Raw genomic sequence first — 253403 nt, forward strand, 5'->3', positions numbered from 1 at the left:
AAGGTTTGGATCTCATTTTAGTCACGTTTTATGCATAGATGGATCAGAGAGTGGGCTGCAGCGTTTTTGGAACCCTGTGGAGATAATTTAGAACAGAGAGGCATCATGCACATAACTGATCAATCTTCTGAAACATTGCTGCTTTCAGAAACAGAATGTTTTTATTCTTTAGCGATTCCCTTTTGTGTCTCGTACATCAGAACAGCCCCATGTGTTGTCATTCTCACTCAAAACGTCAAAGAAACAAAAATCCTCCTGTGCAAAAGCACATGTTACATCCTAAAATGTCCTTAATCCTTTCCAGATTTTTATACTTGACATGCTTAAAGGGAATGCATTATGTATTTTCCACGCACTGTGCCATTTTATAGCTAAATCAAGCAACTATGTCACCTTCAGTTGTTATAAAAAAATCCTGTGCATATCAAAAATAACAAAAGAAATTTGACTTCGCAATTTGGATTGCTTTGTTGCTGAAAATGTGAAATATAAATAAAATTACCTTACCTTACTTAACGCCTTGAAATATACCTCTGTCTCTTTAAGAAGCTCCTACTCTGCTTTCAGTAAGTCTTCACAACACTTAGAATAAGTTTAAATTATTTGCTTAAACTTCTACAATGCATACACATATAAAAGACACATACTGTGGACGGCTCAGAAAGATGAAAGCTGGGTCAGTGTCATTAGAGCCACTTAAAAAGCCTGTCTCCCTGCGCCAGTTCAAGAACAATATGTGGCTAATGTATGCACATCTGAATACACTGTGCTGCACTTTGTTGTTCCATATCCTCTTGTCTTAAATGTAGAGACATACATTATTAATAAAGCCTTGAGTGCAGAGTGACCCATGGTTTTTAGTGTAATTGGTCACTTTTCCTGCACTGCATGATTCTGATTCTGTTCCTTTGCTGTAGATATTTATTTTAAATTCTGACACCTCTAAATTTACACTTTCTTGTTTTCTAAGTCCTGCATTGCACAATATGCTGTCATAATTAGGAACAAAGAATGGACAGACGCTAAGAAAAGACATTAAGGCTTGAAAAAATCTTCACAGTGCTTGAAAAAGTTATTGTAGAAACGGTCTTTGAAGTGATTTGTAGAACATGTAAAAGCACAGCCTGACAGAGTCTTTGAAAATGGAAAAAATAAGAAGTATATTAAAAATCTTTTGAAGAGTACAGCTAGAGCTAAACAAATATGAGCCATGTGATCCTACAGCCTTGCAAAACCTTCATAAACATTTACAGAATTTATGTGACAAACTAAGACAAAATAGTGCATGCAGAATATGAGGTGGAGGAACGGGATGCAAGGTTTTCAAAAGTGTTTAGAGAGAACTATCTGAAAACTGTGGCATGCATTCATCTCTTCTGACTTGATCAATTCTTGAATCATCTTTCATTGCATTTACAACTGTAAGTCTTTTGGGGTATGTCTCTACTCCATCATATGTGGAGACTAAACTTTTTGTCTTTGCAAAATAGCTCAAGCGACACCAGATTTGCTAGAGTCAATGAACATCAGTTTTTAAGATGTGGCATGGACAGTTTATCATATTAAATGTGTATGTGTTTGCCTGCTCTATTCCTGCTGAAGAAAAGTATCCCCCCCAACATGACACAACTTGTATCATGTTTTATGGTGGATATTGCAATAGTTTGTCTCGAAACAGAAGTAGATCCATGTAGAATCATAGAAGTTTATCTTTTAGCCATAAGACTTTTTCCTTGAGTTTTGATCATTAACACAAATCTTGGGTACTTCACGGAGCAAAAACTGAATTCTCTAAACTCTTTGAAAAGGCTTTTAACAAATGGCTCTTTAATGAAGACAGATGTCAGTTGTGGCGTCAGTCTTGGAACCTTGATTTCCTGAATGGCAAAAGCTAGGAATCCAAACTATAATGGTCTCAGTTCCTCTGGCAGAAGTGCCGTAATAGTCTCAGTTGGCCGGTCTGTCAGCATTAACAGTCCATTCACAGTGTAGATGGAGCTTAATAGCATTCCAGTGGAGTTAGATTTTTGGACGCTGCAATCAAAGTCTTTTCAGAGCGGTATTATTTTCTCTTCAGCAACAAGAAGAAACCTGATCGCATCTCATTTTGCAACTAAAGTGAGAAGAAATGTGTCTTTTTAAGGCTAGCCAGTCATTTTTTCTATTTATGAGGCACAGGGAACCAATCAGTTAATGCAATACAATATGATGTTATGAACTACTTATGGAGACATGGCCATACAGTGCCTCCAGAAAGTATTTACAGCACTTCACTTTTCCACACTTTGCTGATAAAGTCTTATTTCAAATTTCATTAAACTTTGCACACAAATATTCCTTTATTATGATGTGGAAACTTTTTTTTTTTTTAGTTTTTTGGATATTTATTAACAATAAAAAAAACAATAAAACACATTTACGTAAGTTAGTATTTAAGTGTAGAATTTGAGGAAAGAGATTAATTTAAAAGAGCTTGGAATAAGGTTGAGACATAAGCAAGTGTGGGAAAAGTGAAGCGCTGTGAATAATTTCTTGACATACTGCACATTTGTTAGTAAAAAATTTAAAAGTACATAACTTGATAACATATGTAAAAAGCTCCAAATTTCTTTGTAGAGATATTCAAGCAATTTTTAAATGATAATCTCCTCATGTCATTAAGTTCTCATAGAAGGTCCGGTTCATTCAGATGACTGTGTAATTATTGTTTTTTTTTTTTTTAAGACTACCAATATCTTTGAGCTTATCCCACTGTCGTGGTTTCATTGCACATTGAAATGAAATAGTAATTGGATTTTAATCTCTGTGTCAAAATCCGATAGACTGCTGTCAAATTCTAATATACTATCCACCAGCCCATCTCTGGAAAACTAATAACGAAGACCACAGACTCTTCTGGCTGTAGGTCTGACACTCGAGCGCAGCTGCTTTTTGTCCCACTATTGTGCTAATTCAGTGACATGTGACTTACTCTTTTACTAAGCGCAGTTGGAGGGATTTTATCCAGATGCTCCTGGTAAATGATGATGCCTCGGCTTTCTCAGTAAACCAATTATTTGACAGGAATTCTGTCCTTTCTTCTGCTACTTATCAGGGGCAATCTGGGGATTTGCTGTGACAGAGGACCATTGTTTACTTTTTTTTTTGCTTTAGAAAATTACACCATCTCAGCTGTTTCTAAAATGAACATATAGTATGCAAGCTCATGGTCACTTCATCAAATCCTGACGTCAGTTAAATATTTCTGTTTCTCAGACAATTTGCCATCTTCTGGCGGAGCAGATTCATTATGAGTGTTGACAGTGGCCAATTATTCAGCATTGTTCCTCAGAGCTGACACAACGTGTTTGACGTCAAGCCATTACGAACCACAAGGATCCATTAGGACTACGAGAAGGGATGGCAAAACACAACAACTGACAGCTTGAGCTTTGAATCTAATTAAATGTGTCACAGGTTTCTGCCTATTTATGGCCTGGGAGAAGCAGTAGGGGCAGCCTGTGACTCTCGCCAGCACAGCAAGTAAATTTACTTAATTTAGTTCCCACTGTGAGGCAAACCCATTGGAAAAATTGAATGCTTGAAATGCAGAACTGAAAAGAGAACTTGTTTGCATAATAAGAAAACATAGGGGGAGGATAAAAGGCATTTTTCATGGTGATATGTTTACCGACAATACACTTGGAACTTAAGTTTCTCTGGGCTTTATGTTTTTTTTGTCCTGCTTCTTTGCAGGTAAAGGAAAAAAGCTGATGGGAAATAATGATGGCTCTAAAATGGATACGTAAAAGCGATTCAAAGTCTCGACCCAAAATTAAAATGACCATCTGTGGCTCAACTTTTAATATGTATCACAGTTTCTTTGGTGGCTGTGAACCACACACTTCAAATGCAAAAATTGCACTGTGTATTTGAGTGAGAAGTCATCCAGCACCAAGCAGCAGAGATTGTGTTTTCCAATAAGTGCCTACAGTTAGCAGGTCCAGATTTATGAGGATGTTGGCTCCTGGACTAAAGCAAACCTTAGTGCTGCTTGGATACGCATTTCCTTTATGTGTGCAAGTTACTGCATTTTGATAGCTGGACACACATAAACTTCAAGGTTTGCAGATATTGCCCACAAAAGTAGTTATTCTGGAACAATATTAGTATTTTTATCCACACTTGATTAGAAAATTCTTGCCAACACATACATTAATCAAACTGACTAAATTTTACTGAGACAGAAAGGGTGTATTTTTCACTTCCCCTCACTAATCCTCACACCATGATGCTGCCACTCCCATGCTTCTCAATGGGTTCATTGTAATGTGCAATGTTAGTTTTCCTCTGCAGATAATACTGTACTTTTCTGTCAGACCTGAAAGTCAAAATCGGGTTTTGTCTAATCAGAGCACATTCATTCACATATTTTGGGTGTCTCCAAAATGCAATGTAACTTTTTAAGATTTTCTTTTTTTTTTTTTTTACAGTAGCTTTCTTTTTGCTTCCCTCCAGTAGAAAAAGAGATTTGTGGATATCTGCAGCGTTACCAACAATCTCTGGGTTGCTTCTCTGATTAATGCCTCCTTTGTAGTATTGCGTTTAGGGCATACTATTTCTATTTTCAGATGATGGAATGTGGCCTGTGAGAAAGCTTGGGGTATTGGTTCACAACCTGCTTTAAGCATCTCTACACATTTTCCACTAACATATATGTATCTATATATAGAATAAAAGAGAAGAAAATGGTGAAAGAGATGACAGGGGAATACATTCCTTTTGTGTGTTTTCATCACCACAGACAGGAGTGCTTTGAGATTTGCAGACCCAACCGGATCCTGCGATTCTACTACTGAGGACGTTAAAGGACCAGACAGGGTTAATTAATAAGGCATGAAGTGACAGAAACGGGACGTCTGTAGCCAGCAGAGTCAGGTGGAGATTCTCTTTTCTTTTTACTGCCAGAAACTAGAAGAATAGGCATGGGGGAAAGGCTTAATCTGTTTTGGGGGGTTTTCGCCCTTGTTTATGAAGACTCTTCATACTATGGCTGATTTCAGAGCCCTACTAGGAAGACAGTAATGAAAGGAAAAGCCATTAGCTGTGTGCATAAGAACCACCTCCCTGTTTATTTCATGAGTAGATAATCAGTCTGAAATCAGACAGAGATAATGTTGGTAGTCCATATTTCCATGGCAGCTGCCCAACAGAGCATTTTAGCATAATTTAATATTTGATAAGACTCCTTTTGTAATGGAAACATCACACTTTGGATGCAACTGTTTGGAGAAGACTGTAACTGGGCAGACTGGGCCGCTGCCATCTCATGGTGTCACACATTTCATAGAGTTTGAAGACAAGAAGCAAAGATGAAAAGTAAAATCCAGCAATGTGGCATAAGTATTGATTTTCTCACCTTTATCCCAGAAGCTAATGAAAAGCATCAAACTATTCAGAATCTCCATCTAAATTAAATTACTTTTTGCTTTATTTTGCATGTACTCCAGTGAGAGGCAATTCCTATGAGTACTGAATAAAATCACATCCAATACCTAATGAATGGAAATCATCCAGTGCTGAGTTAATTATCAGTCACAAATAAATACATAATTGAACCTCTGTGCAGATGAACAAACAGTGGCCTGACACACCCATTTAGAAGAAAGTAATGAAAACCAGACAGCTGGAGGCAAAACACAATGTCTCAATGATCTAATTATTTTCTTACGCACATCCTCCACAATTACAGTACAGCTGCCTCCCAAATCACTGCACGTTAGCAAGTACCGTAACTCATGTTGCAAATTTTACAACAGTACAAAAAAGTGAACTCCCAAATACCTGCTTTAATTATGATATTTTATAATTAAAAAATACATATCAGGTAAGATTTTATATTGTACTTTCACTACCTTTTCATATACCATGCTGTAAAAAGGGTTTGCCTCCTTCCACAATTCTTCTATTTCAGATTATTTTTTTTAATTTTTTGTCACACTTCAATGTTTCAGATCACCAAAACAATTTAAATGACTAAAAAAAAATTAAGTATCAAGATGTTGTTGTGGCCTCGTCACAGCCAAACCTCAAACTGATCTAAGTATGGGATGGCCTTAAGAGAACTGCATTGAAATGGTAAAGTGATGCTATGTTGTAGACAAATGATTAAAATTACTCAAAATTACTCCACAAAATTTCAACTGACAGAGTAAAAAGTTATTTCATCTATAAAACCTTGGTCATGATCCATTCAGCCCAGAACATCAATGTTTTTCTTCTTATACCCAAAAGTTTATCTTGCATGTACTTATCAACATTTTTGATTTAAATATCCAGTTAACTTATTAACTTATGTGTTATGCTTTAGTGGATGATATTTCAGAAAGAACTTCCTGTGTGGCTTGTGCCTTTGTAGACTTTTAACACAGAAGTGTTAAAGAAGTTTGAACTGAAACTCTTTTCCCCTCTTTCTGTAAGCTGGGTTAATCAACATATTCATAATTTTTTAACAATTAATCCATAGAAATGGCAAACAGGCAAAATAAATCTGCCTTGCACTGTTAGCAACCGAACAACTATGGTGGAGTCTTAATTAAGAAGCACATGAGGAGCCCAAAGCAAAAGTCAGAGATCACGCTGGCGGCTGCTTGGTTCTGATGCTGTCATCTGCTCAGAAGCATCAGCTGTCATATCTCTTGACTCTGAAACACAGTTTTTCCTAAAGTCATGATAATATTTGATATCCGGATGGATCTGACCTGATTGTTAAAATTAGAAACTTAGGTTGTGGCTGAAAGTGAGGTAACAAATACATTTTTGAATGCAATCCAAAAAATTGAAGGGGTGGTAAAATTTTTGCAGTTCACAACATTGTGACACAGAGCTGCAACGAGCATGTGTCGAGCAGAAGGTATAATTAAAATATAGGTTTCACCCACAGTGAAGCTTTTAAACATGTTGTCATTACTGATTAGACTCAAAGCTGCCATGATGACTTCAGTACCAATTAGAAGACACCTTGATATTAAAATCCAAAAATATTGGCTCCGCATTATGGCAACAGGCCGCGGTACTTGTGTATGCTCGAGTAAGAAAAGCGCGCTTAGCCTGCATGCATAATTGATCAAGTCACCGGGTTAGATAAAAGACAGATATGCTTTTGTGCAAAGTGAGGAGGCAGATGAAAACACTTTCCTTTATACCACGTCTTAATGTGAAAGGAAATGGACACCCACTTATGGCAGTAACAGTGTGAAGGATGTTGTGTTGCTTTTTCTGTCGCCAAAATGGCTACGCACTGGTGAAATGGTCAATAGGGTTTCTAAATGGAGCTCTCTACAAAACCTGACGTAGGAGATCTAAGCACTTATTTAATTAAGACTGTTGTTTACAACAGCAGATGCAGGAAGTTCTGAATCGGAGGGTTCCGTGTTTTCAGAACATCCTGAGGTTAAATCCGCTGCATGTTTGTGTTGTTGTACAATGATGCTATCATTCAATAACAACACAAAAAATTAAAAAATAACTTGCAAAAGTTTATACAACCACAAACATTCTGATATATTTTAGATGGATTATATTTGACACACTGAAGTGCAAGGAAAAGCTTTACTTACATTCTTATGGTACTTTTAGAGTTTAATGTTATTCACTGCGTGACTTTGCTGTTTACAGTTACCAAATTCCCATGAGACAGATGTTTGACTTTTTTCCATCCATTATTTTTGCTTTGTGACAAAATTTCCAGGAAAATCCATGAAGCATAAATGTGTTTTTATTTTTTTCAGCTAGAATTTCCAGAACTGTTTCTCATCCATCCTCACAGTACTATATTGAATGTGCTTTTGTCCAGTTCTGTGCAACCTGTCCTTCTTATGCCCACTAACTCTATGTATTTTTGTTGATATTTTGCCATATAGGGAATTTAGGCAGTATGTGGGAGATAAAAGTGCTTGAATAATGGTCTAAAAAGTTTATTTTCCAACATTTGGCATATTGTTGCAGGAAAACCAAAATAAAAAGAACAAAATTGGCAAATTAATGTTTTCTTCTTCATTTAAAAATAATTTGTAGATTACAGTAATCAGATTAGAATAAATTAGATTAGAGTAATAAATGTGAGGAATAATATTTTTCCCTTGATAAATGGAGGATGTCTGCCTTTATTTATAGCGCAGAGAAGTTCTGCAGCTATTGGACTGCACTTTCCACTCATCATATTGTGACAAAAAGACAAATTCACCAGTGTAGTGGCTTCTGGGCAAATGCAATTTGTCTGTGAACTCCTTCAGCTCCGCTATCTGTATGTGTGGTGAGGCCTTTAAATCAAATAAATTGAATAAAGCTGAAAATTTACATAATCAAAACCATCAATTTGTGTCTGGTTTGCCGTTTGCTTTGGCTCTGCCTGGAAATATGAAACAGGTGAGATAATGGAAACCATTATTGCTGACAGATTGTTTCTGACCTTGATATGATAAATTCTCCGGATTTCAACCTAGAAAATTGATGACACATTTTACTTTAAGTGCTCAAGTACTTAAACGTAGAGTTATTCCATAAAAGGTTAGGTTCCTTTTTTATTACCCTACACTTTGCTTAGTTTAGAGGTGACACGTGTGATGGCCTTACTTTGGATTAATCACTACTAAAACTGCACTGTCATAAAATTTTCTGTCAAACTGATCCTAAATTAAGTAGAGGTTGCTCATTTCAAAAAGGCACACACTGTGGATATGTATTATTAAATAGAATCAGAGCAGACATCTAACATCAATATTAATATGGGCAAAAATTTTGTATTTTGAGCTAGTTTCTGTGGTTATTTCCCACTGAGTGGAATACAAGCCCTCATGACTCATAACAGAGTGCTTTTAATTCCCTGCACACTATGCCAGTTTGGTAGGTCTTAAAAGCACCTTTCTGTGACAAATCTCCTTTACTTTCTAACATCCTCATTAGAGAAAGTGCCAAATACATATTTGCTTAACTGATCTAAATTTGAGTTTAGTTTTGGATTCCTGATTTTGGCATTGCAAAAAAAAAAAAAAAGAAAAAAAATATTTTCAGTAGATCTTCAGTTAGTTTTAGCTGTGTTTGGGTTCTGTGTGCTTTTTACCTCCATACTTTTTCTACGCTTTCTGAAATGGAAATGAATTTGATGATTGTGTGCCGCAAGATCAAACCATATTTGACAAAGAAACATTATAAATTTAATAACCTATGTTCTGTCAAACATCCTTACTCTAAATTCTATGCATTAATATTTGGAAAGGTTTAATCCATTCACCAGGATGTAAACAGCTATTTATGTTGTCATTAAACACTTTGTTTCTCTAGTTCATGTCTAAAAGAGACTTTTGTGAGCTTTTGCAGTCTCTACAATAAGGTCCAATAAGAAAAACTTTTGTCCTTGTGCTTTCCCTCAAAAACATAGCCTAAGCTCTACTGAGATTACAACTTTTATTGGGGTTATCATTTTCAGCTGAGCAGAAGCTGCTAGGATGCAAAGTCTTGCTGGTAGTGGGATATTTTCAGGTAAACAATTAGACACACTCTTCAAAATATTTTATTTTTTTTAGAAAAATGTCACTTCCCTCCGAAACAAATTAGCATGCCATCCACATTGCTGAGAATATCCACACAAGCAGTCAGCCTGTAATGTATAAATGCTGGATTCCACCAAACGGAGAAAAAAGAAAAAAGTGTTTTATCTGTGACCAGGCCACCAGAAATGTCTGTGACCTATTGAAGCAGCGCCTGTGATTCCCTCAGGGAAGCCGTGGTACATTTTCAGAGGCATCCAAGAAGCTTTTTGTTGCTCTCAACTGGGCTAAAAATATGTGCTCAGTTTATTTTCAATGGAAGCTGGGTGAAGCTCCATATTGCAGATGACTCAGAGGAAGTCAGACAGATGATTGCCATATTGATTTCAGTCCATTTTGACATTTTTACGCAACACATAATGTAGAGACTTTTAAACATTAGGTCACTAGAACCCCTAAATGACTGGATGAGGTTAGAAATCAAACAAACAGAGGATGCTCATCATAGAAACATTTTCTTAATTCTGAACTTGGGAAATGCAGAACTTGAGAAAACAATGAACTATGATGCATTGCCAGGGATTGTGAAATGATTCATTTCTATCATCTTTTTGTTTTACGAATTTCACCACATTACAAAATTAATGGGCATAATTTTGAGGGCATATGAGCACAAAAATGTATGGATGGTGGAAGGTGATGAGACACCAGTAGACATTGATGTGTTGGCAGAGGAATTTTAAGCCTTGATTGACAGCCCTCAGCATAACCTTTAAAAATGAAGGAGACATTTCAATACAAGCCTCACAAAAAAACTCTGTTGTCCTTAAACAATCATACACTTTAAAATACCTTAATCATTTTAATCTTAACATTAACATTAAACAGCCAATTTTTTAAATCGTAACTTAGCTGTTATTCAGAACGAATGCATAAACAGAAATCTCTTTCACTTTCTTAATTAAAAAGAAAATTCAATCTGCGTGAATAACCAAAAAATAATTAGTAATTTTCCTTTCAGATCTCAAGGGCTCAGCTCTGCACATAATGAAAGCCACACATTTTCTTCAGGTCGTAATCTAGGATTCTATAGATTTACAGTCTGTACTTTAGAAAAGCAACGTCAAAGCTGTTACATTTTGAGAGGTGTATAAAACCAAAGCAGTGCTTACTGTGAAGTGGATGGAAATTGTTTTTAAACTTTATGCCAAATAAAGATCTGAAAAGTTTCTTTTTTTATTAAGTTTATTCTCTCAACCATCTGAAAATGATAAGTGTATACCACATGTGCATAGCTACCAAGTTGTGGACAACTAGTCTAAGCTGATCGGACAAGAAAAGCATTGATCAGAGACTCATGGTCATTTTGCAAAAACTGCAGATATAATGAAGACACAGCAAACATGAGGATAAAGATGCTCTGGTTTATGCGAAGAAAAACACTCCATTCAACCCGCTCTTTTAAAACATAGCAGCAGCAGCATCATACTGTGTGAAGGGTGTCTATTGCAAGGACAGTTCACTTTCCAAAAGGAAAATGACCATAAATATACAGTGAGAACTGCAATGGAATAGTTTAGACTGAAACATTCATTTGCTAGAAAGACACAATTAAAAGTTCCGACCTAAATTCAATTGAGAATTAGCTTCCAAATTGGTGTTCGTCAAATATCACTCGTTTTGAACTATTTTAAAATGGCACATTTTTCACTCTCTACATTTCTTTATTGTTTTAAAATTGTGCCCTACTTTTGTTCCATTGAATAGTCAATGATAATTTGTGGAACTGAGGATGTGACATGACAAAATCAAAAACAGTTCAGTATGTTTAAAGCATTTTTAAGGCTTGTTTAAATCTTGTTTAAAACAGATAACCAAAAAACAAAGTAGGAGGATAAATTGCAAGAGGTAGACGTGTCATGTGAATGCCATTAGATACCACAGAAAATCAGTTTTGCCTCGCTCACAGGAATAATTTTATTTGCATAGTTGAGCCGACAACATGCTGTGCAACTAAAATGGTTCAGATGTAACATGAAGAAGCACGAGGGATGGAGCTGAGCGGCTTTGTAACAGATATATGGCACTTTTGCTTTTTTACAGTGGGTGGAGGTGAAAAAGTACAAACATAGCATTCTCACTTGTGAAATCAATAGCACAGAAAACAATTTCCTGGTTTCAAAGATAGAAAAAAAAACAAGACTGAAAGAAGAAACAGAGCAGATTTCCGTGTGATGGATCATTCCTCTCATTTTAGTAAATCTCACTAACTTTATCGATCCTCTCTCTATGGAAACTAACTGGCTATGGTGAGAGATCCTCCTCTCTGCTGTTTTTCTCATAGAGCTGTGTGTGTTGCTGTCAGCTGCCAACCACTGCAGTGATAATATGAATGTGGCAGACCGCTCAGTAGTGTCCCCATTTCCCCAACGCTTGGACTTTGTTGTGATTATAGCTCCCCAAGGCTGTGTGAGATTGGGATCGGCTATGTGAATGTCATGTTATGACTTCCCATCAGCACTTACAGGAAGAAGGCGGAAATAAGTGACCGAGTCCGTAGATTATTATTTTTAACTAGACTTGTGTTTTACTGCCTGACAAAGACAAAAAATCTGTTATGTGCCATTGGTCCTGTAACATCTGACTCCTAAGAAGAGTGACTGCATTAAGTGGTGTATAAAAGGTTAACATCTCTGACATTAACGCCTCACTGAGTGATAAAAGCTGGAATTAAAAAGAACTAAAGTCTGTTTTTTTTTTCATCAAAAAAGGAAAATAAACGCTAACTTGTCTATTTAAATATAGCTCTCCTAATCAATATTGGATGCAACAGTGAAGCTTCAATGGGACAGACATTGAAACTTGCTAGGCATTAAAAGGATCTTGCCAGGCTGCCAAAAAAGGAAATCCACTAGAATTCCTTGAGGAAAAAGACTTCAACAACAGAATACCTGCACACACCTCCAAATTGTGCATAGTTTATTTGCTGAGCCTGAATAATTTTTTTGCTATTCAGGCTGAAGTTTAGATGTCTCAATGAGCTACCAGACAAATACTGGCATTGTGTTTAGCCACAAGGAGAACAATGAAGGCAAGAAAATAAATGAACAAGTTTTTTTTGTTGTTGTTGTTTTTGTTTTCTGGAGAAAAATGTTCAGATTAAGAGCCTTGTTGTGAAAAACAACCACATTCTGGGTTTAGTTTGACTGGATTTGCAAAGATTATGAGCACAGTGCTCCGCATCGTCAAGTTAAAATTGTAGCACAGTGTGGCCCACTCAGCAATGTGGAGCACTGTGGACAGATAACCTCATCAATTATTCTGTTATATTGATGATTAGGTATTGATGTTGGTTAGCACTCAGCATTAAGGAGTAGAAACCTTATGTATTCTTAGGGAAATTCCACGTTACTCATGCATACCTATGCTAGTGCAATGAGCTGGGAAATCAGTGTATAAAAATGTTTTGATAAGTAAGGACAGGCCTGAGTGGACAAAAATATGTCATCTAAGTTCAACAATGACATAAGTTTTGACATAAGTTCAAAACTTATGTCATTGGGGTTTTTTTTTATCATAAAGTGTAGTAAAAACTGACTTTTCTGTATTTTTCTGGCTTTGACATTTATTATTCAACTGGAACCATAAAGTATTAATGAAGCTCTCATCATCCAAACTTCACAATGAGTAAAACTGACACTAATGTTGCTTTCTGCGACTGCTGCTGGAAGCAAAATGTGGGCAAAACAAAATCTGGAAAATGAGGCAAACAAAACCTTGATATTTAATTAAAGCTTTTGAAATAAGTTGTTTGTGCCACTGTTACTAAAGATGAAACTACAGCCTAAGCAGACAAACAACAAATCGGTTATTTGAAATTGTTTACTGAGCTTGGTTAAAGCTATTTGACAATATCTATGGCATGATATAAACCTTCTCTAGATCAGGAGAAGATACTCTTCAAAGTGGCGCCCATAAAAGCATCTCATATAGTGTATTCTCAAAGGAAGGTTAGCGATTGTCCGGCTTGCCTTGGAAGGTAGGCGTATTAGTGTGCAGAGGTTGGAGATGGAGTTTGGAGACTGTGGGGGCTGACAACCAGTCCATTGACATTATCCATTAGCCTAATGTATTTTTTTCCACTCAGTACCCAATCCTCTCAATGCTGGAAGGTCTGCTTTATCCTGTGCTCATCTCCCTTCACTTTCCTGTTTTGCTTACGGATATAAAATTTAAAAAAACAACAAACATTATATCGTAAAAGGGAGCTATGCCTCTTCAGTCAACAAAAGTTAATATTCATATGCTCCAAATGCTTCCTCAACTTTGCAATATCACACAGAAACTTGAAAGTATTTAAGTAGGGGCATTTTGAGGTGGAGGTATTTTGCAAAGATACATTGTGAGAAATTCTGCGTCTAGATTTATAAAGCTGGTAGAAAAGTCACAACTAAATCTTAAATATTTTTATTACAGTCTCAAGTCATGTACCAATGTAACTCCAAACTGAATTCAAAGTCAAGATGTCGAGTAAAGCCCAAGTCCTAAACTGTACATTTTGAGTAAACAAGCTATTTGACTAAAAATGTAATCTGAACACAGAATAATAATTAATATTTCATAGCATTTAAAAATTATTATTATTATTTTTTGGATTATGTTAACCAGCGACAATATAAACATACTTGTGACAATCAATGAATCTAACTTTAGCTAAAGAAATGTACCAGTGCTACTTTGTAAAACATTTTAGAACTTCTAAATATACAGTTGTATTTTATTTCAGCACACATCTTGACTTTATGCATGAGAACATAGGTAATTCTAAAGATTTGTTCCATTTCTTCCCCTTTTTGAAAAACTGCACAATTCCCAAAGTCACAGCGATTTTCAGCTGAAGAGTAATCAACCCTATATAATTGCATGGCTAAAAATATTGGATTTGTTGACAAATTAATGCAACAACAAACAATAAAGTCAAAGAACAAATGCTATGTGAGTCACCCACCTGCTTCATAAGATGGGGCGTTGCGAGAGATATTTATGTATTTAATTTTGAAGAACAAACATATAACAAGGCCATGTTCTACTATCATCAACCAACACATTGACTACAACTGTTTGGCACCACTGGCATTCTGTATTTTCCCAGGCAACCGCTGGTAGCATTCACTTCACTGTTACTGTCACTGTCTCTGTCCACTTTCATAAGGAAAAATAGGAAAAAAAAAAACATTCTTGCACATTTGCTTCTGGTTGCATATTGTTACTAAGCATCCTTTAAGATGATTGTATGTTGATGCTGTGTTGCTAAGAGCGATTTTATTTCTTTCTGACTATTTTTCACACATTTCAGAAGTTTATTTGAAAAAAAAAATTACAACCATTTATCATTTTTTTTACACTTCAGAGTATACACTACTTTGAGGTGGTCTGCCACAAACAATCCATTGTTTGTGGTTACATTTTCTCAAATGTAAAATCTGCTTTCTTTTTATAGATATTATAGTAACTCTTCTGCTTCTTTAAAGTTGGGCAGATTTTTACTTACGTCTTCTACACAAATAACTCCCTAAATAATTAATAAGGAATTCCACTTTTGTTCATACAATATGACAGCCTGAGAGTCTCCCCATGCGCAGTGGCTGCAGCAGCATATGCTTCACAGATGTTGGTGCAGCTGTGTGGGCAGCTCTTAGTGCTTCTCATCATAAATATGCAAAGAAGGGATGGATAGGCATGCAAGACAGGAACTTCCCTTAGATAACTTTTATTTTTCTTCCGTGGCACCAGATCAAGTTAGATGATGCATTCCTATGTGTGTTTGTTTTACTTTGTTTTACTTTAATGGTAATGTTTGCCTACAGGTATGTTTTTACCTTTAAGTAATAGATAAAAACCTAGCAAAATCTTTCCGCTGTGAATAAAGACTGGGAAGACCCAGCAATAACAGCTAGTCTTACTAATACTTACTAATGCTATAAGCCAAAATTAAAGAAGTATAATTTTACGACTATTAAGGTTTTGTCAGGCTTCAGTTTTTAATCTTGATTCACTGGCAAATAACAAACTTTGATCATTCAACTTCAGGGTTTTAGTGGTTATGTGGAGCAATAATGGACAGTTTGAAATACATACATATATAAAATCCATTACATTCATTCTGATATAAACCACTACAGTCTAGCTCTGTTTATTTTGCCAGTTGTTAGAAAGTTTTCTGAAGAAGGGAACCCTACTGGTTGCATTGCCACTGACTTTGTGTTAATCCCTTCTCTGCACCAAGCATGTAGCTACATTAGACCATTGGCTGTGCATTGCTGCTAACTGTGTAGCAATCCTTTACTCTGTGCAAAAAAGAGAAAAGCAAAGCTCCTCATTAAAAGAAGGAAACCTACAGCAGAACCTGGCTTAATGAGAATGTCCTTCTGCCACAACCGACTGGAGGTTTGAAAAGACAGAGCGGACACAGTAAATGCCTGAGCATGGTCTGCAAAATGGAACTGCTTTAGTAGCTTCATTTTTTATTTCTAAACAAGCAAATACTATTTAATGAACTAATTAGAAGTATCTGTGCTAGATTTGCTGAAGGCAACAGACATCTGTGCCGTGCAAAGTCTCTGAATCTTGACTAGGAAGGCTTGGAGAATTAACATTTCCCCCCAGAGAAGAAGACACAACAGCTGAGGCCAGTTTGTCAGATTACCTCGCAGCTGGGGAAACGGGAACATACTTAATAACCCCAGAGTTTTGCTTTCCCATTAGTTACATTTCCAGTCCACTTTCATGTTTTTGTGGAGTGTGAGCTCATTTATTTCACAGGTGTTGATGCCCCGTTAGTTGCAAAATAAGACAGCTTTTACTTTAATGACTCTTATTTGAAGTCTAATTTTCTTTTCTAAGCCACATGTGATAAAAGTAAACGTCACTGACTCTGCAGCTACCAGAGAAAACTGACAACTATCAGGAGGTTGTGTAATAAACAGTCACATTATACAATATTGCATGCATTATACTGTAAGTAATGCAAATGCAGACATTAAATACTATTTTTGCCAAAAGCCAGGGAGTTTTGATTCAAATAACTGTTTTATTTGAGACTTTTGATGTCAACAAGTCATCTCAAGAACTTCCAATTCATATCAAATCACACTGAAACATATGTAATATTGTATATTAATATGTTGGTTATAGTGGGAGCCATTAGGACTGTCCAAACACATGTTTGTCCTTTGTAAGAACAAAAAACATACTAGACGTTTTAATGACACGTTTGGTACTCCCAAAGGGGGAAATGTATGGCATCTTTGAAGACACTGCCTTTGAAGGTAATATGGTAAATGTATATTGCCATATTGTGGCGGTTTGAAGGAAACTGTGAGATCTCTTTTGAGTCTGCAAGCCACTGAGATCGTCTCTCAGTGGCCTTTTTCATAGGAAGGTCTATGATTTGTCCCGACAGGAGGAGCACAGGTGTGGCACAAAACATTAACAATGGATCCCTTCTGTGTGGGAGGAATCCTCGGCACACAGAATGGGCTGACAGGGACCCGGCATGCCCAGCGCCAGGCTGGTGGAACTGGACCTTGTCAAATCTGCTAGATGAGCAGTCTTCTGTCAAAAAGATTCTGCCATAAACCTTTGTTTTCTCTTCAACCTAAAAGAAGATGTTCACCATTATTTCCTGAACTCCATATATTGCTGGCTTAGTAACCAGCCTTCTGTAATCAGTATTGTCATTTTGCATTGTAGCCATTTGACATTTTGCCTGCAGTTTTCTGTGTCCCTTTGATTTCTTTCTAAAATAATTTCATTTGGATCCTAGTTTATATATATATTATTTTTTTCATGTAATCTTTAGACTCAACAGTGTAGAAATAAAAAACAAATGCCTCAAATCTATTTTTGTTGTTTTCCATAAAAGTTTATTTCTTTTTTGTTTGTTTTTAGCAGATATTTCAACAGCCTTTGCCATTGTGGTTTTCTTGTTTACTTTGATAACAGTTGGGCAGATTAGCTGCTTCATGCACAGTTTATCCCTATTAAATTGCAGCCTGCTTTTACTGACATTCTAGCTCGGCCATTATTGAGCATTTCTCACAGCCCCAAAGGAAACAACACAAGAGGCTCAGTAGTTTTCTCCCAGGCATAATAAAGACAAGTTTTCTAATTTGTCTGCATCCAAATATTTGGCTCTGTGTTGTGGTGGAAGTGAAGGGGAAAATCTCCTACTGATACACAGTGCCTACAGTGCCCAAAACTACTATAGCCAAGAGTAGTTGGCTATTTTGTAGCCACAAACTCCAATCTGTTTTATTGGGATTTTACATGAAGCACCAACACAAAGTAGCAAATATATTTGTGAACTGGAGGGAAATTAAAACGTGTGATGTACTGTGGTCGTCTTCAAGACGCTGGTGTGATGACGCTTCAGGAATAAAAGCTCTGCTTGCAGGGTTTCAGTCAAACGGTGAAGATTTCATTTCAAACTGTAGCCCTAGTTAGAACAACCAGGTCGTGATTAAATCTTGGCCCAATTGTAGAAAATCTACACACAGTCGCAGTAAACTCGGGTTTTTGAAGAATCTTTTCTTCCTAACGGCTATGTAACGTGGCAAAACACTTTCTTGTGTGTGCCTCTGAGAGCTGAGTCGGTGTGCAAGAGTGTGCAACCGAGTGATAAAGATATGGTGTGAAGAGCCAGAGCCCCCGAACGAGAATCAAGCTCAAATGAACTAACAAAGTCTGAATCAACTTGGTTAAGACCCGTGTGTTGTTTTTATCAACTGGAACATTCTTTATTCTTTCAGCAAGATACATTTTCTTGCTTGTCTTTGGTCCTACATCCTAAAAGGGGAAGAGTCAAACATTCACTGAGCTAACATTCTGAGCAAAAGCTTAACTTGGTTCCCAGAGCGAACAGCTTCTGACCCACCTGGAAGATCTCTCTGTTCTCTCCTTAAGGCTATTTACTGGCACCTCCAGGACTTCTTCTGCTGTGAATCCTCTCATGAATTCTTCCGCACTTTCCACTAGATTCCAGACAAAAAATTCAAATTATGTGCATCAACTCTGTTTCCCTTTTCACTGAGAGGGAAAAGGTAAATCTTTACCAACAAAACAAACCTAAACAATTCTTCTCTAACTCATTCATGAACCTGCTTCTGTTTGTATTGTGATTGTGAGAATACATAGTTTTTTAAAACTATATATTTTTTAATATATTTATATCTATGCCGTGACTAAGTTATTCACAGATAGCAGATAGACTACTTGAACTAAACATCTGCCTACAAACAGATTGCTGTGAATGTTAGGGGTGTCAGAGTAAAAGGGGTCAATGTACATAAATGCACACTAAGATATTCAGATATTTATTTGTAAAAAATCTTGGAGGCTATATGTCCTTTTTCCTTAAGATATGTTAAGATATGCATTTAAGAAAAGAATGCATTGACATTTGTAGTTGTAATATAAAAAAAATAAGAAACATAAACGGGTAAGAACTGTACAGTTGTATGTGCTTCACAGATTCATTTATTCATAAAAGAAATGAAAAATCTGTGAAATATTGTTTCCCAGAATAATTAAACTTACTAAATATATTACTTCTGGTCCTTTACATAAAACATTAAGGTAATAGAAACAGTTCAATCGGATTTTATTTGTTCTAGTTGGATTCAGTGCAGTGAACTCAAGTTTTTGGAGTCAGTAGTATAAGATGAGAAAAAGAATTTCAACAAGTATCTGTCATGTTTTTTTTTCTTCTTCTTCTTCTTTCTTGTTGTCTTTCCTCATCATTTGCTAAGACAGCAGCTGCTTTGGTCTTCAGTTTCATGACCTTTAAAGAAAGGGAAACAGAGAAAAGCTGAGTCCTCTTACGTGCAAGGGAATCATCATTGGTTTTTAAAAACGGTCACCAACTGTTTTCACCACTCACACACACATCAGTGGAAGAAAACAACAAATCTCAGATTAAGACTCATTTTCACATCCAAAGTGTAATCAGTTTTTTGAGAAACCGTGCTCCTCTGGCAGGAATATGTCTGTCATTTCTGGAAAAACATAGAGGGAAAAATAAAAATAAACAAAAACCAGCAAAATGTTTTAAAGGAGATTATACAATCATTGGATTAAGAAAAAAATGTTGTGTAGACTTACTGCAAATAGGTTTGATGGAAAACAAACATCAAGTAGTGGTAAGAGTTATATTTTGTGGCTGCTTACCAACACTTTCCATTTTGACAATCAGAGATTGATAATCAGAGATTCTGGCAAACCTTGACTCGGTGATATGTGATCTCCTAATCACATTTCACCATTTAGGCCCAAATTAAACATTTCCTTTTTGGTGCTTAATTGTTTGGTCAGAGGTTTACATGGATCTGGTCCATCACCTCCAACACTGACAGTTTATTGCTGCCATCTTGTGGAGGGACAAAAATCAGTGGTTGCTCAGTATTTTACCGTGAAAATACTGTAACCTTTAGTTTTACCGTATAAATGCGGTGAAATTCTGGCAACCACAGGTGCCCACATTTTACTATAAATTAGAGACACTTTTCTTTTTTTTTACAGTGTAGGGTTCACCATGCTTCTTTGAAACCTCTCTACTTGATTCTGGAGATTAACTTTTGGAATAATTCCTGATCCGATTTAGTCCTCAGAGTTCACCACAATTTTTTGTCTTCTGTTCTCTGCTGTGGTTCCTCCTCTGAGCTCCTCTTGATAGTCAGCTCTCTCTCTGTCCCCTCGATACAAGGAACTTTGGCTGCCTGGATGTGGAGTTTTCCATCTGGAGAAAGGTGGCAGCTGACGTCTTCATGTTTCACCCCTTCAGGCAGATCAAACTCCTGTCTGAACTCCTGCAGGCTGTAAGAGTAGGAGCCTTTCCCGTCCTCTTGTTTCCTCTCCTTCTTTCCGCTGACTCTCAGCTTCCTGCCCACCTGCCGGACTGACAGATCTTCTGGAGAAAAGCCCTGAGTGTCCAGGGTTAGGCCAAAGTGCTCTCCCTCTTTGTCCAGCTGGTAGGAGACTGGCTGCAGAACCACGCTGTTCCTGAAAGGCTCTGTGTCCTCCAGGATCTGGCGTTGAAGTTTGTCCATCAGCTGCAGACTGCTGCGCAGCTCCTGTAGGTCTCTCTGCATGACATGCTGCTGGTAGAACAGAGGTCTGACCTCTGGCCACAGACTGCGTACAGGCCAGGAGAAGTCCATGAATGGACTGAGGGCAGATGGGAATCCATGAGAGCACAGCATCTTTCTTCTGCTTAGTCTTGAGTCTTCTTGTTATTCAGGCGTCTCTTCTCTCCTGTGTTTCTAGTGTATGTTTCTGTCAGTCAGTGGGGCTGTCCCAGCTTTATATTCTAGCAGGAGGCGCTCCAGAGGCTTCAGGAAGTTTCTGGTTATTACTACAGACCTCCACTAGGAGGAGCTAATTCACAGTTTTTATCAGGTCACTCTTTTCTCAACCTCAGCATCACGTATAAACTTATTACTATTGGTGGCCCTTCTCTGTTTTTATAGGCTATCAGTGTACATATACATATTTTGCACGTTACATTTCTGACATGAGATGCATATGAGCTATTATGTGAGTATCATCCAAATTATTAAATAAATTCATTAAGTTACAGTTATTTTGTCTTTTTAACAAATAAGTCATGAAATACTAACAATCAAATTAAGTCTGACATATAAAACAATGCAGAATATGAGGTAATTTTTTACTACTATTTATTTACATGTTTTAATTATCACTCAATGTTTTGCTGTGGAGAAAAAAGAAGCATTGCATGTTGGAATCACCTTTATAACTTACTGCAAAAGTTTGAAATTGTAAAAATAATATTAAAGTTTATTTGGAGTGGCTCAAACAAAACATTTACTGAGGACAGGTTAAACTTTTTCTTTACATGATTTCGTTTCATGTAGAAAATGATGATCACAACTCTGACACATAAAGACAAAAAAAATGGATTTCACATGATTATCAGATGTTTATTCGCATCGACACAGAGTTTATTTAAGCAATTTAATCATGCTGCTGCAAACGGAAATAACCGGATGACTTGACAAAATCTGTGGAAGAGCTCCTCCTAGTAGTAATAATTTGGATGATACTCACATAATAGCTTATATGCATCTCATGTCAGAAATGTAACGTGCAAAATATGTATATGTACACTGATAGCCTATAAAAACAGAGAAGGGCCACCAATAGTAATAAGTTTATACGTGATGCTGAGGTTGAGAAAAGAGTGACCTGATAAAAACTGTGAATTAGCTCCTCCTAGTGGAGGTCTGTAGTAATAACCAGAAACTTCCTGAAGCCTCTGGAGCGCCTCCTGCTAGAATATAAAGCTGGGACAGCCCCACTGACTGACAGAAACATACACTAGAAACACAGGAGAGAAGAGACGCCTGAATAACAAGAAGACTCAAGACTAAACAGAAGAAAGATGCTGTGCTCTCATGGATTCCCATCTGCCCTCAGTCCATTCATGGACTTCTCCTGGCCTGTACGCAGTCTGTGGCCAGAGGTCAGACCTCTGTTCTACCAGCAGCATGTCATGCAGAGAGACCTACAGGAGCTGCACAGCAGTCTGCAGCTGATGGACAAACTTCAATGTCAGATCCTGGAGGACACAGAGCCTTTCAGCAGCAGTGTGGCTCTGCAGCCAGTCTCCTACCAGCTGGACAAAGAGGGAGAGCACTTTGGCCTGACCCTGGACACTCAGGGCTTTTCTCCAGAAGATCTGTCAGTCCGGCAGGTGGGCAGGAAACTGAGAGTCAGCGGAAAGACAGAGAGGAAACAAGAGGACGGGAAAGGCTCCTACTCTTACAGCCTGCAGGAGTTCAGACAGGAGTTTGATCTGCCTGAAGGGGTGAACCATGAAGACGTCAGCTGCCATCTTTCTCCAGATGGAAAGCTCCACATCCAATCCGCCAAAGTTCCTTGTATCGAGGGGACAGAAAGAGAGCTGACTATCAAGAGGAGCTCAGAGGAGGAACCACAGCAGAGTGTTTGTTCACAGGCAGAAGACAGCAGAGCAGAGGAAGAAATATGATAATCTCTTTTTGTTGTTGTTGTTGTTGTTGTATTTAAATGCTGATTTTCTACTTTTAATTGCTTGAGGGGAAAGGCTTTGTTAAATAAAGTTTAAACTTTGTTTTAAGAAATAAGTTATGGTTATTTACTTTTGCCCCACCATCGTTCTTGATGAAATACTAATTTAAGCACATTTTGAAATATAACATTTTGAAAATTTTGTTTTTATTTTGCAGTAAAGGTAAATATAAACACAAGGGAACAATGTATTTAAGCCTGAAAATGTAAATTGTCAAGCAACAGACCACAAAGGAAAAAATTTTAAGAAATCTTATACAGGATGATCAGCTTTAATTGAAGACATGTGCTTTTCTTTTTCGTTTTCTATTTTTTTTTTGCTACAAAAGTCTAATTTAGGGTTAAAATAAAAATATGATATTCAGCTTATAAATGAAGACTGTTTAAGTCCAACCACTTGTGAAATTCGTTAAAACATTATATTAAAATCCCACACACCTGAAATAAAAAAGTAAAAAGAAATAAAAACAGACCAAACCTGTGACAAATATGTATTGAAAAAATAAAATCTGAAAATTCACATGAAGTCATGAGTCAGAATACCCAATACATCCGTCCATCTGCCCCTGGTATGTTGCTTTTCAAAGTTTGTGTCCATTCTGAGGAATCCAGGTGTTCCCAGGCCAGGTGGGATTTGTAGTCCCTCCAGGAAGTTGTGGGTCTTCTCTGAGATTTCCTCCCAGTGGGCTGTGCCTGGAAAACCTTGGAGGTACCAACAGGTCATCCTGATCAGATGCTCTGACCACCACAACTAACTTATTTTAATGTGGAGACAAAGCTGGTCTGAAATTGTAATTAAACTAGGTGCAAATGTAGAGATATTGGTGACATTTCTGACAAAATCATCCATTCTATACAAAGCAAAAATTCATACCAGGAATAATTAAATAATTTCACTTTAAGCTATTATGTTAAGATGTTGTGTTTGTACTGAAATATGATTGAACATAATCTCTTTATATGTCTATGTTACAAAAAATCATAAGTTTATGAATCAGCCTGTTGCATGAACTGTCCTCAGCAGTGGTTAACGTTTCAACAAAGGGCTAATGTCTAGTCTAGCTTTGCTAGCAGGAGAAACACAGAGCTGAGTTTAACCCTGTATGTTTTTTTTAGTTTTTAAACATCTTTAATGATTCTTATAGTAATGTCTGATGTGGACCCAAGGAAGAGTAGTCTTTACTACGTTAGAGAATAATGATGATCCTTAAATAAACAAACAAATGATTTACGTGAACAAAGTGGGATTTAACACTGCAAACACTTTATTTTTTTAGAACATTTCATGAATCATATTAAACACAGTTTTATTTCTGGATTACTTTATTTTTATATATTCCTCACATGTCTCATGATAAAATGTTATCATTTCAAACTTTAAATTTTTTCCATACAAACCTAAAAAATAAAAAAAATGACAAAGATTCAATCATACATCGTATTAATCCTAATGCTGACAAAGTATTTTCTTCAATGAAAAAAGTAGAAAGTCAACATTGAAAGACAAGAAAACTTGTTATTGGCACATCAACATGTTTGTGAGTTCATGTTTTCATTTTTGTTCTATGATCCGTTCTGTGTTTCTGCTCTGCTGTCTTCTGCCTGTGAACACACACTCTGCTGTGGTTCCTCCTCTGAGCTCCTCTTGATAGTCAGCTCTCTCTCTGTCCCCTTGAAACAAGGAACTTTGGCTGCCTGGATGTGGAGTTTTCCATCTGGAGAAAGATGGCAGCTGACGTCTTCATGGTTCACCCCTTCAGGCAGATCAAACTCCTGTCTGAACTCCTGCAGGCTGTAAGAATAGGAGCCTTTCCCGTCCTCTTGTTTCTTCTCCGTCTTCCCGCTGACTCTCAGCTTCCTGCCCACCTGCCGGACTGACAGATCTTCTGGAGAAAAGCCCTGAGTGTCCAGGGTCAGGCCAAAGTGCTCTCCCTCTTTGTCCAGCTGGTAGGAGACTGGCTGCAGAGCCACGCTGTTCCTGAAAGGCTCTGTGTCCTCCAGGATCTGGCGTTGAAGTTTGTCCATCAGCTGCAGACTGCTGTGCAGCTCCTGTAGGTCTCTCTGCATGACATGCTGCTGGTAGAACAGAGGTCTGACCTCTGGCCACAGACTGCGTCCAGGCCAGGAGAAGTCCATGAATGGACTGAGGGCAGATGGGAATCCATGAGAGCACAGCATCTTTCTTCTGTTTAGTCTTGAGTCTTCTTGATGTTCAGGCGTCTCGTCACTCTTGTGTTTCTTGTGTATCTTTCTGTCAGTCAGTGGGGCTGTCCCAGATTTATATTCTAGCAGGAGGCGCTCCAGAGGCTTCAGGAAGTTTCTGGTAATTACTACATATGTCCAGTGGGTGGAGCTGTTTGACTGGGACGATGATATCACTCTTCCAGACCTAAACGTCTTTATGTGACTATTGATATCAACAGATACACAGTTAAAATTTTAAATAGTCTTTATTCATCATTTACTCTTGTCAAATCTGCAATTGGTTAGTATTTTTGTCAAATACATAATTTTTGCACAACTATAGAAGGACTAATATTTTACCTTTTACTTTATTTAATAGATTTCTTTTCTAAAAACATGACGTCACCTGTAGTTAAATTAGCTATGAACTGATAACATCTGAGTAAATTGTACATCAAATTCAAAATAAGTCTTATTTTAGATGAAAATTAACGTAATAATCAATGAGACACAATTTGCAGACAGCGCATGATTCCTTAACGCCATTTCTTCCTTCATTTCATCAATGAAATCAGTTCCCCGTGACTAAGTTCAGCCAATGAGCTGATCGCACCTGCAGCCACTCACAGCTTTTTAGGAGCAATTAGGAGCTTCCATTCACTGACTGCTGGGGCAGACAGGAGCCCGGATCCACGGCAGTGTGCTGCAGGAGGCATTCACACGCGTTTAAACGGGTTTAGTCGAACACTGTTATGCAGCTGAAAAATAACAACCCGATGGAAAAACACATGGACCTGGCCTCGCTGTTCTGCATGATCGGGCGCCACGGACCCGCCGTGGCCGTGGCTGTGATTGCCATGGTGTCAGTAGTGGCAGGGTTCATTATCTACCGGACCGTGAAGGGGAAGCGGAGGAAGGCCGAGGCTGGACCCGGAGCCGGAGACGTGAGCGGCGGCAGCGGGAGCAGCAGCAGCAGCCAGGGAGCGACGAGAGACGCGGTGCAGCCGGAGAAGGAGCCGAGTCCAGAGCAGGAGGCACGCAGCCGTGTGGAGTCAACAGGTACAGTCACTGGTGGAGGGAGGGGTGAACTGTTGTCTTTAAAAGATAACAAAAAATATTGTTTTTGCTTAAATGTCTTTTGAACTACATGGGTCACTTATACCCTAAAACGCTACCCCCCATGTCTCTGAGCATGATGGAAGTGGTAAAAGTTTTCTTAATTTCCACAAAGTATTAACTATTAATTTTAACTGACTTAAAATACACGGCAAATATTTTCTTTATTTATTTTTTTCTCCTTCTACTCTTGTGAGTTGGCACGAACACAATTTGGGCTTCTCCTTTGGTCTCCTTACACATGAAGTTATCCATTTCCTCCCTGAAGATGTCTATTTCAAATGCTTAAGGAAAACGATATGGATTACAACTGTTGTAGGTGTAATGACCTCTTTTTACAACTTTTTAAAATAAATAAATTTGACAAATGCTGCAGTGCAATTAAGATTATGCCTCTGTCAAATTTGCAACCATTGATGTTAAATTTATTAAACCATCCACCCAGAATGACTTTATTTTGGTTTTAGTTAAGTTTTTTTTTATATATATATAACGTTTCATAACAGCTCCTGTGATTTACTAGTAACTTTCATATTAATGTTTCAAGTAAATATGGAATATGTTTAGCTAATGTTTCTTGTTGCTCAGCAAATATTTAACAACCAAATCATGCAATCATGTGAAAACCCACCCCAGGACAAATGGCATACAGAGTTTTCTCTTGGCAAACAATTGAAGCAAACCTTGGTTCACTTTTTGATTTTAATCAATTTATTTTGTGGTCTTGAATACAAAGGAAAACATTAAGTTTTAAAAAGACCTGTGCAACTTGCAGATTATCTTTTTTTTTCAAAGCTGGGCAAATAACATTTGCATATTGAACAGACTGGGTCAAATATTTTGTCAAAAGGACCCAATATGATTAAAAAGTATCCTAACATGGCAATTTCTTTCTTTAATGTAGACCTAATTTGTCATTCCTGAAAAGAAACTTAAGTCACCATATGCTTCTGAAAAAAGTTTGTCCTCACCTTTGATGCCCTTCCATCATATTTGTGCAGATATTTGCTGAAGATGTTCAATTGTTAAAAGTTGGATAATGGCAATATTTCATAAACGTGTAGTTTTAATCAAATTGAGTACCAATTTTTATAAATACATGGAAAATAAATGATGTAATTGACCCCCATTTGTTAAAGTAGCAAATAACTTTTGATGAATACAATCTTTATTTGCTCCAGTTTCAAATGATTTTCTTTTTTTTTTTTTTTTTTTTGCATCATAATTAGGAGTCGGTAATATTTTAAACTTCATGCTCAACTTTATTCTTCTTGAAACTTTGACATTGTCACAAATCTGAAACTGGACAACTTTTGATGTAGATTGAGTTGAATATATGGGTTAAATTGAAGTCCAAACAGCCACCACATCTGAAGTTGTGGTCTCAAGATTGCAACCTAAACATCTGTCGAAGTTAAAATGGGTTCCATTTTATCTTCTAGATGTGATTGAGGAGGTTTCAAGTGCGAGGGATGGAGCTGTGATTCGAAGTCGCCATAAACTGAAGAATCGCCGTGCCACCGCTGAAGAAAGTCCTCAGTCTTCTAGTCCGCCAATCGTAGTGGAACCAGAGAAACTCCAGAATGCCTCGCGTGTGGAGGACACTTCCGGTGTTACTCAAACAGATGTGGAGGAGACCATTAAGAGCCTGCAAGATGACATTTGTGAAGTGAGGAATTTGAATGTGGAAGATGAAGGGTACAAACATAATCTTGTTGAAAGGCCAAATGATGCAGAGGGAAAACCTGGTGACTCCTTGGAGCCTGTAATGGTTTGTGAGAGTCTTGCAAATGAAGAAAAGGTGAGTACCAAATTTAGACAATTGTCATGAGCTGATGTTGGTGGGAGACCAATTGTGCTCTGTAGTATACTTGGTCTGTAACTAACTGGGTGTAAATTTTTGCTGTTTAGGTACAAAAATCCCAGAAAGAGGAGGTGACTATGGAAGATGTGTCAACTGAAATTCCCTGTAAGGATGAAGAAAGTGTATGTGCTTTGAAAAGTCCAATCTGCCATGAAGAAAATGCTTCAGTGAGTTTAAATGTGAACTATAAACTAAATCAGGCCACCTCAGATTCAATCAAGGCTGGGGGTTACGTTGAAGAGCCTTCCGTACACATGGATGAGTCCCTCTCTACCAAAACTGAAGGTGAGATTTCAGTACTTGAAATCTCTAGCTTAAATAAACCACACCCTGCCAGTGAGGACTCTCAAAATGTGGCACTGCAGAAGCACATCAATAACCAATATATGACCATTACAAGTCCAGCCATTGATTGTGCAGCTTCTGAACAGAGTCCAAATAGTGATGCGACTGAAAACAATCTTGTAGACTTGTCAGCTAACTGTGCTGTGCTACGGTCTAGCAAAGAACTGAAACATGAACAAGATTCTTCTACCTGCAGTAAGAATGTTGAGGATGTTGAGATGGCTTCATTTAGTGAACCACAGGAAACTGCTGTTGTGTTCAGTCCTGTCCTATCATGTTTGTCAGTTGAGCCAGAAATTATTAATCACGAATATGAAGCCCTGCCACTAGTTGGTCTACAGCCAGAAGACAAAGTTAAAGATGTTACTTCTGAATTTTCTAAAGCAACAATTGATACCCTCTGTGGTCTTGCAGATCCTCATGGCGAAGTTGATGAAACTATAACTGATATCCTGGTTTCTAAAGAAAATGTGGAAATTCTGTCTTCACCTGATGCAGTTGTTAGTGATGTCAGTTCTGCTGCATCTGTGTCAAAAGAAATGTCTTGTCCAGATGATTCTTCCTTCCAAGATCAAGAAGGTGAACAAATGCAAAATGCAGATCTTCTTGAGGTCCCTAATGACCCTGCCCCAGTCACGGCTGAGACTGTGGAACCTCTTCCTGATGAAGTCCAAGTGTTTTATGAAAATCCATGCAATTTAATTTGGTGCTCTTCTGATGTTGGAGTAGAGAGCGGGATTTCGAGCATGGCCGTCAGTCCTGATTTGCCTGATGTTGAGAATCCCTTAATCTCTGAAATCTTGTTGCCAGTGGCATTGGGTGTTCCTCTACAGTCAGGGGACCAGGCTGAACTTCAAACTACAATGGCTGAGTCATATGCTGTCATCAAAGAACCAGCAGATGCAATACCTGAATCTTCAAATGATTCACAACCCCACATCAAGAACACTGATGAAGCCAATGATGACTCTTGTACAGTCAGTGAGACGTGGATTGAGATTGAAAGTTTCAACACAACAGTTGGGAAACTTGCAAAAGAAGCAACCACTGATTTCTGCTTGAATAAAGACCTGGGAAAGAAGGGCACAAAGATTGTCATTGAAGGTAAGCGTGAGATAGAAGGCAAGGAAGAGGACAAAACTACAGAAATTAATATCATGGAGGCAACTATGGACAACAATGAGTGGATCACAGATGGTACTGATCAAGTCCTTCCTTGGATAAAGCCTTCCACTCCACAAATCAATCCAGTGTCTATAGAAAAATTTCAAGCTTCCTCTTCTGTAAATGCTGCTTGCACATATGCAGATGTTCCACCTGTCAATGAGTGTGAAGAAGACGACACAGTTCCCCTTTCTGACGAAGCCACAGAAACTAGCAAGAGGGTGCTGGCAGTTCAGCCTATGCCCCAAAATGTCAGTGTGACCTTCCAGATCCACTATCTCACGCACTCTCCATACCAGAAGGTGGCTATCACAGGAAACCATTTTGATTTGGGGAACTGGAAGGATTTTGTTCCCCTAGAAAAGGTGAAAGATGGGTTTTGGGCTACTGTGGTCAACCTGCCTGCAGAGAGTCATGTGGAGTGGAAGTTTGTAATAGTGGACAGGGGAGAAGTGTGCCGCTGGGAGGAGTGTGGCAATCGCTTCTTGGATACAGGCAACAGAGAGACCCTCCTTGTGCACAAATGCTGGGGTTTCTTGTAAAAGGTGTTAAGGCGAACACTGAGGCTAAAAGGGTCAATGAGCTTATGGACTGGACCAGGTAAATGACTCATTTACTCATTGATTTTTAACTTCTATCAAGCATTGGTTTTTGAGTAACATTTCCTGATAACTGGGCCAGATCTGGTTGAAAGAATTATCTGGCTTGCTTGTAAACATTATTTCAAAGGTTAAGTTGGTGTATTTTAGGGCTCAATCAATTACACTCACAATAGTTTTTAAAACTTTCAACATTTATTTGAGTTGTCTTAGACTACACTTGTTCTACCAATAGGGATGATTTTATAGATGTATGATCAAATTTCCATAATCTTGACTCTATATACACTTTTTCTTGAGTTGTATTTTTATAATGGTACATTTTGGGTTTTTCTATTGTACATTTCAACCAGACTTGGCCCATCAGTGTTGGAAGGAATATCTCTACATGCCCTACCAATGGGATGTCTTAGAATTCTGTACATTGCGATTGGAGGGTTCTGTTTGAACTGGTAACATGTACTACAAAGTCTCTGCTGTGGCAATATCTACAATTATGCAAATGGTTCTTTTTAAAAAGTGTCTTGCAAGTGTTTAGCTTCAGTCTGTGTTCTACATGCTGCTTCAATACTTACTGTGAGAAATGCACATAGTTCACTTTTATTACAGCAATAATTGTTCTATATGCTGTGACAAGTGTTAAATCAGGTACAATGTGTTTACCACTGAACTGTGGAGGTGCAACTACTGCTTTTATTTAATGGGATCTTGTGCATGTACATATATCCCCCTGTTCTGTAGGTGTGCCTTTAAAAAAAATTGTCATTACAACTTTATTGAATTGCTGTTAATATTTTTCCTTGTCTTAGAATATGTTGAATGTAATTAAACTTAAATAAACTAATCTTTTCAAATGTGCATGTCGTCACTGAAACTTGACTGGGAGAGTCTAATTTTAGGTGTTAATACTTGCATTACTTAAGCAGCTTTAGAAATATGTGACTCATTAAACTGACCATGGTCACCAAATGAACTCTGGTTTTAATCTTAACACTGCATGATAGGTGGGATATGTGATCCCTAATGCAAAGCTATTAAAGTGCTAACATGAGCTGATGCATCTGAAGAACAGAAAATTATTAACCAATGTTGAAATGGACTAACAACCCCAAACAAACATTGTGAGCTGACTCACTAAGAAAACCTCAGCCAGTGTTATTCAAACCAAGGGACATAGTTCTGTCCTTGTTGAGTCCAGCTGGCTTGGAAAAGGCTCATGAAGGGAGAGACCATAATTGGCAGATATTTTCATGTCCTGCTCAAATCTTCTGCATGCCAAAGGTAACCATCAGGGAGGGGGAAAGTGCTTTTTCTAACTGGGTTGCCTGGAGTACTTATGTAGTTGGGTTTTAGAGCTGAATGCATGATAGAATTCCATGTTAAAGAGTACAAAACTACTGAATTTTAAATAACCCAAAAGTGAAAAGTTTATATTTTTAGTTTTCTGTCAAACTAATTGGGAACCCATGCACAATAATTCCAAACAAAAGCTTTTCAAAGTGTTTCAAAGCGACACTGTTCAATGAGGGGGGTGGGAAGACAAACAGTCCTTTTATAAAGGGCCTGCAAGTTGTGTGGTGTCAACATGTGTTCAGTCTGTGAAATGTGATATTTTTAGTGGTTCACATTTGGAAGTCTCCTAGGTCCAAAGGGAGCTCCCCCTCTAAGCAGACAGATCAATATTAAGCAACTCTCAGCCAAACAAGGCCTCAGAATCTTTTGACCTCATTTCAAATGAGGACATGGCCTGGCTGGAAGTCACCTGATTCTTCTGGTCATTTGGGTTTCATGCTTTATTTATCTAGACTTCTTTTACAGGCATTCACTTTAGAGTCCTTCAATAGAAATGACAAAGGTAGATAATGCAAATTTAAAAACTGCTAAAGGGGATGGCTCTGTGGGGAAAAAAAAATCAGGATTTGAAATTACACAAACCTACATGCCAATTGGAAGAAAAGACTGAAGGAACCTTTGCGGCATGGAAAGAGGCAGATGTATCAAAACATGTTTTATAGAAGTGATAAAACCAATTGATGAAAATGTATGCTTAAAAGATTAGCTTTGAAGTTTTTTGTTTTGTTTTTTTAAGTCCTGACTGTAATGAAAAGTACAAATAAATGAAATGTCACAAGACCTCAATGCAAGTAAAAAAAAAAACTCTTCTACATGAATGCTGATTTTGCATGTGGATCAATCCCCCCCACTCACTCCTGACTGGTGCTAATGTGGCAGGTGGTTGGGTTGTCTTTCCACAGCTAACTGTAAATTGTACAAGGATTACAGCTGGCATTTGTATTCACTTTCTTAGCTATATTTATACATCTCTTCTGTCATACAGACTTCTTAGGCCTTTGTCAATGCATTGGTTAATCTCAGAGCAGTTAATAAAGGAGTCTTCCCTTTTTTTCTCTTTACATCCAGATTTAGACTTATAAGAGGGAACAAAGCCCTCAAATCAACACCCTAAAATGATTTTTTCAGCTGTTGTGCGCCCCTGTCATCAGTATCCATGTGCCATGGAGCATAAATAGTGCATCACATGCAAATGCAGCTATTTGAGACTATGGTTTACAATTATTGTGAAAGGGAATCCTCCAAATGGCATCTAATAAAATGTGAATGCTTGTGGATGAGAAAAAAGCAGAACTGATTCAGTTAGCTTTGATCAAATCGAATGTAAATTCAGCAATACTGCTTTATGACAAATTTTAGAAAAATCTGGAATATTTTACCAATGCTTTCTGTAAGATGAGAAACTGTTTTCTCAGATTTTATCCAAAATTGTATCAATGCATTGTAAAGACCTGATGCACAATTTGTCTATGCTCTCTATGTTGGTATTTAATATTCACCTTTGTCTTCCCTTAACAGATCCAGTTATTTACTAACAGGAATCTTCCAATGTCATCCCAAGATTACCAATCAAGGCTGTCTTAAATTGTTTCACAGGCCATGACTAAACTCAACTCCCAAACTTGTTATTGGAGTACTACGTTCATCGATTCATCGATTTTAAGGTGCATGGCTTGAAAACCTGCATTACTGGCCATCCAGTAATGCAGGATCAAGAATCAGATTTGTTTGATTCTTGATCAAACAAATCTGAGTTTTCCAAACCGTCGTAATGTTTTTCCACCTTTACAGTGACAATCATTGTAACAGAGAGACCATATTGGTTGGTTCAAGTTGATGTGTGTCAGTGATGTGACCTGCACTGTGCAAATTTTGCCAAAGTTGATTTAACACAAAGTACAAGCATATATATCAGAACAACATTTTTCCCAAGTTTTGTCCACAGATGACTGATTCACCCTCTATCTCCTTTGTCTGATAAAGGCCACTGGAAATGTAGCATGAATGCAGGTTAACTCAGCAAAATATTTAATTTTATTATGAGAATTATCAGTTCTTATCTTTCAGTGGTCTGCTTTTACTACAGAAAAACAATAAACGAGGAAAAAAAAAACATTTGGCATAATCTTTGAATATGAATGCCCCCTCTATGTTTTCAGAGTCTAATATTGTTTCCTCAGATCAGCTCCCTCTTCTAGTGAGGCTATAATGTGTCAGTCCAGCTTGGGCTGCTGCTATGTGTGAAATTCTCTTTCTCTTATATATAAGACCACTGTATCTTCTTACACTCAGTAAAAACCAGGCTGCTGCTTTTCTCTTGATCTTTGACCTAGACGGATTGTGTAATACTATCAGAGAGACTCCATGGATATGAGTGCTCATGTTCATTTGGACTTTACTTTGTCATTGCAGCATGTTGCCTTTTGGTTTTCCAAAAAAAAAAACTCCTGTTGAAACTCAGTCTCTTTTAGTCCCCCTTTTTTTCTATCTATCCTACTTTCTGAAACTGTACGGTGATGTTTTAAGAGACATTAATAGTTTTCTTCCAGGTTACAATAGGATAGTAAAACCCATACAATTATATTTTATTTGCTATTTTTACAATGCTTCGTTTGGAAAAATGAGGAAGATTGCTGTTGTAATTCATGTCATTGATAGGGAAGTGCTACACATGGAGGCTATTAATACAACATGCCAGTTCTCATTCCTATTTCATTCTGGGGGATCACACAGTGACCTTCACTGGAGACGGTCAAGCCTGCTGACAGTGCTACATGACCCTATGGGAAGGAGTAATGAGTGGGGCTTAAGCTAAATGAGGAAAAAAATGTTATATAAATTCATGAAAAACATTTAAAATTTTTGTATTTAAGTCGGTGTTTTTATTGCTAGACGACATATAAACCTTGATGCTGGTGTCCTTTGTCTGCCAACCGAGACCTCGCTGTGTTTCTTCATTATGCATGTCTGCACAGCGCCATGAAGTGTGATCTACACCATCTGCTCTGGTGAAGCTGCGAGCAAAATGAAAGCTCTTCTGGAAGTGTGCCATAGTGGGACAGCTTCCACCAGTGAGGTCATCACTTACTGGCTTAGAGGACACTGCAGTTGTGGGCTGAATGGAGTTATGAGCGGCTCTGCAAATGCACAGTGCAGTAAGGATATGTGGGAGGAGATGGAGAGAACAGAGTGAGTGGGAGAGGAGGAGAAAGAACAGGGAAGAGAGCTTGTAGCTGCATGCAGTATGCAAAAAAGCCTAGCGGAGCTATGTGTATTGGTTTTCCAAACAATATCTTGTTCATAAATCTTTATGATAACCAAACAAATTTCCGATGCTTTCATCAGTCAGCCTACATGAATGGAGAAAACAGAATCGATTTTGTGGAAGAAGGAAAAAAATGTTCATGTATAAGCTTCAGATAAAACTTGTAGTAAATGTGATAATAGAAAATGAGTCAGTAAAAGTGGCAACATATTGGTTTCTGTATGAAACAAAGATTTATGATGAAAATAGATTGAACATACATTAAATTAGAAGAATGACATGCAGCCTGTTGGAGGTATTATTTTAACAGCATGGAAATTAAACTTTAGTTCATCTACATTCTGATGTAATAGGCTTAAAATTGAGTTGAAAAGACAATACTGCCCCCTGTCTGTACTTTAGAAACACAATTACTGTTCGACATGGTCACATTACAACTTCTTTAACAGTATTAGATTAGAATAAACAAAATAAAAATACAAAACATTAACACTCAGTTGTATCTCAAGTATTATTAGGAACAAGAAATGCATGCATCCAGAATGTGGAAAAAAATGAGTAGTGATGCATTCTACAGGAAATGGAAATTAAACCAGTAAAAACAAACCATACCAGAGCTAACACTTAAGGCATTAGGTTTTCACAGTGATTCCATTCATTGAAGAAGAAACATTAAGCAGAAAGTGTTCCAACCAATGTACCCTGTACAGCCAGTGTTTGTTACGTAAATAATATTAGTATCAGTTTTCTGCAAGATGTTAGTCCCTACATGATTTTTCCCAATTCTGGGAGCTCTGTGACCCCTTTTACTCCACTGGAATGGGACGGAAGAGCTTAGGCTGAGGCGTGTCTGTTTGGACAGAAAAGGCAAGACGACCTTTCATTGGTCGCTTAAACAGGAATCTTTCTGAAGTGACCAAAGCACCGTAGCCTTGAGAATGGGAGAAAGCGTAGCCTGATCGGCGGGTGCTGACACGCCTCACTGGACGGCGAGGAGCTGGTGCTGGCGGCGCCTCCACTTGAGTCTTATATCTCACCTGTAGAAGAATTAAAAGTAATACAACTTTCTGTAAAAACACATCCTTTCCTAGGTTTGTTGTGTTGTGGCTCATGAGGCTGTATTCATAACCACAGAATGCATAAACAATATTCAGTCTCAGGTGTTTTTTCACCTTGTCATTGATAGTTGGACGAATCTGTATGAGGATGAAGCGCAGAGCCACCACAGGCAGCACGCAGAGAAGGGAAGCCAGGAATATTGTCAACCAGACATTTGGCTGATTTAAGGAATTCCTTACGGTTCCTAAACTCAATGAAAGAAAAGCCAAGAAAAAAACAAAAAGAACATATGTCCTTAAGCATTACAAACTTAGTAGGCAGAAAAAAGTAGTTCCAATCAACCCTTTCTCATTTAGGCAAGATCTCAATCATTTTGTTACTTTCTGATGTGCCCTTGTTAAGATAAGTTATCTTAAATGACTTAAGTATTGGACATATTGAACTTGGACTTGAAAATTGATAAGAATTGATCAAAAGGTCTGGCATAGGAAATATCAATATTTCAGTATTAATCCGCACATCACTAGTTGTGAAGTGGTAGAGTGGTTGAAGGTGCCGCAAAACTAAAGGTTAAAGCTTGCAAATTCCAACCAAATGAATAGTAATTTTGCATACACTGTGGCTGAGTGACTGCTTTTATATTTAGTGTCCATAAATCATTACTTTTGCATTATATTGTAATGATAACAAAATAATGGAGTAAAGAGTGATCAGACATTTAATATTCAATATTCCTGTTTTATATTTACTTGTTACTACATATATATTAAAACCGGTTCAGAAGATTTTATTTTGTTAGGAAATCTTGCCTATTATGACACTTTTTTTTTGAATTCTAATGTTTGCTTATTGTAAACTTCAAAAATCTCTTTGTCATGTCTTGAAAATATCCGTTGCTGATGAGGAAGAATGTCATAAAAGAAAACATGTACAGATTCTTGAGGTTATTTTCTCATATACAAACAGATGTACCAGAAGCTATTGTTATATGATATTTGTGCTAAATGTACTCACCAACGAAGGGGAAAATGGAGGTGAAGATCAGAAACATGCCACTGCTGTACATGGTGAACGTGATAGCAAAGTAGGCAGCCAAGCTACCCCACACAAAAAACTGGTTTACGGTTGTCCAGGAATAGGTGTCAATACATAGCTGAAATGTTAAAGTTGGAGTTGTTCGATCTTTTTTTTAAAAATATCCTTTTTTACATGCATAGAATATTTCTGAGGCTAAGCATTACAAGGGCCATTTTTAAAAAAATGCTAGTTTTCACTAAACAGTTGTTGCCAAAGATTTTGAGACTTAAGGAAATCTTGCTCAATACACACATCATAAAATTACTGTGCAATGACCTTAGGTTGCAAAGACATTACAGAAAATATTTAAAGGAAATCTGCACCAAACAATGCTTTCATTCCTGATTTAAAGCACCCAACAATTTCTGCACATTCCATATTTTCAGGGAGTTGGTTTTTGAGACTGAAGAGAAAAGACAATAAATACTGCCTCCATTTGTGTAAAAGAGCTTTGGCCACAACTGTGTCTTTTCCATAACACTCGTCTTTCAACTCTCATCATCATCATTTAGAATGTCCGAGACAAGAACTGTTTTTTTCTCACCTGAATGCTCACCACGACAAGCAGACAGGTTTGTGCCAGCAAGGCAAATGACTGATAGTCTGCAAGATCTCTGCCGTCATCTCTGACTGTATCGTGAATTGCTCCCCAGGGGATAAAGAAGAGGACCAGGGAGCAGTAGCAGCTGTGCAACATGCATTGCACGAATGCCTTTTTACTGAAGTACATGTTGAGCTGGCCAGGAGAGTAGAGCTGAGGATACTCAAAACTCCAGCGGTCATTTACATCCTGCAGAAAAGAGAAAAAAAGGATGTTAAACCTTGAATAAATCATGGAATTTTTCATAATTTTCAGGAAATTACTTATTTTCTATTTGGTGTATACCTGGTCAAATAAGCCCAAGCTGAGGATTGGGAGAGATGTGTAGACCAAGTTGTACAAAGTGATGAACCATTCATCATACACAGTCTAACAAAGACATTTAAATCATTAGTAAACTTTAACTCTAACTTTATAGATTTTATTTGGAGTCCATTTTTTGTAGAAAGAGATTTCAAATATTTGCAGTTTTACAATACTATGACAATAACATGAACCTTAAAGCTAAACCTCAGCACGTTTCACTTACCTGGGCAGAGAATCCACAAAAGAAGGCATACCAGAAGTGTACAAATGTGAAGGTGAAGTTTTTGTAAAAGAAATATTGTAGGAACTTGCACATGCGAAGGTACGACCAGCGCCCGTGCACAAGCAGGAGGCGTTGAAGGTAACGGAACTGGGCAAAGGAGAAGTCACTAGAGAGAACTGCCTGCATTCCCTCTTGACCACTAATTCCTACACCTATATGAGCAGCTGAAAGACAAAAGAACAAGATCATGTTACGGGTAGATTATAAGATTTGCCGTAGCCTTTTGGCAAAACTGAAAATACAAATTTTACCCTTGATCATGCTGACATCATTAGCTCCATCTCCAATAGCCAGAGTGATGGCCTGCTTGTATTTCTTGACCAGCTCAACAACCTGGGCTTTCTGAAGAGGAGTGACCCTGCAGCAAATCACTGTCTGACACATGCATGCTGTTCTCAGCAACTCTAACTCCAAGTCCTTCTCCAGTGCAAAGGCCTAAAGATGAAACAGGAAGAGGACATACAGTTATACAGATTTAATATTAGGGAGGTAAAGAGATTAAAAAATCTGCCATAATGACGTGTCTAGGACAGTACAGTCCAGTTACTATCATAATCTGCGGTGAACTAAGTCTAAGCTAGTTAATGTTCTGCTAATATACACCAAGTCCCCAAGTAGCATTAAAGGATTAGATGAGTACAGGCCCTTTGCCCTGACATCTGTGATCATGGAATTCATTTGAGCCACTGGTGTTGAACCATCTGAAGAACATTACAGGACACCTGCTGGATACAGTGCAGTTTGCATCATGGGCAGCGGTCAGCGGATTATGCAGTCAATTTGGGATAACACGTTTTCTTTCACCACATTAACCACCCAGGAATGTACACCAGGATCCTTTTTGTGTATGTCAACTCAGCCTTCAACACCATCAAGAAGAAACTTACCTAGGATGGCAATCAAACATAGTTTGACACACTATTGACTTGGATACTTTTAAACACCTTTTTGGAGATTTAAAGACAAATAAAACAAAATTGCATATCTTACCAAGCTGTGTCCATTTATTATCAGAGCATAATCCCCTTCAACTTGTTCATCCTGCACCGTCTCTGTTTTCTGAAGCCAGAACAGGCCTGCACGAGCTTTAGCCACCGATGGCTCCTCTGCTGATCCGGGACACATTTTCCTCCTGGCATACCTAGAAAAAGGTGTCTTGTTTTACAAACAATTACTCAACAAAAATTATTCTGTTGGAGTTCAATTTTTGGGTATTTTGTGATGTTTTTATCTTTAGAACAACAGGATATCTAATTATGAAAATAACTTAATTTGCAGTGGTTCATTCAAACAATTTTTTGGAGTACAGGCTTAGTGGGGCTAAGACAACTTTTTTTTTTTAAATGTTACACACTCACTTCATTGCTCTAGTAAGTTAAGGATTGACTTACTGGAGCTCCTGTTTGACCCCTTCAGGTGTATTGGCAGCCACAATAAAAACCTCCTTCATCTCCTCCCTTAGCATGTTGCAAGAATAGCCAATGTTTTCTGCTGTCTCTGTTTAAGAATGACAATGAAAGTAATTGTGGTATGAATAATTCCTCAGCTTTGGAAACTCTATAGGTGTTGAACATTTATTCCGTTGTAGTTTATGACATAATATACCAGAAAAAGTTTTAGCAATCCTTAAATACTTGATGTAATCAGTTATATGTAGTAGGGCTGAAACGATTCCTCGTTTTGAGTACCTCGATTATTGAAATTCCTTGAGGAAATTTTACCTGCCTCAAAGGTTTGTTAAGTTATGTTTTATTTTTTAATGCACCGTGTTCCGACCAGGTTATTATTTGTGTTGCACAGCGCTCTCACTTCCACCTGAGTTGTTGACAAAAACTAAGTGCTAGCAGCATGATGTCCAATTTTCAAGTTTGACCTAGGAGGATTTTATTGATTCATGATAATGTTCAGGTTTTTGTTGTTTTTCGTGGGACCAATAAGCATCCTTAAAATGACGGGAGCGATGCTTGGAGTACGACAGCTTTTCTCCTCCCGAAGAGTAGCTTTACTGACTAACAGGAAAATATTTCATATCATCCCGGTCGCAGCAAATGGTGGCGTAGCGCATCGTGACGGTATAGATGTGTTTCTGTGCAGCCAGGTGTCAAATCCCGTCGCTAACATGGACACAAAAGCTATAAATGGCTGGGAAAAGTGAGAGTTAATCTATTAAATTGACTGAAGATTAATACAGAAAAGAAAAAATCTGGAGTATAGACATTTTTTTACAAGCGTATTTGTGAGCTTTATTATTAAATTGAATATAATTTCAGATTTTTGTATAACTTTTCTTCAGGTTAACTTACAAAGTGAGCTATTATTGTTACAAGTTAATTTTCTAAACTACAGAAAAGTTATTGTTAGGGATGCTCAAATGTGAAAAATTGGACTGATGTTAATATTAATATAATACTGCTGTTATATTAGATTTACCAATGTCTTATTTTATGCTTTCTTAAAATCAGATTACTCGATTAATTGTAAGAATAATCGATAGATTACTCGATTGCTAAAATATTCGTTTACAATAGCCCTAATATGTAGCAACTCCTACCTTGTTTATCACCAGTCAGCACCCAGATTTTGATGTCAGCTTTAGCCAGCTGCTCAATAGTCTGTGGTACACCGTCTTGCAACTTGTCTTCAACAGCTGTCGCTCCCAACAGCTGGAAACCAAAAGTTAATAGTAAGTGAGATCATGATGGAAATTCGGTTTAGCCTTTTATTACAACTATTTAAACTTTTAGTCCTCAATGTACTTTGCAGATGAACTAACAATCATGTCTTTCTCAATCTCTTCATACAGTTCATCGAGTCTCTCCTCTCGTCCATCCAGGGCTGTGCTAGCCTCATGGTGGCGCTGTGTCCACTCCTCCATGTAGTTCTCCTGTAAGTGCTTGTAGGCCAGAACAAGAGTGCGTAGCCCATCTCCTGCATATTCCTAGATTATTTATAGAATTCAGAGGACTTAAAAAGAAGCAAAACATATAAAAAGTTTAAATAAGAATCACAAAAAAACATTGCTTACATTTAGGTGTCCTGTAGTAACTTTCATCAACTTTTTACAAGAGTGGTCTAATCTTTCATAGATGATGGTGTCAGCACCTTTGCAGTACAGTGTCATCTTGCCATCAGGGCTGCGTACTAAGAAAAATAACAAAAAACACTTGACAAAAATATGAAAAAATACTCTGATTTTGCTTATTTTCTGACTTTAAAATGCAGCTGTTGAATGCTACATAATGCTTCTTACATAGAGGTGATAAAATCAGAAAATGCATTTTCTCTACAGAAAAAAATTACAATTTTCTCTGACCTATTACTGACATCCTCTTTCGTACATTATTAAAGTCCAGAACAGCCAGAAGTTCGTATGTGACTTTCTCGCCCATTTCCATGATGGTGATGGTCTCAGGTGTGCGAGAGCGAAACACAAATCCAAAGTTCCTTGCTGCGGTGACCAGAGAGCCCTCATCAGGAGACTGCGCCTGGTAGTTTAGCTCACCTATCAGGTTGTTCAGAAAACAAGACAGGAAACTTATTGAGGAGAGAGGCATAAAAAATATTAAAAGTTCTATATTTTAAAATTATCCTTGACTTCACTCATTCTGTGAAGATTATAATTGTGTTAAAAGGCTTCTCTCACTAAATATCACTTTAACGGTGGACTGTCAGATAATTTATTCCTGATAAGTTACAAAAAGATTTTAAAGATTTAATGTAGTAGGGCTGAACATTTATAAACAAAAATGTTTTTATGTGTATATACTTTTTAAACCCCTTTTTAAATGTCTTTAATTTTGACTTCAAGCAATTTCTCCTTTTAAAAAGTAGTGCTGTTTGTAAAAACTGTGATGGTCTGACCCTCTTTCTTTTCTTCAGGCATGACGGTGTGGCACAGAGCCAGCAGGCGGAAGAAGGCCTGAGCTTCAGGGTTTCCCTCTCTCACAGTCTCCAGTAGACTATAATCATGGAAGTCAAACTTCGGATCTGCCAGCTTGTTCCAGGAGAAGTCCACTTTTTGTGTTTTCTACAAAAAAAGGTATAAGTAGGCAATATTGTTAGATCCTGTTAAATACATTCATGAAGAAACACTGGAATGTGCCTACTTGCCTCTGTTATTTCAACTCTTTGTCCAGAAAAATCATACAGCTCCCCTAAATAAGAGAGGCATACTGTATGTTAAAGAATCAGACATCCAACCAACCTCAGTGTGACTTTATTCAAACTGCCTACCATAGTTTTTTCCATTGATGGAGCACTTGTTGAATGTCATGATGTTCTGTGTCAGAGTGCCAGTCTTGTCACTGAAGATGTATTTAATCTGGCCTAACTCCTCGTTGAGTGTGGTGGTCCTCGCCTGAGCAGGAGTGTCATTCTTGGGGTAATACATCTTCCTGTCCCAGTTTATAAAGAAGCTGTTCCCAAGACGGATAACCTCCACACTGACATTCATACACAACCAGATGTTAAAATCTCAGATACATACATGGAAAAGTAAAATATGGACTAAATTCACTACTTGTTTCTGTTTGACTTCAATCTCTTTCTGTTTTAAAGTTTACCTGACATAGAGGGAAATGGGCACCACTGCGTTGAGGACAATGACATAGGACCAGAAGGAGAGGAATGAGGAGAGACCAGCATTAACACCCGGTTCCCTTGGAAGGAACACGGTGAACACAGAGCCCTCCTTTACCTCCCAGATCGCATTGCCGATGGCCAGAATGAAGCACAACGTAAACAGGAAACCAAAGATCTAGTGAAATACACACATTGCTAAACTTATTATTGTAAAAAAAAAGAAAAACATGTACAGCTCACAAAGATAAAAAACAATACTTTCAACTTGATAACAACAAAATTAGAAGTATAATTGGATGTATTCCCATTCTAACTTTATTTCTAACTTTATTTCAAAGTGTTGAGAAGTCATCCATAAGGTATAAATGACTATTTTAGACATACTCTGCTGATGTTAGTTAACTGTTTTGGGTAAATGCTTGGTGGCACAGAAAATCAATAGTTTCGGTGTATTTGTGTGTGCGGACACTTACACACAACACAAGGACGTTCATCAGATGATCAATGCTGGTGCGTTTGAATTTTGTCTTTCCACTGTTTTGCATTAGCTTGGTGTCAGGACCTAAGAACATTCTCCATTAAGATCAGACATACACATGATTCTGCAGAGGACATCCAATCCATTTTTTTTTTTGCTAGTAATTTTATGTTTCTGTTAAATATAGAATAAAATTACCATCTTTTTTGCCTTTTATTACTGGTTTCTGGTGAGAACACAACTGTCAAAAACATGTATTGATTGATCTGCTCAGCACTTGATGACTTTACTTGTTTCCATATTTCCAAAGTTTAAAGACAAGTTAGTATACATTTAATAATTTAGTATTCAAACGTTAAAAAAAATACATTCCTTGAATTATTGCTATCTTAATTTTTACCTTTATCGATTCCTCAAAAGCACATGGGCATTCCAGTATAGCATTAGTGCCCTCTGGTGGGCTTATGTAGACTTGAAGATTAAGAGATTTGGTTTCTTTTCCCACATGAGGATTGCCAAGATTCTTATCTTAAACAGCTAGGCTCAAACAAGTATATCTCTCAGCGAAATGAGACACTACACAACAAGCCCTTTTTCACTTGAGGAATTTTGACTTTGCACAATAGGACAAGCAGGTGTGTTAATGAGGGCTACATTTCAGTAGATTTACCTCCAAAGATGACCAGACCGAAGCACCACTCTGTGTTTCTCAGAGTGCATCCTCTCAGCAGTATCTTATCATTGTCCAGGCCATAATTCTGTCCGTTCATGGTCAAGGTCCCCTTGAATTTGTCTAAGCGATTGTTTGGAGGCTCACATCGCACTTCACCTGAAAACCATAGGTGTCAGCAATATGTTGCACACAGAAGTTAGCAAGTCTTTCGATTATGTAACATGGTTGTTGGTCAAAATCAAAAAGGCCCATTATAAATACTCTCACTATTAGTTTGCATGGAAAACCAGTCTCGCCATACACTGGGTTTGTAATTACCAGGTGTGCTAACTGAAGTTTGTGTTTTTGTTTTTTTGCAGCTGCTAAGCTAACATTTATGTAATTAGCATCGCTTCAAATACCAGAAAAATCTTAATAATTTGGTCTGCATCTTGAAGAAAAAAGTTCATTTCTCCTTTTATTGATCTTGTTTTATTATCTTTAAAATGTAGGTCAGATTTATATATAGTACATTATTGTTGAATTATTTTTTTTTTTTGCCTTGATATTTGTTTTGAATCTTGAATGCATAATTACATGAGGTAATTTCTTACCTTTGAAGGCAGAAAGAGCTTCAATGGAGCCTCCCATCTCTCCTGTGGGAGTCAAGGCTTGTTTCACTTTCAGATTTGTTTCACTGGGGATTACCAATATGGGATGTAAGAAGTTTGCAACTAAAGGGAAATCATATAATCTGTGAAAGGAAAGCAACTTGCACCATACTCACCCATCTAACTCAGCCGTTTCCACATAGACTAGATTGAGTGGTTCACTGCTGGACAGCAACAGGAGGTCTGCCTGGAAGATAATAGTCTTCATGAAAGCTTTTATTGAAACTTAAAATAAAAGTTCGGTTGACATTAACCAAGCCAGTATTGTAGGGTGAGTGACATGGGTTAACTTTTTCTAAAATGTTAAAATCTCTTTTCCAAGTTTGATTAAGCAAATACTTACTGTAACAAACTGATTGCTCTCCAGTTTAATTATGTCCCCAACCTGAACGTTCATCCATTTTTCATTTTTCAGTCTGTAAAGATAAAGCAAAACAAATTCAAATCATTCTTCAAAAAGGTGCTGAACACATCCCCTTTAATAAATACTTCCTCATAAACTGTAAATAATTAACGCATCTGTAATCTAATGTTTGACTATTAAAATGACTCACACTCCATCGATGAGGACGTTCACCATGCGGTTATTCACTTGCCGATCACTTTTGTGTCTGTTCTATTCAGTTGGCAGAAAAAAACAAAATATTTGCTCAGATGTTTGTTCTTTCGGCTCTGAGCAGGTTATGGTTAGAACAATGCTTTTATCTTACTATGTCATCATTGGCATCTTTGACCGCTGTCATGGACAGCACCAAAATTAACGGCAGCGCTGTGGTAAACCAGGACAGAGAGGATATTTGTGGGATTAACTGTGAATACAGGAAACAACGCAGAGTTAGCACTTTGTTCCATTTACAACGAATGTAAACACTAAGAGAAAATGGGAAATTTGTTAACTTGAAATGAAAAAGTTTCACTCACAAAATCATCAATTTATGCTTATGTTAGAAAATGTTTCTTTGAAAATATAGAAACTAATTTGTATCAATAATCAGTGGCACACTGGCATTTAATGATAAAGTTAGATGTTGACATGCAGAGACAGAGAAAGGGGAAAAAGTACCTGAAGGACGAGGAGGAAGAGGAAGTAGGCATTAGCCAGCCTCCTGAACTGCTCAAACAAATTAAGAGGCAGAAAGGTGAATATGTTGTACTTGGAGGTCCGGATGGCATTGTTCTGAGAAAGAGGAAGTGACATAATAGTCAGTTCATCAGAAAATACCTACAGCACACATCATAGTATATGAATACTTAGGACTTTTCAAAAGTATTTATGCCCCACTGACCTTTAACATTTTGCTACAAACATAAACTTTTTTGACATTTTATGCAGCAAACAGACACAAAACATTGGATAATTGTGCACTGCAAGGAATATGCGGTTTTTACTTTACTGAATAGAAATACATGCCACACTTTTCAGATTTTATATTTCTAAATAAGCCGGTAAAGTCCACCAAAAGATGTGATTTTATGAAGACAAATTGAGAAATCTGCGTTGCAGCTAAAAAATTTGAATCAAATGTGAAAAGTGTAAATACTTCCAGTAGTGGGGACCTACAGCATAGTTGTAAGACAGGTTGGAAGGTCTGTCGTTGGCTCGAACATATCTCTCCTCCTCTGAGAAAAACATGAGAGCAACGATGGGATTAAGGTGCTTTACAGCAGCAGCAGGAAAACAAATGCTAATTTTAATCTCAGTTGACAGAAGTTTACTATGCATGTCAAAAGCCTTATCTCAGTGATGAATACTTACTTGACATGTAATACAAAAGTAGACCTTACCTTGCTTTTTCTCTTTTACACACAAGCTGCCAAAATGTGACTGCACTGATCCCATCTTCAGCTCAGATTTCCATTATTTACCCCTAAAAAAGCACAAGCGTTCACATCAAATATATTAGAATTACATGGCACAGGACATTGTGATCTGAGGCTTCTGCAGTGTTGGTAGTGACTGATTGCTCTGCTTCTTGCTTAAGAACGATAGAAAAATTAACGTTTGAATTCTTACCATGGAGGGTGGAGTAGTAATGCCATACACGTACCATACAACAGTTCAATTGAAAATAAAACCTTTAACATAGTCTTCAGTTAAACAAAAAGAGCAATAACTATAACTTGGACATAATTTTCATCACTTTCTCTTGATCTTTCGACTTCTCAGAAAAATCGATGCTAACTCAAATCCAATCTCATGTTTTAGACATTGTATGACTCAAACAATTCAGGATGATGACTTATCACAATACATAACATCAATATTTTTCTAGAGTTAGAAACTAATTCAAGTCATTGTCTTACCTCAAGAGAAAAATGTGGATTTCCTTTCAGACCTGTGCACATGGGCACTGGGTCAAATAAAGATGAGGAAGTGTTTCAGGTCTCCACCCTCTCTTTGCTTGTCTGCCACAAAAAGGAAGGTCTGGCACCAAATTGGCTCCACACGGTAAAATGTCTTTTTATTGACCCTCTGGCAAAATCTAAGATGGTGCAGTCAACTGCTGAGATGCTACAGAGGTCGATAGAAGCACCTTACGAGTTGGACGAGCAAAGAACCAGAATCCTTCTGCCCCTAGCAGCTCGGGCCTAATGCAAACAATGCAGCGATCTTTGGACCAGGATGGTGAGTCAGTGAAAAGGCGGTAACAGAAGAGAAAGAGTGAAGTGCTGTGGCCAATCAGAGCCAACACCTCTCTTGCAGTCAGGTCGATCAGGTGTGTAATTCACCCTTTGAACGACACGCATGCTCAGACTGCCATAATTAACTAATTTTACAACAAGCTTCAACAGTTTAAATACTTTTCTCTGAAAACACAGTGTTAAAAACTAAATATATCTAAGAAACATTCTAAAAAATCACATTAAGAAGCTCCTTAGCAGTTAACAATGCTGTTTAAGGCTGTTCTGCAGAGCGTTGGACTAAGAAGTATTTTCCATGATAAACTCAACAGATGTGCACTTCCTCCAGGTGTTTGCTAATAGCTGCTGCTGCTAGTCTGGAGGAGCTTGTTTGGAAAAGGTGTGGGGGAAAGGGTTGTCTGCGATCCACGCTTTGTGTGAGGAAGTGTTTCTACCCGTGAGTGGTTGCCACAAGAGATTCAAGAATTAATCCCCCAAAATGTAGGCTATAATTGACAAACTGGCACATTTTAAGCATTAGCTATATTCTTAAGCAGGGTTTTGTAGGTTATAGAATTTACTCACTTTCTGAAATCTGAAAATGAAATGTGGAGGCATGGAGCTAGAAGAAAATTAATTTCATAAGTCTGTCTGCAGCTCATTGAAGTCAGACAGTGGCATTTTTCATTCTCTGTTAGTGTGTACAATATTATAACTGCCTCTGACTGTGTTTTTATTCAGTCATTTTGATGCGATGATTTTTTTCGTTGCACTTTAAGCTTACTTTATTTATTTTATGAGGATGCATGAATTCATTTTATTTGCAGAGACCTGGAAGGTAATAAAATTAAAAGTTCTTAAAATGCCAGGGTTCTACCCCGTCTGTCCTTTTGCACTTTGCAAATAATAAATTGTTCACAATATTTGCTTCGTGAAATTAAGATTTAATTATGTAATTTCCTGTGTCAAAGTTCACAAACATAAAGGGGTAGCATCTAGTTTTCTTCTAAGCTTCGTGGACATTAAATAAATCATATTTGTTCAATATTTGGTGTTTCTGACCTTTCACCTTAATTAGAAATCCAATTTGGATCTTGGATATGTACTTTGGGAACGTATGGGCAGAATCAAAGTTCTAGTGATCATTAAATGGCCACTAGATGTCAGGCATATGCAATCGTGTCATCAGGAGAGCTGTAAAACTTCTCCAAAACTTGTAAAGCAACTGCCAGAGATGGCGAAATAACACTGAGCAACCTCTCCCAGTGGAGGTCATGGGACTTTTACAGTTTCCATTAAAAAACCCACTAATATTAGAAAATAAGTCTCTGTATTCAAAATTGTATACTTTTTTTTTTTTTTCTTGAGTCAGTTCTGAGTCACTACTTTTCAGATAGAAACTTTCTTACAGATATCAGGTTTTTTTTGTTGTTTTTTTGCCCCTCACAACACAATTAACTTATTCAGGACAATACTCAGAAGTTTAATCCCTGATGGGAACACCCTTTGCTTCTCGCAACACAACATAACACGGCCCACCCATTTTTCTCTGACTTGAACTCCATTGTTCCAAAGTTAATGTCAGCCATTACCAGGGGTGCTTTGGCTCTCTCTGGCTCCCATCAGGCCGTCAGAGCTTGTCTGTTCCAAGAATAGATGAATTGCCCCATAAACGTAGCAAAACTGAGTTGGATGAGGGGAACTGCATTTAGTTCCAGCTTTCGATGTATTTTCTATTTGTGGAACTGGCCTTTGTTTTTCACTACGGTGCTGGTGGAATGTTTATTTATACTTTTAAATATCAGAATTCTGTTTTTTCCCTCACTTTCTCCATTTCTCCCAGTGGAGTATTTTTTTTTTCCTACCTCCTTGCATGTGCTCTGCTGTCAGTACATTCAGAAAATCAGGTCTACATCATTGCTAAATCTTGCAGGTTACATATATATTTTTTTGCTATTCACTTGCAACATTATGAGTTTTTTTATATATATATTTCAGATGTCTTCTGCCACTTTCCTCTAAAGTTAAATAATTATCTTATCGCCCCATTTCTCAAATAAAAGTCACATTATTGATATTTTCTCACCTCTTTTGCCTTTTTACCCTGTGGTTTTAGACATGTGTTTGAGCCAGACAGCTTTTATTCACGCTACAAACCTCCCTATGTCAAACTTGTTTTTAACAGTGCAGTTTTGTGTGGTTTCTATCCTTACTTATAAACAGTTATCAAGATAGCATGGGAAAACTATGCCAGATGGCATACAGTTCAGTATTTGCAGCTCACATCTGAAGTTGTCCTCAAAGCATGTGAAAAGGGCCGAAAAGTTCAGAATGCATATAAAGCCAAAACCTGACACATGCTCTTTGCAGTTTGATGACCAATATCACACCTAATAAAACTGTCAGTTTGGCTTTCCTCCAGAAAGGTGACGAGAACGATAAAAGGCTTGAATGGTTGAGAGCTGTGTCAGAGGGAAGTGTAATGTCGCATGTCTTCAGATTATCGTCATGCGGAAACAGTTCTCATCGTAGTTAACAGAATTCTGTGAATTTTCTTCAGTTTTAGCAAGTAAATGGTAGTTGAAGAATTAACATTTCTCTCTTTCACTGGGAGTCAACACACTCATAAAAAGTACATAGCAGATACATAGCTGTGTCCAGCATATTGAAGACCTAAACAAAAACATGAAAAATAACCCACACCCAGCATAGAATTAAATTAATATAACACAAGCCAGACAAATTTTATGTAACTTGAATAAACATTTATCAAATACAGGGCAACCAGCTGCTTTCAGGAGTCACTTAATAAGTATAATTTCATCTTAGTAAAAATACAGCTCTGCTGTAAAGGCCCCAGAAATCTTTTTGAGGACATTTATGAACACACGACATCATAAAGATCAGGAATCACACTAATGCTGCATATCAAGAGGTTTAATTACTTTACATTTACTTTAGTAACTTTTGTAAAAACAAAAACAACAAAAAAAACCTTCTTGACATTGTACTTTTTTTGTCTGCATAATTCTCACAAAATACATAAGATAAAATGATGAGTTTCCCAGTGTTTGAGTAACTTGTTTTACAAAACATTTTTTTACTCTTTCATGGGTAATTTGTTGGATGCCTAACTTGTACATCTGCTTGAAAAATCTATCAATATTTTTGAAAGGATTCTGAGTTTTGATGCTTAAGCTTAGAAAAAAGAAATCATTCAGAAAGGAATATTTTGAGATAGTCATATGACCTAGGCACAGCCTGTAGAGAACAATAGGGTGGTAAAAGTAGCCACACAACAGAATTTATTTTTAAACAAATAGGTCATTCTCTATGGACCAGTATTGCAATGACACAATGTGTGCAGGGTTAGATGACATCCTACTTCCATCATGGGAGGAGATGTGAAGGTGGTAGAGAAAAATAAATACCGTGGTGTTCATCTGGACAAAAGACTGGACTGAAGACCCAACAGTGAAGCGTCTACAAGAAAGGACAAAGCAGCCTGTACATTTTGAGGAAGTCAAGATCATTCAAGGCTTGCACCAAGATGCTCCATATCTTTTATTCGTTTGTTTGTTGAGTGTGTGATCTCTTCTAGTGTCACCTGCTGAGGGTAGCAGCATCAGCATTATCTGTGCTGGGGACTTTTGCAGAACATCTGGCGATGATGGTACAAAGAAGGATTTTACATCAAGACAATTATAGACAACCTTGAGCGTTTTCTTCATAGGAGTGTCAGGAAAAACAGTGTGTCTTCAGTCAGAGGCTTCTTATGAAATACAAAAGATGCTACCTGCCCACAGCCGTCAATGTCTACAATAACTGTTTGAAAAATCTTGACTTAATATGAGTTACATTTATTTTCCCTTTGGGATCAAGAAAGTATTTTTGAATGAAACTCAGTTGAATTGAACTGCCATTGATCATCTGTTTTGGTTTATGCTTAATAAACATCATATTAATGTCTCTGCACCGTGCTCTAACTGTTGACCTTATCTCTTTGCATTTGAGAATTTACAGTACCTTTTTTCTCACGCATCTCATCTGTTCGCAGTGTGAACTGCAGTGAACGAGGCACACAACCCTGAGGGGTCCCAGTGCCCACCACGACGGATTTGGAGATGTTATGTCAAATAAGGAATGACTGTGGTTTCACAGTAGTAAAGTTCAGAATCAAGAGACAAGGAGCGTTGTTCAGACTAAAGAAAAGTTTCAAAGCTACCTTTAGCTGTCAGTGATGTGCTTTCTCAGCATTAGTGTGCTTTTTTTCTTTCACAGCATGTAGATGACTGGTTTTCTTTAGTTTTGTGGGAACAGGTTGTGCAGAGAAAGGTCAAATAATTGTATAATCTGCTCTCACAAAGAACCTATTCTGTATCATTCACACACACATGCATATATGTGCTCTCATTTCCTGTGAGGCTTTGACAGCCTTCGGTATTTGAACAGATGTGGGCAGACTAAGTGTGGGTATATCTCCCCTCCTTTCTGACCTGAAGGTGCACTTCCTGCTCCGAAAGCTAACACCCAGAGAGAACAATCATAGTCTGTACCTTCTGAACACACACTCACACACGCGGCGTGCCCAAACACCGGCAGTCAATGTCGCATATTGGGACGCTATGGGCAAGCCATGAACACACGCAAAAACAATCTTTTACACAGGAGTTACTGTGTATAAAATTTTCATGAGGTGGAAGTCAGAGGGAATAGGAATTACTCTCCCAAGATGCTCACCTCACATTTCATTATGCAATATTCTTTTTTATTAACTAATTGTGGGACTTCTGTTGTGCTTTGTGGTTTTGAGCTCAAATATAGAGACAAAAACACCTCAAGTTTGTGCTCATATTTATGTTGGCTTCTGTTAAATGTCAAGGGAAGTTCATAGTGGCTGACATGGTTCAGCTCGCTTCTACATTAAACAGAAGCAAATTGTACTGTGCCAGCACAGAGAGTAAAGAAAACTGAAGTAAGGGAGGCGGCACCAATTTGAAAAAAACACCTAACCAGGTCAAAGAAGCTTTCTCCCTCTCTCTGATCAGCCACTCTTAACATTTTACAATTGTGCTGCTGAAATCACTACGACATTCTATTGAGTCAATGAAGAGTCAACTATATGAATGGCCTAGTCAAAACATTTCCCTCGAGATTTTTTAGCTTTGTAAAGCCATTTTGCCCCCCAAAATCCTGAATCAGTAACTACATTAAAAAGGCCTTCTACAAAGTATTGACATATGGTGGGCACAGGCATTTGTATGCCACACTTTAAGATTTTTATTTCAAAATATTTAAATAATATGTAATAATAAGGGATATTTTTATTGCTTAAATTTCATATTAAATGTATTGAGCTTCAAAGTTGCAATGTGAAACGATGTGAGATGTTAAATCATAAGGTTTTCCTCCGTAAATGATTCCACGTGTTTGTGTTTTGAGAATGGAAAGAATGAAGAGCAGAATAACCAAGCACACGTGAGGTTACAGCATGTGGATAGACGGCCACCAGAAAGAGTGTGAGCAGAGCAGAGATGAAGAAAAACAAACTTTGAAAGAAAACAACATATAATGTAAAGTTACATAGAAAAGCAGAATCAAATAAGATAAGATAAGTTTGATAATAGAGACAAAAACAAAGAAGAATATGAAAGAATGAAAGAAAACCACAAGCAGCAGGGAAATAACAAAGAGGTCATGGACTGTAAAATAAAACTGTGGCAGTTGAGGGAATTTAAATGTCTGATCCAACAACAACAGAAGGGTAAAAAAAAACAGCATAAAGATATTAGCAGAAGAAGAAGCAGGGGTGAATGACTGGAGCAGGATACAGGCTAATCTTGGAAAAAACTTGCTAGAGACTGTAGTGGAACAGATCAAAGGGTTGTTCATGGCATTGCTTTCAATGTCATGAAAGCAGATGTAACTTTTCAGTAAGAGAAAAACATCTTGTCAGAGCAAATGTCTGACAAAACCAAACTTAAAGGTTTGAGCCTCAATTTTGGTACAAACACAGCACACTATATCACAGAAGGAAATAATATTCTGCTTCTTTAACTGATTAACTACCTTATTTTCCAGTGTTTTGATAATTGTCACTGGATCATTAACTCTTCAAGTTCAACTTCAAATTAAGGCAGTTTCAAACAGTTGTAGCAAGTAGCAAAGTATTTCTATAAAATGCTTATAACATTATTTATAAAAGGCAGAATGTTGACAGGAAAGTGGCTGATTCCATTAAGTGCTTTTAAAGTCAGATTATTGAAGTCAATTATTCAAGTATTTCACACTTGTTTAATTTACTAATTAAGAATCCGTTTTTGTATCACATTGTGTTTCTTTGCATGTCCATCTGGTGTTTCAGTTGTCACTTTATCAATTGTGTTACGCTATTGTGCCTTTCGTGCCGTGGTGGCGTAGCGGTTAGAGTGACCCATTTTTGGAGGCCTTGAGTCCTCGATGCGGCCGTCGCGGGTTCGACTCCCGGACCCGACGATATTTGCCGCATGTTTTCCCCCTTTCCTGTCAGCCTACTTTCATATAAGGGACACTTGAGCCCACAAAAGACCCCCTGGAGGGGGTAAAAAAAAACTATTCTGATCTCATTTGTACATTGCCTGTTAAAATACTTTGCGATTTCTCAAATATAGGATAAGTTAGCTTGAATGTTAAAATGATATACGTTTTAACGAATGCATAGATTTCAGTTAAAAAGAAAACAACTCCACTTGTTTCATTACATATTCTAATATGTAACTATTTCTTAAATATTAATATATTTAAGTGATCTAAAGATCCTTGCTGACAAGTAGCAAGAGAAGGCTATGAATTAATCCTGCAAGTACTTCAGAAATATAAATTCAGTGTGACACTAATATGCTATGGCTCAATAAAGAGGTAGAGACTCATCCTGACTGTGATGTACAATTTACGTATATTTCATATCTATACCACTGGACATTATAGTTCCCAAAAAAGTAAATTGCTACACCAAAAACCAGAAACTCCAGAAAATTGGACAAAAGCAAAAATACTTAAAATTCAGCTGACTGCATTTCATATTTTGTTCAAATAATAATGTCAAAACATAAAAAAATACTGTCTACTCCTTGGATAACAGACTGTTTTTCTGTGGCTAAGCACTCTCAGATTAATTGCATTGTGAAACATTCTTCCACAAACACTGTAATAAAGTCTCCAACAATAAAACAGGGCTGTATACAGCTCAGCTGAAGGCTATGTTAATGACATTAACAGAGTGTTTGCTAGAAGAAGCAGATTTAAACAGACAATGTCTGTGTGTTTGCGCATGCTTGAGTGCGTGAGAGACTGAAAAGTAGATTACCGTGACATCACTGTTTTCCACAGGAAATCATGTTTCCAAAAACCCTGGTTTTTCACTCATGGCCTACCTCATACACAACCTTTCTCTGACTATATTCTCTTCCCTGTGAATATTGTTGCACAGTAGATCATGTATCTCAGATTTCTTAGGCTCAGTCAGCAGAGATGATGATGGAAAGTTTTCTTTTTTATGTGTGTAAATAACAAGATCCCCTTCAGACTTATTCCTACCGCTAGTAAAGATGTGTACAGACTTCGTACTGATCAAGCTTTTTTTGAAGTGTTAGAATTGAACATCAAATTTAAAAAAAAACTGTTAAGTCCTAAAAAGAATTCAGACTCTAATGCAATACTTTCTGTGAAATAAATCTGACATAAAACATTTCAAGTTTATTATGTAATCCTTGATGTGCTTCTCATACAAATTACTTCTCAGTCCAACTCTCCTCATAATGGAAAGTCATTGTTGTCATGACGTTTTGAAGGCGGGGTCTTGGGAAAGAGCAGGAGTTTCTTAAAGTGACCATTTCAATCCATCAAATTGCAAAGTCAAATTTCTAAGTAATGTTTGACATTTAAACAGCATTTTTAGAACAACTAGAGGTAACATAGTTACTTAATTGTGCTATAAAATGATACTATGTGCCTGGAAAATACATAATACTGCCCCTTTAACATCTGCCAGACAGATGAAAATAGGTTTCTAATGGGTCTTTCAGTAGAACATGGTCCTCTGGTTCATTGGACACAAAACCAATATCATTCTGTGGTCATGCACATCCTCAAGTTCCTAACCCCAAAATATTCCTTCCCTTGTCTGTCTTTTCTTGAAACTTGCAAAATCTTACAGGGAAAGCCTGTTACTGTTACATGAGCGAAAGGAACTTTGTTTTTGCACATAAACTCTTTAGCTACACTCATCAAAACTCCTGCTTGGACACGGAAAAACACGCCAATAATATCTTTCCCAACATATTATTTTCATATGCAACAGCAATTTGAAAACAAATTAGTTTTATGTTATTTCTTTTTAAATTTTCCCCAAGGGCATCAATGATTGTGTAAGGGACATTAACAGAGGGATTTTGCATTTATTTTTCTCTTTTTTTTTCTTTTCACAGAAGACATTTCGAATAGTGATGGGAGAAAATATGCATTTCATATTTCTGACATAGTTTTTCTAACTCTTACATAAACAACAGAGACATGAATACATCAAATTGATTTGTGGCTGATGGTCCATTAAGTCCTAGTTGAAACAAATCCTGGATATCTGTCATTTGTGTATGTGAGATGGAACCTGCAATCACTTGACCAAGTAATGAATGCTTAGTTCTTCCTAGTAACACTTCAATAATATCTGGTTACTTTGTGCAGCTGATTCAGGGGGTTCTTCTCTGTGAAAGATGAGCTCTGGGTGAGACATGGCAGATGGTGGTGGAAAGTAAAACAGAGAGGAAGGGAGGGTGGAGCAAATTCAGCTAAACGAGTGGCGTCCTGTCCTGTAGTTCCTGACACAGCAACTGATTGAACATTTAAAAGTGTCTCCAGAGTGGCAACTGAGGCGAATCCCAAAGGAAAACCAGATGTATCCTCTAAAAAGTGGGGCGGAAAAAAACAACCAAATAACAAAACAGAAGGAACAAGGAAAATAATGTTACAGTGGGATAGCTACACGATTACTCATGTTATTTTAATAAAATTGATCTTTTTTATTGCCCTTTCTTAGTTTTGCCCATATTTTTTGATTTATGTACAGACTTTTTCCTTTTTGATGCAAGAAAGGATACAAGATTACAAGATTAAGATGTTTCTTTTAGACTCCATTGGATTTTAATTACACAATATCTATATCAATAAATATCAACAAAACTTGCATACTCACATATTGTTAATCCTTTATCTTTGTATTGCATTTGATAATCTAAAGATTTTACACACAAAAAATATTTACATACTGTATAAAATGTTACAAGTTGGTAATAAAAAAAGTTAATACATTAAATGCTTTGCAATCTTTCCATGTTTGTCTGCAAATCATTCTTATAGCACTTCCTCCATTAGTGACAGATTATTTTTATATGCATTTGCATCTTCTCAATATTATATTAGCAGAGATTATTTAGAAAGGACAGTTTTAATATGCCAGGGGTTGCCTGCTGTGTGCAGCTCCCTCACTGTGAGCAGGGTTAGGCTGTAAAACAGTATTCCTGTAATTATCCTTGGGTTTGCTGTGTGCGTGTGGTCTTCTTGCTCTTAGATAAAATAGCTAAATCAAAAGCAACACAACACTCTGCCTGAAATAATGTACTTTAAAATAAAACAACTGCATGAGTGTAACTTGCTAAATGTACTTGCTGACCATGATTTGCAGTGAGGGAGGACAGTTGATCAATAAACAAGTTTTTATATAAAGCAGTTTTTGTTTTTTTTCTAGAATAAGGGGTTATTTTCAGTCTCAGTCATTTCCACTGTGATGATGACTTCATGAGTTATCAGGGCTGTTATATCTATTCTGATACAATCGCCCACCTTCATTCTCTTTTCTCTCTTTCTATTAGTTGGTGAACGCATCTTCATGAAATTTTATTCAGACCGTCCGTGTTAGGTTCACTTTAATTCTATGTTTATGGAATCCATATTGGTATAACTCCATAGTTCTTATCTTAAACGACAGGCAGTGACACTCCCATCTTCCCAATTCTGGGAAAGCTCGTACAAGGCCGGATGAATAAATTTAGATGGAAGGTCAGGTTTCTGTCTGTATGGACTCGCAGAAAGCAAATGCACATACGGGAAACTAAGCTGGGAAGGATGCATAAATTTTCTTCTGTAAATATTTACAGTTCTGCTATATAACTCGATTGTTGTAGCCACAAAGAGTTGTTTGGGTCAAACAGACTTTCAAGCCAAACCCTAAACTCGGCTAACCTAATCAGATTTCCTTTCTAATTAAATCTACGTTTGCTATGAGTTGCTCTGGGACAAAATTTTGTCTTGCTTGGATGCTTTCAGTAAGATGTACAACAATATGATCTGGTTCCTGGGGAATCTAAAGTGGTTTAACACAATCCAAAGGATAAATTACAACATTTCATTTGTGTCCCTCAGGTGGGACTGAGCACAGATTTAGAACCATATTTTGGGCTTTCTGGAGGTTGTATAAAGGTTTTTCAGTGTGATTGGCTGTCTCGGAGGTATGGACATTTTGTTGGCTTAGCCTCTTAAGACCGAGCTGTAAGATACTGAAAAGAAGCAGTGTTGCTGCAATGAATATAAAGAAGGGAGACGAGACAAAAGGTACAGTCTCGAAGGTATTCCTTATTGAAATGACTGTTGGAACAGGAACAACTCTGTAACCCCATGTTTGCCTCTTTAGTCTGTGTGTGTAAATGGGAATAAATCGGTCAGTTGCTACAATATTCATGGACAACTTTACAGGTAGTATTGAAGGCTCATTTTAACAGAGAACCATGAAGACATACTCCTACTTCCTTCCTCTTCTCTAATAAAGACCTCACACTTGCAAACACACATATGCAAAAGAATGAGTGACATTCTCATCTCCACTTTGTCAGTGGGTGTTCTGACCTGGTTGACCTCTTATTGAAGCAAAGAGCAAAATGTCACCACTTTGATGTATTGGCAAAGCCCCTCCTCGGCGTGTGCATGTGTGCGTGTAAAAATTGATGCCTACCGAAACAATAGAACTATTTGTAAATATACTTACCAATTTTGGGATACCGCAGAAAAACTCCTGAGGCAATCCCCAGATTGACTAGTCCAGACTTGGTCTCTATAGAATCAATCTATTTGAACAATAGACATGAAGGATGCTACAAACAGATTGTACTCATATGTCAATGCTTCAAAAGAAGATAACTGGACTTTTTCTGCATTCTTATAAGTTGTTGGCCCAAGCAAGAACCTACAATCCAGAAACTCCTAAATCCTTAAAAAAGCAAGAAAGCCTAGTGTTCAGGCATGTGAGATTAGTTCTGATACCATTTTAGGTACTGCTGGCAGTCAACCCAGGTTAGTCCAATTGACTGGCCTGCCTTGGAGCATTTTTATCCTGTCTGAAACACTGCAGGGAAGGAAAATCTCTCAGCGGCTGTTTGATCTAGCAATCTTATACAAGTAAGAAGTTTCTTGAATCCTCAAATCTGTTCTATTTTGTTTACTTTTCTATGCATCCGTTTGACTTATGGATATTCTTTTACCCAATATATTGCATTTAGGTGGCATTTTAAATAAAACGTTGCTGAATGCTACACATCTAAAGCAACACAACACTTAATCGCAGGGCTTGGTTAATCAGTTTAAACTGTATGTTTAGCTGGGTATTATTTCTGTAGTTTCCCGATCAACTGAAGTGACATCAGATATCAAATATTTATTTTTCAGCCAGGCCAATTCATTCTGCTATCTTACATAGAACTTGTCAAATTTGTCTTTTAGAGAATAAGACCAACAATATCTTGTTGTATTTAGTGATGCTGAAATAAATATGAAACACTGGGAAAAGTGGAATAAGTGACAACCTGTACTAAAGTGATTGAATGAGTAGAGAGCTGAAATGTTACTTTGTTGAAACAGACAAGGGTTTCTTTTACCTCTTTGGGCAGGGATCATTTCCTCTTCCCCCTCTTCCTCCTCCTTCCTTCTTCTCACACTCCCATAACTTCTCTTTTATATCTGCCGGCTCCTTAAACCTTTCTTGTGCCATCTGCCATCTATTGACTTAAAGTCTTCCTGTATCTGTCAGCATTTTGATAGGCTGACTCCATTTAGTTTGCTGGCATGCATGCAGACAATCTAAACTTATGTCAATGGGCTCTCTGTCAGATTGCGTGGGTTGGTTAGATGTTCTGAGGTTGGTTCAACTTCAAAGCTGAAACTGGAGTCTTTCCACCGTCTGCGACTTCTCTCTTTATCTCATTAACTATACTGCAGGGAACATAAATTTACCTGTCCACAGCCACTACAAAGAAGCAGGGGAAGACTTGGTAAAAAGTATATCAGAATGTAAACAAATACTGTAGGAAGATGCAAAGAGGTGGAGGATAAACCAAAATTTCAATCCAAAAGAGGGTCAGACTAGAATTAAATAGAGAAGATGAAAGAGTAGTGTAACATGAGAAAAAAGCCAGTCTTTCATTAAATTTCCCATAGAATAAACAGGGTGTTGCCAGTCAAGCCCTAAGTAACTTTATTTTTGCAGCAAGAATCTCACTACTTCTATGTTGCTATGCAGCCAAATGAAACATATCTTGTGGGACATAAAGGCAAAATCATTTCTCCTGATGGGAGACAAAGCACAAATCATGGGTAGTATTTGAATCATTCATCCTGAGCATCTGTGGCAAAACTAACCTTTACGTTTACACATATTCTTAATCCAATTTTTAATCCAATTTGACCAGGTTTGAACAATTTTGCAAAAATATAATGTCCAAAAACATCGTGCTCTAAATGTGAAAATCTAGGGACACACCCTCAAACAGATTAGCAGCCACACTTTTTAGATTGCTTTTTCTTGTAAAAAGAAAAATTGAATGCCTCTACCATTTTCCTACCATATCGTAACCCTGCAGTCCTTCGTGATGGTGCGTCACAGTGAAATACATAATGTTGTCGTTGCAATTTTACAACGTGTGAAAAAGTTCAAGAGGTGTGACTACTTTTTCCCAGCTGTTTCTGCGCAGTGTATGTGGAGTCGAGTGTCTGCAAAGTACATTTTTAAGGGCCAATTTTCAACACACATTATCAGAGAACTGCAGAAGTCAGCAGACAAACACAATGGGAGGTAGATACACATCCACCCGTCTGCTAGTAAAACAGCTGCTCTTTGTCCAAGCTTGTGTGTGTTTTCGTGAGAGCTTTCTGTTTCTGAAGGAAAGGTTTATAAAATAGCACTCGGTCTGTGCTTGAAATATAGAGTGCTCTTAGTATTTCAGTATGTTTCTTTAAGCACACAGACCTGTTTTTATTTTGAATTTATTTACTCTGACACAAACCAAGGAGAAGAGGGTGAAATGAACGGCTGAAAACTGGAGGATTAGAGCCTCATCCAACCACAGTGCCTAAACCTTTTCTCTTTATCACAAAAGTGTTGAGAGAATACTTTTGTGATGTGATATACTGTATATATATATATATATATATATAATTATTTAAAGAAATAAATTTAAAAAGAACAACATGTAACGCTCCTTAAGTCTTTTTATTATCATTTTAAGTGACAAATACATATTTCAGGTAGGAAATGTTCACATCAAATGACAAATGAAAAAAAGAAAATAGAGCCACTTTGCCAATTAACAAAAGAAAGAATAAGTGAAAAAGAAATATAGACAGAACAGTAAGTACCATGTGGAGTGTGAGAATTGCCACAACTATACCACAGAGTGGTACGCTCGTTGCTCACATGCTACCAAACCACAAGGCTTTTTGCCACAGATTGCCACAGAACTGCTCCATGTGTCTCAGTGTGCAGTCTATCCGGTTTTACTGAAACAGTGACCACATGTAAACCCTTTGATTTTATTGCTAAAACCCTGTTTTGGCTAAGTTAGGGGCTAATTTTCGTTCCCAGGCAGGTGAAGTCTGGGCCACAAGGCCTTCCAGTCGTGTGTCAATCACTAGTGATGCTGCTAAAAGCCTGTGTGTTTGGAATTTTCACAAGAAATAGAAGCATAATTGTGTCCTTTGTCTTTTCCCACAGAGCAGACTTCTCCTCAGTTGTTTGGCACAATAGCTTTGCATTGCATAAAATATTCTGTTAAGTCCTTTTTTGGTTTTTAAAAAATATTTTATAACCTTCTATTTTGGGGGGATTTCCCTTCTAAAAGTGTCACTCACTCTTAGAAGAATTTATGACCCAAACTGATGTTTTTTGGGTTCTCCAAAATGTGCTAGTTGGACATCACTAAGATGACACTTGAAAAGGCTCATCCAATCATTTTTTTAGACTCTGTGACTCCACATGTCCTCACAGAAAGACATTATCAACAGACGGGAAGAGCTTGCACAATATTTCCAAGAAGTGGCCAATCCCATGTGCTGACAAAGCATGCTGACCTTCATAAGAGATGTGAAGAATGTTGTGTGAAAGTTTGTACTAAACTAAAACAATCAGCTGAGTTGCATTAGACCAAGTGTTCAGCAGAAAGAACACTTTATCTCCTATTGGGAGTGCAGGTGGAAGCTCAGTGTGAAGGACAAGCTTAGTTTCTGCAGTTCACAGTAGTTAGAAATTAGCATTAGAGATTAACATTACCTAATTTAGTCATTTAGCACTGTCACACAGAGAAAAGTTAGAAATACCATCAATAATTATTATTTTTTACAACTGAAGCTTGGGAAAAAGGAAACTTTTAGTAAAAAAAAAGTAAGAAATCAGTTGCATATCGGGTCCAGAAAGAGATGTTCACTCAGAGCAACATTCATGCAAAAACCACTAATTAGATGTGATAACATAGAAATCTTAAGCAGTGTAAAAGATGTCCAGTTTGGTGGAACAGGAGAAAATTGGAAAAGTCTGGAATTACTTCCATTTTTTTTAAAAGTTACAGAAAAATTAAGGGAAACACATAGTGTAAGGTGAGCTAGCAGGATAGGGTGGGGTAGAAAAGAGTGAAAGCACATTTTAGGGAGAGACAGGAAGGAAAAAGGAGGGTTTGCTTAAAAAACAAAAGTAGAGCCAGCAGGACAGAAGGCAACAGACAGGGAAGAAGACAGGAAGGAAAAGAAGGAACACTGCTGAGAGACAGAGAAAAGGTGGGGGAGGGATGCAGAAGAAGGTAGACGTGGGGCAGGGGAGGGGTCTGCATCTGCTCTCTGAAGACGGCAGTTGTAGGTAATTGATTCCTGATGTGAACCTGAGCTCAGCTCTCCAAATAAAAGGTCTTTCTATCAGCTGTAATGGCTTTTCCATGCCACACTGCTCTAGTGGGGGCTATGTTAGAACCTTTGGCTGACAATAAGAGAAAGACAGGAAAAAAAACTCACTCCCATTGGCATGATTAGCATCTTGCTCTGATGACGTTATTGAACAAAGTGGTAACTAGGCAAATTGTTGAAGCATTACTTCAGATACGGCTGTGCAACAAAATACAGCTGCTACAACACAGCATTGATGAATTCTGCAGGTTTTGTTGCTATGTTTGGTGTTTTGTAGCGAAGTATTGTTTGATTCAACAAGGGGAAAGTTTATTATGTCATCAGAAAAGATGGATGGGAGGAATGTCAAGTTTGTTTGTTTGTGGATGGCCTGTGGAAATGATCGCAAGGAAAAACAGTCACAAAAACAAACAAACCTGCAGTTTTTTCTGTCCTGATTTGTCAGTATCTCTATAGCAATATGCCTGTGCTGTGATGCCTCTACATTACACCAATAATTATATATTTTCATGTTGTCAAAATACGTAATCATGTTATATTTTGATAGCATGAATACAGTTTCTTGTTTTATGCTTCATATGTAAAATCTATTAGGATAAATAAAATATTTGAATTGAAGTCTAGCTCACTGTTTTAATTCAGGCACAGGCTGGGAATGCTCTATTCTGAAATATCTAAAAAGGAAATGGATAAGCGTGTGTGAACATTGCACACACACTAAAGTGAAGTGACCCCGAAGCCACAATGAAAGTTTGAGCCACAAACACCAGACCCCACTGACCTTACTGACTCAATAACAAACAGCTGCCATGCCAGCAGCCTGGGTGTGTGTTGGGGTGTGTGCAGCAGTGTATATTCACACATGGTTAAGGGCTTGCGTTCTTCACTGTGAATGCAAATAATGAATAAGATGCACATATATGCACCTTTATGTTTTTGGATTGAAGAAAGTCAAAATAAAATCTATCATGTTATAAAGCTGGTCATTTTTCTGCTGTCAGAATAAATAATAAAGTTATAATAAGCAGTTTTAGTGATGAAAAATGTCTGCAAAATCACTTTAAAACATTTAACATATGATGTGACATTTATAGTATTATACAATGACATTTATGCAAGTGGAGATCCTGAATCTTCCAAACAATAATGCAAAATGGCACAAAACTGATAAAGACTCTCCCATTTATTTTATTTTTTCGGAATATAATGTGCTCATGTAAAAGAAAATATAAAGTATAAAGAGAAAGATGAGCTTTGAGCCAGTAGTAAAATCTATAAGATGGAAAACAGAGAATATTAGCACTCAGTTTAGTATAGAAAGACAGAACATATTTTAAAGCACAGCTAGCACTTGTTGGAAATTCTTCTAACACTTTCATGTAAATTTTTATCCATTTTGTGGTTTATAGATTCCATTCCACATCAGCTTTAGCTGGCCTTTTTTTCTTTCACAGTGACACAATGGAGATGAAAATAACAATAAAGGAAAACCGTTACAACACCAACATACTGCTTCATCTAAATTTTCCATACAACATGAGAAGTAGGTCCACTGATGGCCATTGGAGCTGCCACCTAAATCTTGAAGAAAAATAAAATAAAATAGTGAATAAGGCAAACACAGAAAGATGGAAAAATTAATCCAACACATTAATCATGGCACAACAAAATCAGCTATGGCAGAAGGAAATTATTAATGTCATATTTGCATTGTTTCCAAGTCCTTTGAGAGCAGAGCTTCTACCCACAAGTCCTCTCCATCAAGAACTGGAAATTATTTAATCTGTTGCTTAGAACAAAAAATATGAAGAACAATAAACGACTCCCGATACGTGTGTTGCTCAATAAACCTTCATTTGGAATCAAGCATGAGGTCATAAACCACATTAGACATAATGATGATGACATTGGCTCTTTGTTCTTCTGGACTTATTACCCACCACTTTCCATAACCAAACACATACATGATAGCTCAAATTCACAGTTTTTTTTCAGTTCTGGCGCAGAGTTTTGTTTACATTGTGATGTCATTCACCCCACTGCTCCTGAGTTGTTTATGTACCCCCACACCCCTCCTTTTTTCTCCCTCCATTTCACCCAAACTAACCCCCTCTGCTCTTTGAGACAGAAACTCAACTCTCTTTCCAAACCTCTGAGCCTCTGTCTCTTTTTTCATCTCTTGCTGGTCTAGACTAAATTTAAACTCTGTATGCTTTTCCTTAGAGTTATCTCATGGTCAATACGGTGTCAATGTGTCATGTTAATTGATACCTGCCTTTTAAAGCACACAATTACGACCTTACTTATCTCTGAAAACTGCAGTGGGGTTATGATGATCAGAACTGTAGCTAAATCCAAGGCAGAGACCTTTATCTAATATAAACACACTGAAAATGTCAACTGCTTATGTGTGTAGCTAAATGTCACAAGGAGAGAGCAAGACAGAGAATGAGTACCTTCTTAAGACATTATGTTTGTGTGAGCAACACGCAGGGAGCTAAAAAAATATATTAATAATCACAAACTCCTCTTTATTTTACTATACTGGGACTTTATGTAATAAGCCAATGCAAAGGAGTGCACACTTGTGAGGCAAAAAACAATTCCTTTGACAGAAGAAAAATCTGAAAACTGTGGCGTGACTTAATATTTAGCCCAGCTAGGTTAATGCTTTTGAAACAATGTTTTGCTGTGTTAAAAGTAAGTCTGTAAATATTGTCTGTTCTCTTGAACTGGTCCCAAGTTATTTTTAGCTTTTCTTCCAGAATTGTCCCATATTTAGATCCATCCCTCTTCCTGTTAACTTTGATGAGCTTCCCTGTTGCTAAATTAAAAGTTTTGCCATTGTGTCATCCTCTCTATGTTTGGGTGATGAAATAAACTTGAGATTTTCAGGCTTAATTATGAAATCAACTGGTTGCACTAGATTTTGTTTTGTTTAGGGACATTTTAAAACCTTTGTTTGCATGTGTAAGGTTAATTTTTGAAGGTGTTCCAGCTGTGTATTGTTTATTTGTCTTGGGCCTTTTAAAGCCAGTAGATTATTCAAGATATGGTTCCAAAGTACAGATTGAAAAGCTAAACAAACATTTCCTTAAAAGCACCTGCACTACTACACTAGACTGGAAAATTGTTTAAAAAGAGGTTTTTGACTGAAAATTTGCACGACTAGTACAAAGTGAAAGCTGGAAATCCCAAAAATATATAGTTAAATAAATGTCCATACACAAAAGTAGCATTTCGTAATACAAAATGATGCAACAAGACATAACTCAGTAAAAAAAAAAAAAGCAGCTGAGCTCCAGTCAATCTCAAAAGCAGGAACAAAAAAACAGGCAAGGAGAAGAAACAGCTAAGTTCCTGCAGTGCTGAGGCAACAGGACTACATTTCCAACAGTCTTTATTCCTGGCCTAGTGTTTACTAAGTGATTTAGTGAACCACACATAATGGCTTGTTTTTCCACCATCTGCTCAAACTGAGGGTTAATGCCCAATGGCCCTTCCTATTTATTAAGAGCTACATACAATAGGGAGCTAAAGATGAAAACTGTATCTTCTCAATAAAAAACATGTTTTAGCTATTTTGGTCTACAGTATTAGCAGTATGTCACAAAGTGCAGTTAGTGGTTTTGAGTAACAAATAGCATAGTGTCGTTCAATAACATCATCTCAATTGACTTCCACTAGAGCTCCTAGTGGAGTAAAAGAGGCTATGTGGGGACTTTTTTTTTTTCCATGTTGAGATTTATATCAGCAAGTCAAACCGAATCAAATAAGGATCTGGAATCTACTTGATTTTTTTCATAGAAAACTATCACAGACAAATGATCTCAAACAAACTACGGTGTATGTATTATTGGCCTTGAATAAAAACTGTACAGTTTCCTTTTATTGGCGTAAGGATCATTTTCTTCAAGTAAATAAATCTCGTTCTTTGAGGCGTATAACTGTTCTCTTAGATTCTTGAAATTATGGTGGTTTTATTTACTACCAACACCTCTATAAATGTTACCAGATGCTGCAAATGTCAGTGGGTGTGCCGCCTTAGAAACAATACATGTAGTTGGGGCTACTGATCCATGTGTCTGCAGAAGAATGCCCGGCTTCCTCGATAACTATTTTAACCACAATCTAATGTAAATGCTCTTCATTACTGAAACTGTCCTCACACAAAACTCAGTGTCCATCAAATTTTACACAGCATGGCGTCTTTTAGGTCTAGACTAGCAGTCGTTGTGGGAGTGGCTAATTTAAAGATCTCAAAATGGTGGAAGGAAGTAATGTAAGCCTTCCTGTCTTCAGCTGTAGAGCTTATGTTCCAGAAACCAAAACGGTATGTTAGTTCACTCCCAGCACAGGCATGACAGAAGGCCAGCAGCAGTTTCTTGTTCAGATTGTTTTTCCTCAGGACACGCAGAAAATGTATCACTTGCTGGACCTTAACAAAGGCGTTGTTGTTGTGGGACCAGTAAAGTCTGGCCGAGTTGAGGGTGCTCGGGAATCTGAGGTTATGCGACTTTCCAAATGCTCTCCGGTTTCAAGGAAGGGTTGTGGTCTTGTCTCTTCTTTCTGAAGTCTGTGGTGAATTATTTTGTTTTATGAATTTGAAGATTCAGGTTGTTTTCTGGTCACCAGAGAAATGGTTTTCCCTCCTTAAGCCCTTGGGCCATCTAATCTCAGAGATTAAGCTAAACCCAGTGGTATTTGTTGATGGCTGTGTTTGTGTGTGTTGAATATCAAAGATGGCCAAAGTAAATATAAGATTTCAAATGATGATTTTACTGATAAGAACTACCAAAACCCCAATGTAAAAAATGATTTTCTTGTCAACTTTAGTTTATCATGTTGACAGGTAAAAAAAGAATTTTGTATTAGGAAACCCAGCCAACTGAATTGAGTGAGAGATTTTCTAGAAATCCCCACCCCAATCAGTTGGTGACAGTAATCAATGTATTTCATCAGGTGATTAACTTTGAGAAATTCCCTCATACTAAGCAAACACTGCAGCATGAATTTCAAGCTTCCTGTGTGAGATTAGGATTCAGCAAAAAACAATAATTTGATTTCAAGACAATTTTCATATTTATAATGGGTACAAACTATAGAATGTGTAATTTGTGTAGTCTAATGTTTCCTTTTTTTATTTGTACCTTTCAGGAACCAAATTTTAAATGTTATAAATGTCGATGTACTAAGGTTTCAATTTTGTTCACAAAGATTTTCTATAAAATTTGCAGAACACATTTACCATACATACGCAAACTCCACATTCCTCATTTAAAATAAGACATTAATTGTCAAGTTCTGCTTCACAGTATTTCTGGGATGTAGCTGGGTCATAATAATTTCAGGAAAAAAAAGTAACATTTGTACAGGAGCACAGCTTAGCATACATAGGCCTGCAGCAGTGTGAGCATGGGCTTCAACTAGCACAGTAGGTGGGATTATTCTGTGGCCAACACATAGATGTTTGCCTTTCATTGTGGGACACCATGGTTTAAATTTGGTCTGTTAGACTCATGTGAAATAGTGGGGCTTCTGTAACAACACAAGCCCAAATGCAGCACAGTGGTTATGGAAGTATTTCTACAAATCACTCAAAGCAAACAAATCCCCCCACCGCCTCCCCTCCTGAAAGCCCCATCATCACTGACTTCTTTGTGGTTGCTTTCATTCCTCTGCAAACCTTGGCTGCTCTTCACTACACTTCAAGTGACTTTGCAGAGTATGCCATCCAATTTTTGGCATTCACATTTTGCGAAATGCATTGTGATGTTGTGTCTTTTCATAAACTGCATTTTGCCATTTTCACTATGCAAACTTCTATAGGTTTTGAGCCAAACCACAAAGGAATACAAGAGAAGGTGAAGGCCACAAACTGAAGTCACACTGGTTTTTGGGCCGAGTTCAGAGATTTAAATTCTAACAGATGAAGTGATCTCTGTACTTTTATACCTCATTCAGAAGATAAATACTATGTTATTCAATATAGTCCTGAGACAAACAAAGTCCCCCCTTACTTATTACAACAAACTTAAGATGGAAAGAAGCAGCCAGATGCTGTTAAATAAATCCACTTTAATTACCTACCATCAGAAGATGTGACTAGGTGTGTGCTAACAATGCTATGAAGGAAAGACATCAGCAATGACCTTCAGTGTGAGAAGCAATGACAAAGTTATGCACCAGTATATAGACAGTAGCCGTGTTTGTAGGTAGAGTTAAAAAAATAAATAAATAAGAGGCATTCTCTCATCTAATATTAAATAGCAAATACATGTTTCCCATATCTCTGTTAAGGTGCAGTCTTGTTGCCTGAAACTGTAGAAAATGTAAATATTATGAAAGCGATTCAAATGCAAAGTCTTCCAATACAGAGAGCTTCTCACAAGGTTTGACTGCAGATTGCCTTGTTGTCAAGAAAAAAAATGCAACAAATCAACACCTCATACTAAATATTTGCCGCAGTGGAAGATGTTTGGTCATCTATATGTAAAATTGCCTCTGATACTCATAATACTCATGCAAAAATTGTTGGTTGGTTTAGTCCTAACACCTCACTAAGTGTTCACAGATGGTATGAATTGTGCAGACATGGCAGTTCTTGCCAAACGCTCTCTGAGATCTCCACATGTGAAAGTTTTACCTTCAGAGACAGCAGCACCAAGTCCAGGCTGAAGGACACTTTATAAAACAACAATAATAAAAAAGGTTCATTTGTCAGTTTATGTCTTTAAATCTCCCTGTGTAAATCTCATGGTTGCTTTTCATCTCTTTCTCGCTCCACCCCTCTTAGCCCTCTCCCTGTCTTTTTTTTTTCTTTACAAACTGCTGACAAAATGTGTTTCCAATTAGGCAGGGAGAAGAGAACGACTCTCAGATATTCTCTTGGTAGCCGGACTTTTGCGTCATTGACAACATCTATGCACTTGTTGCTTATGTCTTCACTTGTGTTAACTTGGAAGAGATTTACAACAAACTCTCTTTTGTTGACCTGAAAAAGGCAAACGAAAAGAGATGTTTTACTCATTAAACTGATTACATAAAACAAAGGTGCCCAACGATCCTCAGCTGTGGCATCTTTAATTACCCTGTGCAAGTGCGTGTATGTGACGTCACTTGCACACCCTTCTCGTGCTCTGTGTATCAGTGCGTGTGTGTCGTGTGTAGGGGTGTGTGGCAGTCGTTTCAGTGAGGAAAGGAGAGAGACGCGCCAGCGCAGAAAGGCACGGAGCCGGAGCGGAGAGCATCAAGTTGACTACATTTGGGGAAAATCCTAAACCAGCGCAGGAATCAAGAAAAGTAACACAAATACTAACAACTCTAAAGCACCGATAGGACGCGTTAGTGTGGGGACTGTGTTGGTATTTGGACGTAAAATGAAAGGTTTACCTGTCTCTTTATTGGATTTGGAGTCCTATTTGCGGCGGCTTTGACAGAGGAGTTGCGCATGCAGAGTGGGCTTTCGAATCGAACTTGACTTGGACATCCAGGATCCCTAAACGTCCTTTAAAAAAACCCCCGCTGGACATCATTAAACTGTAAGCATTAATGTTTAATTTCAATATCTTCACTTCTGATGAATTTACATAAAGTGCGGAAAACAGTTTTTTGGGGTTTTTTTTTTCTGCATTTGAAAATATTTAATCTTCTTTCGCAAAGCCCGCATGAATAATGTAGGCATCTGTAGATAATCAAAGCATACCTGCCACGTAGACGCAGCGAGGCAGTGTGCGGTTCAGATAAGGGTTTTAATGCCACCGGCAGGTACTTGATGGGCGAACCGTTATTTTAGCATGGGATATGGTGTGGCATGGCCAGTGAGGCACTTTTCTGAGGACTTGTTGCGCCAGAACATGGCTCTTCCTCAAACCTCTGGGAGTAGAACAGCACTTGAATGAGGGAGTAAGCGGAGGGAGGAAAAGAAAAACGAGCTCTGGGACTTTAAAAAAAAAATTGACATCTGTCTGTTTTTTGTGCAGAAAGGAATTTGTTCTAAACATATTTTCCCAGATTCCTCCTCTGCTAAATGCACGAGCCATCCCGGAGTTGTAAAAATATGTTGTTTTTTTTCTCCAACATTCAGCATTAGTTAGCCAAGAGGAAACCCTTAGTGGTGGGCTGAAAAATCACAGAAACACAATGGCCATGCCAGAAACATCTCTAAACTCTTTCTTGTGGTGCTGGGACCCCCTTTAATACTGTCAACTGTTTGTGGGAGTTAGAAAACCCCAACCGAGCTGTGAAATTTGGCCATTTTATGAACTGTTTTTCATTACAGTCAGCTGGAATTGCAGCACAGCTAAAACTGACTGACATTTCTTTGAAGTCAAGATAAGGAACTCAAGATGTATGAACCAGAAAGGAAAGCTGGCCAGGGTGGAATAAGGATAGAGATAACTAGAGCTTCTTTCTATTTCACGTACGGGATTCTTTAATATTTGTAGCAATGAAAACCTTTATTTAGTAAAGAGAAAAAAATGCCATGTTGGATCCCGTTTTCCCTTCAGATATGCCTCAATAAAGGTGATGGATATATTATGGAGAGCAACAACAATCATGCAGGCTGTGGTGTTTGAACAATGCTTTGTTGGTACCAAGAGGCTCAGAGTGCCAACAAAATATCTATTACATCACCACATCCTCTACCACTGATGCAACGCAAGGTGGAATACAATTTAAATGTACTTTTTTTTTAATTAAATGTTTTTCTGTTCTGATTAGACTGTTCCACTGTAGCCTTAGTTTCCTGTTCTTAGCTGTCAGGAGTGGCACTCAGTGTGGCCTCCGGCTGCTGTCGGTCATCTGCTTCCAAGTACGACATGTAGTGCATTCTGAGGTGGTGGTCTGCGTATCTCGGTTGTGACAAGCGGTTATTTGAAACCTTTTTTTAAACCAATCTCCCCAATTCTCTTTGATCTCTTATTTTAATGAGGTATTTTAGTTAACACAACTGTTAAATTTACCATTTTTGGACCATTCTGTAAAACCGAGCGATGGTTGCGTGTGGAAAGTCCCTAGTAAATAAGTAATAAATTCTCAGATCACCAACAGCCAACACATGTTCAAAGTAAATTTATTCCCCTTTTTTTCACAATTCTGATGCTCTTTTTTTCTTTTCTTTTTCCTTTTTTCTTACTTCAGCAAATCATCTGTACTATGTCTAGATGCACCAAGTTGGATTCACGTGTCTGACAGATTGGGTATTTTTTTCTATGAAGCCACTGAACAAACCCAATAAAGACACTGTTGACTGAATATCATTGATCTTCTTACATTAGAGTGGAAGAAGGTAAAAAAAAAAAAAGCATGGCTACTGAGAAGCCAGTAGAGGGTTTAGATGTGATCAGTAAACCAAATCAACCTCTGTCATAACATCAGTAGCATAAAACACGCTAGATATTTATGCTTGATGGTGAAGTTTGATTGCATATTGGTGAGGAAAAAAAGAAACGGTTTTGAAACTATGGGAATTTGGGTAAATATAAATGTGCATTTTCCACAAAAGAGACTGAACATTTTTGTGTAACACAAAAAAAATCAAAGGCTAGATGAAGAAAAACAGTTCTGTAGAAAAAAGATCTGCAGGCAATTGTTTTCCCAGCAGGAGTTTGTCTTGCTGTTGTGGGGTTGTCGTATATCATTTTAAATTGGCACGCATGGAATGCACAGATGTTTGCAGAACTATCCATGACTAAATGTCAGAATTAATAAAGCTATGGGAGCATCTGCAAAACCCAGTAAGTCCACATAGAGGGATGCAAGAAATGTGTTTGTGTGCGATATCCCATTGTTTGATATTTCAAGCTGTGATGTGAATTACAACCATGTCTCACCTTTGGTTAAGAATTTGCCTGGTCATGCATTCCAAAAACAACCAATTGCCATATTGTCTTGCTGGAAACCTGAGGAGTCTCAACATTGATGCAACAGAAATATGTTTTCCTCATTGTGAAGAGTTAGTTTCCAGTAGCATCAGTAACTTCTGATCTCTCAGTTGCCAGCTTCTTAATTTTTCAACAAATTAATCTCTTGGCTCACAAAAAAAAACAAACAAATGGTGTGGTTTATCCCACATGTTGCTTTCTGTAGGTTAAATTAGGATGAAAATGACAACATCATAAAAATATATGTATGCTCTGTTTCAGCTATAAGTGTTAGCGTTGAACAAATTTCATAGCGTAGTGAATTCCCAGTATTGTCAGCTTAAGCTTGCTGTCTACTATAGTCATTATTTTTGATGTAACCTAATGAGTGTTATCTCTTCATGACCTCAAGCAGTACTTGTTCAAATAGCTGAGTGTGTTTATTAGTTTGTTCACAAGAGAACGAGAGGACACTGTTTTCCGCCACCCACTGCCAAAGACCGCAGGGGGTCTTTGATGCCACAGGCGTCTGTGAGGGTCATTTGCACTTTGGCAGATAAAGTAGGTCAGTCACTTTCAAGCTGGTTTAATTAGAGGTTACATGATTTATTTCTCAAATTATCCACATTTGTTCGCATTGGTTTTGAAGTTAAAGCGAGTGAGCTGTAAGGACATTTTGAGTTAAAATACTTGTAGTTTGAGGTAGGATATGTCACTCTGAAATCATTTCTTCAGTTTTTTCAACATTAAAAAGCATTTCACCTTTTTGACAGTTTTGACCTATTGGAATATTCCTAAGATGTAATTAATGCTACTGGCAAATTGATGACAAGTTCTGTTACTAAACAGATATTTACATTACCTTTCTGAATGTACAGGCACAAATTACAGCATATTTTACTGAATTTTTCTGTAATTGGCCAGTACAAAGTACTTTCGAAGTGAAAATAAATAATGCATGTTTGTTAGGATTTTTTCTTTTTTTTTTCCATTTGGACATGTAGGGATTGTTTCCCATATATTTTTAGTTAAAATTTATGTCATGCCTTTTACATTTTTATTTGTGGGAAAAAAAAATACCTCAATCCATTTCCTTTATTTTCAGAGTTAGTTTTCCTTTTTTATTGTATCTCTCATAAAATAACAGTTACATAAATTGAAGTTTGTGGTTAGTATACGACAAAAAAGTAACGAGTCTTAATTACTGGTGCATTAGCCCTTTACTACCATCTCAGCCATTGTGGAGGTTCATAAAAATAGAACATGGAGTAAGTGAGAGGTAGAGTTGATAAGGCATATTTATTTCACAGGGCATGTCTTGGTAATGTTATATATATATATATATATTTTTAATTTAAGTTAATTTTAACAACCTTGTAAACAGTTAGGTGTCTTATATTCCACATGTGAGAAAAAAACATTAAATGCACATAGGGTCAGGATACTACGCAGCAGCTCATTGGTTTTCTGATTTGCTATTGAGCAATACAGGCAGAGAGTCCTTAACATACTCACCGGAAGACCTGAAAGGATTACAAATGCTTGCTCATCTGGGAGGTATTCTGCAACTTGCACGAGGCTTTAAAAGGAAAACAAAATTCGAAGAGTGAAGTTGATGCTTCTGACTTTTGACCTTCTTACCGAAGCTAAACAAAACTCCTGTTGCTAAGATGTGGTATCTCCCCTGCAGACAACTGCTTTATGTTTCCCTACATGAGCCCTGACATTCGTCAAGCAAAAGGGTCCTTGAAACATCTGCGTTGTGATTGCTGAAGAGCTTGATCTTTCCTCCCCCTTGTCTAAAAACTTGCATTCCACCCATTCTTAAGCCAGAGGTCCAGATTACTTCAGCACTCGTGCAGGTAAGAGTGCGTTTTGTGAGCAAGTGTTGCAAAATTAGATTTCCCTCAAGAGCAGAGGGATGACTCAGGGAAAATGCTTCTGTCCAAATAGTTTCACTTTTACATGCATATTCTCATTAGAATACTTACATTTACAGTACTGCAAAATTGCCAGATACTGATATTGTTGAACAACTTCAGCTTAGTTTTAATAGATTACAGCAGGCGTTTTCCATCTACAATGAAATGCGTACACTACTGATATGATAAATTCTATACTGAATTCATTCATTTATCTTCATGCTGCTGACAGAGTTCTCTACTCTACTGCTCATTACCCAGATGTAGGTGTTGAACAACTTCAGCTTAGTATCAGAAGACCACAACAAGCTTTCTCCAAATTGCATCTACAGGTGAAGTCATGTGGTTTGGCGAGAATGACTGTCAAAACTCCCAAGCGTCTCCACTCATGACGGGATTCCTGTGTGCTAGATTACTGGGTTATACACCCTGCTGTCCATTTCAGAAAAGTTTGACAAATTATAAACCAAGGTTAAATCGAGGTCAAACTAGAAACTTCTCTTTCTCTGTGAAAGCCACACCTTTTCCACTTCTTCTATTAAAAAAAGACATTTATTCAAATGACCGTCCTTTCCATTTTAGATTATGGTGATGTCATGTACAGCAGCATGTAAACACTCTGAAAACACAACCTCCTGGAACAGTCTGCATTTTGATTTTTAGCTTTTAACTCTCTTTGAAACTTGCTACTGTACTCTATATTCTTTCCTTAGCTGGTCTTTAAGACCTTCTGGAACATTATGAAACTTTTCATGGACAAACCTGGTTGTTCAGACTGCTAGCCCACTGTTTCTTGGTCTATTTGGTTGACTGTATGTGTTTTTATTGTCTTTGGTAATGATTGCTTTGTGTAATGTTTATATTCTTTTGTTTGCTGTTGTTTACATTTTGTCTGCTCTTACAGTTTATAGCCATTTCCTGCTTTTTGCCTGGCTGCAACTGCAAGTGCAGCCAGGCAAAGTGGTCGAAGTGTACACAAATCCACATCTTGATGACAGAAATTGCAAATGGTGAATCAGTACATTTCATGCAGACAAAATATCTATATTTGCATTAAGAGCACACTTGCTATGGCGTGATATTGGCAAGCAATGGACCAAATGCTCTTTTGTTCTTGTGCTCTTGTGGTTTGACATATAGAAACCTCAAAATCACCCATTATTTCTCTGCTAGCCACCCATTAACTTCTCTTATTCCAATTTCTACATCTTCAACATGTTTTGATATTATGTGAAGGGTTCAAATTACAAAAGGCAGCTGATGTCAATCATGAGAAAGACAAAAAGAGGAACCAGAATATATCAAAAGGAAACTCTTTCAGTACAGCAAAATCACAAATATGTATTAGATTATTGTATTATTATTCTTTTTTTGCTTCTACATTTCAGCAATTTTGAGTTAGGAAGCTGTGGCAGTGTTTTTAAACGGATTCTTGAGTATTTAATCAACAGTTACATTTTTGTAAATAAGGACATATTTTGTCAGATTCCTTAATCTTTAAACAAAAAACTGACATCCAAAAAGTTTATTTCCCCGCGGTTGCTGTGGCACAGGAAGCTGACCATCTACAATTTGGAATGTTGATGGGTTTTGTCTTCCATGTGTTGAAGTGTGCATCCGTGAGATACTGACTGCCCTGCTGCCCCTTCATGCTTGAGCATGTTTGTGAAAACAACTTGTTTTTTAGAGAGTTATTGTTCTGCTGCAGTAGTTCTCAAAGAAAGCTCCTGACTGTGCAAAGACACATTGATAGTTTCTCCACGGGTACCAGGCCTTGTTTTGTAGGATGATTATGCGGGTTAACAAGCTAGAACTGCAACATAACAACCACAGTCTTGTAAATTGTCACTTTGTGTCTTTGTCATATGAAGTAAATTTACACTTTTTACAGTGGACCTCATGATGTCATTCTGTCAAATACTGTAAGTTAGATTACAGTATAGTGGAAATAAGATGCATCAATATTCTGGTCGTTAAGTTCATAGTAGGTACATTTTATGACTAAATTCATGCTGAGAATGGGTAAAATTTGGGGAGATTGAAATTTGATCAGAGTGTGACATTTGTGTCTTTTGTTATACTGTAGTTGCAGAAACATTACTGTGTGAGCACTCTTAGCAACAAATTATCTTTCATATATTTCTCTTAACTTTTTCAACAAGAATTTAGACAGTTAGGGGAAGTAAACAGCTCATTAACACAGACTGTACGTTATAAGCTTTGTACCATGGACAACTTTTGTCTTTGTAACTATTTGTGTTTGGAAGACACTTAGGCATGTGTTGTTGTTTTTTTTTTTTGTTCTTTGGTTGATAAAATGTAGCGCATGTGTCCAAAATTTCTTGAATGTAGCATTAAGATATGTGTATCAGCTAGTAATGTATTTTTCTTTCTGCTATGTTTCAGTTGCAACAATACTTTGAGTGTTTCATTGAGATGAGTAAATTAGCTAGACGGTAACATATATTTTTCCCTTCTCTTGTATTTCAGGTACAAAAATCCATCTGTAAAAGATATTCAGCTAAGAAAAGGAATCCTTGTGCTTTTATTAGATGTTTGCTGACTGCCTACCTACACACAGTCACGTATTGTGACAGACCCAGACTCCAAAATCACAGTTTGAGATTATGACTACTTTATTCTGTTTGTGAAAATACAAAAGGGAGAATTCTTCTTATTTTTTGGCAATTGAAATTAGATAAATATTACCATATATAGACAGAAATAGACTGGAATATAGTACTTTAATTAGACTCAGGACTTCAGGTTATGATTTATCAAGCCTTTACTCTTTTTGTTAAAATAAGGTTTGTTTGGCACTCTAAGATATTGCTAGAATGTTTTTGAGTTTTGTGAACTCAACATTGTGTTTTGTCTTGTCTCTTGAGTTAAATGTTGTGCAACTGAAAATAGTAGCTTTGTGTCTTTTGTGTACATTTAGGAATGTTAGACACACTTATCAATTCTTATGAAATATTATGTTTCTCTTTTACATAAAAATTCCTCTTGTAAGCCGCTAAGCCTTACCAAACTTAACCTTTTCAGTCTCAGCCCTATTGCAGAACTTCACTTTTTTACTTACTGAAAAGCAGTAGTACTTTTGAAAAGCTAGAGCATTACATGAGTGATGAATATGAATACTTTTGAGTCAAACATTTTGTGGGATACATCACTGATGCAATGCTTTATTGCATCCAGGCCCATGTGATGTAATCTGTGGAATCTGTGTCAAAGAGTGTGATTTCAATACAGGATGGCTGACCACACCCTACAATAAACCAAGGTTGACACATATGGTAAAAGCTGTTTATTAGAAGAACTGTGGTTGTAACCTAGTAGATGGAATGATCTGAAATTCCAGATATCCGATTGGAGAAAATTGCATTTACACACCTTTATATTGCTTAAACTAGCTGCCACAAATGTTGTGTTTTAGTGTATAATGTGCTAAAAAAATCCCTGTATTGTTCTCCTTATGTATTGTGTGGCTGGCAAAGGGTTGTTCTGGAAAATTCCCAGTGAACATGTGCATTTCTGCAAGGTGTTTCATGTGTTTCATTTCTCAGTTCCCTGCTTTTAGGGTTTTTCCAATCTGATGAATGATTTTTATTTTTTTTTTCATGCAAGTTGACCAAGCAGAGCTAACTCGAGAGTCAAATATAAGCACTTTTTGTACTTTGTCCATAATTTAATATGAAATATTGGTTAAAATATAAGGCAAAATGTAAACAAGAACACATTAACCAATGAAAGAAAATCTCCAAAAAACAAACCAAAAGCTTTTAGATATTGATAGATGATGTCACTAGATAATATTATTTGGCATTTGCTACTTTCCCTGTTGTGTAAATTATATTGTTTTTCTCACAAGACAGAAAACTTAAAAATTTTGTCCTGTAGTAAGATTATGTAAAATCAACCTTTTTGAGCTTTGGATTATGTAATAATATTTTTCCCTGATCAAAAACTTACCTAGAGTGTCATTTGATTCTTTCATGCATATTTGAAAAATTAGGTCATTGTGATTGATCATTAGCACTGCATCTCACTCACTGCTGGTATTTATGTGATATAAATGGGGGGAAAAATTATTTTGGAAATAGCAGGTAGTAGCTAACATATAAGGGGATGCTTATATTGTTTGTCACCGTTGTCAGTCAAAAGCTGCATAAATGTCACAATATTCAACCAAACTGGAGTTCTTTTTCAGGGAATAAGTTCATATTCCCCTCGCCGGCTGCCTTTTAGACTTAAAGCCTGCTTGATACAAACATTTGAAACAGATGGGCCTGACTGTAGCGAAAACATGTTTTAAACTCTACATTACTCGGCTGATAATAACCCATAAACTGCAAGTTTTGTTATCACTTTCCCAAGTGATGATACGTGAGAGAGTATATGGCCCAAATGAAACTGTTACGCATTTTTAAAAGGATTTTATTTATTTATTTTTTTAAGTAACCCACTCTGTCTGTGGCCTTGAACAAACCAATGCTACACTGAATCTAACAAACCTCATCTACGTGCCGCTACAAGGTAACTCCTCTGTGCTGATAAAGAATAACATTTTATCTTGCCAGAATGCATCCAAGGAGGCCTCCCAATGAGCTACTGTTTTCGAAGGGTGACAATGTTCTGATTTAATGGCCTGCAGTGAGATTCCACTTGATCAAACAGGACTTTATTTTTCATAGCTACAAAATAGGTCTTGTCACTTCATAATGGTAATTACTTATGGCTTTGGCTCCATCAACACTCACAAACCAATAGTGCTTAAAATAGATCTAGCCTTTCCCCAGCAATAAGTCACTTTGTGTTCTAATTGAAGTAGTCACATTTAATGACAGTTTCAGGCTTTATGTATGGAAGTGCTCAAGTGTTTGCAGGATATCATCCACGGACATGCAGTGACTCAGCAGCTGCTCCATGACACTGTGCCAACTCTCTATCCATTCCTTGTCTGGGGTTTTTCGACGCATTCCAAGTGTCTGACAGTGTATGCTGGTGTGAGATGGCTGGGTGCATGTTGTTAAAGAGAAAGTTGTAGAATGAAAGCTTCTATGTGAGCGTTTGTGAGTTATGTGCTTGCAGACATCCTTTTTTCTTTGCTTTCTGGGGAACGACCGAGGGAACAATGGGCACATTGTGTGGACTTCTGGCAAAAGGCAGGAAGAGAGGGGGAGATGTCGGGGGTGATGTGTAGAAGAGTAGTGAAAACTGTAGAAGAGTGAAATGACATGAGATTTTATAGGCCATGAAGGAGACACATGAAAAGACACTTGAAAAGAGATGAAAACAGAAGACAGAGGGAAAATAAATGTTCACTTTTACCTCACGTACCTCATTTTAACCTACTGTACCAGGTTAAAATAATGTCAAATGAAATTACATGTCCATAAATGGTTTACATACACTGATAAGAGCAATTAACGTCATTTTGCTTCTTAAATTATGCATTTGAGCTGTGATGTTTGAAACATCTTCAGTTAATTTCAAAAGCTAAAATCTGGTGTACAAAAATTAACATGTTGTGAGTTTTCATTAATTCACACAATTCCCATTTATACTGATGGGCCTAAATTAAAACATACAATGCAACTAATGTTTCAATAAAAATTCACTAATTTCAGATGGCAGAAACTCAACTTTTATTAGTCTCAACTACATAATCATGTAATAATCATTTCTTGCCTTAACAATTTCAAAACCAGTTTTGATCTAGTTGTCTTGTTGGAACGCTCTTTTGTTTCTAAGTTACAAAAGTGTAGCTGTTTTATGTGAAGCCAAAGAATTTAGAAGTAGTCTTTGTTCATTATGCCATCCATTGACTAATGAACCAGTATCACTGGCAGTAAAACAGCCCCACAGCATGATACTCCCATCACCATGCTTGACAGGTGGTACAATGTTTTAAAATTTAAGTGCCTTACAACATACGGCTTCTTAGTGTGGCCAAATAGGTCACACTAATATGATACTTTTGTCTTGTGATAATATTCTCTTAAAACATTGAAATAGATTAAAATTTCAATTATATTCCGATTTATTAAGATGTTTTACAAATTTTATGGTATGACTGAAGTAAAGGTTATGTAGAAGCAGGGCAATGACAGAGATAGAGACAAACCCCAATACCAATAATTCAAAATGCCCTGATCACAATCAAGATCCAATATTTTGGAAAATTTGTTGCAACTATTAATGCTTGTAAACTTTTGGTTATAGCGGTAGCTTTAAAGTATTGAGTCTGAAATGTTATTTCCATGTTTTTTGGAACTTATTGTGACCTTATTTGGGTTGTTTTTTTTGTTTTGTTTGTTTTCCCCTCTAGCCATCCGGATATCTTGTTTACTTTTTTGCCATCATAATTTTATTCTCAATGGATTTAAAAGAGGAAGGAGATTTTTTTTCCTCACTTTCTAATTAATACTACTTATTTTTGTTATTTAATAAAGTCTGGACCTATTTTTTTTTCTCCATGATACCCAAACAACTGTCCACATAATCAGAAGTTGTGTTTACCGACTTTAGATAAATTAAGCTTCTTGTCGCGGGAAAAGTCATAACGCTGAAAAAGATATTTCCTTTTGAGTAGAATAATTCATAATTCTTCATGTTTTCTGCAGTTGTATTGAGAGACATAGTCTCAGATATTTCTGTGGAGTTGGTTTTAAACAGCACAGCTGCAGGCTAAGTTGGAGACTTATTACCAACTGACTGGATGTAGTTCCTGTTTTGTTTTTATTGTTTTTACACACATTATAGAGTTGCTGTAACTTTTTTGTATGTTGAATTTTACAGCATGCCCACAATGTCGTAAACACATCTACGTATAACATACATGGATGTTGCACAGATTGAACTGCAAAAAAGCATTCTTATATTCGCTGTGCAGTGAATATAACACCGGATGGTTTTAACTACTTTTTGTGTAAAATACAAATATTTCTGTGAGCAGCTTGTCTACACTAAGCATTTAGGTGTTTTGAATTGAAAGTACTTTAGATAGCTGCCATGTGTTTTAATTTGGAATAGAGATGTTTTACTTGTTCCAAAATATAGTTAATTGCAAATGTAAACACATCTACAGAACAGTTTGGAGCTCTACAAATGAGCTAGAGAGGCGGTGTAAATAAAAATATCAAGAAACATAAATACTGACTTCTTTAATTTGCAAGTTGCATTTGTGTAATAATTTCACCCTTGGCATAGCTTTGAAATGAATCATCACCAGCATATCTGTAAGAGCACTGTGACCCAAAGCTTCTAAAAGATCCAATATTAAGAGGTCTAAGATTAAAATATTATTAAAATGTCAAAACTATTTCAGGAGTGTCTGAAACACCAGCTAGCACGTTGTTGCCCCTCCATCACCTGCTGCTATATCCAAATATAGTCTAAACAGAAACACTAGAAGTGCTTGATTAGCTTATTTGATCTTTCCTTATAGATTTTCAGCATAATTTTGACATCAGTAGACATTATACCGGTGCGATAGGGATAATAAAACAATATCATACTTTTTACCTGTTGAACGAGTTTGATAGTCATCTCAATATGGTTCCTAAGATCCATAATCTGTTTCAACACAAACTGAAACAACAAGATAAGTGAAAAGTAATAAAACATTAATAATAACTAATGATAAGCATGGGGGGTTTCATTGTCAAAATCTAGACATTATGACAATGAAACATTTAATATGCATGACTTTTAGATTAATGCCATCTTCTCAAGTAACAATTTATTGGTGTTTAAATCCCAATAAAAGCCAGCATTTTTACAGATTTCATAAAAATGCAAATATATTTCAGTAAAACCAGAAAATAATGCTAATGTGTTTTTTTTACTATGCCACCAATTCTATATCATATAAAAATGCTTAAATAATAATAAAAGCCACACAATGCCTTTTTGGTCACATGTATTGTTGGCAGTTTTGTCTTTTCTGTGTTTTATCAATAAATTTTAGCTTTTACTTTACAATGAAAAGTTGACAGACCATTACCATAACTGACATGCTCAACATGATATTCTATTTCAGCCAGAATGAGACATTTCAGTGGATAATGACTACAAACAGCTAATGTGAACTACCAGGTAAACAAGATTTTAGTTTCCTCTTTCATATGCAACCTTTAGGATAGCACAAGCATAAAAATTCACACTGTGAAACTATGATGATGTGTGTGTGAGTGTGAATTGTCCTTATTGTTCAGATGCAGCCTTGCTGTCAGTGCTTGAGTAATGACCTCACTCATATGGATTCCAGAGTGGTCCTTTCATAGCCCGTTGGACACACTTCCACACACAAAACACACTTGCCCCCTTTCTCCCACCTAGCCAGAGATTAGCAGACCTCACTAACAAGTATGAAGTGTGTACACATAATAAAATGTTGTCCTCTATCTAATAACACTGATTCTCTCACTTCTACAAAATTCCTTCTTTCATTTCCACAAAAAAAAAACATCAGGTTACACCTAAATATGTCTCTGAAATGTTCATTTTCAAAACATGTACATGCACACACCCAGGTTGGAGAAACCAAAATCCCCTTTCTTGCTTGGCCCGTGTCTTGCACAATCACTCTCTCTTTTACAAGACACACTCCCCAGCTGTTGGACACAAACACAGTGACATGATCTGCTTTTGCAGGCTCCAAGAGGCTGATGAAAGTGTTGGGAATGTGGACCAAATGGCCACTGACACTTCATTAAGTTTGTACTACTGGCTTTTGACCTATATCAAGCATCTAATATCTCCCTGACTCCTCCCAGATGTTTAGTGGCCTTACACCACACAAGACAAGCAGAATAGATTAGCTTTTATCTCCTCTGGTAGTTGTCACTGAGGCTCCCTTGTTCTGGATTTATAGCGGGTTGGGGTTGCTGATACTACTGAGATGCTGCTTGTGCCGTCTTCTTATTGCTGATGCTGCTTCATCAAGATATAATGGTTGTTGGAAAACCTCAAAATTACTTGCAGGTTAAGAAATGCCTTGTATAACTCTGTTATATATCCATACTAAGAGAAAGTGAATCTTGAGACTATGGAGCTTGTTCCCTATATGTATCTCTGAAATGCATGTGGAAAAAAATCTACTGTATTGGCAAGTACTAACCTGAGAAAAGACAAAAGCTGATTGAATTTTCAGTGCTGCCAGGCTTCCTGGCAAGAGCTCAAGAGAACAAATTATTTTTAGCAAGGGTAAAAATAAGTTTAAAATGTGTAAATTCATTCGTCACTAAATGAAATGACAATTCACATCCGGGTAATTTAACCTCAGTATAGTGCAGCACGAACACCACTTCCTAAAAAGCTGAAGACAAGTTATTTAAAGATGCACTCAAGAGGCCCTTTGTTCCTCTAGAGAAGTTGTAAAAATCAGTGGGAGAATCTGTCAAGTATTCACTCTACAAATTTGACATTTTGAAAGAATGGCACGTCACTGTTTAAAAAAATAAAAAAAAGTAATAGAAAAACAATATAATATAAATAAATTTCATTTGTTTGTTGTTATTTTGCAATAAGATATGTTAAGATGGTAAATTTTTTTAAATCCAATCATTTATAAAACCAATTCCCATACTCTAAAGGTTCCTCTCTCGCCTTGTGACCTATGGAGAAAGCCGTTACAGATGACTGATGGGTGGAATTCCAACACGTTTGCATATATCTAGATGTACCATATAAATCATATAGTATTGCGCTGACGTCCTAGTCAAATGCATCTGCAGCTGTTTTATATAAGCCAGCGCCAGGAAATATGAGAAATGAACTGCATCTGCAAAGCCCTGATTTGACTTACTTGGACTTCCTTCATACTGCCATTGGGGCACTTCAGTGCCTAAACACTTGTTACAGATCCGCAGAGTAAGCATTTTTTCCACAATGTCAATATGCTGAGGAAGTTTGTAGCTCATGCAGCGCTGACTTCAACTGAGAGGCTTCAAACTGTATCAGCTTTTGTTTATGCAGCGCTGACCCCTGAGGAAGAGGTCGTGACCTCTATTGTGGGTTAAAGTCACTTTTCTGAACTATGTGACAATTCCCCTTCAAAACATTTCCTACAAATGACATTTACACCTAAGGTTAAGAATAATTATCGGCACACTTCAGCCTGTGTTCTCTGTTGTTTTTGTAATGCTAACATGTTTTCGTTGTATAACAGCAAGCAATGCAGCCTTTATAGATTTTCTTATCCATCAAAAGGAAACTTATGTTTAAACAAAAACGCTGGCCTTTGACCAAAAACCTTTAAATCTTATCTGCTAATCTTGCCTTTCTATTCCCCTTCATTTTTCGCAATGCTGTACTCGCTGCACACTCTTTGCCTGTCTAATTTACACACAAACAAACAACCCTCTTCCAACCCTCAGGTCCTGGTTCCGGTCTGGGGTGTGTGAGAGAGCAGCCTACGTCTGTGTAGGACTGGAGCTTATTACACCAGCACACACACACACACGTTTCTGCGTGCCGTGTTTGTTTGCGTGAATGAGCTGACACTAAGCAGTAGGCTCCTGGTTCTGCTTAGTTTCCTTGGGGTCCTGAGAAGCATCTTACAAGGATAGATGCTCACAGTCTTAGACTTGATGAGAAAAACATTTCTAGCTCAATTTTACACCAAAGTTTATTGACACAGCTCAAACACATACACACATAAACACGTAGCCACAAGTTTATGGCTAGTCACACATACTGGGGATTCATCCATGCACAAAAACACACCAGTCTTGTGCAGCCTTGCTGTAAACTTTGACTTGCAGACAGCAGCCAATAGACAATCATTTCAGACGCCTTGCTCTTATAAAGCTACTGCTTCTGACTTAATGGTAGCTGTTTTCCATATGTGAAGCAGTCAGGGTACCACACACACACCCTCACATTAACAGCAAGCAAATAAACTGAGTTTAAAGCCAGATGATTTTTTTTTTCTCCATGCTTAAGGTCTGGCTTACCAATATATACACAAAACTGTACCTAATGAAGAAGGAATCTCTTTTCCTGAAAAGAGACAAAATCATAGTTTAAGGAAGGTTACTCAGTGGAAAACAGAGACATTTTGACAGCCATTACTTGATTTAAAATATTTAGTCTGAATGCACTTTTTAACCATATGATAAACATGGACTGAAATTAATGGGATAAAGGGAGATTCACAAGATTATTCTGGTAAATTTGTATCAGACTAGTACAGACTCAAAAATTGAGATGCTTAATTACTTTGTCACCAATAGTATACTGGTTTCTAGTATTATATACGTAGCCCTGCTCAAACCAGTCCTTATCATCAATGTCTGTGACTAACTACTCCGGATTTACACTAAATCAAGCCGTGTCACTCAAGTATTTTTCCAAGATGCCAAAAATCTGTAATGAACTTAGCCTACCTATCATTTGCCATTATCTAAATATTATTCTGAATTAGGATAATGGCCATTTGCTTAATCGAAATTGAAATCCATCCATCGATTCATTGTCATCCACTTATCTGGGGTTGGGTCGCAGCCTAAGCAGGGAGACCCAAACTTCCCTCTCCCCAGGCATTTGGACCAGCTCCTCCGGGGGATTCCCAATGTGTTCCCGGGCCAGCCGAGAAACACTGTGCCTCCAGTGTGTTCTGAGTCTTCCTCGAGGTCTCCTCCTGGTGGGACATGCCCGGAACATTTCACCAGTGAGGCATCCTGGAGGAATCCTAACCAGATGCCCAAGTGAAATATTGAATCAAAAGATTTTACTATGTAAATGGGTCGGGGTATTAATCCCAATGAAATGGTCCTTAATGTCCTTTTTTTTTTTAGTCAGGTTCTATTTAGGTGATATCAGCAGTTGAAGTACTTGCATTGGATGCATCATCAAAAACTTGACTTGCTTGATGAAGGTGATATGTATTCATTGCCAACTAAAACACAAAAAAGATATTCTGCTTTATACTAAAGTGAATGAAAACTTTTCTCTTTTTGTAGATCCAAAATTTTGAAATATAAAAGCATTACTTATTTTCATAAAATGTCAATGAACCTCAATTAAAAAAATTTTTTTATCCTTTCAGCAACTATCACCACCACCATGGATGAAGAGCAGTGCTACTACAACGAGACCATTGCCTTTTTCTACAACCGCAGTGAAAAGCACCTGGTTACCACCTGGAACACCGTGAGCAGGCTGGTGATGGGGCTGGGCGTCACTGTGTGCATCTTCATCATGCTCGCCAACCTTCTGGTAATGGTCGCCATCTACGTCAACAGGAGATTCCACTTCCCAATCTACTACCTGATGGCCAACCTAGCGGCTGCTGACTTTTTTGCTGGACTGGCCTACTTGTACTTAATGTTCAACACAGGACCAAACACAAGGTGGCTGAGTGTTTCAACATGGTTGTTGCGTCAAGGCTTGATCGATACCAGTCTTACAGCTTCGGTTGCCAACCTGCTGGCCATCGCCATAGAGCGTCACATCACTGTCTTCCGTATGCAGCTACATACACGTATGAGCAACCGACGTGTAGTGGTGGTGATCGTTATAATCTGGACTATGTCCATAGTGATGGGGGCAATCCCCAGTTTGGGCTGGAACTGTATCTGCGCCCTGCATAGTTGCTCCAGTATGGCACCGCTTTACAGCAACTCCTACTTGATCTTCTGGGCGGTGTTTAACCTGGTGACGTTTGTCGTGATGGTGACTCTTTACGCCCACATTTTTGTCTATGTGCGACAGAGGACCATGAGGATGTCGCGGCACAGCTCTGGGCCACGGCGCAACCGAGACACAATGATGTCTCTGCTCAAAACTGTGGTCATCGTGTTGGGTAAGAATGATCTCTTAACATTTACCTGTTTCCTTCCCTGTTTCTCTTCATCTACCCATTGTGCCTTCCAAGACTATTTATGCTTCCCAAGTTGTTTTACCTTATCATGTGTTGCACCATAATGAGCACCAACTAAGTTTCCATCCAATTTTTTGACTTTCTTGCTGGACTGAAATAAGAATATAGAGGGAACTTTTAAAATGTCTCAAAAATAAGAAAAGGAAAACCATTCATATTAGTCATATTTTCATCTACTGCTTTGGAACAAGCTCTATTCAATAACTTTGAAAGCATTTGTCTTAAATGGTTTTGATGAAAAGGTACACATATAAGGTTGGAATACATTGTGCCACATTTCTTAAATTTGTGTTTAAACAGAAAATAATTTAAAATCAAGCAACATTTTCACAATTATGGAAAACTTTGTATGGATCTCTTCCATAAAAACTTAGTAAATATATACTTAAGTGTGTGTTTGCAATTAAAATCTCACAAGGTCTAAATGTCATGAAACCCTTTTCAAGCCAATACAGTGATCTTTGTGTATTTTAATTGCATAGCTTAATTTCTATTGTTTTTGGGGGGGGGGTTTCAAAGAAAGGATCATTTTAAGACCTCCATCCTTTAATGAAATATTACTCTGAGATGAGGTTACTATGTCCCTGCTCAAAATACGTTCATGAAGCCGATTACATAGAATGCCAGGCAGCATTTTCAGCCAACATTGAGACATCAAATCTAGCGCACAATTGAGGCCCTCAATCCGATTCAAATTGCAGTAATTTTTCCTTCTGGATTCACAACAATAATGAGACAGCCCATACTCCATTTTCTGTTGATTCCCAGTGATGTTGAAAGATCTACATTTATCTGTTGATGTTCATTTAGCAGTAAATGTCTGTATCTCTGTCTAGTTAGACATTTTGTTTATCATTCTAGCACTGAGTGCTACTACTGTCATCAGTCATCAGTTTCACCAAAACAATGAAAGTGTTGAATGGTTCATCTGCAAAGCTTCGGCATTCAGACCAAACACAGTGTCTGCCTAGTACGAATACAGGCGTCACATACAGTGGTCTCATTCTGTGCTGTCTTTTCTCAGATATGTCACAGTGTTGGGATTCAGCATGAGCAGTTAACAATGAATGTGTTCTCGATGTGTTGGGTTTTTCTAAGAACACTTTTCATTGCTATTTATCAGTGTAAGTCCAGTTACAGTCTCAAGTAAAGTATTAGACACATGTGAAATGGGACAGATTCATAGTCGAGATCTCTTTTATCCAAAATGTTGAGTGTTTTAGTAGAAAACTGATCAAATAATTAGTTTCACCTGTGACATGTGAAGCCATGTACCAAGTTGGCAATCCCAACTTACAAATTTTTTGGTGTTGGAAAAAGGCACGACTAGAAAACGTCATAATTTACATAACACGGTCCTATCTTGGTATTTTGGTCAATAGAATTTGCAACGGTTATAAAAACACATTGCAACATGTACAGTTTCTCATCATAACACACACAAAAAAAATAAGAAACCAAAGACAGAAGATGAAAATCCTTTCTTTCCCAATTTTAACAGCACACCGACCAAACATAAAAGAACAGCAAAATAAAACCAACTGTTCAGGACCATATTGTACAGAACTCCCCCAGGCCATAAAGATGTCACACAGTTTCTTCAGCATGTGCAGCAGAGTTCCTCCAGCTTATCCAAAACAGACACAACCCCCCTTCAGAAGGCCAAAATCATTACTTCAGCATAACCACTGTTCAAATGTGCGAATCCCTGATCTCCTACTGAGAGATCTCAGGACACACACTCCAGTGTGGAAAATTTCTGCACTACTGTAGCGCTGAAAATTCAGAGTTCCTTCCTTTAAATGTAGTTCTAGATTGTAGTATATTAGTATTATATGTTTTGAAAGACTAAAGAACTGATAATCCCGTCAGGTTTTGTGGCGAGAAATCGCCAGCACTTGTTAAATTGCCTTACATGCTGGTCATGACCTTGTTGCTTAGTATGTTTAAATAGTCTAATTCAGTGGCACCACAGATCAAATAAATTGCATGGTTTTAAGTAAACAGTGATTCCCAGGAATCCTGAGATCAGTCACTAAAAATAATTCAGAAAGGAGGAACTGTAGTAAGTTTAGTTTACTTTTGTTTATTTGTTCCTATTTCCTTTTGAAATCCACATTTTTCTTTTTCTTCTTTGAGCTCAGGTCTACTGCAGTTGGAGAAAAAAATAATGGAAATCATTAATCAAACATGACAAAACACGCTTTGTGAAATAGGAATATGGTCTTAAAGCTCAATATACTTGTGTTTAAACGGATAAATTCCAGTTTCTTTGTAAAACTGACAATAGATATTTTTTTCTGGTTGATAAATGACAGTCCTACTAAGAAGGACATTTTACCTAATATTGTTGTGTCTAAGTTGATTTTGTGCCTGCCAGTGCATGGGTTAGATGGCATCCATTTCTAATAAACATGGTCTGTTTTGAATTTAAGTTCAGAAGTGAGCAGAGCCTGACATCTTCATGTCTGAACATTTACCAGAGCAATGTTTCCATTTTGAAGGCCCCAGGACTCTTCAGTGTATAAGATTGCTTTTTGTCTTATTTTATTCATTTATCTTTTACTTAGATTCACTCAAACCTCATATTCGGCCAGCTCAGTGGCTACAAAGTAAGTTAGTGCAAGATTTGTGGGAAAAAAGGCTTCGGAGTGCCTGAAAACAGGATATGTTGGACCCAGACAAAACATACCAAAGGATTCCACACGATTTGTCTCCGGTGTTCTATGTTATCTCATCTTGATGTATTTGTTGTCTTTGCAGCCAGTTTTAATACAAAACAGTAGAGAGTAGAATGTTCTCTCAGTAGTAGCAGAAAACATATATTCTCAGCTGCTGGAGAGATGCTTGGTTTTATTTTTGCTTGTTTAACCCAAGAGGAAAGGGGTTTCGCTTTCTGCCTGATGGTGTGTTCTCTTTATGTTTGTGGGGTCCAGATGTGGAAAAATGTTAAATATGAAACATGTGAGTGCTTTATTTTTGCACTGCATTTTGAAAATGTAAGCGGATGGTGAGAGGAAATATACCATAGGCTGTGTAAGGCACTAAGAGTTACCGCTTTCTCTGTTGTCGTATCTTCTTTTGAAATTATTTCAGCGAAACGTTACAAAAACTCACCAGAAACTTTACACATTGGGGTAAATGAAAATCTAAAGTCATCCCAGCGTCTCTCCAGCTGCTTCTGCCTTCCGCTTCCCAAATGCCTATGTGAATCGGTTACCCTTGAAGCAATGCTAAAACTTCCCTGATAAATTATTGCACACATGTTTCAGATTCAGAGCAAACAGCTGTTTGATTCCTGAGAATAGAACTTTTGGTTCATGAGATCTTTTTTTTTTTTTTTGTCTTATTAGACACACTAAGTCATAACATAAAACAGATTTGAAATAATTTGGTAGAATCTGATTACGCTTTTACATTTTGGCAAGGACCGTTTCCTTTATACACGGATTAATTATTTCCCACTGCTACTTGAAACTGTTGTACCAGAAAGGATGTGTTTTACTTGATCACATTTTCTACAGTAATATGAATTAAAAAACCCCTCCTGGGTGGAGATTGAACACATATTAAAGAACAAAACAAAATTTAGCTAAAAAAAACAAATCAGATTTGAACCAGTTTGTTTAATTTTGCTAACTTATGGCAATCACAATGTATGCTTGATTAATAAAAGGAAATATAGCTTAAAGACTTGAACTATATCCTATCTCAAACTCATTTGAAAATTTGCTGCATTTTATGACTTTTAGATTTCATTATCTAAATGATTACACAATTTACGGAAAATGTTTCTGTAGCTTTTTGCATCTCTGTAAACAGTGATGGCATAGTTACTTTGAAAAAGTAACTTTAATCGGATTACTGATTACTCCTTGAAAAAGTAACTTAGTTAGATTAAAAGTAACTTTTTTTTAGTTACTTTCAGCAGCTGTTAACAACAACGCTCTGCCGCCTGTGAAAATTACATTGATCTTTGCCAATACTTAATTGCAAGTTATTTTATAATGGTAACATCAACAATGCGTCTCTACTTATAAGGTTGAACTGAAGGGGAGATTGTTGTTACAACAGTACAAAAAAAACTTTAGTATTTTGTGTGTTCCAGTATTGTCTGGAAAACTATAAATAGGATTACAAATTACAAAATAGTAGCGCAAAATAATTTCGATAAGTAACTCCAGTCTGACTACTGGATTGGAAATAGCAACGTTACTGACATCACTGCCCATGACTTCAGCGATATTAGCACCACACTCTGACGAGTTGAGCTAACCTACCATACATAATGATGAGTTTTTATCGATTTTAAGAAAAACTTACATGATCTTCACAAAAGTGGTCATATTCTCATGTTTTTCAAAATCAATATGCATAATGGTTTAATTTAAAGCCTTCTACTATTTTGACGTGTTGATTTTCTGAAAGCCTTTATGTTTCAGTTGGCCAGTATGGGGATTGAACCCATAAAGCATCATTTTTTACAGTAGTGTGTAGTACATTACTGTATTTAGAGAAGATCAAACATCACAAGTAACAAGACTTTATATATAAAACTGCTCATACAAAAGGAACGGACCAGTGTTACTTTATTTTTTTGATTTAAAGCAAGCTTCTACAGAGTTGCACTTATTTCATGTCACTGGAAGTAAAATATTACTGGCAAATTAAAGCTTCCCCGAGAGGGTGTGATCTGTTTTTATTCAGCCAGGAATCCTCTCCAGGTTCTGAGTGAGCTCATTTGGAAATACCACAGGGGATGCTGAATATTATGTCTCCTGCTCCATCTATCACTCTCCTCTGCCAACTTTGACTGAGTAGTGAGTCACATCTGTATTAACATTGCTCCTGGACTCTTTGACAGGCATTAGAGGATTTATTCAAACAAAAAAAATATCACATGATGTCAAATCTCCTATGACGTAACAACCTTATGTTACTGGTTTTGATAAATTGCTTCTCAGAGAAGAACTGCTGTAACTTCTCCTATAATCACTGCTGCCCTCCTGACTTTTGTCCTTCCTTCAGTTGTCCCTTGGGGAAACTGAGGAGAAAAATAAAATTTTGGTTACACAAATGTGCACATCTGCATAAACAGGGGTAGAAAAAAACCGTGCAAAAATAAAGTCTCCCACAGTCACGTAAACCTCTGAGCTTAATGGAGAACAGTCCAACAACAGATTGGCTTCATTCACATAAAACTGATGGAAAAAAAAAGAAAAACAGAACCACAATGTTGTTTATCTGTGTTGTTTACGTAACAGATGAATACACATCTGGAAATAAAACAGAAACACACGTCAAAATAAATACATGAAGAAAATGGAAAAAAAAAATCTTGGACTTTTGAAAATACTTTGTTGTTTTATAAAGGTCTAAATGGTCGAATTATTGAGTCATGGAGTATTTTTTGAAGAAAGATTATACAATCACTTTGTGAACAGAATTACATGGAAGTGGAAGGTATTGCAGCTCATGTTGACTCATTAAGATGCAAGTAATTCATCTAGCAGAGAGGACACATCAACACAATTCACTGTTTTTCATCAAAGAGGAAAGATGAGAAGGGAACATCAATGGATCAGGGGATTGAGCTTTATCTGTAAACTCTATTTCTGTCTTTATAAGATGATTCAAGTTGTTTAAAAAAGCTTTGTAAATAGAATAAAGAAGGATAGTGGCGCAAACAGTGGTGTTAAAGAGGAATTAGTAGGTTGAGTGGAGTGAAAAGGGGTCAGAGGTGGATGAGAGGGATGGTTGCAATAAAGAGGGTTCGTAAAGAAGGATTTGGTAGATGAAAGTGGGATGAAGAAGGATCGTAAAGAGGAATGATGAGAAGGAGTAAAACAAAAGGAGAAGTGGAAAAGAGCGGTCTTAAAAAGAGAGAACAAGAATGAGCACAAAGAAAAGGGGTCAAATGGAATATAAACGGTCACACAGGTAATATTCAGCTTTCCTTCTCTTTTTTTCTTAGCCATCACAAAATCTATGCTAAACATAATCCAGCTGTACTTCCTATTAATGTCTAAGCAGAGTATATTTTTTCCAACTTTATTTCTTCACAGGATCACTGCATGCAAAATAACATTTGGACTACAGTTAGCTAATTTAAAGGCACTGCACTTTAAGGCTATCTATGTTAGTGACATATTTTGTACTTCTTGTTGTTTAATGTAGGAAATGTTTTAGGTGGACGTTTTTATGCAGTAATCAATAAACGGCAAGTAAGTTATATTATTGCTAAAATTGCAGATATAACCATATATAGTGCTTTTATATGTACAATGAACAAACAATGATACTTTAGTTGACTTTTACAATTTAGTGTCTGTTTCTTTAAATCCAAGTCTCTGCTTGCAGCTTCAGTTTTGACTGAGAATATTGCTTTGCGTGAAAACGCAAAACGGTCCAATACGGCAAATCTGTATCACAAGAAAACCAAAGTTCTGAAATACCAAACACTTGGGAAATCTGACTACAGTTGAAGTGGATTAGTTGACAGCGATATTGTTACAGTAGCAAACTTTTGTTGGTAGAGTCCTCCAGTGGGGCCACCCATTTACGATAGAACATTTACACGTCCCACTGCTACAATTTGGCAATCCATCAGGAGAACATTTTGTTTGAATGACCTGAACAGATACCCTTTACATTCATCTCCACTAACCCAACAGCCCTTTCTAATTAACCATGGCAATTCCTGAATGTGTGGGCGTCTGTGTGTCAGTTGTTGGTCGTTGCAAGGGTCTTTTTTGTGAATGATTTGATTATCTTAAAGCTTGTGGTGCAGTATAAAGTCACAGTATCAGCCAATGTGGCATGCCAAGTCATACCATCCCCAAACACATGCAGCCAGATGGCATATCACTAACTTACATTTGTTTCAAAATCTCTCAGTTCGAGTGAACAGAAACAAACCAAGAACTCTTTTATGTCTGGATTTCAAAGGGAGAGCTGAAAGAAATTGTTAGATGGTCCCAAATGTGTCTTCCAGACCCAGGCAATTATGTGATTTCTTTTCTGCAGTTGCATATGTGGTTTCTGGCAAACTGAGACCTGAACCAATCAGGGCTGCTTGTGAGTCAAACTCTACAATCCAGCATAAGCGTTCAAACGCGCCTGGTATGTTGATCATAATGTCACCTGTTTTCCGTGTGCTTCTGTGAATGTTTGGGTGTTGCCAAGAAGTCTTTTTTTGCACAGTGAGGCTTTTCTAATCTCTAACAAAGGCTGCATCTGTCTGTTAGAGTCCTGTTTCAGCAGCATCAGTCGCTCATTTAGCCAAACTCCAAGTGCTGCCTGAACATTGATGTGGTTCTTAAAGTTTTCATGGAAAATCCAGTGTGTTTTGGGTCAAACCTTGAACCACTGTGAGGTGTCTTAATAATTCAGGAATACATATTTGGTTTACAATTAATCTCCCCAATTTGCTGTTTTTACTGTTGACCTCTTTTAATATCAGTTTTTTTTTCATGCATTCATTTTGACAGCCTATTTTACAGATACTGTGGTGAAATGTATTCTGTTTTATACAGTTGTTGAAATGGAAATAAACAGCTGGCCACTTACTTTAAGAATAAGATGTTTAACTCAGTAAATAATTAATATGTTATGAGATCTATTTTAACTTTGATAACTGATGGCATTGGTTAAGTTAATCAAGTTAAAGATATTTAAAGAGATGGATCATTTCTGATTGGTATAAGCTCTGAACATCCTGAATTGATTAGGTTTTAAAGGCAGACGGCCTGATCTTCTGAACTTTGTTGGGTTATTTACATTATGTTGTTCCATCTTATGTTGCTTTTTATTTCTGTTCCTGATTAATAGTCATACCTTTACCTCACCTGTGTTGCATCCAGTAATCAAGTCCTTAGTATATAACCACTCTACCGTTTGTTCACTCGATGTCTGATCCTCCTGTTTTCCTCATTCCGTCCTACATGATCTGTTATTAAAATATTAAAATATTCTTTACCATCTATACCATCACCCCCTGGGTCTTTTGGGGTTCTCCACAACGTCAAATTGTGACACCAACGTTTGAAACTGGGCTTCTTTGCTGTCTGAATACAAAAGCCAAGTGTATTTGTAGTAAGGCAATTATGGTTGCATTGCATAGACTCAGAGTAGAAACCACAAGCACATACATAAAACCACCCACAGAATCAAGAAGTTGCAGCAAAGTGTTTTGATATGTAGGCAAAAATGTAATGCTTCAAATCACCTTTGGAAAATAGGCACAATTTGGAAGCTATATTTGTCGAACTCAAAAGATACCATTACTCTGAATTTGTTTTTGTTTGCTTGTTTTGAACAAAAAGGCAAAAGTCGGGTTCAAAAACCAGAAGCTTCACTTGCAAATGAGTCACTGCTGAGCAACAACTCTGCAGATAAATTACGCACTGAGGGGAAGAACAAAATATTACCGTAAAGGAAGTCAGTGTACTTGGAGCCAAAAACATGATTCTGAGTTTGACACTTTGTTCATTGGTGAAACCACTACAAGAACCCCCTCTCACAGCACACCATAATCCCCTTTATCATTAACTAAACACCCAGTGACTAAACATGAACTTTTATTTAAGCTTCATTTTGTTTGGAAACCCTGATACAGAAAAGAGTAGGAAAGAGAAAAAAACACTTCTGCAGAGAAGCCACTGAGCTATATAGAGATGATGGTCACAACCACAGAGGATAGCTTGGTTTAAAAAAAATGAGCTAAATTGAGAGTGAGATAGACAAAAAATGACAGAATGAGGCAAAAGATTATGGACAGAGAAGTAACTTGAGTAGGCAGGGGATGACATGAAAAACTGAAAATAAAAAAGCAAGCAGTAGATAAGACAGGAAACCAAAGCAGCTGCGCAAAAGAGGCAGAAAACGGCAAACAAAAATGTAAGTGGAAGGAGAACAAGAGAGCAGTAATGCAATAATGAGTTCTTATGGATTTAAGCATGAGGGAGTAATCACTTTAGCTGAAACCTTCGCTAACATGACACATGAGAAATAATTGGAAAGCTTCATTAAGGGAAAATATTGCCAAGATAGCAGTTTGAGTCAAAAGCTCTTCATTGACTCAAACTTGTGTTTTATGTTTCACATTAACTTATTTAATTTTTGCGTTAGAAATAAAATGTATTATTTGTATATTGACAATATGGATTAGCTTTGGAAAACATGGAGGATTAAATTCTGCCAAGTTGCGCAAATCCTAAGCACATCTTTTCGTAATTTTATAAAAACTTTTATCAGCACATATCCTTGTATATAACACAACAGGAGCAAAGTGAGTTTAGCTCACTGGACCTACCAGAACACTGACAGATCCGATTAACTGTCAACATTAATGTCTTTTGCCATGACCACGATGTTTTCCTGTTATTTGCAGGGTAATATGTGCCTGGTTCAGACTGTTGGCTGCAGGGCACTGACAATGGGAGTGGGGATGGCTGTTTGTCACACAATGGATGCAACATCCACACTGCCTTATAGTGATTATCGTGGATTTTGCTTCAGACAAAAACTGTCAAATAATTCCCCGTAATGTCAAATGCAGTACTGCGTTACTTGACAAATTCTGTTGTATTTTCTTTTATCACAACCACAGCCCACAGCATAAGTAACTTGTAAGTGAATTTCTGCAACTGTCGGCATCAGTGTTTAATCTGTGTTCAATACTTAATGCTTAGCCATTTTTAAAGCCTCTTTGTATTAAGGAATCTAAAATCTACTATGTTTATCCCAACATGAAGTTAAATATCGTCATAGCTCACATCATCCAAGTAGCTAGAAAATGATTATGGATGGTGATTTTGTGGGCAGAAAGATTTTCCAGTCTTGCGCTGTTGTTGGCAAATACTGCTAATCCACCTCATTTGCTTTTGCAGCTCCTCTCTGTTTCTGTACATCTCTCTCTGGTCGTGTGGTTATAAGGCCGGGCAGAAAGATGCTGTAGTCGGAGATATGCTGATAGCTTGAACGTCATCCTTTTCTCTCTGGTACTGATCTACATCAAAGAATAATCATTTTAAACTTCTCTTATAAACTTCTATGTATTTTATTGCGATTTTACACTGTATTACAGACCAAGACAGTAAGTAGCAGTACTAAGCAATGGGTTATTTTATCTTTAATCTGTTTTAAAGGCTAACAAGATTGAAAAAAAGTACCTACAGTCATAGCAAAGAGTACGTGACTGTAAATCAAGAGATGAACAATAGCTACAGTGTCTGGTAGCAGCACTTATTAGGCCTAACAACAGATTGTCTATTGGATTTTAAGCCACCCTTGGAGTTGTCTGTTCTCTCTTGACCGTTTCTTAAAATCCTAATAAAACACTTTGAAACCACATGTAGTCATGTGGCATAACATGTAAAGGTTGAAGGTGAATAGACAGCTTTGCACTGAAACATTCTTGAAGCTTTGCCAAACAGATTTATTCCATATTCTTAGGGTATTTCAGGAAACAAAAGGCTGATGTCTCGTAAAAGGAGAAATAAATGCATTCCTGAAATATGAGCGGTCACTGTGACTGAACAGAACCACATTTCAGTAACAGATAAGACATCAAAACTATGAAAAGCAGAAGGAACACAATGATTCAGCTATTGGAGAAAAGCTGTTGCGACCAGTGCCAAAACAGATCTCCTTTTAACAACAGCAGCAATAACTACTTAGTGATTAATTTTCTAATGAAACAAAGATTTATCTGATATCTGTACGACTTGCAGATGTTCTTCCTGCTCTGTATGCGTCATGTTTTTGCATCACTTCACTTCTCTCCGTTCAGAAAGTGCTGCTGTATTTCAATAGGTTGTGACTGCATGGTGTTATATCACATTGGTCTCTATTATTTCTGTGACATCATGCCCACTTCTGTTTAATATTTATTCATTTTGAGTTTTCTTCTGTCAATGTTGCTTTCAAAGTAGTTCAGGTCTTTCTAAGAAGCTCTAAAGGTTCTTTCCAGACACTAACGGCATGCAAAGTAGATTACCATACATTTCAACCTTTTCCACGCCAGCTTCAGTATGTTTATTTACTTTTCTCCAGTGACTTTCCACTTAGCCTGCCCCTTTTCCCTCCTTGTGGCATTTTCAAGAGGTAACGAGGGAAAAGGAGAAAAAAAGTTGGGTTTTATTCTTTACACTTTGTGAGGAAAGGTACTTTTTTTATTATATATTACAAGGTAAACAAACTCATTGTAAATATTTGATTAAAAGTTGTCTTTTATTTTATTCCAAAAGATAAACATGTTTCATTCTTTTGCAGTGCAAGAGTACATTATTAGGTTTCTTCTCTTTTCCTTATTCATTTCTTTATTTTTGACCATGTTGTGTTCAAATGCAAGCTGTTTCCTTGGTGATCCAAATAGTACTTGAGATATTTTGTATACTGGGTTGTGAAGCATTCAGGAAATGCAACTAGTTCTGCAGAATCTGGAGAGTCTGCTTGCATAGCTGGGAAGTGAGATCAAGCCTTTTTACTGCAGCTGCTGCCTGAACAGCGCAAACGGATAACAGGCCGGACCCTCAGCCCTCTCTTTCCCAACTCTTTCTCCACTTGCACAATTCCTAATTGAGTTTTTCTTTTATAGTCTCAAGAGACTAATGTCCTGCAGTTGTCTTGCAGAAATGACAAAGACATGACAGAAATGACAGATCTAAAAAAAAAAAATGGAATTGGAAAAAAAGATGCAACAGTAAAAGAATGTTTGAAAATTGTTTGGAAACAACATACATTTGAATATTAGTAGAACAAGGTAGAAGTCCAGATTCATTATGTCTTAAAGTGCTAGAAGTGTCTATTATTCAAAATGTTTTATATCAGGGTGTTATGAGGACTCAAAAGTTTAAAAGGCTGGTAACATTCAAGCAGTTTGTGGAAAAAAGTAATCAAGACAATAAAATGACACTTTCTGTATTATACTATCCTCAATCAGCTTCAGTGTACACAGGTTGCACATATGTAAACAATTTCACAGAATTATCCCAAAAGAAAACTACTGGGCCGTCCCAAAAAAAAGTGTAAAACATGGGCTGTGTGTCCACATTTTACTAGTTACAAGAAAAGCTTTCAGTGCTGTTTTGCACTTATGGAGCATTATAAATACTCACTAATGTACTGCAGCCATAATTCAAAACATTTCAAAGGCACTTTGAAACAAAGTCACTTTCCTTTCATTCTACATTATTAGAAGTGACTCAGATGAGGTTAGAGAGTGTTGCAGATTCCTTGCATTGTCAATAACAATGTGGTTATTAAGTGGTGGAGATCTATTGACAATAATCTTGTTTGCTAGCAACAGACAAAAAAAGAATTTCCTTAGTCGATACTGTGGCTTCCTGTTGACTGACACCTAAATCGTTGTTTGGAAGCATGTTCTCAATTATTACAAACTAATCTAATCTGTTATTTTTTAGCACACTCCTAATGACAGCTTTGACACTTGCACACACATCTAATGTATGTTTTGTGTCTTTAGGTGCCTTTATAATCTGTTGGACCCCAGGCTTGGTCCTCATACTTCTCGATGTCTTCTGCTCCAGCTGCACCGTCCTCAACTATGAGAAGTTCTTCCTGCTCCTTGCCGAGTTCAACTCGGCTATGAATCCTATCATCTACTCATACCGAGACAAGGAGATGAGCGCCACCTTCAAGCAGATCTTGTGCTGCCAGCGGCAGGAGAACGTCAATGGGACGGTGGTGGACGGATCCGACCGCTCGGCGTCTTCGGTCAACCATACGGTGCTGGGCGCTGGCAGCGTCCATCACCATCACAATGAGCACTCGGTGGTTTGAAGTGATTGCAAAAAGGAAGTCTGAAAGTTGCAGCTGTTCTGCCTGAGACTAGGTAAATACTAAACGAGGGATGTGAATGTGACAGATCATAGACTGCTGTTTGAATTTACGAACAGATGACACAAACTGATGATCAGCATGATGGCGAGATCAATGAAGAAACAGCAGGAAAGGAAGAAGAATGGAAGTAAAAAGAATGATGGAAAGACCATATGAAGGAAGAGGGGAAGTCTAATGTTCGGGGACTCTGACAGGGTGTTCGTATTTTTGTTTAGCTGTATGTTGTTTTTTGTGTGTCAAGTGTTTTTTTTACAAGCAAAGATGATATGAATTATTTAAGTAATCTGTGAAATGGTAATGCCAGTATAACCATTCTATTTCTCCATTCAGTCTGTTTAACTATGGAACTACTACACTTCTAGACACACCAAGACAAAACTGTTGAGACCCATTTCCATGTTACCTTTCCCCATAACAGAGGCAAAAATAGACTCCTCATAGATTCACCGCCATTCTAGTATCTGAACAGAAGATGCTTCATGATTATGTCATGTGATGGAGCAGATGGACTGTACGGTTAATAATAAAAACAGTATCAACTTCACACATCATCAGTTTCAATCTTTGATCATTTTCAGACAGTCTTGAAAAACTCTAGCATCTGTGAGATTAGATTAAAATTCCAAATACCAAAAGAAACCTAGATTTTTTTTCTTTAGTTCTGTTACACAGTTTTGATTTGTCCGATATATTTGTTGCATTGATTAGCTCAAGACTCCAGAGAAAAATAGTCTTTTCATTTGCAGAACCAGCAGTGAATTTGGAGACATTTGTGCCATTTTGCTCTTTACTTAACCTATTTCATTTCTATGTTCATAAGCCGTTGCATAAAATCTTATTTCTTTGCAAGTAAGTAAAGACCAAATATTTTCATACAGAGTATAAATACTAGCATATTTTTCCCCACTGTCTGACAATAAACCAGACTTTAATTTTCCCTACCTATATCAGTTAGAATTACCAAAATAATTTCTTATTCCAGCATTTGGCAAATGGTAAAAATTGTATGATTATTTCAGATTTATCACAGTTCTTGTTCAGACAGTGTCAAACTATATATTTTTTCTTTTTACTATGCTGGCCTTACAACCACAGTGTATAAAGATTCAGTTGTGTGTGTTTCTTTATGCTAGTTATGAAGACATTAAGGGATTGTTTAAGGGATTCCACTGCATTGCAGTAAAATGCAGTGACAAGTTAATATCTTAGATGGCAACAAAACAGTAAATGTGCTCAGTTGGCTACATCATTAGACCTGTTCTGATGTGTTTTTTACCTCTAGAGATAAACATGGCTATGTTCCAAGTGTTTTTAATCTGATTTAACCTACTGGTCTGTATATTTTAAAGAAATATTGGTTACTCCAATACCTATAACTTGGTTATTCCAACTTATAGGTAGGGTTATACTTTACCAAAGCATTTACATTACATTTTCTATCATCTGTTTAGAAGCAAACTGAAGATGATGCTGAGATGACGCTCTGCTTAAACGTTTGCCTCAACATGACAGCAGGTCGAGTGAAATAAATAAGCATAAACAAATTTGCACTCAGACAAAATAATGACAAAATTCTCAGAAAATGGAAGGCTTATAAAGTCACCTACTGGCAGAGTAGAAGCCTGACTAAGACTCTGCAGTCATGCTTGGAGCTGTGTCACACTTACTTCAGACAGAGTGGTGCTGTGACTGTGCCACTAGCAGAGCCAATAAAACTCCAGTCACACATAGTTCTGATGAGCAATTTCCTCAAAGGTCTGCTGTTTCAAGATGATTCGCAGTCAGTGTCGCAAACATTATGCCAGGCTTAAACAAGAACCATTTCACCTTTCTGTGGAAATGTATGTTCTAATTATGGTCTCAGCAACTGTTCCTCCAGGGGGACCACAAGCTTGTGTTAAATACACTCTGTTGAATGTTGTTAAGTTACAAGAAAGGGAATTCCCTAAAAGTTTGCTGTAACGTTGTTACTAATCACATAAGCAAGGTCACATGTATATAAAAGTATGTAGTTTGGTTAAGTAGCAGCAGATGAGATGACAAACTCTTACAGTATTCGTCAAACTAATTTGTTAAATTTGTGAAATACACTTATTATTGTCAAAGTTCTGACTTTACCTTGGTGTCTTGTGCTAGACTCTCTTGGATTGAAAGAATAAAATAGTCATTTGGTAGTCTTTTAGCATTACTGAAAATAGACCATGAGAACATTGTTATTGAAAGACGCGTAGACTGAATCAAAAGAGGGTCCAAAATAAATGGGTGAATAGGAGAGAAGGTTTTTTTTCTTCATTTTTTTGCAACTGTTCTGCGTCGGGTACATTCTGAAGCATTGAAATGATTCCTAAATAGAGTCAGCTATGCCACACTTTGTGTAGCAAAAACTCGTGTATGAATAATGTACGTCTGTTTCAAAAAGAATGGGTTTATTTGCCCCTTCACCAATCTGTTACCACAGATAACAGGAGCCCAAAATGTTTTTGGTACTTTCAAGACTGCTTTTGCTTTTGCCATTTCTCAATGAAAATTAATGATTCAGATCATTAATTTTAAACAAAGATAACCTGAGTAAATACAAAAAATATCTTCATGTAATAATTTCATGTATTGTTAATTGCATCTAAGCTAATCTGACCCTAAATGTAATTACCAACACTATGGATGAATTTTGACCCTCTCTTCTCTACTGGATTGGTTTTTTTTGTTTGTTTGTTTTTCATCTCACTGGAAACTGAAAAAAGTATTTTAGAGCATAAACATTTTAGGTAATGCTAAAAGATTATGTACATGAAAATTTAATATAGCTAGTCTAACTAAATGATAGATTTGGTGGTTTTAACTGTAATCTAAACTTCTAAAATATAAATTAAATAATCAATAGCAGCAAGAAAAGTACCAACACAAAGTATTATACAGCTAATACTAATGCGTAAATTTGGTTTCATGGACATGCTTAAATTTCAGTTAAATATGTCATTTTTCAACCAACATGTTTCCAATTTATTTCAGCTTAGATTCTTTTCTTTCAGGTAAATTAAAGATGAAGCACTGTTGTGAATTGCACCTTACTCAAAGCTGTCAAGTTGTTTTTTTTTCTCTTTCTGTCATGTCAAGATGATTGGTGCTTTATTTTGTCTGTTTTTTACACATTTAAAAGAGAGATTTAAAAAATACCTTGTCTTTTTAAATAAAAATGAATTATCAAATTTGCCCCTACCTGTTCATCTGGACACTGGTTTGCGCGCTTCACTTCGGTAACTGCATACCTAAAGACCTTTTCTGTGCTGACATCCTTCACATTCACAACATTTTTTCTGACTAATGAATTATTCAGCTTATTATAGCAAACTAAAACTGTCATTGCTTGTCTGTTTACTATTGTCACTCTGCATGCCCTTGTAAGTATAATTGTACAGTTTTCTTAAATATGTCTAAAATATGTTATTCCAAAGTTAATCGCGAAAAAGTGAAACATGTTTGTTGGATTTCATTGTCATATTTTGCCCAAATGTACTGTAGGAATGTATTTGTGGTTTGATGGCATCTATTTTCTGCTGTGAATGAAGTGAATTTTCTGATGGCCCTATAAAAATTCTTAACTTTTTTCACTTGCTTGAAGCTAGCTTTGTGAGTGCAGTGCATTCCAGTTTGTTTAGAAAAGTAACCTAACACTAGACTTAGTTGGTTGGAAGTCTCAAGCTTGTCTCACCTTCACACAAGTCCAGAAGTGTTTCCATGTAACTACATCCAACAGTGGTTTCACAGAGCAGAGTGAGAAGTGAAACCCCTGGAGTTGAACAAGAACAGCAGGTGGTGTTAAGTTATATTTACAGTCTGCTAGTACTCCTGCGTTTTACTGGAGGAAGGAATGTTACTCTTAAGGGCAATGTACATGTCTCAACACTTATTTTCTACCGTAAATCTTTTTTTTTTTTCATGACCTGTCCATTTCTGTTCAGATTAGCATGATGTGCCTCATTTGTAGTTTTGTGGTGAATCGGTGTTTATTGTGGCCTTTTACTGCTGTTGTTTGGCACAGCTAGCTTGCATAGCAAGTTTTATCAAGCGCAATTCTCATTCTCAAAACCTTAAAAATGCCAAACCTTTCTGTACCAGTAGTATTAGTGTGTAAATGTGACACGTTTCTTATTATTATTATTGATATTATTGAAATGGATTTTCAATAATATTAATACATCAAACGTTAATGCCAATGAATATACACCCAAAGCAATTGTGTTGATATTTCAAAAACAATAAAACAAAACATTAGAAACATTCTAACTCATGTGGGGTTTGTGGTTTGATTTGTGTGTTGAACAGGATCAAATGAAAAAAAAAACATAGTTTGGTCTTGCCAGGGCTGTTCCTCTATTATCTGCTTCTGTTTCTGTTTCCATGGCACCTAGGAAGCTCGGACAGGGAACACTGAGGGTTCTTGATACACAGACGCAATAATGCATGAACCTTGAGCTACTTCACACATTTTCGACAGCCTTGGTCTTCACCAGGTGTCTCTGCACCAGTCTGCTTTCCATTTAAACACCTTGCAGCTTCAGGAGGGATATGCTGAAAAAATGCTTCTGAAACAATTATTGGCTGGCATTTTATACTTGATTGTAGCTAGGAAGTAACTAATATAATATGCTACTCTTGTGCAAACAGAATGTGATTATCAAAGTGACAGCATAACATTCTGACTCAAATGCATATACTGTATGTTAAAGGGGCAGTATTGTGTTTTTCAGCAACATAGTGCCATTTTACTGCACAGTCAATTAACTATTAACTTCAGTTGTTATAAAAATTATACATATATATAAATAATAAAACAAAAGACACTTGATTGTAAATTAATGCCTTAAATTGGGTCTCTGTCTCTAAGAAACGCTTGCTTTTTCTGATGTTCCACCTTCAGGAGGTCATCACACCACCACTCCTCTATTAACCATTTAACAACATTTTATTCGCCAGTGTTTCACTCAGAAGCAGCTTGCATATTGAGATCAGCAAATTTGCAGTTCCATCAAGTGTTTGTTAATTGCTGGTGGCTAGTCTATAGGAGCTGAGTGGGAGAGTCGCAGGAGAGGGGAGCTCTGTAATGCGGAAACTTGGAACAATGGAATCTGCATCTTCGAGGACGAGCTTCATCCTCGAAGTCGGTGCTAGATAAAAAATGGGATTCACCTGCAGTAGTAGTGAAAAATATCTTTTTTTTTCCTTTTTTTTTAAAGGCAACGATCAGTCAGAGTTTTGTTGCCTACAACAAGCAAAATCATGATTGTTTAGCACGACTGTCTCCAGTGTCTCATGAAGGGAGAAGAGAGACCTGGTTCTTAGTCATTATTCTAGGTGTAACTTGAGATGAATAAATGTTTATTTATGGCCAATTTGAGATTTGAAACCAAATCTGCATGGTACTGACAAGGACTAGACTGCTTGAGTGATTAACTCCAATGTTTAGATAGAAATGGCCAAGGACAGTTCTGTGTCCAGTGGCACAATATGAAATACATCGGAGACCTTACAGCAGTGGGTAATTTTTTTTTTTTTTGGAAAGAGTGACATGTTTTTGCGTGGGTGTTTCCTATCTACTGTTTATTGTTCCACAGTTTTGGAGTGTTTGCCTCCAGCTGACTGATATATGCCTCCTTACTTCCTGTTGCTCCTGAATGGACCAATGAAAGCCAACATGGCCAAGCAGGAAATACCGCCGGTCGCTGACTGAAGGGGATGTCACATCACTGTCAGGTCAACATGGACACTTTCCATGATTCTTATTATGGTTTGCTGAAAAGCAAAATTGCTCCCCGTGCTCAAAAATTCACAAGTTGAAAGGACAGAATTCCATATTTTCTTGCAACCTGCGCCACTCAGACAGTGAGCGAGTTTATAACAACTGAACTTCAAAGATTCACTCGCCCAAAGGAGAATATTATTACGGCAAAACAGGAAGGGATTCTTAACTCTAATAATGTTGAGATGCCAAACTCCAAGAGCTGCTTTACCCAGCTGTGAGAAAGGTTAGAGTTTTATTTAAATAAACCTTTTGCTTGGAGGAGGAATGACTGACTCAGTGTGAATGAAGACCATTTAACCATATGTAGAGTCATATGTAGCCGTCCTTGTGACGCATTTTGACAAAAACATTTTGAAGGCAGAGAAGTAATGAGGACACAAAATTATCTGAAGTTAGACCAAAAAGACTTATTTATGAGGGAAAAGCAAGGCAAAGCAATGAAAGGAAAGGCAAGGAAAAACCTGAAATAAGGTCCAGATGTTGAGGAGGTGAAAAGTGAGGCGGCATAGGAGGAAGTGGGAGAGGGAGAGACTGAGCTGCAGTTTATGTCGAAAAGAAGAGGGATGACCGGTCCAAGGCCAAACTCCTTGCTGCCTTGTCCAAACAGTTTACACTGGGCATCCCCAATCTACATACACACATAGACGCATACACACACGCACACAAGCCAGTACACGCAAACACACAGAGTGCACTGAATCCATGAAGCTTTCACAGGCACACCCATGCAGTGACAAAACATGTTGGCAAAGATGCTAAAAAACAGAACGTTATGCAAGACATCTCATTTATTTGTGCATAGTTATGCAAACAGAAATTACATTTACAAAGACATTGAATTGCACAGTCTTTTATTACCAAAGGCCGCCCTTACAATCCCTCTTGTGGAGAAAAATATCACTGCACCAGGCGCATGTTAAAATGCTGGCCTTGTGTGTTTTCTGAAGGAATGCTTGTGGATTAATAAATAAGGACATCTGAAATAATGTCTTAATGACTAAAAGGGCTTTTTTCACAAAGTTGTATTTTTGAGATGTGCCTGCATGCATTCAGTAAAATACTTCTACTTTAATAATTCTGTCTTTTCCACTTTTCCTTCTCTAATGTCTCCTCCCACTTAGTTAATTAAGAAAACAGAGAAATATATGGTAAACTGCTCTAATATCCCCCAGTATGCTATGATCTGCATACTGAAGAGCATATAAAGTTCTCAATTAACTACTATTCTATTGTCTTTCTCTGCAAAGAAAATATCATAAAGCATAACTTATTTTAAATGCTTTATGTTAATAGCTGCACATTTAATATGCATGTCTTAAAAGTCTTAACTGTGACATTTGCAAAGCATTGCTTGAGGAAACAATGATAGGTTTCCCTCTGCTGCCGCTAACCCCCAAGCATCCTGGTGCCAGCAACCCCCAAGTTTCCCTCTCTTAAAATACGGGTTGAGTCTTTAATACCATGTAAACATTGGTTTTAGACAGTATCATATAATTTATCATTTGACATTAATACCAGGGGAGAGCACGAAAGCCTAAATCTTATTGGTCAGTTTACTTTTGTTTATTTCACGGGTTGGCGTTTTTCTGTAAGCTAAAAATGAATGAGTGGAGTTTGAACCTCCCGTTGTTCTAAGAGCCCGCCTAAGCATTTTACAGTGTGCGCGGTTCTGGTGGGTCGCTGGTTTATTAGCCTTTTTGTGGTTTCGCATACTGAACAGCTGACTGGTCATCCCCTGGCTGACACCAGCAGATGCCGAAAAAAAATAAGGTCCGACAGATCGGAGGGTAGCACAAAACTATCACTGCACCTGACCTGCAAGAGCACAACCACCTCCCCAATGCGCAAAATTCAGCATAAACCTAAACCACAAGAGACTTTTTTTTCTTTCAGACGATGCTAAATAATAAAGACATGCAAGCAAAGCCTACCATTGTGGTTCATGGAAAGAGGAGAGTGTTGATTGCAGGTCCAGGTGGTGTCAGATGTTCAGAGGACGAGAAGGTGAAGCAACAATATTTGCTTAATTTCTACTCTACTTTGGCTAGATTAAATTCGACTAGATTAAATTGTTTAACCCGCAGTCTTAGTGCAACGCTCAGGAAGAGCGGCAGATGTCAGCCAACACGTGACCCATCAGCTCTCCTGTTCGGGAAACATCAAAGAAGCTCATAAACCGACGACCTGCCAGAACCGCACACCGCCAGGATCCAAACGACCGCTCTTAGAACTACGAGAGGTTCAAACTCCTGTCATTCATTTTTATCAGAAGAACCGCCAAGCCACCAAATAAACAAAAGTAAACTGACCAAAAAGATTTATGCTTTGGGTGCTCACCCCCAGAGACTGTCAAATCCTGTGGACATTTGATTATTATTTTCCAAAGTTAAAGGAGGGGAACCAAATATTTTAGCCACCTGATATAATCCGTTCCCACTCTATAACATGGGAATAGATTAATTTACCAGAAAGTCTTTAACTGTTCTTTGGAAACATTTGCTCTTCATTTCACAAAGGTAAGGGGCCCTGGGATTTAAACTATCTTTCCATAGATACCTTATATTAAAGTCCTGTAAGGATAAATATCCAACGTAGTTTTCAAAATGTAATTTATTAACCATTATACAACATACATAAACCAACACACCACAGCAAACTCAGGAACCTAAGGCAAACACGCAAAGCACTGACAGGTTTTTTTTAAAAAATTCATTTTTTGCCTAATAGATGATATTGTTGTTTGTTTGTTTGCCCCTGTTTTATTTATTTTTCTGCAGGCTGAGGTTGATGCTGCTGTCCAGCTGCTACTGAAGCTGAAAATGGACTACAAACAGATGACTGGCCAGGACTACAAAGCATCATGTCCACCATCAGTGAACGATGCTGCGCCGAACAACGGCCCGGCAGCAGATTTCGCCGGTGAGTATGTTCTATTTTAGTGCATAATTTAGCATAATTTTTCACATCTTTTGGAAATAAACATGATTTCCGATTGTTTTCAACTCCCTCACTGCAAAAACACAAAATCTCACCAAGTAGTTTTGGTCCAGTTTATTGTGCAAACATCTTAGTACACTTAGGATAAGACACAACTAACTTATGAGTAACTTGTCAGGAAGATATAGGAGCTTGTTTTAACTCAGTGATTCCTTAATATTGATGGAAAAAATAACTGGGGGAAAATGTTTTGTTTTAAGTATCATATTCTGTGAACGGAACTAATAATTCTTCAGCAATTTTAAGGAATTATTCACTTAAACAAGCTTCTATATCTTGCTTAAAGGTTTAGTCAGTTTTGTATTATTTTAAGTGTGCTAAGATATTTTCACTAGAAACTGGGCAAAAAAAAAATACTTGGTAAAATTTTGCCTTCAAAATTCAACTTTACTGATCCCAAAGGGAAATTAAATGTTGTTGTAACTCATATAGATTTGGTTAATGATAACATTACCCAAACCACAAATTTCAGTAATTACATTCAAACTAATCAAACTCAATTTCTCAGAAAATAATCCTAAATAATAACTAATTAAAATGGATTTTAAACACGGAAATAGTCTAATTATGGTAAGGCTGAACAATATTATGATATCATGAAATAAGTGTCTTATATCTGTATCAATAATGTTTTGTTAGTTTTTCTGTTTTAAATATTTGGAATACATCACAATGTTTTTCTATTTCTTTTTTTATTTCTAAGCAATTATGAGGAATGGAGGTGAAACCAGAAACTGCTGCTGCGCAAGTGACTCAACAGGCTGTTGCTAGGAAACCAAAGAATGAGTGAGTTGCTAGGTAACCAAAGAGTGAGAACATTATTTGATTCCACCAACCTTGCTTAGCTAGAGAGAGGTTGAGTTGGCATCAGCTGGGTCAACAGGCCCGCCCGTTTCCCCCTTTTTCTGTTTTCGGACACAATGTTTCCTTTTGACCATTGGTCCTCGCACCCCGCCGTGCCAGTCCATTGTCCTCAAGAGCCGCTGACTCCCAAGTGCAGATTTCAGCCTTGGTGGTATATTACCAGTCCTACCAGCAGGCCTTCTGACAAACAGATTAAAAATAAAAAATAAAAATAACATTTTTTTGAAAAAAAAAAAAACTCAAAAAGGGCACTAAGGGCATCAAGGATAAAAAGGGCAGGGGCTCAGGCCCCATTCGCCCCCCCCATTGCACGTGCACTACGCACAAGATGTTTTGGCACAAAAGATCTTTTTTTCTCCACAATTTTTTTAATAGTAAAGAGGGTTAAATAATAAAAATTCCAGAAATTATTATTTCTTTTTTTTTTTACTTAAAGGAAGATCTCAAGGTACACAGAGTATGTGCAGCTGTACAGCTGCAGGCACTGCTGCCCTCCGATAATATCCTGCAGGCGTCTGAGCATAGTTCTGAACTTTAACCGTAGGAAAGAGCTTTATACATAAAGCAATTTATTTTAAACGTTTTTTATCATTTCCTTTTTTTAAAACTCTAAATATAAACAAATGCTATTACTTCAATGTAAAAACACTCAATTAAATAATTTCTTTGGCATTGCTCCCTAATGACAATGGCTATTTTTTGAACTTGCTCCGCGGGCGACTGGGGGCCCGCAGGGACTGTGTTGGTAACCCCTTTACTAAATGATACATGGAATATTTGTTTATTCATAGGCAATACAGACATACACATATGTACTGTATATTATTTCATAGAAATCAAAACATACAAAAATAAATAACGAACTTAAAACAGTTTACGAAGTGCAACAAATAAAAACAGAACACCACAAATAAAAAGAAATTAAGCGTGTCTGTTTTACTGGATGCATTTGGAACTGAAAATTTTGAATAATTTCTTTTAAATTATGTGAATCTCTAATTTATTCAATTTTTCCACAATGTATGTAAGAAATTTTTTTTTAAAATGTCACATGCAAAGTCTTGTCAGTTCGATATGAACTAAACTTTTTCTTAAGAAACAGAAAAACATTCAACCTCCATAAAAGCAAATTCAGTTGCCCCCTTCAGACAAATGTTGGCTTATTCTTAGTCAACTCATTTTTAAGGAACCTAAATTAATGGATCTTGCCAAGTGGTTTTGCAGAACAACCATTAAACAAGTATTGAGACATTTTATGAACAAAACTTACTGAATTTTGTTTTCCCTGCAAACTTGAAAGACCATCAAAAACCAACAATGAAAACAAACAACCTCGTAAAAATGCCTCAAACTGGAATAAAAATGTATATACTTTGACGATCAGTGTCAATTAAAAGTGATTGTGTGCCACTGTGGAATAAACTGTTTCTTTCATAGCAATGTTCTTTAAAAAGGTAGCATTATGTTCTCAAGCTACTGCCCTTTGTCCATTAAATGACATTGATCTGTTTTATGCTTCAAAATTCAGAGTAGAGAAAAAAAAAAACTGTTAAAAACCAAACTAATAAAAAACAAGATTTAAACAACTCTTGTTGAAATTACTAAAAATGTCCATACTTTTGTGATTCAAGTCTTTATAGTACATGACAAGGGAATACAACTAAGGACATGGTATTATATAAGAACTATTAAAAAACCACAAACATACATTTCCCAAACGCTGTAAAAAAAACTAACAAAAAAGGTTAATTCAGCTGCATTCAGAGCTTGACTTTTTTTCATCCCATGCAGATAACCTCCTAGCCTTTTTAAAATAGTTATTGGAAATATACTAACTAAATTGAGAATAATTACTGTAGCTTAAATATGAATAAAATAATAAAGTATTTGATTGTTGATTCTATTAATGCTTTTTCAAATGATCTGTGGAGTACTTGATGAAATGAGAGTAGACGGATGCTGCTTGTGTAATACATGGGGGTCTGTGAGTCACATCCCCAGTGTGGGATCCACAGTAGTGACTGGTGTGAATCCCTCTATGTGACCTACTCTGCACAGTGCTCAGATATTCTCAGATAGCTCTTGGTGTAGAAGAGAGCAGCTGAAACATTAGTCATTCAAGTTTCTAATGATCAAGGCACCAAGTTTTAGAATCAAGAGAAAGACTTTTCTTAAAAAATAGATTTTACGCATGTAGAAATAAGTTACAAGCTGAAAAATATCAGTCACATCAGAAAGGAAGGGTTGGCTAACATGCTAACTTTAGAAAGCCTTGTCAACAGGAGCAAATGTCAGTTTATTACAGACTGTAGCAGTAGTATGTCTGGGAAAAGAAACAAATTATAAAGCTAGACACAATTTGACAATGTTTGATCAGAGCATTGGATGTAGTATTCAAGTTCATCATTTTCTTTTGAAAAGCAGTTCAGAAGACTTGCTTATTTTTATATCTAGATATCTTCATGAAACCACTGTGGAGTAGCTCAGTTTATCCTGTAAATTGTCACTGGGAGGAATGATAGTTTTGTGTTTTGTCATCAGAAAAGTGCAAGCAGATGCTGCTGCATTGTCTCCCAATCAGATTGGTCTTTGATCTGCTTTGTAACACACAAATGTATATGGGTGTGGACATCCTGTGATGTCATCCTGCGATATTTTCAACTCAGTTAAGTATCTGTATCTGCGCTCCATCTCAGAAATAACTCCAGTCCTGGGGGTTTATATGTTCCACCACTACTTAAAAAAAAAAAAAAACATGATCCATCTCTTAAGCTTTACACCCAGTTGTGCAACTGTCTGCTAATATGCAATTAATTCAAATCAGGTGGATCAAGCAGAAAGGCATTTTCTTATTTTAATATTTATCCTATCTTTGAGATTTGCCTATATAAGGCTGGTACATCTATGATTTCAGGCTCCAAAATTGCTTGACTTGAAGAAAAATCAAGCAAAATAGAATGAATAAAACATAGTTTGTCATTAAAACAGGATAGGGGTTAAACATATGATACCCACAGAAGAAAAAATAGGGCTAGCAAAGTCAACATTATCAAGTGTTACATTTATCCTTGTTCTCAGTGACAAATTATAACTACAATCCCAGTTTCCTTGATGCTTTCCCTCATGCAAGAATCACTTAAATAAAAATTATGAGTCAGCTTCAGGCTCTGCATTTGCACTCAGGCTGTTTAGATGCATTCGCTCCAGTATCCGATGTATGCTGCTAAAGCTCGGCCTGTCTGATGGGTGTGTGCTCCAGCAAAGACGCATCAGATTATACAGCTCCAGGGGACAGTCCTCAGGACAGGAAAGGATGTGACCATCCCTCACGTAGTAAATAACCTCCTCGTGACCCATTCCGTAATATGGCTGCATCCCGTGGGAGAAAATCTCCCATAACACCACACCGTAGGCCCATACATCTGATTCGGTTGTGTAGCGATTGTAGAAAATCGACTCCGGGGGCATCCAGCGGATGGGGATTGCATCATTCTCGTTGGCTTTGTAGTAATCAGCTGAATAGATGTTTCTGGAGAGGCCAAAGTCTGCAATCTTCACAATCATTTCTTCTCCAACCAGGCAGTTGCGTGTTGCAAGGTCCCGGTGGACAAACTTGCGCTCTGACAGATAGGCCATTCCCGCGGCGATCTGCTTAGAAACAGAGAGCTGTTCCGGACAGGTGAGAGACGCTGCCTCCCCGTCGGAGGAGAAACTGCGAGCTGATAGGCTAGCTCGGCTGATGGTGCGCACGGACTGGGTTGGAGATCGGCGACGTAGGAACTCATTGAGGTCCCCTTGGGCCATGTATTCAAACAACAGACACATCGGCTTACCCACAGCACAGACACCTGAGGAGAGAACAAACAACATCTTTATAATCAGAAAATAAGCATAGCGAAACCAAATATCAGCAAAATAAACTTTTAACATAAAAAAACACTTCATGTTATATTTAGTATTTGGAACCTGGTATTTAAGAGGGCAACATGCAAATTGATATTTTATTTCTGTTGTGCTGTTGAACCAGATTTGTCCTAAAGAGGGTTGAAAATACCCAACAGGGCCTTGAACTGCAGTTCTTTTTTTGCTGGTCTGTACTCAGTTTAAGATATTCCATAAACTAATAGTTTGTAGGTTGTTGCCTTAAAGTGAACTGTGTCAAGAGTATCTATGAATGATTATGTTTCTGTTTTTGCTTTTGAAATCAAAGGCTCAATGACCTGCTGGTAGCAAAGTTATTTGAAATGCTTTCAAATGTTGTTTTAACCCACAAAGGTTTACTTTAATTTCTTGTTGAGATTCCAAAGTCCTTCAGAATAAAATAATATCAGGCAGGAATCCACTGAGGGACCGGGTTTAAATTAGCAAAATGGTGTGGACTGAATTTGTGAGTATACAAAAGTATTTCTGCTTTTATTTTAAGCTATGATTGCACATTTGATGTAGTATGTGAGTCATGGATAAAGATGGATGAAGTTCTCTGCATTATCTAGTTATCTAATCAACAGAACAAGTGAAAGAATCACATTTTATTGGCTCTTCAGAGACCTACTTTCAGTTCAGAGCCACTATTGTAAACACGCTGTAAGAAAGCTTTGCATAAACCAAAGTCTTTAAAACTATACATTAAAGGAGCCAAAAGGAGTGTTAAAAACTCAGGGCGAAAAAAAACCAGGGTCATATAGAGGCCCTCAAACTTAATTATTTCCTGTTCAGGATAGTTATACATACTAAATTATCTTTATCTGAAATTTTGTCTTTTGTATATAATCAAAAGATTCCAAAAATCACCTCTATTATATTTAACATTTGCCATTACATCTCAGCTTTGTTCTGATAAATTATTTACTTGATTACATCTCATACCAAGGTTTACTGATTTTGTTGACAAAGCCACAATTTCCATGTGTTGTTACAGCACATATGGAAAGTATCCACAGCACTTCACTTTTTCGTGTGGCAGCCTTATTTTAAATGTTATTATGTCAATTCTTATCCTCAAAATTATACACAGAAGTACCCCACTACCAAAATGTGGGTGGAGGAGGATCAGTTTTGGAGTTGTTTTTTTTTTATTATTTATTAAAAATAGAAAACCAAAAACCATACTTATGTAAATGTGATTTATTTCTTTTCTATTATTATTAAATTAAAATGAAATCCCCAAGTATTTTTTGACAATTAATACTTGCTCTAAGAAAATATCCCAAAGGTATGAACACTTTTGCAAAACAATATTTTTATGCTAGGGAGGGTGACAGTAGTAGACAGTATGGCTGAAACAATTCCTCAAATGATTTGAGTACCTCAATTATTAAAATTCCTCGATGAAAATGTACCTGCCTCGAAGGTTCATGAATTTATGTTTTATATTTTCGCGCACCGTGTTCCGGCCGGAACATTATTTGCGTTGCACGGAGCTCTCACTTCCGCCTCTGAGTTGTTGCCGAAAGCTAAGTATTAGCAGCATAGTCCAGTTTTCAAGTTCGGCACGTGGGGTTTTTATTGATTGATGATAATGCCCGGGGTTTTATCGTTTTTGGAGGACCAATAGAAATCCTTAAAATGAATGTCGGGATGCCTGGAGTACGGCAGCGTTTCTCCTCCGGGAGCTGCTGGTTGAAAGCGAACGGCGGGAAGAGCAGCTGCAGGAGTATTTATTCAGGTGAGCGGATAGACTGAACACGGCGGGCGGCTGAGTAGTTGATGGTTACAGTGTAAGTGGATTCTTACGGACGAACCGCACAATACGTTTCATATCTTCCCGGACTCAACAAACGGGTGGCGGAAATCATCGTGCGGTACATGGCAGGTAGAGGAGTTTCTGAGTGTGACGAACGAAGGTACCGTAAATATCACGTGTGCACCCACCGGTCCTACGTTCCTGGTCTACCGGTCGTCTTCCCCATAGACATAATATAAGGGTAGACGCCGCATTGGCCGCTCCGGCGCAGGAAATACGGCAGCCATCTTAGAGCGGTATACCCTCGTACTTTGCTGAACCAAAACAACAGAAGATGCCTCAGTTCTGCTCGGCTTATTCGTGTTTAAATCTGCGAACTGTTGATGTCAGGGACCGGGGGATAACTTTTCACAAGTAAGAATGACATATTATTGTTAGTATGTTGTGAATGTAATATTACTGTACTGTATTTATGCCCACCAGCGAAATGACAGCAAATGTTAGCTATCGGTCTTCAGCCGGAGATTTGATGACAGGAATATGTTTCAAACAGGCCTACTCACAATTTCAGTAGCTTTGTTTAATTATCATTATCAACAAATTTTAATCAAATTTGGAGTTTTATGTTCTTTAAAATATGAAGATCAAAAATAGTGAGTGTAACGTTTTTCTGAATGCTCAGCTTAAGCAGGCAACAAGGCTCCTTAGTTTCAACCGTTGCAAATAACATGGACCTCATTCGGACAATGTTTTTGTGTACACACTCCCAGATATCACGTTTTTGTTTTAAAGGTTTCCAAAAGATAAAGAGAGGAGGAAGAGGTGGGAAATAGCTTTGAGGAGGGATGGATTCACTGCAAGTGATTCATCTGTACTATGCAGTGAGCATTTCAAAACGGAGGATTTTGACAAAACAGGTCAGATTGTCAGACTGAGAGCTGATGTGATACCATCAATTTTCAGCTTCCCAGTTCACCTTCAAAGAGTAGGTGCATTATTAAAAGTTCATTAGCATTCATAAATGTGCATAATGTTAGCCTTAAGGGATATATGTGTGTTTATGTACAGGTAGTATATACTGTGAAGTCCATATTCATAAGGTTTTTACATTTAAGGTTGAAAACTACAGAACTACAATAACCTCCACAAAAGCCCAAAGTAGTGAGTATGTGGCCTCTCAAGATGACCCAGAAACTTGTAGTTCAGACCTGCAACCTCAGTCTAATGATGTGAGTATTTTTTCTATTGTAAATATCATATCATAATGGTCAAGATCATATTAAAATCTAAATTATTTTCTAACCCTCATGTTGAATGTTCTCACAAATAAAACAAATAAAACCAACATAGTTGAAGACGCACACAGTGCTGCTGTCGTCTGAAAGAAAGTGTGCCATAGTGATGTCTAAGTGATGGGTGATGTCCATCTCTCTGTCTTTAGGATCATTGCTATGCTTTGCCAGCTTCTCTTACCGCTGTCACTGCAAAACATAAGAGAGCGTTGGCAAGAGTGGAATATCTGGAGCGGGACAAGAAAAACACCATGGCCAGAGAGAAGAGGGCAAAGACCACAGCAAAGTCACTTTTGGGGGAATTGAGTGAAAAAAATCTCATTACTGAAGAACTCAAAGAACGGCTGGCAATGTGGCAGCACAAGACAACACCGTGTCCCTGTCTGCTGTTGAAATGTCCTCTCCTGAATCTAATGAAGAGCATCCCTGTCCTTTTGCTAGGATTTCAGCCATTCTGGACGACCACAGCTATCTTCCGACCAAGTTTGGTGGTCTGGTAGAAAATGCCTTGGTTTACATATCTGGATTTGTTGTGAGGCAGATTCTGCGTAAACTAACCTGTGACCCATGTCGAGTCAGTTTGATTCAAGATGCCACACCGTCTTCATTTGATGAGAACTACCATCTTCTCACTTTGAAAAATAATGGCGGGTTAGTGATTCCCTCACAAGGCGTAGTGAAGGTGGTGAGAGCTGCAGAGAGGGTGATTCGTGGTGCTTCACCAAACCATCCTCCTAAGCTGTCCACCGTCACATACATAGTCCGTGAAGACATTGGAACAGAAGATGTTTTCCAGCTTGGGGAACACACTCAGGAGACACAATTTGGCATTGACAATCACCATTCTGACTTGCTGTCATTGGTTGTGTCTGTGTTTCTGAAGATAAGGATGCACCACATTGCAAAAGTCACATGTCTTGGTTTGCAGAAAGGCAACAGCAGAAAAAAGCTCTGCAAAACTGTCCTATTTCAAGGCTATTAGATTGTGTAAAAATGTAATGAATATGTAAATATTGTTGTCACAACAGATAAGTATGTGTTTTTATATATATATGTATATATATATATACGTATATATATATATATATATGTGTATGTATAAGGCTATTAGATTGTGTAAAAATGTAATGAATATGTAAATACTGTCACAACAGATAAGTATGCATGTGTGTATGTGTGTATATATGAGATTATCGGAATATATACATAATGTGTGTGAATAAATTGCATCTTTGGTTGTATCTTGCAAAACATGTCATACTTTAAAACATTGTATTCCACCAAAATTATTTAAATATGCTAAACTATACGTTCCTATACATGCAATTTTAATAGCTGTATGCCTAAAATTTAATTATGTGACAATGTGATTACTATTCAGCGTGTTATGATCTATTAAATGCGCTGATCCTTTATTGTGCCTGCCAAATATATAAGGCTGAGTGGAGTGGTATACCGCTCCAAGATGGCCGCCCTAAATCTCGTCAGCTCCAATAGGCGAGAGCGGCCCATGAGGCGTCTATCCATATATTATGTCTATGGTCTTCCCCACATTAGGTTTGTTCGTTCGTCTTTTCACCCCGGTCTTACTTTCGTCTGTCCCCTTGTCTATTTCATCCCCCCATCTTACTTCGTTACTCCCCAGTTCAGGCGACATTTCCCGTGTTCTCAAACCCAAAGCTTGACAGGTATGGGGCAAGGTGAGAATTCATCTATTAAACTCACCGAATGCATAAACTAAAAGCTGGAGTATAGACATTTTTTATAAGAGTATTTGTGAGCCTGCCTCTTTATTATTAAATTGAATATAATTTCAGGTCTTTGTATAACTTTTCTTCAGGTTAACTTAGAAAGTGAGCTATTATTGTTACAGGTTAGTTTTCCAAACTACAAAAAAGTAACTGTCAGCGGCGCTCAAAAATGGAAAAAATTGGACTGATATTGATATCCGATAGTAACACCGGTGTTATGCCAGATTTACCAATATTTCTATACATTTTTTAATCCGATTACTCGATTAATCGTAAGAATAAGTGATAGATTACTTGATTATTTAAATATTTGTTTACAACAGCCCTAGTAGACAGTAGTAATCTTAGTTGAATGTCAGTTTAAATGCTTCACTCCATAGCTAAATATATGAAACTTAAACTTCATGCATCAAAGCAAACACATGCCATCATATGTCGTTTCTAAATTTGAGTCGTTCATCTTATGGAGACATATTTTTACACAACAGTTGCGGTGTATTATTAGCATTGAGGGTAGTTGGAGGTTAAGGAAATAATCTAGTCATCGGGATTCTAATTTCTTGCTTCATCTATAGGAGACCTAATGAACATGAATCAGTCAGTCAAAGCTGAAGCGAAAGAACACATCAAACACTGTAGGTCTCTGACATGGGGGGTGAATGTGAATGTTGTTTTAAAAATATTTCACAACCAAGAGGAACTGTGGAACCTACTTTGAGCAGTCAATGACCGATGGCTCTGTTTATCTTCTGCAAGTACCAAAATGAGCATGCTGTGCCTCTAAATGTCTTCCTGAAAGTATGTTTGGATTTGAGCTGTTTGTCTTAGATAAGATAGACTGAATTAGTGGAGATAATGTTTAATGGAGGCCATTTGTTTTACGCAGGTCAATAAAAGCACATTAGTTGTCTAGTTGCTTCATGGCAAACATGAAGCAGCTGTCTGAAGTGCATTTATGTCGAAGTGCTAACAATGTGGAAAAAGTGACTTAATTCAAAAGAATTACTGTATCTGAGAGGACGCTGGAAACTAAACCAGTTTGAAGTGTTTCTAATCTTTTAGACAGTATCAATTTTTTATTTTTTTTAAAATAGGGTTTGGGTTGATATTATTGCCTGGTTAGTATTCGAATTTGAATTGGTATCAAATAATTTTTCCTGAATAGTTTAAAGTCTGTTCTTAAAACGGTTAAAAAGTACTGTGCTGTCTAGGTGTATTGGCACTTTTGTGTTGAAGTAAGTGGTATAACTAACCATATTTCTCAGTTCTAATGAAATAATCATTTGAGAAGAGTACTAGTCCTCATAACAGAAACATTTTCTTTTTTCTGAGCACACGGTAGCCGTGTGTACAGAAATGTAAGTATTTTGTTTAACCTGTCATGTTCCTTGTACTTGTTCTTTTATTTGCTTCATTCTTACTGTCTCTTCTCTGTCCAACTGTTTCTGCTTCTCCGTTTCATTGTTTTTGTATTTGTGCCGTGTTTTCACTTGAAGCATACCCACTGCTTTAACAGATATCCAATGTAAACTCCAGCTGTGACTGCAGTATGTTTGGAACACACTCTTCCCATCTCACTATTTTCCACAGAGACCGACTCACCCAACAGTCGAACGATGTTTGGATGGTCGAATTCGGCCATGAGCGCCGCCTCCCTCTGGAAGTCGTTCTGCATGTCAGCTGAGGCTTCCTCTTTCAGCATCTTCACAGCCACCATTGTGAAAGGCTCTGTCGGCAGGAGGCCCGGTGCTCTGCAAGTATTGGAGTGCATTCATTAATGATTCATACAGAATGTTACAGAATTTAGTGTTTTCTGTTTCTACAAAATAAATTGCCTCATTTATGCCCATTTTGCCTAACTCTATGTTCTGTTTTAACATTTTTACATTTGCAAAAACTGCTCTAGGCACAGACAGAACTACTCTACAAATTAGCTTGAAAAAACCTAATTCACTGTTTCATCAGTCCTTACCTCCATATGATTCCTTTGTTTAATAACCACACATTTTTACCTTCTCTTAATATACTTAAAATAAATATTTGAGTGCTAAAATCATACATTTAATTTAATATATTGCAAGGATTCATGATACAACCTATTTGAATTAACTGTATTTCTCATACCCGTTTTCGGCAATTGACCGGTTCACCTTATGACCCCTGATTAAATCAACAGACTGACCTGCTCATTGCTCACTTCTGACAGACTTGATCACCAGGTTTGCTCTTTCATCTGATTTATGAATCCAGTTCAGAAAAAAAGAAAAATTGTTCCAAAGAATAAAGTTAATTGCACCACTTTGTGAAATCTTCCTATGGGTAAATTACAGAATTGGAAACACATTTGCTGTGATGCTTACAATCACTAACACTGAAAACTGCATTTTTAGGCTCTTGGCCCAGTGTATATATTGTACACACTCTATCCACTCTATTTAATTTCCAGTGTGGGTGTTGAGGTGGTTCTCCAATCCTCTGTATATAAAAAAAATATATATAATGAAACATTAGAGTTATCAAGTTTCAGAGAAAGGATGTGGTTTTCGATTAAAGACATTTTAGGCCATTTCCATTTCCTGGCAGGGGTTTTGGATTGCTATGACGCATGTTTGGTTTTGTTTTGTTTCAACACAGCCGAATCATATGATTGAATTACCTCTTTAGCAAGTCTGGCATAGGCATCGAGTTTGTAAAAGGAGTTTGCAATAAGCCATTCATTTGATTCAGGTGTGTTGGAGCAGAGTGAATCTAAAACATGCAGGACAGTAGCTCACAAGCTTAAGGGGGCTTTATAGGTAGGAGGGTTTTTTTTCAGTTCTATTTTGCATTTAAATCTATGTTAGACAGGTTTAATTTCCAGCCACTCTGCTTCACTAATTTAGTTTTCAAAGATGAGTTTCTATAGAGTAATGAAGATGGCATCCACTGCTCTGCAAGGAGAGAAATGCAGCTAAATATATTTCAGGTTTTAAATACACCCAGGTACAACTTGAACATTGTTGACAAATCAGTTGTTGACAGATTTATGATACTGTAGGAATAAAACTGCCTTCTGACTCAGGTTTGCTTTTTGGTTTGATGAAGGAGATCAGTGTGAGACTATATGGTATCCTGCTGTGGGTTCAAGGTAAAGTGAAGGTGACTCCTATAACGGCTCCCCTTGTGACTTTGTGAATGACGCATTGGTTCTCAAAATGACCAGTAGCCTGGCTGAGCTAAGATAATCTCTCATCTGTTTTAATCTTCACTCTTTCCTCTGTGTGAAAAATGTAAACATTATCACGTAGAGCCCTTTTCTGCTGTCTGAATATTGCTTTATTACATTCTTGTCCACTTGAACAGACATTGTAGAAAGTACATGTTGCCCTCTTTATTGTTTTGATCATTCTGTCTTACCTGGCCTGAAAAACACGTCCAAACGCTCCCTCCCCAATGTCCCTGACATATTGGATATTGTTGCGGGGATACTCGAGGGCCAGCAGCTTTGAATTCAGGAGCAAAGGAACTCTCTGGTACATGGGATTAGGATGGAGTCGATCCAACAAGAGCTCAGATGGAAGAGCGCTCAGTGTTGGGGTCCCAATCTCTCTTCTGACAGCAAGGGCATATGGGGAAAAAAAATCAGACAACATAACGGCATATTTTAAGTTTCTTGTCTCTTCTTTTATTTTTTCTTACCTTTTTCTGTTCCTCCACTGCTTTCTCCTCCTATGACAGCCAAGGATGATAATTGTGAGGAAGACCGCAGTTGCCATTGAGGTTAGGACAATAACGATGACAGTCATGGAGTAGGCTGGCGATGATGATGTCGAGGTGGGAGGGGGACGAGGAACCTGATCAGGCGCTGTCAGCTCTGGCTTCCTCACTATAGAAAACAGTAGAAGGAAAGTCACCAGTTTATTGATGCACACAGAAGAAGCTCATTCAAAACCCTTAGCAGGACTTCAAGAGGACATTATGTGCAAAGGCTTGTGAAGATTACCTATTCAATCAAGGCATGCTAAGATTAACAAAAAGGGGGTGACAGACAAATCCAGATGTATGAAACAATATCTACACATAAATCCATACAGATTTTCTTTGTACTTGATAATCAGCATGGAAATGAGTCCAATTAGGTCCTATTAGGACTCAAGTTATTCAGAAATACCAGTCGCCTCTATTGACATGTCCACATTTAAGTGAATAAATATAAAAAATATTGTGAATAAGTAGTTTGCTTTTACAATAATCAAAAATGATGTCTATGTTACAAGAATGGGTACAATCAGCAGACAAATTGTCGCTGTGCCAAGTGCCATATACCGAGACCAGCCACAGATGTTAGCATGCTTCTGAAATGATTGTTCTTTGGAACCGAAGGTGGCTGAAGAGAGAGTCACAATGTTGGACCTTTCAATCTCTAAATTCACATTCTTTTTCCCTCTGTGCAATTTGAAATACCTTTCAGGAAGGTTAGAGTCATCGTTGTTAAAGGTACTTTCTACATTTTCCCAGTGTTGACTCATATAAATAACATTTTTTCATCATGGGTTAATGGTGAATAAAAATTGCTTTCTCATCAGGAAAAGTTTCTTAGCATAAGTTTTATATGCCAGCCAGTATTTCTGGAAATGTGTTTGCGCCAGTCAGTAAGATAGCATAGGAGTTCAGACATTTTAGGGTTAACACATTATTGCTAAATCCTAAGATTGGAGTGGAAAATAAGATATGCAATATTTATGTGCCAATGAATCCCCTAGTGTGATATAAAGGGAACGGTAAGAGAAGGTTAGAATATCAGCTAATTAAGCAAATCACAATTAAAGGCAAAAGAACCTGGTGCTGTGATTATTTCCCCACACTGAGGCACTGCGCAGTATTCCCAGCGTATATTAGGATCTGAGGTGTAACACCAAGGCTTGTCACTGATTCCTCCAGGATTCCTACAGTGGTTATTTGAATTCATCAGCTCTGGAATGACATCCACCGATAGGCGGTGCTGGTGGGGAACCTACAGAAAAAAACAAAAAACAAACACATTTTATACGTAGAAAAAGATAGAACTAATGACATATTCGTAAACTTTCCAGTGTAATACAGATTATAAAATCTCGTCTTTTTCAGAAAATAGCACATTCTGGGGGAAATGCTTAATGTGCAATATAGTTATAGTTCAACAACCACATGGCATAATGTTTTCTGTTGAGGATTTTGGGAGCTTCTTAATTGAGCCTGCAGTTTGGTCTGCCAAAAACCCTCTGTGCAATAATCATCACAAAGCAACAGTCAAATCAAAGTCTGACTTGTCCCATTAGATTGTGTAGAGCAAACCCCAGAGGCAAAGTATCAATATGGCAGTGACTCCTAGTAGAGAATTGAATTCGGTTTTCATCCTCTGAATACATCCACGTCTAACCATCTTTACACTCCAGATGTCTTGCAGCACTTTAGGAAACTTAAAACTTTCTTAAGGTGAACTATTTTTGACATGAAATGATTTCCACTGAGCACAGCAGGTGGCTTTTCAGAGAAATAAAAGAGTGATAGTACAGTGATTTATCAGATTTTTCTGCACAGGTTAGTTTAATCATGCACCATGATGTCATGAACAACTTTAGAAGGTGGCGTAATCTCACTACATTAGCCAGCTTGTATTACCTCATAATAGCTGTAACTTAATCTGCTGAATAATTTTGAACACTTAAACTGTTCATCTTGTGCAAAATGAGAAATGTGCAGCTGAATGCATCAGTCTCTTTGAAGATGCAATTAGTGACCGTATACTGCATTTTATTGGCTTCTTGAGTGCAGCAGAGGTCTGGATGACTCATTAGATCTAACAGCAGAATGAGGAGAAATTTGTCGGATTTTCCACTTCTGCGCAGTGACATAGATTCGACCCCATGCCAGTTTTTAACTTTATTATTCAGGCCAAAAAGATTGTATCCCACTGTACATGAAACACATGCCTCAATAGGAGCCAATTTTTACTTGCTTTTACTTTGGAGGGTAAGAACTGTCCCTTGGTACAATAGCATGTTGGATGGTGTTTATGTGTGGAATTTGCTTGGTGCAAGATAGATTAATGAAAAGACTAACACACAATGTAAAACTAAATGAAAACAAAGGCTGACATGATTAAAATGTACAAGATTTGCATATGGGATACTGTAGCAATCACACAAACTCAGCTGGATGGACAAACAGTTTTCTTAACCTCTCAAGGAAATTCTATATCACTCATATAAAATGAGGAGCGAGCATGAGGTTGGCATTTTCTGTTTCAAATTAGCAAGAACGGGAAATCGGAGCATAATCTATTCATGCTGTTTTACAACCTACATACACCCAGCAGAAAAAGCCAGTATTTTCTTTTCAGCATGACAAAGTTCTAATCTTTGCTCAGTTAAAACAAATGACATGAAAGAGAGAATTAACTATTAATTTAATTCAAATTCAGTTTTTTAATAAAGTACAAAATATTCAATCCTCTAACCCATTCATTCCTCCATCCATGCAGCCAGCTGCACTGTTGTTCTTATTATGCTTTTTTTTTTTTCACATCTCCCAGTTATAACCTGCAGGTGTTGTTTTGCACACTTGGATTACTCTGGCAGGTTGACATACAAGAAAATAAATAAGTGGTTTAGAGCTAAACAGTAATGAGATATTTCTTTTGTTTGTCTGTGTTGCTTGCAATTACATGAAGTACTTCATATATGGTCAAATTAAAGAGCACAAAATAGGGATTAAGGAATGATCAGATCAATCAATACCCTTTGGAAAACTTTTCCAGTAAAAATCAGCCCTCTGATGAGATTACAATGCTTTTAAGGAGGAAATAAAAGGTTGGTGCTTGCCAAAAATGTAGGGGTTGTCATTAATATGCATCAGTCAAGTTTTAAAGCCTTTGTTTTCATTAATGCTTAGCTACAATATCACAACATATAAGTAAAAGTAGTTTTTCCTAAGCTGGAGAGCCTCAAACATTTACTCATAAAATGGGTCATTTCATTGAAAAAACTGTTATTGCATTAGGTTATTCCCAGATCATTTTAAGCAGAAAACAACTAATTGTAACTGGGCTGACTTCAGTTATCTACAGCAGATTATTTATTTATTTTAAATTAAAAATAGTGCTTGACCTGTTGCAAACAGAAACTTTCAGCACTCTTTCATAAAAGCCAGAGTTTTAGAGTATATTACTAACGGAGATTAATTTTAATTCACTACATCCCTCTTGTATTGAATCTATACATAAAGAAGTTTTAGGTGTGTGTAAAGGGAAAAAAAAGTTTAGTAATATGTGAACACTGGTTCAAAGCAACAAAAGGTTACAGAGAATACAACAACATCTGGGTCATATTAGACAGCAATTGTTTCCTCAATTGAGCAAACGTATATAAGCATAATGTTCTCTGCTATGTGTGGGTGTGTGTGTGTGTGGGTGTGTAGGAGAGAGAGGTTGTCCTGGAGTCTGTTTAACATATGCGTGTGAAAGCTAATTGCTTCCAGAGGCAGGATGTGACATGAGAAGCTCCTCCCTCTCTGCTGACCTGGCACCAACACACACTCCCTCACACACAATAGTGCACAGGAGAGTAGTAACAGCTCACCCAAAAAGACCCTGTGAGTGAGGAAAGCCATAAAAACATAAAGAGACTTTTGGGCAGCAGAGTGTGTGTTTGTGTTTAACCCGTCCAGGCCTATTCATATGTTTGCACTTGTCAGCGTTTTGTGTCCGTGTCAGTTTTTGGGTGATTGACATAAAACTGATCAAAGCATCTGGGAAAATCTTTTGGCTTTGGAATCTTGGAATCTCGGATATCATTGATCCCAACAGTTTAGCCACGCTCTTGTGAAAGCACCCAGCAGGTTTGGAGATTTTGAGAGGTTTAAGAGTTACCCAAATAAGAAGGGAAGGGGACAAGCTAAAAGTTGTTTTTTATTCTTGTGCTTTTCTGAGGTAAAATATAATTTAGCTAACTTAGATGTCGCTGACCAGCTTCCTTTCCCACATATCAACTTATATCTGAGCAATACCAACTATATTTGTTGTATTTTCGAAATGTTAAGCTACAACTTTGTCATATAATGACTTGAGTATTTTTCAACAACTGCATGTTTGCTCTGTGGTCCAAAACGATTCAATTTAAGAGATGCAGATGTCCTGAGGGGGTGATTGTCCAGTGACATATGTTTTGTGGATCTTGAGAAAGCTTACAACCTTTTCTCCCAAGGCATTTTGTAACTGTGAGAGCAAGGAATGCTGGGAATGCTCCTAAAGTGTTGGTTCAGATTTTGTGGCGTTTGTGAAGTTAATATTTAATGAAAACATGTCATATCAGTAGGAGTTTGTTAAAAGTGAAAATAAACCATAAGAGTTGGAAGCTAGCAGCTTTTCAAAAATAGACTGCTTTCACTGATTAGCATATTAAAACAATTTAAACAGAAACTGTACATATCAGTTATATATAAGACTTTGTTAGCAAATACTATACGTCCAACATTTCACAAGGAATAATTATTACATAATGCTGCTGTTTTGTTTATCTGAACAACCATGTTCCTGTATGGAGTTACCCTGGGTGTGTCCAAACTCTTTTGACCAATCCGACTGAAGCAGTAAATGTAGGTCGCAGCCTTCATGGACATCAAAGTGAGAAGCTAATAATTGACTGATCTAGCCTTCACATTTATTACCACCCATACCCCACGTATATATCCTGTCACCTAACAACCATAACAGCACTAAACATAAGCTGCCGAAAATCAAGCTTGAAGTCTGGCTGAGTGGTTTTATTACTTGTTAAGTCCTTTTAATTATTTGAATGATTAATTAAATTAATGTGTCCTTTGAAAGCATCCTTTGAATTTGGTCACACCCCTTGATTAGGCCCTTCTGAGCACCCTTTCTGGCTTTTTGAAAACCTTAAACATGAACACACGTTGATAATAATACCAGAGCCGCCGATTGCTATGATAGCAGATTTGCTAAGTTGTTCATGTTTGCATACCTGTTTGTTCCACGGTTGACACTGTATTCCAGATCTTGTGATATTCACACTGCCTTGGTAGAAGCGACCCCTGCCATCATAACATGTTGCTGTTGACAACAAAGAAAACACTGGGATTACGAAACTTGGTGTTTTATTGCCGAGTTTCTCTCTTCTGGTTTGTTTTTTCATACTTACTTGTTATCTGATCTTTTTGGAGATCTGAAATAAAATGGAAAAAAAAAAATCGAACGTCAAGAGGAAACAGCACTGGTAAACTCATTTTGACAACATAAACAATTATATTAAATTGTGATATGACACTAAGTGGAAGAAAACCAGAAATAGAATAGGATGTTGGAAATGATCTGCTTGAAATAGTTTTTTGGGTTTTTTTAAAAGCTATATGAAAAGGACATCTATGCTTAAGCTGTATTATCTATTACTATTATATGCAGATGAAACTAAAATGCATATGTAAAACTCACAGCCTATACCATCCTGGCCTTTGAGAAATTTAAATCTACCCACAATTACAACCATTACGAATATACTTACATATAGAAAAACTATTAACTATCCTTTCAGCTGAAGTGTCACTGAGGAACACTAATCACAGTTTTGAGATGTCATATCTTACCTACAAAGGGGATATATGTACAACCATATGGGTCAGTGTGAAGACTTGGTAAGGCCTGACAGTTGGGTAGCAGTGAAGTGAAAATTTGGGACCCGGTGACTGAGCTTAAGAGTCCAGCCTGAACTGAACCAGTCCCCTCCAGTGTCAACCACTCCTTATGGCAATAGAGCTCCTTCACTGCCAGGCAGTGCTCTCTGTTCCAAAAGTGAAAAAATGAATTTAGATGATTACATGGTCTTAATGTATTTATTGCTCTCCGCTTCTAATTTAGAAACAGCCCAAAGGGAAATGTAGACCACACAGTACCTGCAGACCGGTTTAGGGGCCGAGCCACCTGATGGGTTGCAGTCAGGGAAGGCAGAGTGGCAGAGCAGTGAGAGTGCAGCTGGGTTACAGAGTCCGCTGAGGCCTTCCAGCTCGGCCAACCAGCTCTGAACCAGGTATTCCTGCATCCCTTCAGGGTCCGAGAGGGAGGAGTTGAAGAAAACCAGAGAATCGTCTCGAAGATTCGTTCGACACGCATCTCCACGATATGCACTGCAGTAGCCTGTGATGCCTTTATGACTGCCTGGTGTCTGTTGTTGCTGATGGTGTCTGTTGGAAAGAGACAAACAGTGTGTGAACAAGTATTTGTTCTCTTGTGTCTCTTTTTCAGTTTTTTTCTTATTGTTTTTGGACAGTTTATGAGTTGTAAGATAATCATCAAAATTTCATTGGTTTTAAGTTTGCACTTTAACTAGACCACTCGTAACAAATAGTGTTTGTTTTAACTTTATAGAGGTAGTCTTTTTGTTGTATCAGATTGTTGTTCAAGTACTAATGTCCCAATTTATAGTGTAGCATTCTTCTTAGGGTTTTCTATTGGCAACATGTAGTAAATCTTTTACATTCTCCAGCTCACCTAATGATGAACAAAAAAACTTGAATAAAAAAAAAAAAACTGGCAGTCCCTCTTTTACTGCTTTGCTAGACAGTTAGTGAAAATATTAGATGTTTTTCACCTGAAATATCTCAACATGATCCAGATGTTAATGGTGAGTAGCTGTAGAAGGTTTACATGGATTGCATGCTGTCTGCTGGACTTCCTCGCTGCCTCGTGAATGAACATCTGTCACATTTTATGTAAAAACCTGCCTGTGTGCCAGACTCCCTCTATTCCTGTTTTTCTCCTGGTTTGATGTTTGTTTTTACTTCTCCATTGCCTGTCATACCTTCAGGCATGGAAACACGTTTATCCCTGTGTGTCATTTTGACTCCTCTAAACGCCTACATCTAGACGCAGGGGTCTCAAACTCCAGTCCTCGAGGGCCGCAGTCCTGCAACGTTTAGATGTGCCTCTGCTGCACCACACCTGAACAGAATAATTAGGTCATTAAGGCTCTGGCAAACTGATCTACACAAGGAGGAGGTCATTAAGCCATTTCATTCCAGTGTTTTGTACCTGTGGCACATCTAAAAACTGCAGGACTGCGGCCCTCGAGGCCTGGAGTTTGAGACCCCTGATCTAGAGCTAATGGCTTATTTTCAGACCCAGGTTTTTTGTTGTCATTCTGTTTTACCGCATTTACAAATTCCAGATATCACCTCAGGGGAAGATTGGTGCTTGTGCAAAGTTAAAATCAAAGTCCATTTATCCTTGTGTTTTTCCTTTTTGATGTTCAATTTCTATGTTCAGATGTGGTGATAAGATGTCAAATCACAGCAAAATGTTACCGTTTACCTTGTCTATGGCCTGCAGCCTCTTATGCCCTCCACTTTTGTCTTCAAGCAGTCACTTTCTAATGCATTTTTTTCCTACCTACTAAGTCTGTGACTTTTTTATGTGTATTAGTACAGCTAGTACAGTTACTGTCTCTGCAGTAACGTATTTAAACCCCAAAAAGTTAAAGGTTTCGCATGGGGGGTTCATAAAATAAAGTAAAGACTGTTAGGCACAGTCAAAAAAAAAAAAGGCAGCGAGGTGGAAATCTGTGCCCTCAACATTTACTGACCCCCTCCTGGAAAAAATGTATAAAAGTGTATAAGATATATAAGTAATGAAATGGCTACCCACAGTTCAAAATGGGAAAGAAAAGAGAACACATGATCCAAGTGAGGATGATCTTGCTTGCATGGATTCTTGATCTTAATAAGTTAGAAAATAGCAACATGAACCAAATTGCTTACTCAACCTTTCACTTACTTTGTCAAAGGAATCATAAAAAGTTCAAAAACAACTGCAACAGTGACAGGCAAGTCTAGACGAAGACTTTATATGAATTTGGTCAAATTTGATGAAACGTACCTGAACTATAACTGGAATGCCAACTGATCTTAAAATTGGCTGTAACATAAGACAAGAACTAAATATGTAGAAAAGCACCTTACTCGCACACTTCGGCAGTTTTTGGATCTGTGATGCTGTTGGCCCCAGTGCATGGCATCATGAACTATTTAAAACACCAGATGGTCTTAAACATCAGTTGTACTGCACGAGTGAACTTAAAATGGGCTCTCATTGTTCCTCAGAACCAAAATCAACCTTTTTTCCCCTTTTTTATGACTTGCATTTCAACCCTCAGAATTAAATTAGGACACACACTGGCCACTTTACTAGGTGCATCTGTTCAATTGCATATTTACAAAAAAAAAAAGCAAATCACCCAGGTGCAGCTCAATGCATTTAGTCATCTAAACGTGGGATAGACATGCGTAAGTTCAGCACAAAGTGAAAAGTTACTAAGTTCTAATGAGTTGTACCCAAAATTAAAGGTTTTTATTTATTTATTTATTTATTTTTTAATGTTCAGTCCAAAAATAGCATATAAAGTCTTTTAAAAAGCTTATTAAACATCTCTACTAGGGGTGTCGGACACATATAGAAGGCTGTGTACATAAACATTCAACACATTAAGAAAAGACCATAAACTCAAAGATAAAAAAGGCATCTTTCTTACCTCCAGTCTATAGGAAAGAGGCAACGTCCAGAAGACACCAGTTGAATGAACCCGAGTTGAACAGTGAGAACAAAGACACAAGACAAATGGGAAAGACAAAGTTGATTCATATGTTTCAGTCTGGGAGAGCGAAAAGCAGCCATGGTGCTTTTCTCTTCAAGTCATAGTAATCTGTGAGGGGACTGAAGGACAACCAGGTGGGAGCGGAGTGTGTATGCAGGTGTGGTCACTGTCATTTGAGGATGACTGTGAGCAGGGTGTGTTTAAAGCAAGAAACAGCTGAAGCAACTTAAAGCACAACCATCTGGCAGCTAGAACAACACAAATAAGCAGCTGGTCACAACAACCACTCATCAATAAAACAGTTCAAACTTCTAACTAATAAAAAGACTTCCAAGTCTTTTTCGATGGGAGTTTGATGGCAATGAAAACTATTTTCTCTACATTACCTGTAACAGTGACTCTGGCACTTTTTTTAACATTGTTCGCTCCACCGCTGTGTCTGTTGGAGGCCACACATGTGTATAATGCTGACTTAGTCACCGTTACTTTAAGAACGGAGAGTATTACATTTCCCTCCAAAGTCTCCTCCACCGAGGCACCTGACACCTGGAAATAAAATCATAGATGAGAGAAAGGTGTATTGGATACAGATCAGATAAGAAGTTTACATCATGTCATAAATGTTGTTCTTTTTCAGTTTTTAGTCATTCATGTGAATACCATTTAAAAGTAATTTATTACTTATTTTTTTATCAAAACATGAGTATGTAAGTGGATTCTCATTTCCATATAAAAGATGACATATGTAATGACCTGCAATGTGGGAATGTGTGAACGAATGAGGCTAGGCTAGCTGCTGACATGTGGCTGTGTCTATGTTTGAAGTTGCTTTTCACACCGTCTGTTTTGGGACCCGGCATCTCTGATATTAATGGCCTTAACAAGCTGCCAGAAAATCACCTCCCAAAGTCATTTTAATCAGGACGCACAGACACGCAAACAGACCTAGTATTTACAGCTATCAAGGGCCTATAATCATGTTGTAACATCCTGGGCTATAAAAGACCCAGACGGTATGTGATGTAAGTCATACGCTTAATAGTTTGCATGAGGAAAGTATTGTGTCCTTGTTAAAAATATCACCTATTTAACATTCTTCTTTAATTATAGTCAAAAACTTAGAGATTTCTTAGGCTGTGATTCTAGCATTTACTTTGAAACACTTAGAGCCAATCATGAAACAAAATTCTCACATTGCTCTCATTTAATAAGACCAACATTATTATCTAACCTGATAATAATGGGTATTATTAGATAACTGCGATGCAATCTCTTTAAACCTTTGTCGCCATGATAAGAACTCCCTGCTGTTTATATCCCTGATCCCATGGCCCGTCTGAAAGCTCACTAACTGCTTAATCTGTGTGAATGCAAGTGTAAAAAGCAGATATCAAAAGCAACAAATGAAAGTGTAATTTCTGTTAGAGTTATTAAAGGTAAGGGATTCAACGGCTGCGTTTCTACAATCTCACAACTGCTCATTCTGTTTTAGTTCTGACACAAATAAGTGAGCCCTTTTTTCTGCACCTTCAAAGGAAAAATATAAATGCCAGAACATATTACAGGTGGCATCAATCTCAATTTGTATTTTAATGAATGCTTACTGCAGATTTACCCACTTCATGCCAATGATTGCCCCAATAAATACAATTAATGTCCCTCATAAAATGTGATACCTATGTAACATGAAAAGGATTAGAAGGTATTCACCACCAGAGATCAACTTCAAAGAGTAAATGTTTTAGGTACAAGTCATACAGGACTCCTCCTGTCACCCAGGAGTGAGCATTGTGGAGCTTGAGAGAAACTGCCATTGCCTGTGTTAATAGCTCTTTCTTTTTGCAATTTAAAGAAACACTGCTGCTGTAGTTAGGGGACCCGATTGTACTGTTAACGATGTGGAAATACTTTGCTGAAGTAGTTTGACTACCTTTTTTTGAATGAACATCTATATATCATAAGATTTTTATTTATTCTTGAGATCATGAGCTATCAGGAGAAATGTGGTGTCCTAATAGTGGAGAACCAGAAGCTTACTGTGACCTAAAACCAACACTAGAAGAAAGGAAAACAAAATAAAATGTGCTTTTTAACCCCTCTAAAGTTTTCAGTGATTGTGAGATTTTATAAAAGTTTTGCAACAGCAGCACCATGACAAGAGCATCATTCCCCTTCCAACAGTACGGAGGTCAACAAAGTTATTTACGCAATACCTTTAAATTGCTTAAATTACAATACCATTACTGAAAATATACCTCTTGTTAATAATATTTTAAAAAATACAATTTAAATTATTCATTCAACCACATATAGAAGCTCCACATAGAAGCACTGAAGAGTCTATTATTTTTCAAAAATGATTTGTAGTTTTTTTGTTTGGTTAATTAAATGTCATTGAGTGTCAAAAATCACTTTACATTCAAAATTATTTAAATACAAAATAACAACTAATAGATAAAAATAACAATTATCTACATACTTTACTAGATGTGTAAATATGTTTTGAGATCATTACTTAAAGTAATAACACAACTGTATACTCCACAATTTATTGTCTGCCGTTGTAAGAGGACAATTACATAATTGTGCAGACAATAAGAATAAATTTTATTTAAAAAATGAAAAACAGAAGAATTAATTTTAAATGTCTTCATGTTCACATGCATATGCACGTAAATTAAGTCCAACCACTCACAGTATTCCCATTTTCCAGCCAGGTGATGGTGGGAGTAGGATTTCCAGTGGCATTGCACTCCAGGGTTATCTGGCTACCATAATCTGCTCTCTTCTCTTTTGGAACTCGCAGGAGTCGTGCTGGAGCTGAGCAGATACACAAACACAGTGTCATTTTTAACATACCAATAGAAAAAAATCATAAATTCAGCCTGCTTGAAGTACGTTTAACCATGCAAGCATGAAAAGTAAACATCATACTTTGTACTTCAATGGTGACGGGCTTTGAAAAGGCCAAACCAAAGCTGTTCCTTGCCACACAGCGGTACATCCCAGCATCCTCCGTCTGGATCCTATGAATTTTTAGTGCCCCATAATCAAGAATGGTGACGCGGTCGCTGATCTGGAAGAAATTTGTTTAAAGTGTTAAAAGTTTGTTTAAACTTTTCAGTATTCCAAGATCATGTATGAGTCGGGAAAACCATTATAACCATTCAAAAGTTAAATGAACACCAAAGCTTCCTTTATTATAACCCTGAGTGGGTGAGATGTATTAGGCTGCAAGGATTTTGCTGTCAAAGTTGATGTATTATTATGAGGAAATAAATGTGAAGCAAAAATATTTTGAGTTTAACAAGCATATTGGCTACATAGTAAAGCAGTCACAGTAAAAGCAGTCTTGGTTGTGGTCTTTTTTACGATTAAAATGCAAAACAGCGAGCACAATTGAGGATTTGAGAATAACAACTTGTGGTGTTTACTTGCTTACCCAAATTTTCCTAATTTAATTGAGTATCTTTGGGATGCACATCAACCAACAAGTCCGATCTGTCAACATCTCACACTTTACAGCATTTATAAGATCTGCTGCTAACATCTTGGTGCAAGACCCCAAAGCACGTCCTTAGATTTCTAGAGGAGTCCATGTTTCTTCAGTTTTGGGCTGTTTTAGCAGTAGAAAACAGTAGAAGAAGGGCCCAACATCCTATCGATCAGGTGGTCATAATGTAACGTGTCATTGGCCAAGCAAAGTCAAGCAAAATATAACAAATTAATGGGTGAAAACTCTTGCTAGTCTTCACATAATTTCTCCCTTTTGAACAATTCTTCACTTCATTTCTAAAAGACACTTTGGCCCACCATCCACTTTGACAGATATCGTGTTAAAGATATACTAAAGGTGCTTACCTTGATAAGCTCATCGTCTTTGAGCCAGGTGACATCTGGTTTGGGATGCCCAAGGGTAACACAGGGCAGCACTGCTTTAGATTCTATCAGTAAAGTTACGTTGGTAGGTTGACGCTTGATCTGGGGCTCTGGTTTAGGGAAAACGTACTATTTTAGGGTTCACAAAGTTTTTACTTATAGTCTTTATTCTAAAACTATAAACTTTTAGAATAAAGCTTACTCATCTTCAGCTGAAGAGCTCCACAACTCTTTGCAGCTTCTCCGATGCCGTTGCTGGCAATGCAGCAGTACTCTCCGTTGTCTGAATCTTTCACATGAGGGATGGTCAACATCTGGCCCTGCTCCTTGGTAAGGTATCGGTTGTCATAGTACCTGAGAGAGCAAAAGGGAGTGTGGTGATGAAGTAACCAATTTAGATTTTGTTACAACTTCTGAATTTTCTATTTTTACATTTTACAGACCCAATGCATCACAGAAGAACAGGTTGCATCTGCTTTATTTTGACAAAAAGAATCTGTAATCAGAACATTTATGCGAGTCTCACTTTTAGTACGTAGTCACATTAAACTTTAAACCTAGCATCCGAGATTAAATTCCTATGATATAACTAAGCATCTGTGGCCTTTTACTAATTATTTAATTCTCCTAAATTAAAAGTAGTAGAGGCTTACGTTCATATTTCAGGTCTTAAATCTCTGTTGCAATGTTTTGCTAAAATCCCATTTTTCATATGATTGTTCACACTATAATTTTAATGTGATCAGCATCAGACTCCAATGTGAAAAGTCTGTGGCCCTTCAGTGACCTGCATCTGCAGGAGAACATGTGGAATCTCATGCAGTATTTTGTGTTTATAAAAGTTAATATGGATGTCAGCATGGTTGTCCAAGTGCAAGCTGACAAAATTATGACTAGCTCCATTAATGCTGTCTGCTGTAATGCCCATAAATGCTGCTGTGGTACAATTTATTTTGGAGGAAACCAACTCTAGTAATAAGACACAGCATCTCGATTTGATTAGCTTGAAGCACAACTGTTCTGCACAGACTGTAAATAATGAGATGCAGCTGAAAACCTGCAAATCCAAAAGCAACAGCATGTAGTTATTAATGAAGTCAAAATATCCTGGAAAATGGACTTGTGCTGTTCATGTTGTCATGAAAAAATATGGGTCACATCTGTGTAAAACAGCTGGAACGTATTCACTGTTCACTCCAGCTTGCAGGACATCACCTGGGATATATAGTTGTGATTTTGGATTTTTAAATTGTAGCATTTTATTGCTTTCCTGAAAAGTATCAATACTAACTAGTTCTGTCTCTTCTTTCTTTTTTTTTTAACTATGTACGTAACATGTATATGATGTCGCCATCGAAATGTGGTAACTTTTAGAAGAGAATGCCTAAAATGATCAAGAAACTGTAAACTTACATGATTGGCTGATTGTTTTTGGTCCATGTAATAGAAGCACTGGGACTTGACTCCACCTCACAGATGAAGGTGGCATTGTGATCAAGAAGAACATCCACTGTTTCTAGTAAAGTGATGATACGAGGTGCTAGCCAATAAAGAAAAAACAAAAATAGAAAGCATTCTGTTACACAACGATCTAAATTCATTAGAACAGGAGATTCACACATTTGTTGAAGCAGCTGAAATAAGTTGCTTGTTTTCCACAACCTGGCAATGTTTTATTTGGTACTTTTGCTTAGTCTGTTTTAATATGTCAATTTAACCTAATTACAGTAATTTCTTACTTGAATTTAGGATTTGAAAAGTACAGATGATAATGCCACATGGCAGTAAAGTGCTTGTAATCACTGATATGTGTGGGATATGCATCAATCCTGCATTATGCCACCATGACTGAATCTCAAGTAGACATTAAGTATATTTTAACTACAAAATCAGAAGATGGAAAGCCATGCGTCGAGTCCGTCCATTGTAAACAGTATGTGCTCTACTTTCTGTTGTCAGACTGCCAAAATGTGAAATTTTAGTTTGATTTAACAGAGAATAATCTCTGTACCTCATACCATTTTTTTTTTCACTAAACCAAAACCAGAAACGTTTGATCTTTTTTTTTTTTTTAGCTCTGTTACATAAAGTATGAAACAGCAGGAAACTTCTTAGAAAATGATCGCTTGAAGACAATGGTCTTCAAGAGGTAATAGTAACTGTTTACAGTTGGCCTCAGATCAAACACATTCGGATTTCCTTTCAACTTAGAAAAATCTAATACACCAACAGTTCACAAAACAAGAGAGGAAGTGCACTGGGAGCAGCAGCAACAAGAAAACATGAGAGAAAAGAATAACAGTATAAGGACATTGTTTTGTCTCTTGAAATAAAAATTTCTAAATGACTTAAGTGAAAGAATTCAGCTCTCGCCTTGAGGGCTTGGGTGCTGCTTGACTACTTGGTGCTTAAAAAAAAAGTTAGTACCAACGATTCTTCAATGAGCTGAAATGTTGGCTTTAAAGATTATTACCATCTCAGCTTCCCTAGCTGCATTTTCTTTTGAATATTCTAAATATGCCCTGCAGAAAAAAGGAGAGAAATTTGCAAAAGGGCAGGTTTTGCATGAATAATTTGGAGTTACATTCCACAGAAAAAGCCAGGAATAGGTCAACCTACAAATGGTAAGTCTTAAATAGGTGAATGTCCACTGTGTATTTTGTTTAGGTTTTTTTTTTTTTTATATAACCTATGAAGGATATCACCATTTCAATCCTTTTGGACAATTTTACCAAAAGGTGTTGAAAAAATTATGGTGCAAGATATGATGCCATTTATTTAATACCTTTTCTGACTAATGACTAATGTTGTTTGTATTCATGTGAATAGTAATTTAAAACAGAGGCTGTTTTTATTTCTAAGACAAATATGCAATCCATTATTTTTTTTTTTATGTAGTGTCCATGTTATCTGACAATCCCAAAACCTCCACCATATCACTTATTGCACAGAAGCTCCTGAGGCTCTCTGCGGACAGAAAGGCCACCTGTTGCTCTCTGCAGCTTGCGTAGGTGCTCCACACTTTCTAAGCATGTCTGCCTGCAGGCTCATGAACTGTTTGTGCTAGCATTTGATATGGTGTTCATATCACATGTCCGTAATCCAGCGCTTCACTCACTGCTTCAGCAAGAGGATCTAACCATGCTTGCTGTGATGCAGTTGCCTTGTATACAGCTGAAGTGCTGTATATTAGAATGTGTGACACACCTGAGGCTTTCAATTTCCTCTGTCACAAATTACAGACAGGGTATCCTAAGTTGTAGGGAGGAAACGAAGTTAATCAAATTTTGGCTAAGTTGGCCTTTAGACACCAGCTCGTTTTTCATGCTGTGTATGAAGGTTATCGCTGTAGTTCACTGTAATTATACTAATATTTTTGGACAGTTGCAGGAAACACTATTATCTTTAGGAAAAGACAAAAACACAGTCAAGCAACTGGGATCACTGAAGAGTTTCTGACTTACCTCTCTGTGTGCTGTAAGCTGAGGTGACCAGAATCATATGAAAGGCAAATATTTGCTCCAAAGTCTTCATTTTGGCTCCAAAACGATTAAACCGAGTAAAACATGTGGTCGAGGAAGCAAAATAACAAACTGACAGCTAGCGTCCCACAGCAGATAAGGAGGTGATCTTGTTGCTTCACTCTTTGCCGGGGACGACCATGAGCTCTCTCTGGGACAGCTCTGTCACTCTGCGTGTGTTTTAACTGGGTGATGGACAGTGGCAGCTGCTTAAGTACAGGCACTGGGATTTTGCAGCTATGCTGAGCTCAGATGGCTCCTAACACAGCAGGCGCAGTGGTCAACAACACTGACAGGACACTTTATATTTATTCAAAATCAATCACAGTGGGATGTTTCTGTTCCCTGTCAGGAATCTAGCAGAAGCACAACAAATTTATTGCAGGATATAAATTCAATCATATCACAATTGTGCCTAATCATCGCTATCAAACTATTTGACATCCATACCATTGATATTTTCTACAAACATGTATTCACAGAAGATTGTTATGCAGCTCACCACTTAACAAAGCACACATCCAGGATACACAGAATCCAGGAGACAGCCTTTGTGTCCACCTGTTGCCTGTCTGCCTGAACTTTCTGTTTTATTTTAAGAAAGGAATGGCATTTCACTTCATTCACTGCTCATCCATCCAGCATCGAGGGCACTTAGCTATTGTACTCCAACAGGAAGTCTGTGTCTTTAAGTCATCATTAAGGTGTTTTGTATTTTGGGGGGGTGGAGGGGAATGTTAACTTATGATTTGTGATTTCAAGAATATGTCAAACAGTGGCAAAAATTACTTTTCTGATATTTCAGCATGCAATACTGTAATTGTATGCAGTATGTGCAGCAAGCAGATGTGAATAGAATAGAATAGAATAGAATAGAAGTTTGTCTTGGCCAGTGGAAGCCATACAAATGATTTAAATAGAAGGGGTATGCATATAAATATTTTTCAGTTAAACAAGGATCTATTTACAATAAAAAGGAAAGTAAATGTGTTTACACATTTGGGCAATATTTATTTGCTTAGTAAATAACTCGTGCTAAGATCAGAGAAAAGTTATTAAAAATTGTTATTTGGTGCAATACCTCCCATTTGGTGAAAACTATTTAAAGTAAACCTGTTTGTTCTTCTTTTTATTGTCCACTAGGTGATGCTGTCTGCTAAGCGATAGCTTAGCTTCTTTTTCGGTTATTCTACAAGAAGCCAACAAAGGGAGGCGGGAGGGACACTAACATATCTCATATCATATTAAAGATGGCAGCACTGGAACTAAATAAACAGAATAGAAACATACACAGTGACAAAGTAACTGACCTCTCTAAAAGCCCTGGCTTTAGAAATCACGAGAATGTCTAGAGATCCTCTGGCTCCCTCTGCTGATCAAATAGCGGTCACATATAAAACCAATACTTTTTAATGTATATTGTACAAAATTCTAACACTGTCTTTAGTGAGTCAAAGGTCCTTTTTTATGGTACATGCTGTGCTGTTAAATAAAAGACTTTTCCAGGCCTTCTGAAGATCCTTTAAAGATTTTGTTTGGAACTTGGACTGTGATTGATTTTAGCACAATTGTTACACTTAAAAGGTTTTAGAGGAATTGATTTTCTGTTAAAGCAACACAATACTGCAGAGAAATAAGGAGCACCCAAGCTGAGGAATGTAACCTCGAGAGGCCCAGGCCCTTTGTACAGACAACTTATCAAACAACACAAACTTTGTCATGATCTATGTCTGTCAGGTCTTCAGGTGTTTTTGCAGCAACTAGATGATTACCAAAAAGCTACTTGCCAAAACTTGCCTAACACTTGCAGATGGATCTGTTCAAGGGAGACTCAGCATTCAGTTCCAAGTCAGATCTGTCCTGGACTTTCTTTTAAAGTATAAAAAGACACTTATTTCAAATACTGTCCAAATAAAAAGGAGATAATTATATATCCACAAATGTTCATCCAATTTCATAAAGACTCAATGAGAAAGAAGGAAAAAAGGGTGTAATGAAAGAAGGAAGAATGCCCAGAAGAGTTGTAAAACAAGTTAAAAAGCTAAGTTCAAAGCTAAGAAAAACCAAGACAAAACAGTTTATCATATTCTCAAGCCCACTGGTTGCTCGAGAATATGATAAAACTTCAAGACTTCTTTTTAAAACGTGGCACATGATGACTGCTCAGTTATGGAAATGTACCTGGTACATTCTGAAAAACTGACCAGTAAGTTTGCGAAGAGTACTTGATAAGTTCTGGCAGAGAGACTTTTTATGTTTTATGAAGGTTCCAAGAAAGTGTCTTGCAGGTTCTGGAAAGTCCCTTCTAGATTCTGGAAGCAGTCTCTAAGTTGTGGAAAAATACCTGGACCCACAAAGAAATCTTGGACTATAAGTAATGCCTGGTGACTTCATTTTAAGAAAAGTCTTACACATTAAAAGCCCCTTAGACCTTAGGAGAGCTCCTATAGTGACACGTCGTCGGAGCAGTGAGAAGAACTTTTAGCAAACCTAACAGTGTCTTAAGAAGGGAAGACGAGAAAGATATTCTGTAAAATGGATATAGCTCTGCCAGCAGCTGCCTTTGTCCTGTTTGGTTTCACATCCTTTACTTCCCCATTTTATGTTACTTGCTTTGTCAGATCAAACAACTTTTTACAAGCAGGCAAACACAATAAATTACTGACAGCTGAATGTCCACATTAATATCAAATAGATGGCTTTGTAAAATGGCGAGAAGTTCTGGAAAATCAAAAGTAAAGACAAGGATGAAAATAATCTGTGATCAAACATGTTGATGTTGTGTGGCAAATAATTAGATATTGCATAGCTTCATCATTGTGACACACTTTTCTTAATCCTGTCAATGTAGGATCAGTTAACTTCTTTCAATTATCTAGTGAGGGCGTGTTTTTTTATGTTATTTTGTTTTGAGCATCAACCAATCACAGTCCCTGGAGGATAGCATTATGCATAGCAACAGTCAATCACACATCCTCACTAAGACAGCAGTTTATGTTGTCTCCTTGCTCAAAGTTTCTTTCTGCAGCTGGCCGAATAAATTATTCTTTGACTTTGAGAATTCAGACTCTGGTAAGTTGGGAGAAAGTGAACTGTACATTCTGAAAGGTTTGCAAAGACGTTTCAAAAGTGCTGGTAAGTTTCAGAAAGTGCCTTAATCATTTCTGTACATTCTAAACTTTGCTGTATAGAAACACAAATTGCCAGTTTAAAACTGAGTACTCGCTAAATTCTCTGAAGACATAATTGTTATACCGTAATGTTGTACGCTACCTAGTAACAAAGGGATGACGGAAAAAGGGAAGTGTCTTTGAAATATAATAGAAAAGTTGTTTTAAAGCAACTATTCCAAAGAAGCCATGCCTCTAGCATGGCACAAGCCAGGGGTGTCAAACTCCAGTCCTCAAGAGCCGCTGTCCTGCAGTTTTTAGATGTGCCGCAGGTACAAAACACTGGAATGAAATGGCTTAATTACCTCCTCCTTGTGTAGATCAGTTCTCCAGAGCCTTGCTAATGACTTAATTATTCTATTCAGGTGTGGTGCAGCAGAGGCACATCTAAACGTTGCAGAACACCGGCCCTTGAGGTCTGGAGTTTGACACCTGTGGCATAAGCAGTCGATCGGACCTTCAGAGTTGTGATGTATTGATGAAGAATCTGCTTTGCATGTTTTAACATATGCTTGGTAAAGCAGTTTGAATTAAGCTGCTGAACTTAGCAGCAAGAAAGGCTTAGCTACTAGGAAGCTTAATCAGATTCAAAGATTTGAAAATCCTCGAGTCTCATTTCGTTTGTACACGCGGTTTCTCTCTCGCCATCTCTCTGCTTCCACCTCTCTCTCTCCCTCTCTTTCTATCACTTTCTCTCTCTCATACATGCTCACATTCTAAAGTCAAGTCAGATCTAGTGTCAGTCAGCCACTCCCTCTGAGGATTGTCTCAACGTGTTCTGCAATAATTAACCAGCTGCTGTGGGGTTGCTACACAGCCTCACCTCCTGCAGCACCAACTGTACTTCAGACCTTTGAACGCAAACAAATGCACAAACATTCGACTTCTAAACATGTAGTGGAAATCTACATCATTGTTTAGAAGATCAGACGAAAGACTGGCCAGGTAGGGAGAACTTGTTTTTGATCTTTCATAGAGAGCGGTTTTGATGTGGCTTTCCACAGAACCAAACACTGAAAAGATGTAGGATTGGTATTGTTTATGTTATGTGAGTGAATTGGCAGTTTTGTTCCTTATTATCTTATTAAGGGATATAATTATTGAGGGTTTCAAACAGAATTATTATGATTAACATTGTGTTAGCAAAACAAAGGCTTTGAATTGCTATCTATTGGAAGCTAATTATAAGAGGGAATAGGCACATGCACAACTTACAGGAAGACAATAAGATGAGTAACTGGGTGTGCACTGTGGCTTTTCACCCACCGGCCATCACTTTTTCTGATCAAAAGTGAATAATATAAAAGGCATTTAAACTGGTTATTAACCAGTTTAAATTAAATACTTGCATTGGGCTTTTGTGAATTGAGGGAAGTCGCCATGACACAATTGGAAAACTGAAAAAATACTATTTATGTGTTATGAAAGCTTCTTTCTGTTTTAGGCACTAAAATTATTTTTATGAATAATGCATAGAATTTTCTTGTTGGTGAACATAATCATGTAGTTCAAATAGGTTGCTTATTGATGTACAACATCTTGGGTTTTGACCTGTTTTCACGGGGAAATGATCTATAATCTACTTTTGTATCCACAAAATGCACTTTTTTTTTTTACTAATTATACCGTTAAAGTGTTTTATTCTTTCAATCATTTTTAAGCTTTAATCATTTCTAAAAATAAAAATAAAAAAAGATGTCATGTTGTGGCGAGACATGGGGGTGGTATGCAAGCGTCATGCTGGGGGCGATGCTTTTTTTTTTTTTTTTTTTCCAGAAACAAGCAAGCTGGTCTGGTTTGGAGAGAACCATTGAGCTAAATGGATCTGCTGAAATCCTGAAAAAAAAAAAAACTTGGAAGATTCAAAAGTGTTGCAGGGACTCACCTTCTATACTTATACTTCAATGATACTTAAAATTGAAATAAATAAATCCCCTTGAAACTAGAATAAATGTGCATGTCTAACAACATTGGAGGCCATTTAAAAATTGCCCCCATCTTCATTAAATTTAACACAAACAAATGACAACAAAGCAAATTCTGGGAGCTGTGTAAAACTTCATTGGGTTGCGCCGGGTTCTGAGCACTTCTTTTGTTCAACTGTCAACCAGACATGAACAGCGCAGACATTTCCTTCACCACAACAAACAGGTTGGGGCAGATGAAAATTCTAAAAACAAAACAAAATGTCAATTAAATGAACCACTGCTGCTGTTCCTTTTACACTGTCAAAGAAAAACGGAGGAAATAAAAGAAGAGTAGGAGCAAAGATACTCCAGCAGTCGCTGGTTCCAGTGGGAGGCTTCAGCGTCTGTGGTCAAAATATAAACAAATGGTTTGCCCTACGCTGTCATCACTGGTTACTGGGTGGAGCACTGTCATTAAAGCTCCTGGAAACATGCAGGAAAAAAAAGAAAGTGAAAGAGTAAAGGGACGGTTAGGGAGAACAGGATAAATATAACTTCAGACAGAGAAAGAAAGAACTGGAAATCTTTTTTTAAAAGCACAGAAAGAAGAAATCGACTGGGACAAAGACAAAATCAAGAGGTTATCTCAGATTTTCAATGTCGGAGCGGGTAAGACTTTTATTTTCTAGTAGCATTTTGAAAGGATTGACACTACGATGGTTGTACGAGTGCAGGAAGACCAGTTTTAGCATTGTCGTTCCACAGGTTTCGTGTTGTATACTGCTTGACGCTTTAGGATTCAGCATGACTGCTTTGTATTTGTGCTGACAAGTGATCACAGTTGATCCTGTTGTTTTTTTTTTCTCTGCAGTAGCTGAACAGAGATGAACAAAGCTCCTCTGCCTGCAGTGATCCAAGCAGGCAGCGGGAGGGCGCTGTCTAGGTGATTCAGGGCTTTCTCTTTTATTTTTTTGTTTTGTCTATGTTTCTGATATTTTTCTGGAAAACATCTTAATTCCACAAAAAAAAAAAAATAAACTCACTACAAACATTTCCCGTTTACAGTCTCTTGTAAAAGTATTCAGATCCCTCGACCAAGATTTTCACAATTCGTCAGATGCATCTTGAAGTGTTGGAAGGGAAAAAAGTGTTTATAAACAAACAAATCTGAGAAGTGTGGCATGTATTTGATTGCAACATGTAGAAATGTGAAAGAAAAAAAAGTCAATGGACATGAATACTTTCGCAAGGATGTTGCATTTCTCTGTTCTTTACTTTTCTGTGCAACATATTTCATTTATTTGTTCATTTCAGAGCAGGGTTTTTGTCACTTTTGAACACCTACAACTGTTACCTGAAGGACCAGACTCAGCTGCACCTCACCTATTCTCAGGTGCGAGGCAGAGCGTTTTAAATTGCTTCTGGTTTGTGAGAATAGTTGAAGGATAACTAAATGAGCCCTACAAAAGGATGTGAGCAACATCACATGTGTCTGTGTAACAGGGGCATGGTGGGCAGGTGATAGTGGAGGGCTTTCTGAACATCTCCTGGGGAGTACGACGACCAATCAGACTGAAGATACAGGATGACAAACAGATTCTTCCCCTTCAGTCTCCAACTTCAGTTGATCCCACCAGTCAAAACAGCCCCCTTGGGAGCAAAAGGTTTTTTTTTTCACTTTGATCATTTTCACATGGAAAGGTAAAAACCTTTGTATGACTGTGGACTGATGTCATTTCCTGGATGTGTTTCTGTGTAGTACTATGTCACGATGGGGAGAATACAGCGAGGTTCACCAGATAAAGGAGCCAGAGGCAGCACAAGAAACAATCTTCACAGATCCTCTACCAGGTTAATTTTTGATCTTTTACACACCAGCACCATGTTTTCCCACTTTCTTCTTTTTTTTCTAAATAAAAGCACCCTTACAGATTTATCCTGTTCTTTTATTTTTCTTTTCAAATGTTTTAGATCCCGTCAGCCCAATCAGCCCTCTGGGGAGCAAAAGGTTCAGAGCTTTTAATACATTTTTTTTTAACACAAATATTCATTTAAAACTGTAAAAGCCTGAGGTTTATAAGGCAAGTAATGTTTACATGAAAAGGTAAAAAACTTTTACCTTTTCAGGACTCTGTTATTAGTGATGTCATTTCCTGGGCCTGTCTCTTTGCAGCACTATGTCACGATGGGGAGAATACAGTGAGCTTCACCAAATAGATGAGATGGCAGAGACAGAGGCAGCACAGGAAACAGTCGTCAAAGATCCTTTGCCAGGTTGGGTTTTACGTTTCTATGGTAACACTTTATTTGAAGAGGTGTGCACTGTCATAAACATGACATATCAAATGAAGTCTTCATGAACATTTATTATGGTTATCATTGAGTGTCATTCGATAAATAATGACACTTTTAATGCAAAACGGACACTTTTAATGTAAATTTGCATTACAAGTGCCATTATTTAACAAATTACAATAATGGAAGTATTTGGTGCACCAAGTAGATTTTGGAGCCAACATCACAAATGTGTGTTGTCACCTGACATATCACCACCACGAAATCTACAGAGTCATAGAATACAAAAGAACTGGCTGCTGCACACAGGTCTTTTTGGGCCATGAGTGTGCAGATGTTTCTTATAAAACTGGCAAAATTATTATCCCTGGTTTGCAAAAGGCAACAGAATGGTCAAAACATTGCATCAGTAACAAATAAAACTAAAAGTAAAATAAGAGACCTTTGTTGTCAGCTGCCCGATTTGAGGATTTAATTGTTTATATGAGAAATTTTGGTTCACCGCTTATTAAACTGTGTTACCTATCTGGTCATTTCAAAGGATTTTATTTCCAAACAACATGCACCGTTAAAATGTTACTTTCTTTTAGCATTTAGGGTTACCTTTGTGGACACATAGCATAACATAGACTGTGTTAAGCAATGGTTGCCAAAGTTTTCCAAAGTCCAATCTGGCTATTTTGGTCATTGTGGGTTCACAAGTTTTCATACAGCTTGGGGGCCTTCTTTGTCCTTTTACTGACCGGTGTTTTGCAACGGAAAAGAAAAAAAAATCTTTCTCTGCACTTAAATGGTGCTTGAAGAAAACCTTATTTTGTAGGATTGAAAAAGATGTTTTTGCGTTCCACAGGGCCTCCGGTTTATGAGACCGCCACCCTGCGTCCTATGAGGCACAGGAGCCCTGAGCTGGAGCCAGAGTCCAACCTTGTTCGCTGCATGAGCGATGTCTCGTTGGTGAAGAGGAGGAAGGGCAGGGGCAAGTCAGCAGCACAAAGAGAGAAAGAAAAACAGCATCGCTTTTCTATCAACGGACATTTTTACAACTACAAAGTAAGTAACGGGGCTTGAATGAAGCTGTTTTTACTTTAACACTATGTCCACTGGTTTCTCACTCCACATATTCATTGATGGGATTTTTCAATGTGTTTTAGTGATGTTATGTTAATTTACCTGTTAATATTTTATGTTTAATATAAAACTCGTTATTTTGTAGATTTCCAAAATGTTGGTGGTTTTAGCAGAAATGTTGCCTAGGGAAAGCCTTACTCCTCCCCTTCATCCTTAGTTAAGCAGTGGACAGTTAAACATTACATACAGAGGCAGATGGTTATATATATTGATCAAGGAAAATAAGTCAAATGAATGGAAACTAAGTGAAGTGAGATAATTCCTTTACTATCCTTGAAAAAAACTACAAAATCAAAATGTTACAACAGGACAAATTGAAAAAGTAATACACAGACAGCTAACTGAGCTTCCAATCTTATCCCGCATGAAATCCTGAGCTACCTCTTTTTTTTTTTCATTGACTTTTGCAGACCTCTATATTCACTCCATCATTTGACACTTCAACTAAAGTTCGCATCTCGAGCAGGATGACCACAGACCAAGTCATCGAACAGCTGCTAAACAAGTTCAAGGCAAGTGTAGAATACTTGCTCTTACAGCACATTTTTGTTTTTGCTCAGTCAGGAAAATAGCGAACAGACCACATGTTAAATTATCTAATGTTTATCTTTTGATTTGTTTGTAATGCAGATAGAAAATGATCCACAGGAGTTTGCATTGTACTGTGTTCACCAGAGTGGAGGTAAGGCTGAGCTGTTCAACCTGAAACCAATGAATAAATGAAAAAGAGTAAAGACGATCCAATGTCCTTGTTGTTTTTCCTAGAAAAAAGAAAGCTGAGTCACAGAGATCATCCACTGTGGGAACGAATCCTGCAGGGTCCCTCTGATGACATCATGAAGGTATTCCTAATGGACATGCATGAAGAAGAAGTCAGCAATGACGTGAGTTACAGCTATGGCCAATGAGATTTAATGTTGGTCTTTCGTTAAATAAAAACTGCTTCATGACTGTGATCCATTATTTTCTTATTAGTGTTTTATGTCGATCACAGTTTGCTACCATCCATTTGCTTCATGAAAATTTAATACAGGTTGTCAATTAGTTCCAGATTTGGGAATCTAAAATTTAGTAACCCTATAAGACAGGATATTCTTGCATTCTCTTCTCTGTTCAATAAATTTCCTAGATGTCCCAAAAAATCTGAATGGGAATTCTTTAGACAAAAGATAAATTTATTAATGTAAAAAAACAAACAAATTTGTCTGAACTTCCCTCTAGCACAAAGTAGTGGACGTTTTCTAGTCTGCTGACTGCAAATCTTGCAAAACAGTTCATCAAAGTCCACCATTGGGTCACAGATTTACAGACTTGCCTTACCTTTTTTAAGTCTTAGTGTATTCATTATTGTAAAATATTTTACATTTTATTCAGTATTAAAGCTATATTTGAGTGAAAGTCAGTCATATTTTTCTTTAAACACCACGTTTCCCTTTCCTGTGTTCAGGTTGCTCAGTATCTGAACTTGGAGCTACCCATCTTGGATCAGTTTCTGCTCAAACTCAGAGAGGAGGAAAACAGAGAGATTCAAAGGGTCATCAACAAGTAAGAGGGCGATTTTATTCACAAAAAGGATTTTATGTTGCCACTGGGGTATTATCTTGAAAAATCCCTAACTTTACAAGTGCTGCATCGACACTGCATTAATATTTTCATCTGTCTGTCACAGATGTGCTTAAAAGTGCAGTTACATTGGTTGGCCTCTTGGTGGGGCCAGGCATCATTTTAACTTGCATGTTTTTTGATTCTCTTAATTTTTACTGATAACTTTCCTACATTTGTGTTTGTGTCAGGTACCAACACCAGCACAGACTGCTGTCTCATATGCTGAGCTTTAAGACGTCCCCTCACATTGAGACCAGTGTCTGACCACTTCCGAACTCAGTGAAAGGAAGAAAAAGTATCTCTGAGGAACTCTAAACATCTGAAAAACTTTTTCTTATTCATAACATTTAGGCTATGAAAAGGAGTTTGGAAAACAACATAAAAAACACATATGATACTGCACAGAATTCTGTTTTGTCCTAAAGAACAATTAAAATTTACAGCTCTTTTCCATAAATTTGAGGGGGGTTTTTTTTAAGAAAAACTGTGAAGTATTCAGTCACACATTTTGTTGCAAATATGTTTATTTCAGTGACTTACTGAATTAAAAAAGTGACAAATATAACCTTTTTGTGTTGTTACTTCTGTAAGTTTAAATACAGATAGCACACCACAAATTTATATTAGAATTGGTCAGCATTTATCAGGTAGAACAGATGAAGATTAGATGTCATAAAAATCTCATTAAAGATTTGTGTGGAATTTCGAAGGTTTCACATCTCTGTCTGGTAAAATAAAATATATGATTCATTTCATGTATTATGTATTTGTGTTTCACAAGCTTAGAGGCCATTAAAAGTCAAACGGTAAAACAGGTAGAGTAGATAAATGCTGAAATGAGGTAAACATTGTCAGAATAAGACTGTAACGTACCAAACATCACAAATCTGTTTGTGTATTTTGTTGTAATGAAAACATTTGCTGATTTGTATTTGTTCAAAGTATTTTTACTTCCACAATGCCTTAACATTTTCATAGATACCACAGCACTTCCTTCTGTCCACATAGTTAATCTTAATCTTGCATTAACATCTGTGGAACATTTACAGGTTTAATCACATCACAGTAACAAACTACAGTGTGACGTTGGGAGTTTAAGCAATTTATTCACAAAGTAGCAAAAGTGGAAAGTCAAGATAAAGTGGAAAGAAAACAGATATGGTCTTCCAGAACTTTTAAAATAGAAATCTGAAAAGTATCCATTGAGCAACAAAGAGAAACAATTTTAAAACTGCCTGCCCGACAACGTCATGTTATAAAACAGTGAGGATAATTTTACCCCAACATTTTAACCAATATGAATTATATTTAGTCACCATAAAACCAGATAGATATTTAAACATGGAATCAGGAGCTCACTCTTCTGTGAGAAATGGAAAAATACAGTGTGGCTTTACGTTCTGGTAAAGATCCAGAGACGCTGATTTAGGTGATGAACATCTGAAAAGAATCTCCATGACTAAAATCATATTTTTCCTGTTTCTTGTGTTTTTGATCTTAGAAACAACAGAAGATGTTCCATATGCATGAATTTCATTACAGACAATTGATAGGCAATAGTAATTTTATTGTGCCTAATTGAAGTTGTGTTAACTTAAAAAAGTTAAAAAACTGCCTCCAACACAACATCAGTGATCTCTAAATGCAGTTACACGTTTTACATCATTTCAAGTTCATGATCAAAATCACATCTATAACCTCTCTAGCTTCTGATTTAGCAGTCATTTCTAATATTATGATAACCATGCTTTATTAGTTACTTGTATTCTAATAATAATGTAATTATAGGTGTTCTTCTGAAAAAAAACAGGAATCATATATTATTCTTATTATTTGAAACTAAAGTTACAGTTGTTCATTTACTCAATTTGATAAAAATGTATTATTTTAAACTTTCTTGCATTGAAAGAAGGAATAGTCTCACGTATTTCTATAAATCTGCAGGCTGAAAACTTTCTTCATCTTATCAGAAAGCCTGATGTTCCTGTTTCATGGCTTGGCAACTCTCTCTCTCTCTGCCTGACTATGATTTCTTATGATTAAATTAAAAAAGAAATAGAATTTAAAAGTAAAGTTTGCATGAGACAAAAGAAACACACAACCTCACTGATTTTATTGAAGTTTGATTTTACCCCTAGTTATAGATGCTACTTTGTGTAATTAATTATAAATGTAACTTTATGTATTGTGACTGTTAACCTAAAATCTTCAGCATGGAAGTAATGGGATGATCTCGGATTATCTTGACACTGTAAAAAAGAATTAATCCTTCTTTGCAACTTTGTGGCATTTTTTGGATTTCAGGTCATATTTGCTCTTGCGGGGGTTCAAAGACACAACAAACTGGCACAATAGTTGCTGTGAAAGAGAAGACGACAATAAGTGTTGAATGAAAATTGAAACTTTTCCTTAATGGTTACATGAAGAACAGAGGGTGAACAGATTTACCTCTTTTTCCAAAATGCAGCTTTTCACATCATGGTTTTTCCACTTAGGACATTTGGTTCTTTCGAAGACTGCGTCGATTTTATACTTGATCTTACTGCTTTCCTGCAGAAATAACCAGACAAAACAGTGATTGGAAGTATATTTAGATATGGTACATTAATTTGTTTTAAGAAAGATCAGTCCAACCTGGGATTTAGCACTGTTAATTGAGACCAGCTTGAAGAACATCTTGCCCTTTGCTTTTTTGTTGAACCTTTCCACAGCAAATTCAACGGCCTTCTGAACATCTTCTGACTCAGTAGGTTTTTCAGACCAATGCTCTAAAAGATGCACTTTTATCAGTAAACATTTAAACAAAATCACAGAATAGTGACAAAAACTGTTCACCTAGAATCAGTTTGTAGGGTCAAAGCAAAGGCAAGAAGGAGTCTTATCATTCTGCCCATTCTGACCAGCAGTACAGTGGCTTTATTTCACAACACAGAACCTCTTTTACACAATGAAACAGGAAATTTAAAACCGTTACCTTACAGCAGGACAACAACCATAAACAAACTATCGGAGCTACAGGAGAATTGTAAACTTTGTAATAGAGTGTTTTGATTGTTTCCGATGAGTATTTTTCCAGTTATTTTACCCCTTTTTTTTACTGTGGCCCAGAGGTGCAAACCACTTCAACAAATTAAAAAACACAACAACATTAAGAAAGCACAATTACAAATTACAAAAACACAACATTAACGACGCACAATTACAAATTCAAAAACAACACGACATTAACAAAACGAACAGGGTATGTCCAAGTTGGAGACCTGAAATATCGTTGATTGGACGACAGTTGTCAGCCCGTTGTTGTGATACCCTATAGCGTCCGCCATATTGAAAGCTAATACAACTAAATGGGCCGAACTCTCTAAAGTGCCGCTCTGCAAAGTATTTTAAGTTAATGAATATCACTGACACAACCGATTGTGTCAGTGACACTATTATATTTAGGAATAAAAAAAACAAAACAACTAAGAACAACATTTCAAACTTTTTGATGTGATTATTTAATTGTTTTGGGGCACAATAATTACATTTGATACAGCTGATTCTGATAAATTGTTTTAATTGATGAACACACACACACACCTTTACAGTGGTGTATTCATGAACATATTAACACAATTCCATAAATCAATGTGCATTTGCAAATTCAAGATATGAATAATAAAACGCAACTTCATTAACATTTTTAAGCATTTTATTGAAAAGACAAACTTTGATAGTGGTTGTCAATCTTTAGCTACATATTTTTACTTTGAAAAAATATTTATTACAGTGTAATATGTCAACTGTGCTCTAGTCAGTAGTGTGAACAAAATCTAACAGACTAAATTATTTTTAATTTCTTAAACTGTCATAATACTGGCGACCTGTCCAGGGTGTACCCCGCCTCTCGCCCAGAACGTTAGCTGGAGATAAGCACCAGCACTCCTCCTGACCCCGCTAGGGACAAGGGTGTTGGTTGGTTGGTTGGTTCAAATTGAGATATTTCACTTAAAATACACAAAAAATGAATGAAAGAAGTCTACAGTGCATTACTAATTTATTTATATTGTACAGGCAGGGGTTCAGTTTTCTGGTCAAGCTGGGAGCAGTTCGGTGACTGGGCCTTCTGAGACATCTGGCCAGCCACAGGTTAAGGCGAATGATAAAAATGATTTAACAGTGTAATAGAAAACACATCCCTGATTCATTCACATTCGGACAAAAAAAATATATCATCACCATATCGGGGCTTTGACTTGGCATCTTGGCATTGTGGAGATGAACTGTGAAACAGAAGTCTGAAGAAAAACAGCTAAAGCTCTAATCTTTATGGACCTGTCCTGAAGAAATCCCCAGGTCTCCGCACTGCTCTCTGGATTAATGAACTTTCAGGTTCGCTCTTATATCAGACCAATTATTTTAATCTACATAAATTATAAGAAACATCTTACAGACAAGTGACGTACTGTGGTGGATACAATGTAAATATTTCACACCCGAATGTATACTCTTATCATGAAGGGGAGGATGTGAGGTGAGAAGACACCAACGGTTGTCCTACATTCTATTTTTGGTTTTGATTGGAAGACATTGAGAAGAAAACAAGACTCAAATTAGTTTTTCGTCTTTTTCTGCTGACTTTCACAGTATCTTAAAGTAACCATGTTTGACCACAGACAAACCGCAACTTGTCTTGCGAGCTTCTACTTAACCATGGTAACAATACACAAACGGCAAAAGCGCTTGTTGCAGGTTTCTAATTGCCTCTCTCTCTTTAGAAAAACAACACAGTATAAAAAAAAGTTAGCTAAACTAAAAAAAAATAATCAGAGTAGGTAACTGGGGCAATTTAGTTACAAAGGAAATATTTCTCTGTTGTTTAGAAGTTTGTTTCACCACGGAAATGCACAGTACGAGCCATAAAGTCAAGAAATTATGCTCGTAAATTTACGTTACTATTATCTTTAATTCTTACCTGCGAAGGGTAAAGGCAGTGGGTACACTTTGTACTGTAAAATGGTTGAAACTAGTCCACACAGCACGTTCTCTCCACTGCCACTTTCAAGATGGCGGCGACGTAAGTAGGACTCAGCGTATACGTATTTCTACCTGTTGTCCAATCAGCGATTTCTCAAGTCTCACACTGGGATATACCTCTTCCGTTTTGTTAATGTTGTAGCGTTTTTTGTAATTTGTAATTGTGCTTTGTTAATGTTCATGGCTGAACAGTTAAAACTCATCAAACTCTAAACTTAGTTTTGAAATGCTTACATTTCACCACTTTATTGTGTTACATAACTGAACAGGTCTATTCAGGACACATTGCATCTATATCTCTACTTACGTTTTGTAAGGAATCTCTTCTCAGGCTGAACTCCCAAACACAGATGGAAGACTGACAGACATATCAGCAAGGACAATGGCAGAGACATATTTGCTTTCCAACAACTTGTCAGCTACAGACGTTCCCAGGACATTTGCAAGATTCTAATGAGTCCAGGTCCATTTTAAAGGAATGAAACATAAATTAAAAAAAACTATTAAATACAACAGAACAGAAGAAAAACAGTTAAATATTGATTATTAACTGTAAAAAGTCAAACACCAACCTTATAGATGTTGCTTCAGCTGAGGGAAAATGCAAAGGAAGAGTGAAACGGCTTCTGTGTTCTCTGAGTGAATGTGTGTGTGTGTCAGCATTCAGACTTTATTATGTTCAACCAGTCAGTGAAGATCACACCCACCTACTGCCTGGGAGTGACACCATGCATGCTTCTAAGCCATGAGCAGCCTTGGTGAGCATTGGAGGCAAACTGCAGAGTGGGTGTCTGGTGATGTTTCCCTGCTGCAGTTATTCAGGAAACTTCATGTTGTATATGTGGGCATGTCATGAGCAATGGGTATTGTCCAAAAGCACAAAGTTGTGGAGGCAAGTGGCAAAATCGCATTTCATGTGTGTAGAAAACTTATTGTTGCCATTGCCAAAAAGTCTGAATGGGAATTCTTTAGACAAAAGGTACATTTATTAACGCTAAAGAACAAACACATCTGTCTTAACTTCTCTCTAGGACAAAGTAGTGGGAATGAACTAGTGTACTGACAGTAGAAAGCCTGCAGATCAAAGTCCACCTTTGTAGCACAGTTTTAACTTTTTTCAATAGTAGTTGAGATCACATGTGCTGGGTGTGGATTGTTTGGCTCAAAACCAAGAATTGACATGTTGGGTCATCATGTTTAAACATTGAAATGCCGGGAAACCATCTAAAATTAAGTAGAATGAAATTTAATGGGAGCTACGTTAAAAATCCTTAACTTTACAAGTGCTGCATCGACACTGCATTAATATTTTCATCTGTCTGTCACAGATGTGCTTAAAGGTGCAAATACATTTGTTGGCCTCTTGGTGGGGCCAGACATCATTTTAACCTACATTTGAAAGGAAGAAAAAGTATCTCTGAGGAACTCTAAACATTTGAAAAACATATTGTTTCATAACATTTAGGCTATGAAAAGGAGTTTGGAAAAAAACATAAAAAACACATATGATACGGCACAGAATTCTGTTTTGTCCTAAAGAACAATTAAAATTTACAGCTCTTTTCCATAAACTTCAGGGGGTTTTTAAAGAAAAATTGTGAAGTATTCAGTCATACATTTTGTTGCAAATGTGTTTATTTCAGAGACTTACTGAATTAAAAAGTGACAAATATAACCTTTTTGTGTTGTTACTTCTCTAAGTTTAAATACAGATAGCACACCACAAATTTATATTAGAATTGGTCAGCATTTATCTGATAGAACAGATGAAGATTAGATGTCATAAAAATCTCATTAAAGATTTGTGTGGAATTTAGAAGGTTTCACATCTCTGTCTGGTAAAATAAAATATATGATTCATTTCATGTATTATGTATTTGTGTTTCACAAGCTTAGAGGCCATTAAAAGTCAAACGGTAAAACAGGTAGAGTAGATAAATGCTGAAATGAGGTAAACATTGTCAGAATAAGACTGCAACGTACCAAACACCACAAATCTGTTTGTGTATTTTGTTGTAATGAAAACATTTGCTGATTTGTATTTGTTCAAAGTATTTTTACTTCCACAATGCCTTAACATTTTCATAGATACCGCAGCACTTCCTTCTGTCCACATAGTTAATCTTAATCTTGCATTAACATCTGTGGAACATTTACAGGTTTAATCACATCACAGTAACAAACTACAGTGTGACGTTGGGAGTTTAAGCAATTTATTCACAAAGTAGCAAAAGTGGAAAGTCAAGATAAAGTGGAAAGAAAACAGATATGGTCTTCCAGAACTTTTAAAATAGAAATCTGAAAAGTATCCATTGAGCAACAAAGAGAAACAATTTTAAAACTGCCTGTCCGACAACCTCATGTTATAAAACAGTGAGGATAATTTTCCCCCAACATTTTAACCAATATGAATTATATTTAGTCACCATAAAACCAGATAGATATTTAAACATGGAATCAGGAGCTCACTCTTCTGTGAGAAATGGAAAAATACAGTGTGGCTTTACGTTCTGGTAAAGATCCAGAGACGCTGATTTAGGTGATGAACATCTGAAAAGAATCTCCATGACTAAAATCATATTTTTCCTGTTCCTTGTGCTGTCCTTTTGTTTTTGATCTTAGAAACAACAGAAGAAGTTCAATATGAATAAAATTTATTGCAGACCTTTGGACTGAAATATTAATTTTGTTGCGCCTAATTGAAGTTGGGGTAATAATTCCAGAAATTTTGAAAATGTAAAAGTCCAAGACAAATCTGGGGCCCTTTATTGGTGGTTCAGATTGGCTTGAAGGATGAACACTGCCTTGGAGATGTTTAACTTTCTTTTCAAATATCCACTTTGTATCATTTCACAACCACAGTTGTACCAGTTCTGAGATTCCATCACACACAGCTGTTACGGTTTGATATGTCGAAATATTTCAGATCTTGATATTCTCAGAAGCTGCCAGTCTCGATCCCTTTTATTTATGATTTTGTTGTTGGTGTTATTTGGTTGGGGGAGTATTATTGCACCATCAATGGGTTAGGGTAGTGTTAAAATAAACAAAATTGTACAAAAAAGTCACAAAAACCAGATAAAGTTTAGATCAACGTTTATTTAATCCTTATTTACCAACAGTTATAAAAGCTAAATGTATGAGCTCTTGATTGTTCTCCCCCCAAAATTATCTGCACCCAGTTTTACTATTTCCATTTAATTAGGTGCAACATGTTAGGGTGTGTCTTAAAGGTTTCTTAAAACCAATCACAATTGTGAAGATATTTTAGACCGTTGTTGTTGCTGCTCCCCCTCCACCACCTTCTCTCTCTACTTTTCCTTCTGAGAGGGTGAGACATGCTCCCAGCTCTCCATCTAACGAGTAAATTGAGTTTCCTAAATCTGGTGGGTATTACCCTGTCCAGAACTCCATCCAGGTGCCTCGCCCTTTTTCCCCCTGTGAGTTAGTCAGACTGAGCAGCCTGCAGACAGCTAGTTTCACAGACCACACATGTTAACTGTCATTCTTTCTCTTTGTTACAACCTGCACTTGTTACTGAACCAGGTTGGGTTTAGTGACTTCGGCGAGTCCCAAGGGTGTTATTTTACGTATCGTTTTGGGCTAAAAGCAATCTATGAAATGTTTTCCACCTTTTTCTTTCAACAGTTTGAGTTGCAACAATCAAAATCCAAATCAGCAAACTCTGAGGTGTTGGTCATCTCTGCTCTTCTTTTATTTCCTTTTTTCCCTAATCCTTCATCTACTATCTACCTCCAACACAACATCAGTGATCTCTAAATGCAGTTACACATTTTACATCATTTAAAGTTCATTATCAAAATCACATCTATAACCTCTCTAGCTTCTGATTTAGCAGTCATTTATATTATGATAACCATGCTTTATTAGTTACTTTTATTATAATCATCATGTGAGTAATTATAGGTGTTCTTCTGACAAGAAAACAGGAATCATCCACTATTCTTATTGTTTGAAACTAAAGTTACAGTTGTTCATTCTTTCAAGAGAAAACATTATCAGTATAAGTATTTTTGCTTTGAGTTTTATTCAAATACTCAATTTGTTCAGACTTTTTTCTTTAAAACTTTCTTTCATTGAAATAAGGAATAGTCTCATTTGTTTTTATAAATCTTCAGGCTGGAGACTTTCTTCATCTTATCAGAAAGCCTGCTGTTCCTGTGTCATGGCTTGGCAACTATCTCTCTCTCTGCCTGACTATGATTTCTTTTGATTAAATACAAAAGGAAATATAATTTAAAAGTAAAGTTTGAATGACACAAAGGAAACACACAAACCTCACTGATTTTATTGAAGTTTGATTTTACCCCTAGTTATAGATGCTACTTTGTGTAATTAATTATAAATGTAACTTCATGTATTGTGACTGTTTACCTAAAATCTCCAGCATGGAAATAATGGGATGATCTCACGTTATCTTGACACTGTAAAAAAGAATTAAGCCCTCTTTGCAACTTTGTGGCATTTCTTGGTTTTCAGCTCATGTTCCTCGTTGCCGGGGTCTAAAGTCACAACAAACTGGCACTGTAGTTGCTGTGAAAGAGAAGACGACAATAAGTGTTGAATGAAAATTGATACATTTTCTTAATGGTTCTATAAAGAACAGAGGGTGAACAGATTTACCTCTTCATCCAAAATGCAGCTTTTCAAGTCAAGGTTTTCCATCGTAGGACATTTGGTTCTTCCGAGGACTGCGTCGATTTTAAAGTTGATCCTATTGGTTACCTGCAGATAGAACCAGATAAAACTGTGATTAGAAGTATGTTTTAATAGGGTACATTATATTGTTTTAAGGAAAATCAGTCCAACCTGGGATTTAGCACTGGTAATTGAGACCAGCTTGAACAACATCTCGTCCTTTGAATTTTTGTTGAACATTTCTACAGCATACTGAGCCGCCTTCTGAACATCTTTTGACTCAGGAAGTCTTTCTGTCCAAGCCCCTAAAAGATGCACTTTTTCTGAAAGACAAAGGTATGTCGATTGTAACATAAAACATACGAGTAAAAATGTAAAAAAAAAAAAGATCACAGAAGAGAGACAAAAACTATCAAGCTTGAATCAGTTTGTAGGGTCAAAGAAAGGGCAAGGAGGATTCTCAGCATTCTGTCCATTTTGACCAGCAGTGCAGTGGCTTTATTTCACATCATAGAATCTCTTTTACACAATGAAATAGGAAATTTAAAATGATCTCCTTACAGCAGGACAACAACCATAAACAAACCATCAGAGCTACAGGAGAATTGTAAACTTTCTAGTGGAGTGTTTTGATTGGATCCTGTCAGTATTTTTTACATTGACTTTACCACTTTTTTATTCATGTTGTGAATTCTCTCATATATATAACTGGTGTTGACATGATTATTTCAAATTCACACAATTCTTGTGACTTCCACCTTGTTAAAGGTGGAAGGACTTGTTTGTACTGGCAGCTAGCAGCTCTTGTATGTTCCATCCCCACCCAATCCAAAACAAATTCTCATGACTAATGGCAATCTGAAGAACTGGGTGTTGATCACATCCAACTTTGTACTTCTTTATTCAGCACTTTTGCTAATCAGAACTTTGGAACAAAGAAGCAAACAAGACATTTCATAAAGCCTTATTTTGGATTTGATTTTGATTAACTGCACAAATCATATGTGATTCCACTAAAGTAAAATCCCAAACCTATTAAGACATGGTAAGGTATTAGACTACCAAAAAGGAACCCTTTATACATACAATTTAAAGTCCTGCTACTGAGCAGCCCTGTCTTTTGTTACTTCCAAAACTAGCGTCCCGTCTGCCAAAATACACAGCAATTTGACAATGATAAATTAATCTGATTTGTACCCGAGGCAAAACCTCTGACTCACTGTACTCAACCGTACTGCAGTGAGGAGTCATCAGCTGTGGAATAAGTCCACAAACACACAATTTATTTGACCATGAAGTCAGCAAGCCACACAGTTTTAGAACAACAGGTCCTTTCTTTTTGCAGAATCAGATTATTGTCTTTAAATTTAAAGACAATTTTGTTACCTATCTTACCATTGACTTAGATTCTCTGTGCTCACGAAAGGGTTTCACAGACTGATGGAAACAAACTAGCTTCTTTGTTATCTACTACAGTTTGTTCTTTTAAAAAAAGAAAGAGAAAACATGATTTAGTAAGTTAGCTCTTACATTTGACGATGTGTCAGAATGTTTACATGAAACCACAAAGTTACCTTTTGATGTTTGATTTGTTTCTCGACTGTTGGCATTGGCAATGACTTTGTGCTCATGGCTGAACAGTTGAAACTCATCAAACTCTAAACTTTGTTTTGATATGTTTACATTTTTCACACTATATTATGTTTCAAAATTAAACATGTCTATTCAGGACACATTGCATCCATATCTCTTCTTACTTTCTGTAATGACTTCCTCCACAGGCGGAGCTCCCAAACACAGCTGGAAGACTGACAGACATATCAGCAAGGACAATGGCAGAGACATATTTGCTTTCCAACAACTTGCCAGCTACAGACGATCCCAAGAACTTCGCAAGATACTGAAAAGTCCACGTCCATTTTAAAGGAACAAAACAAAAAAGAAACTATTAAATACAACAGAGCAGAAGAAAAACAGTTAAATATTGATTACTAACTGTAAAAAGTCCAACACTAACCTTATAGGTGTTTCTTCAGCTGGGGGAAAATTTAGCAGAGGAAGAGTGAAACGGCTTCTGTGTTCTCTGAGTGAATGTGTGTGTGTCAGCATTCAGACTTTATTATGTTCAACCAGTCAGTGAAGACCACACCCACCTACTGCGTGGGAGTGACACCATTGGAGGCAAACTGCAGAGTGGGTGTCTGGTGATGTTTCCCTGCAGTTATTCAGGAAACTTCATGTTGTATATGTGGGCATGTCATCTGTTAGTGCCATGTCTGTGGGGGTGTGCCTACAGTTAGCTTTTTTATTGTTGAGCAAAAATCTGTTGCTGTACACAGTGAGTGAATGGAGAACGATAGACATTTGTTTTAGTGTACGTATTTGGAGTGCAGTGCTTGTTGGGGCAGACAATATTCTTCAAGTTTTGATTTGCCTCCTGAAAAACTAAAATTCTTCAAAAATTCTCTTTTTCTTGGATTTCTATTGGCTCTCTGATCCCTTATATTTTTACTCATCAGGCCAGGAATTTACTCTTCTAACAGCTTTAAGTCTGTTTTTGCTGTGCAAGACTGATATAGGCTATATATTGAGACAGTTAAAGTATTATATACGAACTGTATTATATACGAACTGTAAACAAACCCTTTTTGTAAATAGATTTTCTGTTGCTCATCCAACTTCTAGGCTGGAAATAGTTTATTGAGTATAAAGACTGAACTTCAGTTTACTGCCGTTAGAGCCATTAGGAACCGTTGGGTCTTTCTGGCAGTTGGTTCGTCTTATTCTCCGTACAGCTAAAGGTAAAGCTTAAACTATAATATATTTTTACTTTATTAAGTTTATATTATTGAAGTTAAAACATAAAAATATGCCTTATTACACTATCTAGTGCCCCACGCATCCGGACTGAGAGCCACTATACTGTTGTCCCATTGAGATCGGTGAGCATATTCTGAGCCTTTCATTTGGGTTTTTGTTCTATTTATCACATTGTTGTTAAAAAATAGCCTTTATTTGATTTATTTAATTATTCAAATGTAAATCTTTGCTGGGTTCGGGTAAAATGTAATGTTTTATTATTGTGTTTGAAAAAGGATTAAAGCTAGAACAGCTTAATAAAAATCCTATATTTCTGCTGGTCCCGTCTGTTGACAGGTCAGGTTTTTTTTTATTTTGCTGGATAGTTCCTGAGGTGGATTAATCCGATGACCTTGATTTCGAGCCTTGCCACTTGGACTTAGAGAAAAACCGGATTTCTTCTTTCCTATTTGGAGTCCTGCTGCACCCTGCGGTGTGGTAGGCGTGTAACACTCACATCTTCACACACAGTTTAATTCCCCGTCAATTCCCAGTTTAATAAGTTATATATTGAATATTGAACATCTTTTCACACTAATCAGTCCATCCAGGATTTTCTTTGTAGTTTTCTGAAATCCACATCACAGATTTTGTGGCGCTAATTTAGAAATATTTGTAAGGAATTTTTTTACAATATTTGCTCTAATATATGATGTTAAATGTGATCTTTAATCAATCACTCTATCGGTCATGGACTACAACTTGACATCAGGTCAGGCTGAGACAGCAGTCACTTGAACCCAAATGTTTTTGGCCAATTTTGAGAAAAAATGTTAATAAACTCAGAAAAAATGTTGATAAACTCAGAACACATGTGGGGATCTGTTGATGTTTGTGTGAATTTTGCAGTTATTTGTGAAAAACTGGAGGGGCCTATTGCTATGATTTGGAGTCTAGAGGGCCACATAAAAAGCTATGCCGGGCCAGATTTGGCCCTCGGGCCTTGAGTTTGACACACGTGCCATATATGATAATCTCGAGAACTTTTTTCAATAGTTGGGAAGTTAATTTTGCTTGTTTAGTCAAACATTTATTTTCTTTTGTATAGTGAAAAAAGAGAGTGGGAAAGAAAATTTAGAATAAATCGATGTAAACAACATGAAAAGTAAAAGACAAAAACTAAAACTTATAAATCTTTTGAAAGTTGGTTAGGATTGATTAAGCCTCGTTAATATCAGGCTTAAGACTCAAAATTGTAAATGAGTAACAGTTGTAATGTACTAGTATTGTTGTGGTTTGTTTATGTTGTCATAGCAACTGCCTAGCAACATGGCTGTCAGTTAAAACAAAGAACGTTGCAATCTATATTTTCAGTATGTTTTTGTTAGCTTTTTAAAGGCACAATGTAGTTCTTATTATAAATAGTCTTTAGTAAGAAAATAAATGTGTGTATATTTTATCCGGTTTCAACTGTAAATAACCTTTTCCAAATTTTAATCTTCTAATCAAAGTTAAATTACACGTTATCACAAAACTGTTCAGTTTAAATATCAATAACTAGAAGCAAAGTTTAGTGCTTTAATGATTAAACACAAAATTAAAGCACCACTTTCACATTTTTCTACTGTGAAAACCGCAAATTCTCATATGACGACCAAGCAAGAATTTCACAGTATGAACTTACGTTTTGCGGAGGTGTTTAATTTAAAGTAAAAAAGAATTGAGCCTTCGTCGCAACTTTGTGGCATTTCTTGGTTTTCAGCTCATGTTCCTCGTTGCCGGGGTCTAAAGTCACAACAAACTGGCACTGTAGTTGCTGTGAAAGAGAAGACGACAATACGTGTTGAATGGAAATTGATACATTTTCTTAATGGTTCTATAAAGAACAGAGGGTGAACAGATTTACCTCTTCATTCTAAATGCAGCTTTTCAAGTCAAGGTTTTCCATCGTAGGACATTTGGTTCTTCCGAGGACTGCGTAGATTTTAAAGTTGATTCTATTGGTTACCTGCAGATAGAACCAGATAAAACTGTGATTAGAAGTATGTTTTAATAGGGTACATTATATTGTTTTAAGGAAAATCAGTCCAACCTGGGATTTAGCACTGGTAATTGAGACCAGCTTGAACAACATCTCGTCCTTTGAATTTTTGTTGAACATTTCTACAGCATATTGAGCCGCCTTCTGAACATCTTTTGACTCAGGAGGTCTTTAAGACCAAGCACCTAAAAGATGCCCTTTTTCTGAAAGACAAAGGTATGTCGACTGTAACATAAAACATACGAGTAAAAATGTAAAAAAAAAAAAAAAAAGATCACAGAAGAGAGAGAAAAACTATCAAGCTTGAATCAGTTTGTAGGGTCAAAGAAAGGGCAAGGAGGATTCTCAGCATTCTGTCCATTTTGACCAGCAGTGCAGTGGCTTTATTTCACATCATAGAATCTCTTTTACACAATGAAATAGGAAATTTAAAATGATCTCCTTACAGCAGGACAACAACCATAAACAAACCATCAGAGCTACAGGAGAATTGTAAACTTTCTAGTGGAGTGTTTTGATTGGATCCTGTCAGTATTTTTTACATTGACTTTACCACTTTTTTTATTCATTTTGTGAATTCTCTCATACATATAACTGGTGTTGACATGATTATTTCAAATTCACACAATTCTTGTGACTTCCACCTTGTTAAAGGTGGAAGGACTTGTTTGTACTGGCAGCTAGCAGCTCTTGTATGTTCCATCCCCACCCAATCCAAAACAAATTCTCATGACTAATGGCAATCTGAAGAACTGGGTGTTGATCACATCCAACTTTGTACTTCTTTATTCAGCACTTTTGCTAATCAGAACTTTGGAACAGAGAAGCAAACAAGACATTTCATAAAGCTTTATTTTGGATTTGAATTTGATTAACTGCACAAATCATATATTATTCCATATGGGAAACTGGGACCTGTTTTGGTTGGAAATCTTCTTCCTCATCTCTCAGCGTGTTGGGCAGCAGTAGATCCTCTCTTGCTCTTTTCAAGTCATTTTTCACACAACTGATCTCCTCCTGGTATTTTTCTGCTTGCTGTTTCAAAGCAGTGACTTCGGTTTCAAACCGACAGTTTAGCTCCAGGTACAAACAGTTGACCTTCTCCAGCTCAGCCTGGGCACTGCTTTCCTTGTCTAGCAGGATTTGAATCTCTGTTGTGTTTTGTTGGAGGACGGCATATTCAGCTCTCAGCTTGTCCAGAAGCGCCTTGTCCTCCTCCGATGTCTCCAGGTGAGCTTTTCTCTCCTGCTTTATCTCCAGCTGAAGTTTTTCAACTTGTTGTTGCAGAGCAGATAGGTTTCTTTCACAGATAAGCTTCTCTTTCTTTTCTCTGTTAGAAAGAGCAATTTGCTCCTGCTTTATCTGCTGCTGGTAGGTTTCAACCTGCTGATGTAAATCCATAGTGTCTGTTTTATATCTACATTTTAGCTCCTCGTGTGAAAAGTAAACCTGATCCAGTTCATTTCGCATCTCCTACTCCCTCTTTCGCAGAATTATGATTTCTCTTGCCATTTTTTGGAAGAGCTCCTCCTTCTCAGCTCTCAGGTTGTCGATGAGCTGCAGATTCTCTTTCTCTCTTTCTAAGTTGGTGTCTTTCTCACGTGTCGCCTCCATCCGATATCTCTCCATGTCTTGCTTTAGTCCAGAAACATCCCTTTCATATTTGCAGTTGAGGTCACTGTATGAACGTTTGAGCTGAGTCAATTCTTCCTGCAAAAGTTTCTCATTGTCTTGCAGGAATGCGATCTTTTGGGACATTTCTTGAAACATGTCGTCCTTTTCAGATCATCCCAGAGCTCATCAAAATGTCCCACTATCTAAAGTGCAATGAACCAGCAGGTCAAGGATTCAATGGACAGACCTGCATCCCATAACATAATGCATATACATTATTATTATTACATAATAATATATACACCACAAAATGAGTTTATTATAGGCTTTGTACATTGTCAATGATCTTCTGATTCAACTAAATAATACAATTTTAAAGTAAGCACTGTAAGTACATAGTAAAATTTCCAGATTAAAATTTATTCAATTTGAAAACAATTTTACTCTAAAAAAAGACATTTGGCCCCAGTCTAAATAGAGTAAAATTTACTCTCATGGAAGAGTTGAAATTACAGATTAAAATCAACTCCATTTAGTGCAAATATTTGAATCAATGCCAAGAGAATTTACTCCCAAGTTTTTTAAAAGAAAAAATACTCTACCGTATTTTAACTCCAAGTGAAATATAATTTACTCTAAAGAGAATTGCATTCTATTCTAAGTAGAGATAAAGTTTAGTCTAACTAAAAAGGAATTTTACACAAAATAGAATAACATTTTATTCCATATAGTGTCAAATTGTTTTCTTAATAGTATAGAATTTTACTCCTAATTTAATTTTATTCCATATTGTGCAGTTCTAATTAAATTCTAAAATAGTACCAGATTTAACTTTATTTCACTCACTAAGCAATTGTTTTACAGCTATAATACACAGCTGACTTTGTAAGAGTACAATGCATAGACTAGAAATCAGTATTTGAACAGCCATTTTTATTGTTCACAGGAAAAAGTATGGAACATTATAAACATTTGCATCTTCATGACTGTATGACACCTGTAAATCAAAAGCTCTGAAACAGTAAAGCTCTTCTACATAAATAACATGAAGTCCGTTCTCTTGTACACAAAACTTGAAAAGCACTGAAATGCTCATTCAGACACAATGTTTGCAGAGCAAATGTAACAAACAGTAACCTCTCAACTTTAACAACATTGTAGATCTTATGGAAAACTGGCATTTCACTTCAACTTTTCAACTGTTTTTTAAAGAAGTTGACCATAAAAATCTCATCAAAACAGGCAAGAGAACCTTGTAATTTACAAGGAATGGCATGTTTGTCAATCACAATGAAGGACTTGTGAATCACGCTCCTCTGAGTCCCTACTGCAAGCAGGTATGGTTGACGGCTTTCTGCGATGCCATCAAGGTGCTCCTGGATGCTGGTTCCTGTCTGTGGCAAAAACAGAATAAAACATGATTAGTCTTGGGTTTCAAAGAAGACAGGGTTGTAATAGATAAGGCAAATTACTTTTCAGGACCTCTTAAATGTCACTTTAAATGAAATTTAAGACCAACTTCACTAGAAATACAAATAAATAATTAAATAAATATATATATATATTAAAAAAAAGGGAAGAATAGAGAATAAGAGAATTTTGATCAACATAAATGTTCCCTTTACTGTAACCTTACCTTAACAAACTTCACAAGATGTTCACTGGTTTGTCTGGCTGAGAGTTTTCCTGGTCTCTTGTGCCCATGAGGTGACGTAGCAGGAGGTGCACTAGGATCAAAATGGATGACATGTCACTGTCCCATCCTAGAAGAAAAAGTAAAATAAACATAAGCTACCAAAACTTCTTATTTGCAACCGTATTAATACTTCCAGAGTGAGCTTACCAAACACTGACGGCAGGAGGAGGTGCACTTATATTGAACCAATTAATATAAGATGTCAGGATGTTTCCACATGTGTGAAATGGTACAAAGGTGAATGCTTTGATGATCTCATCCTAGATTGGTGATATCAAATGGACATCAACATGTCTATACTGCTCTGGAAAGCAATTTCTATCTCTATTATCCAGTCAAACCCATAAGAATGACCAAAAATAGTTCACAAAAATAAACAAATGACACTTAAAAAAAACTTACCTTCTGGATTGAGATTTTGTGCTTCACAAATCTCTAGCACACCAAGGTTCAGACCTTTCAAAAGGAGCTCAAAAACATCCTCATCCACTTCAGTCTTTGAGTCATCAAAGACTTTTAAGTCCAAGGTGGGGATGCTGAACTTTTTGCAGCTGTGAACATAGCAAATTATTTATTTATTATATATTTGAACATATGTAGATAAAAATTAAAATAAGACATAAAAAGTAAAATTAATTAAAAACAAAATAATACATCTGAAAAGTTGGTATAAAGCACCCATTATGGCACCACACCCAAAACGTTTTTGAGGAACACAATACAGTGAAACCTCGTTTTTCGTGGGGGTTACGTTCAAAAAAGAAACCATGATAGGCGAAATCCGCGAAGTAGTAACCTTTATTTTTTTACAATTATTATACAATGAAATACTCAATAATACATTGAAACCAAAGAACAAAACCTTTTTACAGGCCCAAACATTTGTTTAACAAATAAAAAGTACTGTAGAAACTTTTTTTTTTTTTTTTTTTACAAATAACTACTGTACTGTAAAATAATCATTTTAATACAAACTGAAGGCGGATTCCTGTGCCCGAATTGCGGAGATCAGCAACCCCCCCCACCGCGACCTGAGTTATTGGATTAGAACGGGAGAAAATAAAAAATGATTATGAAAAAGAAAACAAAGTACAGTAGGACAAATAGTGACTCACGTGTATTTCACTGCTCTTCTGACTGAGCCGCTGCATCCTGACTCCGCTCTGTAGCGGTTTTTTTCTTCTAAAGCCCGCGGTGCAGCTGTGTTTTTTCGAGAGAAGAACATAGTTATCGGTAGTTGTTGTCGCTCTTTTTTCTTCTGGGCAAAAAGATTCTTATAAACTGACATGCCACCATCGATTATGTTAAATTTGGGTAGAGCAGAAGCGGAGAGACTGTTTAGCCAATCAGAATGCAGAACACAATGCACGATGCAAATCCGTGAAAGGTGAACCGCGATATAGAAGGGGTTCACTGTATATGAAAATGCTGGAAACTTGTTTTGTTAGCACTCACCACATTCCAAAAACGAACTGTAAGCCAGTTGGCCTTCAAAACAGATGTATTCTGTCGATCTCTGTATTTGACACGCACAGCTTGCATCCTTCATGATATGAAAATAATATATTTTTTTCTATAATCTTATAAACATACTTATCAAAGTGAATAAAAAATTAAGATAAAAGGTTGAAACCATCATGAGGAAGAAGCACTGGGTGGCTAACAGCTATCCATAATGGGCGAGGCTCTTTACTTGAATTTAGCCAATTACCACAACAAAAACGAAAAAAAAACAAAAAACATATCAGTTCCATACAACTCGATGTAAACGGGGTTTATGGACAAAATAGTAAATCAAAAATGTTTTACTGACAACTTACACAGTTTGCATACAAAGCACAACTTTAACTCTTTTTTTTAACCGTTGCTCTACAAAGTTTCTAGCATAGTCCTCCCGCGCCATTTTCTGGGCGGAATACTGACTCCACATGCTAGCAGAGCCAGCTCCGATAGTACAGCTCGCTCCTCTTTTAAACTCCGTTTCTCAGCTTAAAAATAGCGACAGCCTTGACTTGTGAAGATAAAATAATGGACGTAGCATTGTACAACAATGATGTTTTTTTTTCTGCTTACATTGTTGTAAACTGCTAAATTAAGTTAGCTGAAGCACACACGCTAACCAGTTAGCCAACCATGTTAATTCCTCGCTGCACCCCTCCTTCCCCCACGACCATACAGCAGCACGTCATCATAATTAGTCTTAATAATAATAAAAAATCATAAAACCCCAGGTAAAATATATCTACAACCCATTTGGGGACTTACCTGGCACAAAGCTAACTGTCGCCTCCGTTTCCACTGCGGGATAACAAGATGGTGGAAGAAACGAAACTTAAGGAACTTCAGCGGCCGTGTTCTTGTTTTACTCCGATATGATTTCCTCTATTTTTTTACTCCGATTCTATTGACCAATTGAAATGATTTCACTTTCTAATGTATAAACATGACTCTTTTAGATGAAAATCATGTTAACTTCGAAAAAATTACTCTCCTATTTTTCCTGTGTAGTATTTTACCCCTCCATGGGTTGCGGTCACTACAGTGGACAGCTATTTTCTTATATGTATATATGTTTTTTGTTATAAATGCACACAGTCCACTAAAGTGAACATTAGTGCATCATACATTAGGCCTAAACTGCATTAAATTACCAACTACTGGCCATCCACCCAAAGTACAAGAAAATTTAGTTAAATCCAACTTTGGCAGACAAAAGTGACAGTTTGAAGATGGTTGAATGTGAGCTGCTTTGTTGTCATGAATCAGATGAAAAACACACTTACACTTCCTCAGACCTGGTGTCAAGAATTGGACTCCAGCAGGCTCCACCCTGAAAGGAGGAGGGGGGTCAGACCATCGGTCTCTTTCAGCAGCAAACATGGAAATATTAGCTAATATTTAGCTTCAAACTAAATGTTTCCCAGCAGACTGACTAAAGACATGTCTCCCTCTTCTCCTCCTCTATCAGACCTTCTCTGCTCCTGCAGCAGGTTCCTCCATACCTGAGAGCTTCCAGTCTCCAGTGTGGATCCTTCAGTCCAGCCGACAGCAGCTTCACTCCTGAGTCTCCTGGATGATTGTAGCTCAGGTCCAACTCTTTCAGATGGGAGGGGTTGGAGGTCAGAGCTGAGGCCAGAGAAGCAGAACCTGCATTAATCAGCTAGCCGCTCTCAGGCAGTTTGGATTTAGTAATTTAGGATTATTTATTTTGATGTAATCTGCATTTGACTTTGAAGGAATGTTTCTTCTTTTACTAGACAATATATGATATAATAAGTGCTGTGAGACTTATTTGACTCATGTATAATTTATGGTACAGAGAACGCTACTGTTAAATGTTTAACTGGTTGCAGGTTTTTCAGTTGTTCTTTTGACTGAGTAGCTGCTGTATTGTGCCTGTAAGTATGTTGCATGTTTACGTTAATTAGGTGAATTTATTACCAGATAATTTTTTCATTTTGCCAGATCACATAATATCATTTATAACTAACGCAAAATTAAACAACCAATTCAGGTGATCGGCAGAGATCGACCTCATGGGTGATCGGTATCGGTATAGGAATCAGCAGCAATAAACCTGATCGGAGCATTCGTAGAATTAATACATTTTATTTTGATTATGTTAGTGAAAATGTTGGTTTTATACTGAGCAACAATTGTTGCTGATGGAAAACTGCATAGTCTGAATTACACAAATAGCCCATCTTTGCAGAGTAATGAAATAGTGGAAATTTCAAGGAGGTGAGAATTTTGGAGGTGAAGTGGTTAATTATTTTTATTTAAGAATCTTGTGAGCGATCATCTCAAAGTATTCAGATGTCAGATGTCTTTCCTCTTGCTGGATCCATTTCAATCAAGTTTATTTGTGTAGCAAATTCCAGCAACAATGCAGTTTCAAAGTGCTTTACATAATAAAAACACACAAATAATCATAATAATTAATCATAAAATATACGATAATCAAAAATTGAGAAAACCGGTAACAAACATTACATTTTGATGAGTCCCATCATCAAAATCATTAATACACATGAACTATGTTGGTCAAGGTTCCTTTTATTTCGGCCACTGCTGAAAACAAATACTCCTCTGATGCGCGATCAAATACAACAACCCATGAAGTTGCACGGCTCATCATGCTTTTATTTTGAAAACCGACACTCAACCTGAAGCAGTCACGTGACCCGTGCAATGCGAGGCATAGTTTGTTGTCAGTCACGCGGTTTTCAGCAAGACGACACAAGCAGCTCCATCTGACACGCCCCCTTTTTACTCGGTACACGCCTAGAAGTCTGACGTCAGATGGCCATCACTTCCTGGAACGTCACCTGGATTCTGTCACAGCTGATTGTGGTTAAGTACGGCCCACTCTCTTTGGAAAGGTAACTTGTTTGCTGATTTTGTGCGTGTTCTGGCACTTTAAAATGACGGTGAAATTGATCAGAACGGAATGTAGCTACACTTTTAACTTTGATATTGCGCAGTATATTTATTTATTTAATTTATTTTTGTTTTTTTCTCTCACTCTACTTTAGTATTTGACAATTAATTTATTTTATTTTTCTTGATTGATATTTTGAAAGTGCACTTTAACTTTTGAATGATAACTTTAAATTGATAAGCTTGATATATGATTGATACACTTTTTGTTTTACTTTATTTAAATTCTGGTTAATTTGTAACCTGATTATTGAAATGTTTGATCTTGTCAAAATGATTAGAAACTTAATAATTGAATTTGCATTTAACATGCATAAACCAAATGTCCAAATGTTATATTTATTTCCTTTTGTATGTTTGTACATAATTGTTTGTGTTTTGATAAAACACTTAATGGATTTTTCTGACCTTTTAGGTCGGGGGGTTTTTTCTCCTGTTGGACCAGATCCTCATCTGGATCTGAAGACGTCGAGCTAGCAAAAGGACAATGGACTTTATGATTTTGGAATTAATTAATTCTTGTCTCTCATTGTGCTACTTTAATTGTCTGCTTTTATTCAAATCACTAGTGTATATACACCAAAATTAAAAGCACTGCCTCCTGTTTTTCATTCACAACTCGGGCTCTTATTTTAAAGAACAATCTTCTGGTGCTGCTTTTGTAGCCACAGTTAGCTGCCTAGCCCCATAACTGTTATATTACCAAGTATTTTTGGTCTAGATTCTAGTGCAAATATCTTAGCACACTTGAAATAAAACAAAACTGACTTAAAAGTAACTTTTTAGCAAGATACAGAGGGTTGTTTTTTTTTTCTTCTCAATAGTAATTATTCCTTAATATTGATGAAAAAGTACTTATTCCATTGGCAGATGATTTTACTCATAACAAGATATGTTTCCCATGTTACGAGCAATGGGTACTGTACTGTCCACAAGCAGAAGATCGTGGAGACAAATGGCAAAAACACATTTCCTGTGAGCAGGAAACACGTTTTTGCCATTTGTCTCCACGACTTTGTTTGTACATCTATGGCCAATGACTTTTTAATGTTGATCTTTTGTTAAAAAAAAAAACTTGCTTCACAACTGATAATAATCCATTATTTTCTTATTAGTGTTTTATGTTGATCACACTTTGTTACCTTTCAATTGCTTTATGAAGATTGACTACAAGTTGTCAATTAGTTCAAGATTTGGGGATGTAAAATTTAGTGACCCTATAAGACAGAATATTCATGCATTTTCTTTTCTGGTTAATAGATTTCCTAGATGTCACAAAAAAAATCTAAATGGGAATTCTTTAGATAAAAAAGATACATTTATTAACCCTAAAGAACAAACACATATGTCTTAACTTCCCTGTAGGACAAAGTAGACATTTTCTGGTCTACTGACTGTTTTGCAGTTCATCAAAGTCCACGTTTGGTGCACAGATTTGCCTTTTGCAATAGTAGTTGAGATCACATTTGCAGGCTGTGGATTGTTTGGCTCAAAGACCAAGAATTGACATGTTGGGGGCAACTGCTCTACCAGCTGCGCCACTGTGCAGCCCTTTTTGTAGAATATTTTGTATTTATTCAATATTAAAGCTATACTTGAGTGAAAGTCAGTCATATTTTTCTTAAAACACCAAGTTTCCCTTTCCTGTGTTCAGGTTGCTCAGTATCTGAACTTGGAGCTACTCATCTTGGATCAGTTTCTGCTCAAACTCAGAGAGGAGGAAAACAGAGAGAATCAAAGGGTCATCAACAAGTAAGAGGGCGATTTTATTCACAAAAAGGATTTTATGTTGCCACTGGGGCAAACATTTTTTTTAACTTTATAAGTGCTGCATCGACACTATTAATATTTTCAGTATATCTCTCACAGATGTGCTTAAAGGTGCAGTTACATTTGTTGGTCTCTTGGTGGAGCCAGACATCATTTTAACCTACATGTTTTTTGATTCTCTTAATTTTTACTGATAACTTCCTTGGATTTGTGTTTGTATCAGGTACCAACACCAGATGTTAATACTCTTGCAAAAAGTATTAGCATCTGTGGAACATTTTCAGGTTTAATTACATTACAGTAACAAACTTCAGTGTGCTGTTGGGAAATTAAGCAATTTATTCACAAAGTGGCAAAAGTGAAACGATAAAGTGGAAAGAAAACAGATATAGTCTTCCAGAACTTTTAAAATAGAAATTTAAAAAGTATCTATTTAGCAACAAAGAGAAACAATTTTAAAACTGCCTGCCCGACAACCTCATTTTATAAAACACTGACGATAAATTTCCCCTAATGTTGTAACCAATATGAATTACATTTAGTCACCATAAAAGCAGATAGATTTTCCAAATGGGATCCGGATGGAGTTTAGTCTTCTGTCAGAAATTTGGTTGGAGAGTATTATTGCACCATCACTGGGCTAGGGTAGTGTTAAAACAAACACTACAAATGTCCATAATGTCACAAAAAAAACAGATAAAGCTTACACCAATATTTATTGGTCTGAATTTAGATGATGAGAAAAGTCCAGTTTGAAGCCACATGTTGCAAGGCTAACGGGTTGGTCTTCGGCTCTCTGTGGCCCTGGATCTTCTTCAGCTGCAGAATTCTTTGTCCATCTCAATTGTGGCTCAAAGCCGCCTAGAGAATAGAACCAAAGGTTCCTCTTTTGCATTGACATTTTATAGTGTTTTTATAGCATTTCTCCACCCTATATATAAACTTGCATTGGTTGGCACTTTTGTCATGCTTGTTTTGCTGGCTGTCTGCTTGAATAGATGATCTCATATCCATCATTGTCTTAGAGACATTATGACCTGATGTCAGTGTTCTTGTCCTGGTATTGGTCAAAAGTCACCCTAAACACTTTACCTGCACAATCTTTTTCTTTCAACTGTTTGAGTTGCAACAATCAAAATCCAAATCAGCAAACTCTGAGGTGTTGGTCATCTCTGCTCTTCTTTTATTTCCTTTTTTCCCTAATCCTTCATCTACTATCTACCTCCAACACATCAGTGATCTCTAAATGCAGTTACACATTTTACATCATTTAAAGTTCATTATCAAAATCACATCTATAACCTCTCTAGCTTCTGATTTAGCAGTCATTTATATTATGATAACCATGCTTTATTAGTTACTTTTATTATAATCATAATGTGAGTAATTATAGGTGTTCTTCTGACAAGAAAACAGGAATCATCCACTATTCTTATTGTTTGAAACCAAAGTTGTTCATTCTTTCAAGAGAAAACATTATCAGTATAAGTATTTTTGCTTTAAGTTTTATTAAATTACTCAATTTGTTTAGACTTCAGCCTTTAAAACTTTCTTGCATTGAAAGAAGGAATAGTCTCACGTATTTCTATAAATCTGCAGGCTGGAAACTTTCTTCATCTTATCAGAAAGCCTGATGTTCCTGTTTCATGGCTTGGCAACTATCTCTCTCTCTGCCTGACTATGATTTCTTATGATTAAATTAAAAAAGAAATAGAATTTAAAAGTAAAGTTTGCATGAGACAAAAGAAACACACAACCTCACAGATTTTATTGAAGTTTGATTTAACCCTTGGTTATAGATGCTACTTTGTGTAATTAATTATAAATGTAACTTAATGTATTGTGACTGTTTACCTAAAATCTTCAGCATGGAAACAATGGGATGATTTCACGTTATCTTGACATTGTAAAAAAGAATTAACCCTTTTTTGCAACTTTGTGGCATTTCTTGGATTTCAGGTAATATTTGCTGTTGCCGGGGTCTAAAGTCACAACAAACTGGCACTTTAGTTGCTGTGAAAGAGAAGACGACAATAAGTGTTGAATGAAAATTGATACATTTTCTTAATGGTTCTATAAAGAACAGAGGGTGAACAGATTTACCTCTTTGCCCAAAATGCAGTTTCTCAAGTCAAGGTTTTTCATCTTAGGACATATGGTACTTCTGAGGATTGCAATGATTTTAAAGTTGATCCTTTTGGTTACCTGCAGATAGAACCAGATAAAACTGTGATTAGAAGTATGTTTTAATAGGGTACATTATATTGTTTTAAGGAAAATCAGTCCAACCTGGGATTTAGCACTGGTAATTGAGATCAGCTTGAAGAAGACCTTGTTCTTTGCTTTTTTGTTGAACATTTCTACAGCATATTGAGCCGCCTTCTGAACATCTTTTGACTCAGGACGTTTTTCAGTCCAACCCTCTAAAAGATGACAAAATTGACAAAGGTATGTTGACTGTAACATAAAGTATATCAGTAAAAAGAAAAAAAAAGATCACAAAAGAGAGACAAAAACTATCAAGCTTGAATCAGTTTGTAGGGTCAAAGAAAGGGCAAGGAGGATTCTCAGCATTCTGTCCATTTTGACCAGCAGTGCAGTGGCTTTATTTCACATCATAGAATCTCTTTTACACAATGAAATAGGAAATTTAAAATGATCTCCTTACAGCAGGACAACAACCATAAACAAACCATCAGAGCTACAGGAGAATTGTAAACTTTCTAGTGGAGTGTTTTGATTGGATCCTGTGAGTATTTTTTCCATTGACTTTACCACTTTTTTTATTCATGTTGTGAATTCTCTCATATATATAACTGGTGTTGTCATGATTATTTCAAATTCACACAATTCTTGTGACTTCCACCTTGTTAAAGGTGGAAGGACTTGTTTGTACTGGCAGCTAGCAGCTCTTGTATGTTCCATCCCCACCCAGTCCAAAACAAATTCTCATGACTAATGGCAATCTGAAGAACTGGGTGTTGATCACATCCAACTTTGTACTTCTTTATTCAGCACTTTTGCTAATCAGAACTTTGGAACAGAGAAGCAAACAAGACATTTCATAAAGCTTTATTTTGGATTTGAATTTGATTAACTGCACAAATCATATATGATTCCACTAAAGTAAAATCCCAAACCTATTAAGACATGGTAAGGTATTAGACTACCAAAAAGGCTTTTCTTCAAGTTTTTCTTTGGATTTGAATTTGTTTAACTGCACAAATTAACATCACCACATGTATGATTTCATTAAGGTAAAACCTCAAAGGAATTGGTCCCATCGTATTGTATTAGTAATACCTTGTTGTATTACTAATACAATAAGGTATTAGTAATCTAATACCTTATTGTGTAGTCACAATAAGGTATTAGATTAGTAAAAACTTTATCCTTTTTACACTCAAATTAAAGTCCTGCTAATTAGCTGCACCATCTTATTTCTTTTTTCCAAAACTAGCGTCCCGTCTGCCAAAATACACAGCACTTTGACAATGATAAATTAATCTGATTTGTAGCTGAGGCAAAACCTCTGACTCACTGTACTCAACCGTACTGCAGTGAGGAGTCATCAGCTGTGAAATAAGTCCACAAACACACAATGTATTTGACCATGAAGTCAGCAAGCCACACAGTTTTAGAACAACAGGTCCTTTCTTTCTGCAGAATCATATTATTGTGTTTAAATTTAAAGACAATTTTGTTACCTATCTTACCATTAACTTAGATTCTCTGTGATCACTAAGGGGTTTCACAGACTGATGGAAACAAACTAGCTGCTTTGTTATCTAATACAGTTTGTTCTTTTACAAAAGAAAAAAAAACATAATTTAATATTTTATCTCTTACATTTGAAAATGTGTCAGAATGTTTTCATGAAAACACAAAGTTATGTTTTGATGTTGTTTGACTTGTTTCCCGACTGATAGTCATGATTTTGTGTTCATGGCGGAAGAGCTGAAACTCATCAAACTCTAAATTTAGTTTGGATATGCTTACATTTTAACCATTTTATTGTGTTACGAAATTAAACAGGTCTATTCAGGATACATTGCATCCATATCTCTACTTACGTTCTTTAATGTGTCTCTTCTCAGGCTGAACTCCCAAACACAGCTGGAAGACTGACAGACATATCAGCAAGGACAATGGCAGAGACATATTTGCTTTCCAACAACTTGTCAGCTACAGATGTTCCCAGGACGTTTGTAAGATTCTGATAAGTCCAGGTCAATTTTAACGGAATGAAACATAAAAAGGAAACTATTAAATACAACAGAACAGAAGAAAAACAGTTAAATATTGATTACTAACTGTAAAACGTCCAACACCAACCTTATCGATAGATGTTGCTTCAGCTGGGGGAAAATGGAGCAGAAGAAAAGTGAAACAGCTTCTGTGTTCTCTGAGTGAATGTGTTTGTGTCAGCATTCAGACTTTATTATGTTCAACCAGTCAGTGAAGATCACACCCACCTACTGCCTGGGAGTGACACCATGCATGCTTCTAAGCCATGAGCAGCCTTGGTGAGCATTGGAGGCAAAGTGCAGAGTGGGTGTCTGGTGATGTTTCCCTGCTGCAGTTATTCAGGAAACTTCATGTCATATATGTGGGCATGTCATCTGTTAGTGCCATGACTGTAAGGGTGTGCGTATAAGGCTCTGCAGAATACAGGTGTCAGGATTCCTGGCCTCGTATACATTTTAAAGATTATTTTTCAACACTGTACATAATTTATTACTTAACTCTAAGAAGAAAGGAAAGGTTTATTACATTTACATAGTCATATGTCTTATTTTAGCTAATAAATGCTGAGGAATGCTTTTTTATTGTAGTTGAGCAAAAACCTGTTGCTGTACACACATTGAATCAATGGAGAAAGATTGATTCACATAGTAATAAGAGAACTTAGATTTTACCTATCAATTGGTGGATTGGTGTGGCGTCTGCAGTGATGTGAAAGCTACCGGTCTGTTGTGGTTGAGAGAGAGCTCACTGCAAAAACACAAAATCTTGCCAAGTATTTTTGATCTAGTTTCTATTGCAAATATCTTAGCACACTTGAAATAAAACAAAACTAACTTAACACTTTTCAGGAAGATACAGAGGCTTGTTTTTCTTCTCAATAATAATAATTCCTTCATATTGATGAAAAAGTACTTGTTCCATTGGCAGATTATTTTACTTATAACAAGACATATTTCACATGTTGTAAGCAATGGGTACTGTCCGAAAGCACAATGTCGTGGAGACAAGCGGCAAAAACAAATTTCCTACACACAGTGTTTGGAGTGAGACACCCCCAGATGACTCCCTCATCTGGGAGGGACTCAAGTTACAGCTGCTACTCCTCCACACTTAAAGTAACCAGTTGATGTGGCTCAGGCAGTCACTAAACCTTGTGGATGCCAAGGTGATGAAGTCTTCTCAGATTTTTGCTCTAGGAGCAAAAATAGAAGAAAGTCCAGGACATGCTGGAGGGACACAACGGAATTGTGTCCTTTATGGAAGAGTACTGTGAAGAAATGGCTTGTTGAAGCAGTCTTAAAAGTCCTGTAAATCTGTAAAGATTAAATTTTTTCAGGTAACTGGTCACAAAGAACAATAAGCATTTTCCTTCCACTGCACAATTATAATCTACTTGTTTGATATTCAACATTTCAATAAAATTCATAACTTCTATAAGAGCATTTTTATTATAGATACATCTGGTAAAAATATTGGCCCTCACTGGGATTCCAATACCATGTTGTAATAGCAATGAAGGGCCGTCATTGTGATAATGGTGACATTACCTGCATTTATATTGAAAAAAAAACACACCATTACATTTAACAGATTACCCAGATTGATTGTAAGCCTGTTGTTCAAGTTTCACTTGAATTGGAATTCAAAACATATTTAGGCCAAGCAGAGACAAATACAGAATGAGTCATTGTGGTTTGTGCAAAGTTGGCCTCAATGTTATTATTTCTGATAAGAATGTCTGGACATCTAACCCACGTGTTTATACCACAAATAGAACCAAACTCCCGACTGCTGGAAGAATTTCAGAAAAACCTGTTTTCTTACCAAAAGCTGCTTGCATGACAATGGCAAGACACAGAAAAGAAAAATTACTCTACATTTTACAAAACCGGGGACAGAAATTTTATCTGGGAAACACTTTTTAATTGTTTTGAACTAAGCAATAACTGCTTAGTTATTGCTTAGTTAACTAAGCAATAGTTAACTTTTGCAAATAGAACAACATCTACTAAAACACTATAAAGTTGGAGCATGGAGAGGAATGTTTGTCCATTTCTGTTTTCATGATCCATGTTTTTATTTTATTTTTAAAGAATTTCTGTTGATGTGATCTAGTGATAGAATCAAAATCCTGCTGAAAACCCAGGGATAACCTAGTTTCCCTGAGTACCATTTTTTGTGGTTGTAACACCTTCAGTATAGTTTTTCTCAAACTTATTAAATTCAATTACAGTAAAAAGCTTAGTTGTTTTTTTTTCAAGGTTTAGACCATGCAAGTACATGAATTTAATCTACTAAATTTATGACTCTTTGCTAGAGGTGCCAAGAAGTGTGGCACATGCTATGAAAATGTTAGTGCATCCTCAAACATAAAATCACTTCAAACCTGTGTGTAAACACTCAACATGTCCAGCAGAGGGCAGACAAAGACAGACGTTCACAGTCAAAACTCAATTTAAACTAGTGTCTGTATGAACAGAAACATTTTCTTTTATATAATCGCATATCCCACTGGCCCAAGGAATGTGGCTAAAGCAAGAAGAATCTTGAAATTGCATTTCTATTTTGTTATCTCTTGCATTCATATATTCTGCTATTTAAATGAGTCTTAATTAGCAACAATCATCGTCCCAGTTTAAATTTTGTGTATATTTGTTACAAGTGAAATTGAGCGATTTAAAGTCTGTGCTTAGCAGATTCCTCAGCATTTATTAGCTAAAATAAGACATATGATCATGCAAATGTAATAAACCTTTCCTTTCTTCTTTGAGTTAAGTAATAAATTATGTACAAAGAAAGATTTTGACTGGACAGGATAAAAAAAGAAGAGGCAGGAATGACTGCAGAGTCAGCCAGATGGGAACTGACTGACCGTTGCAATGTCTCATCTGCAGATGTACAAGCAGAAAGATTCAGTGCTCAAACTCAAATTGAAAGACAAAGGTCCTTTAGATGGCCGAGTGGTGACAAAACAAGAAGCACCTGCAGGGCATGCTGTCCAACAATAACACAAACTGATGCAGTGTACAGAACAAAGGCATTTTTTATAATTGGTGCACAATTTGACACATGTAAAAATTAAATCTGAACTCCATAAGAACAGCTTATTGTAAGCTAATGTACCAAAATAAGTTAAATAGACAGCAAGTCATTTCCCCTTTATGCATGGTTACTCATCACTGAACTCATGCTCTTAATGAGCATGAGTTCTGAAACACATTACTGAAACACTTCTGTGCCACTGCATGACGGTCAGGCTCAACCTCGGGGTCTTTGTGAATCGGCTGGACACTGGAAATCCCCTCTTCAGTGCAATAATTGATGTCAGTCTAGTTTGCCCCGTGAATTGACTGAAATCCATTCACCATGTTGAGTCTGTTAATCATAAAACTGGGTCAGTTAGGGGACCAGTCCCTCGTTATTGCTCCCAAAGAAATTTAGGTAAAAGGTTATTTAGGAAGAGGTGACAAAATCAAAGCACGGATTGTGCTGCTGCAGCATGCCATAGTAGTTTCATTTTGTCACATTAATGATTCATAATCCTTAATGAATTGTATTAATAATGTGATAAGCCATCATTATAACTATTATAAAGTCAAAACCTTGTAGAAGTAACTTTTGCTGCAATTGCTGCAAATCTCTCAGATGTGTCTATCAGATTTGTACTTGCTGAGTCTGAGTTTTTTTTCCCCCCATTTTTCTTTGTGAAATAGGTCTAACTCTGTCAGCTCTGTGAACATTAATAAACACGGATTAATAATTGGATCATTTGAAAGCAAACCTCTGATCCAGGCTCAAGAATTCTGCATCCACTAACAGGTTTTCCTCCTGCACTCTCCTTGATTTGACTCCATTACCTTTTGAGTCAATTCATGACAAAATGTGAAAAAGTATGAGGCCATAAAAACTTTCGCAAAGCACTGTTGTTGCAGGATTTTTATTTTTTTTTTTTTACATATTGCTATTGCCATCATGTTGAAATTAAGCGATGCTATTCCAAACAATCATATCCTTTACATGAATCTGAAATTATATTAATGCCAGAAAGGAAATAGGACCTTTTGATGGAATCTTATATGACATCTTCACAATTAACAATAAGTAACAGAAGATAGTGGGATTTTATTAGTTTACTTGCCGATGACAAATGTGTTTTTCCATCTCCACCTACATTTATCACGGAAGATAAAAGGTCACTGACTCAGATAATGAGATGCGACTGTCATTCTGTTTATTATCCACCAGAGCATAGAATGATGGAAGCGCTAATGGATTTTATTAGTGTGTGTACCCAGTGAGTAACAGGTGAGCCAGATAAATGAAGCATAACAAGGTGCCATCTCACAGAAGAGGGTCAACATTTTGACCGGATTCGAGGAAAACATGGAAAAGCTGTTTGTGTTTCCATTCATGAACAGACGGAAACAGAGTGTTCTAGATCAGTGGTTTTCAATCCAGAGCACCACCTGAGCTGTCACCGGCACTCGCAACTGGATTACCTCTTCTTTTGTCTGTCCTGTCTTGAGAAAAATTGTGCCACATTTCCTCACAGTTTAAGAAGACGATCCTACAAAGACTTCACTGGGGCAGCTCTTAGTTGATCGTTATTCACTTTAGTTTCCACAGATGACCTTAAAATAGTTTCCTCTGCACTTCTCCTTCTGGTAGTCTCTGCCTGGCGTCAAGAGACGGAAAAGGCTCAAACCGCTCATATTTTTTGGCGATGTCTCCTTTTTAGCTTTTCACCACCATTCAGAATGTGATATTGAATAAGGTAATTTAAATTGTAAGTAATCAACACAATTTGTACCACTGGAGAAAGTGCAAGCCTGTTAAAGGGTAGTAGTAGCACAATTTAAGAACCATGCATCTATACTTAATTTGCATTTGCTCAGTTATGTCTTCATTGTCTCCCTGATTCACGGAAATAAATCTTAAACTGTTGGAAAGCCTTTTTATTTCCTCTTATGTCGTACCACATTGTTAAGGAAAAGCCATCTGCAGGTTGAGCAGCAGTGCTGAGCACATAGGTTCTATACACAAAAAACCTTGGAAAATCCTGCCAAACAACTTTTTGGCTTTTGGTCATTGGAGGCTAATTCAATGCATGTAGTGATATCAAAATGAGTATCTGCATTCAGAGGAAATTGAGTACAACCCTCTTGAACAAGTGTGATCAGCTTCGGCGTGCTGCTCATGCCAAACTGAATAATACAAACAATTTGGCAGACTTGCAACAAATATTGGTTGTAGAATGGTCCGCTCTGTGTGACACATGAGGAGGAGTTCCCTTACACCTACGATTCTCACACACTACTTAGTCTCCTTGTATGTTGACTGAAGAAACTAGTAAATTGCCACCATGTCTTGTGTCTTCAAACTTCATCCATTCATTCCAGTAGCTGGTACAAACCAAGTAGCATAAGCTTTTGGCATTGGCAATGTATATTTTTTGATGGCTGAAACCCACATACTCAACATATCAACCCAAAAAAGTCATTTCTTGCAAATTTTCCCAGCTACAAAATATCTGCCCAGGAGTACTAGTGTGTAATTATTAGCAATAAGTATTGTTACTATAAAGAAATAACCAACCCCAAAAAATTAAATTATCATTTGTGCAAAAATATATATATATTTCCAACTAGGTAGGATAACGGTTGGTGTCTTTATATAGTCAGTTGGGATTTAACTGTGAGGTTTACCTGCAGGAAGACAGTATTTGTGTGCATTAGTGATTTAAGTACATTATTAGTCACTATTAGCTGATGTACAGTTCAATAAGGCAAAGGATGGGATTTTGGGAAGAAGCTTAGTCTTCCAATTCTGATGTGTTTGGATGTTTAAACAGAAACACCCAATTGTTTACAAGTTTCAACTTCTATCTATTGATTCTGCAAAAGTGAAGAATTTGAACATAGTCCTCTTCCTTCAATCTGCACCCACTTTATGTAATACTAAAAAACCGCAGGCAGTGAAATAACCTTACAGCATATTGCTACAATCACCATGCCTGGCAGTATGTGCAGTATTCTAATATTTGAAATCAGAAGTTGTATTTATTATTTCAAGTGATTCAACTAAACATTGAATCACTGCATAAATGGTTATAATTTTGGCACCTAAGGTGCAACAATCAAATTAGTTCAAATACAAATCAAAACTTGTCTTAGAATGGGTACAGCACTAACATTAAGCTTCCTGAACGGCCCAAACCCCAACCCTATTGAAAATTTATGGACCATGTATAAAAGCCTGATCAGTTTCAAGAAATCCAGCAGTTTAAGCTCTACTATTTCTGATAAGAAACGCAAATGGCCAACAAAAGTATACCAGATTTTGGATTATAGTCACAAAATGGGTGTAGTGGGGTCACAACGTGGCTAAGGGACATTTAAACAAATGGGGTTTACGTTCATATTATTTAGTCTTTTTAGTATTTGAACCCAGATCTTGCTTTCCGTTTTTAAATATTTTCTGAGGTTATATATTGCATGGTTATTCCACAAAGTATAGTTTAATAAACCATCAACTTATTAACCAATTACGTTTATTGTATGTTTTTATAAAAGTCATTGCCATTTTTAAAAATATATATTTTTATACAAAATGAAGCTGACACTGTGTCACCAAGTTTAATTTAAAAAAAAATGTATTTGCTAAAACTAAACAAAAATCTTGAAACTATTATGTTTTTGTTGTTTTTTTTTCTCTCCCAGCAGCCAGCTTGTTTTCCCATTCCACTGAACTTCTGAATTAGGATCAGTCTCGATAATCCCTTTACAGTTAGGACTCGCCCACTCTTTCGGGTGATTTACAGCCAGCTCCTCCAATGAGACAGCAGGATCCGGCTGACCTCGTTTTTGCCCTCCTCCTCCAACTCTTTCTCATCCCGTCTCATCGCGTGTGTCGCTCTTCAACCAACTAGTCCGACTGTACTCTCTCTCTTCGGAGAACTGCCCGCCGAAGTCACAGCCATGGAAGAAGACAACATAATAATGCCCGTTTGACCCACGGAGCTTGTCCAAGGTGAGTTTGCGAATCAGGAGAGAACGGGATTAGCGGCCATGAAGCTGTGGCTGTGTGGAGGGGGGGGGAGGCGAAAAGTTTTATCCGCCTCTCTCCGCCGGACAGGAGGGAAATGTACTCCAGTGTTGCTCTGTGGGGCGGTATGTCATGATGCTAGCTTGTGTTGGATCGCTTTTTGTTTAGGGTTTTAGACAATTAATAATTCCCTTTATTTTAGACTTTTTTAGCTTCTACATTATAATGCGCAACAAGCCAACTTCTAAAAATATATTTTTTATGTGTTTTATTCAAGTGTTTATTTAGAGTGTAAACTGTTTATTTCTTATTGGATTTTACTTTAAACGTAAAAAAACGCTTTTAGTTAATAAAACATTTATTTAAAATAAACAACTTCTGGTTGAAAAAAGTGGCTTTTTAATGTTTATTAGTACAAGTTATGAAAAAAAACCCCTAATTATTTAGTCTTTGATGACAATAAAATAATTCAATCAAACCCAGGTAATGTTTAGGTTAAAAAAACAAAACAACAACAACAAAGAAAACAGACAAATGATAATAAGAGATATATTCTTTGTAAAAGGTGAGTGATTTGTATCCTTAAATGCAATTTGAAAACTGAAAATTTGTAAAACAAAACCATTAAATATTAAATAATTAAATAATTTATTTCAAATGCATTTTTGTATGCATTGCCAATAAACTTTGAGCAGTTGGTCTTTGAGTAAAGTTTTATCTTTTTACATGTCAGATTAATTTACAGCTTTCTTTTTATTCACCCATAACAATGATTGTTACAGTACAGTTATATTCAACAATAAAAAATAGATAATCTTTTAAAGTAAACATTATAATTAAATGTTTCTGATCCGTCCAAATTAATAATTCTTTAATTGAATTTGGACCTTGCATGGATTAATTAAGTATCTACTTGTCTATCAAACTAGGTATTGTTATTTATCTAAATACTAAAAAAAACAAACTATTGGGCCATTTTAAAACTCTACTTGACTTTAGGTAAATAAAACGTAGTTTTATTGGACCAAAAGATAAACAACGAGCCGTGACTATGTCTGGAACAAGAATGAAACAAAATGATAATGGATAATATGATACAATGAATGGATGTTCTTGAAACTCCTAGCGTTAGACTTGCCAATAATTAAAAACGTCATTTTTCCTTAAGGTTGTCTTAATGTTGTATTGTCACGCTGACCTATGCACAACCACTATTTTTTCTCATTTACTTTCTTGGTTTCCAGCTCTCAAGTGCAGATGCTCTCTTGTCAGAGTATAAATGAGACTCTTAAATCAACCAAATGCACTTGTTGATGCAACAAACAAGATTACTCTCCATTCAGCTCTTTTCTGGTTGTATATTTATTCTTTTGTGCGGCCAGAGCTCCTGCAGGGCTACTGCACGGGAGTTGCAAACTCTATATGCAACTAGACACAAATACTGTGAGAATGATAGACACAATGGCATGGGGTTCTCGCTGCAGATGTGCATTCCTTGTGCCAGTGCAGAGATCCAGTCTTTAAATAGAGTACGGCAGGAATGCAAGCACAAAAAAAGCAGAAAGATGAACCCTGGGGGCGTCCCGGGAGTAAGAGCAGGAAGGTAAGTCGTAAAAAGAATAGGACAAACTTTGCTGCAAGATATATTCTTTTGATTTAGATTGATTTATGGCACTTTCTTCAATGTTTCCTAATGAATATGAGCATATAGGTCAAAGTTCATGGTGTAGAATTACTCCTCTAAAGGGTAATGTTGTTAGGAAAGTTCTAGCTGCAATAAAGGCGTACGATTTCAATGTGGAACTGGACCCATCAGTGATAAAATTAGATTTTGACCAACAGATCTTGCTATGTGACGTCAGAACGCTTGTGTTTATACACCAGGCGCGTCTGCATTGCCTCAAAGAAATGATACAGCTTGAAATTGAGTCAGAGGGTTCTTTATTTGCTAAGTGTGTATACACAAATACGGTAACCGGGTCCGGTTTCTGGTACTGTTCAATGTATGGTCGGGAACAATGTGTTTGCAATATACAGTGATGTGTTCTCAATAAATTAGCTTCAGATTTGAATTCCAAGTTCTTGAATTATGTCTTTCATTTTCTTTCTGTTGTGCACATACGATAAATTCAAGATTGGTGAATTTGAGTTTTCCCAGGGTCACCCAGCTGTTTTTATAATCCATATAAATAATTCTTTACTCGTCTCAGACTGCGGGCTTAATTTTTGAAAGATGAGAGAAAAGAGGCAACACCCTGGAAGTAATTTGTAGCTGACATTCGATCACTTGTAACTCATTTTGGTGATGAACGTCTTTGTCGTAGTAAAACACAAAAAGGCACAGTCAATAAAAAGTTATAAAGCGTAACAATGCTCATTTCATTACAAACTATTTGTCAAAAAAAAGCTAGACGTTTGGCTAGACCCTGAAATCTGTAGTTTGAGTTTTATGTCAGCTGTAGAAAAGTTAATCAGCCCATTTACACCTGTTGTCTTGAAGCTGTTTATACCGTTGAGATCGGGTTGTGGAGGTAGCCCAAACCCAGTGACACTATCCAGATATTTCTTGTGGACCCAAGGTGCTTACTGGCTAGAAGAGATACTCACCCCAGGAAGTTTGGGTTTTGGGTCTCCTCCCAACAAAACATGCCAGGAAATTATCTAAAGAGAGGTGCTCCACAATAATCCTGATCAAATTCCCTTACCACATCCACTGACTGAAAAGCAGCAGCTCCACTTCGGCGCGCCTCACCATTTGAGAAAGCTTATTTCATCCAAGTGTGCCTGCTTTTTTGCCGAAGTTCTTTCTTCTGCATGGAAGGCTGGAGGAATCCCTGCATTCTGCAGACGGGGCTATATGTCATTGAATAAGACACTCAGAAACTTGAATTGCTTAACACGGGAGAGACTGATCTGGATGGAGGCATCTTGTGAGTCAGAGGAGATTAATCCATAGAGCATATCTAGGGAACTTTATCACATCCAAGAAAAGTTTGGTCAGTCAATTGATACGTTTGTGTGTGTGCTGGCTACGGCTGGAAAAACAGCTATTCCATTGTTCCTTTCCTTAAGTCCTTCTTTATTCCGGTTCTCCGACTGAGATGGAAAGCTGTAGCAGAAAACATTCTGTGCTTCGTTACATTTTAGAATTTGGACGATGGAATTAAGATGATTTCTATGTGGAACGTCCTTCAACAGAATCTAATCTTAAACATGCTGGACTGTAAAAATAAATGTTTGCCTTTGGCTAAGAGGTTGGTTCTAAAGTAAGAAACATTTAGGGTATTTTTACATGCAAACACTGAGGCTAAAAGGAAAAACAAAACTTTGGAAGTAGTTAAAATAAGAATATTAGTTACAAGTACAGGCTTTATAAGAGTCCTCAAAAAAAAAAAAAAAGAATCTGAAAGGGTTTTTTAACCAGGCCTGCATCCAAATTCAGAGGCTGCGTCCTTTGAAGGCCACATTTGAAGAGTCTGGTGTATCTTTAACAGCACTCCTTATTCTGAGTATCATTGGTAGATGTTTGTTCCTTTGACAATGGCATTACAAGACATGGCTGTAGAAAAATGAAGAGCTTCAAGCAGTTTTAATATCTTTTTTTTTCATTTCTGTAAACATGTATTTTAACAAAAATTTTTTATATTGTATAAATGAAAAATAGTTTTATTCATTAAAATCTTTTTTATTATTATTATTTCAATTTCTGAGGTAAGGGTAGGAGTAAATCTGAAGGCTTGACCGTTCATTTTCTTACACCATTTTTAAAGATGATAGTTTAATTAGTTAAACCAAAACAAAACAAACCTACACCCTCCAACCTCCCACAACCAAAGAAAAAAAAAATCAAGAGATCTTGAGACTAAAACTAAAACTAAAGTTTGATTTTGCAAAACGCAGTTTTGTATTAGGGAGGGATTCTGAACTTGTTCAACTCAAATTACTGAGTCACCTTCTGAATTTACAGTAATTCATTGGAAGACTTTCATCAAAAGAATTCTCTCTGGTTACTTGTTACGGTACGTTTTAAGATAAACTCTCAAACTGGGCAAAACAAATGAAACAAATCAGTAAGAACACAGGAGGCACAGAAAAGGATTAAACGTAATATGCACTTCTCTGTAAAAACAATGAGTTCCCTCTCCTTCTCTGACATTGGTCTTAAACAAATAGTGTGATTTGGACAGCACAAGGACACTATCTGACTTATTTACCTTAGTTAAAGTTTGGAACAACTTGCTTCATTGAAACTTACCTCCAGATAATTTATTCTGGATTTAGCAACGTAATTATTCAGCTTTGCCTTTCGCTTTCCCTGCAGACTGCTCTGAGTCTTTGCACTAACTCTGGCCAAAAACCACATGTGCACAGGGAAAAAAAACACTCTGGCTCCACATAGACCTTGATAGAAGCTCCACACAAGCACGTACAGTATACATGTAAAGACACAAACTCAGACTGGCCAGTGGCTTTGTGCCTGCACACTCGTATAATCAAATGCACACAGCCCTAAACGACGTCCAAGCCTCCATACTCGCTCCACACTCATATTTCACTAGTCACTCACAGAGGGCTCACAGCAATCAACTCCAAATTAGAGAGAAATCTGCTCCAAGAACTTGAGAGCAGCGTGCCAGGTCTGAGGCCATACTGCACTTGGTGTGTATGTGAGAGATGGAGAAACAAAAGAGCCAGCCCTTGATATTAAACCAACTTTAAGGGGCCTTGAATGGGGTCTGTATCCCTCTGTGCTGCTGCTCATGCAGTTTCTACTTCAGTCAAACCTTAAGGAATCTCTGTTAACTCATGAAACGATCTTAACAAAGAGTTCCTCGTTATTTTTGTTTGTTGACCTTATTATTTTGGAGAGCTTTTTATAAGCCACAGAGTCAAGTCGCTTCTGGGTTTTCTGAGCTGTTTTATTACAACTCTTGTGTTCACCACACTACTTGTAGTAGTATATTACTCCTTCTAAGGATGATACTTTAATAAATTGGACTTTTCAGTCATTTTATGCCAATATTTTGGCTGTGGTTGGCCTTTCCATTACTTTTATACTACAATATTGAAACTTTTGTAAGGTAATCATTAAGTTGTTTTCACAACAGATGTCTAATGAACAGAAATATCAAGACCCCATTTTTTTCTGATCAGTAAAGGCTTCATCGTAAGTGCTACCAACTTCCAACTTGTTACTGAGTAAAGTACACCATTTTCAGTCTTCATAATTGTTCAGAAAGTCAGAGAAAGTACTGAGCAACTAAAGGCTGTTTAAAAGGAAATTATATTTTCTTCAATTCAGTGAGAAATGTTTGTAGTTTATGCAGGCTGCTAGAGAGCAAGGCACAGCAGATAACAGGAAGGATAACTAGAGTAGCAGAGTTGTTCTGCCATTTTCCTTTGGGCGTTAAAGCTCTCTGGATTTGGAAATTTTGACTGTCTTCTGAAAATCTAAGTAAAGGTAGGAATTTCCATTATCAAGGAAATGCATCTCTACTAATTGATAATTTTGTAACATTTGCTTCTAGAATGGATTGTCAAGTCTCGCAAGCTTGCTGCAGCCTCACTTTACATGTATATAAGTATTAGGGACTTGTTTCTCAAAGCTCGGTTTTTTTGCATTTTGATGAACTTAAATTAACTTAAAATATAAGATTTTAAAAGTATTAAAATAAAAAAATAAAAAACACTGGCGGCCTGAGGGGGATGGGCTGGCGCTGTAAAAAAGCCAGTCCCTCTTTTACAGTTCAGATAAATGACATGAAAGAAGGTTTTTTTTTTTCGTCTTAAAACCTTGGGATACATTGGTTTTGCTAACAGGACCAAGACTATTCTAAAATAGTGTATTTAGCTTTTTTCTTTCTATTCTAAAAATTCTACACGGGCTTGAATGATGTGGTGTTTATGCCGTTAGTGATCTGATTCTCAAAGCCCAAAGTAATGTCAACATCAAGACCCCAAATCTAGACAAGTTGAACAAGGACTGTCTGGGATATAGGACTGATTCAAAGTGGAGAGCAAAGAGGAAGAATTGTAAATAATTTATCCCTAAAAATAGTCTTTGGTAATGTGTTGAAGATGTTTTAGTCAGTTAAAGTTAACAAAAGATACAATTTCAAGTACAAATGAAGTTTTGGATAAATGCAAGAAATTTTAATAAAACATCTAATAGCAATAACCTTCAAGGGCTAGAAGAGACGAGTCTTCTCTTTATAGTGAGGTTTATGGTATTCAAAGCTATTCTGAAGACACCAAAGCACTTTATACTAAGACGTTTTTCCATTTTTCAATGTTGGCTTGGTTTAACCCTACTGATTCCACTTCTATCAGGAGGTATTTTCACACCTTTAGTTTTATTTTTCAAAGTTCAATTGTTGCCAGGGTACGAACAACACACATTTCCAAAAAATTCACAGCATTGTTCGAACTCTTACTTTTTATTGGCTTGCTTTCTGTATTTACGTTTAAATTAATATGTGACTGAAGCAGCTGGAAGATATGAAAATGTTGGAGTGTTACATTCTAGGCTTAGGTAAACACCTGTTTCTATAGTGGAAGAGTTCAGATTTTTTTTTTTTCAGGATTTGAAAATACAGATCTCAATAGTTTGGGGGGGGGGAACTCTTATAAATAACCATTATTGGCATCTTGTGTAAAATGCATTGCAACTCTGTAACATAAAAGCAAAATCAGTTGCTTCCCATGACTTAGCCACACACACCAGGACACATTAGATACACAAAGGTTCATCGAACTAACTTCAGTTGATAAGTTAGCTACATAATAAGATATTGCATAAGGAAGAAATTAGGTTGACTTACATTTCATAATTCATGTAGTTATTACAAAGCACACTGATCTGATAAAAGGTCTTAAATTGAACTAACGGAAAATTTCATAAACTATGTTTATATTATGTCTGTGTGGCTTTATGTTTTAAGTGAATGAAGGAAGGTTTTCTCTGTAAATAAATATGCATTTATTTCACGTCGACGGAAATAAGTTACTTAACGGCCTCCACTCAGGAAGCAGGTTTTTTTTTTTTTTTTTAATATAGTCGAATAACCCTGAAATCCAGACAGTCCCTGATTTATTTGATCACCTTTTAAAACAAAAAGGGGTTTTGTGAGGTTTCCGTGTCTGTTGCCTTGAACCAGAATTACTAGAAAAGATAAGCACTTTCCAAAGTAAGACAGTTTCCCGGAGAGGTTTTACACACACACACACATATATATATATATATATATATATATATATATATATGTGTGTATATTTTAGAACTAATGAAAATAGATCCAAGTTGATAGATTATTCAAGATATGTACAGTAGATAGTCTTTAATGGAAAAACTCTGTTGAGGGTGTTGGTTTCAAATTTTGTTCACTGTTATTTACCAGACCAGCTTAAAGCAAACACAGGATTGTTTTTCTAAACAGTCAGGCAAAAATGCAACAGATTTGTTCAGTTTGTTGGTATTGACTCTCATCCTGCAGGTGGTCTTGCTTACTATTACTGTCATTTCTGAAATTTTCTATTTTAAAAACTTTTTTTCAGGCTTGTCATTGAAGACTTCTTACTCTTGTAAATCAGTGAAGTATATTTTCAGACGGAGGCTGTGGACCTTTGAGCTAACAGGACAAGTCAAAGCTAGAGCTCTTTTTATTCATCTTTGTGTTGTGGTTTCATGTCTCTCATTAGCATTTCCTGTAGTGACATTTGTACTTGTCCCACGCTAAAATTTTCATTTTATAGTTTTGGTTGTTATGTAACATAATAGCAACTGGAAACCCTATTCTCACGCGGGGAAAGTTCATTTTTATTTAGAAAGTATGATGTATGCTTTACTATTTCGATACACTACAAAATAAGGCTATACTTTCAATTGCTATTTTAGTTCAAAGATAAATTTTCATCTCGTGGGAATTGTAGGCATGTTTCTACACACGCAAGCTTGTGTGTGTCTTTGCAACATTTGTCCCAACTGTGCAGAAGAGGAAGTATGTTTTGCATATTCAAGTCTATAAAGACCATAACATATCTATCTATTTTTATTGCTTTCTTGGTGGGATTCCTGTTTCTTTTGTTTGCTTTGTTTTGTTTTTTCTGGAAACTATTTTTCATTTCTGAGCAACAGTAAAACTACATTTCATTGAAACTAAGACTCCAAAAATTGTAAAACATTTGATATTAGTATTTTTGCTAAGTAAGACAATGCTGAAATTGATTGTCATGACTGCAAATTTTCTTCTCCCATTTCTTAAATTTTGTATCAGTATGCTACCATCTGCTCTGTGAGCTTTATTTTGACCGCTGCCCTCAATGCCATGCTAATTTTATTTTTAAGACAGAAAATTGGCAATTTTTCATACTAGTGCAAATAAAAATCTGCCAAATTAATTATTATGGTAACATGTTTATTTTGAATTTTTACTATTTTGATACAAAGACTGCACCAATTCTCTCCAAATATAGTAATTTCAAGTTCTTATGCTGAGCCGTATAACTTCTTTTTTTTTCCATTCCTTAATGAATGACACATGAATCAGGTTGATATTAGCAGTATGATTAGTTGGGCTATCTGCTCAGGTAGCAGACGGCCTTAGCTATCTGCTATAGTTGGTTGCCTAAGACTTATGAGTGACGCTTCTTTAGTTTGGACACAGTCTTTTTTTAATAACAGGAATATTTTAAGTTGTTGTAAAGTTATTGTTGATGTTGTACTACTATACAAACTTAATTTGATTTATTGTAAAATATGCTAGCTTTTCTTTTCATTGATATAGTGCCAGACCCACAACATTTTGGGCCTTTTTCCTCTCAGCCTTTCTCCACCACACTTCATTTATTGAAACATTGTGTGAGCACAGTTACTGTGAAAAGAAACAAGTGACTGCATGAAAAACCATAACTTCTGAATAGTATATACAGTAGATTTATGAAAAACACCAAGCTTGTTATCTTGAGCACTTTTCGAAAAATTGTTCCAGTCTGACTTTAAATTGTGTAAAACACTTGGTGAGAATGTGTTGTGGTTTTAAAACTGCAAATTTAAAACTATATCTCAATGCTGACAAAAAGCATGCCTTCGTTCATATACTGATTCAGATGGGACTTTGAAAACTATTATGCCAACAGTGTACAACCTAAATCTTTCTTGCTTCTCATTTATTGTCGCCATAAAGATTGTACTACGTTACTGAAGTGATTAAAAAGAAAACGAATCAGATTCACAATAAAAGCAAAGCTGTAGTATGTGAATTGAAAACAGGCAAACTTCACACAGTTTCTGAAAGAAAGAAAAACCCCAGATAGATTCTCTGCTAATAATCTTGATTATATGTGCATGCTTCTTTTGCAGAGAGTGTTATTTTAGTGCCTAATAGTGAATAGATAACAGATATAGTTCCCTAAGGAGTAACCATATTTCCTTCATGTGTCCTTCTTGCGAGGAAGTGACTGTTTTCACTCTGGTGGTGATGTATATTTGATGGACTTGTCTGTTTAAGTTATGTGACAGTCAGTTGGATTTTGCTAGCATGTCTAAAGGTGGAAAATGTGTGCTGTGATTCAGCATACAGTAAATTAGTATGTGCATGATACTCCAGTGGTACTTCCCCTTTTCCTAGTTATATTTTATTGTCTTTTTGTCTTATTCTGTTTTCTTACATTTGCTCTCTCTCCTCTGTCGTTCTTGCCCTCTTTCCCTCTTAGCACTGAGCATCTGTCTACTCCCCCTCTTTTAGCTCTGTCTGTGTTTGTTGTCTTTATGGAGCATTGACACACTTAAAGGATAAATGAATGCTATCGAGCATGATGATCATATCTGCTTTGGCAGACAGGTGACAAAAACAAATGAGTATAAAGTTACGGCTGCACTGGTGTTGCTTTGTTGTAGAATTACAGCTCTATTTGTTCAAATAGTTTTTGCAAACAAATAAACCAGTTTTGTTTTTACAGGTTGGGGATGATGGATGTTTGCAAAATATGTATGTTTTTTAGGTTTTGTCAGCTATTTTAGTTGGTAGTCAATGGCTTATCCGGAAGAATTTCATTAAAATGCAGCTAGACCTTATTTAAACATAACTCTGGTGTGATATTTTGGTGTTCAGATTGACGGGTGTTCGTTTACTTGCTGCACTCTGCTGCTTTTCAGATGACTCATGTCAGGTGTGATTATGTACTTTAGGAGGTGTGGGTGCACTCTTTATTCTCTGACCTTCCAAGTTTAAGAAGATTCAAACTAAACTGTCAATAGTCATTTTTCTGCAGTATCACAATAGTGGATTCTCCGTCCTCACTGAGCTACATATGCGACACTTTTATTGCATTATATAACCGATGAGGTGCATTATGTAAATTGACATGTCTACTGTATCCTCTCTCTTGCTGAACAGATAATTATTAGAAAGCTTTTGATCTAAATTTGGTGGTAGATTTCTGATTTTTAGTTTTTAGAAAGCTTTGACTTGACTAATGTTAATCAATTACAATTTGTTATATTACCAGTTACCACAGTTAGCGTTGCAATAACAGATGTTTAACAGAAAACAGATAAAATTAAATTTCCAAAACCAGCATTATTCAAGGTGACAATTGAAAGCTCAAAAAACAACTTTGTTGTACTCTGTTCAGCTTTTCTGTCATCTTGATTTCCTCTGACGTCTTCGTGCCTCTTCTTGCTTCATGTTGGAACACCTCACCAATACTAAAAATAGCAAACTGTCAGTATTCTCATCATCACTCAGCCACAGGTTGCAATCTGAAGAGTTTTGTTGATATGGTAGCACGGTAGAATTACTAATTGGAAACAGATCATCTTTGGTTTCTGACCCACCAGTCACAAGTTGACCAATTTGAATTTCATTCACCATCCAGTCTTTCTCTATAATAAACAACTAAGTTCATAATTTTTTTTTCTCATTAAGAATAGATGTACGCGTTAAACTTTTTTTTTTTTCCTTTTTACGCTTTATGGCGGGTTTTAATCTCTTGAGTCTCACTTTTGTTTGATTTTCCAAACTTGCGGTAAATCAGAAATGACTAACTGAGTGCTGTTTTACTCCAGATGTCAAAAACCAGCGACAGCTTTGTTGGCTTGATGTATGATGGCCTCTGCATTTTCAGCCGACAATATTTTGTTAGATGTATGTTTTTTCAGACAAAGAGAAGGCCCTGCTGATGACAGCTTTGCAGCAGATGTTAAGGTTGTTTGTCAAACAGAAATCAGATCATTTCAGCAACAGTGTTAGGAAAAACTGCATTTGGCAAGACAGCTTCAGTAGGATCTTTACTGTAGCCAGTAAAGTAATCAGATTAACATTTGTTTTAGATTGTGGTGAGGAATCATCTAGCCTGAAAAAATGCATTCTTTTCATACCACATCTACAGTACATTCATTCTTTTCATATCACATCTACACTCAGAAGTTTTTAATGCATATTAAACATAATTTAAAAAGCCGTCCCCTAGAGTTTCTAAATAGCTACATAAGACTATATGTTAAGGGAACATGTTTAAAATGTTGAAAAATTAATTGTAAATCACTTTAAACATCCACAAATTATCACAGAAGAGAAGCGTTCCTCTCTGTTTGATGATAAACTTATTTGATGACCATATGACCTCCTTTTTGTTTCTTGTTAAATAGTCTATTCCTTGTGTCAACATTTGCCTTAAGATTTAGATAAAGTTAAAGTGGGCGATGGTACTGAGCTCACCTGTGTTCAGTCTTGCTCTAAAAAATAAAAGAAATTAGAATCAAGCCCAGCTTCTATCAATTTACATCCATGTAATTCTTCATTTTTAAAACTGTTGTAGTTTTAAAAGAGTTTTTAAAGAAATATATAAATTAGAACTTATCTTTGCAGGTGCAAACACGTTGCAGTGTATTCTTACTGAAGTAAAAATTCTGCAGATTTGCCTGTGTAACGCTAATTGAGGCTAGGCGCCTGACTACGGCCAATAATGGTGATATGGCAATCAGAATGATTCGACTGAGGAGCCTGTGTGTGAATAAACACCAACAAACAGAAAGTAAAGCTAAGTTATTGTATTTGCATGTATATTTTTTCATATATTTAGGAAGGTATTGAATAATAATAATATTTTCTTATAAATATAAACAATAAACACAACAAGAAAAACAACAATAACAAACAAATAAATAAACCCTGATGACCCCCAAGAGTCTTTCTTTCTCTCTCTCATTCAAGTCCGTGCTTTTTGTTGGTAAGGTGATTAATGGGTCACCAAACAATAGTCCAACTGGTTTTAGTCCATAATCCAAGGGAAGCAAAAGGAGGGAGGAGGGGGAAAAAAAAAAAGAAAGGTCCTGGAAAAATGAGGTAGTTCGGTTCAGGTACATCCTACCGCGAAGCTGCGGTAGGATGTACCTGCGGTGATCCGTCGCCATCCTGACGTGGAAACGGGGGGGAGAAAAAAACCTGACCTAAACGAGGTCATACATAAAACAAAAATTAGCATTTAACCGGAGTTAACCTGCTATCCAACAACTAAACATTCAGAAGAATACATAGCTATATTCCAAATAATATTTGTCAGGAATCATTCAAATAAGTTTAAAGTTAATCACATTAATATTACAGATCAAGTAAAGTCAAGTAAGATATCAAAGTAAAGTCAAGTAAGATATCAAAGTAAAGTGCACTTTTAAGTTCTATCCAAGTTTAATTGACACTAAAGTCAATTAAACTTAATTTACTTAAATACTATTTCAATAAACATTGAATTGATTTCTGGTTTTGTTGCGCAACTACGGAGCAGCCAACCAACTGCAGAGTTCTGTTGGCCGTTCACAAAGTCAAATGAAAAATAACTAAAAATATCCCTAAAGGACAAAATCAAAGGGCTTATTTAACGCTTTAAGGGCATATCTTTAATTCGGCCACATAATTAACAGAAAAGAATGATTTTTAGTCTACAAAACCATTTTAAAACGCCAATACATAAATTGCAAGTGGGCGTGTCGCCACCAAGTTTCTCCTTAAAAAAAAATAAGTAAAGGACAGAATCAACAACTCCCCGTCGAGTAGTTGTCATAACACACCCAATGTAGGGCTTCGGCTGTGTTAATCTGAGTCGATTTAGCAATGTTCTTGCAGCGATTTAGGAAAACGCCAACACACACAGCCAGCCACAGCGACAGCAGCAACCGTCATGAAGAGGACCCGAGTCCACCCCCGACCCGGAACTTAAAGTGTGCTGCTTGACCCGCCAAAATAAAATATGTTCTGATTATTTTGTGCAGGTTACACCTGGAACCTGACTTCTGAACTCGAAGTCAGATTAATACCTCAAACTAGTGTGGTCATGTAGAGGGTTCTCTGGTTAAACTCCACCCTCCATCTGCTTCTGCCTTTGATCATGAACAGCCCTTTTAATCTTTCTCTTGGATCCCATCAACACACAAGCACATACACGCGCTCACCCCTGCTTGTATGCACGTACACAAACAAACACCAAGCATCTTAAAGTCAACAAACTTCAACCAAATCATGGAGGTGCTCTGTAAATCAGCCTTTCTATCTCCTGTGCCATCTCAAGCTTGGATAATCTGCTCCCTGTGAAGCCAGCGCTGTTCTTGGAGCCACGCAGTCTGATGAGGGGTCTTCTCATAATTGGACATTTGTTCATGCTGAAAGAAACATCATTGCAAATTGTGTTGCATCTGCTTTCTACGAGCAATCTAAGAACTCTGTGAGGTTGTTGATTTTGTTTCTGTAAAATGAATATATGCAGCAAGAATTTAAAGTTTCTTTGTATTAGTTCAAATGTGACATGTTTGCTCTGCTGACTTGGTTTCACTGAAAAGTCAGGAAGTCTCCTGAGATTTCACTTCAGCTTGACATTTTTAGGATCCATTAGCCCCAAAGTCTGCCTTAATTGTAGTCTCACTTTAGATTCTACAGGGGCTCAACTATGTGATTTTGTCTGTAAGTGTGTTATTTAGATTTAGTGAGATGTTGAGTCTGTGAAGGTTGTTCACTGTGTGATTCTTTAGCCTGATCTTTGCTTCAGAAAGCTTTCTGCCACTCAGACCTACACTTGTCTACAAAAAACTTTTTGTTTTCAGATTTATTTTGAATATCACTTGAAACCATTAAAACAGGAAAAAGAAATATTTCAGGACACTGTTTTTTGTACAAAAGTTGAGTCATAGTAATTGTCTCCAATGTCCTCCATAAATGAACAAGATACAACATCGACACCTTGGCTGTGTTTAAATAATTTAAAAAGAGTTGCCAGTGCTCATTCGCCAGACATAAAATATACCACCTTGAGTTTACAGCCATGGGGAGAAAACAAAGATAGTGAGCAGGTGTTGAGACCATTCACAGCTGACTGGAGCTGAATGGGAAGGGTCAACCCACATAAAGCCTGAGGGCCAAATGATATTTCAGCTAACATTTTGAAAGATTCTACTGCTGCTGACTTGGAGGTAGATTTTTACAGGGAAATCTTAGTTGTCTGTAGCACAACAAAGGATACAAAAAGGGCAATAAAAACCTACTTTTTCTAGATGGAGGGAAAGCTTGAAGAGTGTCTGTAAAGAATATTCCTAAACAATATACAAAAACATATGGATATATTTAGATATCATAACAAGGAATAGAATATGCACAGTTTTGAGCTGATGTTATATCAAGCTGTCCATATTGCTATGAAAACCACAGCCACCTATTTTAATGGAGTGCAGTGGATCCTTTTAATGAGATCGTTCCTCACACTACATCATGTTACTGGATGCCCTGTGCAGTATTTTATCACTCCAGGAGAAAATGGACATTGGTGCCAAGATTTTGTTCCCAGTAGCTGAAAGTGAAACCTTGTCTGTTCAGACAGGATTTTGGATGTCTTTTTCAAAAAACCAAATGACTGTGTGTTTCAGAAAACTAAGCAGTGGAGTCCCACAGGGATATGTACTCAGCCACTGATTATTTTACAGATTCAGGAAAAGTAGGTCATTGAGTATTTATCTTAGTTCAACCAGAGTTACACTATTCATTAATGAGGATGAACCACAGAGAAGAAGTGGAACAGTTCTTGAGTTGGTCTGTGGACAATACTCAGTCCTACATTGTCGAAACGCTACTGAACTTATTTTGGGTCTGTACATCAGTGTACATCCCTGTGGGGAGGGTCAGCAAAACCAAATTTGTGGGAATTTCTCTAGATATCCCCTTGTGTCTTAATACAGTACATGCGGCCAAGAAATCTAAACTGAAAATACATTTCCAAGGGAAGGTAAAGTGAAATGCATTCTTTTTACCGAGGCTTCTCGGCGTCATTCTGAATGCCACTTGAGAACTTGAGGTGTGATATGGTTAGCTGAGAAAGCTATTGGTGTCTCATTACCCCGTTTGAAAACCGTCTTTTAGGAAAGATGCCAGCAGAACTCCTCAGTTATGCATAATTTCTTTCACCTTTTGGATGTTTAACCTCCCACCATTTAATTCATTTTAAACCAATAAACATCTACTTATAGAATTGCTTAAACCTAGCATCTGTTATGCAGAAGAACTGCTATTATTTAAACTAAATGTAGATTTCATTACAACCATTCTCTACCATCATCTGTGTATTTTTCTTCTTCCAATTGTATTTATGAGCGAGCAGTCATCTGCCAGTGAAGAAAGTGCAACTCTCTCATATTTATTTTCGCCTGGGATTTACATTTTTGTTCCACTTACTAGGTCTACATTCCTTCGCGAAGCATATTGAACTAATCTAAAGAGGGAGAAAAAAGCAACCTCTAGAAAACAATAGTATGATACAAAGAGAAGAGGCTGCATAATCCTGCCGGAGGATGGCGCTATAGCTAATGCTGCTCTTACTTGTAATCCAAGAGAGGATTTATAAGTTTTATAAGTTTAAATAAAAATAAAACTTCCATTCCCCCAAGGCTTTGTCAATCTTTAAATGCAACAATGGAAACCAAGATGTTTTTACCCCAGTTCACATCCGACTTCCTGGGATAAAATACAGGAAAACTCCGCCTTGTCTCTTCTCCTCTTATCTTTCTAAATACTTTATTTCATTTTTTCTCATTACTTCCTTTTGTCTTTTATTCCTCTTTTTACCTATTTCCATCATTGTCTTTCTGTTAGCGGCTAAACTCTACCTGTCTTCCTCAACATGTCAGGACAGTCAGTCATCCAGCCTGTAGTAATGGGGAAAGCATGGAGTTCCCAGCAGAGTGACTCATGGTTCTAGCAAGCAGGGGTCGTGCAAGTGTGTGTGTATATGTGTGTGTGGGACAGCTGAAATATGTGTGGGTGTTGGGGGGAGGGATAACTATATCACGTGTGGGTCTGTGTGGGTGTGTGCCCAAACATGTTTATGTAATTTGGGTGTATGTTTGCCATGTTTTCCTTCCTGCTCAGCTCATGGTGAGAGATTTGTCGGTAGTGTAAAGGTCATTTGGTAGTCAGGAGTGAAGCACACATATATCAGGACTCAAATTAAAATGAGCCCAAGGAGGAAAAATAAACTTGTTTTCTTTTCCCATACATATGGATATTTTTATCTCCCAATAAACATGTCAATCTTTGCATCTTGGACATATTTATCTATGACTTTCCAGTTTTGATTATTTCCTGTTTTGTGGGCACTGTATTGTGAATTGACCTGGTAGATAGAGAAAACCCAAAGTATGTCTCTGTCTTTAGGTATGCAAACATGTTCTTTATTTGAACATAGTGATGTTGCTAAAGCTGGTCATTAATATTTATGTAATAATTCTTATCAGTTATGTGAAAGGAATTTGTGATTGTGAAAGGATGAGCGGGAATGAATGGATGATAACTTTCATATCTATTTGTAAACAAACTGTTTCTCATTGCTTTACTTCAGCATCATAAGTGCATAGTTTGACAATCTTAGGACTGTTATCTGCAGGTTCTATTTTTTTGTAGCTGTAATGCCATGAGTGTAAAATGCCTGCAAAATTACAAATTTGCCCAATGATCTGATTCTTTGTCAGATGATTGTACAAGCAATTTTCCACCAGTTTCATGTGTGATTTAAGTGCCTCAAAGGCAAATATTTTAGATTAGAAATGGGATGCTGATAAGAAAAGGGAAAATATGCACAGCATCCAGTTTAATTCTTGGCTTTATTTTAGAAATGTTCACTTTTATAAATAAAATTCCTGTAAAATATAATCAAAGAAAAGATTTTAAAATAACAAATGTTGGGATTTTTTTTCAATCAGCAGAGGAGCACCATTAGTTGTGAAATTTGAATCAGTTACTATCTTACTTTACCACAAATTTAGAACAAACTTCCAGAAAACTGTAAAACAGCTGAAACACTGACTTCCTTTAAATCTCGACTAAAAACCCACCTGTTTAGGATTGTATTTGAAACGTAATCAATTACAAATTTATTGATGGAACCTTACTTAATGTCGTGTTTTGATTGTTGATTCTATGTTGCATTGTGTTTCTGTGTTTGATATGATGTAGAGCACTTTGAAATGCCTTGCTGCTGAAATGTGCTATACAAATAAAATTTGATTTGATTTACTCAGTAACACTGTGCATATAGTGTTACATAATATATTGCATAAGTTTATGTTGTAGAGCTGTTGACTCAAAAATCTTAAGTAAAACTGTTATTACAATCTGAATTTTTTGCCCCCTACCAATCCAAGTATTTTCAGATAGCAGATCTCAAATATTACAATAAAACATAATAAAATAAAAGCATTTAGAATGCTTGACACCCCAACAGCTCTACACTGTAGGGAATAACCTGTTTATCTTGTTCTCTGTTGTTTTCCCATAGTAACAAATGATCAAAATATCTATGGTGTCTCATGTTTGTATTTGAAATGACTTTTTTACATTGGTGATATGACATGTAGCTCTATGCCAGCTTAAGAACCACTTACATTTTAGAAATGACCATTGAAATGGTCAGATTTTCTAATTAAAACTGTATCTGTAGACATGTTGGCATGTGACAACTTTTAATGGATTCTGTAATACAGTGCAACTAATATAAAATCGAGGTTCAGGAGTTGGGTGTATTCAGAGATTTCCATACCAATTACTTGATTCACTCTGAAAACTGAGGTAGGATTGGGACATTCCTAATTGTTGAGAGTTATCTTTTGAATGTGTTCACATGAGTGTACATGTACCCAAGGGTGACATTAGGTTTTTCACTCACTCGAGGCACACTTTAACCCAGAAATGTTTGGATTTGAAATGCACCATTGAAGGGACTCGCATCAGCAGCTAGTTTGACCTTCCAGATGTTGTGACGTCAGCTCTGACACCTATCCAACTTTGTAATTAAAATACAGTGTAAGCAAAACACTCTTGATTATGTGAAACAGTGTGTGACTTTCATTAGCTGACCAATGTAGCATATTGAATATTTTATGTAAGCTTTACTTTTGGTTAGAGATTAGTCATTGTAATCTTTTCCAATTGACTCCGCAGTGGCAGAAGCAGACAATGGAAGCCACCAAACTAAGGTTGCCTTGATGTAAATTTGAAAAATGGCTCATCTTACTCCATTCTCACCTATAAGAGTTGCTTAACATCACATTAAATCCTCAAAAGGGTCATTTAAAATTATGCACAAAACCATCTTTGTGTCATGTTCTGTGTTTTCTGTGTATTTATTTAGAGTTTTCTGTGTCCCTGAGTCTTCGTGTTGTCCTGTCTTCCCCTTGATTGTTTCCCAGGTGTGTCTCGTTTCTGTGATTACCCTCCCGCGTATTTAATGTCACCTGTGTCTCTGCGTCTCTGTCGGGTCCTCGTCTAATGTGCGTTCTGTCTTTCGTGTTGTCCAGTCGTGTTAACGGTTGCTACCGGCGTCGAGCCCTGGCTTCCGCTTGGCCGTGCTGCCCGTTGCTGGACTGTGTTTTTTCATCATTAAAATTCATTATTCATCTTACCTGGGTCCGCTGCGTCTGCCTCACCACCCCTCACCCCACCACTTCATGACACTTTGTTACTGTTGGGCAAAGGTCATAGTCCAGCATCAGGTACATTTTCATTTCTAAGGTAGTGGTTGACGTAATATGGAAACCAGAGAGCACACGGTGTTGCAGTTTAGGCATTATGACAAAAACTTGGCATCTGACATGTCGGGGCTTAAACAGCTCAACATTTTTGTTTTGTTGGGTAAAACCTCAGAACAATTCTGTCATCACAGTTTTTACACTAATAATATAGTGTCAATGGAAGTAATACCTAATTTTTCTGAAGTGGAAACAATGCAGTTTATAATATTATGTGTACATGTTTATGCACATGAGAGCGTCTCAGTGTTGGATCAAACAGCAATCTTCAACTATCTGCTTTATGTCTTTATAATTACTTCCAGCAGTAGAGAGGCGCCAGTCTATGGTGCTAGTATGCACACCCGGGCACAGGCACACACATAGATTCAGACACTCAACAGCTTACCCAGCAGAACATTGTTGGAGCATGGCAGAGCAGAACTGATCCAAGCCAACTAACCCTATTGCCTTTGAGTTTAACATCAGGCAAGATTAACAAGCAATATGTGTGAGCTTTTCTGAGTGTGTCTGTTTATGCATTTCATACATTTTCAGATATAGGTAAACAGATTTTTTGTTTGCTTACTATTAAATACAAAGAAAATGTTTTTTTTATTTAAATATTTTTAGATTTCATTGTCAAACCTGTAGCTGATGGTGATGATCACAAATCATATTGTGCTTTATATGTGCCTCTGTGTGCAACTTTTTTGGGGGGATAACAGAGAGCAGATGTGGAGGAGTAGTGTTTAAAGACCCTGTCATTGGCTCACGCAGAGCAGACGTGTGTTGGACCATCATCTTCCTTTTGGCCAGTAGATGCACTGAGTCAAACGGTTCTGCTGCGTTTCACACGCTGAACAAGCAGCATAAACAAACCTCACAATATAAGGAGACAGAAAGCCAATTTATGCTAATTATGCTGTTATGAGGGTTGGGATTTGTCAGAGCAGAGAGAGGTTGACTTTTGGGTCAATGTGTGTATGGCTGGAAGTCTCTTCACCCCCAGTACACCATTGCTATGGTATTTTCCTAAACACTGTAATAAAATGTGGTTTACGGTAAAATTCTAATACTCCCAGCTGATTTCCGTTGAATGAACTTCAGGCAATTAATCACGGGTAAAACGGATAAAGTTAAGCAAGAACGATAAAATCACATCTTCTGGCGATTTATGGTTTCAATTTCTTTTGTGGAAACTCCTCCTTTCTCGCTTTTTTCGATTGTATTTATTTGCTGATGTGTGATGGTTCCTTTTCAAAAGAGTATGAAGACATGTTCAGTTAAAGTTTACCATTTGGTATTTGGTAAGTGAAACATTTTTTCACTTTTTTTTTTTTTTTTTTAGGTGATCAAAGTGTGTAGGTAATATATTGATTAATGCGTATTAGAAAGCCTTACGACGATTAGTAATCCACGCCTTTCTGTTTTCTTGTGGCATATATAAGATAGGGTAGAATTTGTTCAGCCAAGTACACCCAAAAAGTCTTAATGCATACCGAATGTATAAAAAATCTATATAATTTGTTTTTATTGTGACTGTAAATATTACTAAAGTTAGGGTACATGCTGAAACAGTTGAAGAGATTTTCACTTTATGTGCTTTGTGAAATGATCCTAACATGATGGATTTATGTTTAGGAAAATTCATTGGTTATTTTTTATTTTTTATATATAAATACTGTGATTATCTTCTGGTAGATTTTATGTGTGATGGCTTACCATGGCATGTGAATGTAATACTTAGTTCCCGAGTATATGTGCCAACAGGCCTTTGAGATTCAACACCTGAGGGTGTTAATCCTTCTTTGTTCCTCAAATTGGGAAAGATGAGAGAATTAGACATTGATGTAAAGCAGATGTGTGTTGATCTTAAGTCAGTAAAATGGCCTCAGAAAATGAACAATTACTCACCTAAATTTGCTCGAAAGCTTAAACAACTGGAAGTGTGACAAATAAGGCTGGGCAAAGACTCAACTTTATCTTTCCAAGACCAACAGTGAGGAGAACGGGAAACAGTTTTTATTGTAAAGCATTTTCTTTACTAGACGTGCGTCTACATGTGGATAGTGTTGTGCACATACAGACTGCATTTACCATCACGATGGAGGAAAAAGTATAGAGCTGGAGCATAGATGCACCACAAAAACTGTGGGTTGTATGGAACAATAGATGCACTGTTAAAACCCAAGAAGAGGGCTTTCTTCTTGTTGGCAGTCAAGAAGCTTCCATTGGACAACATCTGCTTGGCAACTCAGTTTGCGGTCATTTGGTTTTCTGGGCATAAAGGCTTCAGCCTTGCTAAACTGGAGCAACGTGTGCTAACTTTTCTGAGTGAAAAAAATGAAAACTAAAGCTAAAAACCCATTTACAGGAGTGCTTAGTTTAACTTTAACTTTTTGTGGATTATCATTAATCAGTAGACCTTGCTAAGTTTCTGTACTTCCGTGTTTTTTTTTGGTTGTTTTTAGTAATATGTGGTCAGCCAGGCAGTGCTGCTGTTCGGTACGTATGAGACCTTCGTAGATTGGTAATAAATACCACAGAAGTTAGAGATGAGCTGATAATTTTTGGGTTTTTTTCAAAGTCTGACTTGCTAATTCTGATTTTGACAGATATTTTTTGACCAGTCGGAGTGTATCAAGGGACAACTGGCTATTCCAAATCTGGTTCATCTTGACTAAAAATTAGACTAATTTGTACTGTGGAACAATTTAAACATGTTTAAGGAAATAAATGTCATTTAGAGTCCCCACAACATTTTTACCATAATTTTATTTCAGTACTAAACTATAATATTATAAATACTACCCTACCCTAATCACATCTCAGTGAAATGCATGGCTTCACTGAGTTTCTTCCTTAATATCTAACTGAAATAGGTCAGCAATTAATGGCATAGAGGCTTTTTCCCCCTTTGAGGATGAGCCAGTTGGTTTTATCCTTTTAATGCTTCCTTGTTTTGGTTACTTGTCTGAATCAAATCCTGGATTTAACACCTTTCAGTTCAAACAAATTACCCAATCAACAAGTAAAAAGAAAAGTAGGACATATGTTTTGGGAGTTCCAGGTTAAACTTGTATATTTTTTAGTTTGGATGTCTTGGGTTCATCATTACATTGTAAAATCTTGCAGTAGATATTTATGCAACTAATTCATTGCATGACAGGAAATTGTCACAGGAGGTTTATTCGCTGACTGTGTGAATATGTATGTCTTTAATTTGTTGTAGCTGAGTAGTTGTCTTGAGTCGTGTGTTTCTAATTCTTTAGACGTGTACTTCTTTGATGAGAAACACCAATGCAGAGTCTAAAGAGAAGCGTTTGTATGCAGATGTACTTCTGCTAAATCCAAACTCCCAACCCCCACTCCAAATGATGCTGTTCAGTACGTGTTTATTTATATGTTACATTGGCTTCGGTATTACAAACTTGAGTGCTCACAGGACTGCGGTCTTTGTGTGTTTGTGTGTGTGTGTGTGTGCGTGTGTAGGGGTGTGTGTGCAAATAGCTGGCATATGGTAGCCATCTTGCCCTGGCGACAGAGATGGAGGAAATTCCAGCGTTATAGTGCTGAAGCCAAGATATCCTTACTGCCACAGACACTCACTCGCTCTCTCTCACTCACACACACACACACACATGCACCGACTGTGCCAAACCCACACACACAAAGTAATATTTTTACGTCTAAAAGTATTGAAAAGTTAACGGAAAATTCTCAGATAGGAGCCAAAAGCTGTTTTGTATTTAAAGTTTCCACTCTTTCTGCCTAATGTCCCCCCCCTCTCCCTTTTTGTTTCACATATACATGTGTCTGCATGCTCAAGGCCTAATCTGTAAATTGTCTTGGTGTTATCTCAGTGCACAGATGGAGCCTTTACTTTTTATGTTCTAAGGCTTGGGAAAAAGAATGAAACAAGTTGAGAAACCTGTTAGCTGAATATTTCTGGCAAGGAATAGTTCTTTTACAGTTCTCCTTTTTCATTAACAGCATGTTCCTAGATAGAGTTGTTTGTGCTCTTAACATTCTATGTTGATTGTTTTTATGGTTTTATCATTTATATTATCATCATCATAGTCTTAAGCTTTTGTAAGCATGAGGTGCATTTAAAGAGTGAAAACATAATTATTATGTTAATAATAATTAACATAATTAGTATGAATTGATTATGTTAATTATTTAATTAACATAATGATATTGATGCATAATACTTAATTACTATGTTAATAATAATTAAGTATTGGAAAAATAATAAAGGCATTGTATTTGCTAGGTGAAATTAATTTTCACTTTATCATCTACTCCTAAAGTAAATATGGACTTTACAAAAAATATACACAAATAAGACTTTTAGTATTTTGAAATAGCACTGAAAAGACTTTACTTGAAATTTTGAACTGTGTTTTGCATCTTAAATTAGTAATTAGCAGTTAGTGCATGTAGCATTATAAAATTAGTAGTGTCTCCATTCTAGTGAATAGAAATCTTAGTTTTAATTAGAGATTCTCAAAAGCTTGTCCGTTTACAAATCCAGCATGTTCTATGATATGAAACAAATATGTTTAGCCTTTCTGGGCCTGTCCCAATCACCCGTAAATCAATTTATTGCATGATAAATTAAAACGAATTCAATAATTTCCATTTGTATGATTTGTCGTTTTTCTTTTTGAAAGACAATTTAGTTTACAGAGACTTCATAATTTATTTAATTTGATGTTTCTGTTTTGTGTATTTTTGGGAGGATATTTAAAATGTCTTGCAATTCCTGTATTAAACGTTCATTAGAAAGTAAAGTTTATTGATTTTAGAGAATATGTTCTTTTTTTAATCATTATTTGAAACTGGTCTTCACAGAACTACAATTTTATCGTTTATCACTATAACTTCTGGGACAATTTACCATCCAGAAAAAATTGCTATCATGGCAGGTCTAAGCCTTTCTATTATCTACTAAAGGCCCTGCACTCTCTGAGTCTACCACTGACTGACTGGGCCACAGAAATGTCATTCAAGACATTTTCCTTTTGACTAGTTGTTTACATTTTTGCACTTCCTCTAAAATCTCTTTGAAAATTTTACCTGAACTTTACTTTCCCTTAGCAACAGGGCCCACTAAGAAGAGTTAACAAATCCTTTGCTTTGGTTCTGGTCACCTAATTTCTTGTTACAAAACTGAGCCATAGCTGTGATGTCTTAATTGACAGACAAAAAACAGAAAGTACATTTTCTTTGATTCTAAAGTTTTGCAAATAACGTGATTAAGAACTATCAGAATTCTTTGGTTCCCTAAGCTAGAAAATGCAACCAGAGAAGTTGCATTTTCTAGCTTAGGGAACCAGAGAAGAATTATGAGGCTATTTTGAAACGTTTCTATATTTTATGGTTTTTCTGTGAGGATTATTCACTAGTGGAAATCATTACAGACATCTTCTATGTTCCCAAGAGTAGATTTGCTTGGAAGTTCATCCTAGAACGAGATTGTGCAATGGTCGGTGAAGCTGCGAACACCAAAGAGCTATGTCTTGAACAACACACATTTTGGTTAGTGTGTACAACATTCCTTCTGTTAACATCCACAATGTAGTTGGGACAAAGTTCAAACAATAACCTTTAGCTTGGAAGTTTGCCACAAATCAAAATATCTTCCTAAAAAAAAAAAAAACATGTGGAGGATGCAACTTGAACCACCAAACATCCTAAGCAAAGTCCTGTAGATGGACATAGCTGAGGTTGAGATGTTTAGTGAAAACCAACCACGGCGTATCAATACAAACATCTCATGCCAACTGGCAGCTGAAGCTTAGCAGAAACTGGGCCAAAGCACAAGACAATGATCTCAGGCACAGTAAAAGCTTGAACAAAATACCTTTAAAGGAAAAACAATAAAGGCATTGTATTTGCTAAGTGAAATTCTAGACCACCACCTGACTTGCTTGAAGTGCTGTAGCGGGACCTTAACCAAGCTAAGCATGCACAAATGTGACAGATATTAATGAACATAAATCATGTTATAAAGATGGGCAAGCCAAAATTCCTTCACAATGACGTAAAACTGATTAAGTCATACGGAAGACAATTACTTCAAATTGGAAGGTACCAATTTAATAATGAAGCAGTTCACTTTGACCTACTTCACATTTCCATCTGTCAGCCCCCTTTTTTGGTAACATATTTACAACGCTGCTTGCCCACTCCTGTTTCTGCCATGACCTTGACCTCTCATTCCTCCCTACTACCTTGTTGTTTATCTCTCTCGGTGCTCGAGAGCTGTCAGCAGGTAATGTTGGCTTTGATGCCAAGCAGAAACTTATTTGTTTTCCTCTTTTATTTAAATTAGATTAAAGCGGTGTAAAAAAATTCATTTGGGTAAATGTTAATTTTGAATGTAGATTTAGGGTGCATTCAGACCGGATAGTCCGGTAGACTTGGTTTGATAGGGGACTAAAATTGCAACATTTGTTACATTTTCAGAACTGTAGTTTGCATTCACACTGCACTGTGTCAAGCGACTAACTGTCAAACTAACTGAAAAACCTGTTCCCTAGTGGGAGCATATTTATATGCTCCCACTAGCTCAGGTTATAACAGGAAATAATATTAGCTACCATAACTATGCAGATGACACACAGCTCTACATTGCGATGTCACCAGGTGACTCAGAGCCCATCCAATCACTGAACTGTAGTTTGCATTCAAAATATCAAAATATCTTCCTAAAAAAAACAAAAACATGTGGAGAACACATTTATCTGTTCTAAAGCGCCTTTAGAACAGATAAATGTGTGGATGTGCCAAAACTTTCTCCAGTTGAACAGAAACAAAACTGAAGTTATTATTTTTGGACCTAAAGAGGAACGATCTAGAGTCAATGCACAGCTTCAGTTATTACAACTGAAAACCAGCGATCAGGCCCGAAACCTGGGAGTAGTGATGGACTCTGACCTGAACCTCCAGAGCCACATAAAGACAGTTACAAAGTCGGCCTTCTATCACCTGAAGAACATTTCCAGGATTAAAGGACTAATGTCTCAGCCAGATCTAGAGAAACTCATCCATGCGTTCATCTTCAGTCGTATTGATTATTGCAACAGCGTCTTCACAGGTCTGTCCAACAAATCAATCAAACAGCTGCAGCTGATCCAGAATGCTGCTGCTCACGTTCTCACTAAAACCAGGAAGATAGAGCACATAACATCAGTTTTAAAGTCCCTCCACTGGCTCCCTGTAGCTCAAAGAATAGACTTTAAAATACTGTTGTTAGTTTATAAATCATTGAACGGCTTAGCACCACAATACATTAAAGATCTGCTGTTGTTGTATCAACCTTCCAGACCTCTCAGGTCTTCCGGTTCTGGTCTGCTCTGCATCCCCAGAACCAGAACCAAACGAGGAGAAGCAGCTTTCAGCATCTATGCACCACAAATTTGGAACAAACTTCCAGAAAACTGTAAAACAGCTGAAACACTGACTTCTTTTAAATCTCAACTAAAAACACACCTGTTTAGAATTGTATTTGAAATGTAATCAATTACAAATTTATTGATGGAACTTGACTTAATGCTTTGTTTTGATTATTGATTCTATGTTGCATTGTGTTTCTGTGTTCGTAATGATGTAAAGCACTTTGAAATGTCTTGCTGCTGAAATGTGCAATACAAATAAAATTTGATTTGATTTTGATTTGATTCCCCCCGTCGCCTGTGGTGGCGCTGCACCAAGATCTACCAGCGCAATTTCCTCCTTCACAAAAAGTAAACAAAAACGGAGTGGTGTCAGATTTTAGTGGTTGTAGGATTTCTTCATTCATATACATTACTGGTTTGGACATCACCTGTTAGCCGCTAACACTAGTGACGCTCCTTGCTGGCACCATTACTACGTGGTGAGTCTGTCCACTAAACCAGGCTGTTCCAATGCGGGAGGAGCAGGAGTCACAAAATGATTGCAGCGCCTTTATTTCTTACCCGATTTCTATAAATATGGCTTAAATTAAAGCTGAGAAAATTGCTGATGTTTGTAAGTATTCTCCCTTGATATAAATCTATAAACAGTTTGGTTTCTATCAAGATGCAAGAGAGGACTAAGCAAATTGCTCTTTTGTATTGGAGAATAATTACATAATTGCTGCTGTTAATTTTATTAGTTTGTCAAAATGTAACAAACCATGTCTCATATACTTTATATATGGGACATATGAAATATGTCATCCTATTTGATGATTAAATGTTCAACCGAGGCAATTAGTCTCGTTTTATTAAAGATTTAAAAATTACAGCAGCTGCAGCAATGGGGATTTAATCTGATAAACAGTAAAACAACTTTATACCATTTATATTCTGGTTTTCCTCGCTTTATGTGTCGGCAGGCAGACCCGTTGCCATGACAACTGACACAACATCTTCGTCAACCCGCAGAGCAGAGACTAAAATATCAACCAGAATATCCTGCACTGTTGCTAACTTTTTGTTTTGGAATGGTCTCTAGTCAGGTTGCGTTCAGACAGGTTTTCTACCGTTTTAGAGTTCACTACAACCTGACCGAGACCGAGGTTTTTAGGCAGATCAGAGTTCGCTTTTTAAGTCTGTTTTAGAATTCAATTTTGCATTCTGACCTCCCCAAAAAATTGGACTTTCTAGACAAATGGATTAGAGTCTGATTCAGGACTCTAGTCCTGGGTTGGTCTGAATGCACCCTTACATTACATATACTGTATGTGTCCTGTCTAGAGCAGAGATGTTGGTATTTGTGTTACTGCTAAGACAGTTTCCACTGTGTGTATTAATGCAAATTTATATATTTGGTGTGCAAACTATTAAAATGTGAGAGCCCCCTCTATTTTTAGTGGGGCTTCAAGTATTTGCGGATTTTAGCCTTTCACAGGTGGTTGTGGTCACAAACCTCCTTATATACTGGTGATCCACTGAATGCTAATATTTAGGATTTTTGTTTACCTTTTGCAAGAGATACAAAGGGAAAATAAGGTTGGCACTTTGAATTGATGCACAACACATATTCCATTCATATTTTGGCCAGTGTCTGGCCTGCAGTGAATACTTTTGTTTTTGCTTCAAACTTATCTCCTGTCTTCTCTTGTTCCATTAGCTCATTCACACCTAGACCCCAACCAGCAAAGCAAGAAATTCACTGGCACTCATTTAAAGACGGCTGTAGTCTGTGTGTCAAAAACGAAAGCCCTGCGCTTTGTCCACTGACGCTCTTTGAGCTGCTCCACATATGGAAATATACACCGACACACACGGATGTCAGTCAGCGGTGCTCTTATCGCCTGGAAAGGTCAGGAAGACAGGGTGTGCAGGGATTGCCATGGTGACCTGGGTAAACACCAGCTCCATTGTAGTTCTCCCCCACCATCTTGGCTTAGCATCGATGCGTTGTTGGTTTAGTGCACATACACGCACACACAGAGTGTATTTTTTCACTCCGTCTCATTCACATTCACACACAATGCACGGTTGAGTCATTTAAAACCCTACAGTTTGTCATCATTTTACTCTCGGAAATAGATGTGAGACACAAACAAGTAAACACACTTTGACTATTGTTGTGGAGGCTGTAGGGTTATTGAAACATCAGTCTTTGTTAATTTCTAATTTATGGCATGTACTCTAATGACCTGTCCTCCTGAACAGGACATCCTGCAATGATTTGTTATGTCACTGGCCAGCAAAGCAGAGTGTACCTGACTGAACAGTCATTTTTCTTTTTCAAAATGCAAATATTCCAGTACTGTATTGTTGGTGTACTTTAGGGTTTTTCCCTACAACACCTAAGATCTGCGATATGTCTATCAGCTAACTTTAAACAAGATTCACCAAATTCACTTCACCTCCTACCGAACCCCCCAGGCCTGGCTTTTTTCCCCCCCTCCCTTACTTTTATTCTCTGTGTCTGTCCTTTCAGTGTCTTGTTTCTTCTCTTGTAAAGCTGCCTGAATGTGCAGTGGCATGCCAAAAACAGTGACTCACCACGTGGGATTGTGCTGCCATGGAGAACACTGGTTAATAAAAAGCCTTTTAAATGCGATCTTTCTCTGTCTCTGTCTCATTTTGTCATCGCGACTTGAGAACCAATAAAGACATCTTCAACTAACCCCTCAGCACATAGGTGTTGCTTGAGTTTTGTCTTGATACATTGACTTTCACTTTTTACTATGTTTGAATTGGGCGGAACATTTTTCACCGAGAAAGTTTCTATGTCCCGGTTTAGCAATTACTTTTTATCACTTTGTAGTTAAAAGCTCTGAGAACACTTTCAGCTTTATTACTGGCTAACTTGTGCTTTGTGGTGGATTTACAACTTTTGTTGTTTTTCTGCTTTTACGAATTGTGAGTACTTTCTTTAAAGATGCATCCTAGTGACAATGACCACATTCCCATGTCTTTAGAGAGGTTTGGTTTAGTATTCACAGTAGAAGGGTGACTGGAGGGTGTGACTCAGGCTATTGGCTTGTGATTACACACTCTGACAGAGACACAAACATGAAACCTGAAAAGAAAGCATGGCGAACACAGTCAATCTCTCTGTGACGCTTGATGTTGTCCATATGCTTTTCGTATTTATCGTGTACAATTTCAGACTAGTTTTGCACAGATAATTAGATTTTGTTGTCTAGCAGAGAATGAAAATGAAAAAAGAACTCTAGATGAATGCATTCACATAAAAACTAAGTGGAGACTTGGAGACTAGTACTAAAGATCAGTACTGATTAGAAGCCTGGAAAGCAGTATTAATCACCAAATCTTCATCTTTGCCAGCCGACATTTAACTTTATGTAGAATCCCTGGACACAGGTAAAGACACAAATTTAAATATTGGATTGGTAAAGCCAGTATTCAGTCAAAGCAGGCATTTATTTTTTGCCAAAGTCTAAATATAAATTTTCAAAACATTGTATAAATAAGATTACTGTAGCTGTAGAAATCTGTTAAAAGCATCTCATCTTGAATCAGAGATGCAATTAAACAACATGCTACAAACATAATATTATAACTATGTTCCAATTCTGCTCTTAATAGAGCTACTTTACTGAGTAATGGGTGTTTCTTTTGTTTCCATACACTGACTGGTCATATTTTTCACATTTGAAAATATTTTTACACAGCTGAATTGATCCTACTTTGTAGGCAAGGAAAAAGTATAATTGTTTTGTTTTGTGTTTTTTTACTCAGTGGACTTCTGCTCATAATCTGACACAATTTTTTTTTTTGTGAAATGTGAATTCAAATAAGTGAAGATCAAAAAGGCAGTGCTTTTCACTTTTTCTTTGCTCTAAAACTGTATGTATTCCTGCTGACCATTAGTATCGGCTGAACAATGTATGCCAGTGTTGCCACGTGTGGTTTAAGGAGAATCAAATGGTTTAAGAAAATGTATTTACTGAACTCTGTTCTGGCAGGGATTAGATTTTGGGAAAACTCAATCAGACTGGGAGAAAGAGCAGGAGCTTTACAACTCATCAGGGTCAGATACAGATAAGAACCAGCTGACTGGAACTGATAGAATAGAAGAATTATTTTTCACTGGGGTTGTATACAAAAAATATATGAATAAATGTGAGCTGCATATTTCATTTTTTTAAGGTGATCGAACAGCCAAGCTATACAAATAGAGCAATAGAAATCTTGGTGCTTAACTTTGAACATTTTGACACATGAGTGATGAAAAGCCATCAAATAGATGAGGTGGTGAAAGTGTCAAGGTCTAAAAAAAGAAAGCAACAGGCTGAAAGTGGAGGATAGCAGAAACCGTGTCTGTGAGGTTTAACATCAGACTAAGTGTTGCTGACAAGCTCCTACATTAATATTCCATTTGCACATTTTAACCCATCGGTAGAAATGTTTCCTTTTAACTATCAGAATTTCCTTTTTATATCAAAATGAAAAAAATACATTAAGATAACACTTCCATTACACTGGAAACATTTAGTCATGTGAAAAAAAAGCTTTTTTTTATGCTACTGAAAAAAAAAAAAATTAAAAAATGATGTAGATCAGAATGTAGGTCTTTCGCTTCTGAGAACAATGAACAAAGTGAACTGTCAAAACCTTTCCTTAAAGATTAGTTGGTTTTGCTGGTCAAACTTTTTAAATAAATGAAAATAAAAATCATATTTAAAAAACATTGCCTGAGTGAATCATCCCAGTCAACTTGACCATCTTGTGAATAAGTAATTGTGCTTTGCTTAGCTATGCTTATGTCACTGTGGAGGTGTTTTGACCTGCTCTTTGCAGATTTTTTTCTTTAGGCCACATTGGAAGGATTTTCTTTGAACAAACTGTTTAAAATTATGACTCCATCTCAATTAGATTTATATCAGGATTTTATTAGACCACTAAGGAGAAAAAAAGCACTTTTTAACCATAAAGAGGTGGACTTTCTGGTGTGCTTTGGATCACTGTTTTGCAGCATAACCCATGTGTAATTGAGGTTAGGGTCACACACTAATGGTCAGACATTCGATTACCTTTTCTCATCACTGTGTAGCTTATGAATACCATCCAGAGTTCCCACTGGGTTTTGTTCATTGGAATGTTTCTCAGCAGCTTAACAGTAAAAAGGGGGAATGTAAGCAAGTGAGTGAGAAAGCTGTGAGATTTAAATTTGCCCTATACTCTGAGGTGGCGGTGGTGAATGTAACACGGCTGTGCTACCTCCTAGCATGGTAGGCACAAGGGGGCTGACAAAGACATCAAGAATATTTTTGAACCAGTTTATGTAGAAACCACTCAATTTTCCCATTTTGGTTAATCGCATGAATTATTTGGAGAAGGAGGTAGTCTGCTATTGTAAACTTTTATAACACAACGACCCTGTAATTAAATTGCTGATTACAAAATGGACGTCTGGAAAGCAAGGCTGCGGAGATTTCCAACAACTTATTGTGAATGAACCCATGATGCGCGAGACTCATCACGGGTCGGTGTTTATTTAATGGCGGTCAAACTGCATAAATGTGAGCTGTAATATAGTCAAGTTGTGCCAATGTGTTTAGATTATTTAACATTTAAAGCTGCTGGTCATATTAAAATGTGTTTTGAGGCAAGTTGTATGGAGAAAACAATGAAACACTGACAGTTTTATTTCTGTTCGTCCATATGTTTCTGTCACGTTATCTTAAGAGTCCTCTTTATAATATATTGTAAATAACCCTTTAAGAAACACTATTAATCAGTCACTAAGTTGTAACACATTGCTTAGACGCTGGCAGCCTCAAACATAACACCTCGTTCTCCTATTTACTTTAAGGTTTATATAACAGATGATCTGTTTGGCTGAGATGCTGTGAACCACATGTTGGAGTGTTATTCTCACTAAACCACAATGATCGCAGTTCAAGCACCCATAAATAAACCTTCAGAATTCAGATTGTCTTTGCAGATGGCATGAGAGGAAAATCTGGTTTCATACAATAGACATTGGGTTACTACCTATTAGGGAAGAACTGTTACAAAATTCTCATGTGATAACGGGAAAGAATATCCGGTTGACAGCGTTAGCTCAAAGATTTCAAACATAAATGTTACTGTTGCAAAAATAATCCAGATTACTACAGCTACAGTAATCTTATTTATACAATGTTTTGAAAATGTATATTTAGACTTTGGCAAAAAATAAATGCCTGCCTTGACTGAATACTGGCTTTACCAATCCAATATTTAAATTTTTAAGAGCTCCTTGTGCAGAAAAAATATATATATTTGGTGGGTTTTTTTTATATGCATAAGCACATGTTTAAATTGTTAGTAGCTAGTTAATTAGATGGCTCTCTGCACAGATAATCAGCCTGCAGTCTGCTGCCTAGCATATATGTGTTTTGTTGTTTTCCAACTGTTGTGTTACTTTGACAAGAGTTGTAAGTGGTTCCTTAGTAGTTTCCGCACTCTCACTATCCTTCAATTTTGGGTTTGGAAACATTGTCAAACGAATGACAGAAAAGTTCTGCCGCCATTTTTCTGCCTCCTGACCAGCAGTGGGAAGCAACAGATGGGGGAGTAGGAGAGACATCTCACTCTGATGACTCTCAGAGGTTGTGTAGGGACCTCTGGCAATTTCTGCATCTTCTCATTAAAAAGGAGTTTAAACCTCAGGAGTGGTGTGATGGAATACGTTTGAGTTTTTAATAACCATAGCCTTTTGTTGAAAGCCTTGCTATACCTTCACTCCGATAACTGACTCATACCTATGTGGCTGAAATCTTGGCAGAAGGTGTTTAGCTTTGCGAAGTTTCTGTTGCATTTTTAAAGTCTTTCAAAGTATTCATCTTTATTATAGATTTTTTAGAAAGTTTTATGTACATCCACATCTCCCCTATTAGATCTTAAATAGTTTCTTTTGTCATATTAATTTTCTGTGTTAATTGATGAACACGAGTTTGGCTTGTTTTCATACATCATTCACTTGTTCATGTGTGACAAAAACTGCAGAGGCAGAAGTTGAGTGTTAAATTTTTAAAGTATAATGGTATATGGATGTATCATTTAGCAATACAGTAACACTGCTTAATCTTTGTGGCATAGTAAAGCGATCCATTTGTAGGTATAAGCACAGTGAGGTTTTGACCAAACAGCGTTAGAATATTATGTGCATGATACTTTTTAAAAATCTTTTTAATGCCAATGCAAGTTTTACGTATATCACCCCTTAATGTAAGACTAACCAGTGGTCCTGACCTGATTGTACTGTAGATGCATGTCTGTTTTAGGGTGTGCTCTTAAGGCACTTTAATGCCTCATTCATAATAGACAGCAAATTAATTTGTCTGTTTTAATCAGCCTGTGGGACAATTTAACAGTGCTTATAAAAACTTTAAGAAGGTTTGCTTAATTTGACTTTATTAACAATATATAACTCTGGTTAGACAGTACAGATAGTGCTGAATAAAAAGTAATATGGATTAGCTGTGACATATTACGAAGGTTCAGACTATGGTACTGCAGGTTAAGAAATGTTTCTGTTCCAAACATGTCTGGTACGATTAAACAGAGTGAAAATAATGGTAATGAATATGTATGTTTTGATACTTTTATTATTCATTTCAAGGTGTAAATATGTTTTCTGAACTAAAGGTCTGTCGCTCATTATTTGCTCATACTTTGTCTCCTCTTTTGCTCCTGGTGAATGTTTGACATTGAAAGAAATGGTGTTTGTGTTCAAATAAAACGAGTGGGTTTTTTATGCTTTGTGCGTCGTGCCAGTCAACCCACGGAAGATGTCTCATTAGGTTTCGGCATTGAGCAGCGTCATGAAAAGCAAAGCTGCTGAATTGATGTATATAAGCATATGTTTTAAATATATTTACATGCTAAACTCTTTTCAGACCTTCAGGATTTATCTCTCCATTAATACAATGCAGTTTTCTGTACTTATCTTATAGTCATTTTGTATATAAATTGTTATGAAAAGTCTGCTATTTGACGTTGAAAAGTTCTTTCACTGAAGCTTCTGCTGCTCAATTACAGCCGTTTCCTGTTTGAGGCCTTAAACCCTGTGAAAGAGAACTACGAGCCATCAGTTGCCGTATTTATCTTTTTTTCGGAAGCATAACCAGGAAACGGTTACTTTTGATTAAATTTTAAATAACCGCCTGCTCCATCTGTGTCCCTCTGTCTTTCTAGATGCCAGGCCTTCTGTCCAGTCCTGTTTGTCTCACAGTCATCTGGTTTTTGTCTTGGTCACTGCCTCCCAGCCGTGCTCAGATTTGGAGTGATGAAGGTAACACATGCGCACACGCCCACACGCCTTTACACACTTTTGTCGCAAACAAAACTGACAGTTACATTTTTATGAAAATATATGTGGCTGCACATTTGTCTGGGCACATACCTTCGCGTCAACCCAGCAACAACACACGCCGACGCACATCCTGTCGAGAGTCCGACGAGGAGTCCTCTGGATCCTTTACACTTGATGGCTTTATGTACATATAGAGCTTAGTGTAAGAATGAAAGAAAGTGTAAAATGTCATTTTTTTTATTGACAACTTCAGTGCTTGTCTTTCATTTTTTGTGAAAGCAATTTCATAAGGTCAGAGCTGGTAATGTATGCTGTAACGGCTATAAATTCCCACACTAGGTAACGAATTTAGTTGCAAAGAAATCTGAGAGATGTGTCATGGTGCCCTATAGGAAAGATTAATTAAATGAATAACAGTACTTCTCACCTTTCCTGCCATGATTTTCCACAGATGATTACCTGAAACTCCAGCTTTTGTTTTAAACTTGATTAAAGTTATTACAGCACAACACCTTCAGTAATAACTCTAGGTCATGAGACAAAAACCTGTACAAACAGACTTTAATTAAACCCGATAAGCCGTTATGGTTTAAGGATGACGTAATTGTGTTGGATATGATTTTTTAAAATTATTTACTTTTTGCCTTTGTAAAATTCCAACTATAGTGACAGAGAGTCATGGATAACAGAGCCATTGTTCAGGATTTCAACAGGTGTTAGAGTGAAACGTGTAATTATTTAAATGTGTTTGCAGTTTAGGCAGAACGTCCTAACTCAAACAGGTGATTTTTCAGGTGTGCAGAAATGACTTGTGGTTGCCTCTTAGCCATCAAACGCAGGTGCACATAGCAACCTGACCAACAGAGCAAATGGAGCAACAGTTTGTTTTTCAAAGCGGGATAGCAAACTTATGCTTTTTTTTTTTTTTTTTTGCCTCACTTCATTATGATCACTCCCTGCAGTCTGAAGCATAGCTCTCTATGGTGTGTGCCATGGCTGCATTAATAGTTAACTAAGATGTTATTTCATGAGCTGTTGTGATTAAGTGATTTAAGCAAATTGTCACCCATTTTATAACACAATCAGGTGCCTAAACTCATGCATATCTGCACATTCAAGTATGCGAATGTCAGCAAAGCAGTGCAAATATTTTTTTTTCGTAACAACTCGATGTGTCATCCCTTTTTCAGGAATTACAAGTCAGATTATTCTTAGAAAATTCGTTTTACTGTGGCAGTAAACTGCCTAAATGAAAGTCAGCCTTGTTTTTCTTAGTTCTGAGTGCAATGTTTTTTCTGATAGCCGCCAGCAGGAAAATAAGACAAATTTCCTAATTCATATGTAATTTATCAAAGCATATTGCAAATCACAGCAGCAACCTGTGAGTATCGTTGCCTTTCACTCATTTTACTACAATGGCTATGTGAAATCTAACCCCACTCATCCATTCATCCATTCATCCACTTGTCCTTCTGACAGTGTTAGTTTTTTTTTTGTAGTTTTGTAATTAAAGCATAGCCTTGATAGACAGAGCTACAATAAATTATTATGGACTTCTGTATTTAAACTTTATCAACTAAGAAGGACTTAAAACCTTGCTAAATTATGTCTGAAGAAGTTTTATTTGCCTCTGAAAATCAAATCTCTCTTCCTTTCTTGCTTGCTTCCTTTCCTTTTTTCTGTCTTTTTTCTTTCTTTCTTTTTCCCTTCTTACTTTCTCCTTTCCATTCTTTCTTTTTTTTTTCCATATTAATTAGTGAACAAACTGACCTTCATATGAGGCCGTCCGTTCCACCCTGAGGCTCCTTTCTATTGTTTTGAAAGTACAGAGTTTCATCCAGCTTGCAGTTTCTGTGTCTGCTTTGCCATCTGATTTTAATGTCAAGACAAACCTGAATCCTTTCTGTGCACATCGTTATGTGGATGTGTATGTGTGTGTGTGAGTGTGTACATAAACGCATGTTTGTGTATGAATGGATGTGCTGTTTTATGTCGGCGTGCGGGGGTGTGTGTGTGTGTAGGTGTGTGCGCACATGTCGGGGTGCTCCTGCCAGAGGCAGAATCAGATATGAGTGGAACGCTGCGGGTTTGGGGAATAATGTACTTCACTGCCAATAAAACATGAATACACACATTCAGACCAGCCAACTCTTTGTGCTACACCAGGGCCCCAGGTACACGCACTCACACACCCACATATGCAGAAAAAAAGGGATGGAGTGTGGTGAAAGGAAAAAAGAAAATGTAGTTAAAATTGTTGAGAGAGGCTCTGTATAAAATGACTGATTAAATGGAAAGACTGATGAGGAAAGTGAGACAATAAGAAAGAACAATGGTCTATTATAGGACAAACAAAACCACTTGTAAACTTTAGTAATCGAGATGTTATAGACAGTATAAGTCTAGATTTGTTCTGGACTCTTTCTTACCATGTGACATAACCTTGTTGCATATTGTTCAAACCCAGAGACTATTACATTGTTGTATCGTCACAAGTTTCAGTTTCAGCCTCCAGTCTTCTTTAGTTGGAGTCTATCGGCAGGATTATGACGGGTCTCTTGTCCCCAGCCTCCTGGTGCGTCTAGTGAAACCACGCGTGCTCTCATGGAAAATTTTCTTTAGGGCGTTGAATATTTTTGAGATTGCATAAGTCATGAACAATAAAGTTTAATTGTGAATTTGGTTAAAATAATTGCAGTGTTAGTCCTACTTAGCATTTTGGCCTCTTCTGGTTCAGGTTGTTTATTGCAAATCTGAACAGTTTTGCGTTTTCACAAAAAATATAGCTTGCAGTAGAGGTTGGATAATTTTAGGTGCGACTGTATGCTTGCCGTAATGATTAGAAAACCACTGAAAGCAATATTCCCTTTACTACGGAGTAAAATTGAGATTTTCCAGATAATTTTTTAGTTTCATGCAAGTGAAATAATGTGTGTAAAATACTTTGCTTCCAGTTTGTGTCGTTATCTGTACATTCATGTGCATGATCCTTTTTTATCTTTCTTAATGTATTAATGTTTTCTTATCTGAACTTCAAACCTACTGACTGAAACTTGGCTAATGTTACTCATTTCGAGAATTTTTTATTCACTTAGAAATACAGGAATCCAATAATTGCTCAAGCTCAATTAGTCAATTTTCGGCTTGACTGGTTTGACCCGTGGATGGCAGTTGCAGGACTCATGGATCAACTCACAATATTAATAGCAGTTTTTTTCTGTGTCAAAATTCTTGTGTTGTTTCTTTGTTAAGGTAACTTTTGAGTTTTCAGGCAAAGAGACATTCCATTTATTGAAGTAGTAACCCTCCCACAACATCCGTCTTGAAATGAAAATTTATTGACCATGCCCTTTGTCATATGTGATTAGTTATGTTGTACATTCCACAGCATTATTAACAACTTTATTTCACTTTAGAAGGTCTCAATAGATTTCAGTGTTCTCCTCCCCTTTCACCATTCGTCTCTCACTCTTAGAAATCTAAATGCAAGCGCAAAGTCCCTGTGAAACTCATTTCCAGCTGTTTCAGTCCATGCAGCCACCATCAGCAGAAAAAATTACAACAACAACAACAAAAAAACGCTAAATACAAGCTGCCAGTGAAAACCAAGTTTGTTACAAATCCGCAGCAAACATTCATGAAATATTGGTTTATTTCAGACACACAGCAGATCCATAAACCGTCTTAGGTAGTACTATTAATTAAAAAAAAACTTTTCTGCAGTTCAGCAGTTTTTCTTTAAAATAGATTAGATAAAAACATAAAACTAAGGGTAGATTGTTTGCTGCTATGGTAGGAGAGCCCAGCAGGGAGTATGCATGCCTCAGTGGCTGAGGTTGTGAATTAATGAAGCTGTTTGCGTGGCACACTGGCAGCCCAAACTATGCTGTTTTTTTTTTCTTTCCTTTTTACACCCCAGATCTCTCGTAAATGCCAGCTTTCACGTTACGAAGCCAAGCTAAACATGTGCCCAAATGCTCTCACACACACTAGATAGAATATCTTCTTTGCAAATTACTACAGCCACCACAAATATTTGCTCGAGTAAACACTACACTTGCTATACTTTAAATCAACATCACCCTTCAGTTTTGTTTGAGTTGGCAAGTATTGACATTGAAGATTTCTCCACATGTTAGTGATAGAAATCATCAAACTTTTGCAGTAGAGCTACATCTGGCATGTTCTGTTTATTCAGCTTTGGTACCATTAACAGTTTGATATTAATCCTAAAGTGATATAAAGACGTTGGATTACTTACGAAGGTATTATCTGGTCCACTCTAATCCAAAAGGTGCATTTAATTTATACAGCACTGACCATAATTAGTAGTGCTACTAGTAAAGATGTCTGAAGCTCATCACTGCAAGCCTGAGCTAAACTGCTTCCCATAGCCACGTTTATGTTGTATTGTGGGATACATGGAGTAAACAAACTAACTAATGGTTGTTTGTCTTATGGTCAGGCCTTCTCCAAGTTCCAAAAAGTAAATTTTCTTTTGGCATACATTTCATATAAGTTTGAACAAGACAGTATCGAGAAACAAACTAATTAAGTGATTAAATTCTCATTGTTTTCTATGAGCTCAGAGCACATCTGCTTCTTGTCCCGATCCAATAATATAATATCAGATATCGGTCCGCATATGCTCTTTGTTTTTCCGCATAGCTACATAAATATCTGTATCTAAATCACGCTTCTTTTAACATACATAACAAGTACACACAGTATATTGTAGTTGGGGTACTGCTTCTGATTTTTTATTTACTTACTTATTTTATAGCCTTTAAGTAATAATACTTAATCCAGACACAAGACAGAGTATATTGTAGTCTATTCCTTTTGACTATTTGAGTTCTAAAGTGTAGCTTACTTTATTGGTCCCAGCGGGGCTCTACTTTTAAAACGGTTTCAAAGTGGATTTATTTGAAAGTCAGTAATATTTCAAAAGTGACTACAACCAGCTTTAAAAGATAAAACACAAACACTCTGCAGCAGCTTTACGATGTGTGCCAAAGACTCCTCAGTTTGCCGGATCCCGAACCGTGTATGGTCATGTTATTGTAGCCCTGCTGACTGGACTGTTAGTGATGGTGCTTGAATCACATTAACGTAGACAGTACAGACACATTGTATGTCAGACTGCTCGGTGTGCACATTCTGGAAGCGAGCACGAAAAGCTCTTTAATGTTTTATACGATGTCTGTGTTTGCAGTGTCGGACGTGCAGTTTGGGCGTTTGGAGTCGAACGTGACACTGGCATGTAGGAAGTCACAAATCAGGTAGGAAGACCAGCATATTACAAGCACTAAGAGGAAGTTTCATCTTCATGAGTATTGTGGCAAAAATGACAAAGAACACAGTTAGTATGAAAGATTCCCCAACATCAGTTACTATCATAAAAATGAATAAAGTACCTTCCTCTGTCTAGTTTCCCTGTGGTGTGGCGTCACAACCACAGCTCCGTGTTGTCGTGGCACCAAGTGACATCCAACGGAAGCTTAGTCCTGTTTCTCGTCGACCTATCAGCACAGGGCAACTACAGCTGCTATGACGACAGCGGGCTCCTCCTCCACTCGGTCATACTCCGACTGGGCTGTAAGTGATGCTTTGACTTCTTTAGAAATACGTAGGTTTAGGAGTTAAAAGGTAGTACTAGACCTATACAATGTCTTCTTGCAAAAGTACTCATACCACTTAAACGTCAACGTGTTTCATGATATTATATGTGATATGCTAACTGAAAGTAATGCATGGCTGTGAAGTGGATGAATACCGATTAATTTTTTTTAAATTATTATTTTCTATAAACAAAAGCATCAAAACTGTTGTAAATTTTTCTTGAGACCCCTTTTCTCCGATACTCCTTAACAAAATCGGGTGTGTATTCGCTGTAGAAATGTAGCCATTCTACAGAAATCACACACAAACACGGAGGCTTGTTTGAGAACATTGGTGCACAAATCATGAAGAACAAATGCAGCACACGAGACAGGTCACCAATAACGTTTATCATAAAACTGCAGTATGAAACTTTTACAAAAAATATTCTTTTATAAAAAGAAGATATATTTTTTTATACCACTGTTGAAACTGTCATTGTTATGACAGCATAGTATGAAACAATCTTGGTGATAGTTTGAACAAATATGTAAAAACATATATATTTTTATAAAAGTTACATACTTCAGCTTTATGTCATGCAGGGGACAGAACAAAATCATGGAGGGTGTTCTGCTTAGATGAAAGGGAAATTGGATGCATCCATCTCCCTGAACATTGCAGTCAGAATGAAACATGGTGGTGGTGTGACCAAACTGTAGGCATGTTTTTATTCAGAAGGGACAAGAAAAGATAATCAAAGTGGACAGGGAAGTGGCTGGAGATGCATACATGACAAAGTTAAGGTCAATTTTCTGGCAGTACATGGACCTGCTAGAACGGTATAGTTTAAAGCACATTCATAATTCATGTTAGAATGGCTCAGTTAGTGCATACCAATAGATGATTAATAAATGTGTTTGAGCATTTTTAACTGAAATAAACAAAATGAGCAATGGGCAAAAATGTCCATGTCTGGGTGTGCAAAGCTGAGAGAGGTATAAACTGAAAAACTTGCAAGTGTAATTCCAGTGAAAGGTTGTTGTAGTATTATGAATGTTTTTCTGTTTATAGTAAGATTACTTATAAAATCAGTGATAAATGGAACAGAACTATTAGTCTTCAGAAGAAACTGGCCTTATCAGCCATCACAAAGCCATCCACATCCTGCCACTGTCTTAAACAGGAAGGGGCTTCCAACTGAGCTTCCTTCTAAGGAACTGGGAGTTTTGCCTTCTGCTGGTCAAAGCCCTCTTGATTGTTTTGGTTCATAATGGGGACACTCTTGTTTGTCAGATCCCCCTGGGCTGCTAAGCATTTCCTGTCGTGTACCCAATCACACACTTGTTCGCTGCTCCTGGAGGGACTCTGTGAAAACCTTCCTGCCATCCAAGTACAACACCTCCTTCAGGTACAACACAGTTACTGTATCGGAACGGTCATATTCAGAACGTTGTCTTTTTTGTGTTTTTTTTTTAACGATAATAATAATAATAATAATAATTAAACACTTTTGATCTTGTTTTCAAGAGGGAAGGAAGAGAAGGAGCCAATCAAATTGTGCATCGTGGACTCCACCAACAGGCACTGTGTCGTACAAGAGCCCGCATTCTGGCAGACTATCCACACATTTGGAGTCACAGAGACAAACGCTCTTGGATCCCAGACATCTTACCGCAAAATCAGACTAAATGAGCTTTGTAAGGCCGCATAAGAAATCAGTGATTTTTGTAAATTTTTTGATTTTAAAGGGGAGCTGTAACAGTGTCTCATAAACAAAAACAGAGTTGTCTTGATTTAATGCTAGGAAACACTGCCTGGTTCTAAATTACACTTTCTTTGTCCATTAAAGCTGAAACACTATTACATTTTTTAAAGAAAAGATTTTTCTTTCTTCTGTAAAAATGAAAAAAAAAAAAAAAAAACTATTTGTTCAGTTATTCACTTTCTAACTTTCTACTTGTTTATGCTTTTACAGTGAAACCAGACCCTCCACGGTCTGTGTTCATACAGGAAGTGGAAGGTTATCCATCAAAGTTATGGGTTTCATGGAAGAATCCATCGTCTTGGCCAGAGGACCATTTCTTTCCCCTGAAATTTCATATTCGATACAGACCACAGGGATCCATGCATTGGTCAGAGGTAAGTCAATCAAGCCCTCGCCCACATTATTGGCTCTTAATTCTGAACGGGTTCGCCACCCCTGCTCTGTACAGTGTTGGGATTGTCCCATGAGTAGCATCTTTTTTGTCTCTCCAAAAATAGATGATGACAGAAGAGAATTCAATTGAAATACCCGATGCCACAGCACACCACTCCAACCAGGTTCAGGTTCGAACCCGCGACGACGTCAACCCGGAGAGCCAGTGGAGTGAATGGAGCCCCCTGAGTTTCCATACGCCCTGGCAAGGTGGAACACTAAACCCACAAGGAAGATTTTTTTTTTTGCTTTTACATTAATGGATATTTCATGGATATTTTTGGTGTCAAATTAAAATATATGGGTTGACTGAAATGATTGAATTAGACATAAATAGGTCAAAATAATGAGTGAGACCTCCTATACATCTACGTTGATATTGTAATTTTTTGAGAAACTATGAGAAAAATGTTCATTAGATCAAATCTACTAGAGAGTTGGACTCAAGACGACAATGTTTGGATAGAAAACTGGGACGCGATAAAACTGGATGAATGGTGAAGTGCTGGAAATGAGCCGGTTCTAATTACTTGTGTCTAATGCACAGCCAGAAACACGTACAGATTTCATTAAGTATAATTAACTTTGACTGTAGTTTCTTTTGTGGTTTGAGTCACGAGATTTGGTACATTGACGGCAAAGTTTGCATCTGTTTGTTTGCACTGCAGCCGACACCACCACTCACCCTTCAGATGACCCAGACGATATCGATCTCTTCAGCACACCGTCTGAAACTTTCACCTCCAAAATCGACGGTAAGACTCGCTTGTCTCTTTAAAATATCAGACCCCTGGCACTCTTGTTCCTCAGCAACAAACCGGGTGTAATAAAATGCCAGTTGTCGTCACGTTTATACAATTCCCTCATTACCGGTCCTGCTTATCCTTAAAAGTATTTTAAATATAGAGCTAGCACACTGCCTTTACTCTTCCTGTGTTTTCCACATGCTTTTTTAATTAGGTGAATCACATTTCCTGCTATTTAAACTCTTTCTAAAATTATGTAGGCAGTGCAAGGAATTCCTACAAAAAAGCCTCTAGGATAATGGTGTCTTGGAAAAGTATTTACATAATTGTAAAGAGGACGGAAAATTGTACATAATTTTGTTAACTGTTTTTAAAAATAGAAGTCTGAAAACTTTGCTGATTATTTGTATTTAGTGCCAATATGTATCTAGTTCTGTCTATGAATAAATGCAGCTATTCTGTAAAGGCCTTGGAGATTTGCTAAGGAATGTTAGTGAGCAAATAGCATCATGATTTGGCCCAGGATCACGTTGCATGCTTCTGGACTAACTTTTTGCACTGGCTGGTGTGCCTAGCTTTTTCTCACCAGCACAAAATTGAATTGCACCCAAATGTTCAACTGCATCACATTAAACATTGCAGTTTTATAAGTTTGCCTTTTCTGAATCACTGTTCAATACGGCAATATTTACTGATGAAAGATTAACAATTTAGCAAACATAAAGTGACTGAGAAAAGGTTCGAAGTGGTGCAGTGAGCTAAAATCTAAGCAAGGACTTCTCAAGATAAAATGAATGAATGAAGCGGTGAGATGCAAGAACTTTTAAAATGTAAGTTCAAATGTTTTAAAGGCTGAAAGTCATATGAATATTTACAATAAGTGCAGTGGGAAGGATTGGGAGGGTGATTGATCACACAGATACATGCGCTCAGAATAGTCTTGTGCTCTTAGGTTGGGGGGAAAATCTAACACTATTATTATCATCAGTGCAATGCAGAGAGGCCAGACTGGCAAAACCAAAACATCAAGATTTTAAACACCTACATCCTCCACAGCTCCGACAGACAAATCCTGAGATGTTATGATGATGATTTTTAGATGACTCAGGCCTTAACTTTCCTACAACCTCTCTGTTTATCTGACTAGCCTAGCCTGCTCACCTCTGGTCCACTGCAGTACACAACATTGACACGGTCTACCACAGCCAATCAGAGGGTGGGGGCTCACCCTGTGCTATCTCTGATTGGTTTAGACAATGATGTGGGACTAATGCATGTCTGCTGTTGAACTACAGGGAGACTTTCAGTGTCAGGGACTTCTTTTTTTGAACGTCTGATAGTGTGAGATGTTCACAGATTGAATATAAATGTGTGCTTTTCAGATTATTTTGTGGAACATTTTCTAAACTAAATCCACTTTTCTTTCCACTTCACATTGGGCAATAACATTTTTCAATCTCCCTGCATAATCACCAGACACTATGCTACAGTATTTAATTGTAGAAATGTTCCAGGGTGGAAGGGCTCAAGGGTTGTGAATTACTTCAAAAGTTACTTTTGTACTTTGTAGCTTTGTTTTAGTTTTCTTATAATGTGTGTGTGTGTATCTCTCCAAGCTTTTTTATGTCACTACGTTTGCTTTTTGGCTGAACTGTTAATTATGTGTGACTGTATTTCTTGAACTGTGTTTATCTAGGTAGAGGATGTGCACAACTTGTGCCATTTCTCCTCATTCTTGTTTTGGATCTTGCGCTCTTAACTATTTATTGGCCTGATATCAAATAAAACTGCAGGATAATCTGCTTCATAGCTCTCCTGTTTGTTTTGGCAGCATATAAATGTCTAATCAGTCATTAATGCAGCTGAAAGCTCAGAGGGCATTATTTACAGTCATTACAGTCTAGATAAGATCAAACATGTACCTCTTGTTTGGTCCTATCCTCCATTACATATAATTGTAGTACATTGCTCCTACAGCTTGCCGTGTTCTTCCATGTGATTTTTGGATTCTGGATGAAAATTTAAGTAGATAGTAGCACCCATATATCTGGGTAAAACAGAGTTGAAAGCAACCTGCAGTTGCAATTATCCCTTCTAAACTGTACACATGCAGGAAACCTGCAAGTGTACACAAACACCCACATGTAAGGGACCAGGGAGTGTGAAAGTGAGTGGAACTAAAAGATGAGCTGAAAACTGATTTTCTGCAGGGGGGTTTTTTCAGTCTGCATATAAAATGTTGATGATGTATTTCAAACTGATTATTTTCAGTTCATTTGCGTCCATAAAAGAGTTTTGTTCCCCCATAAAAGTGTAATCAATGAATGTTTTTTGTAAAATCTGGAACAGCAATCCTCAGATTGACTTTTAACCCAGGAGTAATTACATCCAGCAACGCATCATCAGTGTTTTGGCAGTCTGTTTAGTTCGTAAACAACAAACTAGAAGTTTGTGAAATCTCTTCTGTTTTTATTAAAACTCAGCTACACCCACTGGCTTTTCTTATCCTTTTGTTGTCCCAATTTTCCTTCTGCTACTTTCTGCTGCTTTGCATCTTCCACCCTGGTATACCCCCAATACCCTGTGTTGCTTACATCTTCTGTTTCCTCCCCCCCACTTTCTTCCCACATTAGGTGTCGTGCAAGGGGATGATGGTAATTTGGGTCTGGTGATCCTCTTGGTTTTGTTCTCCATCTTCATACTTACCACCGTCCTTTCCCTTATTTTTGTCATATGGTAAGACACAAAGACACACACACATCCCAGAACAGATCACAGCTATATGTTTGACTGTGACTTTACGTATTAGTATTTTTTTAAATTATTATTCTTATTTCTAGGATGAGACAGAAACGGCGGGAACATGCAACCAAACAAGAACTCGCCTCTATGGTCAAGATGAAATCTATGCCAATCTAATGAGACACTTACCTGGCAGCATTTAATGTGTCAAGGTAAGTTTTCTTTTCTTTTTTTCTTTAAGAAAATATTTAAACTTTTTACACCTGGGTATGTAGACAAAGACCAGACCTAAATCCAGTCAAATTCGATTTTTATAGTAGCATGGTGTGACAAAAAAGTGAAGAAGTTCAAGGCGTGTGAAAATCTTTGTGAACCGTTTTATATTGGAATGACAGTGGAGGTCACAACCATTTGTTTTTATTTAGTTTGTTTACCAGATTCATCTCCAAGTTTTGAAAAAAAGCAGCCTACATGTTTGAATCCAATTAAAATCCTATTTTGGATGCTTTTTACTGTGATTTAAATAGCTCCACTGATGATCATCAAAAGCATGCTTAGCCAATGAAAAGACTTTTGTGGGTTTTTTCTGCTTTACTACGATGCAATATGGTTCAAAGAGTTGCTATAAACATCTTTGAGACAACCCTTCAGATAGCCTGCCAACTTTTGATTATAAGGCTGGCACACAAACACACACACCCGCACACCAACACACACAAGCACACGCAAACGCAGATTATAACTACGTACTCCTGCATATCTTCCATTTATCTCTGCCTTTTAAATACATGCTTTCAAACAAATTATGCTATGATTTATATGTTTTCTGCAGCTGCATTTTTCTCCCTTCTTCACCCTGTTTTTTTTTTTTATATGTGTGTTTTTCTTCTCAGGTTTGTTTGAAGTGTCCACAACCTGTCAGCTTCAGCAGTGAGTAAACGTCTACTCCACACCACTGTGACATGCTGACCATCCACATTTCAGCTGAAATTATGAACAGAGCATTACTCCATCCAACTTCCAGGACAACGGGGACAAGAGTGGAACGGAGACTTTTTCGGTATTTACCACATGACTGCAGGGGAACAGTTTTGGAAGCCTCACTGAACTTATTCGGGGGCATCCAATTAACTGCACTACCCATAATGCATTAGAGAGTCGTCAGGAGAAACCTGAGACCAAACTCTGCGTACTTAAGCCGCGATAACTCCTCGGAGGAACGAAAAATAACACAGCACCACAACAATTCTACTTTCACAACCAATGCTGCTTCAGGTGAACTGACTCTTTGTGCCTTTTGAACTTTTTTTTTTTTTTTTTACCAACAAAATAGGACAAGAAATTCAGCCAAACACAAAGAGATGAGATTTTATTGTGGAACCGCTTGGCTCTTTCTCCCCAACCAGAACATTTCCATTTCATTCATTTATTTTATGAGTCTCTCTGTGTGAATAAACACAATCATTCTTACGTTGACTGACTCAATGCTGTGAAGGAAGCAGAAGCTCTGCCAGTCTGTGTGAGTGTGTCTGATGCCAAAGCAGCAACAATGGGCATTACAGCCTCTGCTGGAGGGGGTGGGTGGGAGGTGAAGGGGAGATTAGAAAACAATCTTTAACCTGCTTTGGACCTGAGGGACATTATGGGTTTTGGAGAATGAGGGCCAAGGAGGAAATGTTGGGTAGTAAGGACTTTATCTGGTTTATAATGAACGATTTTATGTTGCATGATACCATGATATGTTGCATGAATGGTTTTACATTGCATGACCCCATTATGCTGTCTGTCACTTAAAGTACATGTATTTTCTTGTTCATTTATGTCTTTTATCCATGGACAATTTGTATTTATGTGACTGAAAGACTGAGAAGGAAAAGAGGAGAGACTGGCCTTTCATACATCACCAGCATTAAGACGTCACTTACTTAGTCATATATAAAAGATCTCAGAAAGTTTTCGATACACAATTAAATTCTATCACCTTCCATCACAAGTTGAACCCATTGAAATTGAATTGAAAAAATCAATGGAAAACTACATTAAAACGTACAGAAATATTCGCTTTTTGCAGACAATTTGCAAATAAAGCAAGAAATGTATAGTGTAATAAATATCAAGTCCTTTTAGGGCCCTTTTAAACTGTACTAAAACCAGAACATGATGTTAAAATGGTCTTTGCAGTGTGAGAGAGTTTCTCAACTGTTTGGTTCATTGTCATGGTGGCATCCTGTTTCAGTGTTGCATGAAGGAGTCCTGCATTGGTAACCTTGTTCATGATATGTGGGGATTATGCACCACAGTTGGTTTGGTCATCAGAATTTGAGACACTGGCCTACAAACTAATTCTACTCAAACTCAAGAACTCAAGTAATTTATTACTTTGCAGACCAGCTGCTATTCACACAAGGCTCTCCAGGCTGCAACCAATAGGATCTTACCGAGCAGCTTAAACACACACTCCATGCTAATAAATACACTCCCTCCTTGAACATAGATATAGTTTTGTACTGGGCGTCAAACAAGGTTCCACAGATGTGGAGAAGTGCACACAACTCCAAATTGTGCATATACAACTTGTGCAAAAAGTTTTATTATTCTTGCTGCAGTTCAGAATTAAAAAAATAAAATAAATAAATACCCAGAAGCCGCTTCATAGTTGCATAAAAGTAATTGCAAGCATGAACACTCCAGTACCAATTACTTTAATTTCTCTCATTTCATACAAATTGATCTGTTGAGATCTCAAGGCATGCGTGCTTTCAGAGCATTATCCAAAGGGGCGTGGTTTACAACACCAGGCATTTTTCTCATTAATATGAATCTGATGAATCTTAAGAGGAAATTCCTGCTAACCTTTGTGTCACGTTTCTTATTCAGACTGCAATTGTAATACAGGCAAAGTTGCTGCTCACTATCCTCAGTGTTATGAACTACGTCATATTCTGCTGACCAGCGTATTTTTCAGATTGTGCAAAGACTGAAAGAAGATTATGTGATGGATCAGGAGGTGGATCGATTTACCACCTTTGAGAAAGCATATTGACCACCGAAGAAAAGTTTGCTTCGAAGGCTGGCGATGAGTAGGGGGAAGGAGGAAGACTAAGCAGAAGCCACTAAGGTTAAAATCATTACATGCAAGCACTACATAAATAATTGTGGTGCCACTTTCTCTGAAGGCTGAAACTGAAGGTTGAGGTGCAGAAACCTCACATATAGAGTGGTGACAGAGATTAAACAAATTGTCAGAAGAGTAATAAAATAATTGGCCTCACTATGAAATGTAAAATCTGGGTAGGATTTGGCACGACCCAGTCTGAATGATCATGAGGGTTTTAGAGACCATGAGATGGTTTTAACCCAGTCTAAAGGGGTCTTACAAAATCCTGGGAGTTGTTATTAAAGACTTTATTAAAGAAAAAGATCATCTAAAGAAAAAGGTTACAGTTATCAACGTCATGTAGAAAGAGAAGAAAGTTTAAAGTCCTATGTGAAGTTACATTTTTTGCTTCTGTATGTTAAGGTAGTTGATTACAAAATGAAATTATTAGACATATAATGTCCAAGAGAAGAATAAGAAAATCAAAGCATTTCATTTTCCAGTAAAACTGATATGAAAGCATCTTCCTTAGAAGTCTACTAAAGAGCTATGTCAAAGTCTGACACATATAGTCATAGTTTCTGCTGTTTAACCCCTTCTTTCAACACCGGAGGATGCAGAAAGTTTGCATATAGCAGATCATATTAGTAGGATCCAAATATTTGCATTGCAACTTATTTCTATTTTCAACATGGGGCTCCTTTTACTTCAGGGAGGTGGCTTGTGGACAGTTGCGACGGATGTTAGCATGTGGTTTTGAACACCACCGTAAATGAATGGGTTTTGGTATGCTGAAGACATTGAGCACTTTTTGAGGAACACAGTAAAGGCTGGGATCGGGTGAGAAGATTCACTTCAACTGCATTAATGAAACCTATGGTTGTTTTTTGAGGATTGCACAGCTTTGTCACATTGATAAACTCTGATATTGTGTTAATTAACTGTCAACTTGTCAGTGAAAGTTTATATACTGTAACTGTATGTGCACAAGATAAACTGACAAGGGTCGCTTTCACTCTACACACCAACTCACAAAAATGTTAACGTTCTGAAATACCTCTTTTACAGCTTTTTCCTTTACTTCCTCCTTCAGTGCTTTTCTTTCTTTTATCCTTTGATTTTATTTTGCAAATGTAAAGGTTTTTTTTTGTCTAATTCTAGTTTTAGAAACACAAGGGTGCATCTAAGTCAAATTGTTCCAGTTTGACGACTCTATGTTTTCTAAAGCTAATTTCATATATATTTTTTGCATGGATTCCAGCAAAGCTTACCTGTATATTATCACTGTATATCACAGATAATGGATGTTAAAGTGTATGTGATGTTTATAAACCTGTTCATAGGGGTAGGTTTGCAGACATGGTTTGCTCAGTCCGAAATTAACAAATATTTTAGAGAATTAGTGAAAAGATTTTGATTGTGACGTTTGAACTCTCAAAAGGGAATCCTGTTGGTACAGTGCCTTGCAAGAGTATTTTTATATAATCATTCGAACACATGGACACGCTTTCAATTTACCTTCAATCAAATGTCGCCCTAACTCAAATCATCCAAGTATCTTCAAAGAGTCTTCAGCAGCAGCTAGTATTGCAATGAATCTGAAAAGGCCTCTGACTGAAGACTGTCTCTGTATGACAGTCATGACATGTGGATTAATATTTGGGCAGCAGAGGCGATATTTCACAGTACCATGTGGAATATCTGTTGTTGACAAGAGCTGCTAATCCACCTCATTTACTTTTACTGCTCCAGGATTGTCCAGTATATAGTTCCATCCATCTTGCTTCTGTATGCTTCGTTGTCCTTGCGGAAAAAATAAACAAGCATCCCCACGTCATGCTTCTGCCATCACCATGTCTCTCCATGGGGCGTTTTGCATGCAGGCCAGGAAGCTTAATTTTGATCTCATCTGACCAGATAAACTTTTTGACATAAAATGTACTAATGTTTCATTAGTGAATACTTCTGCAAGGAACTCTAAATCAATACACATAACACATAGTTTAGGTTTAGAACTAGCACTACTGACTGAGTATAATTCATGTCTGCAGAACCTTTCCTGCTATATGTATTTGTGTCTTTGACCCCAGTTACATGAAGCTGTGTTGCTGTACACTTACTGTATGGATAGTGAATCAGTTTTATTCTGACAAGCTTAATTCTAGGACTCATTTTATTTCTGTCCTGTCAAGTGAACCATAGATTTTCTCTCTGACCTCTTCCCTTAAATTTTGTGTCAATATTCGGATTTCTTTTTTATTTTATTTTTATTTTATTTTTTTTACATATTATGGATCAAACTGGAGTTGGAAGGTGGCACAACTTGCTCAATGAAAAGCAGACAGACTATACCCCTAATTTTGACATCTTGCTGAAATTAATGAATTTGTGTTTGAGGTTCTGAAAAAAAGTCATATTTGCAGATTGGTGCTTAGTTCAGTATCAGTCATTCATTTCCCTTGGTTTGAGGTTGACAGCTACCTGCTTTGTTTCTACATCGTGAGCATCTATGGATGTATTTCTGTTTCACTTTGGTGGTGTTTTCTCTGGTTCTGTGGACAGAATTCTTTCATTATCCCTCTGCAGTGTGATACTGCATGGAGCCTGTTGGTTTTTAATCTTACAAGCTCAATACACTCAGGCATCCTCGCTCAGATGTAAATAGTTTTTCTTTTTTTTTCTTTTTTTTTTTTCTTGCAATATGTGTACAACACATATCATCATAAGCTGTTTTTCTTCCTGTACTGGTATGTTTCTGTGAAATAAATACTATTTTACCACATTTTCAATAGAAGGAAATCATTGTGTGTTGTGTTTACGCGTCCTATAGTTCAAGCAGGCAGGGCTTGGTCTCCCCAGGGCCTAAGTAACATTTAGTTACATAAACATGCTTTCTGTGGTTCTCTTGGCCATGATCAATGAGAGGTTACTCTGGGTAAAAGAAGAAGGAAAAAAAAAGTTTTCTTTTGTAAATTCTCTGCTCTGGCATGAAGTATCACTTTTGCTGTAAAAATGTGGTAAATTAAGCACTATCTGCCATTTCCTGTAGTGTAGTGGTAGATATGGCTGTTCTTCCTCTTCCTTCCTGCTCTACTCAGGATATTCCCAATTAGCACTAACAGCTCAGCACAATGACTTGGACACAGACCCACTGCAAGTACTTGAGCCAGAGTGCACACTACAAAATGTGCTTTTATCTTCAAAAGTGAGTACTTGAATTTTGGGAAGACATTTTATTTGCTTTTAATTATAAAATTATAAATTATAAAATTATATTTGAATATTAATTCAAATATGAATCAATCAGTCAGTCTAAGGAATTGGGCATAGCTTTAGATTTTTTAATTTTTTTTCTTATAAATGTCAATCTAATAGTTTAAACATCTGTTTCTAGTCCTGATACATTAATACTGAGGCACTAAGCAACCCTTTAATTACCAAAATGGAGAGTCTAAAGGGACTTCAACAGAATGCACATTTATAGAAGAATAATCTTATTTTCACTTTATATATTTCTTACTTATTTCAGAAAACATTTGCACAAAATGGCATTGATCAAAAAAAAAAAAGTTACAATATTTAGAATTTGACTCAACGGAAACATCACTGCTTCACATTAATTTGTATTGGAAACTTTTTAAAAATAAATTGTTCTCTAAGGCAGTGATCCCCAACCCCCGGGCCGGGGACCGGTACCGGTCCGTGGACCAATTGGTACTGGGCCGTGCAAGAAATAATTAAATATTTCCGTTTTATGTATTTAAGTCTGGAGGATCTATTGTTTTGAAAATACTTTAACCGGATTCTCTCGGTTATGTCTTGCGCGCCAACATTGAGCCCACAAGCAGCAAAATGAGTAAGAAACAGATCAGATGTCTTTGGAAAGTTTCTTTGCGAAGGGAAAAGGCCCAGAGAAGAGATATGAGAATGAATTTATCCCCGTAGGTGATTCCCACATTCCAAGCCCGCTCTGCATGATATGGTGATATGGTTAATGAGGCAATGAAGCCTTCAAACTGATTCGCCGCGTAGAGACCAAGCGCCCTGTGCATAAGCAACACTTCGGGCGTCATTGTCTCTCATCATTCCCAGTTGGGACCGTCTGGTTTCAGAGAAGCAAGCTCAGGGCTCCCATTAGTCGTTATCGTGAATAAAAATGTTCGATTTTTGTGGCGCATCTGTATCTTATTTTGAAGGGATATGTAAACGTTATCATAGCGACCAGTCAGAGAGCGTTAGGGCAGTGGTGGAGGTTTTAGTCAAGAAATGCATTACATAGCTCTTTGTAAGTAACTTTTTAGGTATCGTTTTTTAGAGTAAGAATTTAATCTGTGTTAATATTTACCCTTATACCTTGCCACAATGAATTACTCAGCTGTTTTAGAATATGAAATGTATTTTTGAGATATAGGAATACACATCTTTTTTTACATTGCCAAGTTTTCTCCACATTATGTGAGAGCAAACACAGTTGCTCTCCCAGAACAGTAATAAAATCACTCCAAATGTAAAATAACTAGTCTTAACCTGCCAATAATTATATAGGTGCCTTAAAGTGTCTAGTTAAGATACCCTCAGGCCACAAAAACATGGGCCTTAAACTCACCAGGGAACTAAAAAAAATACAAAGATAATATTTAGGCAGGACATATTTTATTGAGATAAAAGAACATCACTAGAATTAGGTACTCTGCATATTTACTTAATACTAAAGACCACTACCTTACAAAAGCACTTAAACCTTTCTAAGGTTTGAGTGCCTTAATTAAAATTCTACATTTCACATTAAAAAAGTGCAAATATTCAACACATCAAAATCAGTCAAAGATAAAAAGAACATTTCTTATAAACAATATATTTTAAATGGCATGGCAAATACATTCATACCACAAACACAACCTTTTCACATACACCGGTGCAGAGGTGTGTGGCAAAAACACTTGCAGTGACTCAAATCTTTCCTTACCTTCTAGATAACATTCGATGTTTAGCAACTGTTGTTCTCCACAGATGTTCAGAGTATCTCCACAAACATGAAGGATGTCTGTTATTCAAATATTACTGAAGCCACCAACAAAACGAGACAGATACAAAGCAAATTATCTCATGGAATAAAAAGATTATTTTTTTTAATAAATATAAAAAACAAGCTGTGCACATTTAATCCAACTTTCCCTCAATAGTTTTTGTATTTTTTTTTTTTTTAAATTTAACACTTGAAAAGAAACTTTTAGCAATAATATATAAACTCCGGGAGCCCTCTAGTGGAAAAGGGACATTAATACATCTACTTCTTCAATCCAAAAAAGGGAAAAGGCTCAGCTTGCTTAAAAAGTTTCCCGGTTACAATAGACACAGCAGGAGAGAAATACATTGTCCCCATGATACCTTACAATTGCACAACCCACCCCTACAGCCCATCACTATGCTGCATGTTATGGACAATTTTAGTGTTTATAATACTGCTTAGTTCATTTCACATCTATTTAACTAGACTACCTGTAAATGCTTTATTTTTTATGCTCAATCTTCAGAAAAAAACAAAAACATTTGCCCAATAATTGAGTGTTTGGGGCAACCCGTACCCTAATTGCAACCCGTACCCGTACCCTAATTGCAACCCGTACCCGTACCCTAATTGCAGCCCTACTTTCACCCCTCCTCCAAACTCTTCTTCTACCCCATAATTTTAAACCTCCTGCCAAAAGTCCTTCCAACACCACATCCAACCCTAATTTTAGGCTTCCAATGCTCCTTCCAACCTGCTTTCAAACCCTATCTTGAACCCTCCTTCCAACCCTATTTCTATTTCTCATAACAACTTACTCCAAGTTTCCCTAATTCCAACCCTAGTTCCAACTCTAATTCAGATCCTTCTTCCAACCTAATTCTAACCCTAGCTTTAGAGTTCAAATGCCCCTTCCAACCCACTCTCAAACCCTAAATCAAACCTCCTTCCAACCCTAATTTCTATCCTGCTTTCAGCCGTTATTCCAACCCTCCCTTCAAACCCTAATTCATCCAAATTTCAACCCTTATTGCAAACCCATTTCTAGCCCTAATCCCAATCTTCCTTCCAACCCTAATGTCTAATAGGGGAGACTAAAGGGACTTCAACAGAATACAATTTGCTAATGCTAATAAGGATAGTTTATCTACTTTTTCTGCATCTTACTCATATAATCCTCACTTACTTCAAAAATCCGATTTACAAGAAAAGACATCGATCTGTTCATCCATCCATTTACTTACACCCTTGTCCCTGGTTGGGTCGGAGGGGTGCTGGTGCCCAACTCCAGCGAGACATTTCAGGCGAGAGGTGGAGGACACCCTGGACAGATCGCTAGTCCATTGCAGACAAAAAGATATTAATCCTGAAAATATTTTGAATATTTAGAATAATTTAAATTCAATACTTAAACAGCTCTTCTAAATAAATCATTGCTGCTGCTTCCCAATTATAATACTGCTTAGTTCACTTTACATCTATTTTAGTCATCTTTACAGATATCCTTTTGAGAATAAGAATTTAATCTGTGTTAATATTTCTCTTATAACTTGTCATGGCGAATTACTCAGCCATGTTTTAGAATATGAAATGTATTTCTGAGATCTAGGAATACACATCTAATTTTACTCTGCCATTTTTTTCCTGCACTTTATGCAAGAGCAAACATAGTTGCTCTCTTAGAACTGTAATGAAATTACTCAAACATGACAATAATTATATGGATGCCTTAAAGTGACCATTCAAAATACACTCAGGCCACAGGACAATTGGCCTTACAGTTAGCAGGGAACTAAAAAAATACAAAGTAACATTTATGTAGGATATCTTTTATTGAGATAAAAGAACAACACTAGAATTAACTAGGTACTCTGCATATGTTCTTCATACTAAATACCTCTTCTTTACAAAAGCACTCAAACAAAAATTAAGTATATTTCACATTTTAAAAACTTAAAGTGCAAATATTCAACACATCAAAATCAGTCAAAGATAAAACAGAAAATAAGCAGCAATAAAATATTTTTACTGGAAAAAATGCATTTTAAATAGCATGGCAAATACAGTCATACCACAAACACAAACTTTTCACATACACCGGTGCAGAGGTGTGTGACAAAAACACTTGCAGTGCTCATATCTTTCTTTAGCTTTAAGGTAAAGTTCCAGTGTTAAGCAACTGTTATTCTCTACTAATGTTCAGAGTACCTCAACAAACATGAAGGATGTCTGTCATTCAATTATTAATGATGCCACCAACAAAACGAGACAGATACAAATCAGATACTCTCATGCAATAAAAAGATGATTTTTTAAATAAATATATAAAATAAGCTGTGCAAATTTAATCTAACTTTCCCTCAATCGTTTTTGTATTATTTTAGTAACTTAATGCTTGAAAAGAAACTTGTAGCAGTACACTAATACGTAAACTCCAGGAGCCCTCTAGTGGACAAGAGGCATTAATACATCCGCTTTCTCAATCCAAAAAACAAAAAAAAAAACTCACCTTGCTTAAAATGTTTACATTTACAATACACACAGCAGGAGAGAAATACATCATACCCATGATACCTTACAATCAAACAATACACCCCTCAAGCCCATCACTATGTTATGCAAAATTCTAGTGTTAATAATACTGCTTAGGAATGTGTGTTTTCACTGTACACCTATTTCACTAGACTACCTGTAAATGTTTTTTTTCCTTTTCATTTTTTAACTGTTTTTTGTTGATAGTAATGTGAATGTTCCTTCATACCAACAAAACATGTGGCAATGTTATGAACACCCTACTCAAAAAGTAAAATAAAAATCCAGCATATTTCAGATTTGGGATTGGCAAAATAACCAAATGCTTAAACGATGGAAGCAAACAACCAGAAGAGTGAAACAGTCCGTGTCTGAAGAAGATGACACTGAAAGCCAAGAAGACAAAAGGCTCAGACAGTAGCAAGTTACTGCTGGTTAGATAGAAAGGCTTCTCCAAGCATCACAATGAAGAGTCAGCTGAAGGTGAAGGGACAACTATACTGTAACAGTTACATAATATTATAGGCAATTTTGTGTCGTGGTGATTAAAATGGATGTCACTGGTTGAAGTCAGACAGAAAATCTTCAAAATCTATACATGTGCTTTGAAAGCTAAACTATCTCGATCGGAAAAATGACGACACATTGTATGTGAGTTTCATAACAGCCTGTGGTCGACCTTTGGTTGGCTTTTCCTTGAGTTGTTGAGGCTGAATTGTAAAATTCTTCACCGATTGGTCCAGATCAGGCATGGGTCGGTTACCAGTTTCAACATAAACTAAGGTTTTCACAAAGTCCCGCCTATATAACCACAAAAATGACTGATTATACAATCCATATGGCTAAACGCCCTGATCAGATGAAAGGGAATGTGCTGCAGTGACCAGTGACTCCTGTAGAGGGCAGCAAAGAGTGACAAAGCACAGCTCCTAGTCACCAGACTGAAAAAAATATTATTTTCCAACTTCCATTGAAAATTAAAACTTATTCTATACATTTTTCTCTGCCATACTGTGAGAATCTCAAAGCCCAGGTGTTGTGGAAATGTATTCTGGAAATTTCTAACGCGTGTCAGAGCTGGTATATAACAGTCACTGGAAAGAGTCACTTAAGAGAAAATTACTTTGCAGATAAAGATTTAAATACAAGTATCCACAAAGAGACATTTCATAATAATCCAAGATTGGCATCCATTTTGGAATGTTCCTTTACTCAAAATACAATACAGTTCTGGTCAGAGATGTACTTCAACTCATAAGCATAAATATTCAAAATTTTGTTTTGTATTTGAACTGTTTATTTCATAAGGTGAAATTACCATCCAACACAACTGTAGCAACTTAAAGAATTTTGTATTTCTTTGAATCCACAGGACTAAAGCTTTACTTACAAGCTCTAATGTATACATTCTCTCCCCAAAATATTTGTCACGTCTATTAATATCAAAATCTGGAACGTTTTTGCGTCTTTTTAAACTGGTTGCCTTTCAACAGGATTACGGTCTGCGCCATTCCAGAAGGCAAATGTTGGTCTTCCAAAAGTAGTTTTAATGTATGTTTGGGATACCTGAATCAGTTTCAACCATCTGACCCAAATTGTCATCTTGAGATAAAATATTTGAATGTTTAGGAACAATACTCAATGTTTTACCAACTGAAAAGTGGTGGACCAGTGTCACTGTCCACAATGAAGCAAGGTTTACATCATCATAGAGAATGGAGACCAAGACGGCATCCTTCAAATTCCTGGCCTGGTAAAGACCAGCCCTTTGTTCTAGATCTTGTTTCGTAAAGATGGTCTGGACCCTCGGTTACTGAGAAATGATTGCTTTCTGCAGGTATGGACTCCGTTGAGATTTTAAATTTTACCCAATCCCTAATGTTTTTGGCCATGACATATGTAATGCGACTATTCGACGCAATGAATCTTACAGGAAACTGCCTGCGCTGAAATCATCCATCAATGAGCAACCATCCTCCACTTCAAAGAGAGAAGTGCCGAGCTGAGGAAGCGTTGGCAACATGGACTGAATGGCTCTGTTCACTGCCTCCGCTGCCAATGTAGTTGTGTCTAAAACTACAGACATATTATAATTTCTAAATCAGCTTCATCATTCACAGCTTTTCCTTCTGTTTGCTGATTGGCACAGTTGAAGTCTACCAGAGAAATCCAAGTGAATGGGAGAAAGCCCAGGCAGATCACTGAAGTGACATTCGAATCAAGCAGAATTGCACAGGAAGGAAATTTCTAAGTTAAACTCCAGCCATAAAACTTGGACAAATGTGGGGTGTTTATGAGGACGATAATCTCCAGCAGAAATTCAAACTGGTTTTGGCCCTGATCTAAACAATAATTTTTTAGCTATACGTAAAAGGTGGGTCCGTGACATCAAGCAAAAGTATTTCAATTATCTACCGCTCTTGAAAGGAAGAGAAGTCAAAATCCAGCCAGAACCTGGTTGATACCACAAAGAGGTGAACATATGTAGAGATTGTATTTGTATTTATGATCCTGTGTGGATTAAAGAAAATAATAATAATCTAGAACAAATTTAAACTTCTGCATCCAGTTCTGTTCTTTTTATTATTATTATTAAAGGAGCAGACTGAATCATCAGGCTAACCCAATGCTTGTGTGTCTCTGTACAGGTCTGACTGGAACTATAGATATAGTTGTTTGCTTTTGCAAAACTGTTCTCAAATAAATAAAAAACAAAACAAACAAACAAAAGAAAACATCTTAATCTTTCAAGTGTTGGAAATTTTTCTTCAGTCACTTCAAGTATTTGAATGTTTCAAACTGTCGACAATGTTTTCCTCCAGGGATAACTGACGCATCTACACGTCAATCGCAACGCCATGTTTGGTCGAGATCACGTCCCTGGTTCCCGTCAGGTACATGAGCACGGAGCACAGGTGCGGAAGTGTCGCCGTGGTGCTGACGTACAGCCAGTAGGGGACGGGCGCCGTGTTGCCGAACGGGCACACCCACAGGCCATGGCGCACGGCGTCCCGCACGTGGTGAGACGTCATGGAAATGAAGAGCATCCATGGCAAGGAGCACCAAGCGTCTTTGAGGCGGCCAAGCCACATCAGGAAGCGGAGGGTGAGGCAAATTACGGGGATAAGGGAGGAGCAGTGGAGAGGAGGCCGCTGGGGCAGCGACACGGCAGCCTGGAGGAGGAAATTAGATACTTTTAGATTATTGATATGATCTCACTTGGCCTAAAAAAACGTGAGGAGTAGCACAGCTCTGACCTTGAGAGACAGAGATCCAGCCATGTAGAAATGGTCCAAGTCTATAATGGATGCCAGAAGGCCCGCCAGCAGCACTTCATATAAATCACTCTTTTTCCTCAGTCCAATCACAACAGCCCATGACCACAGCCCCACCAATCCGTGTGTGGCGTTGTCCAAGGCAGCACGCAGCCACAGGTGCTGCTGTATGGCAGAGAGCTGGAGCGCGTGATCTGCCACCACACAGAACACCCCGAGTCCGGCCGAAGCCAACAGAGAGGCGGAGCTGAACGTCTGCAGGAGCGCCTGGGCCTTCTCCGCCTCCACGGCCAAGCTCAGAGGCACCCGAGCGCCGTCCGCCCTGAGGCCCACCCCCAGCAGGGGAGACGAGGAGGGGGACGAGTTGAGCTTGGAGTAAAAGCCTTGCATGTCAAAAGGTGGCTAAGGGGAGCCTATCGTCCGAGAAGATCAGCAAGATTAAAGCAGACTGCAGAAGAGGGAGAGAGAAAGGAAGGATTTAATCTGTGGAATGAAACAGAAACTACAGAAGAACACCGTAGCAGGCTGTCTGCAGGTTTCACCAACTCAAATTTGAGACAATTGTGAATGTAATTTAAGACCTATTTTCACAGAAATGTACACTCCTAATTAGTGTGAGTGCTGTCTTTTGGCATTAACATCAGCTACGGTTTATGAAAAATTCTGCTTTTTGTGATCATCTTGGGCACCACTGAAATGAATGAAACATCCCATAATTTCTGAAAAATTCTGCTACAAACTTTGCGCTCCTTCACAGCTTCCAAGTACTTTCACCTAGAAACACCATTCAAACTTCATGTATGAAAACTACTTTTTCATATCTTTTACAGATTTAATACAATCACTCTTTCAAAAAAAAAGCACTCAACCACCAACCCAGAGTTCTTAATCACACCCTAAATCCAACCCTCCTTTCAAGCCTAATTTCAACTCTCATTCCAGCACCAAACAGGTGATTCTCAAAAACACGGCATACAGAACACGATTAACTGAAAGATGAGTTATCTTTCATGGCTTGCTTTTAGTTATTTTTTTTTTACTGGATCTCTTCTACATTCCTTTAAGACAGTGGTGCCCAAAGTCAGTGTTCAAGGGTCGGCATCCTGCATGTTTTAGTTCTCTCCCTGGTTTAACGTACCTGGATCAAATGATGGCTCATTAGAAGGCCTAAGAAGAATACTGACTTGCTGAAAAGGTTGTTACTACTTGCAGGGAGAGAACTAAAACATGCAGGATGCCGGCCCTTGAACACTGACTTTGGGCACCACTGCTTTAAGTAATGTAGTACAGGCAGCTGCCATTAGATTTAAGGTGTCAACCAATTTTCTCATTTTTAAAAGAACACACTTTGCAAAAGTACTGACACCCATTGACATATTTTTCTCATTTGGTCATGTAATAAATATAAACATATATTTTATTGTCATCTGACGTGATATGCCAGTGTTTCCCCAACCCTTGTCCTCAAGGCACGCTGCCTGTTTCCCTTTTTTAAACACACCTGATTCAGATGGCTGTTAACCTGCCATAAATTAAAATTAAATACATCTACCTTTTGTCAGTCATCACATTCATTCCCAATAAAATACAATGACGTTCGTGGTTACGTATTATATAACTCAATCCATAGGCATGCATTTGCAAGGCACTGTAAGCAAACCATTAATGCTCAAACAAGAGCTTAAGTCATGTCAGAGTAAACCCTGAGGGAATGTAAGAAAATGTCTCCGAGTCTGATGTAACTGGCTGAAATGTGGGACAGCCTCATTCATTCCCACAGTTAAAGCACAGCCTGACTGTAAGATCCAGTGCGTAAAAAATAATTAGCTGTTATTTATATCTCAGCCTCACCGTCGATCCTGCAACCACACCTCAATTTTAGAGAGAGCTGGACACAAATACTTGTCCATCAAGCGCATTTCATCGAGCTACAGGGACATTAGTGACGCCGACTGAGAGCTAGCGGTGATGAACAAGATGTTGCTTTGTGTAGGCGGCGGACAGCAGCTGTCAGCGTTGGATGCAGTCAACAGCCTCCTTCACGAATGACGCGACAGGACGCGCTTCGTTTCGCACCGCTTCACAATATTTAACATTTGCTTATTTTATCACTTGCAAGTGATTAAGAGCAACTAGTTGAAACATATCAAATTACTCACCCCATAGCACAGCCTCAAATACCCTGCTGCTAGGGCTTCCGGGTCTTCTTCTGCTGTATTTTGCAAGAGTCTTCCACGCTTCACGTTGCTGCCACCTACTGCTCATTGGTGGAATAATAAGCACAGCGTCTCGTACATATCGGATTTGGAAGGATTGTGAATATTGCTGTAAGAACCATTAAAATATACCAACATTTCTCAATTTACTATCAAAGCAAACTATCATGTATAGTTTGATCCATTGTGATATTATTTTTAGTTGTTTTGGACCAGCAAACAGAGAAATAATAACGTTTAAAATATATGCATATCAACAAAAACCATATTTAGACGGGTAAAAACACATAACCAACACCACATTCTAAACTAAAACATTCTTTGAAAATTAATAGAAATTCATGAGAACAATTGCAACTAAACTTGGTATTTCTAATACTGAGGGTTAAGAGGGACTTTAAACATAGTTAAAAAAAATATATTTTAGCATAATTTTGACTAAGACAACCAGATTTCATGGAAGCATTGCACACTTAAGCACATCAAATCTATGGTTTCCTTAATAAAAAGCTCATAACACAGTACTTTCTGCAGGTGATGTACAGGCCACACTTCCTACATAGAGGGTGTAATGATTTCGGGACCCTAATTTATTACATTTGCACGGTATTGTGTCATAAAACCTTACTTTTTCAATGAGTGGGATCCGGTGATAATAGTTTAGCCTTCATTCAGCCTTCAGCAAAATAATTGTTCATTAATGCATGAGAAAGTTTTACCTGCAAAACAAGAAGGTAAAGTCTATTATTTTTATCAATATTGTTTTGCCTTTGATGATTGAAACAGGTTTTTATGTACAGGATGTTTTCAAGGTTTTTCCTTCTATGATGGTTTTTCTCATTCTGTCTCTTTCAGCTTCTTTTGTCTGGGATATTCACTGAGCTCTTCTTTCCTTGGGGCCATCTTCCTGATATATTCTTAGAGTATAGATGTTTCATCTTGGATAGTGGCTCTGATGCTTGCTATTCATCTGCCTCCTTCTTTGCACTTAGTGTACAATATATAGCCTGTGGATACTGGATTTCGGGTGGAATTCACTAAGCATTGTGAGTAGCTTTCATGTTTCATGAGCAGCTTTCATCTGTGGTCTGAATTTCCTTCTTTGGCTGACTTATTACCCCAACAGAATAACTGATTACTGGCAAGGCATAGCTGTGGACTGCCAGGACCTTGCGCTTGCCATTAAGCTTTTAGGAAAAATAAATAAATAAGAATGTGTCTTCAGGCAACTCATGAAATTAGTCAGGATTTAAGTATCAAATTCACATTGGATAAATTTAAAAATGACCTTCATATTTTCTCTGGTAACATCTTTCTTTCACTTGGGTCTTTGAGCTGCTTTCTACTAAAGACCATAACGTCTTTCAACACTAATATATGTTGTTGGGATTAGAGATCACTGCTTTGGGCTGGTTTGAGTCATATGTATTTTACTTTGTGTAGTTGAGTCAATAAATGTTTGCCCTCATACAGATTTCTTCTGTTTTTGCTTTTTTTTGGTTACGTGTAGATGTTTCAGAATATCAAAGATTGTTTATCCACAATAAATAAAAGTAAAAACAAAATGTAGTTTTTAAATGATGATTTTATTCACTAAGGAGGCTGGGGGTCTATAAAAACTGACTGGACAGTATGAGAAAAAGCACTTAACCCCCATTGTTAATTAATTGTGATTGAACTACTGTAAAACATTTTTGAAAGCTGGGTTGAATTTCACAAGTCAAGCTCATTCCTGATTATTATGTGACCTGGAAATTTAACAATCAATTTAAACATAAGCCCTCTTGAAAGATTTCCAAAAACAGAGCATCATTTCAAAAATATTCCAATTAAGTAGAAAAACGTAAACAAAGTGTAGCAAAGCTATTTCAAAGCTAACCAAAGTGGGTGTATTTATTTACAACAGAAGAAATCATGCAGCATTGGTAAACCCGTCCAGGAGAGGCTGGTCAACCAAAAAAAAAAAACAGTCCAATAGTATACATCAAAGACTGAACCAGGAAGTCCCAACCAACACTAAATAAAACAGGAAACTCTGCAGGTCGCACTGGCCTCAGGTAAAGTCAGTGTTCAAGATTGAACAGTTAGATAAAGACTGGACAAAAATAGCCTCCCTGGGAGAGGGCTCTCCACATCGATCATGGATAAAATGAATTATTTCTGCAAAGGAGAAATGACCAGAACACACTGCCAGTTATAAACATTTGATGTCAGTCATTGCTATTCAGTAGCTCAACTAGATCTGAGGTTTAGGGTGTGATTTCTTCTTCTTCTTCTTCTTCTTCTTCTTCTTCTTTTTAACACAGGGCCATGTCAGTTTGGATAGCTTTTGCTGCCTAGTCAATATTTACTGTGTTTCTTTATTGAATATAAAATTTTATTTGATGATCTGAAGCATTTAAGCAAAATCAAAAGAAATCTGTAGGGTAGCAGGTGAAAAATAAGAATGATTTTTGTGGCAGTAGTTATGTATCCCTTGATAACAACGTTTAATTTATCTAAAAGAGATGCAAATTAAAAATTGCACATAAAATGTAAAATATTTACCACAAGAGGGGGCAGGAGACCACATAACAATGACTTGGCACTGATTAACTCTAAAATGATCAGATAAAGAAGTAAACTGATGAAAGATCAGTGGACATTTAATGAGAATCTAATCTAATCATTAATCAAAAGAAGGAATTTTCCTTCAATCGAAATCCAAAATGATGCCTGTGGGAAATATTACACCATTAGTTCAGATAAAAATGGTATTTCCAGAGTCAAGCTTTCAGGCAGAGTGAGTCCAGCACTAAACTGTGACTGGCAGATGATATTAGCTCCTGCGGTTAATTTTAGGCAAACCTGCTGAGTGGAAGATTTTTAAAATAGATTCATCTGCTCGAATGCTGAAACTTGGCAGGCGATAAATTTAAATTTCACTTCTCATATGAAAAATCCAATTTTAATGATGTCTCTATTAAATATCTGGGATTGTGTAAGGCAAGTTTAATCCCTTTTAATGAAATGTCTTTATTACAATCGTTTGCTTAATCGTATCTCTGTGGGCCGTCATTAAGGATTCCATATTTTACTCAGGAGCTTGTTTTTCTTTTGTTTCTAATTATGTTCTGTCTAATCTCTGATATTCGTTCTACTTATTGCTTCCCCCCACATCTGCATATGGAGCGGAGCCGCGGTGCACATCTGCTTTGTCATTTGAAGGACCCGTCTCTGCCTTTGATGTGCTGGATTGTTGTTGCTCTGCTTCACAATGAGCCATCTTAATTTTGAGGACGTACAAAGAGGGAGATGAGATGACTCAGAAGTCATGTGACTTATCAAGCCTGCATATTTTATATAGCAATTTCAGCATCAAAGAAAATCACCAACTACTTTATTACACTGGCCTTTTTCAGAATTTAGGATTATCATGAGTTTGGCATGGGGGGAAAAAGACTCCCAAACAATCTTTGTGATAACTGCTGCAAAATTATCGCAAAGATCATTTACATTGGTTTGATTCTAAGTCCCACTAATGAAGCTAGTTGTGAATGGGTTGCCTGTTTTCTTCCATTTAAGATATGTGGTTGGACAAGAAATTTTTCACCAGTTTTGATCTTGTCCTTATTCCGCCCTCTTGCAAATATGTAATAAATATGAAAGACCCTGTGTCCTAGCAACAGTGCTGAGTTTTGCTGCTAACATGAACACAAGAGACCCTCGATATGAACCTTAGTTTATAATATTCAAAAGCTTTGTATGATTCAGCACCTTGGAGAGAACCACCGAGATTTAAGTGCCTTTCAGCACCATAGACAGAGCATGGAATTCCTTAGTGTTTCTGCTTCCCTCTAGTGGACAAACAACAAATTACTTTAATTCCAGTCCATTAATTCCTATCGACCTGTGATGTTTCCTCATTAAAAAAAAACAAAAACCACAGAAGCAACTTTTCACTTCGTTGATTCATTCACAATAGGGTTCGCTATCATTTATAGTAATATTTACAGATGTTGTGCTTTTGGTCTGCTTTTCTGTTTGTATCTACTGAATGCTATTTTTTTTATCAAATACATTAAAAGTGTTTAAGAATTTTTTTTTGATTGAGTTGGATATTTTTTACTTCATGGTGATTTAACGTATAATCTTAGTTGTGTTTATTACCATCAGTTCCTTGCAAAATATTTTCAAATCCCTTGAACCTTTTAAAGTAACAAACACAAAGTTCAATGTTTTATTGAGTCAATATAAAAGCATATTACAACCAACAATTATTTTTAAGCAAAATACATAAAAAAAACTCTATCAAATTCTTTCCACTTAAGTGTTATGCACTGTTTAAAAAACTAGTAAAAAAAATGAAAAACTGTAATAAACCATCAGGTGTGGAGGTTGGATTGCATTTGATTTCTGTTTGAGAAGTTTTCCTAGTGCATTCAATGTTCACAATTTTAACAAACTTTGTTTGAACACAGATGAAAACAGTAAACAACATATTGCTGCTAGTGAGCAAAATAAAACAAGAGTAGTTTAAAAAGCTAAATTTCAGAAATCCAGCTTCCATAGAAGAACGATATAGAGGAATTGAAAACCATGCATTGAGATTCTTATATGAAAGAACTTTAAGAACATCAACTAAGCAGCTTTAGCGGAGGAAAAAGAGGCAGTAAGATGTAAGTATTTAAAAAAGGTGAGAGCCCAGAAGCGGGTGCAGAGGTGAGAGGGAAGCAGATATCACGCCATTCATCCCGTTGTCAGTGAAAGGTCAAAGCACTCATTAGACCCGGCCAGTGCGGTTGGAACTGACAGGCTCTGGATAACACGCACGCACACACACCGATACACTCCTTCCCATTTACTTGAGGTTAATGTGGATCACTCCCTGGCTGCAGACACCGAAGGTAAGCCTGGACATTTCAGTTGTAATTTAATTAAAGTTTTAAAGATTTAAAATCAAGTTTCACAAATCCTGTTTTGCGACTACAGGAGCAAACCACAGTAGATTCTCTGCACTGACAATGACAAGGATAATAAAACCGGTGTCCTCTGCACCCTCCTTATTGAATTCATTGTCATTGTAAATATTAATTGAGTTCTCATTGACACCCTCATTAAATAAAAGAAAAAGGCCAGCCACTATATACGAGCGGGGACGGAAGAGAGGAAAGAGTAATGAATGCGGTACCACGCCAGCAGATCGCCGCTCTGCACACACCCCCACACGCAGAGGACCCCAGCTGACAGCTGTTAGATGGTGTATTGATTTGTCCTCGGCCTCCAAATCGGCCTGCCAGAGCTTGTCAGCATAATGACAGAAAGAGAGCTTGAGAGAAAGATGAGGCAGACAGTTGGACAGACTGAGGAGAGACAGACAGGGAGAGTGAGAGCAAAAGGTCAGAAAGGAAATTTTGACCCCAAGGCATCTCCATCACGCTTTCCTGCATTGCTTTTCTTTTTTCTTCGTCTTAAATGTACATGCATGAAAGTTGATCCAAAACAGTCTTGTATCAGTTTTACCCACAATTTTAAAGTTTTGCTACCTTTTTTCCCCCACTTAAAGTTTAAATGAATAAATCCCTCTTAAAGAAACAACATGCTTCCTTGCAATTGTGATAAAGTGTGTAAAAAACCTTAAAATAAATTCAGATTTTGTTGCAGAGGCAACATCACAGTAAATAAATAAATAAAATAAACTACTACACGGACCTCATTGTATGTGACACACCAAAATGGAACATCACGCAGTTTCCTGAAATTTGTTTGGAAGTGGCCATGATTTTCTTCTCTCAGAATGACAACTCTGACTTTTCAGAGTGGGAAAAAGCATCCAATGAAGGTCGTGCCCCATGTCTCAGTTCTGAGGAGGGCTAATGCCCATCTGCCAGAGGTGGTAAACCTGAAGAGAGCAAACCTGAAGTGCTGCAGAGCAAAAGGTAGCTCAGGGGAAGCTCGGCTGCAGCGTTACATGCAAGGTATTTCTCTTCTTACTGGCAGATCGCAACTGTTACAAAGCCGTTCACTCCTAGCTTTAAACATGTTCCAACAGGGAAAAAATGTTTGAGGTAGATTTGGACTGAAAATGAAATGTTTCATGCTTCATGCCGTGTTCAGGAATTTAAATAAATAATATAAAACAGCAGGAATGGAAAATGTTTGGAGAGTTTTTCTAACTTTTAAGCGACATACGTCTTCCAATAGGTGTTAGCGTCACGTTAAATGAGCCATATTGATCATACAGGCACAATTATGGTTTTGCATTTTGTTTCGAAACAGGCACACAATTATGCAGGCACCAAGGAAAGAGTTGTGCATATCGTTACTCAATTGTGACACGATTGTGCTCTATTGACATTTAAAATGAATGTGCTCATACGAGGACATCGTTTTTCTCAGAAACTACATCAGCGACAAAGAGCAGATAATGTCCAAACAGTTTTTAGTGTTTTTTTATTGTATTGTCAGCCATTGAGAGGGCAGAAAAAATCCATTGCAAAACAACGTTCCTAAACCATAAAATACATGGACATACAGTACAGCATACTCCTAAAACAGAGAATAGTAGTGGCTATCTCTATTTTCTCTTTTGAAACAATCTGCTATAATATTCAATAGTTATCAAAAGGTTGAAGATCTTTCCAGAATTGTGTATTCATCTCTTTTGTTTCACAACCCTAACCCTTGCCAGTGGGACATTTATAATACATGCTGAATAGCTGCGAGTCAAAATACCATAAAAAATTTCCCTCTTTGTTATTTTTTCAGAGGCATGAACAGAGTTCATTTTGAAGCACCTGTAGGAGGTTTCCCAACCTGCTATGTTATTATCACTTTATTAAGTCAGAGGGTGTGAGAGAAATAATCTCCTTCAGCAGACCAATTAGTTTGGCTGCATCAAATACAAAATTGGCACTTTAGTCATAAAGCATTAAATTAACATAGAACCTAGAGTGGAATGGAGGAGGAATGTATTTTTAGGCATTTTACTCATCTATACCAGGGCTAACAGTATGTGTAGAGAGCACTACTGTATGTTATAATGAAACTGATCAAGTATAGCTTCCTTTTTATCATGTTTCAATTTTTTTAGACCATCCGACTATTTTTATGAACCCCTTTAACTTAGAGTAAGCTTATCTTTTTCGAAAGCTGAGTTTCATTTTTCTAGCTACATCCAGGTCTAATTACTGCACCACTTTCAGACTTAAGAAATGGAAATTGTATGACAACATGAAATAAATTAAAAGATCCTTAAATGCAAAACTTTGCCCCAATCTAGAAACATGAAAGAAATCAATCGGCATCCATCAGATTCAACCCAGAGCACAAAGAAGGAGTTGTGGAAGGAATCACAGTGGCAGTGTGGTGATTTGTGGTTGTTTGGCCGCTTCAAGATCCAGACAACTTGCATTAATTGAACCATAATTCTGCATAGTGATCATAATTGCATGACTAGTTATTAGGTAGAACTTATTCAAATATTTTTTGTCTGATACTTGATAGTATTTTTTATGATCTCAGATTTTAAATGCGATATCAAAAGAATGTCTGGTTTGAAAAAAATTCAAGGAAGATTTGGTCCAGTTGTCTTTATGTGTGATGTAACAAAAAGATGATATAAATAAACTAACAAAAACTGCATCTTGGTTACAGAGATGAGGTGAAATAGACTTTATGGCAATGTCTGGAAGATATGTAACAATCT

The 253403-nt window shown here is 37.0% G+C and overlaps 13 protein-coding genes across 18 annotated transcripts; 5 read left to right on the forward strand and 8 right to left on the reverse strand.

Moving 5' to 3' along the window:
• Positions 1-19171: 19171 nt before the first annotated feature.
• LOC116723894 (heat shock protein 30-like) lies at positions 19172-20823 on the reverse strand. Its single transcript, XM_032569107.1, has one exon. The coding sequence runs from the start codon at positions 20783-20785 to the stop codon at positions 20198-20200; it is 588 nt and encodes a 195-aa protein (XP_032424998.1). The 5' UTR covers positions 20786-20823; the 3' UTR covers positions 19172-20197.
• Positions 20824-21900: 1077 nt separating this feature from the next.
• On the forward strand, positions 21901-22611 carry LOC116724424 (heat shock protein 30-like). The gene has a single exon (XM_032570107.1). The coding sequence runs from the start codon at positions 21988-21990 to the stop codon at positions 22594-22596; it is 609 nt and encodes a 202-aa protein (XP_032425998.1). The 5' UTR covers positions 21901-21987; the 3' UTR covers positions 22597-22611.
• Positions 22612-24080: 1469 nt separating this feature from the next.
• Positions 24081-24885, reverse strand: LOC116724867 (heat shock protein 30-like). The gene has a single exon (XM_032570639.1). The coding sequence runs from the start codon at positions 24831-24833 to the stop codon at positions 24219-24221; it is 615 nt and encodes a 204-aa protein (XP_032426530.1). The 5' UTR covers positions 24834-24885; the 3' UTR covers positions 24081-24218.
• A 106-nt stretch (positions 24886-24991) lies between these two features.
• Positions 24992-30785, forward strand: stbd1 (starch binding domain 1). Its single transcript, XM_032570638.1, has 3 exons — positions 24992-25898; positions 27398-27756; positions 27867-30785. Exons 1-3 carry the CDS (start codon positions 25592-25594, stop codon positions 29868-29870), a joined length of 2670 nt encoding a protein of 889 aa, XP_032426529.1. The 5' UTR covers positions 24992-25591; the 3' UTR covers positions 29871-30785.
• Positions 30786-34755: 3970 nt separating this feature from the next.
• Positions 34756-46863, reverse strand: LOC116724865 (phospholipid-transporting ATPase ID-like). Of its 2 annotated transcripts, XM_032570636.1 has the most exons (28): positions 46558-46863; positions 46039-46121; positions 45815-45873; positions 45317-45430; positions 44964-45062; positions 44808-44869; positions 44597-44669; positions 44370-44440; positions 44197-44279; positions 43601-43759; positions 42926-43014; positions 42434-42627; positions 42105-42313; positions 41982-42025; positions 41733-41898; positions 41185-41373; positions 40897-41012; positions 40645-40809; positions 40423-40534; positions 39263-39368; positions 38862-39012; positions 38123-38306; positions 37812-38035; positions 37568-37651; positions 37226-37471; positions 36619-36757; positions 35718-35848; positions 34756-35582 (listed from the first exon to the last, which is right to left on the reverse strand). In XM_032570636.1, exons 2-28 carry the CDS (start codon positions 46091-46093, stop codon positions 35352-35354), a joined length of 3555 nt encoding a protein of 1184 aa, XP_032426527.1. In that variant the 5' UTR covers positions 46094-46121; positions 46558-46863; the 3' UTR covers positions 34756-35351. The 2 variants fall into 2 exon arrangements, with proteins under 2 accessions (XP_032426527.1, XP_032426528.1); XM_032570637.1 differs by lacking the exons at positions 46039-46121; positions 46558-46863 and having other exon boundaries at positions 45815-45886.
• A 22153-nt stretch (positions 46864-69016) lies between these two features.
• On the forward strand, positions 69017-103949 carry lpar1 (lysophosphatidic acid receptor 1). Its single transcript, XM_032570078.1, has 3 exons — positions 69017-69665; positions 85968-86723; positions 99289-103949. Exons 2-3 carry the CDS (start codon positions 85985-85987, stop codon positions 99603-99605), a joined length of 1056 nt encoding a protein of 351 aa, XP_032425969.1. The 5' UTR covers positions 69017-69665; positions 85968-85984; the 3' UTR covers positions 99606-103949.
• Positions 103950-109756: 5807 nt separating this feature from the next.
• On the reverse strand, positions 109757-141490 carry musk (muscle, skeletal, receptor tyrosine kinase). The gene is made up of 17 exons (XM_032570608.1): positions 138013-141490; positions 135962-136088; positions 134751-134902; positions 134531-134658; positions 133604-133745; positions 133365-133489; positions 131056-131215; positions 130607-130613; positions 127977-128264; positions 127671-127864; positions 127229-127252; positions 127052-127140; positions 122871-123045; positions 121731-121917; positions 121449-121643; positions 119655-119803; positions 109757-113174 (listed from the first exon to the last, which is right to left on the reverse strand). Exons 1-17 carry the CDS (start codon positions 138080-138082, stop codon positions 112474-112476), a joined length of 2913 nt encoding a protein of 970 aa, XP_032426499.1. The 5' UTR covers positions 138083-141490; the 3' UTR covers positions 109757-112473.
• Positions 141491-142022: 532 nt separating this feature from the next.
• On the forward strand, positions 142023-148562 carry rassf6 (Ras association domain family member 6). 4 transcript variants are annotated; one of them, XM_032569760.1, is made up of 14 exons: positions 142024-142184; positions 143016-143815; positions 144018-144089; positions 144461-144539; positions 144650-144810; positions 144906-144997; positions 145118-145154; positions 145320-145420; positions 146292-146491; positions 146980-147081; positions 147200-147251; positions 147335-147453; positions 148017-148114; positions 148363-148562. In XM_032569760.1, the coding sequence occupies exons 3-14, from the start codon at positions 144031-144033 to the stop codon at positions 148436-148438; spliced, it is 1176 nt and encodes a 391-aa protein (XP_032425651.1). In that variant the 5' UTR covers positions 142024-142184; positions 143016-143815; positions 144018-144030; the 3' UTR covers positions 148439-148562. The 4 variants fall into 4 exon arrangements, with proteins under 4 accessions (XP_032425652.1, XP_032425651.1, XP_032425649.1 ...); XM_032569758.1 differs by having other exon boundaries at positions 143016-144089; XM_032569759.1 differs by lacking the exon at positions 143016-143815.
• Positions 148563-149255: 693 nt separating this feature from the next.
• LOC116724247 (cystatin-like) lies at positions 149256-154009 on the reverse strand. Its single transcript, XM_032569766.1, has 5 exons — positions 153766-154009; positions 153501-153643; positions 150809-150942; positions 150623-150724; positions 149256-150532 (listed from the first exon to the last, which is right to left on the reverse strand). The coding sequence occupies exons 2-5, from the start codon at positions 153586-153588 to the stop codon at positions 150437-150439; spliced, it is 420 nt and encodes a 139-aa protein (XP_032425657.1). The 5' UTR covers positions 153589-153643; positions 153766-154009; the 3' UTR covers positions 149256-150436.
• A 1383-nt stretch (positions 154010-155392) lies between these two features.
• On the reverse strand, positions 155393-159999 carry LOC116724245 (cystatin-like). Of its 2 annotated transcripts, XM_032569764.1 has the most exons (6): positions 159870-159999; positions 159610-159752; positions 158748-158749; positions 158024-158175; positions 157838-157939; positions 155393-157747 (listed from the first exon to the last, which is right to left on the reverse strand). In XM_032569764.1, the coding sequence occupies exons 2-6, from the start codon at positions 159669-159671 to the stop codon at positions 157652-157654; spliced, it is 414 nt and encodes a 137-aa protein (XP_032425655.1). In that variant the 5' UTR covers positions 159672-159752; positions 159870-159999; the 3' UTR covers positions 155393-157651. The 2 variants fall into 2 exon arrangements, with proteins under 2 accessions (XP_032425655.1, XP_032425654.1); XM_032569763.1 differs by lacking the exon at positions 158748-158749.
• A 12534-nt stretch (positions 160000-172533) lies between these two features.
• Positions 172534-176685, reverse strand: LOC116724246 (cystatin-like). Its single transcript, XM_032569765.1, has 5 exons — positions 176548-176685; positions 176286-176428; positions 174502-174635; positions 174316-174417; positions 172534-174225 (listed from the first exon to the last, which is right to left on the reverse strand). Exons 2-5 carry the CDS (start codon positions 176371-176373, stop codon positions 174130-174132), a joined length of 420 nt encoding a protein of 139 aa, XP_032425656.1. The 5' UTR covers positions 176374-176428; positions 176548-176685; the 3' UTR covers positions 172534-174129.
• Positions 176686-183337: 6652 nt separating this feature from the next.
• Positions 183338-235467, forward strand: il11ra (interleukin 11 receptor subunit alpha). Its single transcript, XM_032569717.1, has 12 exons — positions 183338-183489; positions 218182-218278; positions 223515-223581; positions 223731-223897; positions 225197-225311; positions 225431-225600; positions 225879-226042; positions 226166-226310; positions 226769-226855; positions 229480-229582; positions 229687-229800; positions 230482-235467. The coding sequence occupies exons 2-11, from the start codon at positions 218182-218184 to the stop codon at positions 229763-229765; spliced, it is 1194 nt and encodes a 397-aa protein (XP_032425608.1). The 5' UTR covers positions 183338-183489; the 3' UTR covers positions 229766-229800; positions 230482-235467.
• Positions 235468-239501: 4034 nt separating this feature from the next.
• tmem267 (transmembrane protein 267) lies at positions 239502-245763 on the reverse strand. The gene is made up of 3 exons (XM_032570734.1): positions 245660-245763; positions 243483-243948; positions 239502-243398 (listed from the first exon to the last, which is right to left on the reverse strand). The coding sequence occupies exons 2-3, from the start codon at positions 243888-243890 to the stop codon at positions 243063-243065; spliced, it is 744 nt and encodes a 247-aa protein (XP_032426625.1). The 5' UTR covers positions 243891-243948; positions 245660-245763; the 3' UTR covers positions 239502-243062.
• Positions 245764-253403: the final 7640 nt, after the last annotated feature.

Source organism: Xiphophorus hellerii, chromosome 8, assembly GCF_003331165.1.
Source record: "Xiphophorus hellerii strain 12219 chromosome 8, Xiphophorus_hellerii-4.1, whole genome shotgun sequence".
Classification (NCBI taxonomy): Eukaryota; Metazoa; Chordata; class Actinopteri; order Cyprinodontiformes; family Poeciliidae; genus Xiphophorus; species Xiphophorus hellerii.

What these genes read in the sequence shown, in the direction of transcription:
- LOC116724865 (XM_032570636.1), bottom strand. Translation starts at nt 46,093, where the DNA reads ATGGGATCAGTGCAGTCACATTTTGGCAGCTTGTGTGTAAAAGAGAAA. An exon ending in GCCTGAAGAAAAGAAAGAGG is followed by an intron (nt 41,374 to 41,732) that starts GTCAGACCATCA and finishes ACAACCTGATAG; the next exon opens with GTGAGCTAAACTACCAGGCG. An exon ending in AGATTGAGAAAGACATGATT is followed by an intron (nt 40,535 to 40,644) that starts GTTAGTTCATCT and finishes TTTGGTTTCCAG; the next exon opens with CTGTTGGGAGCGACAGCTGT.
- LOC116724246 (XM_032569765.1), bottom strand. Translation starts at nt 176,373, where the DNA reads ATGTCTCTGCCATTGTCCTTGCTGATATGTCTGTCAGTCTTCCAGCTG. An exon ending in TTACCAGTGCTAAATCCCAG is followed by an intron (nt 174,418 to 174,501) that starts GTTGGACTGATT and finishes TTCTATCTGCAG; the next exon opens with GTAACCAAAAGGATCAACTT. An exon ending in ACTGCATTTTGGGCAAAGAG is followed by an intron (nt 174,226 to 174,315) that starts GTAAATCTGTTC and finishes TCTCTTTCACAG; the next exon opens with CAACTAAAGTGCCAGTTTGT.
- il11ra (XM_032569717.1), top strand. Translation starts at nt 218,182, where the DNA reads ATGCCAGGCCTTCTGTCCAGTCCTGTTTGTCTCACAGTCATCTGGTTT. An exon ending in AAGTACAACACCTCCTTCAG is followed by an intron (nt 225,312 to 225,430) that starts GTACAACACAGT and finishes CTTGTTTTCAAG; the next exon opens with AGGGAAGGAAGAGAAGGAGC. An exon ending in AATCAGACTAAATGAGCTTT is followed by an intron (nt 225,601 to 225,878) that starts GTAAGGCCGCAT and finishes ATGCTTTTACAG; the next exon opens with TGAAACCAGACCCTCCACGG.
- LOC116723894 (XM_032569107.1), bottom strand. Translation starts at nt 20,785, where the DNA reads ATGCTGTGCTCTCATGGATTCCCATCTGCCCTCAGTCCATTCATGGAC.
- LOC116724424 (XM_032570107.1), top strand. Translation starts at nt 21,988, where the DNA reads ATGCTGTGCTCTCATGGATTCCCATCTGCCCTCAGTCCATTCATGGAC.
- musk (XM_032570608.1), bottom strand. Translation starts at nt 138,082, where the DNA reads ATGAAGACTTTGGAGCAAATATTTGCCTTTCATATGATTCTGGTCACC. An exon ending in AGCTTACAGCACACAGAGAG is followed by an intron (nt 136,089 to 138,012) that starts GTAAGTCAGAAA and finishes TTTATTGGCTAG; the next exon opens with CACCTCGTATCATCACTTTA. An exon ending in CCAAAAAGATCAGATAACAA is followed by an intron (nt 127,141 to 127,228) that starts GTAAGTATGAAA and finishes TGTTGTCAACAG; the next exon opens with CAACATGTTATGATGGCAGG.
- tmem267 (XM_032570734.1), bottom strand. Translation starts at nt 243,890, where the DNA reads ATGCAAGGCTTTTACTCCAAGCTCAACTCGTCCCCCTCCTCGTCTCCC. An exon ending in CTGGATCTCTGTCTCTCAAG is followed by an intron (nt 243,399 to 243,482) that starts GTCAGAGCTGTG and finishes TTCCTCCTCCAG; the next exon opens with GCTGCCGTGTCGCTGCCCCA.
- LOC116724867 (XM_032570639.1), bottom strand. Translation starts at nt 24,833, where the DNA reads ATGCTGTGCTCTCATGGATTCCCATCTGCCCTCAGTCCATTCATGGAC.
- lpar1 (XM_032570078.1), top strand. Translation starts at nt 85,985, where the DNA reads ATGGATGAAGAGCAGTGCTACTACAACGAGACCATTGCCTTTTTCTAC. An exon ending in AACTGTGGTCATCGTGTTGG is followed by an intron (nt 86,724 to 99,288) that starts GTAAGAATGATC and finishes TTGTGTCTTTAG; the next exon opens with GTGCCTTTATAATCTGTTGG.
- LOC116724245 (XM_032569763.1), bottom strand. Translation starts at nt 159,697, where the DNA reads ATGTCTCTGCCATTGTCCTTGCTGATATGTCTGTCAGTCTTCCAGCTG. An exon ending in GGAGGAAGTCATTACAGAAA is followed by an intron (nt 158,176 to 159,609) that starts GTAAGAAGAGAT and finishes TTTGTCTTTCAG; the next exon opens with AAAAAGTGCATCTTTTAGGG. An exon ending in GCTGCATTTTGGATGAAGAG is followed by an intron (nt 157,748 to 157,837) that starts GTAAATCTGTTC and finishes TCTCTTTCACAG; the next exon opens with CAACTACAGTGCCAGTTTGT.
- stbd1 (XM_032570638.1), top strand. Translation starts at nt 25,592, where the DNA reads ATGCAGCTGAAAAATAACAACCCGATGGAAAAACACATGGACCTGGCC. An exon ending in CAGCCGTGTGGAGTCAACAG is followed by an intron (nt 25,899 to 27,397) that starts GTACAGTCACTG and finishes TTTATCTTCTAG; the next exon opens with ATGTGATTGAGGAGGTTTCA. An exon ending in GTCTTGCAAATGAAGAAAAG is followed by an intron (nt 27,757 to 27,866) that starts GTGAGTACCAAA and finishes TTTGCTGTTTAG; the next exon opens with GTACAAAAATCCCAGAAAGA.
- LOC116724247 (XM_032569766.1), bottom strand. Translation starts at nt 153,588, where the DNA reads ATGTCTCTGCCATTGTCCTTGCTGATATGTCTGTCAGTCTTCCATCTG. An exon ending in TTAACAGTGCTAAATCCCAG is followed by an intron (nt 150,725 to 150,808) that starts GTTGGACTGATC and finishes TTATTTCTGCAG; the next exon opens with GAAAGCAGTAAGATCAAGTA. An exon ending in GCTGCATTTTGGAAAAAGAG is followed by an intron (nt 150,533 to 150,622) that starts GTAAATCTGTTC and finishes TCTCTTTCACAG; the next exon opens with CAACTATTGTGCCAGTTTGT.
- rassf6 (XM_032569758.1), top strand. Translation starts at nt 144,031, where the DNA reads ATGAACAAAGCTCCTCTGCCTGCAGTGATCCAAGCAGGCAGCGGGAGG. An exon ending in TGCACCTCACCTATTCTCAG is followed by an intron (nt 144,540 to 144,649) that starts GTGCGAGGCAGA and finishes TCTGTGTAACAG; the next exon opens with GGGCATGGTGGGCAGGTGAT. An exon ending in AGCCCTCTGGGGAGCAAAAG is followed by an intron (nt 145,155 to 145,319) that starts GTTCAGAGCTTT and finishes GTCTCTTTGCAG; the next exon opens with CACTATGTCACGATGGGGAG.